At 44.7% G+C, this 266227-nt stretch overlaps 3 protein-coding genes across 4 annotated transcripts; 2 read left to right on the forward strand and 1 right to left on the reverse strand.

The window, feature by feature from the left end:
* Positions 1–8093: 8093 nt before the first annotated feature.
* On the forward strand, positions 8094–74550 carry MTMR2 (myotubularin related protein 2; the record flags this gene model as incomplete). 2 transcript variants are annotated; one of them, XM_082004310.1, is made up of 15 exons in its annotated part: positions 8094–8185; positions 31704–31809; positions 50200–50275; positions 53507–53601; positions 53778–53888; positions 55917–56018; positions 56716–56799; positions 65012–65161; positions 65985–66173; positions 67138–67323; positions 68190–68396; positions 69975–70067; positions 71671–71784; positions 73209–73385; positions 74389–74550. In XM_082004310.1, 15 exons carry the CDS (start codon positions 8094–8096, stop codon positions 74548–74550), a joined length of 1944 nt encoding a protein of 647 aa, XP_081860436.1. The 2 variants fall into 2 exon arrangements, with proteins under 2 accessions (XP_081860436.1, XP_081860435.1); XM_082004309.1 differs by lacking the exon at positions 8094–8185 and adding an exon at positions 22525–22681.
* A 3954-nt stretch (positions 74551–78504) lies between these two features.
* CEP57 (centrosomal protein 57) lies at positions 78505–103999 on the reverse strand (the record flags this gene model as incomplete). Its single annotated transcript, XM_082001314.1, has 11 exons — positions 78505–78741; positions 81590–81734; positions 82398–82642; positions 82992–83072; positions 83229–83333; positions 84386–84463; positions 92601–92717; positions 93589–93710; positions 94178–94357; positions 97445–97601; positions 103970–103999. 11 exons carry the CDS (start codon positions 103997–103999, stop codon positions 78505–78507), a joined length of 1497 nt encoding a protein of 498 aa, XP_081857440.1.
* An 898-nt stretch (positions 104000–104897) lies between these two features.
* On the forward strand, positions 104898–115552 carry FAM76B (family with sequence similarity 76 member B; the record flags this gene model as incomplete). Its single annotated transcript, XM_082013301.1, has 10 exons — positions 104898–105002; positions 105220–105284; positions 105611–105665; positions 107178–107333; positions 108284–108480; positions 110467–110514; positions 110738–110818; positions 111508–111643; positions 114712–114813; positions 115463–115552. 10 exons carry the CDS (start codon positions 104898–104900, stop codon positions 115550–115552), a joined length of 1035 nt encoding a protein of 344 aa, XP_081869427.1.
* Positions 115553–266227: the final 150675 nt, after the last annotated feature.

Consider the following 266227-nt stretch of genomic DNA (forward strand, 5'->3'; position numbering starts at 1 on the left):
CCAATTCAGCACTAAGATGTCATTTTTATTTACGAAGCTATTTCAAATCAGCACATCTGCTACAAAGGGAGACCCACCAGGCAGGTATTTTCATGGCAGGAAAGGACGAGTATGCTTTGCACATCTGGAAGCGTGGCAGGAGAGCACTGGGCTGTTTGAGAAGGCACAGCTTGCTGTGACTGTGCCAGAGGATGCACAGGGCGACGAACCTGGTGCAGTCCCATCCCACACCGCCTTTTGGAAGCCATCACTCGGGCAAGTTCCATCTCAAAGAGAGTTCAGCCAGTGGTAAATCCAAAAAGGCAATGCGTGTGTCTTGAAGGCAGCAGATTGAAGCAGTCTCCCTACACCAGATGGTAAGCTAACAATTAAGCAATGTGATTAATCAAGGCTTCAGCACTTAAATTTGCTCCTTGTGCCTCTTACTTGGCATTATCAACAATGCTGTGATCTGCCATCTCCAAATTGTAGTACCATTGGAAATGGCAGTAAGCTTCCACCCTCGTAGTATCCAAGGGCTTAATGTGTCTCCAGTAGCTTCCTGAACATTTTCCACAGCTCACCCACTGCAGATAGGTTACTTACACAGAGCAGATAATCAAACACATCTCAAATACTTCATTTTTATTGCTCTCACTGTTAAGCATGCAACTCCCCAGCCCTTCCACCACTAGATAATTTATTCACTAAATACATTTATTTCCAGCCCTTCCATCACTAGAGCTGAACACCTATTGCTTCTAAAAGAAAGTCAGGCAACTGTATGAGCCTTCCACACTTCCACAAATGTAAGCCATCAAGGTAAATAAAAGGGAAAACAAAAGGAATTAATTCTTACTGTATTTTATATTCTCGAGGTGTCCTTTTAATTTTTAATATCATCTCCAGATCTTACCATCATCATTTTATTCTATTTTATTAAAACACTACCACAAATGCACATCTTCCTTAATAGGAAAAGAAGCATAAATGAGATAAAATCAAGCGTTCTTAACCATTTCCCTAATTGTAGCTATTAAATACACCAACTGTAGATTAAGATCTCACTTTGGGAAGTCTATGTGCCCATACACAATATAAAGACAGTACTATTTCAGACACTGTAGACATAAAATTACCTGTATTTAAAATGACTGTTTGCTTGAAAATTGGTGTATAAATCAGGACTGTAAAATAAAGAGTTGAGATCCAAGAGGTACAGAGACCTGTATATGAACACCTATCTCCATCTTAAGGAGACTGCTCAGTCTCCTTAATCACCCTCCTAATGGCTGACAAGATCAAAACCAAATCTTGCCCCTATGTCCTTCCTTCCTGCCTGATCGCCCTACAAGTTCTGGAAATATATTTATTTCCAGCAGTGGTGCTTTAACAAGCACCAGAACTTTCAAATTTAACTCCTGTGAGTAATTCTTACTTCATGTTTGCCAGATTGGTGACCATTACACAGATGGCACGGAGCTGCTGAAGTGTTGCAGTCCAAACCTGTAGACAGCCAGACAGCTGCTGTGATGTATTTAGTCCTTCAGGAGGAAAGATACTATACTACTTTATTTGAAGTGACATTAAAAATTGATCTTCTAAAACTACAATAAGTTTTGTGGCATGTAATGGAAGTCCTGCCCCTCGAGCCCAAGGAATGCAGCACATGGCAGGTGGGGCAGCCACATGCTCTCCAGAACAGGGTGCCTGCACCTTCAGACTTCACAGTCTGCTACAGCACTAACGTACTTGTCAGCCTCGAACTGCACTGGTATCATTGCTTAGCTATAAGCAAACACATGCTACAGCACATTGCAATAAATCAGCATCTGCAGAGGCCATTAAAAATTAAAAGCATAAGGCAATTAAAAGCTGGGTGAAATGCCTGACTCCAGGCAGTGGTCTGTACACACTGAGCACACATTGGGATGGATCCTGACGTACTCATTAGCCTGTCTGATATTTAATGCCCCACTGCTCTGTGAGCAGCCACGAGCTGGTGGTGGGAGTGAGGACAAGAAAGCACTACACAGGCAGAGCAGCAAGCAGAATAAATATTCTGCCCATCAGAAGTGCTCTGTAGACAGGTAACAAGCTACAGCATGCAGGATTAGGTCCAGGTTGAGTCCAGCACTCTGTAACACCTTGCACCAATATGTGCATGGCTGCATAAAGAAAAAAACAATCAAGTGACAAAAAAAGTGTCAGAGGCCCATTGATCATTAGCTTCTGCTTCTATCAGACACATGGGGGGTGCAAGGCAAAAGTGTCGTCAGGGTGCCATCACAGCCAGTAAGGAACCACATCATGGGAGAGCTAAGGTGACCATTCTGATCTGGTTAACCTCAAGTACAGTAATCTTGGAGACACAGTGACAATTTAAGTGTAGCTGTAAAGTCCCTCTCTTGGATTTGACTTCCATGCCAGGCACCAGTAGGACCAAATCCATGCATGTGCCCCATGACCATCTTATAACAGATGTTCTTTGCAACCACAAGCAGTTCTAGCTCCAAATCACAGCCACAGCACGTTGTTCTTCATCAGCCTCTCTGCGTGTGACAAAGCTCTTGCTGTTTCTGACCTCATACTTTATCAGCTGATGGAGCTTGACAAAAGGAACACAGGCCACCTCCAGTGTGATTTGATGATCATACATCACAGTGGGATCTCATCAGTGACAGTCCACCCTTCCCAAGGCGCTGAGAATCTTTTATCGGCTGCCCACTGCCCTTAAGCTGTACATCAAGGAGACAAGAAAACATAATAAATCTGAGAACCATTTTAGTGAATCAAAGGAAGAGACGAGGGTGTCTCTGGTTGTGTGGTTTTCAGAACAATTATGGGACTGAGTCATGCTGCAAATTTGTTGGACTCACTGATGTGGACTACTAGAGAGGAAGGCACAGTGTGTGAAGCTGCCATTGCCATGCATTATTTAATGCACTGGCTAACAGGGCACAGGAATGTAGGAGTATATTGGGGAAAATATGGGAGATCCATAGAGCTCCAGCAAGGAGAGTTAGTTTTAGGATGGATATGATTTTAATGTTGGGACTGGAATGAAGGGGACAAGGCGACCATTTTCAGAAGGGATTGGGGCTCTTGCTCCTTTGTTATTTATAGGCCTTTCAAATAACCATGTTGGGTTGTGTGATGGGGAAGAGGGGGAGAGAGGGGAATGTCTGATGAGCTGTACCATGTAAGGGCAGGTTATGACAAAGACTGCAGCAGGGGAGCATGCCTTCTTAGAAAGAAACATTTGAGCACATGGTCCTGCTTCATGGTCCACCCTCTGACCACTGTAGAAGCATGATTCCTCCTCTGCTCTGGCACACAGTGCTCCATGTACATTTAGTCAAGGAGTCACAGACCATGATCAAACATGGTCCCCCACAAGACCCCTATGGGCAGGTTGTGTGACAGTGTGACTGTGTGACAGTCCCTAGCTTTGGGGAGCACTCTGCTCACAGTGTGAGGAATGACAGGTCTGCGTTTGGCTGTGCAGTAGCAAAGCCTAGGAGTTCCAGAGATGAGAACATCTGGATTTGTAACATCTAGGACGTTCATCTATCATATACCAGCCGTATGGACTACACATACACACTGAGCTAGAAAGCCCCCTGCCCAACATTCACATAGTTTAAGTACAGTGGACACAAGTACTATCTCCCTTTCACACTGAAGGACTGAGGCAGAAGTTTTACTTCCCCTCACTTAGTCATGTTTTACACCGTACATAAAATTACCCTCTTTGTGCTGTATTCACTACAGCTTTGACAGCCTCTAAACACCTAAGAGAGCAAGGCTATGTATTTTACACTTCTTATGTGATATAAACAAAAGCTACAACCACATGCAATTTCCGAATTGGAAGATGTCTGCTTGTCCTTTACTTGGAAATAATCTTTCACACCTTTGATTCAAGAAATTTCCTTGTCATTCTCTCTTTTGGGATATCATTTACCTTAGCTGTGTCAGCCATATGGCATTCAAAATTAACACAGATAATTTTATTACTTATCCATGATGTTCATTTACTTTTACTGTTTCCTGTGTTCAAATCACAAAACAGCAGAACATTCCCTCGTAAAAAACCCCAAATGATGACACTTGTAAGATAATGGTAAGGGATGTGGCAAGCAAAAGTAGGTTAACAGACTGAACTACGCTTATTTTGCATCAGTTATAAAACAGTCTTGTGAACTGTCCTTAATTGGTTTTGGTTATGTCAGGGCCTTTATTTAATTCTCCATCACTTGTAAGAGCCCTGAGGTAACTCACTTCACAGAGAGAAAATTCTGACTGACTTTGAAAATGTGGTATTGTTGAGCAGAAAGACTCACTGAGCAGACTGCTAGTTTCTTTCAGCAGCAGGAGAGATCCAGGAGGTGATTAGCTTTGTTCTCATTTACAAAGCACCAGTGGGAATTTCTAAAGGGTTTCACAGGCCCTGGGGATAAGGCCAAGAACAAAACAGGGCAGTGAAAAGCAAATAGAGCACTTCATCAATAAACTACTTAGAGATGCCACATCAATAGCAAATTAAGAAGAAAGGAAGGCACTCTAATACTTTCACATAGCAAAGGAGGTTTATATATTGGTTTTATTCCTACTTGACTTTTTTGAAACAGCTGCACCTCTACCAAACTAAGCTTAGCAGAGGGAATAGAGGTAGTACCAACTCACCACAAGGCCATTTGATAAGATTTGAAAGGGAGACATGCACTGCTCTGTGCTACCTCTACAGCTCTGACCTCTCCCAAGGGTTACTACCCTCAGGAACTCCATCCTTGGAAAGGCTGGGAAAGGAGCGCGCCAGTGGGAAAAGGCTACCAGGAACTGTGTGACTGCTTACCACAGATGCCAAATTACTGCTGCTGCAGCACCCCCTGCCCGCTTGCCTCCGAAGAGGACACCGTCTGCTTGCCCAGATATAGGTGGGGATGAAAAGCTAAAGAGAGGGGCAGAAAGTATCTCATTAGTATCTCATTTTCCATTAATAAATGGTACTTCTGAAAGGTTTATTGCCCCTAGCTAGAGGGAAAAAAATAATCAACATCTAAAAAAATTTACAGCTGGAACACAATCATTACAGGTCTATCAATCTTTTCATTGTAATAATGTCAAAGCATTTTGTTTGGATTTTAACACTGCAATAAACCACCAGCAATTAACTTATTTTTTAAAACAAAAATCTCACTTCTAACCAGAAAACAGAGTTTTCATTTTAAAAAAGCCTCCACAAACTTAATTTTCTAGGCTGAAAAAAAACCCCACCACTTGACAAACTCATTTGCCAATTTATAAACATTTGTTTGGAAGATTAAGTAAAAAATACAGAAAAAAAACCTGCTTCAACAAAGCTGTGTTTTCAAGTTTAAACCAGCTTCAAAACCATCCCACATCAAGCTTGCTCAACAGCAGCTGATAGACACTAAAAGAAAGAGCGATGGAGGCAATTTCACAGCCGCATTGTGCAGTCTCAGGCGGAGCTGCTGCAACTCCGCTTCAGCATCCTGCTCCTGTTCACGGGCTTCTGCGTGATCCACACTGCTCTGGAGTTAACCTCGGATGACAGGAACAAAACGGGAAGCAACAGAAGGACATACATAAACTAATTTGTTCCTTGGAGCACAAAGAGGGATCATAGAATCACAGAATCATTAAGGTTCGAAAAGACCTTTAAGATCTTCAAGTCCAACCATCAACCCAACACCACCAAGCCCACTAAACCATGTCCTGAAGTGCCACATCTACACGAGTTTTGAATACTTCCAGTGATGGTGACTCCGCCACCTCCCTGGGCAGCCTGTTCCAATGCTTGACCACTCTCTCAGTAAAGAAATTTTTCCTAATATCGAGTCTAAACCTCCCCTGGTGCAACTTGAGGCCATTTCCTCTCGTCCTATCACTAGTTACTTGGGAGAAGAGACCAACACCCACCTCACCACAACCTCCTACTTGTAGAGAGCAATGAAGTCTCCCCTCAGCCTCCTCTTCTCCAGACTGAACAACCCCAGTTCCCTCAGACGCTCCTCACAAGACTTGTGCTCCAGACCCCTCACCAGCTTCGTTGCCCTCTCTGGACACGCTCAAGCACCTCAACGTCCTTCTTGTAGTGGGGGGCCCAAAACTGAACACAGGATTCGAGGTGCAGCTTCACCAGAGCCGAGTCCAGGGGCACGATCACTTCCCTGCTCCTGCTGGCCACACTATTCCTGATACAAGCCAGGATGCTGTTGGCCTTCTTGGCCACCTGGGCACACTGCTGGCTCATGTTCAGCCAGCTGTCAACCAGCACCCCCAGGACCTTTTCTACCGGGCAGCTCTCCAGCCACTCCTCCCCAAGCCTGTAGCGTTGCATGGGGTTGTTGTGACCGAAGTGCAGGACCCTGCACTTGGCCTTATTAAACTTCATACAGTTGACCTTGGCCCATCGATCCAGCCTGTCCAGATCCCTCTGCAGAGCCCTCCTGCAGATCAACATTCCCACCCAACTTGGTGTCGTCTGCAAACTTACAGAGGGAGCACTCAATCCCCTCATCCAGATCATCGATAAAGATACTGAACAAGACCGTCTCCAAAACTGAGCCCTGCGGAACACTGCTTATGACTGGCCACCAACTGGATTTAATTCCATTCACTACAAATCTCTGGGCTTGGCCATCCATGTTAGTATGCAGATGGGTTTCCAGTAGGGCTTGCTTGTTGGTAAGGAGAGCACCCGATGTCAGGAGCATCAGTCCAAATGGACCTCTCTGTTTGAAACACTACCTCAAAACAGCATAAACCCTGCATCTTCTAATATCTGAATACTCTGTGGCTGTAAAACAGTTACTGAAACATCATCCCTCACTCCAAGAAGGACATTGAGTGCGTCCAGACAAGGGCAACAAAGCTGGTGAGGAGCACAAGTCTTATGAGGAGTGGCTGAGGGAACTGGGGTTGTTCAGTCTGGAGAAAAGGAGGCTGAGGGGAGACCTTATCGCTCTCTACAACTACCTGAAAGGGGGTTGTGTTGAGGTAGGTGTTGGTCTCCTCTCACAAGTAACTAGCGATAGGACGAGAGGAAATGGCCTCAAGTTGCACCAGGGGAAGTTTAGACTGGGTATTAGGAAAAATATCTTTACTGAGAGAGTGGTCAAACATTGGAACAGGCTGCCCAGGGAGGTGGTGGAGTCATCATCACTGGAAGTATTCAAAACCCGTGTAGATGCGGCACTTCAGGACACGGTTTAGTGGGCTTGGTGGTGTTCGGTCAACGGTTGGACTTGATGATCTTAAAGGTCTTTTCCAACCTTAATGATTCTGTGATGTCCCCAGCATTTCAGTTTCTTTGCCTCACGGGATTTTTGCCAAACCAGCTGCGCATTTGGAAGACAACTTTGCGCTGGGTATGGGAGGCTTAAGATGCAGCCCAGCAGAAGATGAGGTCTCAGCAGAGTCCCTAGCAGGCTAGCCTAACATAAATGAGGGCTTCACGGGGGATCCTTGAGAGATACCATGACCTCGCTCTTAGGAGCGGCCACCGTGCCCCGGGAGGGGGGGACGACCCGGGACCTGCCGCCTTCCCTTGGTTTTCAGTTCACAAAAGGACAACCTGGCCACTTCTGTATCCGCGTGAACAAACACCTCCACTCGCCGGCTGGTTCCCCCACCTCCCCCTCTCTTCTCGATCCCTAGCCTGGGGAGAAGGAGAAAGAGCCCCCGGGCCTCGGCCAGGCTCACGCTGCGGGAAGGGAGGCGGGGGTGTGCCGAGGCGAGGCTCGCCAGAACCCCCTTCCCCTCCCTCACGCGGCCGAGCTCGGCGGCCCGGCCCCCTCCTCCGCGTCCCTCAGCCCGGCGAGGGAAAGGGGCCGCATGGCTGCCGTGCCCCTCTCCCTGTCCGCCGTGACTGCGGGCTGAGGGGAAATGAGCGGCAGCAGCAGTGCCTCCCCGGCCTTCCCTTCCCCGCAGCAGCAGGCTCGGCCCCCCTGCGCCGCCACCGCCCCGCCTCAGCCCGCCCTCCCCGCGCGGCACGCCGGGCCAACATGGCCGCTTCCCGCCCCACCGGGCGTCAGCCGCTCGGCTGACAGACAGCTGCCCGCCCTGAGGCCGCCCCGCCGCCCGGCATGGAGGAGAGCTCCAGCTGCGAGAGCCTCGGCGCCGGGCGGGCGGCGGCGGCGGCGGCGACGCGGCCGCCCAGCGGTGACTCCCTCTCCAGGTAACGGCCGCCGCGCCATCGCCCCCCGCCGCCGCCTGCGGGGGGCCGGGGCTGGGCTGCCGCTGCCGCACCGCCGCGGGGCTCGGCGGCTTCAAGGGCCGCTCGTCAGTCAAGAGCCAGCGCGGGGCGTGGGGGGAGAGGAAGGGGGCGAAGAGGGACCGGCAGAGAAAAGGAAACCGCGAGGATGGAGCTGATGCCGTTTTCTCTCTCCGTGGGCAGCAGGGTCTGGCGTTTCCCCGCCGCCGTGTCTCGCCCGCCCGGTGTCCCTGCACTTGAGGCGGCTTCGGGGCGACGGCGCACGATGGCAGGCGCGGGCACTGCTCGACTGCGGCCAAGCCGGTTTCTGTACAGGCTTTTAGTCAGAGCGGGAGGTACCACCCCCACCAGCCTTTCGATAAAAGCTCTCTAAGTAACCGAAGCTGTGCTGCCTGTCTGGTACGTGCAGTGAATGGGTTTAGGAAATCAGTACAAGTGAGCTTTGGTTGGAAGGGCACCAGGTTCGTTAGCCGCCATCCTGCATGCTGCTGTTCCCAAGCTAGGCCTTATCCTGTGCTTTTTCAGTAATAAATTTCCTCAGGTGTGTTGAGCATTTGTGGGTTTGTTTTCACAGCTTTTTCTGAGAGCTTGACTTTGCAGTCTGAATGACTTTTAATGCCATATGGATGATTTCCAAGGTCTTTAAGCCACGGAAGCTGAAAGGAGACTTTCCTGTTCCACCCTCCACAGGCCATCGGTGAAGTTTGAATTTTGTGACTCGCAAGCGCGTCTCGCTTGGGCCTTGTGTTTGGCGCAGGAGAGTGCGGTAGGTTAGTAAGGGTAGACGTTGACTGATGGACAGGGTTGGTGGCACGGGAGGCCCCGGGTTTCGTGGTAGGGTCTGGGAGCGGGATGACCTGATGGCTGAAGGTTATTCTGTCCCGTTGTGGCTGCCCTTGCCATGCCCAGGTCTTAGGGTGAAACGATCTCGGCATCCCTCAGTCCAGCCTCCTGCTCACAGCAGGGACAGCTCTGAGATCAGACCACGCTGCTTGTGGCTTTTACCTAGTCTGGTCTTGAAAACCTACAAACATGGAGACTGCACAGCCTCTCTGGGCAGCCCATCTCCATCTCCTGGATACTTTCCACATAGGCACAGGGGCTGTTTTTTGGTCATCTGAAGCAGTCTTTGCGCCAAGCTCCCCCACCCTCTACGCACAGGCAGGTGCTCCAGCCCCCACCAGCCCAGTGATGCTTCTCTGAACTCCCTCCAGCTCATGAATGTGTTTTCTGCACTGGGGGCTTAAAACCTGGATGCAGTATTTGAGAAGCGTTCTGAGTGCCGAGTACAGGAGATCCTTCCCTGGATCTCCTGACTCTGCCTCTGTTCTTACAGTCCAGGGTGCTCGTGGCCTCTTTGCTGCCAGCATCTCTGTACTCCCATGCTTGTTTTTTCCCCTGCAGGATCCCCAGGGCCTTTCCTGCAGAGCTACTCCCCAGACAGGCAGTGCCCAGTTTGCGCTTGGCCTTCTTTCTTGAGTCCTTCATGGCTCCTCCTCCTCATTTCACCCTCGTTCATCAAATTGTTCTGTTCTCTGCGCTCTGTACCAGTTTCCTTGTGCAGTATACCTGTGCCCTGCCAGATGCCTACAGGTCTCTTCCTCCATTCCTATCTGACCCAATATATTATTCTTTTTCCTTCTGCATCAACTTGGGCAACTTGGACCCATCTGGAGGTCAGTTGCTGTTGGAGACACAGGCCTATGGGCACAAAAGAGAGCTTAACTCGGAAGAGCGAATGGCCACAAGGAAACTCCTGTTCAGCCTCTCAGCAGCATGTCCTGGACAGATGGAACTATTGTGAAATTGAGATGATAAATATTGTTTCTGTTGAGCATGCACAAGGCTATGTCCTCCAAGTCCTGAAAAGGCCCAGACTTGAACAGATTTCTTGGGATATAGAAAAGCATATCCAAAAGCTTTCAGAATTTCAAGTCTCTGCTCCAACACCTAGAACTAATAGAAGAAAGCTAGCCTATTTTTTTTTAATGTATTCCAAGCAAAATATATTATCTCTAGCTGGGTATTGGAAATAGATAAATGTTTTTAGTATGCAGTTATTAATAAAAAAACCTCTCATCTTGACATGGTGTATGCTGTGAAACTTTTTAGTTGAAGTGGTTAAGATTAGGGCAAAAATATAAGAAAGTAAAATAAGGCTCTTGTAATGAGGGATGCCTGGTGATCTTCAAAATGTTTATCACCAGCTTCCCCTGCAAATCTAGTGACACTTGTGCACAAATAAACAATTTTCCTATGAATTGGACTGTAGATACATTTTCAGTTCTGAGGTTTTTTTTTAAGATTTTTTTTCATTAAAGCTGCACTGCAGTCTGATTTTATGCATCAGAACAATCCTGCTGAAGGGGATGGGACTACTGCATGCATTGAAACATACTTGTTTTCATCTCTGTGATTGTGGTCTAATAGCTAGACCAACTGAATTGTTAACCTATGACTACAGAGATGTGACATCTTTTTGCTTAGTTAATTTATTTAAAAAGAAAAAGCTAGCTTTGGGGGTGATGTGAGGAGCACAATGAATCGTGAGGGTGCTGTCATCAGTTTTTATAATCCGTTTTATTTCAAAGGAACAACAACAAAAAAATGAGTAGAAGGTCACTCATCACAGTTACCTAGCAATGTGAAGCCTTATTGAGTTGCAGTTGACTGAATTTTTTATGCAAGATTTAGAAGACTTGGAAAGGTGCTAGTATTAAATATGTACAGCAATACATTCTTTGGATTCTCTCAGCTCCAACTCAGAAGTTGAGTGAGTTTCCTATTTCTAGAGATACTTAAGATCTAACTCCTCAAGAAGACATGCTTGTTAGAGTTCATTTATATGTAAGGTTGCTCACATGAATAAGTGCCTTAAAGAACGTATATACGTTTATTTGTTTTATGTGCATGAGATGGGGCAATAATGGCATTTGACAGTGAAAGTTGCTTTGATATTTTAATAGACCCTAGTAATGTGCAGTACCTGTGCTCCCTCAGTAAGATATAGGAGTAACTAAACAAGCATCACCTACTTTCTGTCCCAACTAGAAAAATATTTGAAAAACTTTTTGAAACTCACAGTACAACTGTTTGTACATGATAAAAAAAAATCCCCAGCTCTATGTGGAAATACTGAGTGAGTTTCAAATGAGCAGGTCACAGCTAATTAGCTTAACTGCAGTCATAGTTGTGCTGAAACAGCTATTCTGCTTTTCAAGTCTAAGCCGTTTCACCCAGTGCTAGTTTTGGGTGGCAGAGCTCTGGGTTCTGCAGCTCTCTGTGGTTTCCAAAGGTCGGTGTTTAGATGGACTTTCCCCTTGCATTCTGTTCTCGTGGAAGACAGATGACCATGAGCCAACAACTCATGAAGAGCTGCGGTGGTATTTAACTAGCAGCTTGCAAGGAGCACTTGTGTGTCTGCAGTGTCAGGCCAGGAACAACCTGTGAGACACAAAAAGGAGTGAGGTAAAACACTGATTCTAATGTTTGATGAGCTACAGCACAGTTATGACCAGAAGACTAAGTTTTACTTAGTGTTATGGACTGCTTTTGGATCTGTAAAATGGCCTGGGGATCCTGGGTGAGTGAGTGATAAACACCTTTCAGCTGTGCTGGTTAATCAGACTTCTTCAAAGACCACTCTTAAAGTGAATCTGTAGGTAGAATTCTGGGTGGGGTTTTTTGTTTGGGGGTTGTTTTTTTTTTTTTAAACTTGAAGTTGCATATGGACCCTCTGATCTTTGGAATTCAAAGTAACAGCCAACAAAATTCTACCATAATCTTTCCTTTTGTGAAAAACAGATAGAGCTATGTATGACTTTAGCAGAACACATGGCTTTAGGAAAAAGGTGATGTCAAACTTCAGATATTTATTTCTCATTAAAAGCGATTAGGCATTTTGTTCATGCAGTCTGTGTGATTATGTGCTGTAGTTTTGGATGAACGCATATCTCTTTGTATTCTTCTAATATGTTACCTGAAAAAGCGTACTATAGTGCAGTCTGAACAACATTCCAATAAGATATCTAAGAGGCTGTCTGTTAGATCCGCTGAAGGTAAATTTGTATTACCTGTGCAGAAGCGTGGAGGTGATTGTACTGCAAAGAAACTGCTGTAGATGTCAGTGATATTTCAAACTCAGTATAAAATGAGAGAAAGAGATAAGGCAGTGGGCAGATGTTTCCTGCCAACATGACTGTAGCAATGTTTGATGTTACCACTTTCTGGTTGCTTGTTACCACCTCTCTACTGGTGGTTATCATCCACAGAGGTCTGCACGCACAGTGGATCCTGTGCATTGCACTTTTACTGAAGCATATGAGAATAATTATGCTCCTTGTCTTTATGTTTGCAGGGATAACTCTGAGAACATAAACTCTGTGTAAATCAGTGCAGCAAGGTCTGTTGAAGCAATAGCTCCGTGAGGTATGAACTCCCCTCTTCGTCTCAAATAAGGTCCTGTCAATACCTGGTCTGATTTAAGGCTAGGTTGAAGGAATTCTTTCCCCACGGGTGAGAGTGATGCTGGAAGGAGTTGGGTCTGTAAGCTGTTGGCTGAGGAGGGCTCACTAGCACCACATTGCTACCAGATGTATGAGCTTTGCTGATTGAGTTGTTTTGTGATGAGTCATTGAAGTTAGAATTTGAAAGGGAAGATTTTTGCCAGTTCTGGTGTTCAGCGAAATGTGAGTAGCTGTCATTTTCCTCATGGGCTTTGAGAGCACTTCTTGCATTTGATTTCTTATATGTGTGAAGCAGGATTTCTCAAGAGTTGTTACCATTAAAGACAAGTACATTGCTGGCTGAGTGTTGATAATGAACTGTTTTTTGCATCTGAGAAACTTAACACTGTGCCTAGAACCAATTAGCAACTCCAGATGGGCTCATTATCATTAATTTTAATATGTGAGTGATAATTTATAACAGTTATTTGCAACTGAAGTCCATTCTGAGATAGGTTTTTTTTGTGTACTGTATATTGTGAATATAAAGAGCAGTTTTGTCTGCATATACATTTGCAAAGTGAGGAGAATCTTTTAGTAGAGTCTGAGGATTTGGGGCAGAAAATAATGAAAATAAGACTCAGTCAAAAAGCCTTTAGAGCTTTTAATTTACGCAGTGCACTTGTGAAGAGAAACAATTACCTTTGAAGAACTTGGGAATTGTTTTTAGTAGCAATCTTTGGCATGCAGGTTTCTGCTCCTGTGTTCAGCAGAAGCCATTCTTACTTGGAGTCTGAGACCTTCAGTCTTAGTAGTTTTCCTCTGTCAGTCACACATACATCTCTTTGTCCAGGCTCTGACCATTCAATAAAAGTGTATGTGTTTGTTTTTTAAGTATATTTTCCATTTGAGAATATAAAATGCAATTGACACTCGCCTGTTTCTTGTATTGTAATCAACTTTATACTGCTTTTTAAAGGCCTCACAGGAATTTGGGGTGCCATGGTTCTAGCTGCTGTACAGATACAGAAGGTGATGATTTCTGCATTGAAGAGCCAGGGACCAGCTCTTGGAATGTGCCTAAGCCAGGACTACTCTATTTTTACTAATGCTTGGTGGGTAATTTTACTAATCTCTTGGATGTGCAGTCAAGTGCTGAGAATTCTTGCTGAGGGATTGGGCGAACAGCGAGAAAGTCTAAGGATGAGATGAAAAACTGCTGTGGAGAGATGAGGCAAGATCTAACAGCTGGCGAGGAGTAAAGCTAGGCTCAGAACACGACTCTCTTGGGTCCCATCAAGCACTGCCTTTTCTGAAGAGAGATGGTAATGTTGTGTTGACTAACAGTCTGTTTGCTAGACAGTTTTGAGTTGTACACATAGTTCCTTAACTACAGGCTACTTACAACAGATGCCATTACAGAACCTGAATTTTAAGATTGAGGATGACCTGACAATGTCAAATTACACAATTCCTGTCTGTTACGTGATTGTACTCCTGCTATGACCTCAGTTTTAGGTTAACACCTGTCTTGAATATTTTGTTATCTATTTCTGATGTTTTATCATCTCCCTTCCTTTGCTAATTCTTTTATAGCTCATGTACAAAGACAAGAACTGCATTTGGAAAGGTCATAACACCTCTTGAATGGCTCAGCAGAATCAAGAGTCCACAATTTCTTTTTCATGAATCTTTTCCTGATGACCTGCTTTACTGTTATAGGGTTTTCAGTGCTGAGGGTATCAGGTAGTATAAAAAGAGACCTGATCCGTACACCAAATGGCTTATGTTACCAGAAAGCTTAGCTGAGGAAAAAAACAGCAAACATACATTAGAAATGCATCAGAAACCTTTCAGAGATCACTCTGATAAAGTGTTATATACAAGGTATAGTTGAAAACAGAACATGAAAAAAGTGGTTGTGTTATTTGTCCATGGGAAGCCCATTCCACCATGAAGGGGAGGGTGACAGGAAGATAATGAAGTGCTTGGTTTGTAGAGGTGTTTGAGATAACCCAGGGAAGTGAGAATACAGAAGAGACGCTGCCACAGTAATTGCCTTGTCTTCATTTTTAACTAAAAAGCATTTGGCTCTTTTATAGCCCCAGTAACTGGGAGGTAATTGAAGAAAAAAATGAAAGAAAACAACAAAAAATCAGTGGAACTTTTCAAGTATTTGTTTTTCCTTTTCCTACCTTCTGTAATTTTTTTTTTTTCCAGACAATGTTCTCACTCAGTAATTTTCCAGTGACTTCAAGGTAGCTCTTTTCCTTGCTGCTCCCTTGCCTCTCTGCTCCATGAATTCTTTTCCATTGCTTTCTAAACCCTGATATATTTGATGAAGAGAAAGTGTTAGCGGGTCTGTAGCCCATCACCCCTTCAAGATGATGTTCTAGTCATTTTGTTAGCTCTGTACAAATGCTCCCACTTTACAGATCAGTCCTTTCTGTAGTCTTCTGGCCGTGGCTCCAGAATCATTAATGTTAGGTCACCCAATGGTTCAAACTTGATCTGGGTCAGGTGTGGGTATGTGATCATATTTCTGCTGATCTCATTAGAAAAACACAAGTTTATGGGTTTTTTTCTTTGTTCTGGGAAGATGGGCAACACCTGTTTAGATTAAACCAAGATTTTTATCTGGATTTATTTGCTGTGATGTAAAGAGACTAACTACATGCTTGTACAAAGTGTTACACTCAAAATCTTGTTCACGGGCAGAAAGGCAGCACAGCTTTATATAACAAAGAATTTACTGTTAGTGTAACCGAAATTTTGAAAGTTTAATCATTATTAGTCCAGATCAGTTATTACAGAACAAGAAAGAATAATAATGCAGTTAAAACTGTCATGCATACAGTTCTTAGTTTCTACCCCTCTTCCTGATGCTACTCTCACCCGTCCCCTGGCCTGGGTCCCAAGGTTGCTGGTTTTGTTCTGGTGGTGGTGGGTGTTACAGCGAGTTGTCAGCATCTGGAGTCCTTTTCTGGGAGAAGTATGAGGTTCATGTTGATGGTTTCTTCTTTCCTTACTGTAGGATCCACCTGGGATCATTTTAGTATGTTTGGTAAAACAACTTTACACCCATCTCTTTCTTCATTGATCTGCAATTCCACATTACATATGATTTTTGCTATATATGGTTGCTTTTACGGGTATTTGTTACTATTTCTTTGTTCTCCTTGTTACCCCTAAAACCAGTTTTGTCCAGCTCCAGGTCTGCATTTCTTTAACTGACCATTGGTGAGTTGTTTATAGCCATGGTCTCCAGTGACAAGCCTGTGCCCCATCTCTTGTCATCCTGTGCCTGTACTCCTCTATGCCACATCCTGTGTCTCCACTTCTCCAGGCCTCTGCTTAGCATACCAGGCTGTTGTATTTCTCTGTACAAAGTCATTACATTAGTGGTATATATCTCATTCTATATGGAATAACTGCTTGTTACTGCTGTGTGCAAAACTGTGGTTGTACCACACACAAACAAAACCAAAACAGAGTAAATATAGACACCTGGCCAGTTACAGAAATTGCAGTCACAACTAAACTGAGTAAAACAAAGCTGCAGGCGGGCCAGGAAAAGCTCAGACAAAGCAAGAGTAACAGACCTTGGTCCTGAGGCCTTAAAAATTCACTACAAAGCTTATGGCCTATGAAGAGCAATGGCAATACTGAATGATAGGGCTAAAAGTTAACCCAATTATATTTTTCTGGACAAAATTTAACTGGTGGAGTGAATACACATCTGATCATTGCTTGGTGTTTTGTGAGCAAAGTGTTTGGTGTTTTGTTTTTGTGGTGTTTTTTTTTTTCCTCCAGCACAAAAAGCACTAATATCTGAATTACTGAGCTCCTGAAGCACAGCCTCAGTCATACTTCCTACCTTTAGTGAAAATAAAGCATTCATGCTATATTTAGTGCTGTGTTAATAAATCCTATTGTTGATTTTAGTGATACCACTTCTATAAGACGGTGGTCTTCTCAAAGAGAAAGGTTGCACAGCTAGGCAGTAGGACTAACTTCATCAACTGTTTCAGCTAAATCTGCCCATGGATGAGCTGGAGCCTGTGAATGAATTGGTTACATATGGAAGATTACAGGGGCTGTCTGGCTGCTGTGGCGAGCAGATGCTGAAGGTAGGGGCAGGTCACTGAAACCTGTAGTACCAGAGATGAGCTGCTGAAGGATGACTGTCAAAATTGGTCAGAGTAGAGGCTGGTTTAACCAGCAGATGGGCTACCTTTAACAAATCACAACTGATCAGCCTCTCATTTGTAAGTAGAACACCTCTGATAAAGAACTTAAAAACGTGGGATCTTCTGCTCGCATTTTACCCAAGTTGACTTGGAGTAAGCTGTTGAAAATTCAGGCTGTGTCCTCCAGTCTAAGAATGGACATCCCACTTCAACACTGAAAATGAGCCCCCACACCTCATAAGAGAGTGCTTTACAAGCCTTTTTCCTAAGGGGTAAAGCAATAGGCTACCAGGACAGTCGTTAAGTGCTGGGCTGTGAGAAGAATATGGTGGGACTGTTTGTGGATGTGCACCAGCAGAGCAGTTTTGGCCTTTCATTTGTTACCATCTGCTAGGGTACAGCTTCTGCTGATCGCTGCTGCCTCCAGCAATACGGAGGGACATCTTTCATCTTTTTTTGCTAAAACATACTCTGATTCTAGATTCTACCTTCTGCTTCCACCTTGCATGAAGAAAAATTACAGGCACCCTGGATGAGATTTGTCTCATCTCCCTGACTGATACAGATCTCTGCTAGTCTCTGGGTTTGTTTTTGTAGACAATAGGGCAGAGTGAGTCATCTCTGTTTCTCCCCAGTGACTGTAAGGAGAGCCTACAGTGAGTAATTCAGATGTGACTGCCTGTGCAGAACTCCCAGTGGTGGTGGGGCCGAAAAGTGAATTGACTTTGGATTGTTCTCTGCTCCAAAAAAGGAGCTATTTCCTAACTGATGTTATTGCTCTCTTTTTGCATATTAACTAAATTCTGTTAGCAACTAAGGAGAAAGCAGAGATTTGTAGTCTCGTTTCTTAAGCCTGTTTCTTCATGTATGTGTGTATATCTGTCTCATTTGTCCACTGTTAGTTTTTGTAACATTTGGACAACTTTATCTGTGTTTGACAGAGGAGTGAAAGCAATATAATCATAGAACAGTTTGGGTTGGAAGGGACCTTTCAAGGTCGTCTCATTCAACTGCCCTGCAATGAGCAGGGACATCTTCCACTAGATCAGGTTGCTCAGAGCCCCATCCTACCTGACCTGGAATGGTTCCAGGAATGGGGCATCTAACACCTCTCTGAGCAACCTGGGCCACTGGTTCACCTTGTTGTCAAAAATTTCTTCCTTAGATGTAGTCTAAATCTTTTCTTTTAAAACCATTACCCCTTGTCCTGTCACAACAGGCCCTGCTAAAAAGTCTGTCCGCATTTTTCTTATAAGACCCCTTGAAGTACTGGCAGGCTGCAATAAGGTCTCCCCAGAGCCCTCTCTTCTCCACGCTGAACACCCCCAACTCCCTCTGCCTGTCCTCACAGCAGAGCTGTTCCAGCCCTCTGAGCATTTTTGTGGCCTCCTCTGGACCCACTCCAACAGGTCCATGTCTTTCCTGTGCTGAGGGTTCCAGAGCTGGATGCAGCACTGCAGGGGGGATCTCTCCAGAGCAGAGGAGCAGAATCCCCTCTCTCAGCCTACTGGCTACGCTGCTTTGGATGCAGCCCAGGAGACGGTTGGCCTGGGAATGGGCTGCGAGTGCACGTTGCTGGCTCATGTCCAACTTTTCATCCACCAGGACCCCCAAGTCCTTCTGGGCAGGGCTGCTCTCCATCCCTTCCTCCCCCAGCCTTTACTGATACCAGGGATTACCCCGACCCAGGTGCAGGACCCTGCCCTTGGCCTTGTTGAACCTCATGAGCATGAGGTTCACACGGGCCCATTCCTTGAGCTTGTCGAGGTCCCTCTGGATGGCATCCTGTCCCTCAGGCGTGTCAACTGCGCCACTCAGCTTGGTGTCATCTGCAAACTTGCTGAGGGTGCACTCGAGCCCTCTGTGTCATTGGTGAAGATCTGTACAGTACTGGTGCCAAGACAGACCCCTGAGGGACACCACTCGTCACTGCTCTCCATGTGGACATTGAGGCATTGACCACTACCCTCTGGATGTGGCCATCCAACCAATTCCATAATAACTTATGACAAGTTCTGCATTTAAACAAATATGGAGATGGGAAGGGAAGCCATGTCAGTATTTCCATTATGGAAAAAGCTCATTCCTTTTTCAACAAGGGAATACCTAGATGAGAAAGATGTCACAAATTTGTGTGGATTCTCATAAATGAGGCTTTTTTCAACTTGCAGAAATATTCTATGTCTCTTGTTTTTGCATTTTCTTCTGTCTTTCTTCTTGGCTTTCTTTGCTGTCTGCAAAAGCCTGTGTTCAGCTGAAAACAAAAAGCCAATACAAACTTCTCTGCCATAAGACGCTCACCTTCTGGAAACCACAGCAAGATCTAGTTCAGATTGCCATATCTCCATGTGAAATACATATCCAAAACTTCCTTACCCTCAGCAGACTCACTACACTCCACGGTAATTCAGCTGAACAAAGTGTCCACTGTAAAAGACGGTTCAGTTCTCACAGACTCCATTGCCTGGGTTTCTGCTGTCTGAGGGAGGATAGAGACCTGTGGTATCCACCATCGGGAGCTGAACCAGCTAGACCTCATTGATCCTACTCCTCTTTGAGTTACTTTGTTTTTCATGTACACTGATTCCTGCTTGAGGAAGCAGAAGTGGCAGGAGGAAGTGGCTGTGGGTGATCTCAGATTAGCCCTCATTTCGGATGCATGAGAACTGATGTACAGAAAATCTTCAGATGAGCTTTCAAACTTTGTCTGCCTCATTTTGTTGTAAGGTGGAAGAATTTGAAGGGCCTTTGTTTTCGACATGTATCCTACGACTTACCAGCGGGGTGGATGAGTGCAGCCATATAGAAATCAGTGGCTGCTGAGCACTTTGGAAACTGGGCTTTGTATTTGGACAATAAATGGGACTGAGTTCATGGGGAAACCTGATCCCAGGTATGAGTGTTGAACCTGAGGATTTTGACTGATGGACCACAATCTTCAAAGATGCTGGGGTCTCTGGAGTTTGTGACGAGATACAGGTGCTCGATGTTTCTGAAAACATCCTGTGTTGTCTTAGCTTGAATTTCTGGAAATAAAACCCCCAAATTATTGAGCACTTGACTGACTTCAGTCTTGAGCCTCTGCTAGGGACCGATTTCACGCAGGGGCTGGGCTGCTGACAGAATATAGTTGTTCCCAGTCTTTTTTTGAGCCGAGTGTGGCAAACCACACAGCTGCATAGTGTCTGTGAAGGTGTTACACCTCAGTTCTGCTAGGTGATACAAGACGTTCCAAGTTGGCTGTATTTATATATCCTTTCCTCCTTGTACTGATTTTTGCCCAGGCTGGAACAAGTAATATAATTGATGAGTAAATTGCTGGTATTTTTAATTCCCGGGGGTGCTTGGTTTATTGGGGTGAGGGTGCTGTGTGGTGTGTGTTTGAAAGAAAATCAGAACATTTAACAATATGCATTACGTTCTAACTAAGGTGTTTTTTAAATAGGGAAATAGGTAGGAATCTGAAAAAAAATTGAGACAGCATATGAACTGTGAGAAGTATACATATATTTGGTTAAACTACACATAACTGGTTCTTAGTATGTAACTAGACATTAAGGCACTGCCAGAATACAAATAGTAAAAGAGGAGTTGTATCTGTCTTTTTATCCAGTTCTCTTTTCTGTCCTGATGTCGGTATTATTTCTATTTCTTTCCTTGATCAAGTTAATAGTTTTTTGTCCTAAAAAAACCCCAAACAAACAAAAACAAGGAAACAAAAGGTTTGATATCCTGTATTGGTTTCCATTTTTTCTGCTTCTCCTTGCTCTCAGACTCTGGAGTTGTTATTGCAGCTTATCATGGAACTGTTTGAATTTGTATCAAAACCCTGACAATTTTTTACTTGTGTATTTTGCTATGGCTTAATCTATTTTAAAGGAAGGGGGTGGAAGCTTATATGGTAAATATAAATACTGGTAAACTCTAAGAGTGGTTTTGAACTGTATGTAGGATTTCTATCTTGACTTCTGTCTGCATTCATAGTACCTGTGGAGACAGTCAGATGTTGCCAGCCCTCTTTCTCCTATGGGGTGCAGTGTAAATCTGAGGTTGCTCTGACGTAGGAGATAGCAGCACCACCCAGGTCTCTTATTTCTCTGCCACAAAATGTGACGAGCCCTGGAATCATCTTCTTCCACAGGTAGGGCTAAAAGACATGAGTGGTCTTGTAGCACAAGGAAACACTTGGATTTGGATTCGAGTTGGCTTTTTGCTAGAGGCAGTCATGCTGCATGGAGAGCCCCTTGGCTGCATCTGCCCAGGCTACTGCCTGGGCTGTTTGGGGGAGAAAGCTACAGGTCAGGATATATGCTGATTCATCGCTGCCTGAGGGATGACTTGCCAGACGTCCCATCAATCAGTGATCTTCCTAATGGCTTTCTCTGTGTCGCTGTTCAGCACTTCTTCAACAATCTGAAGCCTGAGATGCTGGAATTTCTTTCCCTCATCCATGTTTTTTTTTTTACCTAGAAATACTGTTTTCTCAGGGAGGGGGGCAGGATTTTCTTCACTTCTAGTTCAGTCCTGCCTTCTGCAGCATCTTATATTTGAAAACAAAGGCTCTAGCTCCTTCTGAACAACTCCAAATGATCCCAAGAAGCACAGCCATAACCTAAGGTGCAGAGGTGAGCGGGTGGGAGCACTGTTCTAGCAGGTTCTGTTCTTGTTTATGTTGACGGTAAGCAGGGTTGCATTTTGAACCCCTCTTCACCTTGTAGTCTTAATTTATTTTCAGTGCTAAGGATCTCTCCTGGCAATTGGAAACCGCAAAGCTTTGGAGCACAGACCCAGACATGCGCACCATCTCCGGGAAATCTGTTGGACCTTTCTCCCAAGCTCTAGGGCAGCGCCAGAACGACTGCGCTGCCTTTCCATTGTGTCTCACCTGGAGGAGGTGGGTTGCTTGCTTGCCCACCACTCACTGCCCAAACTCAGTGCTGCAAGCAAAGACGCTTGTGCTAGTTGTGGATTTTGCAAGCCAAACATTTCCATTAGGAACTGGAATCAGACCAACGTACTGGATTATCAGCCTGCTTTCAGGAGGTAGTAACTAATTTTGGACTCTATAGATAAGGGCTGAAATTTAGTTGGTGAAACAGCAGCAAAATGTCAGTTCCCTGCAGAAGTCTAACAACTTCTTGAAAAATAAATTATTTTTTTTCCCCTTCTGTTTTCTTGCTTGTAGCTGAGCAACATGTCATACCAGCCTGGAGCTTGTTAGAAACCTAACTCCCCTTTTGTTCCTCTCGTGCATAGAGATTATTTTGTAGTTATCTTCCATGTGCTGATCAGAGGATATCAGTTCAGGCCTCTGATAGCTGCTATTCTTCCTGTTTTTTACCTTCTGGATTGTTTGACTCATGAAAGCATGATACTGTGGGCTGCTCGCTGTTATTAATTACGTGCTGCGTATTGGTTTGTCTTTGGGTGTTGGCCTTCTATTCTCGGAATCTTGCAAATATTTTACACAATCAGTCTATTGTTTAGCAAGTGCTCTACCCCACACTGTAGGCCTTTTGTGAATTTCTGTTTGAAAAAAATAATAAAGGAATGACTAATAGAGCATGAATGGTGCTTGTGACACTGTAGTCCATTGTGTAAGTATTGACAGCAAAATTTGCATTCCTAGAAAAGCTTGTTCACGGTCAAAATATAGGACATTCTCTTTATGGCTCATGGGAAAACATGTACTATATATTCAGCTCTAGATGCTACTTAGAAGGATCAACTTTTAAAAAATGACATTTTCCTCCCTTGGAACGTTGAAGTCGGACTGAGCCCCGGCTTTGCTTGGCAACAGAAGTGAATCTTTTTCATTCAGGCAAGTGGTGTGGGGGGCTATTTTAGGTCTGTCACACACATGCACAATGATTTGTTTGCTGAAATGGCTTCTTTTTAAGACGTTGTTAAGCTCTGACATTGCCAGCCCTTTTGAATGGAGAGGATACATTATTATATTATATAATTGTCTGCCGCCTCTGATTGCCAGAGGAAGCCTGGCAGTTGGTGATTTTCTTTCCTTCAAAAGCATATTTGTTTATAGCTTTTTTTTTCCCCCCTCTGAGATTGTTACAGGTCAAGCTGAGGTTAAAGTGGGATCTTTAAATATTTAGAAAAATTGCTGTTGTCTATTCTGTGTGCCTAAAAAAAGGGTGCTGGGTGTTTGGAGGTGTAAGGGTTCATCTCATGTATGCCATAGGTAGTTTCCTTTGGTATTTGTCGAAGTTGAATAAGCCTGTTTTGATTTTCTGTTTTGCTGGGAAGAATGAAGTTTGAGTCACTGCTTGCTGGAGATGCTACTGCTTTGTCCGGCCATGTAAGCTCTTCGGGAGAGGGGTTGCCTGTTACTGTGAGTGTGTGCAGTGCTGAGCACTGCGAGATTCCTGTCCCGGGAGAGATAGAGTTAAGACGCTAAAACTTAATTTACAGCTGGAGAGCCTGCTGCAGCCCCGTGGTGGGGTGGAAGCCAGCGCAGCGTGCCTGGCTCCTGCTCCAAGGCCTTGGTTCCATCAGATGCCAACCGTGCTTTCAGGTGCTTGTCCGAAGAGGGGCATACGAGGGACTTCTGAGTACACTTAGCTGTACATATATATACAGATAAGGACTGTGGGGACCACTTAGCCTTAGCACAGATCCATAGAGAGCTTCTGTAAATGGGAGAGCCTGATGTGGGCAGCAGCTGGATTTCCCAGGCCAGTTCAGCCAGTACTCACTAGGACAAAGTCATATTCATGGGGAACAAGCACTGGTTTGTCTCCCTCTGCTCTGATGTGACCCAGAAGGTTTTTCAGTTTTTCAGTATTTCTTTTTCCTTCTCTGAAAGAAACAGGAGTGTTGAAAATATTGAGGAGGGGGAGTTGTCAGCTTGAGTTGGGAAGTGAGTGGGGAGTGCTCGATACCTTGGCGTCATTATACTTCTAAGAGAAGTGCCCAAGTGCTGCAGGTGCTCCTATTCATGGCCCTGCTGTAAATTTGGACCAATTGGATCTTGCTCTCTTGGCATCTGAAACTTCCAAATTAAACTGTATTTGCCACTAGTCATCGTTAATTTGCAGTTTTCACCTTGATTAATTTTTAGGAATGTGCATAATAAGAAACTTTTAAAAAAACAGGAAGAGAGGAAATGGAAATTTGCCCTCTGCAGTGTTTTTCTCATTTATGACCTCTGCGTCTGAAACTAACGCTCAGTGGTGCATTTTATCACCTGTTTTCCATGTCAGTTCAGTGACTATTGAAACAAAATATTCAGTTTGATACAGAAGAAATGGTGTGAGCAGCTCATGCCAATTAGCATCTGAGTAATTGGCACACCTTTGCAAGCAATGAAGCAGCTACTTGTACTGGCAGGGAAGGAATATTCATAAAGAAGGTGCTGGAGTGGTAACTTTATCATCACTGACTGCATTTTGGTTGGGTTATTTATAGGAGTGAGCCAGGTTAGTATTTTAAGACATTGGTACAAAAAAATAGATGTCCTCAAGCCCTATGCATATGCTGTAGATAAAAATGACATATTTTCCAGAGGTGTGTTTCTCTCCTGTCCCATCAGTTTTTCGCAGAGTTCTGGGTGTTAAACTCATACTCAGGTTCCCACTTGCGGATTTAGGAGGAGAACTTTAAGAATCAGAACTTGATTTTTTTTTTTTTATTTTGATTGTCTCTGCACTTTTTTGAGGTTGTTTTTGTTAGTGGTTTGTTTTTTTTCTTTGAGCCAGTATCTTATTCTGAAGCAAGACAAAAGTCTCCTCCTTAGTTTTCAAAGCCTGAACAAGTCTCTGCAAAAATTAACAGTAGTTTCTTGAGGAGTTGCTACCCATAGAATGGTTTGGGTTGGAAGGGACCTTCAGAGATGATCTAGTCCAATCCCCCTACCATGGATAGGGACATCTTCAACTAGGTCAGGTTGCTCAGAGCCCCGTCCAACCTGACCTTGAATGTCTCCAGGGATGGGGCATCCACAACTACTCTGGGTAACCCATTCCGGTGTCTCACCACCCTCATTGTACCCAGTTCCTTTCTACACAGGATTGTTTCTTATCTTTGGGAAGGTGTATATGTGTATGTTTTTTATGTTCTTGCTGAACAGAAGTATAGCAGAAGGAAGAGAAGGCTCCAGGGAGACCTTATTGCAGCCTTCCAGTACTTAAAGGGGGCCCATGGGAAAGATGGGGACAGACTTCTTAGCAGGGCCTGTTGCAATAGGACAAGGGGTAATGGTTTTAAACTAAAAGAGGACATATTTAGACTAGATCTAAGGAAGAAATTTTTGACAACGAGGGTGGTGAAACACTGGCCCATGTTGCCCAGAGAGGTGGTAGATGCCCCATCCCTGGAACCATTCCAGGTCAGGTTGGACGGGGCCCTGAGCAACTTGCTCTAGTTGAAGCTGACCCTGCTCGTTGCAGCGGGGTTGGACTAGATGACCTTTAAAGGTCCCTTCCAACCCAAAGATTTTATGATTCTATGAACAGAAGGAGGCACACCTCTAAGAGCTTGCTCAGAAATAACCATTCTCAGCAATTGCATGCTGGGGTGGTTTAGCCAGATCACACCTCATATTAATGTCATGACCTCTCAAGTTTTGCCAGAAGTTGTTGTGAAGTTTTAGATGATACATGAAATTGGTTGTCATGGCTTTCTTCTTGGGTCACATGGCCTAAGAGAAGAGGTTGTGTAGCGTGATCATCCTTAGGCCTGATGTTTACAGAAAGCTCTTCGTAGAGGTCTCTTAGGAATTTTTCTTTCCTCTGGAGTGTGGAGACAGGGAAGTAAAATACCCTGAGTTTGGAGTACAAAGAATATTGTATTAAATTCTCTACAATAGGGGTAAGTATACAGGGAGGAGAACTCAGTCCTGCAAAAATGGTGCATTTGTCTGCATCAGGTTAAAGCTGTGGTGCTTCACAGTTTGATTCTGGTATTTCCCTTGCATCTTCGTGCTTATCTTCTACCTGACCTGCATTCGCTGTGTCCCACTCAGACCCTCATGAAGTCAGATTGCCCTCTTCAGAAGCTGTACTTGTACTTTCTCCTTCCAGGCAAAACTTGCTTCTCTACACTAGGAAAGCAATTACTTCGTAGTCAAACTCTTTCTGTAACAGTTGGCAAAACAAATGGCAACTAAAAGTTTTTATTTCTTACCATTGGCTTTCTTATACATGACATTTTTTACATTGCTTGGGTCTGAGGGTAGAGATTGCCTCAGATGATTCTGGCAGATGCCATTTAATAGTATTTTTTGAAGTGGCTTAAGACTTTATCACTGCATTCCCCCAAAATATTTCCCCTGCACCTTCATAGTTCAGCAAGATTAGTTTGCGTGTCTCAGACACTTCTGCTGGCAGCTTCTTTACATCTTTGTTGACAGCTTAAGCTAAGCACACTGGCATACCTTCAGTTCTCCTACGGATGCAGTAATACCTTTCAATTGCCTGAACAAGAATCACCAGAGGGTATCTGTCTGAGTCTGAATTACGTTTGAAAACCATCTGGCATGTTGTGGGATAGTCCTAATAATAACAATGAACACTTTATCAGGAGTTGAGTCATTGTGCTTGGTTTCCATTGTAATTCTCTTATTAGTTGCATATATGTATTCCACATAGCCAAGGGGTTATACTGCGTGCAGGTATTGTACAAGACCATTGTGCCGGCAGCTCTCATTTGGACTCATTTATCATTCAAAATCTGGCCATAAGAAACACATTTAAATAATAAAAATAATTACTAAGATGAAAGACATAGATCAGCATTAATTGCATCCTAAACCTGTTTCCTGCTTCTGCATGGGGAAGGAGAGGAGGAAGTGTGGGTGGCAGTCACAGGAGTAAGCTGCTTTCCCTGCAGGTGCTTTTGCACTGTTGTAGGGGTGTCTTTTCGCACTTAACACAGATATCCATCAGCAAGGACAATGCGGAGCTGCCTGGGCCTGAAGCATGGGAAGAAGAATGCTCCAGGAGGTCCTTGGTCTTCATGGGTTCCTCACAGGAACATCATCACTTGCTTTCCTGTAGGAAGAGCTCAAAGTATTTTGGCAACCTGAGTATATGTTATTTCCTAGAACCTTAATAAGGTTCAGAGAGAATACTTTTATTTTGCACATTTATTAATTGTATTGAACCAGACCTTCAGCTAGCAGTGATTCATAGAATGACGGAATAGTTTGGGTTGGAAAGGACCTTTCAAGGTCATCTAGTCCAAGTCATTCAAGTCGAATTTCCAAGGTCATGCAAGTCCAACCCCCAGCAATGACCAGAGACCTATTCAACTAGAGCAGGTTGCTCAGAGCCCCGTCCAGCCTGACCTGGAATGTTTCCAGAGATGGGGCAACTACCACCTCTCTGGGCAACTTGGGCCAGTGTTTCACCACCCTCATTGTCAAAAACTTCTTCCTTAGGTCTAGTCTAAATCTACCCTCTTTTAGTTTAAAACCGTTACCCCTTGTTCTATCACAACAGGCCCTGCTAAACAGTCTGTCCCCATCTTTCCCATGGGCCCCCTTTAAGTACTGGAAGGGTGCAATAAGGTCTCCCTGGAGCCTTCTCTTCTCCAGGCTGAACACCCCCAACTCTTTCAGCCTGTCCTCACAGCAGAGCTGTTCCATCCTTGTGATCATTTTTGTGGCCTCCTCTGGACCCACTCCAACAGGTCCTTGTCTTTCCTGTGCTGAGGGCTCCACAGCTGGATGCAGCATTGCGGGGGGGGGGTCTCCCCAGGGCGGAGTAGAGGGGCAGAATCTCCTCCCTCAACCTGCTGGCCACGCTGCCTTGGATGCAGCCCAGGAGACGGTTGGACTTCTCAGCTGCAAGCACACATTGCCAGCTCCTATCCAGCTTTTCATCCACCAGGACCCCCAAGTCCTTCTGGGCAGGGCTGCTCTCCATCCCTTCATCCCCCAGCCTGTACTGGTACCAGGGGTTGCCCCAACCCAGGTGCAGGACCCGGGTGTGCTGACTGGCACAGCTTTAGTGCTATTTAACACTTGCTGAAATCTGGCCAAACCTACCTGTGTTCTCAGATATTTGCCAGGTGCCCCCAAACCCAGTAGTTCCGCCTGACTGTCATGCTCTTGCCATCCCTCAGGTTTGCTCTGTGTTGCCTTACTGGTGAAAGGCAGCTGTGGGGGCATGTTCCTGTGAGAACAGAGCATCCTTGGTGGGTTCCTCAGCATTTTAGACTGATACCAAGAGTACCTCGTCAAAAAGTATTGCCAAAAGTATTGGACAAGACATCTTTAATGTACATTGGTAAAGCTGGGATAACGTGCAGAAGCTGTGACAGAAGCAGGAGTAAATGATTTGCCCAAGATGATGCAAGAGGGCTGGTGTCAAAGAGTGGAGGGAGCTCTGGTCTCCTCACTGTGCATTTTGTGTGTTGGCCTCAGGCGCTCTCCTGCACTCCCCCACCCAAAGGCGTACGAAGCTGTGTGGTTTGAGGGTCTTTCCTTGTGCATTGGCAGCAGAGGGGAGCTTGAGATGGACTAAACCGCTGAAGCTAATAAACTTCTCATGTGCATGCAGGGACATCGGGCTAATTAGTTTGCTAAGCAGCGGAGCTGGAGCTGTGCAACTGCCTGACAATGATAAGAGGAGGGAGCTGCAAGCCAGCGGCCTTTCAGTCGTCCATCGTTCGGTCATCCTTTCACTCCTTCATTCCATCTCGGCTCCCTACAAATGATGGATGAGGAGAACAGAGGCAGTGAGCCAAACATATGCAACCTATGCATACTGTGCAGAGCCGCATAATCCAAGCGGTATTGTTCGCTGTATGTGCAGGCAGCGCTTCCCACCAGCTCGCGCTGCTGTCGCTGGAGGGAGACTTCACCGGTGGCTTCTGCGGGAGCAGAGGGATGCTGGTGCAGGGAGCTTTGGAAAATCCTCTTCTAAAATGCAAATGCTTTCCTTCATTAAAACCCACTTGAAGCCAAGCGTGATCAACAAACACAAAACACTTTCACAGCTCAGACATGCTGTGGATTATGGTTCTTTTATTTTATTTTTTTTTCCCTGCCCAAAGCAGTTTGCTCCTTAGCCTACCAGAGTGAAATTAATTAACAATTTCACAAAAATCTTTGGTCTGCAATGATTAGATAATCTCTGCTTGTGTGTTAGCTAGGCACTGGGAATGTACAAGGGCAGACAAATTGTTTAAGCAGAAAAACTGGTGAAATTTTTATCCTTTTGTTAGCCGTCTCCCTCCCTGGGAGCTGTTAAGAGCAGGTTAAGACAGACAGGTCTCAGGAGTTGTTTGGGTGTAGCTTGTCCTAGCTTGGGGGCAGAGAGACTAGCACACTCCATTAAACTTTTCCAACCTTTCCAGCTCCCTTTTCTATGAGTAAAGGATGTGAAATTCTTGATGCAAATGCTTCTACTAATAGATTACTGTGCTCAGCTATTTAGCGATGGTTGCTCGGTTGAGTAAGCTGTCCTGCACACTGCACACGGGCTGGGTTAGCTGCTGGTGTGCCCCTTGCTTAGTTATTTACACCTGTGCTAAATGACTTGTAAACTCAGCAGAGTTGCTGACCTTTAAAATACATTTAAATACACAAAATTCTGGGCCCTGAAAGGGGAGGGAGCTAGAAGGCATGGCTTCTGGAGGCTTATTCTGAGCCTCTGGCTCCCCCGGCTGGAACCCAAGCTGGAGAAGGCACGGTGGGGACCCAGGGACGGGAGTCAGAGTTGTTATCCTGTGACAAAGGCATCTACAGTATCTGAGTACCATTTCCTTATGGCTTGCTTTGTGGAATGATTAAATTAAGTATGATTAATTTTTTTCTCTCTCTCCCCCTCCCCCCCCCCCCCAAAAAATCAAATGAAACGGTTGCAAACGCGAGGGGCGACGCTTGGAAGGTGAAGACTGACCATGCAGAAAACAGACTGAAAGGAGTTTCAAGGGAACATATCCAGGGGTTTGAGCTCCTTTAAGTAAAGTAATGTAAAAATGTGGTTTAGTGCTAAGCCTAATTTAACATGTCTGCAGGCTGCTTTGCACAGAAGTAGTCTCAGCCTTCCTCATCATCTCCAGATATGAATTCCTTCCCTCTCTGTGCCCTGCATCTGATGATTTATACAGTCACATAATGAATCCAATCAGCCCTATTATCCAACAGAAGACTCTCTTCATGTTTATTAATAGTTTACTGTCGTGGCAGACCAGCAAACTGAACTGTGCATCCTGTGATGCTCGTCCGGTGCAATGGAGATGGCAGCAGTGTGCAGCCCAGGTTGAGAGGAAGAAGAGGGGGGCACGCGAGCAGCCCGTTCAGCAGCAGTGTACACTTTATATCAAATTTGTTGTAATGTGAAACCGTACACAAATTCAGTGTATGTGTGAGGAGGCCCTTTGATCCAATCCCTTTGAACGGCAGGCTTTGCAGATTCAGTTCTTGTTATTTTAGTGCAGGATTTTTTGTGCAGTTTTCTGCCTGAGACGGAGACTTTGAGGCTGTGGGAGTGTGAGCAGTGTCGTGTGTGCAAGTGCCGCTGTCCCTTCGAAATTATGTGAGTTTACCTGGCAACACTGCAAGAGTTGAACAGGTTGGAAAGCTGAGTGATTAGCTGTTGAGCTGTGTACAACAAATGCATTCAGTGGAATTGTGCTATTCAATTGGCACACCAGTATAATTTATTTAAAATAATGTTCCCAAAGGTTCCATTTGTAAGTTTCTACTTTGTAGTATGCAAGAGTTGCCAATACTCTTTAATCCTTGGAGCGAAAGGACAGACTCCCAGCAAGAGCACAATTTTGCTGTAGTCCTTCATGGTTTTAACACTGCCTGTGTAATACTTTGCCAAACTCCGAAGAATAGAAATAAAAATGAAACATTTTGGCCTTTTGGTCTCTGTTTACCAGCAGCAAAACAATTTTCAGATGATTAATAGATCTCCAAGCCCTTTGGAAGCTCAGATATAGCTCTTTCTGGGATGTCACATGTCTAATTAATACAGCTAGTAACGGTAATACTCCTGCTGGTATTCTGCTTTGGCCAAGGCTAGGCTTGCAAGCCCTATAGCTGATCCTTAACAGTGTCTTTACACCCACATAAAAACTTTCTGGGGTCTGTAGAGTGTGGGAATTAATTGGCACAGGTAGCATTTGCTGCTGTACTGTGGCTTCAGGGAGTAACGTTGTACCACAGAGGATCTTTCTTTACAGTCATCTGGGGTTTTAAGAACACTGTTATTGAATGCTGATTTTAAGCAATTATGGTTCTAGGAGAGGTCGCAGTGTAAAAATGCTATAAAATAGGCTTATTTTAATTGGTTACAGCTATACTAGGAAAACTGTATAGAAAAGGAAAATCACTGTTTTGCTTTGTTATTTAGCAAATAGCACTTTGTATCACCAGATAGGTATGCTGGGAGAGTCTTTTTAATTCTCCTGAGGGTTGTACTTATACCTGAAGGAGGAAAGTTGTGTGTGATGGAAAGAGTTTTTATTCTGAATTTCTTCCACCACTGTAAAGCTGTGGTTGGAGTTGTGCTGGCATGCGTTCAGGAGTCTGTCTCTTTTCATCCCCTTGCAGCACACTAATATCTCCCATCTGAAAGCCCGAAATGGAGGCCCTTAGTTTCTGTGATTTAGGATTTGATCAAGCTTGCGATCGTGATAATGTTGGCTCAGTCTGCGCTGAGATTAGGTAATGAATTGTGTATGCTTTGGTAATCCGTGGCAACGGTGAGTAAAACAGGTTCTCTTAAACCACTGCTGAGGGCTGAATAACTGAGAATGGAAGGAGTGGAAATAGTAAAAAATGCCTGATACGACTGTAAGCAAGTGGCCATACTCATCAGTGTTTGGGCATTCTTGCACAGTTTTGATACACTGTGGTCTTTCTCTTTATAGCGCTTCAACTTCTCACTCGGACCATTCCACTCACACCAAATCTGCTTCTGCTATATCGTCCGACTCGGTCTCCACCTCGGCAGACAACTTCTCTCCAGACTTAAGGGTATGTATGTTTTGTCTTAAAAAAGAAAAATGTATATGTTGTGGCCTCCTTCAGAGGACATTTTTTGCCCCTGTGAGTTTGGATGTAGTAAAAACTTTTCAGCTTTCAGGTTAATGCCAAATTTTATGTAGCCAAAGCATGAAAGGACCCAAAGTCAAACAGGTGAAATAGAAATTGAAGTTTAATCTCTACCATATTATTTCCTTATTTATAAAGTTGTTTAATCTTCAAAAAGCTGACTCTGCAACCCACACTTGGAGATGAATTTTCAAAGGAGCTCCATTTTCTTTCAAGTGCTTTTAGTAAGTGAAATCCTCAACCTGTCAGTTGTATATCCTTTTTTTTTCTTTTCCTGCTGTGTGTATATCTGAGATGTTCGCTCTTGAAAACTCCTGCTTGTTTGTAAACACTGAGTCCTTGGAAGTATCTTCTGGCAGAGAAAGATTGCTATCTCCAAGCTGATAAAATAATCTTCTGTCACAATAAATTGCTCTGACATAAAAAGGTCCAAACAAGGCTCTTTTAAGTCTGTTATCAGATTTGTTAATTACAAATCCAAAGTTCTAGTTCAGTGTCACAGGAGTTTCAAAAGCTATCTGTATGTTCCTCTTATGAAACCAAGGGGTTTGCTGATATGCCCTTGCTTTAAAAAAATATCCCAGAGTATAAAACTGTTGATATTGGTACTTTCTAGTAATGACTTTTAGCATTTCTCAGCTGTGGTTGAGCATCTTTGTAAAATCTAAACACAGAAAAATTGTGTAAAAACCTGTAAGTGCAATGCTAATTCCGTTGCCAACCATGATAATTTTTTTGTCCCATGAGTGTTGTCTCAATAGTCCATAATTAATAACACTAAGTTCACCTGTAAGTGGCAAAAACATGAATGTTTCTTTCTAAAGGCAGCTTATTAGCCAATATTAAGCTAAGATTTGAAAATTAATCAATAGGTTACGTGTAATCTAATGATAGTTTACACATTTTACCTATGGATACAAAAAGTAAGCTTCAGAGCATGTCTGGGTAAAGAAGCATGTAACAGGTCTGAAGTTTTTCCCGTGTGAAGTTGGGGCGTTAAGTTACTCCAGCATACAGAAAACACAGTTTTTAGGCTGAGGCTAAGTTACTCATTGATATGAATATACAGAAGATTGCAAATACTGCTACAACTGTAACTGTTTGTATAATATTATAAAAAAATAAATTTTACACAAACTTACTTTTTTTCCTTATTTAATTTTTTTTACTGAAGTTTGCATAAGTGGGTTTCTTTTTCCAGTTCCGATGCACAACTCAACTGCCTTTTCACAATATTTCAATACTTGTGAATTACCTTCACAAGTAGAGAATGAAGCAACATTTCTTTTCTAGAATTGAGGTTGTCTTTCCTTCTGGGTGGTTAAGTTGGCTCAGCGTGTTTTCCTTGTAACCCTGATTGCATCTTGTGACCCTTTCCCTCCTTTTGTCACCTTGTCTGTGTGAATTGTAAACTGTCTGGGAAGGGATTCATGCATTCCTGGATTGGTTCCCCATCCAACAGGGCCTCTGTACCTCAATCAAAAGTCATGTCTGCAGAAGAATGTTCACTTAGCTGCATGATACACTTTTCAGGAAGGAGATGCATATGGATTGTTTACTGGAGGCCATTAGAAGCTCATACTTCCTTGCTGTGCCACAGTTCCTCTAATTTCTTCACAGCCTGCCCTATTCTTGTTTTTTTTATTTCTAAGCTAAAGTTCTGCCGTGGTTGGAACAAATGCTGCTCCCTTTTCATTTTAGAATAGTGTTTAAGGAGAGATGGTAAAGCAAAGAATTACTTATTTAGAATAAAGGCACTGCAGGCCAATTGCCACTGCAGGCAATTCAGCTCTGTGGGGCTTGAATTCAGCAAAAGCCTGCTGTGCTTACCTAAAGCTTGCCCTTCCAGAGGTGGTACGAGTGGCTGCGATGCAGTTGTATGTGGGCATAAAGCTGGTTCTTGCCTTTACACTTGAGTGACTGCTTGTTAAGGGTAAGCAGCCCTAGAGAAAATGGTCCTATTTGTATTAGGGTGTAGGGAGCAGTTTCCACTGGTACAGTGTGATGGTGCCTTTCCCCTGCTCCTCGCCTTGCTCCTGGGCCACTCTGCATCTTGAGAAGTTCAGTTGCCTGGCAAGCCTTGGCCTTCAAACAAAGGGTTTGGCCGTTGAGAGCCCTTCGACCATCCCAAACACTCTTGCGTAGCTGAGGTGGGGAATGGCACTGATTGTACCAGGAATGCGGTTGCCTGACCAGGGTGAGGAACAAGAACAGGACTAACTAATCATCCCCTGACAGCCCTGGAACGACCGGTACCAGTGCTACTGGAGACATGAGAAATTTCCTGTCTGAGTTGTGGCCAGGACGGAAGTTCACTGTTGCCTAAAGTCAATCACCTCACCATGCTACAAACAGTGGTCCCAAGGGAGGCCCTTGGAGCTCTCCTGGGCCACAGTGGGCTGCAGCCAACATTTCCCTCAGAGTGGGATGCCTCTCGGAGCTCGCGAACTCTTTAAGTTCGCATTAAGTTCAGAGGACCATCGCCGAAGACCGGCACGGACCTGGGCTGAAACCCCCACTCCTTGAGGCTCAACCCTCACCCACTGAGTAATGCAAAAGCATTCAATGTGAGTATTTCACTGGACTCAAGGGGAATTTTTAACAGGTACCTTTGTCTCTGTATTAATATCTTTATGTCTATATCTCTGTGTGTGTAGAGAACCTTTCTGAGTCTTTAACTAAGTTGTTGTGTCAATAAACTTAGTGAGAAAATATATAACTTGTGGTTTACTTTAATAGTGTTAGTCACAAGTGATAAATCACACCGACCCAATTCTGACTCGATTTCCCTGACTCTGTGTAAATCATTCCTGCCAATCCACATGTAAATCATTCCAACCTAATTGTAATTTAGTTTCTCGTTGTATACTTTTTCCATGTTGATTAAGTAATAGAGTGGGCCTTGCCATAGAATTCTGTTAAGTCACGCTTTTTACAAATTTATATTAAAATCATTTGCTTTCTAGTATCTTTGGCAGTGATTCTTTAAGCGACCTAAACCATTCATTCACGGCATACAGAGTGACTATCTCTCCTAGAGGAATGAATGCATTAACCATTTCTCTTCTCATTCCTGAGAGTGTTTGATGCTGGAGAACAAGGCCTGGGAGGTGGGATGAAGATCTGTCCTCTACCTGTGGATGGCCTCTTGTGTTGGTATTGCCAGTGCAACTGCAGTCCCACAACCTGTTGTCAAATCAAATCAATCACTGCTGGTGCTAGTGTGTTCCTGTTTGCGCCCTGGGCTTGGTCTTGGAATCTAGTGCTAGCTCCTAAATGGAAGATTTATTATGAGTAGTGATCAGCTAACACTGATTTCTCTCAGGTCTTGAGTTGAGGAGAACAGAAGTCCTCTCTCTGGGCTTAACATTCTTTGTCCAGTTTTCTCCAAATTAACATCTCGGTCATGTGACAGTTCTGCAAGGTTTTTTTTTTAAGTCAGTTCTGTGAGAGGTTTTTCAAGGTCCTGATTGATCTTACTATTTTCTTTGATCTTTCTGAGATGTGGCCTCACCTTTGATATTGCGGATGAGGTCATACCATTAACTGACACAGTGGCATGAGCGCGTTCTCTGTTCTAGCTCTTTCCTTACAGGCCTGAGCATCTTGTGCAGCTTTGATTGGCACAAGACAGCACAAACTCACAAGTCTTAACAGGTACTGAGATTTGAGCTAAGCATCTTATTACTTCTGAGGACAAAAAGAAACTCCCACATTGTTCCTGGAAAAATGTAAGAGAATAAGCCCTGAAGTGGGAACGAATGCATTTTCTGGTAACTCTCTGGTATGGAAGACAAGTGCCTGGGCTACATGGTGTTCTCACAGGAAGGTGTTGCATCAGTTAGCTTTAAGAGGCTGAAAATAAGCTTTTCAAGATTTTCAAGTGGATTGCCAATTATCAGGTTATGCTCTTGATGTGTATTTAAATTTTCCTTGCTAGAATGAATTGCTATGTGGATCCATCATCACTCCTTCCTCTACTTGGTCTCTGCTTCTACGTGTGCATTGACTCAAATTCAGGAATTAAATTTCTGTGACGATGGAAAAACACTTTGTGATAACTGCAATTAGCACTCTCTTTTTCTGTGGGGAATTTTTAGAAGAATAGTAGGCGTCCATTGGGAGGAGGGAACCAGGGGAAGGACCCACATCATTTCTTGCGATCTGTGCCTGCAGTTTTCTTTTGGAGTGCAATTAACACTCTGTGTGTGTGCGCGTGCATATGTGTAATGAGGTAAATGAGACAACCACTGGGGATTCCTGCTGAATGCATGTGCAGTATTTTTCCTAAATCTTTCTCCAAAGTTTTTAATAATAACTTTTATGAAGTTTTTTTTTTTAATGTATATTGAGCATTTCAATATCTGGAACTAAGATTAAATTGCCTTTCCACTACAATTTATAGAATTTTCACTTCATAAACTAACTCTAAATAACTTTTGGCTGCTTCAGTTAGCTTCGTAGGGAAAAATGAAGAAAGAAAACTCAAATCCCAACAGAAAAACAACAAAGCACTATTAGGTTCTCCCCTCCACCCTCTTCCTGATCTCAAATTTGAAGCTGTTTAAAATTGATTTAGGGAATGCACTTTTGGAGGGAATTTTTAGCAAGTACACTGCCATATGTTTTAACATAAGTTATAGATCAGGCAAGAACAGAATTGAATAGAAGCAGTTGGAAGTGAAAATACACTGGAAATTCATAGATACTCTGTAATTTGGGATGAGATTTTAAAAACACCTTAGAGCCAACATTGCCAAAGGGATTGAGGTACATAAATATCTCTTACTGATCTGGGAACTTGATGATTATTAAAGTACAGTGAGATATTTGCTCCTAAGTCCTATAGGTGGTATTTTCTCCTGTACCTCTGGGCACATATGTCTGTGCAGTTTACGGTACTTAAGTCTTCTTGGTAATGCTCTAGCTTTTATCAGTGGGGACCTTTGAGTTAGCTGTTGATTTATAGGATAATGCCTGAAGTTTACTGTGTTCAAAGCTTTGGAGTAGCTGCCATAAGAAGGTTGGATCCCTTCCATCTGCAGTTGGGAAGCAGTGGATATGGCCAGCGGAGCCTGCTGCCACTTCCCTTAAGAGCAGTACCTTTGCCTGAAAATTTGTTAAGGTCCATTGTGTTTGCTTTTGGATTGTATGCAGTGAAAACCTGAACCACGGGATGGAAACCCACGTGTTGGCCTTCTTACATTGCTTCTTGCTTCTACTCCATTATGCAGACAGAGGAAACCAGTACAGCAGACCCATACGTCACCTGCTTAGTTATGCAGCCTTCAGAAAAAGTGATTCAAATGTTTGTTCTTGGCATTCCTGTTTGTGACCACTAAAACATTTTCCCCTTTGAGGACAGCAGTAAGATCCACAATTCCTGATACTCACAGAATCACATAATGGTAGGGGTTGGAAGGGACCTCTGAAGATCATCTGGTCCAACCTCCCTGCCAAAGCAATATCACCTATGGCAGGTTGCACAGGAATGCGCCCAGTCAGGTTTTGAAGGTCTCCAGAGAAGGAGACTCCACAGCCTCTCTGGGCAGCCTGTTCCAGTGCTCCATCACCTTCACAGTAAAGAAGTTTTTCCTCATGTTGAGGTGGAACTTCCTATGCTGCGGTTTATGCCCGCTGCCCCTCGTCCTATCACTGGGAACTACTGAAAAGAGACTGGCTCCATCCTCCTGACAGCCACCCTTCAAATATTTATAGATGTTGATAAGGTCCCCTCTCAGCCTTCTTTTCTCCAGACTAAACAGCCCCAGGTCTCTCAGCCTTTCCTCATACGAGAGAGGTTCCAGTCCTTCAATCATCCTCGTAGCTCTCCGTTGGACTCTCTCCAAAAGTTCCCTGTCTCTCTTGAACTGGGGAGCCCAGAACTGGACACAATACTCCAGATGAGGCCTCACCAGCGCAGAGTAGAGGGGGAGGAGAACCTCTCTTGACCTGCTGGTCTCACTCTTCTTAGTGCACCCCAGGATACCATTGGCCTTCTTGGCCACCAGGGCACGTTGCTGCCCCATGGATAACTTAATGTCTACCAGGACTCCAAGGTCCTTCTCCATGGAGCTGCTTTCCAGCAGGTCAACCCCTAACCTGTACTGGTGCATGGGGTTGTTCCTGCCCAGGTGCAGAACTCTACACTTGTCCTTGTTAAATTTCATGAGGTTCCCCTCTGCCCACCTCTCCAGTCTGGCTCCCATTGAATGGCAGCACAGCCTCCTGGTGTATCAGCCACTCCTCCCAGATTTGTGTCATCAGCAAACTTGCTGAGGGTACATTCCAACCCTTCATCTAGGACATTGTTGAAGATGTTGAACAAAACTGGACCCAGTACTGATCCCTGGGGAACACCACTAGCTACAGGCCTCCAACTGGACTCTGCGCCGCTGACCACAACCCTTTGAGCTCTGTTGCTTAGCCAGTTCTTGATACATCTCACGGTCCACTCATCCAGCCCATACTTCCTGAGCTTCTCTATGAGGATGTTATGGGAGACAGTGTCAAAAGCCTTACTGAAGTCAAGGTAAACCACATCCACTGCTCTCCCTCCATCTCCTCAGCTAGTCACTCCATCATAGAAGGCTATCAGATTGGTCAAGCGTGATCTCCCCTTGGTGAATCCATGCTGACTACTCCTGATAACTTTCTTTTCATCCATGTGTCTAGAGATGGCCTCCAGAAGGAGCTGTTCCATCACCTTCCCAGGGATGGAGGTGAGGTTCACAGGTCTATAATTTCCTGGATCTTCCTTCTCGCCCTTTTTGAAGACTGGGGTGACACTGGCTTTCCTCCAGTCCTCAGGCACCTCTCCCATTTTCCATGATTTATCAAAAATGATGGAGAGAGGTGTTGCAACAACATCAGCCAGCTCCCTCAGCGTTTGCGGGTGCATGCCATCAGGGCCCATGGATCTGTGAGTGTTCAGTTCAGCCAAATGATCTCTAACCCAAATCTCGTCAACCAGCAGAGAGTCTTCCTCCCTCCAGGCTTTTTCGCTTACCTTTTTTTACCTTTTTTTTACCTTTGTCATTTATTACTCTGAGGTCCAGGAAAATATTGTACAAGCATGTGTCCCATCCTCCATGATTGTTTGCTCCCTCCATAATACTTTTCTGCTTTAATATACGAGGAATCAGTGGATTTGCAATGGGTTTATATATGAGATGCAAGAGCAGTATCGTAGCATGCCCAAGGCTCAAGTTGCTTGCATAACCGTAATTTGTTATCCATTGTGTGTACGGTTGGAAACTGTAGACAAGCCCATGTGGTTTATTTTGTAAGATACATAACTGATGCATGACAAAAGGTGTATGAAGGAGCCTTTTCCTTCCAAGACAGTCAATGGATGCCATCGCTGTCTCCTTAGGTTTTTTGGATGAACTCTGAGCAAGTTTGCTTTCATGCTAGTCAACTACAATTCCTTTGTAGTCGATGGAAAGAAATAGGTCATGTATGATCCGATTTACCTCTGCTATAAGGAAATGCCCATGCTAGGTGAGAACGTCATGTAGCTGAGCTAGAGAAGTCCTTGCTGCAGGATGTTGTGAACATTATTTGACGGGCAGCAACTGATTTCTCAGAGTGGCTCCCAGCATTAGCTATGCTCCAGTTGAAGGTGTAGTTTTGTCTCATTTGAAAACCTGCTGTGTTTCTCCGCTGACTATGAAGAGAGTTCAGGGTAGTTTCTCCAGATGTAGACCTCTGAAATTGAGGTAAATCCTGTCCCTCAGGTGATGTTGGGCAGGATTATCCGAAATGCCAGTCACTGACTTTGCCACCTTTGTGTTACTTTATTCTAGCTTTAGTGCAAAGTGGCTTAGACTAGTTTCATGTAGAACATGTATATTGATAGTAGAAAAACATATTGAAGAAAGATGTGATTTTTTTTTTTTCCTTTGCTGTAAATCACTAAAACTAGCCTCAGTGAGCTTTTCCATTGCTATCTCCCTGCCAACGCAGGAAGTGTGTCAGGCTTTGGTTATGTGTAACACATGTTCAACAAGAGCTGGGTTCAGAGAGCGGCATATCATTTTAAACTTCAAGCACTCATTTAAGCAATGTTTTTTACTTTTGCTTTTAAGGGACTTTTTGCTTAGTGAGTGATGCTCATTTGGAAGCACTAAATCATGAAAAAAACCTCTGCCTAAGCACCTCCAGGGTAGTCGAAGACTCTCTGCCCTGACAGTCAGCTCCATCCTCGCTTAGCGATGTATGGGGATAAGTATTCCTGTTTTGGACTGCCCCTTGACTCTTCGCGTTGGATTGCCCATAGAAGACTGGTTCGTAGCAAATGCAAAGATGTCTCCTGCGACGTGAGCTTTCCTTCCCAGCGCACTGGACTGTGACTGCTATTAAATTACAGACCATATTGCACAAGCCACCAGATGGTGAAGATAATTGACCTGTGGTCACAAAAGACTTGGCTAGATGTGAACTGGTGATACGGCAGTGAAATGAAATAAATGGTTCATCTTTTTACTGTCATTGCATGAAGACTTAACTGTATGTGTTTCTCTGTCATCACTTTGGGCTCGGTTGTATTCTCACGTGGAGGTGCACCTCACATTTTTGCGGGTGTACAGGAGTAGTAGCTATGCAGGCAGTAGTAGTACTTACCTGGTCTGTGTGTAGTGTTTCCACAGGTCACTTTGCACACAGGGCTGAAATCAAGACCAAATCCAAGAATGTGTGATGCTTTACATTATCAAAGGTATCAAGTAGAGAGACTCAAAGAGCAGCAGAGAAGAAGTAGGAAAATCTTATGGGGAAAAATACTTTAACTATCTTGAAATTCTGATTTTGGCCGTACGAGTTGCGTGTGTGTGTCTGTGGGAAGCTATTTTCCTTTCTTCTTTGGAGCATTAAGCTGTTGATGAACAAAGGCACAAAGGACTGGTTCTGGAGAATGAATGATGCTCTTGTCCATAAGTGTGGTCATTCCAGGACAGCCCCACAAGTGACTGGAATTTAGCCTGTCTTTGCCATGTTTCTCTAGGACTCCAGTTTCCATGACTGTAAATGCTATATATTTCATGAGAATTACAATCTTTTTCTTTTTAAACTGTTCTGAGAAATGAAAAATCTTGGTCCCTTCCCTGCACCTCTCCCCCTTAAGTCCTTTGCTGCACCTCCCCCTTTCAAAGAAACAAAAATATGGAGTAGCCAACCTCTGGGTTGCAAAATATTGATTTCATGCAAATTAGATGGGGGAAAAGCCAGATGCAGTCAGTTTTCTGTCTCCTTTACATGGAAATAATACTCCCTAAGTGCTCATCTAGTTAGAAGAGAGCAAAGACAGCAAGCGTTGCTAATTTTTCTTATATGGAGGTACCTGAATGTTTTAATACGAAGTAATGCAATGAAGGAAATCTCTGGAAGTGTTTATGATTGCCATCTACTAGGAATGGAAAACTAAGGGGAATAAGCAAATGGCCTTCAGATGTTCCTCAAAAATCTTTTCAGCTTTTCCTAATTGACTGCCGTATTTCTCCTAGCTACAAAGTACAAGAATTCTCCTTTTGCTGAGTAAAACTGGGTAAGAGGTGGCTTTTTTGGCTTTTTTCCCCCTTCCCTCCCTAATCCCCCAGTTCCTCGCCCCCCTTATAGTTTTGTAGATTGACACAAAAATCAGGCAGGAATGAACAAGCATGGTGTTTAAAAGGAGCACACGGATTTGTGACTGCATGCAGTACCTGCCAAGATTTGATTTTCTGTAGATGTTTTTGTACTGCATGAAACATCTTAATTCCCTTACAGGATTGTTTACTCGTTGTAATTACTTGTATCTTGACTCCTTATCTTACATATCACTATGTAGAGGCACTGTTCTGTGACTTATTTTAGTTGGTACAATTTATAACTCTCTCTTTGGTCAGAGTGTTTTTCTGTTACTTAAGACTGATGATAAGAACTTCACTGAGCTAGTTTAATGCTTTCCTTGAAAATCTATTTACCTATATAAGTTGTTTGCTAAACAAAATATAGTAAAAATAAAGAAAGGATAGAGTCAGGCTAAAGTGCTGTACAAAGTTTTTGAGTGGCCAGTGGAGAACAGAGCCATTGTCGTTCATGATGTATGTGGAACCCTTGGCACTGAAGAAGGTTCTGTATTAAAAAATGTTGGACTTGTCTGAATAGATAATATCTGCAACCTTCTGTGCCAGGGAGCATTGCTGTGTTGAGTCAATGACGACTTTCTGTCGGAGCCTAATGAGAGAATTGTCTTGAGGCACCAAGCCATACAAACTTGAAGAGACAAGCCAGCCGTGGTTGAACAAGTGGCCCTCAAGAGTGTGTTCCTTTGAGGTTCTAAGCCTTGCCTTGTACTTGTGCAGCAAGGGCCCAGGAGATTCACCAGCCCAGAGAAGCTGTTCTTCATCACTGGACACTCGGGTACAAGTGGAGAAGTACATCGTGGAAAAAACAAAGCAGAAAACCCCAGGGAGACACTGCATGGTGGCTACTTCCTCCTCCAGAGGAGTTCTTTTACATTACCCTGCTGTCTGTATTACTTTTTTTTTTTTAATACACTAATCTTCACCTTCTTTGTAAAGATTTTCAAGACAGCGGTAAGTAAGCAAGTGATTTCTCAAGCCTTTTTAATGCTTTCTAAAAATATACACAGTAGGTAGAGATTTTTTTTGAGTAGGTTTGTGATTTTTTTTTTTTCTAGTTGTGTCAGTGGTTTTTTTGAGACTAGGAAAGCATAGTTAAAAGGCAGTTGCAGTGTACATTGTATGTGACTATTGTCTTTAAAGTAGCGTAATAGATAGTCTATTGTCAGAACAGTTTATTGATAACTTAAATGCTTCCTGCGTTGTTTTTACCCAAGCCTGGAAGCCTTCTTTGGCTGAGTGCTGTCTTAGGAGCTGAATAGGCTTGATGTGTTCTTCGGACAATATATTTGATTCTCTGTGTACTAGTCTGAAATGATCCACGTGTCCATGGTGTTTTGTCTTTTCCCCTTTGAACTTCTAATATCTCAAAAGACTAAAACACAAGGCATTTTCCTGCAATTAGTATCTTGCTCGTCTTAATGCCTCTAACATAGTTTTTCAACCCATCTGGTCATAATCCTCAGCAAAGTCCCCATACCTCAGTTGTGCAGAGATACTGCTGTTCTTTCCCATAGTCATTCTGCTGTGGTATTCTTAATGATTCAAAAATAATTAATGAAGTCCATTTACTTGCTCAATTTATGTTTTATTACATTTCCACTAGGATAGATAGCACATAAATCTTCTCAGAGTACACTTGAAATAGCCATAAATGGCAGCTGAAAATCTCTCCAAAGTAGTATAGTGTTTGCAGTCTACAGTAGGATTTGTCAAGTAAGCGTGGCTACTCTTTTGCAGTCCTTCTAATAGAGCATTGAGAAGACAGAAGCATCTAAGCAGCAAAATTCTAGAAAAAATGTGCCCCTTTTCCTGTTGTAAGAAATGTTTCATTTAGAAAAGAAACCAATGCACCTATGAAAAATTATCCTAGATAAGGATACGGGTCTTGATTCTGCACATATTTGTGTCAGTTCTGCGGCTTCTGTCGACATCAGCTGGAAGGAATTAGACCTCTGTGTTTTTTTTCCTAAGGTGAATGGAAAGAGCTTCTGTATCTGTTTTGTTTCAGAGGTTTTTGCACTGTCATCGGGTAATGATAAACCTTGATACACCTGCCATAGTGGCACTGTCCTTTGTTGATTGACTTTTATGGCAACAGCCAGGAAAGAGGAAAGAGATGGAGTGGGAGGGCAATTCAGGGGAAGGAATATGTGAACATGATCTGAGACCACCAAAAGGCATTTGAAAGGAGAAAAACATTGGTTATGTAAGTGTATATGTTTTGCTCTTGATTTATAAAGAAAATAAATTAAAAAAAAACCAAGTATGTAAAAATAATCCTATGCTTAAGCCTTTTCAGAAAGGCTGACTTCCCTCATGTGGTTCTCTGAGACAGAAAGAAAGGAGCCAGCTCTGACCCAAAAGTCAGCTAATAAGACCTATCCTCCAAGCTTTGGAGTCATGTCTGTTTTAATGAAGTTCATGCAATTTTTGGATCTGGCCTGGCTCATCTCTGGCTGCCTCTCTGCACAGAGTAAGTTTGGACCTCTCTGCAAAGTACAGATTGTGACTACTCAGTTGTGTTGGGATGTCCAGGAGATTGGGTATTGCTATGCTGGCCACAGTGAAGCACCAGAGATGGGGTTCACCCTACCAGATCTGCATTGGAGTTACCCTAGTTCCCAGCCTTCGGTGGGGAGAAAGGCACTCATCCTAAAGGTCTTTCCTGGGTATCCTGCTTTCCACTGAGGGTACAGAGCACCTAGGGTGACTAGCTCAGATGTAGATCTCCAGGTTTAAATGAAATAGATATTCCTGCAGTTGACTGACTACCCTGCCTGCAGAGTGCCAGGAGTGCTGATTCAGGAGGGCATTTAATCATGTTCCAGTCCTTGAGAGAAAGACATTTAAAAAAAAGGGCAGAGGGGAACTTTAGATATGTTAACTACAAGCAGTATATTCCCTGGTAGTCCCTTAAAATGTGAAGTATCAGCCATATTTTCCTGTAAGGAGATAAAACCTTTCACTTGGCTCTTGAGTTTCCAATGCATACTTCACCCATAATTTGGAAAGCTACATGTTTTTAAAATCTACTAATTCTGTATGTATATTCTTGCGCACGCACATGTACAACACGCATATTCTTGTCCCCGCAGCGTATATCCTGCCTGTTGCTGCTGTCGGTGCACGCTCACGAGGTAGATGTGCCGAACTTGTGAGTTCAGGGGCTGCAGATGCAAAGGCATTTTGTGTGTGTGTGTGTAATGCTTGTCTGTGCAGACAGGTTATACGTGTTTATGCCAAGGGACCAGTTCAGAGACCGGCTTCCCACTGTAGGAAACACAGAAGACGACTGTGTGTAGCTGGAATAAAAGCAGCTCTGAGCCTGGAGAGCTTGTCTCTTCAATAGATGGGGCAGACGTGGTTTTGGGGAAAGGAATAATGCAGGAGCAAGGTGGTCTCGGTGTCAGGTCGGACATGTTGTGCCAAGCGCTGTGGCTTTATGCATAACAAATCTGTTCAAAATGTGCAAAATGATTTGGAGTGTGTAGGAGGTTACCAAGGAGAGATTAACACAGAGGGGGAAAAAAATCACAAAAAGGGTACAAAAAAGATTCTTTTTGTTCATTCTGATTGTGATTCAAGATAGAAGAACCTGTGCAGGCTTGGGAAAACTGTTATATAACAATTCGGTAACACAAACCTGTAGTCTCCCCTCAAGTTGCACGAAGCTGAAAAGCCTAACCTTTGTCTGTGGGTTTCAGGACTCAAATATTCAGGAGAATGTAGAAGAGAATAACTGGAAAATGGCTAGGAGAGACCTCAGGCACTCTCTTCATGCATCTTTGTTGTCTGGAGGCTTGTGCTGCCGATGTCAGTGTCCAGTGACAAGGTTACTGTCCCTAGTCGGTGCCGGCTGCTCTCCCTCCCTCGCCCTGGGGTTACACACCTTCACTCGTGCCGTCACACCTCTAAGCCAGTCCTGGCAAAATGATCCAGGTTATGGAAAAACATCCATTAAAAAAGCCATTAAGAGAACGCAGGTGTCTTGACTGAACTGGATACGGGAGCACTCGCAGTGCTGGCAGATTGGGTGGGAGGAGGCGATCCTGGCTTGGCCTCGGCCGGCGCAGGACGTGTGTCGTCACCCTGGTGCGCAGCTCCGCTGGTAGGCAAACACCTCTCAGGCAATACAAGAGGGAAACATACCAGTCGTTTTGTTCACAGGCAAAAGAGGCAAAAGCAAACCCTGACTATAGAGTTTCGTGCATCCTCTCAGATCCTTCTGGAGCAGCATTCAGCAATGCGCAGACCTCTCAGACCCTGTACTTAACTCTGTACCCCCCTGAGCTGGCTGTAGCCGCTGGGGATGAGCTGTGTGCCGGGGCCGAGCAGCGGCATCAGTCAGGAGAGGGATTTCTGGAGCTGGCTGCTGTCGTGGGAGGTGGTGTGAGCACGTGGCTGGAGAAGCTTAGGAGAGCTGCACTATCCTGAATCGCGGTTATGAAAAGGTAAGGGATGAGGCAGGGAGCAGTCTTACCTTTTTAGCAGGGTCTAAACCTCTTTTACTCACCCGAGACATGCAAGCAAAAGAGGTGATCGCTTTGTTGTTGAGATCTGGAGGTTGCATCAATAAATACAGTGTTGGAGTTTTCCTGCCTCGGGTGCTATAGGTGGGAGGGCATGAGAGAGCTCTGCACCTTCAGACACGGGTAAGTGGGCTGGAGCTAGCACAAGGTGGGAACCTGGAGTAATAGAAGCAGTTGTTAAATGTAGCAAGTGTGGGTTTGTTCTGCCAAGTCACTGCTTGAGCAGAGGACAAAGGTAGGTGGTGGCACGAAGTCCTCGCACCCTCTCTGAGCTGAGGCAGGACTTGTGTTTAGGTGCTAAGGTACACCCATGCTCAGCATCCCAGAGAACTGTTTTACCTAGAGGGACATCTGCTGATGAGTTGAATGCGTAGATTTTGTTACTCAAAGACAGAAATAAACGTTATTCCGCTGTGTAACTAAACTCTTCATTCCCCCAGGGATTCAGTTACCAAGCATAAAATTTTTGTGGGGAAAAGATATCGAAGACTTTGTTTGGAGGCAAGGCAGAGTAGTATACTAATTTTTGGTGGTTGTATTTGTTACAGAAATGATCTTAGTGATGTTTGTGACAGGTACGGTCAGTGTGTGGCTCTACGTCAACGTGGTACTATTCCTAAGTAGTGCCGATTCTGACCAGCTCTGGCTGCAACCTTCATTGCAGATCTCAAAACTTGCTTTATTTTTGTTCCCACTGAACAGTTTAAAAACCTGAGGCACACAGAGGTGAAACATTTCAGTTACAGTCGTATATAATACCTGCCTCAGTAGCGTTAATATATCAGCAGCCAGCCACCGCGTGTCCCTGCCTCCCCTACCTGCTTCCTTGCCTCACTGGAGCTCTTTAATTTTCTTTTGCAAGATTTGCAGAAGGCTAAATCTGGGCCTGGGAGTGTTATTTTTAGTCTTGAAAACAGGCTAATGTACAAAAATAGATTTTTCTGCCAGTTTAATGAAGCATTTTTGGATGGGGGACAAGGGGAGTATGGCAGTAAGATGGAGGGGCTTTTCATGTCATCTTCATAGCCATATGAGGGGCATCCTTGGTGTTAGCATCCTCCCAGACCTCCATGAACATTGTCCCATCATGTTCTTCCCCCCTGGTCTGTTTCCAAAACTCCTCTTTACTTATCCACTCACTTTTCCTCCCTCCTGCCACTGCGTGTCCTTTAGCACTGCCCCAGATGTCTTCTCCTGCGCCTGCTGCCTGCATTGTCAGCTGCACACAGATTGCATTCCCCTGAATCAATTTTAAGGAGCTGTTGGTGGAGGTGGATTTCAGGAAAATGCCTACTGTTCATTTTTCGGTTTCTGCCAGGATGGGTTTCGAGTGTTCACGTTTCAGCTAGGAGGTTCATTTAAGGTCTAGAGCTGAGCAGATGCTGCAAAGACTGGCACACCAGAGAAGTGTTTGTCCTGGGCTTTCTGACCGTATCTGTCTCAGCCTCTTGGGAAGGATGACTGGTATCCAGACGTGATGTGCTCCTGCGGACTTTGAAATCATCATGAAGGCAGTTGGTATTGCGTTACCTGAGGTAGGTCATATGGCTGAGGTCAGTTAGGAGATGGGGAAAATGACAGTTTTGTCCTCAACTCTGCACAAAAAAACCAAGAAAGAAAGAAAAAAAGGGGGGGGGGGGCGTAAGGCAATGGGGTAGAAGCTGTTGACATTGAAGTGCTGTGCTTCCAGGATGCCATCCATCCGCTGCCCTGTGTTGAGGTGAGTGCAGGTTTGGATCACTAATCCTTTCTTCTGACCCCGGGGACTCCGCATTTCAGAGAGTGCGAGTCAGCAGATGGATTTTATTAGACTTAGAGAAGCCAGTTTTTAAACTGAAAAAGCTTTCAACCTTGTCTTTAGCAGAACGGTGTTGACATGGAGGTCTTTGTCTTTCCTACTGCTTGCCTCTTCCCTCCTTCTCTCCCCCACCTGCAGCACAGTGTTTAAAACCCACCTGAGCACTTCTCACCTAGTGATCACGGCAGCTGTTTGTCATACCAAATGCTTTCTATTATCTTACCTCATATTTGTTTTGGCTTAAGATATAGCCCAGTCCCCCAAATGTTGGACATGCTCCCGCTGACATCTGCAGGAGAGCAGTGAGTCCAGCTGTTGACCAAAGTGATCCTAGCGGCAGCTGCTGCCTGTTTGGGGTATGGACCTTCTCAAAGAAGTTGTGATTGTGTCCTGAACACAGAGTGTGTTTTTACTAATGTCCTTCCAAGATAAAAGGCCGCAAAGACGACCACCACTTACGGACTAATGAGCCAGAACCCTCCATCTCATTTGTCATAATCCAGATGTTACCCTGCTCATTTCAAGGCTGTTACTCAAGCGCAAAAATTGACACAGAGTTGAGAGCGGGTCTACATCACAGGCTTTTGTTGGGGAGGCCGTCAGTCAGGGCTTTGATGGGATGTGTGATCTTTGGCCAACACAGCTGTGCTGACAAGAAGTCCTCAGCATAGACTTCTGCTAGTTATACCAGCAAAATCTTGTTTTTACTGGTATTGCTGACGTGGAGGAGGAGAAGCTTTCCTGCAAGTTGAGTGCTGCCAGTGTGAGCTCTGTCAATGGTGACCTCCCTTTACCCATCCTGTAGACCCCAGTCCAGCTGCTCTGGCAGCCTCCATGGTAAGAGCTGGCCTGAGTGGGTGCAGTTGTGAGGTTCCTGTTAGGACATCAGGACTGTGCTTGCTTTTATTTTAGTTTTTTTTAAGAGTCTTTTGAATGCATTTTTTAAAATTTACATCTTGTTCTCAAGAAGTCTTTGATTTTATTAATCTTTTCATCTATACATCAATCTGTTGTGTGAAAATGTTGGAACGTGCTTTTATTGTGGCATGGGGTTTCTTCGTTTTTTGTTTTAATTTTTTTGCATAGTTTGGAGAATTATTTTTTCCTGAGGCTCTCCCTCTGGCTTGATCCTGTGTGAAAATTGACTGCAGACGTGTCAGGTTCTAGAGTGCCACTTTAGGCCATGTCTTTGAATTTTCTTTGCAGGGATTTCCCGATACCAAATTAAAACGATTCTTTCGCTTTCCTCACATTAAGACAAAGAAAGTGTTTTGGGTGAGTCTGCACATTCAGTTTTGAGCAGACATGAGCTCTCTCTGCTTATCTCCACCAGGTGGGATTCACGCCAACTTTAAACCCAAAGTCTTGTGGTTGCTACAGTGTGAGGCAGAGTCTGGACTAACTTACCTGCTCTCTGTCTCTGTTCTAGGTTGAGCAACTGATGTAATGCTGTGGTTGTGGTCATTTGGCCAGTTCGAGGCATGGGCAATATGATTAAATCCACTTGCGTTTGGCCAAGCCTTAATCTTGGTCACTTACATAATGCTCTTCTCCCTTAGTTCTTACCATAGGTTTAGACCTCAGGTTATGCTTTCATAGTTACAGCCATGCTTTCCTAAAATGTCCATCTGCTCGTGATAGCAGCTGTTCTTGTGAAAACCCTTGTGCAAATGCAATCGTATCTGTGAAAAATAACGCCTTGCGGTATAACTTTAACCCAAGGGGAAGTGAAGGAGGTGTCATTTGGCAGCCGAAAAAAATCAAAATGGTACCTCCTATACATGCCTATCGAAATATAACCTTTGTTCAAGTCACTACTGCTGAGGCAGTTCAGGATCTGTGCAGTTGTTGGACCTTCATTGAAGACAGTGATGTGACAAGGTGTCCTTTTTAACTTTCCTCAAGTGTAAACTAGAAATTGCTCTACTTAATAGTTGATAGCATCATGGTGATAGTTGATCACTTCATCTGGGAAAGGAACTCATCCCTTTGGTTCTGTAGGTAACTGTGAGAGAGTTTGACTTGTGATGACAGGCTGGGGAGGAGAAGGTTGGAGCATGAAAGGCTGCCACCTGGGAAGCGTGCTGCCAAGGCACACAGCCTGCTTTGCACAGCCTTTCCATCACAGACATCCTTGCTTTAAATACTTCTGCATGGACCAGTGGTATGCTCAAGGACTACACTGAGGTCTCTCACATGCTTTTTGTTGACCTTTCAGAGGCTGAGACACTAGGCTAGTACCTCAAGATCTTTGAATATTTGTTGTCCTTTATATTGTTGACCTATTGCAGGTAAGTGTAAACTTCTTGGTTTACAAAGACATAATGAATTTCTTTTTTTACCTCTACCCTTTGCCTAGGTCCTGAGGGAGACTAATAAATTGGCTGAAATGGAAGAGCCACCTTTGCTACCAGGAGAAACCATTAAAGACATGGGTAAGTGAAGAAGAAATTCCTTATTATTTGCTAACCAAATAGGATATCCATAGAGCAAAATTATCATGGTGGTCATTGACCAACAACAGTGAATTGCTGATATTTTGAGAACCATGATCAGGTTGTTTCAATTAATCAAGTTATTGCACATCATGTGAGCCAAGGTAACTATATGTCTCCTCTTAGCATGTAGCAAATACAAGACAATTCAATATATCTTAGCATGAGTGTTGAGGCAGGTTGTACAGCTTTGCATTTGCTGCCTCCTGAGAGGATGTGCATCAACTGTTTCAAGTTGTGCTTGCCACAGGGTAACTTTGCTGGTTGACACAGCAGAATTGTGTGTTGAACTTCTATCACAAACTGCAGGAGAGGATACAGTGCTGTTGCAGAGACCTTGCTGTGGTATGGGGATGGGTCTTTTTTTTTCAGCCAGACTTTCTGACATGCATCAGGTTTGCTGATGCACTCTAGTCTAAAGTTTTGAGTAAGCCTCTTGATTAATTTTCTGTGAAAGATTTTGCAGTTGCTAGTTTAACATGTTGCCTTCATCTTAAAATGATATGGAAGCAAGCAACTGCAGTCCTAAAAAAACCCCAACACCCTACCAAAAAACCCCACCCAACAACAACAACCCCCCCTAAAAACAAATAGAATCCCACCTCAATGCTCAATCCTTTTCTCTACTGCTTTCCTAAGGACTCTGAACTCATACACCAACCATGCGCTGCAGACTGACATCTAACTCACTCCGCAGGCACAGTTAGCTCTGACAGCAAGACTGTATTTTGAAGGGTTCATGGGGAATGGTTTAAGAGGTCATAGTTACCAGTATTTTGTCTGTTGGCAAATGTTGTGATAAGCCATGTAAGTCTGTAAGACTGGCTGGCTTTCAGAGTAGGCCAGACAGCAGCTGCTTGGTCCAGCAAGAACTTAAAGGTAGCAAAAAGGAAAACTTTATTATTAATCAGCAATAATTATTTCCTATTAAAAGTGTCAAGAAAGGCAAATACAATTCTCTTTGTATTTTACAAGGAGGGGAAGAAAAATTATTTCAGCCAACCCGATAATCTAGGGTAAGATTTGCCCTATAAAAGACAGGAATTCCATAAGCAGGGGAATTAATAAATCCTGGTTTCCAGTATCTTTCTCCCATATGGATTCTCTTAGATCTACCAAAGGCTGAGCTTATTAGACTTTCCCTTGGTAGTAGCACTAGTACAACCTCTTTCATACCTGGCATCCATTCTCACAAACAGTGAAGGATCTTAATGCCGTGGAGATCCCTGTTTATCAGATAGAGACTGCTGAAATTATACAACCGTGGTAGGGTTAAGGTCAGACAAGCCATGTGTACATGCGCAGTGTAATTAAGTAGAATTGTTTCCTTAGGAAACTAAGCAAATAAAATGTAAATGTGAAAGGTGATGTGGCTTACAAGCTGGCAAGGTCAGTGTTTGAGATCATGCCTGGAATTCCTTACCTGGAAAACTTTTTTCTGCCACCTTTCCACAGAAATCCTGTTCTTTTTCAGATGTAAGTGTACACTTCTCTTATTATTAGATTTTGGTTTTTTTTTTTTAAACGTTTTGAAATTACATTTTGAATAATGAGAATTCTAGTGGAAAAACCAGGCAGGCTGCCCTCACCCTTATTATGCTTCATAAGTCTGCTTTCAAACCTCTGTCAAACTAGTCTTTGAAAAGAAGTGATTAATAATCGGCCAGTAATGAAACACTTGGTTTAATTAGAACTGGCTAGAAGCATTTTGTGTTTAATTGTCCTCACAACAAACGCATGTAAATGAAAATAAATAAATAAATATATAATGAAATTGCTAGCATGTGTGTATATTTTTTTATTTATTTTATGTATTTTTAACCAGGAATTCTGTGCTATGTATTTTGCTCTGAATTAGTCATTCCTGATTTTTTAAGGATCCTTCTCCATATCCAAATCTGGAGAGTCAGTGAAGACTGTGCAGAAGCAGAGCTGACATGAGGATGATTTAGTTATATGAGTTGCCAGTGCCATGCAGTAAGGCACCCTCCCTCCCTCCCGGCTAAATCTCATGGGATAAAGGTAGAAGAAATTCAGGTCCCTGTCCTGACACCCCAGCAGCCTCACACCTCTTGTGCGTGGTGGCTGTCACCTGCCTGGGAGGCGAGCTGTCCTCCTGACTTCACACAGCCCTTGCAAAATGGATCCCGTAGGGTTTGGAGGCTTGAGGTTATTAAGATGGTCAAGGGGGTTCTTTCATGGATCTGGCAGCTCTGGTCAGTGGGTCTCCTAAAAGGGTCTCTGTTTGAGGGGATTCATTACTTGTTGGTGATAGCGTAAACGATTGCCACGGCACAGCCAGCCAACTGCTTCTGTGGCAGAAGACGTGATGGGTCACTGCGGGGCAGTGGGGGGAATGACTTAAATGCTGACATTTTTAATTGATGTAAAACAGAAGGGCAGATAGGGGAGGTGTTTGCTGTGGAAAACCAGCAGCACCTCTTGCCTTTTGCTGGAGCAAGTGAGAAACGTTTGAGGCCTTTTAAGAAGGGGACTGTTTTGAGTCACCGTCACTCAGGCTCAAAAATAATTGAGTTTTTGCAGAGTAACTTGATCGCTGACTCCAGGCTTAAAATCACCAGCAGTTGGGTGCTATACAGGTTTGTGGCTGCTGGAAATCGCTGTAACTCTGCTGGCTTTCAGCACGAGGGCCTTCATCGCAGGGCTAACTCTGCGTGCAGGGGTGTGCAAAGGACCCAAGCATCCTAAAAGCCGATGTAGAACTGGCTTCTCCTGTCCTTGGTGGCACAAACCAGCTTGTGGACGATCCTTAGCTTTTATGTAAATTAGTTATCAGCTTCAAACATAATGCATCCAGGCAGGAATCGTCTCCTCTGTCTGTGCATGGTGTTCTCAGCTACTGGCAATGCATTGCTCAGTAAGAGTAAAGAGTTTGCAGTCGAATACTGGCTTTTTTACAGGGGTAGCAGTTCTGTGCAAATGTAGGATTCTAGATGATGGTACTTGCCTGGAGTTCAGTTTATACCCAAACTCTTACCTTCTCCACTGAACTGAAACTTGCATGTTAGCTCTAGACTAGAACCCCAGATTAAGCTTGTTTTCATTTCATGATCTGAAAAGTAGTGCCCCCAAATAATGTTGCTGTCATAATTTTGCTCCCATAAATTAACCATGAAATTAACAACTTTTTTTTTTTCTTCTTTTTTTAAGCTAAGGATGTTACTTACATCTGCCCCTTCACCGGAGCAATCAGAGGAACCCTCACTGTTACCAATTATAGACTGTATTTTAAAAGCATGGAACGGGTAAGCTTTTGAAACCATCTGCTTTTGTTAGCTACTCGATCTTTAGACCTAGGTATTCTTTGAGAGTAATTCTCTCAAATCATAGCTATATGTGTGGGAATATAAGCATAAGGAAACAGGAGCTGGGGATTTTTCCCCCTCCCCTTTTTAAACTCACAAATTTCAACTGTCTACAGGACCCTCCTTTTGTCCTAGATGCATCTTTAGGTGTAATCAACAGAGTGGAGAAAATTGGAGGTGCTTCCAGTCGTGGTGAGAATTCATACGGGCTGGAGATTGTATGCAAGGTAAACTTTTATCTGTGTTTTACAATAGGGGAAGGGGAATATATATTTTAAAAGGTTTTCTCTGTAGTACTGTAGGATGTTCTGCAAAACATTTTGGTCAGTATCACTTCACACATTTCAAAAAACACCTGATTTTAAAAGTAATTTTCAAGATTCTCCAGTTCCACTCATTCAAGATGAGATCCAAACCTTTATTCAGGCTTTGTGCTAGGTAATGTCTTTTGTTCATAGTGGAAACCTGGGCTGCATCCCACTAATGCAGTTCTCAGGCTTGCCCCACCAGGCTATCCCAGGAAGACCCCAGTCATTGTGGAGTACAGGATGCGTTTCACTCACTTGCATTTCGAGGGCAAGAAAGGGGCATGTTTCCCCCTAAATTGTTACGTTACATCCACCTGCTTTCTGGTGAGGGACTGGCAAGTAGCCTTCAGTCCTCCTCAAGGCTGTTCTTTCATTTATTTCAAGGCAGTACACATTTCACATGTGCCTCTTAAGAGCCCTTGGAATCATTGGAAATGCAAGCTTTAATAAAAATTAACAATTCACTTTGTCATGTCTACTTCCTATAGACCTACAAAGTAGATAAAGCCACCATTTCCAGTCCTAAATCCATACCTCTGCTGTTCACCAGGGCATGGCCCCGTGCTTCCCTCAGCGGCCATGTGGGGAGAGCCTCATTCTGAACCTTGTAGGTCTTGGACTGCTTAGAGCTCTTGTCAGAGCCCCCTCAAGGCTGAAAGGTTGCCACGTTCTGGGCAAGGGCAGATGGAGGAATGAAAATGAGTCCCAAACTGCTCCGGTCACTGCTGTGACTTTGAGGCACCAGGAAGCTAGGCAGACTCTCAGGCCGTGGGCGTGCTGAGTCAAGAGCAGTTCTTATGGTCTATATCAAATCATCCAGCTGCTCCCTCATCCTACTGCAGTCATGATCCTCCCTGGCTAATGTAGGGGTGCTCGTGCTGGCAAGTTGATTTGTTCCCCGTTTTGGTCTGAATTGCCTAGTCCTCAGCCGTCTTGCCGTATGCAAATTTGCACACATGGTTAGGTTTGGCATGAACTGCATTGTTTCCCTGGGTGGGAAACCCAGGCACAAACTATATGATAGGTATCTTGGCCCTATACAGCATATATATATGCCAGCCTGCTTGGCCCAGGATATGCAGAGCAGTTTAGTGCAATAACAGAGTAGTACAGATACAGCTTATGCATCCTGAAACGTTCTCTGTCCAAGACCAATTACCGAATCTCAGTCTCGTGGGACAGCTAAGTCTTAAGCTGTTTATCTCATTCTCTGACTTGCTGTGCCATCTTCATATGCTTGAACTTGATAGCTCATTTCCTGCTTGGTGGCTTTTAAACTGTTTACTACAAGTGCTTGGGTTGTAGGCTTAGCTGGAAAATTTTGGCATCATAGAGGTGCCTTATTTATTTTCTGAATTTGATTTTGTAGATGAGTATGGAAGGGAGGTCTTGGGTTACTACTCTTTGCGGAAACTGTGCTGCTGTGCAAAGTGGAGGAGTTTTCAGTTTGAAGACATCCTCCTGAGTGCTCTGAGAGATGGAAGCTTTACAGGGAGATGGCAATGAGTTGCTTGGTCTTGGGCTCCCTGTGTGCAGTACCTCACTTTGTGAGGCAGTCCCTTCCGCTGTCTTGGGGCACAGCTCAGCCTCAGAGCCCAGTAAGAGCTAGAAGGTCTGTCTCACAAAGTCCTGCCAACCAGCAATAGCTTGTCCCTGAACAAGGCTCTCCCCTAGACTTTAAGCAGGTAGAGAGCTTTGTGCTGCGATCAAGTGCACCGATGCACTCCCTCTGCTCCTCTGCAGTTGTGGCAGGCTTTGCTGGAGGCTGCAGACGACCACTGAACCAAGCACAGAGTTGCAATACAACAGTGTTCCAAGTACGATATTTAATCAGTACTAGAAGGAGTATCATGATGTGACCCTGTTTTGAATGCTGGCTTTTGGATTTTCTTTGGATTTTCAAGTGGCTCAGAAATCTGCAATTTGGTTTCCCTCTTTTTTTCCTAGGATATTCGAAACTTACGATTTGCTCATAAGCCTGAAGGGAGAACTAGACGATCTATATTTGAGAACCTAATGAAATATGCTTTCCCAGTTTCAAATAATCTGGTAAGTATTTTCTTTTTCAGTTTTTACCAAAAGACATAGAGTGGCAGTAAGTTGTTTTGTTCAGTGCCTTCTACTTGGAACAATGTTCACATGGAGTGCGTTTTGTTTAAGGAGGAGAAATGCTGGTTAAGTCTGTTTTAGAATTAATTCTATCAGACTTTAGATGGTATATAAAACAGGAGAAGTCTGTTACTGTGGGGCTGGATTCCTTCTTGCATGGAGGAGGACTTACTGATACATCGTTGTAACAGAGGGGAAATACTCAAAGCACAGTGACATCTATCAGAGGTATACAGGTAATGGTGACTGCACTGCCCCAAATCTGGAATGCAGTTCATCTGCTCTGTGGTGTTATGACGCTGCAATTGTTGCTTCAAGTACTGGTTGAAAGGATCTCGTTCTTAAAATGTAAAAGCATTCTTGTCCAAGTAGTCTTCTTTCTCTCTTTAATAATAAACTCGTTTTGTCCATGAAGTACTAAGTAACAGACAAGCAAGATCGGGGGTATAGAGGAAGGTACATTGTTGTACTAATTACCTTCTACAGCAAGCATGTTAGTCTTTTTTCACAAAGCCCTAAAAGAAAAGTAGTGTAGCGGGAAGAAAGAAGGACCAGTCGTGAGTTACTATTTGAGATATCAAACATCCTGGAAATGGGCTCTGAGTGCGCTTTTAATGGTAACTTTTCTTTCTTTCAGCCACTTTTTGCATTTGAGTACAAAGAGGTTTTCCCAGAAAATGGATGGAAGGTGTATGACCCCACTTGGGAGTACAGAAGACAGGTAGGTACTGTGCCATGTCCTTCCTCATCCTCGCTACTCTTCAGACGTGAGGCTCTGTGCAGCAATATAATTACAGGTCACATGGAATGGAGAATGATCCCGCTGACAAATGTCATGCAGGCTGGGTTAGGACATTGTTCTCCACATTGCAGTGATGGATGACAGCAGTACAGCTTTACAGATAGTAGCATCCACTAGATAGCAATTACTCAGACTGCAGAGCGCTGACTTCAGGCTTTGGTAGAAAAAACTATTGCTTTGACTTAGTCATCAGCCACTGCTGGCAGTTAGGAAGAGAGGATGCATTTTGTGGGTACAGACATCTCATTGTTGAGTTTCACACCTAAGCTCTTGCTTGTCTCAGTTTTAATCAGTTTTAAGGTCATCTAATCCAACCCCCCTGCAGTGAGCAGGGACATCTTCAATGGGATCAGGTTGTTCAGAGCCCCATCCAACCTGACCTGGAAGCGTTCCAGGGATGGGGCATCTACCACCTCTCTGGGCAACCTGGGCCAGCAGTTCACCACCCTCATTGTCAAAAATTTCTTCCTTAGGTCTAGTTGAAATCTGCCCTCTTTTAGTTTAAAACCGTTACCTCTTGTCCTATTGCAATAGGCCCTGCTAAAAGGTCTGTCCCCATCTTTCCTACAGGCCCCCTTTAAGTACTGGAAGGTCTCCCCAGAGCCTTCTCTTCTCCAGGCTGAACAACCCCAACTCTCAGCCTGTCGTCACAGCAGAGCTGTTCCATCCCTCTGATCATTTTTGTGGCCCTCCTCTGGACCTTCTCCAACAGGTCCATGTCTTTCCTGTGCTGAGGGCTCCAGAGCTGGACGCAGCACTGCAGGGGGGGTCCCTCCAGGGCGCAGTAGAGGGGCAGAATCCCCTCCCTCGACCTGCTGGCCATGCTGCTTTGGATGCAGCCCAGGAGGTGGTTGGCCTTCTGGGCTGTGAGCGCACATTGCCAGCTCATGTCCAGCTTTTCATCCACCAGGACTGCCAAGTCCTTCTGGGCAGGACTGCTCTCCATCCCTTCCTCCCCCAGCCTGTATTGATACCAGGTGTTGCCCCAACTCAGGTGCAGGACCCTGCCCTTGGCCTTGTTGAACCTCATGAGGTTCACATGGGCCCATTCCTTGAGCAATGATCATGAAGTAGTAGGCTGTCTGTTAGGAATACTGCAGTAAAAACCAAGTAGTCCTTGAGTGGAGAATTCTGTTTTTTATGATGAAATCACTCTTGTCATAAAGTTCTCAAGTTAAGGAAACAGCACAGTTTGGTGACAGTTTTGCCCTGGACACAGTAAACCTTTGTCTCATCCAGATCTGACAGGATAAAAACAGTTTTCCTTGTAAAATTAAGAAATTTACAGCCATGTAATTTAAAGATTTATTTGGGTCTTTCCCATAAAGCAAACCAAAACAAGCTGTTTGTGTTAGCCTAGTTGTTCATCTGATTCCTGACATCCAAAACCTAATGAAAGGATTCATCTCCCTAGCTTTAGAAGACTAAAGCTGGGCATGCCTTCTAAATTGGTTATCTAGGCCTGTTGTTAACAGATGGGGAGAGAGAGCCTCACTGTTGGGGGTGATTTGTTTCCTCCTAAAATAGCTGCCTAAGATAGATCACTGGCTTCTAGGCTGCTAATTGAAAGTGAGATGTATCTTACCGCTGCTGTCTTCATTGCAAAAGAGCGTATGTTTTGCAATGAGATACCACAGTCTAAAATCTTACTGGAGACAAACTACAATCATTTGTAATCAACAACACACATTGTATCTAAGGTCGACTTTGACTAATAAGACCAGATGATGCATCAATTATTGCTTTGTTTTGAATTTACCTCTTTCTTGGTAGTTATTTTAAGGAAAGATCTATTTATAAAGAAGGATCTGCAGCCCAAGCTGTATGGGAAAGATGCCTCTTTACAGGCCTAAGAACTTTAAAGTAAAGACTAAATACCTGTGCTATTGAAATAATCTCCATTGAAAAGCACCGTGTTCACTTAGCCAAGCTTCCGTTAAAAACAGAAGAAATAAAAAAGACATTTTTATAATACCTGGAAAGAAGGAAGGGCGACCCTTGAGAATTTCAAGGTGAATTATGCCAACTTCTTAATCCTGGCATGTCTGTTTTTAGAATACAGGCTTTTCTATCCATATTAGTTTTTATATTGTGATTGGCTGTACCTTAAATTTGGCAGGAGCTTGTTTACGTAGTGAAAGGAGACATGTATTTACATGCATGTGATTTGCAGCTCTTCATGACCTTTCTGTAAAGAAAATGGGACTCCGGGCCATGGTGTCTGTCTTTCTGGTCACATGAGGTAGCACTGTTGTGTGTAAAGCGTGTCGCGATTGAGACATTGCTGCAGCATGTCTTCTGTTATGACCTGCTTTTGTACCATTTTTGAGTACTCAGGAAAACAGCCTGACTGCTTTTATGTCAAGAAACCAAAGTCAAGTCCATATGCTGAAGCCCCTGGTCTTTTGCTTACATTGGTAACTGAAGAAATGAATCCAAACCAGGATTTTTTGCAGCCATGGCCTATCTGAATTTTACCCCTGGTGGGCCACAGTCATTCCCATTCCAGATCACGCAATCCATCTGTCCCAGTAGCTTATCTCCAAAAGTGACCAACACCAGCTGCTGAAGAAGAGCCAAACTGTACCACAGTAGATGTTTATGTTGTTTATGTTGTGATCTGGCCAGGAGGAGGATTTCATCTGTGACCCCTTTCGTTAGAGTTGATTTAGGTCCTGCAGCATGAAGCTTTACGTTCTCCCCAAAACTTTTAGGTATTTCAGTCTGTTTATTTAATTTCAGGATTTATAACTATGGATGTTCAATTTATCTGTGTGAATATCAGAGCCTTTTTTCTTAATCCAACCAGGTTCTGTTAAAGCAATAACAAATACTACAGTAAATCAGCATTATGTCCTGAAATGGCAACAGGGATTCGTTAACAGTGAAACAAAACTGGCATCATCAAATCAGATAATGGGATTACCTGTCTCTGACTGTATGAATCATGATCAGAAATAGAAAAGCGGGACATATGCACTGTCTGCAGGACCTTTTGGAATTGGTTTAAAAACTATTAGAGAAGAGCTGGCTTAGGGCATAAGCAGCCCAGCAGCACGGCCAGGCGTTAACTCGGTGTATCTTAGGCCAGGTCAGTCGTTGCCCTGTGGGAGCAGGGACATAGAGAGAGGGGAGCGGAGCAAAAGTAGAAGCCAACTGCCAGCCATCCAGAAAAGACTTTTCGAGTAGGATTCATGGTAGGATCTATGTCTACACTGGTAGACATGGTGAGTTTGCGTGTGGTATGATTTATTTATTTATTTATTTTCATATTAATGTAAGTGTGTTGATATGATAGAGGTTGTAGCAATTAGGAAAGATATTCAGTAAACCCCTGACTTCTCTGTTAGCATTCTTGGGAAAGATGGAAATATGTAACTTATTAAAAATCTGTGATTGTGTAAAACTATGGGGAGTAATAAACAACCTGTAGAGAACAAAAGGAACTCAGAGAGGTTTGGGATTTAGTCAGTAAATGGAATCACATGTGGCAAATGAAATTTAAAACTGAAATTACTCCCTGATTTTTATTGCACGCGGGCTGGCAGAGTATAAAACAGAATTGCAAAGTGAGTAAGACTGAGTTGAAACCAAAAGGCCTTGAGATGCCTTTGGAGTAACTCAAAGCTTTCATTTTCCTTAACAAGGTGGGGAGCATTTGGAAAACATTATAAGGAGTTGTGAAGCTGGAAATGTGTGATGTTTCCCTACAGAAGTCATGCTCATCCAATCTTATGCTCTGGTTGTATGTACCAGCAAGCCACAGTATAAGGCTGTGGTTGCTGCTTTCAGAGAAAACATACAGAAATTAATAATTCAGAAGAGGAGCTGACAAGTTTTGAGGATAAATGAGGTGCCCAGCATTAGTATACAAGCAGAGTGGGAAAGGTAGAGCATGAGAACAGCATCCTGCAGAGGATTGTTGGGTGTAATTTAGGGGAATAAAATGAGAATTGAACTGTTAAATGTCCCATGGTTTAAGTGAGGTCCTGCTTGTGCTAGGTATGTTGCTACTGCAAAACAGATCACAGCTCTCTTGTGCTAAGTGGACACATCCTGGGCTGAGTACACAGCAGAGGGACCAGCTGGACTCTGGCAGCTGTATCCTATGTCAGTGTAGGGATGTGCCTGAGCTAATGCGCTCGGCCTCTTTGTATCTCATGGCTCAAACCAAGTCTGAGAGAGGCACTGCTGGTGTGTCACTCAGGACTCTCCCTGCCTTGCCTGCAGCAGCTAAGGGTGTACCTGCATGGCTGAGCTTAGAATTGGTCTACTGGATCCTGTAGAAAGATGTGACTGTGTGTAATTCCAGCAAAGAAATTTTTTTTTTCCAGTCAGTGAAAGATCCTCAGGTGCTTAAGCTTAAACATGTGCTTTGCAAGGTGGAGGTTTCAGTGCCATGCTGGTGTGTCTTTAACAGGTTTTCCCTGCAAACGAAGAAACTCCATCTTCTACAATGCGCGTAGGCCAAGTGATAACTTAGCACAGGTCATTAAAGTAAGGCATGAATGACTGTCCAGAGGGAAACCAAGTCTGAGTTTGTGTGTGGAGATAACACAAAGGCTGTGTCTCTATATAGGGTTAGATGATACAGTCGTAACGAGTGTTCCCAAGCACTGGGGCACCTTCATCAGCATTTCCAGGCATAGCTTCAGTCCAGACTGATACCATCCTTCTTTTGAATGTGTTCGAGCATCTTTAGTCATGCATGACGACACTCTGCCAGCAGGGTGTATGTAGGTTGAAAGTGTAAAGCAGTTGTTTACTGGCTAACACACAAAAAAAGATAGCAGGGACTTAACTAGCTACTAGGCTGAGCATTAGTACTCACCACCTCAGCGAAGGCATCTGAAGAGACTTTCCTGGCCAGGCAAGCACTAGTGAAAGGAGAAGGATCAGCATCTGCACCTCCCTTAGTTGGGTTGTTGTTGCCATCTTCCACCAGTAATGTCAACACCAGCACACAGATGAGCCGGGTGTTGGTCCTCACCAAATGACTGCCTGCTAGACTCACAGTTCTTCCTTTTGGATTTTGTACCATTTTGTGATGTTGTTTTCCCTCTTGAAACCTTGAGCTACCAGCAGTCTCCATCTCAACGATCCTCTTCCTCTGTCTGCAGTTTTACATTTCTTGCCTTTCTGTAGATGTTCCCACAGCTCTTTTGCGTGACTTTGCAGCGTCCGTGGCAGTCTGAGCTGCAGCTGTGCAGCTGGGCCACATCGGAGCTGGGACATGAAGAGGCAGTTGGAGTAGAGAAGAGGGAGGGCTGCAAGGCCAGCTCCCCTGCTGCCAAACCTGGGCACAGTTCAGAGGCTGACACAAGCCAAGGATCACCAGTAGGCTGTTTGGACAAACTGCCCCTGTTTTGAGGATAAACGAGTTAAAAGTAAGGATGTGAGGTGCGCTGTGCCCGCTGGTCTCAGTGAGAACAGTTCCTCACTTTGCCCTCTGGCAGCAACCGGACACGTGAGTTCCCTGAAATCAGGGTCTACTAGTGGTGTTAGTTTACCTGGAGGAGACAGACCTGGTGCACCAGTCAGGGCAGCATGCTCTGGTCGCTAACGTGGACACGTGGCTGCCACGTTCCCCAACAGCTTCTGGACCACCACACTGGCTGTTAGTGAGGCAGGTTCCTCCTGCAGGTGCACAGGCCGGTGGCTCCCAGAGCTGGTCCTGAGCCTGCGGGGGCTTCTTGAGTTACATCTGTAACAGTTTGGGTTGGTTTGATAGTAGGCTTTTGGGTGCTTACAACTTTCCAGGAAGCAGTGAAATGCATCTTATATAAGGAAATACCAATGATGTGCTTTATATCATGTTTAGCTTTTTCTATTGATTCCAGATGGAGAAAGTGCAAATCTGAAGGAGCATGAATAAATGCACAAGCTACACTGCATTGTGGCAAACGTCCTGGGAAGATGCAAATTTAGCTCCTCTTCTAGCCTGCGTTGCTTATTTCTGCTTACTTAGAGAAAGTCACAATCTGAATCCAAAGCCCTCTTTGGGTGGTGCTGTGATTCAAGGCTTCTGTGCCAGGGGAAAGCAGACATTCCTTGTGATGCAAAGGAAATCTGAACGCTGACACACAGCATCTTTTCTTTCTTTGAGTGATTGGCATGGATTTTCCTGGTCTGGGCTATTGCAAAGGAAAGATTTCTTTCAAATTTGTTGGGGTGGCAGCTGAAAGACTTAGAGCTTTGGAGGTATCGGTTCTGGATTGAGCAGCTTCTGCTGAAGCCATTCTGCCCAGCACTGTGAAGAGGGTGCTTTATAGTGCCAGTGACTGCTTGATCTCAGTGAGCACTGGTAGAGCTGCAAGGTAGAAAAAAATGGAGCTTTTCTTCCATGTAACTGCTTGTCAGCTCCCATTTTCCTTGCCAAGAGTGTGCCAACAGCATAGTTTTAATTCAGATTTGGGGAGGTGAAATCTCCAAGCGTTGCTGAGCGATCCGTTGCAGTGCAGTCATGTACTTAACAGGAACAGGACTGAGAACAATGTAGTCATTTGCCATTAGTTCACTTCCAGATAGTAACCAGTTTGATCACAGCTGATGGACAGCTAAGAGCAACAACAATCTTGCTATTCCCTGTTTGACAGCAGAGCTGGTGAACCCAGGAGATTCCATCCTTGCTGTGTACTGCAGGTAGACCTCTGAGCATGTGTTACCCATCAGTAAGCTTGGACCATGCATACACATTGTTTGATGCCCGCTTCTGCCACTTCTTTGGCTTCAGGCAGTGCCAAAAATAGCTTTCCTTTAGGGTTTTAGGGTACTGGTGATCCTGGCAGCTCTGCTGATTCCTTGTAGTAACATTTTCTTCCCAGAGAGGGCCTCAGGACCAGGGGTGGTTCACAAACAGGTTGTGACCAGTATTAAGTAGAAGGTCTGTCCTCTCCTCAGATTTCTAACCATGACCTGTTTTGGCAGCGTGACTCACCGCTCTGATGGGGAACCAGCTGCAGTTTGTGTGGGTCAACCATAATTACCACAGCTCGTCTGACTTGTGTTAGATTTGTCATTCATTTCCTGTGGGAGCCACGACAGTGGTAATCAGTGTCCCACCACTCTCCTTAAAATGAACTACTGTTTGTTAGAACAGAAGCATGTATTGTTTTAAGAGCTGATGTTCCTCTAAAACAGATTCTGCGCTTAACAGTCTGGCCGTGTTCACTGTAGTAGGTCTGTCTTCCCCACAGAGATGCTTTGTGTCAGTGCTCACCCCTGCTGCAGCATGTTTCTGTTTAAATCTTTCCTTGCAGGCACACAGTAGCAACCACACCGTTTTGATCTGTTAACTCCCAGCATCAGCCAAAGTAAGTCTGCAGTTGTCAGGATCATCCCCATCGTGCTTCAGGTGTTACCTGGAGGTTATCATCTGGGAAGCTGTGGAGTTGCTTCCCCATCAGGGCACGCCGAGCTCGGTGATGTGCGTGTGTAGATTCCATGCTCTTCCAGCCCAAGTCAGACTAGTACAACCAGAGAGCTTAGTCTGAGAGGAACATGGGAGTTAGTTACACATCGCTGTCCAGATCACATACACTCACGCAGCGAGAGACGTACAATTACCGGATTTCTGATGTTTTTAGGGGATTGCACAGCTGTACCACAAACACTGAACAAGGCCTGAAACACATTGATTTTTTGGGGGTGTTTTATTGCCTGTTCTCCCTTCTGTCTTCCCCCTCCATCCTGTCTGGTAACTCCACTTTCTATCCCAGTTTTCACCCACTACGTTTGAGCTAAGTGCTGAGAGAGGAGTGAGGACTGTCGGTCACCCACTCTGTCCCACTCCTGGCTCTCCTGTAAGCACCATGATGAGACCGGGAGGTATGTTAAAGATGCTTTCAGGGGGATCACTTGTGTTGCCACATCTGTCGCCTCCATAGTTCCTTTGCCACAGGTGAGCCTGCCTGAAATCTTCTAGTTTTCTTGTTCTTCAGTGACCTCAGCAAAACATCTACGTCTCTGGGAACAGGCGTGAAATGCAAGTTACCAAGATAAGGCTGTCCCAGGCTCCAGCCCTAAATGTCCTTCATTAACAAAAGTTGCCTTGAATTTCAGGTCTGGGGATTTGACTGTGCTGAGGTCTCAGAGCAACTCATTTGCTAACCTGCTGTTGTTTCCTCCTTAGGGAATTCCCAATGAAAGCTGGAGGTTGACCAAGATTAATGAGCGCTATGAGCTGTGTGATACATACCCTGCCATTCTAGCTGTGCCCGTAAACATTCCTGATGAAGAATTAAAGAGAGTAGCATCTTTCAGATCGAGAGGGCGCATACCAGTGAGTGTGACAAAAGAATCCACTTTGATGTGGTGGTGTTACATACCTTTGGGCCATAAATAATACCAAGATCGGGCTGAGTGGATTCCAGGGACCAAATAAATGGTCAATGGATAATAAAAGTGACAGAAACATGTTTGAATAGTTAGAAAGCAACATTATCTGCTGGAACTACTGTTGTGAAAGAGATGTAGACTAAACCAAAATGAGAAGATAAGATAATTTAGCACAACCCAGACCGAATCTCAGTTCAGTTCCTGGGAAAGAGAAAGCAACCCTATTTGGTTGTTTACAATTGTCTGGCCTACTATGACTTTCAGGATAGAAAAATCAGTGATACTCTTGATGAAAATGCTTGTTAAATGAAATGAAGACAAAACATATTGTTATGATGATTATTTCAGCAGTAAATGAAAAATGTACCTTTTTACTTATGAAGCATAAAAATTTAAATTTGTTCCCAAAGTGCTTAATTTTTACATGGTGTAACGTAGGGTAAGACATAGCCCAGTGATTGCAGAGCGAGAAAATATCTTTGTGACTCACACAAGAGGGAGAAAACAATCATCTGCATCATAGATAAAAGTCAGACTTAAACCTATTCAGTCACCTCTTGTTTGTGCAAACTTTGGGAATGCCACCAGAATGAATAAGGACAGAAAAGTTACTTCTTTCATTCAATCACAATTTAATAGAATCTGGCCTTTTGGGACCAGCTAATAAATACATGGCAGTATCCCAGAGCAAGCCATTACAGGTAAAACACTTCACTGGTTTAATGAATCCCATTTTTCCTTCTTTTTTTTCTCATTTGTTTCTGCAGGTTTTGTCATGGATTCACCCGGAAAGTCAAGCAACAATCACTCGCTGTAGCCAGCCAATGGTGGGAGTGAGTGGCAAACGAAGCAAGGAAGATGAAAAGTACCTTCAAGCCATCATGGATTCTAATGCTCAGTCCCATAAAATCTTCATATTTGATGCAAGGCCTAGTGTGAATGCTGTAGCCAATAAGGTCAGGTGCTTTCTCCTCTGTCTAAAACTGGGAATGTCACAATTTGGAGCACATTTCCCACCAGCATTTCCAATTATTCCTGATCACAAAGGGTTTTCCACTGTGAAGGGAATCATATGCAATGATCTGATTCTCTAGACAGACTTTTACACCCACACTGGTACCTGTAAGATGTCAGTGTGACTACTAAAGGTCCATTTGGATTAATCTACGATGTGAAATGAGATTAGAAGGGAAAAAAAAAAGTCAAAGTAGTACTGAGGTCAAACGCTAGCAACCTGGATCTTGTGTACCACCATTTTTAACTTCACATGGTTGAAAGACTGCTTCCTCTAACAGCATCAGATCTCTGTCCCTGTTAACCCTGATGGGTGTAGGCGCTGCTCAGCACTTCTGAAAATCAGGCATCATGGTCTTTAATTTCAAAATACAAGCTGAGAGTCTTTAATGTCTAGGAATGTTGCCATGTTCTTCCTGCTCTTAGGTCTCATGCCATCACTCTAAGCCCTGTTTTAATGGTAGAACTGCTTTGTTGCACTAAATCTGGGTTTTTTTCAAATTTTTTTTCAAATCTGTCTTTCCCACTACTTAGAAAAGGCAATTAGTGTGTGGGATAGACTCCTCTATAATAGTATGGTAACTTTGTAAATGACAGAATAGTGAATCTAATGAGCTAGTAGCTTGAATGGGGATAAATGATAATTACAGAGAAAAAGAAGACTTGTAATATGATATTCTTTGGTAAGAATTATAGCATTCCTTACTATTGCAGGAAAGAGACACAAAGTGTGTGCGTGTATGTGTTTGTTACCAATTGTAAGAGAAATCCAATGTTTTCTGCCTGCTTTAGGTAGCACAATCACTGTGGTATTTTGTCAGCTGATATTTTCTTAGGACAAACAATTGGGATAAAATACAAAATATGTTTTTGCTTAATGATTTTTATGTGGATTTTGTTCTTCAGGCTAAAGGAGGGGGCTATGAGAGTGAGGATGCCTATCAGAATGCAGAATTAGTGTTCCTGGACATTCACAATATTCATGTTATGAGAGAGTCGCTGAGGAAACTGAAAGAAATTGTGTATCCCAATATCGAGGAGACTCACTGGCTGTCTAATTTAGAGTCAACTCACTGGCTAGAGCATATCAAGGTATGCATGTCTGCATCCACTGGATGTGGCTAAGTAACCACAAGTCTGTACCAATCTGTTCACTGGGAAATGTAGCCAGAGCTAACTCCAGTGCTGGATTTTCAATTCATGAGAAATGCAAAGACTTACAGTTTGTTTTTAATTTAAAAACAACTAAAACCCCAGTTTCTTGGAATGGGGAATTTTGAGGAGATGGGAAAAGGGACAAGAGAGAAGGTTGAAATACTGCAAGATGGTGTTTTGGAGGTATAAAGAGTGTTCCTTGGTAATGTGTAACTGTAAAAACCCTGGTTAGAGCACAGGAGTCCCAGAGTTTCCAAGCTCTCAACTCGGGGATCCTCAGCATCCTCGTGTTACTGCCTGGTCCAGACCAGTGGATGTTGGGAGTTCATGCCCAGGCAGTCTTTCAGAAATCCAAGCAGAATCAGAATGAATGGAGAAAAATTCTTCAGCTTCTACAGATGTTGGTTTTCAAATTAAGCTCACTCTTTCCTAAAAATGTCCAGCTTGCATTGTCTGCCTGCTAATGCAGGAAGGGGCAGTTGCAAGTTGATGGCCATTTTATGTTTGTGTTCAGACACAGAATGCTCCTGTGTTTAAATCCCAGTCTGTCCAAGGACTGAGCTTAATGCAGAGGCTCTTCTAGAGTTGTGCCTACGCTACAGTTTAGATGTGTTGTCATCTTGCTGGAACAAAAAATGTGTTCACGAATTTGCTGTCCTAGTTATGAAGTAGTTGGAACTGATTTACCATTCTCCTTGAGGCAGACAGAGCCCTTGGTTTGTCCTGTGTTGTCACTAGCCATTTTTCATTTGCAGTTTCTGTTCCAAGAGATTTTGTAACTTTTTTTTTTCCCCTTGTCCCAGCTCATTCTCGCTGGAGCCCTTCGGATTGCTGACAAGGTGGAATCGGGGAAGACGTCCGTGGTTGTACACTGCAGTGATGGCTGGGACCGGACAGCCCAGCTCACCTCTCTCTCTCTGCTCATGTTAGATGGCTACTACCGAACTATCAGGGGCTTTGAAGTGCTAGTGGAGAAAGAGTGGCTGAGCTTCGGCCACAGATTTCAGCTGGTGAGTCACTAGCCCTTGGAAGGCACCAAACAGAAAATTATTGTCCACCTTGAAGGATTTCAAAGGAGTTTAGCCTTTCCTGTGAGAAGTCTCCCAGCTGAACTCGCAGAATAAAGGTGAATGCTACTGGTATTGTTTTCTGCCTACAATTCCAGTTATCTCTTAACCCCTTTGGAGACAGACTTGGTTAGATATGTGGAACAGGTGGTATTAAATCTCTCAGGTGCCTGACTGATATGTTGTGCTCCCATGCTCAGGCTTAAACTAACAGTCTGCTTTGGGTTCAGGATAGGCACTTCTGCTGGGAGTCGGCAGAGACCACTGGGGTATTTTTTGTCTTTCTTTCCAGTTCAGCCTGTATTCTGAGACTGCTTGGACACCATCCTCTAACAAATGCCTTGGTGTTGAAGAGGCTGGGGAATTTGGTTACGGCCTTGACCTCACATTTTCTTGAGGCACATTTATTTTTGGGGAGGCTTTTAATCATCAACAGTTTGAGACTGGACCAAGAGTAGCTCGTGGTTGTGTCCCTAGAGTCAGCAGAGAGGCAGCTTGTGGTCCTGTGACAGAGGAGTTTGTTACGGTTTGCACTGATGGGAACTCAGGAAGCCTTTCAGTAGTATCCTGTCAGTCTTTGTTCTTATTGGGCTTTGCTTGTAGTTGTTTTCTTGTGGTCATTGAATTTTGGCAAGGGCTAGAACAAGGTCTGTTTACAGCACATGCAATGGTGGGTTGCGTAGTCAAATGCTCTGAGGAAGGTGAGGAAACTGAGGCACTAAGCAACGGTGGTTCTGCTGCCACAGAACTGTTATCTGGTGTTTGAACTATGAGTATTTCAGCTTCCCTGTCTATACAGACAAGATAATGATATTGATTTCCTTTGGTGAGGAAAAATTTGAACAGAATTACAGAATAGGTGGGGATCTCAGTTATATATTCTTGTTCTGTCTTTGTACGGTACTTAGGGCTCCTGGGTAATATATAGCCAGTAACGTACTATACTAGTTATAAGGAATCAGGCCTCATGTCTTGTCCAAGGCCACACAGCACGGTCAGGGTTGGAGGCCTACTTCTGGGGATACTTTCATCACCGCCTCTCTTGAGGTGGCAGGAGATGGGCTGGGTTAGTGTTTGTACAGTGCTTGGAAGCTGCGAGGTGTTGCGTGACGGTTATCGCCACATGCCGTGCCTGTAGGTAGTGTTTAGATCTAGCACACTGTACTACTGAAGTAGCCAGGACGACAGCTGCAACCAAAGCAAAAAGCATTCTCATTTTTTTTTCCTTCTGAACTGTAGCTATTAACTGAAATCGGTGCCAGCATAGCATCTGGAGCCTCTACTCAAACAACTCTTGTTTTAATTTAGCATGAAAATATCCCCATAAAGAAATTTCACTTCAGAGACAAAGGGAGTAGCTGTCCTTTCCTCCTTTACCCGCTTATATGGACGAAGCCAAATCAGGACTTGTCTGAACCTTCTTAAAGCTGTTTATAAAGGCTTGGGTGACTGAGAGGAGACCCCAGCAGTTTCCCCATGAAGCCCTCTGTGACCAATGTTCTTTGTCTTGCTCTGTTTCAGAGAGTTGGCCATGGAGATAAGAATCACGCAGACGCGGATCGCTCTCCTGTCTTTCTCCAGTTCATTGACTGTGTCTGGCAAATGACAAGACAGGTAAGTTGCTGGGTGGCACACGTGTCCACAAAACCACTGTACCAAGACGTGGCACAGTGTCTGGCCACAGGAGTAATTTCCAAGCTGACCTGCACAGGCTCTCCTTCCTGGGCGTCTACTCTTTTCTTGACTCTGACAACAAATTTCTTGGGAGTCTGTTTAGCAAAGAGCCTGAATGCACAAGTGCACAGGAAGGCCACGATGTTGGCTTCCATCAGATTAGCTAGTTAGTGGGTGCTGCTTATGTATGTGCTGCTGTAATAAATGTGGGCTTGCGAAGAAGCAGCTTGCCTCACCCTGAAATAGGGGACAGCTGCCTCACATTTCTCATGGACAGGAACAGACACCCCAGCCATCCTGACTAGCCCACTGTGCCTTCAGAAACATAAGTGACTTGAGCTGCTGATCAAAGTCTCTAGCGTGATGGGTGCATACAGATCCCTACTGCCTCTGCTCAAGCTGATGCCATAACCAAACCTGCAGGGAAGACATGCATTTCCTCCATTTTAACTTCTGAAGGCAGATATACTGCTCCTGATTCATACTTCATGTACAGAGGCAGGAGCTTTGGTCCTCACTTCAGACCAGGCATGGCGGAGGCATAGTTCAGGAGAGATAGAAACCCTATGGCTGGGGGGTATTTTCCCACAGGTATGTAGGACCTGGAATGTTTTTCATGTCTGCTGTGATTTTTGTGCTGCATTTTAAGCAAATGTTAGCCATGGTCAGGCAGTTCTTTGAAGAAATTAGGCTCTTCATGGACTAAAAAGTGAAGTGGGAAAGGATGCCACTATATAGGAAGCTGACCGAATCCAAGCAGAGAAAGAGGGAGGCTTTACCATCTTCAAAAGTCACTTCACCGTGCTATTCTTGGATTGCTCCTAGGAGTTGGCATCCTGATCTGCAGCTGGTGAGGTCAGGATGTTGCAACCGGGGCAACTGGGAAGAGAAGGGTGGTTTGTGAGGGAGGAAGGCCTCTCGCTCTCCTCTTCATCGCCCCAGCATGTCTGCAGTTCACTGCACGTATTCTCACTGACCCTTTGTGGAACTTCATCTCTCCCTGTCTTGGGTCTGATTGTTGCTGCGTGAGACGTCAACAGCAAACACAGCCCCTGCCCATACACCTGTTCCTCCCACTGACCTGTGTTGCCTGATGCCTCCCTGCTGTTCCCTCGGGGAAGCGCTGTGTTACACACACAGGCTTTTTCCATTTGGCCCTGGGAAATTTCCATTTCTTTTTATGCATTATTTCACATGTGCTTCAGCCTTTTGTTCACAGTCTCGTTGCATGGTGTTGTCATTGGGGTGGGCATAGCAAAGCAAGCTTCCACTTGAAGCAGCACTGAGTGTGTATAAACACAGCGGTCAAACCCTTCAGACCTCTGGCTTTTGCTCAAAATTCCTCTCTGCACATGTAAAACAGCTTTCCAAGAGAGAAACTCTTGTTTCTGGAAGGAGCAAATATGGTCAGGGAACAGGGACAAATCCTGTTTTAGAAATCAAGAAGAGAGGCCAACTCCTTACCAAGACCACAAAGTGGGCGAAGGTTTATTTGTCATTCCTGTTCTAAAATCCCAGCCTAATTTTCTGATTCTGTCTGAAGTTTCCTACAGCATTCGAGTTCAATGAGTACTTTCTGATAACCATCCTGGATCACCTGTACAGCTGTTTGTTTGGGACGTTCCTGTGCAGCAGTGAGCAGCAGAGAGTGAAGGAGGTAAGACAGCTTCTTTCTAAGGTGAAGGCAAGGTCCTGCGATTGCTTTAGCTTACCAGCTATTGCGAGAGAAGTTGTTTCCGCACGCAAGAGATAGTGGTAGATGCAGGTCTGGGTAATGCCAAGCCCTCTTCCTAACAGCTGGGACACAAGGTATTTTCCTTATTGTGCAAACTGCTGTCTGTGGAGGCTTTACATTTCAGAGCAAAACCATTTCCCTCTGGGCAGTCCCACTGCTATCAGCATGGCTTTCAGCTACTCGCTGGGGGCTGAATAGCTCCTGGTGTCTCCCGAGTAGTTGGAAATGCATTTTTTTCTTTGAACTCCAGTTTAATTTAACCTCCTCTGTGGAAACTGGTACCTTTTTGCCCTCTCTTTTCCTTGCAGTGGTCTCGTTAGGTTGATTTTAACTACTAAGCGTGTATTGTTGTTCTGCACACGTAGGTTACAGCAAGTAACTGGTCTCAGTGGGTGCTCTTGCTGTGTGTGCATTTTCCTGGAGAGGACAGAGCTGCTAGTATTAGGAAGGACATGCCTGTAGGTCCTTCCACCAGCCAGCTCTGCCCCACTGCCTGGTCAAGCTTTGTTTGCCAAGGGAGGAGCATATAGATGTGTGCATTCAGACCTAGTCTGGAATCAGAAGGAAAAGAAGTGACACTCATTCTGCCTCACCTACCTAAAGACGAAGCATTTTGTCACCAGCAGCCTAACATCACAGAGGTACATTCAGGACAATTCTGTGTGGACCTGATGTGATTATATTTGATAGCACATCAGTTAAAAATAGTAATAAAAAAAATTACTGTAATACAGAAGTGATAGCATTGTACTGTAGTGAAATTGGGGTCCCTGTCTCTCTAGAGTCCACAGCGATTGAATAATTTCCAGAGAAGAAAACCTGCATGCTGTTTGCATGTGTTTTTTTTTTCCTGAGGCCTCAAGCCTAGCAAAGTACTTAATCTAGAAAGCACTTCAACACTGGTTTCACTGGGACTATTCACAGGCCTAATTATCCCACTAGATCAGGGCCTAAGTCAAATGTGGTTGGGTTGGTTTTTTTTTTTCAATTAAATACTCTGGCAGGTCCTCCAGGAGCACTTTAAAGAGGTGAAGTTTAACCAAAGCATTGCGCGTTCACCCGCCAGCATCCCCTTGCTGTGCCGATGGCGATTCCTGGTCTGTGCTGGCAGCTGGGTGGGTAAGAGGGGGTGTTCCCTGCCAGGGTGTGTGTGTGCCTGCCTGCATCCGCGTGCTTCGATTACAATAACTGCATCAGAAGAATGGGCTTTTGTTTTTTTAAGCCACAAAAAGGCAACCAGCTCTGTATTAATGACAGGCATAAGTATATACAGTTATAAATGCTCTGTAGATAAATGCTGGGACTCTTATGGGAAATAAAGCCTCCTCCACTCCCTTCCCTTACAGAGCCTTCCAAAAAAGACCGTGTCGCTTTGGTCTTACATCAACAGCCAGCTGGAAGACTTCACTAACCCCTTGTACGTGAGCTACTCCAACCACGTCCTGTATCCCGTGGCCAGCATGCGCCACCTCGAGCTGTGGGTCGGCTATTACATCCGCTGGAACCCCAGGATGAAACCGCAGGTACGGCTCTTCCAAGGGTCCTGCTTTTATTTCCCTCCCTGCTAGTCCTAACACTGTCATTTTGGAGCTCGAGACCGTTGAATCACAAGCAGCAATGTACAAACTTATGCTGCCACTGCTTAAATCTAAAAACAAAAGCCTAAATTCAAATGCAGGTAAATGAAAGAGCACTCAGCTGGAGGTCACTGTCTTGTGAAATCTGCAGGAGCTGAAGATACACAGCAGTTTGGAAAATTTCTCTCTTAGAATACAGGGAAAATAATCTGAATTATCACTTCTTTACCAAAGAGCCCAAAAACCTAAGACTTCTTTGGATGTGGGATTCGAGACCTGAGCTGTGGGGCTGTATTTAGATTACCGGCCCCAGGAACCTGCTGCTGGCTGCAGCTGCGCAAGGCACCGGGCTCTGACTGCAGCCCTCGTTATGCTCTTGACTGCTGACAGCAGGGCAGCTGGTGTGCCCAGGGCAAGCAGGCTGAACATGGCCCTAAATGCTGAAATCACTCTTTAATAGGAAGGGACAAAAATTCCTGGATTGCGTCAATGTCCAACTGCAGTTAACAGAGCTGTGCAAATCCAGGGCATTAGATACAGGAACCCAACAAACGCTGTCCAGTACTACCTGTTTAACAGTCAGAACCATGTAAAAATATTTAGATAAATCTGTATTGGTAGCTTATTTTTTTTTCCCCCAAAGCCCTGAAATTATGTCTAGACTGAGATGCCAAGGGCAGCATCCCCCAGAAATGTCAAGAGTTGTGTAATTGTCATCTTCCAAAATACACACAGTTTTGTTTCCCACCATTGCACTATGCACGTTGGATAAAAACAAGTATCTCAAAGCCAGAGCAACTATTCACCCCTGAGCTGGAGGCAGTGCTATAACCTGTGTAGCACCCCTCCTTCCCTCACAGCTGGGTGACAGGTCAGCGGCAACGTTTTGTGGTTCAGGCTTCCACTTCCACGTTCGCCTCCTAGCACTCAGCTACACGCTTTCTTGCAGGAACCTGTCCACAATCGCTACAAGGAGCTGCTTGCCAAGCGAGCTGAGCTGCAGAAGAAAGTGGAGGAGCTGCAGAGAGAAATCACCAACCGTTCCACCTCATCCTCGGAGAGAGCTGGCTCTCCTGCACAGTGCGTCGCTCCTGTACAGACAGTTGTATAATAGGGACTTTTTTTGCCAAGTACCTTCCCAGGACCATGGGGGCAGCTTTTCTAAAACCCTCTGGATTTCCAGCGTGGTGTCTGGGAGATGCCAACCTATTTATTTATTTCTCTCCAGGGTAATTTATTAGTACTGTAGCACTAGAGGAAGCTTGAGCAAAACCAACCAACCAAACAAGGGCCTCTATGCAATTAACCTTCTCAATGGCTAGACAATAATACAAGTTAATTGCACTTGCCACGTAAAAGAAATCTAGAGCTCGCTCTTTGTTCACTTATGTGCTGGAAATCACTTGGCTTTAAAGAAAGACTGTGCACTAGAGTGCAGTACTCTGGAGGAAAAACATCTACTCGGAAGTTTGAAAAAATCTCCCCTTTTGCTGAAAGGAAGTATCAAGTCTGACTTTGTTTTGGAACCTAGAACACAGGTGTGAAGTCATGAAACCCTCCGCTATTAATGTCTGCATAGCAGCGTTAATGAATGTTAGCCAACGTACTTAGAGACAAGCAGCGATAGCATCTGAAACATACCACCATTCTCGCTTTACACTTTGATCTAGATCATAGGAAGCCATGTAAATGATGCCTTTAAAGAAAGGGCAGCTTCTATCAATAAAACACGGTGGTAGAGGAGCAACCTACGTGACGACTTTAGGATAAGGTTTACTTCCATCTCTGCAATGTTAGAGTCTTGTTACGGTTTACATTGGGTGTGCCAGGATGCAACTTAAGCACCTTTATTTCTGCGGGGGGAAGCAGAGCATGGCTCCCCTGGGCTTTCTGCAGCTCCTCTGTCCTCCAGTGCCTCATACTCATCAGGGGAAAGGTAGTAGAATGCCATGGGGCATGTGTGAACTGCTGGGATCAGTCATTTCATTTTGCTTGGGTAAGCATCTTCAGTGATTTTAATGCTTCTGTGCAGGATCATAGTGGTGTACTTGAGGTATTTCAGTTTTCTGTTAACTAATGGAAGCAACTGTGTATCAACCAAAGAAGCCTTTCTGCCTGCATTGCAACTGCTACTCAAGGTTATTCTGGTAGACTAAACAGCTTAGCCAGTTTCTCAGCCCTATATTTAGGTCTTTTTCCTCATAGGATACTTCTAAGAATTAGTGTCACCTGACTAAACTTAAGTTCAAATTAAATTTTGATAGAAAATTTTACTGTGGAAGTGGAGATAAAAACCACACTTGGTGAAACCATGACTGCCCCATTGCTCTTCCAAACAGGTAAGTATGGGGTTGGAGAAGATGGGGCTTACAGCAAAGGAAGTTATGTACGTGCAAGGATCTTTGCGCCAGGCTGCTTCTCATCTCCCCACTAAGGAAGAGGGGCACTGCTTGGTCTGAGTTCCTGTGCTGCTCTTCTATGACAGGATCCCATACTGTGGTCACCTGTTTAATACACCCATCAGCATGCTGCTTCACTCGGCCTCTTCCACAATAGAGAAGTATTTTCTGAGAGAGTACAAGAGTGGACCAGTTTACACACAAGAAATTGCCTTTGAAAAGCCACGTTCCTTCCAAAGCAGTAACGCTAATTTCTGCCTGCTCTACTGCAATCAAGTGTCTCAGTACTTACAGAGAAATCCACAGCCACCTTCTGACAGAGTAACAGGCTGTATTGCCTCACTGCATTTGTTATAGGGTGGCTCAAGACGTTCTGGTTCAATAGCGCAAAGAATCCACACAAAATACCTTCCGAAGGACTTGGATTTGCTTTAAGGCTAAAGGGCAGATCTGCTCTTACATACAATCACTAGGTAAGATGGTTCATCACATTATTCTGTATTAGCAAACTGACTATGTGTGTGTATTTTGTTTCTTGATGAAGGCTGTTTGGTTTCCTTAACACTAATAAAAATTGATAAATGGGTAAAGCTCCTGTGCACTTATTTTCAACTATGTGGTTCTCCAAAGGACATGTAGGACATGCAAACATTAATACAATAGTATCTGTCATTCTTCAGCAGATGGTCTTGCAAGATGCTAATGTTCAAACATTGAAATTTAGAATGACAGGAAAACAAAATTCATCTTTGGACAAGTTTCTCTTATCCTGTACAGACCAGTATTAATACAGATACAGTGCTTAGCTGCTCAATATTACAAAAATACTTTCACAATTTAAAAAAAAAAACAAGCAATTTCTGCACTTTATAGTGCGTTAGCACAGTTAAATTCTGTGTCAAAGGAAGATTCACATTTTTCTATGTAACTGATGTTAAGTCCAGATTCACTGGGATGATTTGGGATCAACTCAATGACTGCTCCTTGCTGCTCTCACCCATAGTAGGCATAATTCCGACTGCGGCACCTCATTCACTCTATGCAGCGCATATGGAGCCTAAGATACTGCTACGCCCTCATCAGTAAGGAGCTGCATGAGGACAGGCTGAGGTAATGCTGAGTTAACCCACCTTTGAGCAAGCCTTTGAGCAAGGTCCTTCCCAAGAAAAATTACCGAGTGCAGTTTCAGCTGCTGATATTCTAGAACCTCTGGAACGAACTGCTATCCAAGTGGCTACTCCAGCTACCTGGAGCCCATGTCGCTAACATAAATGGAGTTAAGGGGGATGGCTCCAGGCCTGGGTAACAGATTCTGACTTCTCCCTCACAACTAAAACCTTCAGTGCCTTGGAAGCAAGCAGGGTGGATCACCTACAGATAATTAAAACTCAAGTCTCTTCTACCTGTGTTGACCCTACAGAGTTCCCTGCCTGTTCAGCTACAGGCAAGGGTGGACAACTCTGACTCTCACCTTAACTGCAGCTTGCTAGCAGCTGGTATTCATCACCTTGAACAGGGAGACATCGCATCACCCCAAAAAGCTCGCTGGTTAGGGCACAGTGCTACAGGAAACACTGAGTTAATTTAGAGGAAGCGCAGCTTTCCCACAATTCATTCAACAGGTAAGCTGCCTTTATTATTTTTCAACTGTATAAACAGGTAATCTGGGTCTTCTATACATTCCATTAATAGGAAATTCTTTACATTATTAACATAATAAATAACACTTACTCAGCTGTGCAAGTCAGAGTGCAAAATGAATTGCTCCACTACCAAAGTAGATAGCTCATCAAAGCACATAATTCAAGTTAAAAGCAAGATGCCAGGACTGAATGGCATGATTGAGGCACTTGCAGTTTAAAACACTTGTGGTTCATCTCACTCCTTTACCACCCAAAGCTGTGAACTAGGAGATGGAATATTATCCCCTATCCTATAGCCTTTTCATAAGAAGTAGGATTTCTGTAGAAAAATTTCACTCTTCAGACTTGAAAAGAATTCAATCAATCATTAAGCAAAATAATTCGAAGAGTTATTTCGCTCCTTTTTTTGAGTTACTCAAACATCCACTGCCATTAATGCTGACTTGATGCAATGCAGCAGAACAAGAACTAGGAAAGCTTTTTGAGGAGAGCGCAATGTAGAACACCTTTAACAGGGTTTACCTGTTCTTCCTTAGACACTCCCAGAGCTTGAGTGACCACAGCTGCACATAGAGCAGAACCAACAAAAGCCCTTTAAGACTGAGGGATGCAGCATCATTTTCAACAGGGTGCATCTTGAGAAGCCTCCCAACGCAGAGTTCAACAACAGTGTGAAATCGCTGGCAAATCGCACTGGCATTTCACACAAGCCAACACACGCAGATGTGCAGCGCTTGGGGTGCTGAAAGAAAATGGAGGGACTACTGGGACCATAACAGGAAAGGAACTGGTGGAGACCGTGTTCACACTCTGTGGCTGGGTACCTTAAAAATGGAATGTGTTTTAAACTAGACTGTAGTATATACAATCAAACCCCGGGATGGAGAATTAAGGGCCCATATTTCAAAAAGTGCACTTATCATACAGTAGTCTTTTTCACATAGCAAGAAAGGCAACTGCTTTATATCCAGACTGTGAGGAAGTTTGACCAGAATAGCATCAAGAACATCTCCTGCAGAACAGTCAGTAGTCCCAGCTGATATCATCTTTCTGTAGTGAAGTCTGTATGGTCTGCATGTCCCTCAACAACTGAAGATTTTTCCGACTCTTCTCCCCAGGTTTCACTTTGATGGGACCAGCATTCTTTCCTTTTGTGGTTACTGTAGTAGTTACTTTAACCTCACTAACAGGGAACCTGCCGTCTTTTATTTGTTTAGCAGAAGTCTTTTTGGACTTGCATTCTCTCTTAAGTCTCTCTAGCTGAAAGAGAAGCACAAAGAAAAACATTAATGTTCTGACATCCTTCCAGACAGCTGAAATATCCCACCACTCACCTCATCCAGCTAAGCAAATGGATGCTTACAGGTCACCCTGCATAATAAATACTTTATTTTCCTTACACAACATTTCTATATTCACATCTTTAGAACCTGTTCAGCTTTAGTTTGAACTACTAGATTCTCTCATTAAAAACTGACAAGCTGATTATGGGGGAATGACATCATGAGTCTCGCTGAACTTCTGTAAGGCCTTTGATACAGTCCCCCCCAACATCCTGCTCTCTAAACTGGAGATACAGATTTGATGGGTGGACTGTTGGGTGGATGAGGAATTGGTTAGATGGTGGCATCCAGAGGGTAGTGGTCAACTGATCAATGTCCAGATGGAGATTGGTGATGAATGGTGTCCATCAGGGGTCCATACTGGGACCAGTACTCTTTAATATCTTCATCAACGCCATAGACAGTGGGATCAAGTGCATCCTGAGCAAGTTTACAGATGACACCAAGATGAGCAGAGCGGTTGACATGCCTGAGGGACAGGATGCCATCCAGAGGGACCTAGACAAGCTCGAGGAATGGGCCTGTGTGAACCTCATGAGGTTCAACAAGGCCAAGTGCAGGGTCTTGCACCTGGATCAGGGCAACCCCCAGTATCAGTACAGGCTGGGGGAGGAAGGGATGGAGAGCAGCCCTGCCCAGAAGGATTTCGGGATACTCATAGATGAAAAGCTGGACGTGAGCCGGCAATGTGCTCTCACAGCCCAGAAGGCCAACCGTCTCCTGGGCTGCATCCAAAGCCGTGTGGCCAGCAGGTTGAGGGAGGTGATTCTCTGCTCCGCTTTGGTGAGACCCCCCTGCAGTACTGCATCCATCTCTGAAGAGAAGGCTCCAGGGAGACCTTCTTGCAGCCTTCCAGTACTTAAAGGGGGCTGATAAGAAAGATGGGGACAGACTTTTTAGCAGGGCCTGTAGTGACAGGACAAGGGATAATGGTTTTAAACTAAAATAGGGCAGATTTAGACTAGATATAAGAAAAAATTTTTTGACAATGAGGGTGGTGAACCGCTGGCCCAGGTTGCCCAGAGAGGTGGTAGATGCCCCATTCCTGGAACCATTCCAGGTCAGGTTGGACAGGGCTCTGAGCAACCTGATCTAGTAGAAGATATCCCTGGCCATTGCAGGGGGGTTGGACTAGATGACCTTGAAAGATTCCTTCCAAGCTAAACTATTCTATAATTCTATGAACATAACAGAAAAAGTTATATATGACAAAATGTTGATTTGTCACTGCTACCATCCGTTGATTAAAAAAAAAAAAACAAATAAACAGAAATTTTTTTACACACATACTGGTGATTTTAATAGCTAGTCACTGCCAGAGATGTACCTTTAAAATAATACAAAAAGAAGAGCTGTTACCCACACACAGCATGATAAATCACAGCTTGTAAGACTCAGTACTCAAAGACTGAGCTGGCATAAGCCTGAATGGGGAACTGGATAATCTAAGGTGCAGACACATTCATCCTCTAAAACCACAAAATGAGTGGCTTCTACAGCTCACCTCTCTTCAGACAGCGATGTTCTCTCCCCCTAGTTTACAGAGGGATCTTCCTAAATGCTGACTCCTAAAACCTTTGTCAATAACTAGTCAGAAGCCTACAGTATATCCAGAATCACTACTACTGGGAACTACTACACATCTGTTTCCCTGCAACAGTTCCTTTGAAGATCATAAAAGAGATCAGAGGTGAGTAACGCTTCTAACTGAGAACATTTTACGTGTCCATTTTGGATGTCAGCAGCAGTGCCCTCTGTACATATTTTGTGTGTAAGTTACGTCAGATGAGGGTGAATCTTCTTGGTTCATATGAACTAAACCAGATTAAACACATTGGGTTAAGCTCTTTGGAAGAATTTCACTAAAATGAAAGAAGGTTAGAGAAAATAAGGAATCAATAGGTTTTATAGCTTTGAATGAGCAGGCTATGTAATTCAAACCATTTTGAAAGTTGTTTTAAACCGAAACAGGTATTTCAGGGTTTATAAAATGCAAATCAAAACATAAATAGGTCAGTTACTTCAAGCAAAGGAGGCCTGTGAAAAAATTCAGCTCAACAGTGAAAGCCCCTGGGAATCTAGGTATCTCTCTAAATACACTTTACATTACTAGAAGTCCAATGTGAAGAACAGCATTTCACAAGGGCTTTCCCCTGCTGTCTGTGCAGCTGGTTGTCACTAGGGACGTCATGCAAACTGGTCACTTTGATTCGGCACAGCTGTTTAACACACCCCAGGAGTGAATGTGACTGATCAGAACACAGGTATCTCCTGACAGATCAGATATCCAACCAGAAGTATCTACCAGACAGACTGCTGGGGGCCCAGGAAGTAGACTGACACCTTCCAGCCCTGTATGCCATTTCTCAGCTTGTGTATTGCTCAACCAGCTTATGCTGTGTTTATAGGATTCAACAGCTGTGGGATTTGCTATCGTACAGTAAACTATATTCTCCCTGTTCTGTGGATAAGAGGAGTGCAAAATGTACTGCAAGAACAGATGTGAAAGCTCTGCCTGGCACAGGATGAAGTGTGGGCACAAGGGTGACATGGTAAGACAGAAAGGATACTCCTGCAGAAATACTGAGATAGAAAGATGGAGACATGCAGATTAACTTTGGGACGTCAGAGCTAAAGCTAGGTACTACTGCTCTACAGGAGTTATTTTGGCTTTATTCAATTGCTGCTACATTAGAATATAATGTTGAAAAAACCCTTAAGATAGAAACTCTACAGAAGAATGAACATAATCAAAAGTAACTCACCTGCAACCGATGCCTCCGGACTTTGCTGATCTGGTCTGCCTTTGCTTCCATCTTTCCCACCAGCACCTCAAGTTCCCTCTCCAGATCTTCCCTCACTGCAATGGTTGGGGCTTCCTGGACAAGCTTTGACAGCTGCTGGTGATCACTAGCATGGAATTCAGACAGAACAAGGCTTGCATCAGACTCCCTTGGCTTCTAGTGCTTGTACACCCAGTTCAGAAATAACACTTCTAGGAAACCATATCAGCACCCAGATACATTCAACATGCCATAATGAACCAGTAAGAATAGTTTTGATGGTCAGCAGCATTATTGCAGTAGCACTTCCTGGTAGCAGGCTGCTGCAACACAAAGTTTCAATAACCTAAGTGGCTTCAAACTTCAAAATAATGAAGTAATCCCAAGGGCATGATCTCAGCACTCATTCAGTTACTATTTTGTTTATATCTACAGCAGTTGAGCAGTGGGATATCAATTCATGTTCTGTTAACCAAGACAAGCAAAATGAGTAGTAAAGCTGTCTTTTCATGGAGTATTTGTCCATTCCATCAGAGGCTATTACCACACTTCTCCCCTGTCCCTCACAAATTCAATGCTGTTGCATATAAACATAGGTATGGAGTCCAGACTGTTTATCAGAATCTCTCTAACTGCCAAGGAGAAATGACAGCAGAACAAAGAGATTATCTGCTAGAGATTTCCCAAAACTAACTTGTTTCTCAGGCAAAACCTTCCAACTTCAAAGCAAAAGGCAAAAATATAAAGCATCTACATTCATAATCTGCAATGGCGAATATGCCAAACTCACAAACTCATCTGTCCAAATTCATCTTGTAAAGTCAGCAACACTTCTGAGAGCTCCTCCTGGGATGAAGAAGAGTCCTTTGGCAGAGATGACTTTCTGCTTTTGCTGGCAGGATGACCAGTACTGATGGGTTTTGCTAGTGGAGTATCATTTACCACACGACTGTTACACAAAGCTTTCGTGTGTTGTTTCATTAGGTGTAGGACATGTTGCACGTTGGCACCAACTGAATGACTGGGACTGGTAGACTGGACAGAAAAAGTAAAAGAGAGTGCTTTTAAATGGCGTTGTCAACCACCTACTTGATAATAATGGAGAACATTTAAAAACATTTTTGATTTGCTGCCAAGAATGTATTTTTCTGTTTGAATGAATATGCACTAACAAGAACAGCTTGACTAGCAGCATAGAGAGGACCCATTTTTTGGAAATGCTGCTTCAGCAAGTTATTGATACACAACAAACCTTTTTAAGAAAAACTGGAAGAGTCAAAGCAAATGAAATGATCTGACCACTGGGTGTCAGGAGTGTACCCAGCCAAAGCCACTTAAGGAGTTGCAGCTACTGAGCATTAAGCTTCAGAATTATGCAGCTCACCTTCCCAGCTACAAAGGGTACATCACCCAGACACAGTCTGTAATGGGGCTGCGTAGCAGGATGGCTTGTAAGAGAGCATTTCTGGAAGGAAAGGAGAAATGTTTATCAAAGACGAGGTACAGCAAACCCATTTTCCCTTTGCTTTCTAATAAAAGAGGCAACCTACCTTCCTGTTTGCATGCACACACCCTTATTTTACTCCCCAGTAATTGCCCTTCTCTTCCCTGCCCATGTTACCTTCTCCGGCTGTTTAGTTTTCTTCCTAGGTTTTCTTGCTTTTGGAGAAAGCAATGGCGATGCTGCTTGAATCAGTAATCTGTTGGTTTCCAGGCCTGTCTGAAGCTTTAATAGAGGAAATAGGGGAAGTTACTGGAATTACATTACTAGATGATCAGAGACAGAGTAAGCTGAGAACTGCAAAACAAGAATTTCTAAAATACAGGCTCTCTGAGAGAAAGGGCTGCAAGTGTATAGGATTCTTTGGCAGTCCAAGGTCAATTTAAACATTAAATAAGAATACTTCCTCTGGTAGCACTTCTCATCATTATTCCTATTAAGTTAGACAATTAGTCTTACTGCATTACTTCCATGCAGGCAAGTGCTGAAAACATCAGCTGCGCTTTACACTTGGCACAATATTAGGTAAGCCGAGCCACCCAAGCCTGCTCAGTTGATCCTATGGCATACAGTTAACAACTATTCCTTCTGTTCTACGAACTTTGACACGAAATACGCACATCTGTTGGAAGAGTGAGGGTCAGGATTGGCTATGGAAAATTTGCTTTAGAAATCATGTCCTAACCCATCTCAACTAGAAGCATTCACAGAACAATTATTCATTATTAATTTGAGACAATCTCACCCCCTAAACTCATGGGAAAGGTTAATGCTAGAGCCTAACGCATTACCTACATATTTCTTCAGCATAAAATGAATATTTAATGAACGCAACACTTCAGCAGAAGAGTAGTGCCCTTGTGGGCTCATAACCAATCGTACAATCGTACACTGCCTCTTTTTTGCCTCCTTCTACAGTACTTCTAGTTACAATTATGAACAAGAGGGTGCACTTGTTGACCTTGATCTATTTAGAGCAGAGCTCCTCATACATCCTCAACTATGAATTAGTCTGAATTTCTACTCCTCTTTTCCAACTAGCTTCTTTTATCAAAGAAATCAAGCTTCAGTACACAGGTGCTGTTAGAAAAAAATTTCCAAAAGGCTCAGAGAACTTCAGAACGATGGCGGGGGGGAGGGGGGGGAAGTGGACTAAAACTAGGTTTTCATTATTCTGTATATGGGAGACATTTTCAGCAAGTTTAGTTGAAAAGTTGATGAAAAGGAAGCCCTAATTACAGTGCATACCAGTACAAAAGAAATTTCCTGTTGGTTACCTCAGCTGCTTTTTCCTGAACAAGCTTCCTTGCATGTTCTTCCTCCTGAAGCTTCTGTTCCAGCTCTTTCATTTTTTTCTGGTCAGAGTTGAATGAAAATAATAGCATTACTAATGAAACAATTATTTTTTTCCTGAAGCCTACAATACTAAGTGCTTGAGCAAAAGTAATGTTCAACTTAAGACTTCAAGCTAAGTGAAGACCTCAGCATGAAAATGACAGCTGAATTTTTGCCTGTATAGGCATAAATACAGCAGTCAAGTGCTTATGCTTAAAACTTAATTGATTTATCTAGTTTTACTTCCACAGCTGGTATCTGTATGTAAGTTGCAGCCTGCAGGGAAACTAATACACAAGGCTGTCTTTCTCTTCAGTTGTAAAAGGAAGTAGGTTGTTTTGTGTACATTATCCTGAAAGATTTTGTACTACACAAGGCTTAACAAAGGTATATCATGTATCATTATAAGCTGAGAGGAGATTTGCTTGATTTAGACCATTAAAGGTACTTTTGCCAATATCTGTAACAAACTCTTTGAGGAATTTTTTAACATCTAGCCACCTCCTTAATAAAGAAGGGGTAAGAAAGTTTACACGATGCCTTTGAGATATCTTTAAGCAAAACTGAAGCAATTTCATCTTTTTATGGTTAAAAACATGCAAGAACTCTTTGAAAGCCCTTTTCAAAAAAAAAAGGGTTAAGGAAAAAGGCACATGTTTCTCTATTAACCTTCCAACAAGATGAAAACCTTGTTTAAGCAGGATACACTTACTTGAACTCTCAATATGAAAGTTATTAAATAACTTTCTGATTTTATACAGCAGAGTGAAAAAAAGAATCTAGAGCTCCGGGACACAAAACAAATTCCCTTCTCTTCCCCCAAAGACTGATCATTCACAGAGCCACTAATCAAACTTAAAGCAGAAAAGCACATAATTCAATGTAACAGGTATATTTGTACACTTGTTTGTTTATAAACCCACTACAGTGAGACTGCCTCAAACAGGCAGAAATATTTCAGTTCTGCCTTGCTTAAGCATTAACTGCAAGATTAATGTAACCAGTTGTTATACAAACGTGTTAAAAGGCAAAACCCTAGATAAACATGGAGGACAAAGGCACTACATAAAGGAAGCTTTTCTGTTGAATAAAAGCACCATTTTGACTAAATTTTTACCCTCATTCAATTCCAGCTAACTTAAAAACATCTTTCACCCTTTACATACAGCATGCAGCACAATTCTTGATTTTCATGTGGTCAGTCACACAAAGATCTTTTTTTAACCTGTTACGTGTGACAGAATTTTTAGTATAGAAATCTGAAGCAAATCTTCTGTTTGAACCAAAGACTGACATGAAGCTGGGCCAAGTGCTTTTGTACTGAAATGAACTGAGTACTCAGCCAGCCAGCTGTTTAGCTGCAGCTCAAACTGCACTGTGTATCTTACTGTGTCTTCAGACCCTGCTGGAAGTTATCTATCCAAGTTACATTCCAAAAAGGGAATTTTTTTTTCTTGCTTAAAGAAAAAAAAAAAGTCTTATGCAATCCATCTTCCAAGCTCAGCCCTCCCTCAGGCAGACATGAATTACTGGTCAGCCAGCAAGAGGGAGGCAGTCCAAAGGGCTGGCTAACAGCAACCACAGATGCTCCCCAGCCACGCTGCCCGTCACGTAAGGTAGCACGGCACAGAGAGGGCCCCGTAGGTCAGCACTGGGCTGCCAAAAATACTCTGCTTAATCACCGCTGCAAAAAATTTCAACCAAAAAGCAGAAATTAAATATTTCAACATCTATTTTTGCCTGTTCTCCAAGAGAACTGAAATTTCAGGTCATCACTTCACCTATCCTCTGGTTGTCACTGAAATAAATTTCAAACAACTTGAACCAAAGAAGACAGAAGGATATGAGACATTAAAGACACAGAATGCCTAAATTTCCTAAAAATTAGCTGCTGGGATAAACATCCCAATTAGTTTCACCAGAGAGGAGATGTCTCCAGTGTGAAGACAGCTTTTACCTCTGTGCTTCACTACCTTGCGAATTAGCACCTGCTGAGCCATCAGCATATACCCAGCTGGAGCAGGGCAGGTGCTGCTTCTCACCACCTGGCAATTAGAGGATAGAGGAAAAACTAGAGATGTAGGTAGCATACAGCCACAACAGGATGTGAAGGTTCATTACTTCTCCTGTTCACAGAATGGTGGGGTTTTATGAAGTCTCATTGTTAGCATTAAGATCAGTTACTACCAACTACAGCTCTTCAAAAAGTGGCATCTACACATACATTCAAATTCTGGCCACATCCAAAACCAGAGCCCAGACTGCACTTTTAGCAAACAACCCCATTCCCATCTTCAGACATAGAGATGTTCAGATCTTCTCAGTCAGCTATGCAGAGACTGCACTGCAGGGCTACACTTGCAATAGACATACAGGAGAAAATGCTTTTGAGGCAAGTACTCCAATTATGAGAACTTCACATGAACAAGAGGCTCAGCATTTCCTTTTCACAGGCAATATTAACATTGGCATGTTGCTTGAAGGTAATATTTATAGGGCCAGGTAGGGGCTTTGCAGAGATTAAATGCTCTCAGTAAGACCCCTACACCACTTGTGCTATGGCAGAGTGTCTGAAATCAGAGGCAGTTAAAACACTGCTTGCTCATTAGTAGTGACCTCACCACTTTCCATCCATTTCAGCATACTATGTTTAGAAATCGATTTTCTTAGAATCACAGAATAGTTTGGGTTGGAAGGGACCTTTTAAGGTCATCTAGTCCAACCCCCCTGCAGTGAGCAGGGACATCTTCAATGGGATCAGGTTGTTCAGAGCCCCATCCAACCTGACCTGGAACGTTTCCAGGGATGGGGCATCTACTACCTTTTTGGGCAACCTATGCCATTGGTTCACCACCCTCATTGTCGAAAATGTCTTCCTTAAATCTAGTCTGAACCTTGTCCTATTGCTACAGGCCCTGCTAAGAAGTCTGTCCCCATCTTTCTTATAAGCCCCCTTAGGTATTTCTTGCTTCAAATTCAACTTGGAAACGTTCCTGTGGGATTGCCACAAGTACTACAGAGATCAAAGCAGCAACAGATGCAATCGTTTTGAGTAGAGAGTACAGTCACTCTTTCAGGATTATAGGATAACACACAGCACATGGATGCTCACACACAAACATAGCCTGCAAGTAGAGGCAGACAGACCCATCAATCAGAAAGCAGTTCATGACAGTGTGATGATCACATGGAAGAATGACCTTTGGTCACAGCTAAATCCAAGTCTCTCTCAGTTCCTAGAATCGATTCAAAATTGTGTGAATTTAACACCCAATTCTGCTAAAACAGATTTAACAGGTCACAGCTACTAATTCCTGTGGGTATCAAAGACATCTAGTTTGATGCAGGGAGGAAAAAAAACCAAAACAAAAACCAAAACGGTCAGGCTGAAATTATTTCCACTAGCAAGGCACAAGAAGACAAACATCTGCTACCAGTCAAAAACTTGGTAAAAGTCCTTCAGAAAGGAATTAGGGTTGCTGAACCAGTTATTTCAATCTTGACCCTGGAGGAACCTACTGCTACTTGCAGTGAACAAGACCTGGGAGACACTCATCTCTCTTTGCAAGAGTTTGGCCCCCAAGTAAGCAATGCAGGCAATTGTACTCCACAACAGCAGCTCACTACAATGGCGTGTCAAGATCTTAAAAAGCTTGTCACAGCTGCCTTGGGTCAGGAACTTCCAAGAATAGTTCTAGCATCTAAAGGTCCTGCAGCAAACCAACTAGCTAAAGATTTACTATCAAATATCTCCTTATGTACTTCTGGAAAAACACCATCTACTTCAGCACCTGGTAAGGGCTAGTGTGCAGGGTGGCAAGCCGACAGCTTTGGTAAGAGTCCAGAGTTGTCCTCAATACCACAATCTAATGATGTACTATCTGCTCCTTTTGGAAGAGCGGGGAAGAAATTTGCAGGTGGAAGCCTCTCCCTGGTTAACTCCTCTGTAGTTCCCAGGCTTGAGCGCCTTGTGGTCTCTCTACAGCAGGAGGAAGAGGTTTGTGGACCTGACTTCAGAGGCCAACACCACAGATGGTACACAGAAAGATGTATTGGGTGTGCGTGGCAAGGTTTTCATAGCAGGGGGGCTACAGGGGTGGCTTCTGTGAGAAGCTGCTAGAAGCTTCGCCCATGTCCAATAAAGCCAATGCCAGCCAGCTCCAAGACAGACCCACCGCTGGCCAAAGCCGAGCCCATCAGCGACAGTGGCAGCACCTCTGGGGTAACAGAATTAAGAAGGGTAAAAAAACCCTGCACAACTGCAGTCAGAAGAGAGAAGTGAGAATATGTGAAACAACCCTGCAGACCCCCAGGTCAGAGCAGAAGGGGCAGGAAGGGCTCCAGGTGCCAGAGTAGAGGTTCCCCAGCAGCTCCTAGGGAAGCCCACAGGGAGGCCGGCTGTGCCCCTGCAGCCATGGAGCTCCACGGGGGAGCAGATCTCCACTTGCAGCCCGGGGAGGACCCCATGCCGGAGCAGGGGGATGCCCGAAGGAGGCCGTGACCCCACGGGCAGCCCACGCTGGAGCCAGCTCCTGGCAGGGCCTGTGGCCCTATGGAGAGAAGAGCCCAGACTGGAACAAGTTTGCTGGCAGGACCTGGGACCCTGCAGGGGCCAGGTTGGAGCAGCCTGTTCCTGAAGGACGGCACCCGTGGGGGGACCCGGGCTGGAGCAGCCTGTTCCTGAAGGACGGCACCCGTGGGGGGACCCGGGCTGGAGCAGCCTGTTCCTGAAGGACGGCACCCGTGGGGGGACCCGGGCTGGAGCAGCCTGTTCCTGAAGGACGGCACCCGTGGGGGGACCCGGGCTGGAGCAGCCTGTTCCTGAAGGACGGCACCCGTGGGGGGACCCGGGCTGGAGCAGCCTGTTCCTGAAGGACGGCACCCGTGGGGGGACCCGGGCTGGAGCAGCCTGTTCCTGAAGGACGGCACCCGTGGGGGGACCCGGGCTGGAGCAGCCTGTTCCTGAAGGACGGCACCCGTGGGGGGACCCGGGCTGGAGCAGCTCATGGAGAACTGCAGCCCATGGGAAGGACTCACACTGGAGAAGTCCGTGGAGGACTGTCTGCTGTGGAAGGGACCCCAGGCTGGAGCAGGGCAGAGGGTGAGGAGTCCTCCCCCTGAGGAGGAAGGAGCAGCAGAGACCAGGTGTGATGAACTGACCACAACCCCCATTCCCCGTCCCTCTGCGCCACTCGGGGGGAGGAGGGAGAGAAATGGGGAGTGAAGTTGAGCCCGGGAAGAAGGGAGGGGTGAGGGGAAGGGGTTTTAAGATTTCGTTTTAGTTCTCATTACCCTGCTCTGATTTGATTGGCAAGAAAGTTAATTTCCCCAAGTTGAGTCTGTTTTGCCCGTGACAGTCACTGGTGAGTGACCTCTCCCTATCCTTATCTCAACCCATGAGCCTTTCATTATACTTTCTCTCCCCGTCCAACTGAGGAGGGCAGTGACAGAGCAGCATTGGTGGGCACCTGGCATCCAGCCCGGGTCAACCCACCACTAAAGAATATGACCAAACAGTCATGTTGAAGGTGTAAAAGGTACTGATTCAAAAGGAATCCTGAAAAGGCAGACTAGTTCAAATCCACTGACAGCCACCAGTGCTAGAGGCTTAGCAATGCCAGGCTCCAGAATTCTGCACTAGTACCAATTGTGTTTCTTAAGGAGGAGTGCAAGTGGCTAAAACAAAAAACCAAAACACACACAAGTCAAGTAACATAGGAAGTAAAGTCAAGCAAAGTAGGAAGGCTGGACTGTCTTCAAGAAGGAAATCTTAAAGGCGCAAGAGCAGGCAGTCCACATGTGCCGTAGGAAGAGCTGGCAGGGAAGGCGTCCGGCCTGGCTGAACAGGGAGATTTTGCTGGGACTCAGGGAAGAGAGTTTATCACCTCTGGAAGAAGGGGAAGGCAACTGAAGAAGAGTACAAGGATCTCATTAGGTCAAGCAGGGACAAAATTAGAAAGGCAAAAGCCCAGCTAGAACTCAATCTGGCCACAGTCATAAAGGATAACAAAAAATGCTTCTACAAATATATTAACAACAAAAAGAGAAGCAAGGAGAATCTCCATCCCTTATTGGATATGGCGGGGAACGTTGTCTCCAAGGATGAGGACAAGGCTGAGGTACTTAATGCCTTCTTTGCCTCAGTCTTTAATAGCCAGTCCAGGCACCCGCAGGGTATTCAGACCCCTGAACTGGAAGATGGGGATGGAGAGCACAATAACCCACCCATAATCCAGGAGGAAGCAGACCTGTTAAGCCACCTGGACACCCACAAGTCTATGGGGCCTGATGGGATCCACCTGACAGTACTGAGGGAGCTGGCAGAGGAGCTTGCCAAGTCACTCTCCATCATTTATCAGCAGTCCTGGTTAACAGAGGAGGTCCCAGATGACTGGAGGCTTGCCAATGTGACACCCATCTACAAGCAACCCCGGAAGGAGGATCCCGGGAACTACAGACCTGTCAGCCAGACCTCCATACCAGGGAAGATCATGGAGCGGCTCATCTTCAGAGTGCTCACTGGGCATATGAAGGACAACCAAGGGATCAGGCCCAGCCAGCATGGGTTCATGAAAGGCAGGTCCTGCTTGACCAAACTGATCTCTTTCTATGACCAGGTGACCTGCCTAGTGGATGAGGGAAAGGCTGTAGGTGTTGTCTACCTGGACTTTAGTAAAGCCTTTGACAGCGTCTCCCACAGCATTCTCCTGGAGAAACTGGCAGCTCGTGGTTTAGACAGGTTTACTCTTCGCTGGGTGAGGAACTGGCTGGATGGCCGAGCCCAGAGAGTTGTGGTGAATGGCGTTAAATCCAGCTGGTGGCCGGTCACAAGTGGTGTTCCCCAGGGCTCGGTTCTGGGGCCAGTCTTATTCAGTATCTTCACTGATGATCTGGATGAGGGAATTGAGTGCTCCCTCAGTACATTTGCAGATGACACCAAATTGGGTGAGAGTGTTGATCTGCTGGAGGGTAGGAGGGCTCTGCAGAGGGATCTGGACAGGCTGGATCGATGGGCAGAGGTCAACTGTATAAGGTTTAATAAGGCCAAGTGCCAGGTCCTACACTTCAGTCACAACAACCCCATGCAACACTCCAGGCTTGGGGAAGAGCAGCCCAGCAGAAAGGGACCTGGGGGTGCTGGTTGACAGCCGGCTGAACATGAGCCAGCAGTGTGCCCAGGTGGCCAAGAAGGCCAACAGCATCCTGGCCTGTATCAGAAATAGCATGGCCAGCAGGAGCAGGGAAGTGATTGTGCCCCTGTACTCAGCACTGGTGAGGCTGCACCTCGAATCCTGTGTTCAGTTTTGGGCCCCTCACTACAAGAAGGATGCTGAGGTTCTTGAGCATGTCCAAAGAAGGGCAACGTAGCTGGTGAGGGGTCTGGAGCACAAGTCTTATGGAGAGCGGCTGAGGGAACTGGGGTTGTTTAGTCTGGAGAAGAGGAGGCTGAGGGAGACCTCATCGCTCTCTACAACTACCTGAGAAGGGGTTGTGGAGACATGGGTGTTGGTCTCTTCTCCCAAGTAACTAGTGATAAGATGAGAGGAAATGGCCTCATGTTGTGCCAGGGCAGGTTTAGATTGGATATTAGGAAAAATTTCTTCACCGAGAGACTGTTCAAGCATTGGAACAGGCTGCCCAGGGAGGTGGTGGAGTGACCATCTCTGGACATATTAAAAAAACATGTGGATGCAGCGCTTCAGGACATGGTTTAGGGGGCATGGTGGCGTTGGGTTAATGGTTGGACTTTATGATCTTGAAGGTCCTTTCCAACTGTAGTGATTCTGTGATATCTAGGTCGTAAGAGAATATAACTGCTAGCATTCAGTAGCATGCAAGGCAACTTGGAAGTTGAGAGCTTAGGAATGCCTTGATCCTACATGCCTGGGCACCAAATAACCACAAATGAGGAATACACACAGATACTGTTAAGGCTTAACAAAACTACAACTCTTGTAGTGTGTAGTGACCTAAAGCCTACCTGGCCATGTGGACTTTCAGTAATAACGTCAAGTTTTTATAAGCTGAAATGTTGTAAAGATGTTTAGTCCCTATCTTTCTCTACTTTTACTCAGCTCTGTACTGACATATAGCTATGAAGTGCTGATTACAATAAACAAGATAAATCTGATACTGCATCTAATACAAATGACAGACCTCTGCTATGGACTGCATCGTAGTAAGTCTGCGGTACTCTTTTTCCAGCATATCCAGCTTTTCCAATTTAGACTGAACATGTGACTGATCAAGAAGCCGATCTCTCTCCAATGAACCCTTGAAGGGAGAAGTGAAAAGCAAAACAATTATAAGCACAATAAAACAAGACCATCTATAGTAAGCCTTGTGTCTGCAGCACAAAGGAAGCCCATAAACACTCCAAAGGAATGACTACTTGCTCTGTGCAATTTTAGATGGTGCTATGATTAGGGAACAAACTGCACCACTGGTCCACCAATGTTGAGAACCTCACACTCAACCAGATTCAGATGAGAGAGAATTCTGCAGAGTCCCTCCTCCCTCCAAACATAAATGCAGCAAAAACCCCTCATTAATCAGCTATTAGTGATAGCTTTCTTATTTTTTCTTTTTCAGTAAATATTTAATAGACTGAAATAGGACAGCCATAGAGACCAATGAACAGAGAGCTCTAGGTGATTCATGCTTCTATAAAACAAAATTCAAGCTCATTTTAGATATAGGCCAAATCCCACAGTCCACATTCCCCATGGTGCAAAACAGAAATTTTACTATTACTTCTACAGAATCAGTATTTCAGCCCCAGTTTAGCAATAGTAGTACTAATAAAGAAAACTCCCAAAGATCTGACGAGAGTAAACACAAAATGGAGGTTTTTTCCCATTGGCACATAGGTATAACACTGAGGGATAAGGATGAGCTACTGTAGTAAGACAGTCATGCAGAAGTAAACAATTCTTATTAATATCAGAGCCTGATATTGCTTAGAGACAGGTGCACAAAGACAGCAAATACCAGGGTCCTGATAAGACTAGTAAATTTAAGTAGGGAAAGGCCAGCTGAAACAGACATCCACGCTTAAAGAGATTAAAATTACAGTAACTATGAAAAATCATGACATAGTTCATGATTTTTATAATTTAACCTTGAGATTATCTTGAGAACATACCTGTTTCTCCAGGAGATGCGACTTCTCGTTTTCTGCGTGCTGGATCATTTTTCTCATGTAGTCCAGCTGTTTCTCTAAAAGGCTGCACCGAGACTCAGCAGCTGCCAGCTGAGAAGCCAGTTCTGAAGGTAAGAGAAGGCAGAAAAGTGAAATCATTCACTGCTTGTTCCTGGGATTTTCTTCTGTTTTCAGGACAATTCAAAAACAAACAAGAAAAGGTCCATCTAAAGAAACTCACAGATTAAACCCAATGAACTTTTGTATGCATACAAATCCCTAAAACAAAGTATGCTTTTAAAATTTCTTTGTAACTCCATGTGTCACTGCAAAGTAAGAGATGCTGAACAAAGTAAATTAAAATAGTTCTATGTTTTGATAAAAAGCAAGTTTCATCTGCATCATGCCCCATCCCTGGAAGTATTAAAGGCCAGGCTGGACGAGGCTTTGAGCAACCTGGTCTAGTAGAAGGTGTCCCTGCCCATGGCAGGAGCACTGTAACTAAACAATCTTTAAGGTCCCTTCCAACCCAAACCATTCTATGATTCCGCGATCAGTGTTCTGTAGTATCTATATGAAGTTTGCAAACAACCTTGATTTTTCCTTGACACTTCAGTCTTGTCATGCTCTTTGTGTTGCATTTGTTCACTTAATACTTTTTTATAGTCTGCTGTTTCCCTGCTGAGATGTTTTACATTCTCCTCCGCCTGAAGCCGTTCCAACTCCAGTCGATGGATTTTTTCCTGGAGATTCTTCAGAGCCGAAAATATTGCTGTAATTGAAGAAGTACCTTTTGTTAGGTACCATTACATCACCACTTCAAGAAAATACTGAACTTGAAACATTTTTATAGAAGCATGCTATGTAATAAAGTCAGAGTATTCCTTACCAGTGTCCAAGACTCCTTCCAGGAATTAAGACCTGCTTCCCTTTAAACTATAACTGATTCTAAAACTAGTCTCAGACAAATAGATGCCCTTCATGCACACCTTCATCTGAAACATTTGGGAAAGATGCATTCATTTCCCAGAACAAGGCACATAAATATTCTGTAGATTAAGTGTAAACAGTACATCTTCTGACTCTCTATCAAAAAGAAATGAAATGTCACAACTACATAGTTAAAACAGTGGCAGTTCTCTATTATTATTCCTCTAGAAGTGCATGCTAGCACAAGAAACACACAAACACAACGTTCCTGTGAATGGCCACCAAGCAGAATAAAGGTTAGCTTTCAGAAGGGCTATAAAAGTGTTTATTTCTCGTAGTGGCAGCTCTTTTTTCATTCTTCTGGCTTTGCACTTGTGTTCCCCTCCTCCCCCCGCAAGACATACATCTCCTTTGAGCTGAACAACTTTCCCTCTTTCTGTTCCACTCCCTGCTTTAGCAATTACTCAACAAAATCCTTATAACATCACCACAAAAAGAAAAGCAGTTGTAATAGAAACTCGCAACACCTTGCAATTAGACCATCTGCTGGTAATCTTAGCTGTATTGTCTAATTCTGCAAAGGGAACCGTAAGGATAAGCCCTGTCCCCTATACAGTCCTGTTAAAGTAAAACACAGGAACATCTGTAGAGACAGCTCATATAGCAGACTAATCTGCAAGGTTGCAGTAGCCCACTCCTTTGTGCTTAAATCCACTCTAGAGAAAGAATGCACCTTTATTACAGAATGCATGAGCACAAGAAAAGCTGTGACTCCATATTTGTTTGAGCACCAGATTACACCAAAAAAAAAAGGAAAAATAATTATCAGAATGAGTAGTGAGTTTTCCAGAGTAAAAACCCACCAAATCTTGAAATGCAGAATAGCATATTAGAGCACCACATCAATAAAAACTGCCTGCTTTAAGGTACCTGTTAAGTAAACAAGAAGTGGGTGACAGCAGTCACAGTTAAGGGGAAAGTTATAGATAACTTGGACCTGTTTGTAAGTTCAGAGTCACCAACTGTACCCTTTTCTCCATTTATATTACTGTTACCAGCATTCAGTTGAAATGGGCATAGCTGAAACTATAAATAGCTTTGTTACTACTATCCTTAAAGCTAAATTGAAATCTCTGTATATCTACAACAATGACTAACAAAATACAGCAGTGAAGAAATTCAAGCAATGAGTAGATAAGGTGAAACCCAACAGGATGACAAGTATCATTCAGTCATCCTTAGTATACATAGTTGGTTTTAATACTCTATTAAGACACACACATCTACAACACAAAGAAATTCAAACCAAAATAAGCAGAATTTACTATACTCAAGTTTTATGATTTTTTCACTACTTTTTTTTAAATTGGGGGGTGGGAGGAGCAGTAAGGACCCTCAAGAACAATCAAATCTATTTTCCCATCTGAAGTTAATTCCCACATCCTTGAACTTGCTAAAATACACACTCCAGAACATTTCTGCATTTTTAGAAGTTATGCAAAAAGACTAAGATATTGGATCATCTGCCTGTTGGATTTAATTTTCAGTACATATTCATATTTATTTAAAACATTTTTTGAAAATACTTTTTTTAAGGAAGGGATATAATTTCTTAGATTGTCTCCCTCCCCCCATACTTATTTCAGAGCTGGCAGATTCCCTGCTTGAAAAAGAGTTGCCAAGTGAAAACTTGGAAGTCAAAAGTTTGTCACTAACGCAACACAATCTACAAAAATACACCTGCATGAGTAATTCATAATGAAGCTCCTTCCTGAACATTCAATTTTTTATCTGTCACAAAGTTCCTTTAGTTTTGTGTCAATAGCACTCTCAAAACTGATGGCATTGAGCATATGAGAGCATATACTGCATTTTAAACAGCACTTCAAAAATTGAGATTTCATCTACTAGATCATTAACATAGAAGTCTCCAATAATTTACACATTAATTATGTTATTGGAACAGGGACTTGAGGCTATCATGCTGATTTTTTTTACTTAGTTTGAGTAATGTTAGGATTCATTCTAGGTCCTTCTCACTTTTCTCCCTAGATGTAAAAAAATATCAAATTTTTCACACCCTTAAGCTTCCATGCAACTCCAGTCTCAAAAGGAGTATTTTTCCAATGACACGATGTGAGCCAAACAGCTCACATCAAAGGATCTGTCCTGCTCTAGCCTCCCAACTCCCCGTGCTGCCTCCTGGACTCACCCCAAGGCACCTCTGGAGTGCATCTCATTGCATGACAAGCCAATTCACTAACGCAACAGAAAACTCACCAAGAACTTTTGTGTTCAAGTCAGGTCAGGCAAGACAAATCTGTTTACCTGAAGATGAACACCAGGACCGGAGTGGGAAAGGAGGGAGAAGGAATAGCCTAGAAACGAGGAAGAATAAACGGGAGTAAAGTCACCTCCCGTTTTGGTGATGTGAGCTCTCAGTTCAGCACTATGCTGAACTCTTTTCTGCATCCTCTAAGATACGATAAATATTCTCACCACACCCTTTGCCCATGACAGGCCTCCCCATTTCAGCCAGACCAAGCCCCTTCCTTTGCTCCAAACCATTCTGGGAACTAACGTCTCCTCATTTCAAATTCAGCTGTAAACTCAGGCGAGGAAAGACTGAGGGAGAGGAAGACTGAAACAGGGACAAAGAAAACATGTCAGGACAATTTCACAAAATACTCAGTCAATTTTACAGATCTCTACTACTGAAGAGGAGCATCTATCTCCAGCTCTAAGATAACATTTTTCATTAGATATTCTGCAGAAAGAGAAGTGCAAAGGACCTACAAAACAGGTGACCTGCACTTCACTAGGAAGTGATAAAAGGATAAAAAGACTGCAACCTTTGCAGATGTGGACATACAGTATTTCACCACACGATTTGGAAACAGGTAAGGAAATAACTTTGCTGAACTATTACCTCTGCTGTTGCTTTCAGGATATGGAATTACTGGTTTCTGTGGGGAGCGCAGCAAATCTGAATTAATAAATGGCTTGTACTTTGGATATTCTATAAATGAAGTTGCAGAGAGTCCATCTGTGGCTGATGCAGAGTTAAGAGTTTTGTGCAGATCATCCTGAAAACAAAACAAAGCTGTTATTCAGCACATTTGTTTCTCTGTCACAACAAAAAAAAAATAAGTAGAATCCAATTAGTGGATGTGTAGAAGTATTGCTGCAGGAGATCATAGTACCTCAAAAGCTGTATTTCCTTCCTTACAGCCTTAGGCTGTGTCATTTTTACACCCAACTCCACTAAAAACAGTTATCAGAAAGATATTTTACCTTTACCATACTAGTTTCCGATTTCCACTTTCGTTTTCTACTACTTATTGTCAGAAGGTAATACACAATCGGTTGGAAAGTAGCTGCCGCCTTAACTACTGATTATACTTACTGCACATGAGATACTGTACTAAGGTGGCCAAACCTGATAAAGCACACCCAGGACCACAGTTCTACATCCACTCATCTAGTGTAACAGCTCACTGTTAAGAGTTCTGGCGGTTCTCTCCTCACTTCACCCTCCCAGCTGCATAGTCCCAACACCTCTTTTCCACTGGCTTATATTCATCTTTCCTATCCTTCCATGAATAGGTTGAACCTCACCATCAGGTACATCTGGATGACTTTATGCTACACTCGATTAGTGGTTTCAGCACAAGAAAAGCAGCAGCAGATCACAGCCAGGAAGATACCTCTGCCTCTGAGCAGCTGTTGCGAATGAGTGGTCCTGAAACCAGGACAGAAAGCAAATGATTTTAATATGAATTTGTAAAAAGCATGACGTAACAGAATTCAATGGCAAGGTCCACTCTATCACTTATTCAACATGGAAAAGCATACAAAGAGAAATCAAATTAAAATTGGGGTTTGGATGTTGCAATGACCAGAGAGGACCACCTAGCTGTGAACACGCTGTGCAGTCGGGATACCATTAAACCATGTTCTTCCTAACAAGATTCTTCCGAGCAAAATGGCCACAGCACTTAGTACACTGTGTTTATGGTTTTGACTCAAAAACTGGCTACCTGGCCTGAGCTTTTGGATTTGTGTATATGAATTAAATAAAATATGAATGCATATTTTTAATGTGCAAGAGTAATTTCTCTCAACTGTACACACCACGAAACATTCCAGTAACAGCATTTGAAGGTAACCTAAGAGAGAAGTGGGCTGCAGGCAGATGCAATGCTCCTTCAGCTTTCCACTGAGCATCTACTTCACTAATGTCAACTGAGCAATTGCTGATCTTCACAGGTTTGTTTTGGTGTTTGGTTTTTTTTAACTTTTGCAACCAACAATTATCGGAAGCATATCGTGACCTAACTTAAAATACAGAAAATGTTTATGTAAGTAAGCATCTCACGGCAAATTAGACCATGTCCCAAAATGCATGATGAGGAAGAAAAATAATACAGGGAAAAATTTTTAGAAAGTCTGTAAATTATTTAAAGCTTATACACAGCTAATTTCCTCTTATATGTGAAGTGATTCATTGTGGACAAGAAAATTAGGACCCTAAGTACTCTGAATGTTTCTAGGCACAATTTTATGAATGCTTTGCAGTTTGTGTTTATAACAGTTTCCTACAAGACATAACTGCTTTTCTTGGAATAACTGCATTTCCACAAGAACTTTTGCTACTATAGAAAACCAATTAAAACACTACTCCCTAATAAAGAATATATTAATAAAAATATATTGAACAGGGTTTTTTGTATGCATGCATACACACACTGGTTTATGTACAGCAGCCATACGGGTCTAACTAGAACATGTAAATTTAAAACCAAATGAAAGCCTGCTTGGTGCTAACATCAAGACCTAAACCTCACTCCTGCAAAAATACCATCAGCAATACGGGACGCTGAATTGAACACAGAATAGCAAGACAAATAATGAAGTAAAAATCAACTGAGCAAAACACAGCACTTTATGCAGCAGACAATAGAATAACAGCAGCAAGATAAGCCTCAGCAACCCAAACGACAGTAACTACTCATTGAAATACCAATATCCTATCTGCAATTGATTCAAATCAAGGGTATCCCATGAAACAGTCAAAACAAAAGGGGAATCAGTTTGAAATCAAAGTAGGGCTACCAGCATCACAATTTTCCTAGATGTCATTATGTTTCACCTGTAAAATTTTGTCTGTGAATTAAAAACAACTACATAAAAGCCCCAAACTACTGGAGGTTTTTTGTTTGTTTTTACTGGCATAAGTAACATTCTGCCCACAGCAGACTAACTGAAAGAAAAAGCTAGCATACTCAAACATGTGAGCACCAAGTTACACAAAGAAAAACAAATACAGGCTTTCACTACTGCTTTGGTGCAGGTGACATGCCTGAGGGACAGGATGCCATCCAGAGGGACCTAGACAAGCTCAAGGAATGGGCCCATGTGAACCTCATGAGGTTCAACAAGGCCAAGGGCAGGGTCCTGCACCTGGGTTGGGGCAATCCCCGGCATCAGTACAGGCTGGGGGAGGAAGGGATGGAGAGCAGCCCTGCCCAGAAGGACTTGGGGGCACTGGTGGAGGAAAAGCTGGACAGGAGCCGGCAATGTGCGATCGCAGCCCAGAAGGCCAACCGTCTCCTGGGCTGCATCCAAAGCAGCGTGGCCAGCAGGCTGAGAGAGGGGATTCTGCCCCTCTACTCCGCTCTGGGGAGACCCCCCCCTGCAGTGCTGCATCCAGCTCTGGAGCCCTCAGCACAGGAAATACAGGGACCTGTTGGAGTGGGTCCAGAGGATGCCACAAAAATGATCCGAGGGCTGGAACAGCTCTGCTGTGAGGACAGGCTGAGAGAGTTGGGGTTGTTCAGCCTGGAGAAGAGACGGCTCCGGGGAGACCTTCTAGCAGCCTTCCAGTACTTAAAGGGGGCCTGTAGGAAAGATGGGGACAGACTTTTTAGCAGGGCCTGCTGTGATAGGACAAGGGCTAACAGTTTTAAACTTAAAGAGGGCAGATTTAGAGAAAGAGGGCAGATTTAGAATAGATGTAAGGAAGAGGTTTTTGACAACGAGGATGGTGAAACCCTGGCCCAGGTTGCCCAGAGAGGTGGTAGATGCCCCATCCCAGGAACCATTCCAGGTCAGGTTGGACAGAGCTCTGAGCAACCTGATCTAGTTGAAGATATCCCTGGCCATTGCAGGGGGGTTGGACTAGATGACCTTGAAAGGTCCCTTCCAACCCAAACTATTCTATGATTCTGTGACTAGTTGCCCATCTTCTGAATTTCACCTGGATGCAGGGCACAGGCACTAATTTGAATAGCGTAATAGTCAGTACAGATATCTGCTTGATATAAATACTGAAATATTGTCTACTGTATAGGAAATCATTCTTTGCTTCTGTCTAAATAATCACTTGCTACCAAGTATATTTTCATTACACTTTTACGCAAAAGACTTGTTTATATTGCATTTCACAAATAGTGACTTCTAAATACACCTGAGTGAAAAACTGAGAAAGTTTATGAAACAGCATCCAGGAATTTCCCATCGCAAATCTAAGACTCAAATATCACACCAATTCTCTGTTCTTCTCCTCTATTTCTCTCAAGTCATTACAAATTATTTAAGTCTGTTTCCGCTCTTGGAAATTCTCATGGGGAGCGTCATGCTGCAATGTTCAGGAAAATCCTGAAACATAACAAAAATAATACATATGACAACCAGGGAACTCTGAATATTTATTCTGAATCTCAGCTAGACCACATTTGCTAACTAAATCTCCTCTCTTTCTGGGTAATCCCTATAGTCTTTCCTTCCTTAAGCCACCCTAAAGCTTCATAATTGTAAATGAAGCAGCTTATCAGTCTCACAAGCAGCTAAGGGCACCAGCATTACCTAACCATAGTAAGCTGAGCACATTTAACCTTCACAGGTCTGAGGACATTACCTTCCAAAATCCATTGCTGCTACCACTGCGTATCACCTCCCTACTCAAGCATGCAAAAGGGAACATTAAAAACACAGAGCAGCGACAGCTTAAACACACCAGTAGCATAGTGACCTCCTGAAGCTCCCAAAGATTAAACACAGTGGAAATGAAAAATAATAATAATAAAAAAAGACATAACCTCATATGGAAAGTTTTAAAATAAGAATCAGCAACTTGGGGCAGAGGTACACTTTTCAAACTAAGCAACTCGTATAGATGGTAAAAATGACCCAGCATAACACTGTTACTTCCCTGTTGCGGTAGACAAATATGGCTCACCATGGAAAACTACCCAGAAGGCTGTTAATCTCAGTGGTACACCAAATGTTTTCAGTAAGAACAAGGAAAAAAGCTCTGTGTTTTTCTCATTATCATACAGAATTTGGCTAGATCCCTGGGCAGCAAAAATAACAGTGATTTATACACAAACTGTAGAACCAGAGAGGCAGAAAAATCCAGAAAATGTCTTGGGCAGTAACTGCAGTAAAAATATATGAAGGTACCAAGTCAGCGCCTTTGGTACTAGCACTTTGCCACAAGGAAAAGGGACTAAATTAGAGCAGGTGCATTGCAAGTTCTTATAGGGGTACTCAGAACAGGGGGGGAAAAGAAAAAAAAACCACAACAGAAGGTGAAATAGGGGAAAATTATCCAGAAACTGGGGACAAAAACAACAACAACAAAAAAATCAGAAAACAGCATAACTGGGTATTGAGTTCACAGAGCATAAAATATTGAAGTACCCAGTTACTGAAACTTTCAAATTAGACAATTTGGAGGGACAATGTCAATTAGTTGCCTGCCCTCACCCCTCAGTACTGAATTACTCGGAGAGTAGGGAAGGAGGAACAGCCCCTATCACTCAGAGGCCAATCTAAGTGCTGTCTGTGCGTCCCTGATACAGACCTGGTCAGGAGTGCTCTAAATTTAAATAACATATCTAGTTAAAAGCAGACATTACAAAATTAACTTAGTCAAGCCATTACATCAAATAGGGAAAAAAATGTTGGCACAATACAGTATTTTTTTGTTAAGTTTCTGCCATAGTGTGTCAGGTGTATTAAAAGCAACTATTTTCAAATTTCAGAAAGTGTAAAGTTTGCTTTTTCCCCTTTTTTCAACATATACACAAAAAGTCTTAACTGGGCAGCTTTTTTCCTAGAAGTTTTGTTCTACGAGCTAAATTAATTAAACAGCCCACATTCACCTACTTAAGATTAAAACTAGTTTTCTGACATCCTTCTCTATGCATGCAAGAAAAAATACCAGGCAGGAAAGATATAGGAGTCCTCAACTCATTCTGTCAACACTCTTGCTGGTGCAGGGGTAAATATGAGACCACACTGCAGAGGAGGAGGAGACAGAACCGAGAACGTCAAGCTGGGTGCTCACCATGCAGCCAGTGAGATCCCAAACCACGAATCCTCATGAGACGTATCTTGCACAGCACCGTGCTGCATTCTTTTCGCTATCTCTACTCCTCCAAAAGTACGACATAAGACGTGGCCACTGACAAAGAAAAAAAGCAACCAAAAAACCCCCACTTGACTTCAGAGAGCTACGAACGTCAAGCCAGAACGTCAAACAAGAAACCCAGCTAGAAACTTCCCTTTCGGGTGACGGTCTGGTGGAGGCGGGTAGCCTCCATCCCCGCAGCTCAGCACAGCCGCGGTGCCTACGCCAGCCAAACCTCCATTTCTTCACGTCACCCGTCGCCAGCAGAGACACGGGTCCTGCTCCTTCTCTTCGCTCAGCACCTCGAGAGGAAGGTGGACGAGGAAATTTTGGTCCCCCTGCGTGCAACCACCTATGCATTTACCTCCAAAGCTGCGAGGCGCTCGCACGCACACGCTAAGGATACAGGTATATACCAAAGTTATACTGAGGTTTAAGGTAACGTTTTCACCTTACAAATGGAAAGGAGCAGACGCCAAACCCGTTGCCCGCTGCCCAAGGGGAAGGGGCAGCTTGCTGTGCTTGCCTAACCGGCCCGTAACTGTGCGGTCAGACGTTTAACTGAGCCTCTTCTGGCCTTGGAACAGGCGTTTTCAAAGCCATGACACCGAATTTATTTCTGAAAACAAACCGAATTACGACATTTTATTCCCATTCGCTTACAAATATGCTCTCCAGACGCTAGCACGGCGACAGTAAGGTTTTAATAGCAGAGTATTCTCCTCCTTCTCTGTTCCCTTTATAAAATACGTGCGCAGAAACGACGGGTTTTAATACATATATAAAGCACTTAAAGAGTACCGCCCGCCCGCCGCGGCCCCGCGCCCGCCCGCGCCCCCGGCTTGCCCGCCCTTCCCCGCCCTCAGCGCGGCTGCCGGCGGGACGAGGAGCGGGCGAAGGCCCCGGGACCGTCTCCCCCTTCCCGACCGCGGGGACCGCCGGCGCAGCGCCGCACACCCGAGGAGGCTCCGCCGGCCCTCATCCCCCACCGGGCTCCCCCCGAGCCGCCGCCCCTCACAGGCGGCCGCCGAGCCTTACCGTGCGCTGGTGACCGCGCGCCGCCGCCATGTCCGCCGAGGAAGAGAGAGGAATGTGCTATGTTAGTGTATGTCGCTTTAAGGCGCGACACCCGTGCGCCGGCAGCGCCTTAGGCGCCGAACAAGTCCCACTTGACTGACGCCAAAACTTGCCAATGAAAAGGGAGGAGAGGAAAGGTAAGCCTCGCCCCGAAGGTGTACGACCGCTCGTCATAGACTCAGATTTGAGTGACACGTAAGTTACCCAATAAAAAAAAAGGGCACCTCTCAGCCAATCGAAAAGGAGAAGCCGAGAGAGGCGGTGCGGCCCCCTGCGGCCAATCGCTTGAGCGGGGAGGAGGTGTATGGGAGGAGCGAGGGGCCGCGGGATTCGTGTGCGGCATACGGAGCTTTCCGCGCACGCGCAGAGAGCAGACGGCGGAAGAGGATGGCCTTTGTCAAAGTGAGCCCCCCGCACTTCAACCAATCGAAAAGCAGAAGTCGCCCGGGACGGTCCAATTAGCGCTGCGGCCGCGAGGCTACCCAATCAGCGCCCAGCGCAGGGCAGGGCGCCCGAGGCGGGATTGGCGGCGGCGGCGACTGCGGGGGCGGCGATTGGGCGGCGAGTTTTGAAGGCAGGTTTGGCGCGAGGCGGTGATTGGCTGCCGCCGGAGCCCAAGCCCGGGGCGGAGGGAAGGGCGGGGGGCGCGGGGTGACGCCGATGCCGACACCGACACAAGGGGGACGCGGCGCGGCGGCGCGGGCTCTGCACGGGGCCTAGGGCGGCGGCGGCGCGCGCTCCCCGTGAGCGGTGGCAGCGGGAGGGGGGGGGGCGGCGGCGGCGGCGGCTCCGCGGCGGCGGCCCAGGCGGCCGCTCCGGCCCTCGCCCCGGCACCTCCCTCTTCCCCTCCCTCGACCCGCCCGTGTCCGCCCCGCCGGCCGTGGCGCGGATGGCGGCGGCAGCCGCGGCGGCCGCCCCGGCTCTCTACGCCTGCACCAAATGCAATCAGCGCTACCCCTTCGAGGAGCTCTCCCAGGGCCAGCAGCTGTGCAAGGTGCGGCGGGGCTGAGGCGCGGGGCGGCGCTCACCGGGACGGGCCCCCCTCGCCGGGGCCGGAGCTCTCGCAGCCCTGGCTTCCCGGGGTGGAGCAGGAGGAGGGCGGCAGCGGTGGCCCCGGGACAGGGAGGCAGCCGCCAGCCCGGCGGGACGCCCCTCGGGTGTGAGGGTGCCGTGGCCCTGGCGCGGGTGTAACGCCGCTCTTCCCTCCTCAGGAGTGCCGGATCGCCCACCCGATCGTGAAGTGCACGTACTGCCGGTCGGAGTTCCAACAGGAGAGGTACGGGAGGCTGCCGCCGCGCCCGCTGCGCGCCCGGCTGCAGTCCTGCCGCGGAACAGCGGTCCACGGGCGTAACCCTCGTCACGGCAGAAATTCCCACCGGTGGAGACGCTAACGAGGGCAGAACCGCAGTAAAATAACCTGCCCGCCCGCTCCGGCGACGCGAGCGTGTCGCATAAGCGCAGCACAGCGTTAGATTTGTTCGCTTGCCCTTCACAGCTTGCCACGGCGTGTGTTTGCATGTGTGTTTTCCAGTAATTGCATGGGGAGGAATTTCAAGGTGTGTGTCTGTCGCTGAATTCAACATTATGCAATTTTGTCTTTAGCAAAACTAATACGATATGCAAGAAATGTGCCCAAAACGTGAAGCAGTTTGGAACGGTGAGTAGGCTCTTAGTTCTAAGTATTGAAGTTAAGTTCATTCCCGTTTTAAATTTAAAAAAAAAAACCACTTCTCTTGCAACTTAGCTTCTTACTTTCTTTTTTTGAGGGGAAGAAAAAAAAAAGATTACCTTTCAGAAAGGTGGTGACAATTACTGTCAGCTCTTGATTTCCTTTGTGGCTTATGGTTTCTTTTTCCAAATTGAAATCTGCTCTGTAGCTTAATAGTTAGGAATAACTGCAATATAGCTATTTGTAGCAAAATCAATGTTATTTTACTTTATGCATGTAAAGTTATTCTTCGCATATTCTCATAAAACGCACACTTGATGGCAGAAAGACCGTTAGCTCTCTGTGTTTTTAATGAGTGGTAAATGTGAAAATCTAATAATACCGCATACTTCATATTATGTAAGTCTTAAAAATTTTAAATGCATGTTAATCTTGTTAAGCTACTAAGTAGAAAAGATTTTATGAGTATTACCTGTATTCATGTTGCTTTGCATTTTCTCATGTTGAATTTCAGCTTCAGTTCTGTTAGAAAAATTTTTTTAACACATGAATACAAACATTGTATCTGAGTGCCCTGCAGTTTCAAGTTTATAGAAGGTATCAAGATAATCTTGTGGTGAAACAGAAGTGCTTAACATCTATGTACTTGACATAAACCACATTAGATGAAATTCATATTATTTGAGAAATGTAACAGCTGTTGGTACGTAGTCAGGCTTTTGTGAACGTAAATGCAAACTGAACAAAGAACATTCTTTCAAAAACTTAAAATGTAGCAAAATGATGTGCAAGACATATCCAACGTTGTTTTTTATCAGTAGTTCCTCAACAAACAGAACTGCAGCAAAGATAATCAGCCAATTCTAACCTGTGAAAACTGACAGCAATTTTATTTCCCAGCAGCATATTATTCTAGTTGAGTCCATGATATCAAAATTGATAACCTGACCTGATGGTATTTAAAGTTGTTTGGGTCTTTTTGGTTTTGTTTTTTAAGTTTCCTGAAGAATTGGAGGGATGAGGGTACTAATCTTGGAGCTGCACAATTATCAAATCCCTGAATAGTGCAAGGGAGAGGGATGTTTTCAGAAACTTCCAGTCTAAAAAATTACTAAATTACTCTTCTTTTAAAGTTTTTAAAGTAATTTCTTTAGTAATGTAGTAAAACAGAGCAAATGTCATCATATTTAAAAAAAATAAAAACAGAGGCAGGAATAGAGGTAAGCAATCACGTTGTATGTGTTTCTTTCATTGAGTACATACCTGGATTTTCGTGGAAAGTCCACACTCTTTTGGACCATAGAAGGAGCATCATTTTAGGGGAAAAGTTTGGTACTGAAGATAGAAATTATAGGAAAAAGGTTCTTTAAGATAGGTTATATGAAGTCCTAGTAGTTTAAAAGCATCACTGTTTGAAATGTTTGAAAAGGTTTGAAATACCTTTGTGCGTTATGGAAACTGTAAAAGTATTAACTTAGTTCAACTTAACCTGTTTTTCAGCCCAAGCCTTGTCAGTATTGTAACATCATTGCAGCATTTATTGGCACAAAATGTCAGCGTTGCACCAACTCGGAGAAGAAGTATGGCCCACCTCAGACATGTGAACAGTGCAAACAGCAGTGTGCTTTTGATCGAAAAGAGGAGGGAAGAAGGAAGGTAGGCTTTGTTCCACGGCTGTAATGGCTTAGGGTGACAACAGACGATGTTCCTCCTTCATAAGAGAAAGATTAACAGGACTGTGTCTTAAGTTCACTAACATTAGATTAAAGTTGCTGTGCTGTGCTTTACAAGATTTGAATTAAATTTTGCAACTTGCAATTTTTACGTTAGCTACTGAGCTAACTTAATTAAATCCCTTTTTAAAAATAAGCTCAAGCATAAGCTGACAGTTGTAGCTGGGGAACAGAGGTTAAGCAATTGAACAGTTCCTGGTACATTGATTTTTTTTTTTTTAATTTTTTTTTTATTTTAAAAATTTTTCAATTTCTGTTTTCCCCATCTGTTGGATCTTATGTATGTCCATAACTTGAATCTGTCACTTTATCCCTTCTGATTTGCCTGCCTTGCCTTAAAGTACAGCACCAGAGAGGTAGACTGCTCTGAGTGGCCCTTTGTGTTCTGTTTTCTTAAATAGCTTTGGTGAGTGCCACTTTCTCATTCCAGAAGGTGCTGAGGAAATGACCTAAAAAGCCTCTTGCCTGAACCCAAGAATAGTGCTGTTTTTACAGAAGAATTTACTTGGTACAAGTAACATGTTAGCTGGACATCTTCATTCTGCCTGGAATACGATGGGTTGAGAGAGGGTACATGGTGTCTAAACTAAAAATGATTTGTCCCTTTAAAAAGTTATTGTCACTTCTGTGATATAGAGCAAGTCCAATATTTGCTAAGACCGCTTTCTAGTGTAACTTTAAATGACAAAAAGAAATGGAGTAAGATTCACTTTACTGAAAGGTTGGAGATACAGTAGTGCCAAAGACACGTCTGGATTTTTCCCAAAGATAACAGATGAAGTGAAACAAAGTTTTTCTAACAAACGTGAAGTACCTCTTTTTAGTGCAAGTATACTTGGAAAAAAAAACGTGCTATGAATTATTTTCCAAAAGGTTGATGGAAAGTTGTTGTGTTGGCTTTGCACACTGTCCTACAAGAGAGTGCTACAGAAGACAAAAGAACAGAGGAAGAGCCTAGGATCTTCACATTCTAACTCCTCATCCTCATCTCTTACTGAGAAAGACCAGCATCATTCAAAACACCACCACCATCACCACCACCATCATCGTCACAGCAGCAGTCATCATAAGTAAGTATTTAAAAAATTAAAGTGGTTGGTACCTCTTCTGTGTTCTGTTAGTACTGAGATCAAATCAAAGGAAATAAGAAATGCTGTTTAAAATATGGCATCAAAAGCAGTAACAGAATGTGGTTCTTCCCCGGTCTGTCAAAATCCTTGTATTCTTACAGTTTGGGTGAAGCAAGGTCAGCAAAAAGCAGAAATTCTTGGTGATCATCAAACTAGTTGATATTGAAACTGGTCTACAAAATAAACTCCCAGAATGGCTACAGAGCAAGTTACTCTGGGATAAACTTGAATTTGTCTTTCTAAGCAGTAACTGCTGTGCAATAACTGCTATTTTACATGCATTTACTGTGAGTTAAAAGGTGTGTATTAGCAATGAGCATGGAACAGCTACTTTGCTCAGAATCCCCACCCTAACTTACTTCATCCTGACTCATTTGTGTGCACATACTTGCAGTTAAATGGAGAAGCAGAAGAAAAAGTGTGGGATCACTCTCAGTCTAGGACCAGTTTGTAACTCTGCTAGTTTTTATACTCAGATCCTGCTGGAATAGGTGGTTTGTGAGTGACTGTCATACAGACACAGGAAAATAACACTGTCAGTTCGGTTACTGGCACTCTGATAACATTTCCCACAGTTTTGTCCCATGTTCTGCAAGTTTCTCAGCATGTCGTCTCTGGCAGTGGGATAAGCAGCGTACCAACTTTTACATACATACTAGTTTATCTACTTGTAAATCCTGGGACTGATCTGTTTTTTACACTAGTGTAATAGTAGTCCTAATTCTTCTTTTCATTGGTCGGCTTATGGCAGCGTAACTTTAGAATTGCTTACTTTATTTTTATTTTTGTATCGGTTAGTGCTGCAATAGTAGTGACCCTGGTCCCCCCCCACACAAACACTTTCATTCTGAGCTTCGCTTTTCCAGTGCTTATAATTTTCCGTTTTGACTGAAACTTGCCTAAGTGTGACTTAGAAGAAGATAGAAGAAAAATAAGCTGGAATGGTGCTGGGAATGAGGAGAATACTCTATACATATTTTCAGTTAAAAAAAAAAGAAAGATTTGGGTTTTTTTAGGAATTTGAAGAAGAAAATTATTATTGTCATGCAGAGAGTTACTGTACTGTTCCTGTTCCCTCAAATCTCTGCTGAAAATCAGGTTACAACAAGCTAAACCTAATTTAATGCATGTGACAGAGTTATAGTAAGGATTAAATTTTAAAAAGTTAGCTCTCTACTACAGAATAGAGCTTGTAATATACTCAAGAGTTATAAAAGTAAGCATATCTCTGTACAGATCACAGTGTTCCTAGTTTGGCACCTTTTTTCTACAGGCTGCTCTGGGTCCATTGCTTCTAGTCCAATAAATATGATTATTCTTCCCTATCCATGTCAGTTACTGTTAAGATGAGACAATGAGGTAGAAATACAGATTCACTGAACTACTTCATTCAGTGCAATCTTCTACATGCTACCATTCCTTTAGCAATGGTGTTTATTAGTTGCTTTTGAAATTATCAAAAACAAATCTTTAGACCTGAGAAACAGTTACTTTCAGGGATCCAAAACTTAGCTTTGCTCTTATGCCAACACGTAAACACCACTTTAGCCAATGTTCATATTGCAGTATGGGAATCCCAGGAATGCACTTTTAAACCAGCTTGCTGAGCACAAGATTAGCAATATAAAGTTCACAAAAACTGGGAGATACCAGAAAAAAGGTTATAATGTCAGTCTTGAAGTCTACCCCTTGTGTCTTACGATAGTGTAAACATTTAGCTAAGAACTATTTCTATAGCATCCTGACGTAGTAAAGAGTGATCACAAATATGACATAATACAGCTGTCCAACTGGAAGTTCATAACTGGTAATTTTTTTTTTTAAAAAAAAGGGGATACGGTTTTTCTCGAGTACAGATACCATTCACATAAACTTAGAAATAATGCCATGTTTGGTCAGTTACCAAATACATTTCCCGTATTTCAGAATCGGCAGTCTGAGTCCAGAACAAGATCAGGGACTATGGAAACAGAGGTAAATATGATATTATTTATTAATTTCCTTTTAATTTATCTTGCGGTTTTCATTTAAAGGACGACTATTTTTTTTTTTCTTTTCTTCCCCTCTCCTTTGCCTTTCTGGCTACTCTCTAGCATTCCAGCTAGGAGCATGAGTTAGTTATTTTACATGTACCAAACGGTGATATTAGAGAGTTATACAGTATGAGGCTTTAGGTTTACATTTTGTTTGATTTCAGCCATAAATCCTCTGCAGCTATTCAGAATGAAACTCCAAAGAAAAAACCCAAACTGGAATCCAAGCCATCAAATGGAGATAGGTAAAGTTATATTTTTGTAAAGCTGAGCCATTTCAACCAAACAGAACACTGATTTGTGGCCAGTTGCGTCTTTTTTTTTTGGTTTTTTTTTTTTTTTTTTTTTTTGTCTAAAGAATGAGGGAGGTGAAACTATTGCCCAGACAGACAGATTATTGGGTGGCATCTGAGTGCTGTCAGTCGACTTTATTAGTAGAAAACTGGCACTGTGTTCCTGCTTTTAAGCTGTTTGGGGCAAAACTAAATAAAACTTGTGTATGAGGCAACAGTTACCAACGAAACAGTATTCCCTAACATTGGTGTTTTGTCAGTTAGATGCAGGGTTGAACCTGCTGCTTTAAGCTGACCTAGTATCTAGAGAAGTCTTCTGGACCTTAATGTGTGAGACTGAATCTTTATTCTGTCTCTGGCCAAACAGCTGGAGTAAAAGTAGAAGTGGTTGCTTCAGTCAAAAGGTATTTGTCCCCCTCAAAGCTAATATTTAATTATATTTCTGCAGGTGTATGTAATGTGTGCCATTAGTAAGGTAATTTGCCAGTTGCATCCATTTCTGTCAGGTACATACTTTTTTTTTTTTTTACATTAGTCCTTAAGGATGTTTGTGGAATTATTAATTATCCAATTTGATCTTTAAAAAAAGTTACTGTTTTTTCTTATTGATGTTGCAAGTAACTATTGTTTTTTATTTTTAGTAGCTCTATAAATCAGTCAGCAGACAGTGGAGGAACTGACAACTTTGTCCTCATAAGTCAGCTGAAAGAAGAAGTAATGTCACTTAAACGTCTTCTGCAGCAAAGAGATCAGACTATTTTAGAAAAAGATAAAAAGGTAAAAGTTGCATCTGCTTACTAAGAGCTTTATCATTTTGTTTTCTATTTTGTATACTCCTAACAATGTCAAAACAGTGAGATAAAACAAAAATTGGTTACAATCTTTTTACATAGCAACTAATCAGATCTTGCTATTTAAAGGACAAGTTTGGGACTTTTGTGTCCTGAATATGTATTTTGTCTCTAAGGCAAAGATGAATCCAGCTTACCTCACTTCAGCCATCTAGAAGCTAGCCGTCTGGTTCACTGTTACTTGGGCTGCGTGCCACAGGTGATGGATAAAATGCCAGACAGTGGTTTGTATGTTTACATATTCTAAACTGAGTCACAGCAAAGATCTTGGATACCTCCGTAGGCCGATGGGCACACAAGGTAACAGGAGGGTTACGAGTAGTAACCATTCTGAGTTTAGCATAGTTTTTGTTTAGTTTTAAGCTAAAGCAACTATAGCCATAACTAATGAGTTGGTATCCAAATTTACATGTACAGTGTATGAAAATTAAGTGTTTTGATTTTAAATACTGGTAGCATATGTGTAGTGTAGGTTATCAAGTCTTTGTCACTATCAAGTGACTAGAAGAAAAGCTTGGATTAGCTGCCTGGCAGCCAACAAAAGTTAAGCAATATAGTCAGGCCCAAATGGCTACAATGAAACTCATACAAGAGATTCACCCTTCAAACAACCTAATGACTAAGGAGAAGAGAGAAATAACTACAAATACGTACTTTGCTCTGCCTTTATTAGAGCTTATTTCTCTGCCATCTGATTAACTAGATGCTTTTAAGACAGTGTCTCTAACAGTGTCTCTAGAATGTCTGTTCAGGATTGAGTAGGTTATAGAACTGTATTAAAAATAAATTTACTGTATTTTCAAGTAATATTTTGATTATAGATGCATGGTAGCCTATTAAAACATAGATGGTTAAGAAAGGCTCATTGACTCTGAAAGGCAAATGCTTCCACTTTTAAACCATGGTTCAGTATCTTCATTTCTACATTTGAATGTGTTGTGAAATCGATATTGAACCTTTTTTCGTTTATGTCACTCATTATAATATACCTAGTGTTGGAAGTACTTGCTATTTCAAATCTTTAAGTGCTTAATGTGAAAGAGCTGAACAGTCTGTCATGGGTTCTCTTTAGGTATTTTCTTCAAAGGACCGATACTAAGGCCCTGATCTCTCTCTTACAAAGCCAGTAGAAGATCATGAGTCAGTAGGAAATTCACTTTTTTTTTTACATTTGATCTGTTGGGCAAAGCTAACAAAAGGGTTAGGTAAGGAAATGTCAGCTACTTCTGCGTCACCACTGCAGTAACTTGTTTGTGCTGTTTACATAGGGAGAGCGTCTAGTAATTTTAATAACCCCACTGCTAAAACTATCTATTTGACCTCAGAGTTCTGTGAACTTAAGTACTCTTTTGGGCATTAATTACTCACTTTCAGAATGTCACTTAGTTTCTTCAGCTGCTGGCGGTGGGGAGAAGAGCTGAACACATCATACACTGTTTGCATAGCTGAAAAAGTTACAACAAATGAATGCACTGCAGATGTTTTTTGACTGTGAGATGTACTAGGATTAAAGCCTGAGCCAAACCTATGGGAGATTCCTGCTAAGATCTTGTCCCAAGACTTGTGTAGGGACAGCATTTGAACAGTTTGGAGTGCTCCCAGAGAAAAACTTCTGAAATATATAATGTATGGCAACAAAAACAACTCAGTACACCAGCTTTACATACAATCCTCATTCATCATTTTTTGTTATGAGTCAAGATCTCAGTCACCTCATTACCAGCGCTTATTGCTTGCAGTACTAACCATGGTTTGGTTTCTGGACAAAATGTTAAAGAGATACCAAGACACTACTATGGGGCCCTGAAACTTGATCAGGAGGCAGGGACCACAGTTTGCTGAATGTTCACCGGTAGTGTGTTTGCTCATCTAGTTATGTACTTTACTATGGTGCAATACTACCACTAGGGTTTTTTTTATATTTAGTTTGTGGTATGTGGTTTTGTACTGGATCCCCTGGAATTTACAACAGCTGTAAGTACATACCTTGAGCAGCAGTCTGTGTACAGTGAGGTATATATCCATGTATCAAGATACCGGCACTTTATTTAGGACCGTGTGATTGACAGTTCTTTTGAATACCATCTTTTACTACATGTGATTTGACAAATAATAAGGTTGGTAATAGCAGTCTTGGTGGTCACTTCAGGAATGTATGCTGTGGTTTGTTATAGTGGGTGTCTTTGCTAGCAGAGAGGCTTTATTTCCTGATAAATCCAAATTGACCAGAGAGGTTCAAAATAGCCAGGTAAATCTGGGATGCTTTGAGGAACTAAACTTTTTAAATAAGTCGTTCCTGAAACTTCTGGGTCCGTATACAACAAACTGTTAATAGTTCACCCAGCTGCACATGCTTCCGGAAGTGTTCAGCTGCTTGGATAGAAGCACATATCACAATTTAGAAACACCTGCCTTAGTGTGTGTCATCTGGATCTCTGCCTGTCTCAGCAGAGAGCCAGTGGCAGCAATACTACACTCAGAATTAAGTTGTAAGATAAGTCCTTTTAATTACACATCTTCTAATAACACAGTTTAATTCACTATTGTTGTGGAAAGCAGTAAAACTCTGGAATGTATACTTCTGTTTAGGACAAATTGTAGCATGAAAGGGCACAAAGGAATCCTTTCCGTTGTCTCTGGAAGATTTTTCATGTGCTACCATACCATACAACTGAAAATTGTGCTAAGTATCTCAGTGCTGAAAGAACAGCTAAGATTATAAATCTTGTATTTGAAATTTTTTTTGTTGAGGATTAACCTTCTTTATACCAAATCCTGAGCAAACAATATGGTTATATAAATACAGTTGTTTTCTTCATATAAAATAGACATGCTTCTCAAGTTACTTCTCAAGTGCTGATCTGTCAATACTACGATAGTAAATAAATATACTGTCTTCTTAGATTCCTGATGCTTCCATAAAGATTTCACAGATTGATTAGAACATGTATACTGTAGCAGTCCAAGGAATCTTCATAGAATTTGTGTTTTCAGTTGACAGAACTGAAGGCAGACTTCCAGTATCAGGAGTCTAACTTGAGGACAAAGATGAACAGTATGGAGAAAGCTCACAAGGAAACTGTGGAACAGTTGCAGGTGAGTAATTGCTTATCCGTACTTGAGGACTGCTTCAGATGGATTTATGTGTTCAGGCTGTTCACTCACAGCAATGAAATAGCACAGAGTTCTTGAATGGTCATTGCCACGTTTAACTTCTCAAGCATGGTACAGCAGTTCTGCGGTCAACAGGCAATCTCACTGTAAGAATTGCTTTCTGATTTTAAGAGATGAAGGCTTACCTCACATGCTTTCTCAAAGGTTATGTTATTTTTTTATCTATTCTCTGATATTTTATCAGTTGTCAGTGTGCTATTGATCTGATTTAACAGCTCAGCGTAACACAACTGACAGTTAAATGTCTCTTGTTAAAGCATATATCTACTTTATCAGGAGTAAAGCCTGAATTAGTTGCCTTATAAATCGCAGGCTGAACAGATACTCAGTGCAATACGTCAGATACTGAATTTTTCAATGCAGGAAATGCATTTACCTTTTCTGATAAAGATGGAATATGCATATCAAAAAGCATATACAAATCTTTGAAAATTGATCATTATCTTCTTTGAATATTCTCAGCATGTACATTTTCAGAATTTGTTTCATAAATGCAATGGGAAATGGGTGCATGCCACTACTATCTGAGACATTTCAGTAATTCATAAAACTTTTTTTATCTGTATTGCAGGCCAAAAACAGAGAACTGCTCAAACAGGTTGCAGCATTGTCAAAGGGTAAAAAGTTCGATAAAAGTGGGAGTATACTAACATCTCCTTGAGGAACTGGTTATTCATGGGGTTTGCTACTCAATGTAAATTTGAGTAATTCTGTGAAGCCCTTAAAATCCTGTGTAGTGGAAAAAATATTTTTGCACACCAGATTAGTTGGCATGTTTCCTACACGTTTTTATAATTAATATGCAGCTTTTTTTAGTTACTGTTCAGATGAAATACTTCAACTGGCTTGAAGAATGTTTTTATTTTTTTGATATTGGAAACTTTTTGCCAGCAATAGTATTAAACAATTGCATAGAGAACATAGCAGTGCTCTCTCTAAAAGGACAACATGCAATAACAAACTAGGTGTACTTTTTACAAAGCAGCAACTGAGTCTTTTAAACTACACTGATGTCAGCCAAAAGTTTATGAACCTGCAGTGACACTGAACACTGTTTTTTTCTGGCAACTGTTCTTTTACTTTGTATCAAAATATAAATTTAGATGGAAATCATGGTGCTCTCAAGTGAAACTAAAAAAAGGCATATATGTATTTGTAAATACAACTGTAACGGTTATATTCTTAGTTATAACAAGTAATTAGTGTTTTACATTCTTGTGATAGGGATTTACCGAAAGATTATCTATTGTACAGTAACAGAGGCAGTGTGGTTTTTGTAAGATTTACTGTAGATTTTTCTTGCAAGTGCCTTTCTCCAACTGTTTATTTATAGGAATGTTGGTATTTTGTACATAAGGTTTTTATGTTTTAAAATCATGTTTAATAAATGTTTTATGTAAATATAAATGTGTGTACAGAGGAATCTGAACAAAGATCAAAGTGGCTAGTACAGTGCTTGAAGCAGCATTAAGAGCTAGCTAGTTGATGGACAGTGAGTATTGGCTTTAGATAACCTTTGTAGCTTGTGTCTGTGAGGTGTAGAATTTTGTTAGTGCTGCTCATGCCAAACACTTCCTGAACAAAAAACAAAATGTTTTTTGCCACACTGGAGTTTAGTGGTTTGTTTATATATTTTTTTCCCATTTGGCACAGTGCTTATTTTAATTCCATAGCAGACATTATACTCCCAGTGTTACACATCCTTAATTAGTGAAATACACTCAAAGTTTTAAAAATAATTATTCCCCGTTTTCTGATTTTAATGTACTTAGTTGTAACTTACGGTAATTCTTCTTAATGAATTGCAAGGTTCTCGTCCCCCGGTAAAGATACACAATGAGTAGCCAAAACTAATGGTCTAATTAATTTCATTAATTAAGGGAGTAGATGTCATGTCAGAGGGTGGATTGTTTTAATGTTTTGGTTAGATTTTGATTCTAAATTACATCAGTTTAAGTTTAAGCTCTGCTCCTAATGGACATTAGTCATATTCAGAAATTTCTGTTAAATATAGTGTACCCCAAGGTGTCTGTTCAGGAAAGTGAGTTACAAACCAGCATAAAGTGAAGTAGATTTACGTAAGTAAAGGTTTAGTTCAGCTCTGGGTACTGATTGGTAACAGGGTAGTTGCTTATATTTCAGTAAACTGAATTGTGTAGAATAAGCTACACACCTTCTAGTTAAAGAACTAAAATCTAAAGTTCCTTGGCTGTCCACCCATGTACTGAACTATGAATGCCTTTTCAGTAGTTCAAACAAGTTCCAGCAGTGACAGACTACTGAATAATTTGAAAAAAATCAAGCTATCTTGTTTCGTATGGTATACGCCTATTTTTTATACCCTAAAAGCGACTTTATACATTTATAAATTCTCTTTAAACTTGCTAAACTAGGGTAGAGAATGCTGCTATCCTTTGGGGATGTTATTTTTTTTAATATACAACTTTATGACTTTCATCAATTCAGAGTTAGTATTTTGATACTGTTTTTTTTACAGTTGAATGGTGACCAATGTGTGGTGAAGTTGGTTTTAAAACACAGAAATGCATAGCAAATTGAAATGTTTGAATTAACATTTCTTAGTAATATCTGTTCCAGCAGCAGTAAGGACGTTTTAAAGGAACAAACTGAAGTTCTATATTAGAAGTAATTGATTTTATAAATCCCAGATCGAAGAATTTTTAGGGGGTTCATAGTGTTTAGTTCTAATTAAATACTTGCGGGTTTTCTTCCATAATCTCACTTTTAACATATATTTTTTAAAGTTGTAAACTAGCCAACTGAATCCCAGTCCTGAAAATAGTGTCCTGGAGCTGTAGGTTATTGACATAATAAACTGATGTTCTTTAAATGTGGATCTGCGAGGAGATTGTTGTACTGTATTGTGCTTTTTAGCCTGTTCCCAGATGTTGATTAGCATTGACCAGTGATGGCCATTCTGGCTCAAGTTATTTATGTATTTTAAGCCTGTGAATATTGCGGCCCCCTCTTAGATAGTATGTCTAAATACGCGTTCTGCAGTGAAGTTGTTCAGCTGTCCACATGTATAGACTACTGTACTGGCACACATCTGACCGTTGACATTTTGTACCTTTTCTAAATCCAATGTTTCACAATAAAATCTTGTCAAAACATAAATCTGTCCTTTTAAAATTATTCAGAAATTCGTATTTCATGTTAATCCTTCATACCATGTCACTCGCTAAAAGTCCATGGCCAAAAAGGGCAGACTTTAGTATTTGCATTTAGTATTTAGATTTCTGGGAAGATAGGCATCTTGGGCTGTACAAATTGTAACAAATTAGAGCTTCAGATTAATTTTGCTCAAGAAAATACTTTGGTTTTCTACAACTAGATGATAATACATAGAAATATTTTCTTGTAGAGAAGAAGAAAAAGATGTTAAGGTTTAACATTTACTAAATCTAGTGACAAATAATAATTTTCATATTCCGATTAACATCAGCATTCACATTTAAAAGCACCTGAATTTCAGTCTTAATCTGTTAACCATGAGGTTGTTCTTCCTTTATACACATTGTGTACAAGGCAGGTGATTCTGAGATTCAAAGGGACATTGATAATTTCTACATCCGTTCCCTTTCTTGTGTCAAGAGGAGTTGGGCACCCGTGACAACGTGCCCCTGGCTGTCGGTCATGGTGGCTTTAAACAGTGTTTAGAGCACTTGTGCTGCAGTTTGTAGATCTCCTTTTATATTTTTCTCATCAATTGGTCTTCATCTTTCCACAATCCAGCAGAATACTTCTCATTTAAGAATTAAAGTTCATAATGAGGAAAAAAAAAAACAAACCCCACACAAAAAACCAAATGAAAAAAACCCCACAAACAAGCAAGAGAGTAAGATTCTGTAGATTTCTGGTCAAGGCAATTATCTAGAAGGAGGAATCTTTGCGTTTCAGAGCCTTGCTCTTAAAACAGTGTATATTTTATATTAGGTATAGTAACGAATAATACGCTATTATAAAATTTAATTGTTAGCCTCATTTTAATGAAAATTTGCAATGGCTTTGTTCAAGCCATTTATTTAAGCTCAGAGCAAGTCAAAGCCACACGTGGTACCTAGTTTAGATATGGCTTCCACGTGACATGCAAAACTTGTATAACTGGCCATGTACCAGATTGACTCCCTAAAAGAGATTTGCATCATTTTGTATCGAATTCCCTTAAAGAAGGTTTAAATTGCTGTAACCTGTGTGTCTGCTATAACCTAGGCAGTTCCAGTAGCTTCAGATTTTTTTGAAAACGCTGAAGTTCATGATTGCAATCTATAATCTTGAATTAGGTTTTTAAAATGGAGTAAAAGCTGTTCATGTCTCTTTTTGTGCTTTCAAATGAGTTCCTAAAGTATTGGTTCCCTTGAAAATACTGCAATAGAAGATACATTTTCTCATATATTATGTTTTGGTGGGTTGACCCTGGCTGGACACCAGGTGCCCACCAAAGCCGCTCTGCCACTGCCCTCCTCAGCTGGACGGGGGAGAGAAAGTGTAACGAAAGGCTCGTGGGTCGAGATAAGGGCAGGGAGAGATCAGTCACCAGTTACTGTCACGGGCAAAACAGACTCGACTCAGGAAAATTGGTTTAATTTATTGCCAATCAAATCGGAGTAGGGTAATGAGAACTAAACCCAAATCTTAAAACCCCTTCCCCCCACCCCTCCCTTCTTCCCGGGCTTAACTTCACTCCCCATTTCTCTCCCTCCTCCCCCCGAGTGGCGCAGGGGGACGGGGAATGGGGGTTGTGGTCAGTTCATCACACCTGGTCTCTGCCGCTCCTTCCTCCTCAGGGGGAGGACTCCTCACCCTCTGCCCTGCTCCAGCCTGGGCCCCCCACGGGTGCCGTCCTTCAGGAACAGGCTGCTCCAGCCTGGCCCCCGCGGGGTCCCAGGTCCTGCCAGCAAACCTGCTCCAGCCGGGGCTCCTCTCTCTCCCCATGGGGCCACAGGCCCTGCCAGGAGCCGGCTGCCCACGGGGTCACGGCCTCCTTCGGGCATCCCCCTGCTCCGGCGTGGGGCCCTCCCCGGGTGCGGGTGCAGATCTGCTCCCCCGTGGAGCTCCATGGCCGCAGGGGCACAGCCGGCCTCCCCGTGGGCTTCCCCAGGGGCTGCCGGGGACCCTCTGCTCCGGCGCCTGGAGCCTCTCCTGCCCCTCCTGCTCTGGGCTGGGGGCTGCAGGGCTGCTCCTCTCGCATCTTCTCACTCCTCTCTCCAGCTGCAATTGCTGTTGCTGGGTTTTTTCCCCTCCTTAACTCTGTTCCCCAGAGGCACTACCACCATCGCTGATGGGCTCGGCCTTGGCCAGCAGTGGGTCCATCTTGTATCCGGCTGCATTGGCTCTGTCGGACACAGGTGAAGCTTCTAGCAGCTTCTCACAGAAGCCACCCCTGCACCCCCCTGCTACCAAAACCTTGCCACGCAAACCTGCACTTTCTTTAGCTTTCTTCATTGAAAGCTGTGCACTTTCTTTAGCTTTCTTCATTGATATATAAAACTACTTCTGTTGAACCCCACAAAAAAAGTAGGGGGAATCAGGCAAGGGGATTATTGAGGTGGAAAAGAGGGGATGTTTGAGGTGCTTCTGGGGAAAGAAACAGGGTAATGGAGGTGTGAGGGCTAACAGGGAAGAGAAACCTCTGAGATGCCATGTTACTCATTTAAGTGATGTACTGAATCACATGGTTAGGTTATTTTTTCCCAAGACATGGATTATCTGTATATGTGTAAAAAAAGCAACTTTTTAAGGTAAAGTGCAGCATTGCTTAAGGGAGGAGTTTGCTTGTTTTTCTTTTAATGATACTATAGTACATATTTGAGAATTGAACAGAATAAACAGCTTGAAATATGAAGGTGCGTAATGTAAAATCCACCTCATAAGCAGTTAGTCATGTTGTTTAGGCCTAGAAAAAATAGGTAGAGCTATAATAGAGTACTGTTACCACCATTGCCACAGCTGCATAATGGTGCAAGTTTCAACATATGACCTGAAGTCATTTTGTCTGTCCTTATACATGAGACAGAAATTGTCCTTGAAGAGATGTAACTCATTAGCACATGAATAGTTGACATTTTTTCTTGCTTTAACCCAAACAGACAACGAGTCTGGATTTGCCCATTTACCTTTAACAATTGTCATTATAGGATGCTGGCACCGTTCTAACTGACCTTCTTGCTCCTGGCGATTTCTCTTCGGTATCTCTCCTTCTGGTGGGTAATAGCAGTTTTGCATTTTGACTGAATGGGGTTTAAGTACCACGGACGCGGATGTGCTAAACAAGCCGGGTGAAAGTAGGCATTTGTTTGCAGTGTACGTTTTCCTGCTGCTAAGGTTTTCTGACTCTTGGAGTACTCGGGTAAGTTCGTTCAATTTTAATTGTCTATCGGAAGAGAGGCCTTCCAGCTTCTGAAGAATACTAAAGGCTAAATATACACCTGCATCATCTTTGGATACAAAAGTTCAGCCTTAGAGGCATAAGCAGAAGACTGCTTTTAGAGTGACTTGTGATTACAGAAGGCGTGTGGACAAACAAAAATAAATTGGACCAACAAATAGGTCAGAGTTGCTTTGGACCACGGCGATCTTACTACAGATTGGGTCACAGGAATTTGATGCATTCCAACTATGGCTTCTGCAGGTATTAGAATTTGCAGCCTAAGTTGATTTTTAGTTACAGTTGTAAGCACACACACACCCTTTTTAGTAACTTAGAGCAATTTATTTTGAACCGAATGCTGAAAAGCTGGTGATGTTTTGTCTTATTTGAAGCAACAGATGAATGTGTTTTGCTTTATTTCGTTAAAAGATATAATGCATTCACAATTTATCCTTCATCAGGTGTATCAACTTATGTCTTTTCATTTTACGGAAATCTTGAAGTCAATTGTATTTATAGATGTTCCTTGGGAAACTTTTAAAACTTTCTTAGATATCTCTTTGCATAGTAGTTTACTTCTTGCAGAATCATGTGTGTTAATTTCCCCTTACATTTGTATGCTCAAAATTCCACTGCAGCATAAATGATAGAATTATTTCCTGGAATGTTTTTGTCTAGCCATGGTCTTGAAAGTATTCCATGACTATATTGATTAGAATTCAATTTAGAAAAATTATTATTAACTAATAAAAATGTATTGAACCAAATTACTAACAGAAAAATGTCTTTCTCAGGTAGAGATGATTCCTTTCCTTGGATGTGAATGTAAAGTGAGGCATTTTCCTTCATTTAAGGAGAAGTGTACCACTTAAATTTGAAGTGTACCAAAAATGTTTACAGGTATGATATATTAGAACACAAAAAAACCTTCCAAAAGAGGGCAGAGTTGTAAGGCTGTATTTGCTAGAATAACTTAAATCACTGCTGAAAGGCTAAGAAGTTAATCTAGTTGACTTCACTGAAGCAGTCTAGTAGCACTCATGCAACCTGTTGCAGTACTATAGTTGCACAGCGTGTTACCAAATGCAGCTGGGAATGGTAATTTCAATCATTCCTTCAGATCCACAAGAATTTTCTTGCTAGTCACTTACCTGACTCGAGGTGCATCATTCATTAATTTATCTTAGTGCAAGATACCTTTATCTCTTAAAATAATAATATCCACAAAAGCTCTAAGTGAGCATTCAATTATTCCTCTTACTGGAAAGGCATGAGATTAGCTCATGAAATTGCCTCGCAAGATGCAGTTGAAACTCAATTCCTGCATTCCTTCGTTGAAGATACTTCAGTTTTTCTCCTGTAATAAATCTGCTTTACTTTTTAGGGTGTGATTAGTAGTCTGTAGTGCTTTTTCCTCCTATTTTGCATTAAAGGTAATGATACGTAAAGATTTTTTTTAACAGCAAACCCACCTTTGGATCTTGTTTACCAAAAGTGATGGAATGAACCTTTTCACTTGCTTCCTAAATGCTAAATTTAGTAAGAGAAACTAGAGATAAATAGGAATGCCTATTTTTTTCCTATTTAGCCTGAGCTAAATAGGAAACTGCCTACATAAGTTTAGCCACTAGATGCTGCTTAAACCACACAGTTTATCAGAAGTATACGGTTGTAAGTGCTTTCTGCACACCATCCAGCATCCACAGTGGACAGCTGTTCCTGTTCAAATACAACACTGATGTTAAATTCATAGAATCGTTTAGGTTGGAAAAGACCTTTAAGGTCAACAAGTCCAACCATTAACCTTGCACTCCCAAGTCCACCACTAAACCATGTCCCTAAGCACCACATCTACACATCTTTTAAATACCTCCAGTGATGGTAACTCAGCCAGTTCCCTCGGCAGCCTGTTCCACTGCTTGACCACCCTCTCGGTGAAGAAATTTTTCCTAATATCCAATCTAAACATCCCCTGGTGCAACTTGAGGCCATTTCCTCTCGTCCTATCACTAGTTACTTGGGAGGAGAGACCAACACCCACGTTGCCACAACCCCCTTTCAGGTAGTTGTAGAGAGCAATGAGGTCTCCCCTCAGCCTCCTCTTCTCCAGACTGAACAACCCCAGTTCCCTCAGCCGCTCCTCATAAGACTTGTGCTCCAGCCCTCTCACCAGCTTCGTTGCCCTTCTCTGGACACGCTCCAGCACCTCAACATCCTTCTTGTAGTGAGGGGCCCAAAACTGAACACAGGATTCGAGGTGCAGCCTCACCAGTGCTGAGTCCAGGGGCACGATCACTTCCCTGCTCCTGCTGGCCACACTATTGCTGATACAGGCCAGGATGCTGTTGGCCTTCTTGGCCACCTGGGCACACTGCTGGCTCGTATTCAGCCGGCTGTCAGCCAGCACCCCAGGTTCTTTTCCACAGGGTAGCTCTCCAGCCACTCCTCCCCAAGCCTGTAGCATTGCATGGGGTTGTTGTGACCCAAGTGCAGGACCTGGCACTTAGCCAAGAATGTCCTAAATAGAGAAATAGTTGTACTTTGGAATATATTTTAGAAAATTTGAAATATATTTTGGAAAATTAAACAGAGTGATATTAAGCATGTTTAATATAGTTAAAGGTTAAAAAAATTATATTTGGGACTATATTGTATTTTCTCAGATTGCTTTACCTTAAGAAAGAAACATCCACATTTTATAGGTCAGGAGGCTGATCCATGGAATAATGCAATTTGATGGCTGTCACACAAAAGGCATTGTTAGTATTGAAAATAGACGCCAGGACTCCCCAGGTAATGTGCAGATTGAGTATCTTTTCCTTTGAAGGAGCTGCTGTGGATAAATGAGTCTTACTTAGTCGCCATAGCTGTGTAATAAATTTGTAGAATTAGTTAGCTGACTTAGCATCTGAACCTTAGAAACCATTATTAAATGTAACTGATTTATTCATAGTATGATTGCAATACAAAAGTGAGAAGAATAAACTTTTGACTTGCAAAAATAAGGTTTAAGGCCTGCTGTTTTCCTCTTTCTTTGTGCCTGATGCGCTTCTGATAAGATTTTTCCCAGTCTGATTCTGTCAGTAGATGTATTTGAAATCTTGTGACTTTCTAGTGAAAGAGAGTGTTCTCATCACCATTTAAAAAATCAGACTGGTTTTAACGAGTCTTGGATTCACAAAGACATAGTTGTAGTAGAGGGGAAAAGTGTTTTCACTCATATACTCTATAGCCATTTGTTTATTGTATTTATATATTCTATGAGCAATCTTAAGGAGGAAGACCAGGGAACTACAGACCGGTCAGCTCCTTGTACAAGAAAGACATGGACATACTGGAGAGAATCTAACAGAGTGTCACAAGGACGATGAAGGGACTGGAGCACCTCTCCTATGAGGAAAGGCTGAGACAGCTGGGACTATTCAGCCTGGAGAAGAGGAGAGAAGACTCAGGGGGGATCCCATCAATGCCTATAAATATGTGAAGGGAGGATGCAAAGAGGACAGAGCTGGGCTCTTTTCGGTGGTGCTCAGTGCCAGGACCAGAGGCAAAGGGCACAAACTGAAACACGGGAGGTTCCCTCTGAACATCAGGAAATGCCTTTTTACTATGAGGGTGACTGAGCACTGGCACAGGTTGCCCAGGGAGGTTGTGGAGCCTCCATCCTTGGAGATATTCAAAATCCATCTGGACATGGTCCTTGCAACCGGCTTTAGGTGGCCCTGCTTGAGCAGGGGGTTGGACCAGATGACTTCCAGAGGTCACTTCCAACCTCAACTGTCCTGTGACTCTGAAACCTAAACACAGCAAACATCTTTTCCTTCATCTATTAAAATGCAGTATTTTGTTATGAAAAAACATAACAAAGGTTTGCGATGGTAAACCGAGGTTTTGGTGTTTTCAGGTTTCCCCTCACTGTGTTCAGTTCATTTGAATGGAACAGAAGAAAAAAACAACAGTTTTTGTAATAGCTGTTCACCTGTTAGGCCGAGTGCTGCATTAGTGAAACGTTTTAAATTAAGTGGATGATCGTTACATAATCATCAAGATAGTTTGCTGAGCTTGTAAAATAAATGCTTTTGCGTGAAGAAGCATTTCTATAATCTATTTTTGGTAGCAAATTTCAAGTAAACAGATTAGGGAGCAGTAACTTTTCATCTATTTCTTTCCTGTTGATCTTTTGCCAGCACGATATAATGCTTATACTATGCACCATCAAAAAAAATCTGTTTGAAAATAGTAAAGTTCCCAAGAGTGCTTATCTTGCTGCCCAAATCTTTAAAGCCCCTTTGCATTATTTTCTTTATGTTTATTAACAGCATTTTAAATAAGTTGGGTATGAGGTGTGTAGGACATCAAGAATATGCACAGTTTTGCGGTATTTTCCCTTTACCCTCAGCCATATGTCTTACCTTTTATTAAATGTGTATGGTTGAAGTAGGGTTGTATATTACATTCAGTATGTAGCCCCTGTTTTCAGTAAAGCCCCAAGCGCTGTACTTTTAAAACAAATTCTGTTTTCTTAAAAGAGGTTTTGGATCAGGCCTTACATATTAATTTAAACTTACTTTGCATGAGCATCAAAATCGTAAGTTGTGTGGGTCAGAAAAGCAATATTTTGGAACTGTTGGGGTTTATTATGTACTTATACACAACATTTATATCATTATGTATTTTTAGTCTATGCATTCAGTTAAAAAAACAAACTCAAAGTACGGAGTGGTTCCTCACTTCTTGTGTTGGGAGAATAGAGTCCCTCAACTGAATGAGGAATGTAATTTTCTCCTATATTTTGTTGCTGTGACATGAACACATGCATTTTTTTCTGAAAAGTATCTTTTCAACAACTCACAGAACATTATTCCTGAGTGAAAATAGAAGCAAACAGAAATCATAGCAAAAATCAGAGAGCATCTTAATCCATTTATAATGCTGTCATATTTAAGTTGAGTAAACTAGGTGATAGTGGGAAAAAGAAGATAATTAATCCAGATAATTTTGAAAAGCAGTAAATAGAAATTTTATGGTGATTCATAGTGCACTCATAAACTTGGATCTACTGTCAAGATTGCTATCGGGCTGATAAACATGTTTTATCTCATAAAAACAAAAAATGAATATGTTTTACAAAACGGCAAAAACCCAACTTGTTTTTCATTTTTGGACTATAGTTAGGAACACAGATATTGATATATTGTTTACCAGAATAGTACCAGAGATTATAAAAACAGTAATTTATCTAAGTCTAAAAATACCTCTGCTACGTCAGTAGGACAGGAAAAAATTTTTTTGGTGATTGATACAAAATAACCTCTTGACAGATAAGTTTTCTTTTTAACTCCATTGGAACTTTTTTCTGTAGCCTATTTTCTGTTTCTTAGATCTTACTAACATTGTAATCTCGGTTGCATTTTGTGGCAAAAAGTTCCATAAATTAATCAATTTTATCACAATTTCTGTGATGATTCTTTCGTAGCTACTACATTTATTGGCTTAGAATTTAAAGGCTGTAACTCTGTGCTCCAGGCTCAGCATATTCAGAGATTCTCTAGCATTTTTGTTCTATTAACTACTTTGTTGCTAATTAGCATCATTGACTTTTCCTCTTCACAGTAAGATTTGTTCTTCCAGGAATCAATAGGTTAGTCACCATGCACATGGGAAAAAAAAGACCATCAATTCCTTAACGTCAAATACACTTCCATCTTCTTGACTCTTCTTCTAGTGCTATTTTTTACCAACAGTAAAAATGCCCAGTTTTGGGTGCTGGAGCTAGTGAAAGAGCTGTTCTGGGCCATGCTTGGAGTGACACTACTCTGCAGTTCATCACACCCACTGGGCTGGCTGAGGTCCAATCCGTGTCCACCTACAGTCATTCTCCAAGAGGCCCACAGAGGTTGTACACATCAAGCCACCGTGTGTTACTTCATGGTGGAGCATGAGAGAGGGAGGGTGAATAGGGATCTTGCTGTAATGAAGGGGAGGTGAACAGATTAGTGTCCCCATGCTTACTCGGTGGTGAGAAGATTCTCTACAGCAGTGATTCCCAACGTAAGGTCTAGAGTCCCATGGTCATAATTAAGTAGTTTGGAGCTAATCTGCAAAAGTATAGTGCCTTTCCCATGTTACCCGTTACACATTTCTTAGTGAGTCTATGCAGTGGAGTGTACAAAGTCTTAATGATTGACAGCGCTGCACAATCCAGAAAATTTCGAAGCACTGCTTCAGATAGAGCTCTGTTTTCTTAAGCATGGGGTAGGGAGTTAGAATTGCTGGGCACTCATCCTGGTGAGCATTTTCTCTCTCGATCTCTTTGTCCCTTTTAAGGGTGTTAAAAAGTATGCTGTCAACCTAAAAGCCACTTACTGATGGACAGTTAGAAGATGGAAGCTTTGAGGGAGCAAATATATTCTCCAGTGAGCTTTGAGGCTCACTGGAGAAGGAAGAGGCAATGCAGATGGTAGACCCTTGAGCAGCCTTTGTTCAAAGGATGCCTTCATTAGCTAGTTTAAGATCAAGTTGAGATCTTTTCAATGACCAGTTCTACCAAAATAGACTAAACATCTCTAGCACGTTCTTAAGGCCCTTCATGCTGCCCAGCTTAGAAGGACAGTCAGTCTAGGCTTCTTATCAAGTAACCAGTTTCTTCTAGTGAGCAATTTAGAGTAAAAAAATGAATTCTCACATTTGTCCTCTGGATGAGCCTATTTTGCATCATTGTATATAGGTCTTAATTTCCTAACAGAGGAAGTGTGAATGTTCTTAGAGTCACATTTCCAAAAGACGCCTCAGTTTGACTTACTTCTTAGAGCTTTGCTGCACATGTAAATTCTGGCCAGGGTATGCTAATGTAAATTACCTCCTGTATTCCTGCAGGAAATCCTAATTTCTTTTCATTTTTCTAGACTTTGAAGATGCAATTGCACTCATTGATGCAATTTCCAGGCTTAGAGGCAGAATTCTGTGCCCTGATGACCCTACTATATATAAAATTTATATATAAATTATATAAAAACATAATTATATATAGCATACTATAATAGAATATATTTTATATATATACACATATAATATAGATTAATATAAAATATATAAGTATGTGTTTTATACGTATATAAAATGCCTGGTTACCTGCCTTTTCTCTCACCCAGTGCAAAGCTGGTGGGATCAGTAGTGTGGGGTCAGTCCTAAACATGCATTTTATCCCTTATAGACTTGTTTTCTCTTAAAATCAAGGTGACTTTTTACACTCTGATCAGTCGGTAAGACATTAGTCAGATTGTTCTTTGGTTTGAAACCTAAATGGGTGGGATAGGGAGTGGAGAGTGGTTTGGTTTTGAAGTTGGTTTTTTTTAAATATCTTTTCCAAATACAAACCTGTCATCCAGTGTGAGGTCTCTGCTCCTCCACAAAGGCGGGGAGGGACTGGGACCTGTCTGTTTCCCTTGTCCTCTCCAACAAACCTCACATTAATGACAGTTCCCACTCAACACTTCCAAAACAGTCCCTGATAAGCTCCTCCTGGACACCTCCCCAGTTAAGATGTAAATTGGTAAGTGCTGTGAGGGGCTGATCTCTCAATGCACAGGCGACAGCCTAGATACAAGTCAAAAATAAACATGTAAAGGCTATCTAAGAGAATCAATACACCTCAAATTAATATTTTATGATCAGCATCAGTGTTTGTTAAGCCCAAACCATTCTCAGAACTGTAGTATAGCCAAAATAGATAAGGCAACCCCAAATGGATCAGAGAGGGCAGGCTGACCACTCTGGCAAATGTAGTTAAGAGATTTCATTTCCTGTATGCTCCAAGCACGCTGCCTCATAGTTAACTCATACCTTTGTTTTTAATGGAGCTGTTACTGGATGTGACTTACTGAACTGTTTTCCACTTGGTAGATTCCTCTTATCTCTGCAAATTCTCTATGATCATATTAACTTTTTTCAATTTAAAAAAAAAGAAGTGGGCAACCTTTTGTTGCTGATCTGTTGCTGCTAAGTGTGATGCTGTGGTCCTAAATAACACAAATTCAGCATCACTGTATCAGCTAGTAGCTGAGCTTGTGTACTTCAGAGCACTTCTGCTTTCTGCTCTGGGATACAAAACATCATATGTGTTTTGCAGTAGTAGCATATTTGCAGCCATCTGTAATTGCCTCCTACTTGCATATGCTTAGTCATTGCATACAAACATACACCTTCTGCTGAACTTTAGAATTATGCTCCCCTCTAGTAAAGCTCATTATGTTTTTAGCTGCATGGTATTCTACAAAGCCTCTTTTGTCAACATCAGAGCCCAATAATCCAGACTTACCTCCAAGGAGGCCAGAGGAAATAATTTAACCAAACAATTATTTTAAGTACTTGCTTTCTCATGTGATCCAGCGACATTTTGATAGAAGTTTTGTTGTTGTCATCAGTTTTGCCAAGTAAATGAAAACATGCTAGTATGTAATGAGTTTAATACTGGTAGAGCCAAAATCACAGGAATACTCTAAAACCACACAGTTTAATAACTCTTTTACTTCCCTTATATTTTTAATATATGTCTTATATGATCCCTCATGCTATTGCTAGTTTAATACTTCTGAAAATCATGGAGTGCACTCAAAAATGTACTTACAAGTGTACAAAAAGTCTCCCCTTCCATTACCAGCTGGAACCCAAATTGGTTATCTGTTGTTATCTTGTCCATGCGTCTGTTTTTTCCAAAGTGGATGTCTGGGGGGAGGGTTCGCCTACCTCTTGAAGGCATGAGACTCATGACTACCCAGATTTCTTCTGGTTGTGGTGTTTCAAGTTTATTGGCAAGTCTACTGTCCAGAGAAGTCTGCCTCCTCCTACCCCAACATTTGATCATTTAGCCAGAATGTAGCTTTCTTTGGCAGTCACTGTTAACTTAGGGAGAGGTGGTTTGGGTCAGTGATCTCCAGTCCCTTGAAACTGAGGAAACACACTCCCCCCGGTCTACTTCTCCAAATATCAGTCTGCAGGACATGGTGGGATGGAGCTAAATGCCAGGTTGATGTGCTTTGAGAAGCCTGTGTCTCCTAAACAGATGGCTTCCTGGGATCTGAACCAACACTTACAAGTGGGCAGTTTCATCCTGAAACAGTGATGAAATGGGGATGATGTTAGCCTTCTAACAAAAATTAGTTGTATTTGGTGAGGGAGAACATGTCTTGGAAACTTGACTCACTTTTAGCCAAGACAGGATCCCAGAATAGGAACGAGGTACTGATAGCCAAGGTCTTCTTTCCATAATCACAGCCATTTGGAAATACCAGAGTAGTGAAGAATATCAGGCTGCAGACCATCTTAAGGATTTAAGGTTCTTTTCTCCCTCACAGTTTGATAGCATGGAGCTTTTTAAAAGAACTTCCTTTCCACTTTAAATTACTTCTTTAACACTTCCACAGTCTTCTACTCTGTGCCATTTTATAGTGGTCTAAGAAAAGCCTTTGGAAGTATGTGTAGTCAAACTACTCTTGGCATTTCAGTCTATGCTGCTGCATAAACTCTTCCAGCCCTGTTCCTGTAGGGTTGAACTTGCAGATGACTGATGTGCCAGCTACACAGGCAGAACTGCTCTCTTGGGGTATCCTGAGAGAACTCCATGAAATCACTTGCTGTGTAATCTTTCTCTTCTTTCGCCTTCTGGCAAAAGAAAAAGAAACAGCAAAGTCCGCAATTGGTTATGTCAAATAGTGTGAAAAGGTTTAGTAGCTTGATTAAGGGTTCGTGGTACCTGTTCATGACAAAGAGAAAGTCTATGGCTGCTTGCTGCTCCTGTTTGATCTGTGTCCTGGCTTTGTAAGAGAGGTTCAGCATATTGCCAATATCCAAAAAGAGTTGGCAGGCTTCCTCAGGAGCACCCTGCACACTTTTGGAGGAGGAGGTATATTACTGCATGCTACACCCTACAGGTTGAATTAAATTCTGTGGAAAAAAAATGAGTCCCTATCAAACTACAACACTTCATAAGTGAGTATTTTAGAAGCTTCGGGACCTGGTTTAGTGGGCATGGTGGTGTTGGGTTGATGGTTGGACTTGAAGATCTTAAAGGTCTTTCCAACCTTAATGATTCTGTAATTCTGTGAAGTTGTTTTATGCAACAAAAGGCTTTATCAGGCAGAAGTACGTGCTCCTGATGCCCAGAGGCAAAGCAGCTGTGTAATTCTGCTGCTGGTGAGCCTGGCTGGCTGCACCGCTGTTTCAGAGCTGGTGCCTGCACAAGGGAACCTGACATCATGCACGGCTGGGCATGCAGGGAGACAAACTCAGCCTCCCCGGGGTAGTGCAAATCTGGATCACTTTATTCTTTTGATGATGCCATACTCACAAACGCTTCGTCCTTGCTTTGGTTGTCTATCCAGCCAAAAAGCTCTGCCCTGTGGAAATACATTAGGTAATGTGAAATGGTCAAGCACAGAAATAATGGGGATCACAGAAGTACTTAAAGGGCTGAATAGAGAATGTTGTAGTTAAGATCCAGATTTTATGTTGGTATTTATGTAAAACACTGTAATTATGTTGTGACTTGATTAAAATACAAACCTTTCAGAAAGAACAAGAGCAAAACATCTTGTCTCTACACTGAGGCTTTAGAAATAATTCTTAAGATGATGAAGAATAAATGCTTTTTATAAAGCAGCAGTAAAATTAGCTGGCTAAAATAAGGAGCTGTTTTGACAAATTATCAATGGACAAAGCAATCCTGAGGGAATAAGAGGCACTAAGGGAGGAATTAATGCTGTGCAAGACACCACCAGAGGGATTTTTTGGTTATCCTTCTCTAGGTTCGTATACATGAGTTGCACCTACTTGTGAGATTTGTCCATGGCCACTAATTTTGTTTCTACTGTCACATTGTGAGAATACAAAAGCACATGGATAAGGTAGAGAGGACTGAAGATATTGGGAAAAAAAATCAGTAAACACAGTTATTTTAGTAAAATACAGGTCCTTAGACTTGATAGATACATGGACTGAGAAGCATAGGAAGGAAAAGAAACAGATCTCAGTAAATATCTGACATCGCTCTCTTTTCATTATAATGGGGAAAAACCATTCAACAAAGCAGGAGGAAAACCTACAAATTTGACATTTAGCATCTGCAATGTATTTGGAGAAAACAATGATTTTCAGAGCTCAGATTAAATCTGATGAGTGTACTGATTAGCCTTAATTGCTTCTGATAAAGGCAAGAAATTAGAGGGACTTTTAGACATTTTTGTTACATTAAAACCTAGCTGAACTACCTGCTGAATGCTAGATATTAGACACATACTTATTTTCTGTTGTATTAAATATAAAGTAATGGAAGGAAGATTTGGGCTTGATACTGCAGTTGTTTTAGGAGAGCTGGGTTGCTTTTCTGGTTTCTCTGCCAACCTTCTCTGGACTTCACCTCTCCTTCTTTTAGTTTCCCTTCTACAAATGGCATTCAGATTACTTTCTCCCATGCTCCCTTTGTCTTCCTTGCCTATTTAGTCTAGAGATGCTTGCGCTTTTTTCACGTTCTTTTCCTTCTGGTTTTCTCCTATTTGTTGTGGAGAGTAAGAGGAGGATGTCCATTCTCTCCTCACCCAGGGTGGATATGAGGAAGTGTTTCTGAGAAGCCTCTGAGAGCAGGGTAGTAGGTATAGGTTGAAGGGTCCTATGGATCATGGCTGGGGGAAGCATCAGATGGTTACAAGAGGGTGGGGGTAGAAAGAAGAAATGAAGCAGAAGAAATCTTGTGCTTTCCAGCATGCAACAGCAACTTCATAGGAGTGAGGGGTATTGAAGGTCCCCCATTCTCTTTTTCTGCACAGAGATGTCTCAGTGCACCTCTGTCCTACAGCCTCACTCCTGCCCTTCCCACTGCCTCCCACCCTGGCTCCAGTTGACCTGAATGGTTGAGAGATTGGGTCCATGGTTCTTTTTCCCATTTTGACTTTCTTAAAAGGCATAGTTGGCCCACCTTTGTCTGCTTGTCTAATTAGAGCCCTGAGTGATGAATTTACTACAGGGATGGCTAACATCATACCTTGGAGTCTACTTATACAGAGGTAAAATTTGCATGTGCAGAAGATCCTTCCTGTTCTTATTATCTGTGTATGTGTAAATGTTGGTATGACTTGAAATTTGTCACCTTGTGGTGGTGATGTAAATAAGAGTAGTTTGGGAATCTCATTCATGTCCTGGTGGAGAAGAGTATGCTAACTTAATTTCAAATCAGATGTACTTTCTTTGTGCCAGTCCTCTGTGATCTTCTTGAATTAGCTGGTATGTAGCCTTCATTTGCCTATCATTATTGCATAAATGATCTGCTCTCATCCTTGATTTCCTGATTCCAAAGCACTGGCATTATTTAAGTTAATGCAGCTATATATTGCAAGAGATAACCCACGCTTTCATGTTTTACAATGGTATGTTGCTAGGATCCTGTCAACAATGTCAGAAGAAAATGGAGGCACCAACAGGTTCATCTCACAACGTTTCTTTCCTTTAAAGGGTTTATCATTTGCTTTTCTCCTTTACACCATTTTTTACCATTCTTTGCAAAAGAGTTACTTGACATTTCCTTGCACATACAAGTGTGTAGAGTTCATTTTTCTTGGGTATTAATGTTTTGAGTTTGTGCTATCAGTTTACATTATCTGTATCTACTCCAACACCACTAATGGCTCATAGTTTCCAGCATTTCAGTGACCACTCTCATGACTCTCTTTTTGCCGATAAGCCAAGGATTTGCATGTTTCTATGCCTCCTGGGCACTTGAAGCTCTTATGTACAGTCTGGAAAATTAAAGATTATTTTCATTTCAGAGACTGAGATAAAAGACAGGGAAAATAATCCAAAACCTACCAAAATGTGCATGAAACCTCTGTCCCAGAAGCTTATTTGAAAAGTCATAACAACCTTTGGTTATCTTAGCCCTGCTTTTCTTGTCCCCAATATTCTACCTCTCCTTCTAGTCATTAGGGTAAGGACAGCAGGCTAAATTCAGTCCATTGAGAGGAGCCATCATAAGGCTTTGGCATTATTTATGTCCTGCTTGAGTCTTCAAAACTAGCCTTTTCTGCAGAGGTGAATTTTACCCAGTGAGAGCTGGTGTTTTGTCTCACTGTGTAACCGTTGGTCTCTCACACAGCCTGGTCCCTGTGAAGATATCTGTAAGCTCTTTCACATCTAACAAAACAGTTTGCTCTCAAAGTTCTCCCGAGTTGTTGTTCCCCCTGCTCCATTAGCTGTATGCTGCTGAATAAGTTGCCTTAGACATCTCAGTGCATCAGATGCGTCGTACAACTGGCAATTGTAATGGTTGGCTTTTGAAGATGGCAGCCTCCCTAAGCCTTGTCTGAATGTTGCTGTCTTGTCTGGTGAGTATTACCACTTTGGCCTCTCAGTCATTTGCTGTTCAGTTTTGGCAAAGCAAAGTTCATGCTTCTTTATCCTTTCCTTTTCATTTTCAATGGTTCTCTGAAAGTTTCTAATTTGCATTTCACACAGAATCACAGAATCACTACGATTGGAAAGGACCTTCAAGATCATCAAGTCCAACCATTAATCCAGTGCCACTGTGTCCCCTAAACCATGTCCTGAAGCATCACATCCACATGTTTTTTGAACACTTCCAGAGGTGGTGACTCCACCACCTCCCTGGGCAGCCTGTGCCAATGCTTGAACACCCTCTTGGCGGAGAAATTTTTCCTAATATCCAATCTAAACCTCCCCTGGCACAACTTGAGGCCATTTCCTCTTGTCCCATCACTAGTTACTTGGGAGAAGAGACCAACACCCACATTGTCACAACCCCCTTTCAGGTAGTTGTAGAGAGCAATGAGGTCTCCCCTCAGCCTCCTCTTCTCCAGACTGAACAACCCCAGTTCCCTCAGGCGCTCCTCATAAGACTTGTGCTCCAGCCCTCTCACCAGCTTCGTTGCCTTTCTCTGGACACGCTCCAAAACCTCAACATCCTTCTTGTAGTGAGGCGCCCAAAACTGAACACAGGATTCAAGGTGTGGCCTCACCAGTGCCAAGTATAGGGGCACGATCACTTCCCTACTCCTGCTGGCCACACTATTGCTGATACAGGCCAGGATGCTGTTGGCCTTCTTGGCCACCTGGGCACACTGTTGGCTCATGTTCAGCCAGCTGTCAACCAGCACCCCCAAGTCCCTTTCTGCCAGGCAGCTCTCCAGCCGCTCTTCCCCAAGCCTGTAGCGTTGCATGGGGTTGTTGTGACCGAAGTGCAGTGCAGGACCCAGCACTTGGCCTTATTAAACCTCATACAGTTGGCCTCTGTCCATCGATCCAGCCTGTCCAGATCCCTCTGCAGAGCCCTCCTCCCCTCCAGCAGATCAACACTCCCACCCAACTTGGTGTCATCTGCAAACTTACTGAGGGAGCACTCGATCCCCTCATCCAGATCATCTATAAAGATATTGAACAAGACCGGCCCCAGAACCGAGCCCTGGGGAACACCGCTTGTGACCGGCCGCCAGCTGGATTTAACGCCATTCACCACAACTCTCTGGGCTCAGCACAGATACAGAGCTCGACTTTTCCCGCATATCTTATAATTGTTTTTAATCATATTAATGTCTATGAAAGCTTATAGCAGTTTCTATTGCAGGACTTTGAGTCATACATGTGTTTTCCAGCATTTAGTTTATTGTTCTTTTTTGTTTCCTGCTTCTCTTGAACTTGAAATCTGATCTTAAATCTTCCAAAATCTTTTCATCTCCAAGATAATAGATCTTGCAATTAGTCATTAAATTACTAGCCTAATGGATTTACTGGAACTGTCTAGAAATTATGTTTTGCTATTTGAGTATTTTCCTTGTAGGTACTGAAAGGTTATTGTATGCTGATCTCATTTATGCCTGTTTAAATCCAGAAAGACTATGCTGGAGGCAGAGGAGACACCCTCCTGTTAAGTTCGTGTGTTTAGGATAAGAATCTGGGCCCACCTTGTTTTAACTTTAGTCTTCATTTCTTGGAGAGGAAAAAGTCACTTCCCTGTACAGTGATGATTAATAACCCATGCATCCCAAAACAGAAAACACATTTGAACAAAAGCAGTCCTTGCTCTTGCTATTAAGTTTTTTAGAGGTGATAACTTGTCTCAAATTTATTTCTTCCTCATAACACATCTCAGGGTGTCAGGGGAGCCATAATAGCAGGAACTTAGTTACTGTAAAATAGCAGGATTAGATGCTGATATTTACTGAGAAATTTGCATGTTAATAAATAGTTGACTTCCACTACAAACCTGTACACTTTGAGCTTTGTGTGGAAGACAATGTTTCCTTGGCAAAGTACATTGACATTAAAAACTAATTTACAGCTGATTTCTTTCTTTCTGAAACTCCCTATCAGAAGGTGTAGAAGAATCTTCTGATCAGTTCCTTATCACCCTGTTATCTTGACACTTCAGGTTTCATGGAACTACAGTCCTTAAAGTGGTTTTAGATGTCTGTGCCTATCTTTTATTTGGAAAACACTTCAAAAACTGTTGTGATAATAGCATTTCAGGCTAGGCTGGTAGCCTAAAGAATCAATTTTGAACAATGGATAGAAAAACAGAATTTAAAAATATATGTTTGTATAGAAATGGAGCAAAATGCCTATCTATAAATGTTCATAAACAATGTAGGGGTGATTATGTTGAGGTGATCAGCTGTGGATTGGGCTGGAGACAGATTTCTCTCATTCACTGCTAGAATGACGGCATATTCATGTCAAGCCATGCTTATAGCAGGTCAAATCGGAAGTGTTGCATGTGGTTTGGTCTTTACTGTTGCTTTATGTGTCAGTTAAAGCTTCTCCTTCTTCCAGTATTGTGCTTCTGCTTCATCCATTCCTCTCATCTTCTTACTGCAACTGTCCTTTACGGTTTGCCAGTGGCATCAGCTTTGACATGTCATTTGTCTTCATCTCCCAAAAATCACCTTTGCCTTTTCTTACACTCTTTGTATCCACATGGCCTCTGCCTATTTTTCATGGATGTCCTTCCGTGCTTACGGGATGATGATGACAAGGTTGTGGGTAAGTCATGACTGGTAGAATGATTTTATTTTTTATTTAAGTTCACACTTCATTATGTCACTAAGACTGTGTATTATCTGGAGTAGAGGTAGGCGTCATAATTTCAAGTTTGCTTTTCCTTTTGTGAACCCTACACTTCCTTCTCCGTCTGTCTGCACTTTTTAGTAGGCCAGATCTCTGCAAGCAGCCACTGTGTAACATACAGGTCCCAGTTTAGCGAAGTACTTGACCATATGACTAATTTAAAACATCTATTTAAGACATATGCTTATGTGCTTTGATGAATGCTTTGCCAAGCAATTCTGGGTCTTGCTGGGAAAAAATACAATGATAATATGCCAAGAATTTGACTAAGAGATAGTCATTAATGAATAAACTGACATGGAATATTTCCTTTTATAGAATAGAATCATAGAATAGTTTGGGTTGGAAGAGACCTTTAAAAGTCATCTAGTCCAACTCCCCTGCAATGAGCAGGGACATCTTCAACTATATAAGGTCTCCCCAGAGACCGCAATAAGGTCTCCCCTGAGCCTTCTCTTCTCCAGGCTGAACAACCCCAACTCTCTCAGCCTGTCCTCACAGCAGAGCTGTTCCACCCCTCTGATCATTTTGATGGCCTCCTCTGGACCTTCTCCAGCAGGTTCATGTCTTTCCTGTGCTGAGGGCTCCAGAGCTGGATGCAGCACTGCAGGGGAGGGTCTCCCCAGAGCGGAGCAGAGAGGCAGAATCCCCTCACTTGACCTGCTGGCCACATGGCTTTGGATGCAGCCCAGGAGATGGCTGGCCTTCTGGGCTGCGAGCACACATTGCCGGCTCATGTCCAACTTTACATCCACCAGGACCCCCAAGTCCTTCTCGGCAGGGCTGCTCTCCATCCCTTCATCCCCCAGCCTGTATTGATACTGGGGGTTGCCCTGACCCAGGTGCAGGACCCTGCACTTGGCTTTGTTGAACCTTATGAGGTTCACACGGGCCCATTCCTCGAGCTTGTCCAGGACCCTCTGGATGGCATCCCGTCCCTCAGGTGTGTCACCTGCACCACTCAGCTTGGTGTCATCTGCAAACTTGCTGAGGGTGCACTCAATCCCACTGTCTGTGTCATCAATGAAGATATTAAAGAGTACTGGTCCCAAGACGGACCCCTGAGGGACACCACTTGTCACTGATCTCCATCTGGACATTGATCAGTTGACCACTACCCTCTGGATGCCACCATCTAACCAATTCCTCATCCACCCAACAGTCCACCCATCAAATCCCTATTTCTCCAATTTAGAGAGAAGGATGTTGTGTGGGACCATGTCAAAGGTCTTACAGAAATCCAGATAGATGACTTTTTTTTTTTCCAAATAAGGTTTTGCTATGCATTTTGTGCATGAAATTTCATAGTAGGGACATTTAAGTGATGAATAGCTATGCAGCTTAGTTATGCTAGCTAGTAATCATGTGAAAGATCTCTTTATTAGTGGAAAGGGATAAACTGGAAAGAAAAAGAATCAAGTATGGAGCAATAATATAGTGAGATGACTTTTCCTCTTTGATGGACATCTTTCCAGTACAGACAGTGCCAAACCAGTGTAACTGAGAAGAATCTGACTAACATTATTTAGAAGTTTGCAGTCCAAGATGAATTAAGGTGCACATTTTCTTCCAGCAAAGATTTTTAGAATGTCAGTATTTCAATAAGAAAAGAGCCTGTGAGACTGCAGGGAAAGAGAGAAATGAAATTTATCTGCTCACTTACAGAGGGGAAGAAAACGAGATAAGATTTCCCTTTTTCCCTTTGCATGGGTTACCCATGGGGCTAAGCTGATGGGATCAGCTCTTGATGAGATCATGGTCTTGATGAGAAACTGGATCCTGACTTGGGCCCTGCTCCTGCTAAATTAGCTTCTGCATGAGCAGCCTTGGCGATGCTTCTTCCCTTGCTCCTGTGAATCAGCCCACAGAACAAAGCTGTGATAATGAATGGGTCTCTAGTTGCTTTCAGTCTGCACTGGCTGCTACTTGCTACCAACATGGGACAGGGGAGAAGCGAGAATTAATTGTGGCCCTGTGAAGACCCTCGTGCCACAGCTGTTCCCACTGTACAGGACCACTACTGTAGCTCAGACTACATGTTTTGCCACCCTGCAGAGGAACATGGTTGTTTTTATCTATCATTGATCTTTGCTCCAACAACCAACACTCTAAATGAATGGCATATGCAAATGCTTATCCTAAGATTATGTTTTCCCAGTGCATGGGCGAGAAATCAATAGAAGGAAAGTAGCGCAGTGTCACTGAGAATATTCATTTCCCCCAGAATAACAGATTGAAATGGGAATCTCCTGGGCACATGAACTAACGCAAGCAGACACAAACCTTAAATGCAGGAGAAAAAAAGAAGAAACTATGTCATCATGACACAGTCTTCAAATCCCAACAGATACTTTTCCAGGGAGAATTCTCCATGGTGGCAGTTACCTAGAGCAATATGCAGTGGTGTGATAGGAGTGGTGGCGGTACTTGGTAACTAATTTTTTTTTAAGTCAGTGCAATGAGCCTCTTGGTATTATGAATGCCTGCAGAACCTAAAGGGAATCTGTGGGCAAAAAATAAACCACTGGATTTCTATATCCTGTTATCTAGAAAGCATCACTTCCAGGGAAAGTTCTTTAAGTTACATGTTTGTAGAAAATGTGTGGAAATTAGGTGCAAAAGGTCTTGCAACAGAGGTAACTAAGCAGCTTACAGCCTCAGAAAGGGTGAAAAAGATGTGCAAAGGAAGGTTAAATGGTAAAATTCAGCAAAGGTACAGGCATTAAATCTAGGAAAAAGATTTTTAAAATTTTCTAAGGCAAGAGTTCTCTTTCTGTGAGGTCCTCTGAAGTGACATTCAGCCTCCCCCATGTTGTCCAGATTAAGGAGTACTGGGGAGGCCTATATCAGAGATTGGTGCAGTGATTGACTGAAGTTGGAAATGTGCATACTTCTCATTAGGAGGCACAGAGCACCCTAGTGCTCAGGGAATACCAGAAGATGTTTCTCATTGAAGAGCAGAAAGCATGAAAGCCCTCTTCTCAGTGAGGTGTTCAAGATTTTGAGGCCCTTTGCTGCACTGCACGGCATAAGCCAGGCTCTTTGGGATACCAGGTTTCTTGCAGATGGCCTTATAATCTTGAATCCAAGATGTGAACCCTGGAAGATAACCTAGGTTTCTCAGCAATTCACCCAATAAATGAGATAGGAATCTGAGTGGCAGGATGAATGCTGACAGAAACAAGACTGGGCTACATTCAAAGCAGTGTGGACAGCAGGTTGAGGGAGGGGATTCCATCCCTCTGTTCTCTGATGAGACCCCCCCTGCAGTGCTGCGTCCAGCTCTGGAGCCCTCAGCACAGGAAAGACATGGGCCTGTTGGAGAAGGTCCAGAGGAGGCCACAAAAATGATCCAAGGGCTGGAACACCTCTCCTGTGAGGACTGCTGAGAGAGTTGGGTTTGTTCAGCCCGGAGCAGAGAAGGCTCCGTGGAGACCTTCTTGCAGCCTTCCAATACTTAAAGAGAGCCTATAAAAAAGATGGGGACAAACTTTTTAGCAGGGCCTGATGTGATAGGACAAGGGGCAATGGTTTTAAACTAAAAGAGGGTATATTTAGACTAGATATGAAGAAGAAATTTTTGACAATGAGGGTGGTGAACCACTGGCACAGGTTGGCCAGAGAGGTGGTAGATGCCCCATGCCTGGAACCATTCAAAGTCAGGTTGGACGGGGCTCTGAGCAACCTAATCTAGTTGAAGATGTCCCTGCTCATTGCATGGGGTTTGACTAGATGACCTTTAAACCACTCTATGATTATATGATTCTGCTGTAGTTCCCCAAGATGGAACCATTATCATGAGAAACAGATGAGCTTTCTTCCAAAGAAAAAGTGTCTTGGGAGAAAAAACATCTATGCTCATGAGCATAGCTATGTGGTGGAAAGAAGGATAAGGTCAAGAGACAAAAAAGCGCACTGAAGATGACAGCAGTCTGACTTTCATGGCCCAATTGCTCAAACCTTGAGAAAAACCTGACTGACCTTAAGTGTCCATTAGCACCACGTGAAGAACATACTTAAATTATTGTCTTTGCAGGCACGTCTACTCTTACTCTTTGTCCATCCTTTGATCTGATCAGCAGTGTGTTCTCAAGTCCCAACAATTTATACACACACCCCCTCCCAGCTTAATCATTTGCAGGATCATGGAGAATATTTCAAAATTTGACTGCGGGAAAAATAGGGAGCAGGGTTTTCCTCCCCTGGAGATTTGTGACAGCTTGGTGCAGTGTTTCAGTGCAGGTATTTTGCTGTATCTTAGATGCCTGGTTTTGCTCATTTAGCTAATTGCCCAATATTATGATTTGGGATCAGGATTTTTCTCTTGACTCAGACAGGCAATGACTGGGTGGAGACGAGTCACCTTCCTCTATAGTATGGGGCATGGTTCACTTTGCAGGGGTAGCCTGATTTTTGTGTAACAAACCCCTGCTTTTGCAGGGACATAGCGTATTGATCATGCAATTCATTTCTCCCGTTGCCTCCCTATGACCATTGTAGGGGCAACTTTTGATCTTCCACTAGGACTGAAGTTTGTTAGAAGTGTCCTACGGCTTGCAGAGTGGGAGCACGCAGCGTATGTGATCGATGGGTCTGTCAGGTCTGAGTGTGATTACACTGATGCAAGAACCATCACACAGGGCTGAGCTCGGTAATCAGCTGCATGGCTTATCCATTCCCAGGCTATGAGAGAAACTCAGGCTGCTGCCACTTATTCCTGAACTCCTCAGCAGCTTCTGCTTGCCCAGGAACACAGCAGCCTTGCATGACTTGCACAGTCCCTGGAAAACATGGAAAACCTGAGTGAACAAAAAAAAGATTTCCTAGGGAAGAGATTTCTCTGGAAGATTTCTGAAGGAGAAAGATGAAGGTAAAGCCTTGGAGTCATGCCTTTACTGAAAAATAATCTTGATTGCTGATAGTAACAGTGTAAACCTACTTGAATGAGATAACAGTGAAGCATCTTAATTTTTCTCTTTTTCATAACAGAACACTTAGGCACGGAAACCTGTAATTTCCAAGTGAGTCACTGGAAAAGAGTAGATTTCAAAGGAACCACCATGAAGTTTGCAGCAGGTGAAAGCAGCCAAAAAATGAGATAAGGCTGAGGCATTGCATGTTCATAACCCAGTCAGCAACTTCATCCAGTCAGCTCATGCACATATTGCGTTCATGTGGGAGATGGTAAAATATGGTGGGACTTTATGGAATGAAAAAACCAGGAGCCTTTAGAAATACTCATGAACTTTAAGTCTCTCAGCTCATCATTTAATATTTCTTTCAAATGTATTTCTTCTTAAAAGCATATGATTATTAACTGGCTTTGTAAAAACATGCATTACTAGTCTGCACAAATTTAAGCAAAAAATATATCACATTTTATGCAATTTGGGTCACTAACTGAATATGAAGTGTGGCAGATTCCTCATCCTTGTATCTTTGCATCGCAATTGTATATCTCCTCAAGAGAAATTATCTAATTGCTCCAGTGAAGACTTATATGACATTCTATATAGGTAAAGTACTTCGCCATGTGTTATCCTGCAGCTTAGACTTGATAGCTTTACCTTGCCTTTTAAACCCTGTATTGTCTACAGCAGGACAAGATTCCTCAGCATGCTTTGAATTGTCAAGGTCTGTGAGTCTAGATCTAAATCTCACTGAAATCAGCATAAGCAATTTCAATAACTTCAATGTGCCAGGGAAGAGGTCCTTAAAGCATACGTTGCTCAGGCTCTTTCATCTTCTGTGTATTTACAGAGATAAGGGCATGATCAGTAATAAGGAATCTTACTCAACCTAGTGGTGGCACCAGCTACGTGAATGCCTTGAGAAAGTCGCAGTCTCAGTGCATTTTGAGAGCGTCAAAAAGAGCAAGGGCTCCGGGAAGTGCTGCAAAGCGCTCTAATGAAAGACCTTTTCAACAGCATCGTCCTCCTCTTGATTGCTATTGAAAGCTTAAGTGAACCCTTATAATGGTTAGGCTGATTGCTGGTTTTTGGAGCATTTCATGTGAGCAGTGTTAAAGAAGCCCTCTCCAAACCAGAGCCTAACCACCATGAGATGAGACAACTGCACCAATAACACATTTTATGGTCACCAAAAAGGGTAGGATGGCTGTCCTTTTCTTCTTCTCCCTTGCTCCTGGCATCTGTGGCATTGAGTGTGACCCTGCAAGGGGCTAAATCAGCTTGGTGACCCACCCTAAAAAATCCACTCTTTTTTTCTGGATTAACCCTCTACTAGTTTACCGAGCTGGATTAGCTCACAGGGGGGTTGTGCAAATGCTTAGAAGAAAGAGGGGGGACTGTGTGGTTTCATGCATGAACTTGTTGAGCATATCAGTTTACCTTCAGTGATGTGAGAAAGGACTCATGCTTGAAGGCTTCTCTTTTTCCAGCTGTATCGATTAGTCTGATACAAGCTGATACCTCTCCCTACAAACTTGCCTGCTTTATCCTTAGACCATCGCAGCTCCAATATTACTACTCAATAATGCATACAGTGATCCCTTTAGTCATTAAAGGAAATCCCCAGGAGCCATACTGGACTGAATAACCTCTGTGAAGACCTTTGCAAAGGCGAGTTATTACGTGGAGTGGACAATAAAGGGAAATGAGGTTTATGTTTGCTTATCCAAAAGGCCAGAGAGAGTTCATAGATTATTCTTTGCACAGATAAGCTAGACCTAATGTAAACACTCCTCACTGGAAAGTATCTGCTGTTTGTTTTCCTAACTTCAACCATGTGGCTAACAAAAGCAGAAGAAATGAAATGGGAGAGAGGCATTTTAATAATAAAAACCCCAGTGTCTTTGAAAACTCATGTTACTGGCCCCTGAAAAAAAAGTTAAAATTATCTTTTCTACTTACTGCATGAAACACATGCTGGTGTGGCTGGAAAGCTTTCTTGTGAGTGAAAACTGGTAAGATTTCAAGCCCATCTCATCAGATATTCATCATTACGTTAGAGCAGAGCAGTCTGCTCATTTTAGTTAAACCATTGCACCTAAGCCCTTTATTTGGGCAATACTGATGTTATGTCAGGTTTTCAATGAAATTAATGGATATTTGTCCAAGGATTGGAGGGGAAGGTTCTAATGCTTTTCAATTCTGCTATAGAAAATTCCAGACAAAATCTTTGGTGAATACAAATTAGCATAGCATGGCTCTTAAAAATCTCACCCACTACCCATCTGTACCTTTAGGTTCATAAATATTTGAGGAAAAAACCCTCTATACTCTGTGCCAAAACTGTTTACAGATTATTTCAAACCAACCTGTGATTAATTTGTTTGCTCTTCACTGTCTTTTTCAAATGTGACTAAACTTAATTTATATCACCAAAGTCTCTACTCTCCATAGTAAGTTGTCCAATTGTGTGTGGGTATTTCAGAGCTAATAAAAGTGTTGTTTTTACAATTAATCCTTTTTCATAAAACTTTTCACTCACAAGAATAAAACTTTAATTTTTTTTTTTCATCAAAAAATTCCAGTGTGTTGTAGGTTGTAGAAGAGTTGGAAACACGGGGCTGAGTGAGGGAAAGAAGGACTGGCCCCAGAATGAAAACAGAAGACCTGGCTGTTGGAGCTGGTCGGATGCCATGATGTAGTGATGTTTGTGATAGCTGCTGTTTCTATGGCAACGTGACAGCATGATTTACTGCAATAACAGAGAAAGCAAATGCTAAGCTTTTGTTTAACTTCAGTGCCATGAGCTATTTGTTGATATTGAGGAGGAGCGAGGGAGAAGTTCTTTGGCTTCTAGTTAAGCACATTACTAACATGTCTTTAGTATAAAAAGAAGTCAATAAAGGGGATCGTGCTGTTCAAATCTCCCTTCTGTGCTCACGGAGCTTGCACACACACGCAGACACAGCGCTCAACCTCCCTGCGATGCAGACCGTAAGAGATCCCTCTGTGCAGACTGCAATACCCATCCATTGCCCGGCTCGGGAGAGCGGCCCAGCCAAGGTCATTGAGCAGATCAGCGGCAGAATCGTTGGCTCAGGCTTCCTGCTGGACGAGGTCTCCAGCTGGTGGCGGCAGCTTGAAAGTTAGATGAGTTGCTGGACTAGGGTGGCTGGAGATATTTGTTTCTGGAGTACGTCAGCAGGGGAGGGTAAGGGTATGGCACCAGAAGAGCTGAAGGGATGTCCTGCTGAGGTGCAATGCTGTTCTGGCTGAGGTGGGGAGAAGGACTAGGGTTTGGGAAGGGTGGAGATCCACCTTTATAGTGGGGATGCCCAAGGCTTAAAGAGCTAAGATGGAACTTGTGCTGGAAAACAAAAACTGCTTCTGGCCATTGAGGTTGAGATCCGGTCCTCTGTACTGGGTTAGGGTGAACGTTTGGGACAAAGGGTCAAAAAAGTATGTTTGCTACTTACTCTTACAAGATCCACAAGGAAAAACTAGAGGCTGGCAGGTAATTGTTCCACTTTTGGAAGATCATTAAGACTGACTGTAGTGAAGACTGGAGTTAACACAGAGGGGAAATGATAGTATCAGGGACAATGTGGGGCTCCATATTTAGCTTTGTTGTAGGACCATGCAATATTACAGTACTGAATTGAAGGCTGTTGTGAGACATGGGAATCATCTTTTGCTTAATTGTGGGGTAGGTGTGTCTGATTAGGATTAAGTGATTGGATACCAGGGCTGGGTATCTTGACTCTGGTGTTACCCCATTTCATCTGAATTTTCCCTTTCTGTCTACCCCTTGCTGATGTGCCAAGCCGTCATCATGAAGGAGTGGGATCAGCCAGGGTAACCCAAACAGTGAACTGAAGTCCCCCAGTATAATACTGGCTCTGCCACTGGCTGCCCATGGGCGTGGCTTTGTGGGGACTGCTCAGCACCAAAAATGGGCCATGAGAGATCATCTAGTTTCCAGCAGTGCATACTGACCTGCAGCTTTCACCTTGCTTGTTTTGTGATGCTCTCCCATCTGGGAAAGTAAGATAATCCTGAGCCCTTCTTGCCATGGCCATGCCTGGTTTGAGTGCTGGGAATGGGAAGGTCCTGACCACCTTTACTCCTTCAGTGTCTTACTTTCATTCCTTGCTGTTTGCTGCTGAGCACTCTCAAGGGCAGGAAACTCAACTAGATAAGCCTCCCACTTACTCCACTAGGACTCTACAGGAATATGTCTTTATTAAGCATAGTCTGATGCCAACTAGCACGGAGCAGCTTGTGTCCCTAACATTAGGCTACCTGATCTTCCTGAACAGGGTGGCTCCATACCGCCATCCTGATCCTTGCCCATCTTAGGGACAGCTCCCAAACCCTGCCTTGCAGATCCACACATTTAAATGGAGATACTGCTGCTCTGAATCAGTGTTAGTAAAATCCAAGTCAGCCTTTACTGTCCCTTGTAAAATATATCTGATGTCATAAGATTTTTTCTTTTCTGTGTAAATAACATGATATGGTTTTAAACTAAAAGAGAGTAGATTTAGACTGAGTATAAGGAAGAAATTTTTCCCACTGAGGGTGGTGAAACCCTGGCCCAGGTTGCCCAGAGAGGTGGTAGATGCCCCATCCCAGGAACCATTCCAGGTCAGGTTGGACTGGGCTCTGAGCAACCTGATCTAATTGAAGATGTCCCTGCTCATTGCAGGGGGTTGGACTAGATGACTTTAAAAGGTCCCTTCCAACCCAAACTATTCTATGATTCTATGATCAACAATAAATAGCATTGTTGAAATGACAGAAAGCATTGGGGATAATTATAGGGAAGAACTTACCTGTTTACTTTCCTTATGCCTTGGAATTATAGAAGGGTGTTTGTTTATTCTTTATTTAATCTGCACCAGTTCTTATTCTGTAAAACCCTTTTGTGGTGCATGCTGCTGGAGTGCATTTGTAAAACAAAATTAGCAAAGAGGACACAGATGTTGCTCTGCATTCTCTTTTTAGCCATACAAATTATAAACAATGTCTCTTTATATTAAGATACACTTTTCTGTCTCATATTGGTTTTAGAGCTGATTCTTTCAGTATGTTTTCTGTTTAGAGCAGCCTGTTCTTGTTTAAATATCCCCACTACTGTACTTCATGTGAAAATAATGTTGCTTTCACACTCAGTGCACATATCTCAAATCCATATGTATATTTCTGAACTGATGCAAGGACAGAAGAATTAGTAACATCATAGAGAACCACAAAAATGAACAGCACATTTCTCACTAAAGTCTACACTGACAGAGTCAACAAGTGTACTTTGGCTTGTGTATAATGAGGGAACAAGCAGAAGCCCCCAGAGCAAAAGTGCCTTCACCACTCCTACCTTATCTGAGCTGTTAACAGAGAGTCCAAGAGCTGACGGTGGTGGAGGCTGAGTTGTCTTTCACTAAGAGTTTATTGCAAAGAATTCTTTCCTACTGGAATACACGGCATTTGAAAGCTGTAATGCAGATTCCATAGCACAGAAATGTTAAACTTTTTTCCGACCAAGAACAAAAGAAATTATCCATATTTCTGTTATTGTTTTCTTTTATAACTCTGATGTGAAGGCGTACTGACTTCTGTCAAAGTTTGATTTGGTTGACCATGGCTGATCTGCTGATAAGAAGATATATTTAAGCTGAGTGCTTTTTCTTTCTTCCCCCCCGCCCCCAAAAATCAATAACTAGGTCATTTTTGTTTTCAATTCGATACATGCTCCCACCAAATAGATATTTTAAAGACGAACTGTGTTAAGATCACTGCGCTCAGCTTCTGAGTAGCCAGCAGCAGATAACAACAGCAACACATAACAACACGACAACAGCGTGTGTGCATGGGGGGAAGGGGTGCTATAATTGCCCCAAACTGGAAGAAGTTTATCGTGAAACTGTGAACAGCTGTTGTTAAGACTCATTCTGTGCAGAAGAATGCACCTCCTGATGTTTCTGTTCATTCGAGACATTTCTGTGCCACATGGTGTCCATCACGCTGAATGCTTTCCCTGTGGGCTGGGTAGCTAATAAGACAGAGCAAGCTTTATGCTGAACAGTTTGATATCTGGAGTCAGCATGTCATATGCAATAAAAAGCTATGGATTTGAGTGATGAAAATGAATTTAGGATACTACAGATTTGCTGATAAAAATTTTCTCCAGCAGTGAGCATCATACAAAAAAATGAAATCGTCCTGCTTAATCTTTTTTTGTTGTTGTTTTAATTTTAGGAACAGGATATTATTTGGGGCTTTGACGCATTCTACATTAGGACTTGAACTGGATTTTTAAGATTTTGGGGAGATTAAATTGCAGTTTGGGTTTGTAGTGGGGCTTTTGGATTTATCTTGAAGTTAGAATTGAGAATGTTGCTGTAACTTCTGGAGTCATCTGGAGCTTTATTAAACTAGGAACTTGCAGGAGGTAGGGTATCAGTCTATAAAGGATCTTAAAGCTGGGAGTCCAGTCTTGTGTTTGGAAAACAGAAGAGATTAATGGAGAATAGGCCTATCTGAGGTAAAGAATAATCTTCTTGATGGACTGTGATGGATTTACCTGTATCAACCCACCACTTAGCTTGTGTTGAAGCTAATGCAAGCAAAAAATCAGCAACCATAAATCATTTTGGAGAAAGCTTTAATTTTACCTTTCCACTTCTAAGTAGCATACCTGGGTTGTAAAGTTTCAGAAAACACACTTTAAAGAAGATCATAACCTGAGAGTACTTTCTACTTTATTATTCAAAGTATAAGACTATTTTCCCTGCATGCCCTTCAATTTCTCTCTGTTTGGCAAGATGAAGCATTTCCAGACCCAAAGCAGACATTTTGCAATCAACAGCTGCCTCTCCCTAGTCCAGCTGGCAAGCACCTTCACCTCTGCTTTTCTTTTTTCTTACTGCTGACATGTTTTGTCTCATTATATCTCCTGAAAACAATTAGACAGCCATCAAATGGCAGTCCTTTCAGACTGCGTTGGGGCTGAACTCTGGTGAAAGGTCAAACCGTTTCCAATCACCCTCTTTCACATACAGCCTTCCTTTAAAGTAGCCCTCAAAAAATAATCCAAATGCAGGCAAGAAATTTGCAGCTGGCTTATACGAAGGAGCATTCATCAAGTATAGTGAGAGAGTTTATATAGCTCTCCTCATGAGCAGAGAACAGGAGCTGGAAGAGGTCCAGTTGCTGCCTTGTGCATCTTGCCTTTGCTTAGTCAAGTCCTTCCCCTTCATCCTCATCCTGTCTCTCCTTTACTTCTATTTAATTTCAAACTGTCAGCCCTATGTTCTTCTTCCTGCTTGCTGTCGTGCAATCACTTCACTTTAGCTGTCAACCTCAGGGAGAGATGTACTGTGCCTCAGAAGTGCCCATCATTCCGTATCAGCTCTCAAGGAAGCTGAAACGACTGACTCCCATGCAAACATCTATCCTGCAGCCATCCGGAGACAGGAGAGAGATGGCACCAGCCTCAGCACTCTGAAAGCGATGGATTCATAGAAAAGTGTATTGAAAGCAGCAGAAGAGCACAGGGTTTGCAAACATTTCATCACAGCATGGCATGAGGTACTACTCTCCTTCATAAAGACCAGGCATTTGTCACTTGCTTAGAACAGTTTATCAAAGAACGAGCAACTGAGCTTTTTTCATTTCACTGCTCAGCCCAATGTCATGGCCAGTCTTTTTTTGCCCCTTATTTTTTAACATTGGAGGTTAACAACTAAAACGTGCTCAGCAGTTTAAGATACAAGCGTGGGACCTGAGAAACATGTTCGGTGTCTACCTTTGTGCAGATTTTCTTCAAGCTTTTTGCCGGAGGTAAGTTTAAAGGTCCTTAAGATTTTTTAATGTTTTGTTTAAGCAACTGGGATAAAACCTGCAGTCCTACTGAGGCTCTGTCATTGACTTCAGCACAGATAGGATTTCACTTTCTATGTTTCTAAACTACAGCTGATCATCTGGAAAATAAGAGACCTTTCATTCCATTCCTGTTTTGTCTCTTTAGATCATCAACTGTTGAAGGCATTTTCTTACAAATTAGTATAAAAAAAGCCTGTGCTCAGCTCAGACCATAAGGCAGCAGATTATTAGTGCTACTTCTGACAGCCTGACAAAGAGAGCCCTTAACGCTTAATATAATGAAGAGGTGAGAACAGGTAGGTATTTTGACTTAATGGTTGCTTTTTATATCCAGGCTAAAACTTTCAAAAAGTATAGATGAATTATTCCCTAAATATTCACTTTGTTTATCAAGCGTATTGGAAGCATAAAAGCAAATTCTGCTCTGTGTGTGTGGGCACACAGGCATGCATGCACACACACACGGGCACGCGTGCCTTGGAAGTTGCTTGCAATACCTTAATGAAATAACCTCCTGGAGCTGAGCTGTAGATCCTCAGGGGAAATACTGACTCTGCTCTTTTCAATTTGCTGAGAAGAAACATTTCATTTTTGAGTCTGAGGCAGTGAAAAGGCGGATAGCAGCCGTGCAAAAAAGCTTGCCTTTTGAATAAACACTGACTTGCTTATCCAAAAAGCAGTAGAATCACCTTTGGTTTGATGGATTCAGCTGCAGCGTTGAGTAATGAGTTGAAAAATAACATTGCACAGACCTGCCAAGACACCTCTGCATGATCAGACTCAGCATTACACAAGCTGACAGCAGTCTATGGCAGGAAGTTACCCACTGACAAACTTTTTCAAACCAAGTCAACTCCTGGTTTGTATAAAACAAGTCAGAATTGTGTCCCTGAGTCTTCTCAGAGAATGGCTTATCTGTAAACCATCGGAAGTGCTTCTGGAGCCTTTTCAGCTTTGATCTCCACACGATGACAACCATGACCTGGGCTATGTGGAAACTGTGGCCTACAGGGGACAAGACGTGCTCAGCACAGCCCCTCCATCCCATCTGGGAGATGCTGGTTGGGGTGCTGCGTGTGGGGTCAGGATGGGTGCCCAGGTCCCCACTGCATTAACATCCGGTCTGGGCTGAGGCCACCCTAACCACACCATGTGGACAGTGGTGGTGCTTCAAGCAACACTTGACACTTATTTTTGACTTGCCCATTCTCTCCATGGTGGTAAATGGCCACCTTTGCTGCCAAAAACGGCAAGCCCAGCAACGGAGCAGCATTTGCAAGGCCCACTGCAGACCATGTCTTCTCACACACCTAAGTGAAATGCTGCTGTTAGTGTGTTGTAGCTCACACATACATAAATGAGCCACTTACTGCTCCGTGTTGCAGAATAACATAAATGCAAGGCCCTTCTCCAGGGCTCTGGGTGGTGCTGGATGCTGCCGGCATGTGCCGAGCCTGCAGAGCTGGTGCAGGTCCAGTCCAGGAGGGGCCAGTGCTCTCAGGGCTGCCAGGCCATGGGGTGCAGGAGTCATGGCCGTATTTCCACCAGCAGCATGCAGCTGAAGACACACATTGCTGGGCTATGCCGGACCCTGGTCACCACCCCCGTCCCTGCTCTGCTGCAGGATGGCACCATGCTGGGGAGGGCACTGCCCTGTCCCTTGCCATCGCCCTCGGCCCCCAGCTCGCCTGCCCTCGCCTGTCGAGGTGCAGTTTGGTGGACACTCTCTGCCACATCCTTTTTTAAAACTCGAGGACAGCTCCTTGCGAGGTTGCTGAGCAGGTATGGATGAAAAGCAACGCTGCGCCGCACCATTGCTGTGCCGCGCGTGCCAGGGCAGCTGGCAGCACATCCCGGCACGTGCCCTGCCCCAGAGGAGCAATGCGAACAGGGACCTGCAGAAAGGCTCGTGTGCCCGTGAACTACTCCACTTTTCCAACTACAGGAACAGTTGTAAAGACCAGGAGGTTGACTCAATAAAAAATATTTCTTCTACATATAAAACATGTCTTGTCTAGATCCTTAAACTGTCAAGGCTACAACAACATTATCAATAAATGCACCTGTATTTCACTGCATAAACCATTTTATAAAAGTCTATTTTTCTTTGTCTGTGATCCTTCCTACAGTACAAGAAAGATAATTCAAAACAGACTCAGGAATAATGGGATACAGTCTCTGCAGAGAAGCCAAGGTGACTCTTTATATAATCTTTAAAACCTCAAAAAAAATAGACACTTCGTTTGCCTCATGAGAAGTGAAACCCTGGAGACCTGATCCCTAATACGGATGAAACACGTGAGAAATGTGACTTAAATTGATCATGGTACTCCAAGTTAGGCTGTGCTTAAACAGTTTGCCATCATGCTTTATATTAAGGCTCTGTGCCCAGGTAGTTTATAGAGCCTTATCTGATGATTAATGTCTGTTATAAACATCTATGGATACGTTAAATGTGTTACACATGTTACATAGATAACATGTAATATGTATCTATAGAACATAGATAGTATTACAGATAGATGCAAGCCATTACTGTAGGTAACCTATTGATCTGTTAGTCTTTGTAAAAAAAACACCTGTAGCAGCACCTTAAAAGTGAACATAACATGAAGGGTGACCCAGCTTGCTCTAGGATGGGGATGCTCTCATCACAGATGTTTCAGATAAATTTTGTATCTGTCAGCATTTTTCATCACTTGCTCAACAGTTGTCCTATTAGCGCTCGTATAAACGTTTTCTGCTTACCTACTTGGTTTTCACAGAATCACAGAATCACTAGGTTGGAAAGGACCTTCAAGATCATCAAGTCCAACCATTAATCCAGCGCCATCATGTCCCCTAAACCATGTCCTGAAGTGCCATATCCACACGTTTTTTGAACACTTCCAGAGATGGCGACTCCACCACCTCCCTGGGCAGCCTGTGCCAATGCCTGACCACCCTCTCAGTGAAGAAATTTTTCCTAATACCCAATCTAAACCTCCCCTGGCGCAACTTGAGGCCATTTCCTCTTGTCCTATCGCTAGTTACTTGGGAGAAGAGACCAACACCCACCTCTCCACAAACCCCTTTCAGGTAGTTGTAGAGAGCAATAAGGTCTCCCCTCAGCCCCCTCTTCTCCAGACTAAACAACACCAGTTCCTTCAGCCGCTCCTTGTAAGACTTGTGCTCCAGCCCCCTCACCAGCTTCGTTGCCCTTCTCTGGACACGCTCCAGCACCTCAACATCCTTCTTGTAGTGAGGGGCCCAAAACTGAACACAGCATTCAAGGTGCGGCCTCACCAGTGCCGAGTCCAGGGGCACAATCACTTCCCTACTCCTGCTGGCCACACTATTGCTGATACAGGCCAGGATGCTGTTGGCCTTCTTGGCCACCTGGGCACACTGCCGGCTCGTGTTCAGCCGGCTGTCAACCAGCACCCCCAGGTCCCTTTCCGCCGGGCAGCTCTCGAGCCACTCCTCCCCAAGCCTGGAGTGTTGCATGTGGTTGTTGTGACCCAAGTGCAGGACCCTGCACCTGGCCTTATTAAACCTCATACAGTTGACCTCAGCCTGTCCATATCCCTCTGCAAAGGTAGGTTTTGGTGGGTAGGATAAATTTCACTTGGCTTTATTTACTCTAGTGTACTGAAAATACCCCCACTACCTACATATGGTCTACCATGTTCCAGAGACACCATGCAGAGCCAGTCTGCAGGACCATGGGTATGTAGCAGAAGGCAGCATGGGGCAGAAGCCCCCAGCCACCTCTGGGCAAGGTGAAGCGGGTGCCAGGAAGGTAGCGTGGTGCCAGGAAGAGCTGCTCGTTTGTCCCCAGCAGCAGACCTTGGGCAGGCCCAGCAGCACCGGCATAGTGAGCACCATGCCTCTCCTCCATCCAGCTCCCAGGCAGTGCTCATGCACAGGCTCTTTAATACCAAGTAAGAAGCAATTCCTGGACTAACCCTTCCTGAGAAATCCCACCTCTCTCCAGTCCATGGCTGGTCTGCAGTCTTTGTTTCCCTCTAATTTAATCCTGGCCTGGCCCCAGCACCCCAGCTTGCCTCTCCCCAGCAGTAAGAGTGTGCCATATGATGTGGGAGCTGTGGGTTCAAAGCCTCCAGGCAGCCTAGATTTCATGTCTCCTGATTCCTGGGCGTTTCCTAACCCGTGCTGTGAAAGGTGCCTTTCTCCAGGCCTTCACAGGGGCTGTAGGAAATGAAGGAGCTCAGCCTCACCCAACTCACCTGTACCCAAGAGACAGATGAAATTTCAGAGACACCCCACTTCTCAGCAGTGCTTCTTGCCTGACTCCCTGCTCAACATGTTGACTTTCATTTGGAGATGTTCAGCTTTAACATCTTCCTGCCATGCACAGGGAAGAGACATGAATATACATACACAATATACATAGTAGAGTGCCTATATCAGCTCTGAACATCACTTGGATGCTTAAAGCTTTAGTGCTGCTACAGGCACTCACCCTGAATGACTTGTGCATTAAGTACAGAGACCTATCCCCAGGCCCAGCTCCCTCCCCATCAGCCTGTCTCCTCACTGGCCAGGGAACTCAATACAATGTTTTGTCTGCCTCTGGGTTCCTCTTAAATACTGGTGGTCTCTTCCTTGGAGTCCGCCTAAAGCATGTCAGTCATTGGCTGTGTGAGCACAGCACAGTCCAAACTCTGAAGATAGCCCAGCTTCAGGCAGGAGGTGGGGCCAGAAGATCTCCAGGGATCCCTTCCAACCTACGTGTTTTCCTCTGATCAGTGAAGAAACACCTATAGGCTGATCTAGTTGCAGAAACGATGCTGGGGCCAGACTGTGACCTGCACTATAATGTCAAAGAAAAGCCCAGGGAAAAGTTCATCTGTGCTTCTGAGATGAGGATCCAACTTCTTATTTGAAATGCCATGCAGTATCTTGTTGTTACAGAACCCCTGAGCACTGTCAGACAAACCCCGCTGGGTAGCAGGATATCGGTATTATCGCTGATAATGAAGTTACAAAGGCACGACTGATAAGGGAGTGCCCAAGTTCCACTCAAGTATTGATTGCCACGGACTTATTCTGCATATGCCAGTATATTTGGAATGACTCAGCTGGGGTTTCTGGCTATCTGACATATAATAAAACCCCCACCATTTTCTTTTATTTGTTTTTTAGCTATTTGTAATCAAAACCTGCAGGAAAAAAGAAATAGGTATCACAACTGTTAGGGAATCTGCAGCACACTCAAAAGCTTGAGAGAGAGACATGTTTTGCAAAGTGCCAGATGTGGATTGTTTGAGAGAACGGATAGAGTCAGCACCAAAACTTAACTTGCCCCAGCTCCTCCCTGGGAAACATCTGCCTGGGATTGACACGTGTCTATAATAAGGTAGCGCTTGCTCATGCACCCTTGTTTGTCAAAGTTACAGCGGGACGGCATGGGGAGATGCCATCTCTCCAGCCATTTGAAGATTTATAGATTAACAACCACACCTTGAAACACCATCCTCTCGTGAGCCGGGCAGCCGTTCAAGAGCCTGGAGCATGCTTTCATGTGTGGTCAGTATGCAACTCTGATTTATGAGCGAGTGCTGTGTTTTGTACTGATTGCAGATGCCTGTCTGGTTTTGACAGCATGATCTCACTGCTGTTTAAGTGAAAGATGACTGTTATGTTATACTGCTGGTAAGCAGGAAAACTATGGTAGAATATGAAGCAATCAAGAACCAGGAGTTATTCTCCACTGTAAAATCCTCTCTGTCAGGCTGATGAGAAGCTACCGTCTACCAAAGGTGCACTTCTAACATTGTACTGAGCGAGGAGCCAGTACGGTGGTCCGTACGGGCAGCAGTGGGCAAAGCAAGCAGGCAGCCTGGCAGCCTTCCTTCAACGAGTGCAAGGAGGCAGGTTGTAGAGTTGTTTTTGAACAAAAATATAGTGAGAGATCTAAAACAGGAAAGCCAAGTTTTTCAAACCAGTACAGCGTGTCCTAAAAAGCAGTAAACATCATTTCAATGATTTAATGATTTTTGTGTATGTACATGCTACCTTCCTTCTGGCCAGACTGTAACTGCATGGCTTGCATTCTCCTACATGCAACGGGGCACTACTTTTTTTTTTTTTTTTTTTTTTTTTGCATCCATCCTTCTGATGCTTCTTTCTCTTCAGTTTCTGGCCAGTGTGCACCTTCTTCCCTTTCCCTCCAAAGAAGACTCCATAAGAGCTTTCTGGCTCTACAGCAACAAGCATAGAAGTAAGAGATGGTCTCAGAGTAGAGAAATGAGCTTTCATAGACTGCTCCAGCTGGTGACTCTAGCAGAGCTATAAACAGTTAGCCTGCTAAAGATGTTCCCAATGACTTGCTCAGCATGATAACACAAGGCTGGGAGCCAACGGTGAGGTAATACAGTAACTGCTTTACCAACACAATAGCTGAGCCAAAAGCAGAATGCAAAGCAAAACACTTAATATTAAAAATGTTTATTGAACTTCAGAGTGCTCTGATCAGGCTGTGAAGATGTGTCTGCCCATTGCCTCACCATATCTCCAGCATGATGATCCCCTTTTCACCAGAGAAACAGGTTTAATAAAGGCCCAGAAGAGCTACCTCAGCATCAGGAAGCAGAACGAGAAGCTGGTTCATCTCCCACCCCCATGTTATGTGTAAGTCTTTGGCTATTAAGCGCTGAAAGCCTCACAAGTGCAGGAAAATGGTACCTGGATTGTGTTTTAAGGCTGGTAGTGCTGTGCCTTTATGGGGTAAGTTTTGGTTTGTCCTCATCCTCGTATTTCTACAAGCGTGCCAGAGAGAATCACCACTTTGTGGTGGATTTGGCTGGGCCCTCCAAGGAGCAAGAGGATCACCCCATGCTCTTATGTGCAGAGTTCATGTCCACATGAGGTGAAGACTACTATCCTCTGCTGATGTGAGTGAATGAAGTGAAAATGAAGTGAATACAACTGTGCCAGCTGATAGGAACTGCAGATCTCACCCAAAGCATATAGCTAACCTTTGTGTCTGGAAAACCAGGGGCTAGATGGTGTCTGAGTCCTGTTTTGGATTTCTGATCCTTCTCTAGAAGATAAGGTCCAACCCGGTGTGTGGTGTGTAGTCTGTATCCTTCTAGGATGAAAGACCAGATCGAAAAAGAAAATATAAATTAACTCATGTACCTGCACAAGGCTTTTGTTCAAAGTAGGGTATGCCTCAGTTGGACGTAAAGGAATTTGTCACCTCATTTAAACCATCAAATTAGACATTCCCTTGCCATAGTCTTCTGCAAAACCTGAATTTCTAGACATGCTCCAGGCACACACACCCTTCCCTGCCAGTCCTTGCAGCTCCTCTCCTGGGTCATTCCTTACAGAAGGGTGAGGGTGGAGGGGCTGGACCCCACCTTTGTCGTTGGCCTGGGGTTGGACTCCAACTCTCTGCTGCTGGATTGGGAATTGGGACATTGACCTTGAGGTGGGAAGCGCAGGTCGGAAGCTGCAGGTTTCCACCCACGCTCTGGTGTGCCCAGGCTGCCCACTGACAGTCGAAGGGAAGCCAGGGCATGCTCCAGTCTCCTCTGGAAGCCATGCCCTGGGAGATTTTAGGACTGATCAAACAGGTGAGGGGACCCCAGTGATGGTGCTTTGGGAACTGGGGCTCACCTGGGACATGGTGCAGTGCTGGGTCCCAACACCAGGCCTCCACCTGCCTGCATGAGATTCTTCTGTGTTCATCCAGGCTGGTTTTAAATGTTGGGAGCAGCAGGGCTTCCCCCCCATCCCCAGGAGCCACGAGCTCTGCCTGACGCATTCCTCGCTCCTCGCAGCCTGAGCTTTGCCTGTCATAATGCCATTTCTCAAATCAGAAGTGACACGCTCTTCCATGAGCTGTTCTGTGCAACATTTTCTCCAAGTCCCTTAGAAAAGAAGAGGGAAACAAGAGCAGTCTCTGACCGAGCCAGGCAGCTGGAGAATGGACGTTCACACTGCTTCTGTACATATCCTGTGTGTTTCTGTATTTTCCTTTGCCTCTTTCAGAAGAGGATGGTTATATCCTTGTGCTGCTCCCTCTGCTCCCATACCCAGCAGCTCATCTTTCAAGGCTCTGCAGAATGGGACTGGCTTTGCTTAGGGCATCATCACTCAGAATCCTCAGTCATCAGTCTGACATTTCCAGGTATACTGTTACAATGCTGCTGTTCAAGTTTTATCACTCAAATCCTCAGCAATGTGGGAGGGAAAAAAAACCCCAACAACAACTGAACATATTTCTCTATTTGCTTTAAAGATATTTTCACAAATGGGGTGTGGGAGTTATTTTGCTTGGAATGAGTGGGTGCCAGAAAACGGCACCAACAGTTGAATTTTGAAAGACATCTGAGAAAGACCAAAGGGGTCATCAGGAAAGCCAGCAAGGAAGAGCCAGCAGTTGTGAAAATGTGAGCTGGTGAGAGCCTGGCCAGGTTTTGACTGTGCTGGCTGAAGGCAACACAGAAGTTTGGATGTGCTACAGTGAAGAGCAGGATCTGGATGGGATATGACTGTTTGGAGCACAGGAAAGGGAAGACTCAACCACGTCAAGATTCAGGCCTGAATGAGGGTTTTAGAATAACAGAGGGAAAGGGAGGACAGGAGGTGTGGGGAGAGGGAAGGTGCTGCTTGCCTTTTCTCAGTGGGTAACAGCAGTATCAAATCTTCCTTATGCTTTATACATATCCTACACATTGGCTATGGGTTGGGTATTTGAAGATATCCATGGCAATCCGGTTCCAAATTCCCACCAATGGATGCTCAACTGCCACAAAACGACCTTGAAAAATCTCATCCGATGTGTGGAGGAAAAAACAACACACTTAGACTGCAGCTTCAATGAGGGTGTAGTGCTCGCTGGCACCAGGCTGGGACACAACATGAAAGCTAACTCAGAAAAGAGATTATCTCCTACTGCATGACTTCACTGCTCAGGAGCAACCAGGTGTTTCTTGAGAGAAAAGAAACCATCCATCCATCCCAGCCAAGGACACCCACTGTGGGGGTGGAGGGCAGTGGGAAAAGAGAATGGGGAAGATCACTGGGAAAATTATCTAATAGCACAAATTGATCAATATGACACACTGTGGGTAAAAACATCTCTAAAACATGCTCTTGTCAGTTGAATCAGAGGAAAATTCAAAGCAAAACAACAAAGCCAAGACAAGGCTGGGAATATTTTTTAAATGTTTTATATAATGCAGCAAACTCCAGCGGTTCTGGGGGCCTCATATAGGCATTGAGCAGAAATGCATACAGGCACCCCATCGTTCATAATCTACAAGGCAGACATTCAAGGAGATGGAGAGTGGGTTGTGCAAATGCGCTTGGAAGTTACAGACCAAAACTTCCTCTGTTCAGTGTGACATGTGTCCTTGGGTCACACAAGTGGTTTTGAGAATCCTGCCCTAAGGGATTTCTGCAGAGAGATGAGTAAGTTACAGGAGGTATTGTGTTTAGCCTTCCCCATTTCTCCCCATTCTCATTCTGAGCCTTATCTGCTATAGTCTAGACAAGGTTTCCCATGCAGTGTCAATTACAGCCTTCTTGAAGGTCACCAAAAAGTCTGTCGAGGTTTGCAGAACATTAGAAAAAGCATAAGAATAAGTCAATCTTACAAAATTCTCCCAAGCCCTCAGGCCATCCAGGGGCTCACACCAAGACAGCTGTGCCAAAGCAGCGCCTTGTGTTTTCAAAATGTTGAAGAAGCCCTGGTAGAAGCCCGCTCCATGAGAATGTTTTATGGGGAGGATTGCACTGGAAAAATGTGACAGCAGGGATGTAACTCTGCAATTAGACCTTGCTGGGGAGCTGGGTCACATCACTGCCAGCATCTTGTCAAGTTTAATGTGGGAGCAGGGTTTCTTCACCGTGGTCTCCACCCTTTCACTCACCTGGTAAATCACCCTTCCCCAAGCACTGCTGAGCTCATGGAATGGGGCTGCAGCAAAAGCACGGTGTGTTTGCATGGTTTGCCACCCAACTCTCAGTCGGGTGACAGGCACTTGGGAAGGCATCATATGCCCAGGCTGGAAAGACAGTAAGTCAGGAAAGCAGCTGGGACCCTGCTGGGATGGACTGAGGGAAACAGCCCACATCCTCCATCAGCACCAAGGGCTGCGGAGGGAGGGATGAGACCATTCCTACAGAGCTGTCCCAGCGTGCATCCCAAGATCTGTGCTAATGCATGGCCCCCTCCATGCAGAGGCAATTTCAGCGCTTCATCCATCTTCTCACCATTCCCAGGAAGCAGTGGCCTTGTTTTGGAGGCCGATAGCCCACTCCAGTAGCACAGATACATGCTGTCCTCTGCCAGCTGGCCTTAGGGTCCAGATGCTTTCCTGGCCGGCTTAGTGAATATAGCGGTATGTGGAGATATACTCTGGCTCCAGAGAGGAGAGACTTGCTCCTTTGTAAGTCAGATAAGGTACATCTTCTCATGGAATAAGAGGATCTGCATATGGGGATAATGAGGGCCAGCTCAGCACAGGGACAAGCTTTCCCCACCAAGAGGGGAAATCCATCCTTTAACATAGAAGTGGTGCCCAGTGAACCTCAATGTGTGTGACCAGAACCAAAACTGACTGTTTCCACTTGCTGATGCTTACAGTTTGAAAGGAAGTGCAGCCTCACACAGATGAAACCTTTTTCCTAAAGTTGTCTTGTATAATTTCATCAGAGTGGCAAGAACAAACAGGTTGGTTTTTGGCACCGAGCACCGACCCCTGTCAAGGAGCATGAGCGTGTGAGAGGGGATTTCAGAGGGTGCCCAACTATTCAGGCATCAGCGCAGAGGGAAGCTCATAACATCCTTTCCTCAAAATTTCAGTACTTACTTCTTCTGTGCTGCTACCTCACTCCTCCAGGGAGGGTTACACAGAGGGCACAGTCAGGTTTTCACTTCAGGACTATCTAAAAGGGAAGCTTAGGGCCAAAATCCAACACCTGCTGCAAATTTTGGATTTCTGATTAATACAACTTGCCCTGCCTTTAGGATCCTGCACAGAGGACCTTGCAGTGGGCTGATTTTTGAGATATGTGCAAGGAAATTAAAGGGGATGAATTAAAGCTTACAGTGTGACTACACAGGATTCAGAGTCTGAGCACTTTTAAGCAGTCAGAAGCTGCAAGCAGCAGTCCTTACGCTGTTCTGCTCCTTCCTACCTGCTGGCCATGTTCATTTGGGGCTGGTTCTGTAAATGAAAGCCATGAAGCCGCAGCCCAGTGTTGCCTGAGGTTTGTATAACTCCCTGTCACACTCACCCTTAACAGCCATCTCAGGTTGTAGTCTCACCCATCTCAAATCAGCCAGATTTCAGAAAGTCACCATTACCTTGCCTCGGGCTCCTCCCTTTCCTGGTCCCACACACTTTCCTCCACCAGGCTGTCAGGAATGAGGGAACACAGGGATGGGTGGTGGCGAAGCAGTAGCTAAATAAAGGTATGAAAACACTGTTGTATAGCATTTAATTTTTTTTCTTTTCTCTTTAACTGGAAGCCTAAATGAAGCTGGTTTTTGCTTAGGGAAGTAGTTAAAATACCCATAGCTTTTAACAAACATGACACTCAGCTGGAAGGGCTCAGCTCTTCTAAGCAAGGAAGACTTGGTGTTGGTATTTGTTGAATCATCACTAGGGACTAAAGACATATTCTTTACAATACATTAAGCAAGCCAATGTCTGTGCTATGCTGATCTTTCAGCATTTTCTGCCAAAATGGAAAAATGTCATTAAATCATATGGTCTGGTAGAGGAGAGTTGACTGAGCTTTGGGCTCCGGGAGGTTTAGCGTTCAATATCTCTGGCTACGAGGACCAGCAGTGCAAGCTTTCACTTCGGTCACACGTCCCTATGCCATGTGGGGAGCCACTATCTAATGCAATCTGAGGAACTTACTTTAAAGGTGCATGTTGTGTATTTTGAGCTGCCTCCTTGACATTAAAGCTCCAGAAGTGCAGGCTGTGAGGGATCTGCTGAGTCAGCAAGCCTGGATCCTTTCTACAGACAGCACATCAAACTCTGCCTATCACCCCCTGATGAGTATCTGGTTTTAAGCAGCTCAGTGTCCTGCTCCTGCTGAAAGTGTCCTCCTGTATTGGTGAACAGACTAAACTTGCTGCTGGTTTATATACACTTCTTGTTGGGCTAATATTACCTCGAGCTCAAACAGTTTTTCCCCTTGGCAGGTTTTTGTTCTGATGTTCTCATAGACAGCAATCACAGAATCACAGAATCATTAAGGTTGGAAAAGACATTTAAGGTCATTAAGTCCAACCGTCAACCCAACACCACCATGCCCACTAAACCATGTTCCAAAGTGCCACATCCACACATTTTTCGAATACTTCCAGTGATGGTGACTCCACCACCTCCGTGGCCAGCCTGTTCCAATGCTTGAGCACTCTCTCGGTGAAGAAATTTTTCCTAATATCTAGTCTAAACCTCCCCTGGTGCAACTGGAGGCCAGGGAAAATCCTATCCATCAGGCTTCATTTACTAGGTCAAACATCTCCAGCTCCTTTCACAGCTCAGTAGTACCTTGGCACAAACAACTCCTGGCAAGGGCTAAGATGCATTACTCTGTGGTCAGGCTGAAAAGGTCACTGTGGGCTTGCACCAGGGACCTGTCAGCATGGCTCCCTGCTCTGCATGTTCTGGGAAGCAAAGCCTTGCACCCTTCTGAGCAGTTGGTGGCCAGGCCACTCATTCCCTGGGATTCACCAAGGCCTTGCAGCTGCCTGCTGAGGGCAGGCAGGCAGAGGGATGCTGCTGCTGAGAGCATTGCTGAGCAGCTCCTCCCATGGGGAGGAGGGGAACACATCAGCCGGCTCCAGCAAGGGTGGCAAGAGCAGGGCTGTGTCCCTGCTCCTCCTCTCCTTTTGGCTGCAGCATGCCCAGAGCCTCCCTGCAGTCACTTGCCAGGGCAAGAAGTTTGTCTCTGGCTTTGCCTTCTTCATCCACGACCTCCCAGGGAGCCAGCAGTCCAGCATCGGTAAGACCCTCCAGATGGAAAAGTGTTTCAGGAAGGTTCTTGGTACACAATGAACTGCCTAGAGATCTCCCTTGTGAAGACTTAACATTTTTGCTTCCTGGCTTTGCTGTCAAAACAGCAAAGATGGAGTATTGTTTCCATTTTTCATCCCCCTCTCATCTTTGCACATAATGCCCAGTAATGTTGAATCTGGTCCCAAAGTGTATTTGCCGGCCAAGCAGGCATGGAAGAAGGTGTGTGGTGTGAATACAGCAGGTTTAATAAAGGACGTGCAATGAGAGGATCTGTAAGAAGAAAAACACAAAATGAGCCTGAATGAAGGTACAAGATCACCCACACATGGGCAAGCGGGGCCATCTGGGACACCCCACAAGGCTGGCAGATGTAGGACAGGAGCCAAGGGACACCCATGGCCTTTTGGACCAGCAGCTAGAGGTGAGGTGGGGATGCCCTAGGGCATCTCAAATGGGTTTAGAAGCCTATATTTGGGCAAAGGTGTCCCTGACTTCCAGCAACTAGAACAGGAGCTTTGATATCCAGATTGCAAATAAACAGCCATACAGTAGAGGCTTGAGGTGCCTGAAGGCAAAGCTGAATCCCACCCTAAATGTCATAAACATGTTTAGGACCTTATCCATAATCTGACTCTGGTATTTGTACAGTCACCCACTGCTGCATGCTGGAAGTGCCTTGTGCCAAGCAAGACTGGAACACACTCTGATGTAAAAGAAATTGTGTAATTAGTGTGAAAGAAATTCAAAGTGTTTGAATTTGGCATACTTCTGGTATATTGATGTAACTACATATATTTGGCATGCAGTTGCATCTTAAGGACGTGAAACAAATACGTGCACGTCTACCACAGCCTCTGTGTTTACCCAGCATTGAATCCGACAGTGCAGCCAGATACTTACTCTTCTGCAATATTTTGTTTCTGAGAGGATGGCAGAGGAAGGCTGTGTTTAAGCTGCTCTGCGACATGAGCTGTGACACATGCTGGAGTCCTGGTGTGCAGGGTCTGAGCTTGACTACAGCACGTTTCTCTACTGCAGTCTGAAAAATCACTTTTCCTTTGGTGAAAATAAGTGGGGAGAAAAGGGGGATTCTCACCTTAATATGATTTTGGAACAAAACCAGGGCAGGGACACGGATCTAGGAGTTTAAAAACATTCTAATTTTCAAATTTAATTTCAATTACCACAGAAAAGTACACTTGCACAAACTTATTAAGACTGGCACCCGCACTGCGCCTGCACCCATGGGACCGACCATATTCCCATCCATCAACCATGGGTGCTGCCTGGCCGCAAAAATGGTCGGTACTTGTCCCCCTCTTCTCACCCGCAGGAGGAGCTGTGCAGTCTAGGGGCCTGAGTAATCTGTTTTTTCCCTTCTAGCATAACTCCTGACCCACTGTATGACCTTTAGTGAGCTATATAGGTGCCCCAGCACTCCTTCTCTTACTTCAAAAAATAGGATGACAATAGCTAACTTACACATGTGGAGAGGCTTGTAAAGCTGAAGCACCTGCTGGAACACAGACTCATGCTCAATATATTGCATGATGCATTCCTAAATAGGTTTTTAGGCCACATTTCTATGAACGAGAAACTCAAATCAGTACATCCAGTTCTATAGGCCCCAATCTTGACTATGAAAACTGGGAACCCGTATCTTGCAAAAAAAAAGTACAGCCAAAGGGAAGAGCTGTTTGATTAAACAGTCCCTGTCGTAAGCAACAAATATATCACACGTGCAAACAGACCCTAAGTCCAGACCTCAGGAGCCAGTTGCCCAGATGCCTTTGAGGATCTGGGCCTAAGGGCTCATTCCAACCAGCTGAAGTCAATGGGACTATCCCTATATTTAAGTTTTTGCTGGATGACAGCCAAAGGCTCAGCATCTTGCAGAACTGGCTCTCATGATGCTGCATTCCTTAATAGCTGGGAAAGAGAGCAAAGCAATGTATAGCAGAAAGTGTCCATCCATATTAGTGGGTATTAGTAACCACTTTTAAAGGCCTAATCTATGTAAAAATGTTTTCGCTCCACCATCAGCAACTTCCCAGCAAAGGCAGGAATTTCCCACGGCTGACATGCCCTGAGCAAACAGAGGAGCCGAAACAAAGAGCCGGATAATTAGCTGGGAGGGCAGGCGTTCCCGCGCCGCGCGGGGTAACTGCCTCGTGCAGCTGTGATGGGGCTCGATGGAGTCACCAGGAGAGAAGACCTAACTTTAAAAGTGCAGAGGGTGAGGGTTTTAGCTGTGCCTTTTTAATTTTAAACAGTGCTGCCTGTGGCTTTACAGCTTCATGCAAAGGCGGGCAGACAAACTGAAGTATGAAAGGAGCCTTATTAAAACACGCCATACATTATGTATGAACTTGAACTCTTCCTGACCTCTGTAGTCCTGGATCCACCCCAATCCATAAACAGCTTGGGCCAAATTTTGTGCTGCTGCAGTAAGTAATTTGAATAAAATCACAAGCTGTTATTTTGAAGACAGTATCCCCAGTTAAGAAAACTCAGGGTGCCATTTATTACAAAGATGCCTATCTCAGCAACGTACCGGAATAACGTAGCTAGATGTAAAGAGTTGTCTGCAGCTACAACTCCACTATAAACCAGAGCACAGCCGCCTCCCAAGCAAGCTGTTAGCATTTCTTTATTGCCACTCACTAGAAAAAGTATATTTAGAATGGCAAATGTATAATTGCTGTTAGAGCTGGTTGAAATATTCAGCATGAACACATGATCTGGTACATCAAGCTGTTTCTTGTTCCGCAGATTCTTTAACCTGATCTTGATTATTGCAGAAGGCTCATATTTAGCATTGGATACTCAATTTTTTCGCTGAACTATGCATGAACAGACAGAGCCATGAGGTTGTTTGCAGGCTTTTCAGCTCAGCTGTTTGCTTCTCCTGGCAATGACAGGTCACACAGATCACAAGTTGTTGCTTCTCTTCCCTGATTCTCAGCCTCACATGTTTCATAAGCCTGAAATGTCATATTAAATACTCTGTTTTCTGTGAAAAGTATCTTCATTAATATGCAAATAGAAATTTGACAGAAGGCAGGTAGCCAGCTTCTTCTCAGAGCTGCTCAGAGCCCTCCAAAGCCACCGGTCACCAATTCCTCCCCCACCCGGCATCTGCGGTCCAAATTCTGTGGACCAGGAATGAGCAAAGTAAGTGTTTCCTGCCCACTTTGCTCAGGAGGGACCAAACGGGAACCCCTCTCACAGCCTCATGCCGTTGGCCCAGGATCAGCCCTCCAACATGGGTAGGGAGACAGTTTCATCTGAAAAGATGTCAGTCTGGCTGGACTGGACGTCCCTTCCGCAGACAAGCGAGCGGCTGTGAGCACGCTAAATGCAAGATTTACCTTTTCTCCACCAGCCCTGTGTTGTAGACTCTTTGATGAGTCTCTTCTGCTATAAATACTTCTCTGAAAGGAAGATGTTTGCTGGATAGGGGCCTCAGAAAGTTAAAGAGGAGGCTGGATGGACTGGGATGGATTTCACAGGTGGTTTATTCAAAACCTTCCCAGTGAGTCACGAGCCAGTCAGTGAAGTCATGGCATCAGTGCGGGAAGAGTTTCTGCCCCAGACCTTGTCTCCCAAAAGAGAGGCAGTGGCTAGAGAAGTGAAAGAGAGGACTACTGACTTGCATTATCAAGAGACAACAAGAAGAAACCTCTAAGACACTTATGAAACTTCAATTAAATTGGAGGCACCTTCCACATACAAATATATTTTATGTAAATTAAGGATATTTGGCAAGTTCTGAGCTTCTGAGGTATTGATTGATTCTTTAATATTTTGAGTTAATTAAAAACTTTCAGTGGTGAAGTGTAAAAAGTAATTTGCGAGTTTGCATGTTATGAAGTGCAGCCTGCGAAAACAAAATATAAAGTGTCTCTGGAAATAACCATCACAACTGTGGTAATTGCTGGCAGTGGCTGTAATTCCCAGTAGTTGGCTGTACTCAGCTTTACATGAAATTGATTTGACTTTGCATTTACTTTTCGATCAGGACTCAGGTGATTTGAATCCAGGCTCAAATTAAATATGGTTTCCCTTGTTAAGATGAAGCAATGTATCGAATGCCTAAGGGAAAAGAGCAGAAGGGAGCTGGAAAGCGCTTTGTTCAAACTTTTAATTATTTTACCTCGTTCATAGCCCGAGTGGGACAATGATCTGTTTTTATTTGATTGCATCAAGCTCTGGGCACACTACTCTTTTTTTTTTTGTTCTAGCTAGCACACCGCTTACGCAGCATGGAGCTTTCTTCCCATCATGCTCACAGATGTGAGCTCTGCTCTTCACAGGTCGGAGCAAGAAGCTGAAACAAAACAAAAAAACCCACCCAAGTGCTCATTTCTTTACCTGCAGACCCAGGTCCTGAAGTACCGTGGCAGCCCTCGGCTTCTACACCAACATCACTTCAGGCTTGCTTAAAAGTGCTTGCACAGTAGAAAGCTCTTTTCCCTGGACCTCTCAGCTCCGGAGCTTCTGCTGAGAAAAAACACCTAAGTTTTGCTTACACGTTTCCAATGAATAAATAGTTCAGCCCACAAGCATGTCAGGTTTCTCTTTTGGGGGGTCTCCTTCCAACCCCGACTGCCCCGCGGAGCAACCTGCAGCGCTCCTTGGCCTTGCAGCTTCACGGAGTGTAAAACCTTTGGCGAACTCCAACGAGAACTCCCCACCCGGCCCTTGGCTTCGTGGGGGAGCTCGATGGCAGGACTTGGCTTGTCCTCATGTCTCCATCAGGCTGACGTCGTTCTGAGAACTGCCCTCCTTTGGCACAGCTTGGGAAACTGCCTTTAGGAGGCAAAACACAAGCAAGGACGCAGGGGTTGGCTCTGAGCAGGTGAAATCCAGACGCCACCCCAAAGAGCGGCCATCTTGCCTTCATCCCCACGCTCTTTCTTAGGAGAGGAGGCAGGCGAGCAGCTCCTCCGGTCTCCGCTCCCCGCGAGGAGAGCAGTGCTGGAGGGAGCGGGCTCCGGGGCTTTATGGGAGGGCACAGGCAGGCCCCTGCCTCAATCCCCCTGTCCCTCTGCGCCCGGCAGCAAGGACAGGCAAGAGGCCGCATTCGGACACTGCCCATGCCAGAAGGGCCTCTGAATGTGGCTCTTCCCTTGCCGCTGGTACAGTCTCCCATCGCCTTCGCAGCAGCTCCCGTCTCTGGCACAGGGAAGAAGGGTCTTCCACTCTGGGTAAGCTGGACATCGGTGCCAGCCTCCCTGAGCTCTGCTCATCCTTACGTGAAGGAGGAGTGAAGCCAGAGCTACGCAGAAGATGATACATCCAGGCCCTCCAAGGGCAGGAAGAGTCCTAATCATCAGAACTATTTTTGGAGGGATCTTTTAGCTTTATCCCCCTTCACCCCTCTGAAGCCAGAGAACAGAGCCAAACACCCAGAGGCAGAAACGAGGATAAAAGGATTTTTCTTCCTAAGGGGAGGAGGGACCATTATCAGAGTCACAGAGAGAAGATCAAAAAGAGCTACACAAAGCAGAGGGGCAGGCTCTTTCACTCCGGAGGAATGAACTGCGAGCCAGCAGAGTACCTTAATAACAAATTTCTAAGCCCCACACATCTGTTAATTACATCCCACCGAACGAATATTGCATCAACATGTCTTGTTAATGCATTAGAAATCAGAGCTGCACCTTCAAATTTGGGGGATCTGTGATAAATTGGGCGAGGGAAAACCAAGCAGCTGTGCAAGGGGGACTCAGCAGCTGTCCCAGATGTGGTCGCAAAATGATCTGAGCAAGGGACTGAGCCACCAGTGCCGCCTTCCCTCACCCAGGACAATGCTGGTGAGAAGCTGCACACAAAACCTGCTCAGCTCTGCTGCCCCAAACAGCTTGTATCTGCAAGGTTTCTGTGCACATCTGCGGCTAGTCCACAAGGATGTCAGCCTCGCGACCAGTATGGTTTTCATCAACAGGAACAAAGACATGTGAACAGCTACTGGCAAGCAGCCAAAACTTTCCCCCATCACATTTTTCACAGTTATTTTGAATATGACCTCAAGAAGACCTGTTTGTTTTGCCATAAAAGGCAAAGGTTCTAATCCTAGGCAGTTTTGTGCTGATGCTTCTAGTTTTGCAGGCATAAGAGCTTCTGCCTGAAGGCATTAATAGAGAAAAGGGAGTCAAGATTGGTTATGTCCTCGTTCTTCACAGGATAAAAGAAGGAAAAATTTACACATAGACCCAAGAAGGAGGTGTGGTACTTAATGCATCAGCACTTGCTAATAAATGCACTCCAGAGTTAGATATTAGAAACGTGTGTGTTTGTGAGCATATCTGGTGACAAGAGAAATGCAGTGTAATTTGTTAGTGGTGACTGAAGCACAACCGACTGCTCTTTGCCACTGGAGAAAGTAAGAAATGCACAGTTCTTGCCACTTGACACGTGGATATCCTTGGGAACTCCCTCCCAGTTGAGAGGGAAACCTAATACAATGACACCTAATAGCTAACACACAGTTCAGGATCAGTTAAATTCAGTAGATTAGGTCAACAGGCCCTGTCCTGCATAAGGAGGTCCTCGAAGGATGCCCTCTTAACTTACGAGCAAGGACTGATGACATGCATTTTTGACAGCTCCATCGCTGTCTTCTTGAGTGTCCTGGAGAAACCTGTTTAACCTAGGTGTGTGGTTTTTTCCCTTTCCCACTTTTTTCCTCTTCAAAACATAAGCTCTTTAGAGATTACATCTAGCACAGGATGATCTGTGAACGTCTATGAGAGAAATAACTGAAGCCTACAGTTCACTGCCAAGTGAGAAGTTCCTCCCCTAAAGGAAAGTTGAAATTGATATTGCAAGATCCATTTTTGTAAAGACGTCATAGGCTACATCAGCAAAAAGTTTGCTTGCCTGTGATGCCAGAGTAAACATAACTAAATCTGCAGATTATCTGTACAATGGGATAAGATATAGTCTACTTTTTATTCACATAGTTGTCTTACAGATGGGCTAGACAAGTCAAAGGTTTTCTGGGTTGGACTCATTTGATAATATGTTCTTAGAGTTTTGAGCTACATTGGAAGATAAGCACCAATAAAAGCAGAAGAAAACATGTAGAGAGTTGTAAACAAGTCTTCAAAGGGAGAAAGTGCAAGCTGGGGAGATCAGTATGCAACGGCTGTTGTTGGAAAGGAAGCGTACAGCAGTCCAGCATATTGGATTCATTGTCCAGGAAAAGTTGATCCTTGTGAAGGTATTTCCTCCTTCCAGTGCCAAGACCAAGGAAAGCTGGAGTTACTGGTTGCAGAAGTTCCAGCTGTATAACATAGACCTTGATGGAGGTTTGTTTTAACTGGCATCCTTTTTGATAGATGTTCCCTTGTGGATTCCCTTTTGTGGATTGCTATTTGGTCGCACCAGTCCAGTCTGTCCATCACAGGTACTTGCTCTTTGTCCTTTGAATGATCCATGCTGCTATTTCCTAAATTTCTTTAAGGATACTTAGTTTTCACCTGGACTGAATGGCTACACACACAAACTGTCATATAAGATATTTAAATAGGTGAAGAGGTAATACACTGACAAAACTGGAAACACCGTTGCAAGCTGAAAAGCTAATGCACATTCTTTTAGCAGCCTTCTAGAAATGTGTTTAGATAATAACTTATGCAGAAAATTAACTCACACAGAATTATGCTGGACAAATAATATTCTGCTACTTTATTTTCTATTACAGCATATACAATTTTAATTCTTTTGACATCTTTGGAGTGATACAGTTCCTGAAATACTAAATTTATATTTATTTAACTCTGAAAGACATAAATGGAATGACCTGGTAAAGACTGAGTGAGTTGCCCCAACTTTGACTGAAGGGAAATATAGTACCATTGTTATAGGACTTTTCTATGAGAAATTAATGAAGATTAATATAAATTATGTCAATCAGTTATTTATGAAATATAGGCCTGGGGTAATCAGTGTGATATTTTTAGGAATTTACAAAGGTGATTGATAAAGGTAACTGTATAAAAATAGCATATACTTCCACTTTCATAAAATACTTCATTTACCATACACTTCCTAACAAAAATGGTACAGTGATAGGAAACCCTTAAGACACACATTGAAAGGATAAAAATCAGTGGTTAAGTCTCAAAATGTAATGGAAGATAGTGGAGTTGGAGTCTCCAACAATGGAGACTCATTGTTGAATGGGTGCTTTCCTTGCAAGTCTTGCAAAGATCTTCCACTTGTCCAATCCTCAGGGACATTTTTGTCACTGGTCTAGAATAAATGAGGTGACTGCTGATAAAATTTCCAGGTGACAAGAAACAGTGGTAGAGGTGAGAAATGAAGAGGGCAGGACAATCTGTATAAAGATGATCCACAGTGACCCAAACTGTATGTAAATTGAGCATGAACAAATGGTATATCCAAGACAGCTGAAGCTAAGGTCATGTCTAAGGTCAACTGCCCAACAGTTCAGTTATACTTAGGATATGTGGTTGCCTTTCTGAGAAACCAAGACATGCCCAAAACTGGAGGAAGTCATGGCAGCGGTGACCAGCTGTTATTGCTCCGCTTCCATGAGATGGCAATCCAGCCCTCATTTTGGTTCTTGGCTGAAGAAACTAAAAGGTCTTGGCTAAGATTAGGGAGGTTATGTTCCTTCTGTACCTGCAGACATCTGATTATTCCTGGAATAGTATATCAGATCTCAGGTCCTTCTTTTATCTTGTAACATGAAAAGTTGGAGAGAACTCAAAGCACCACAAGCATGACCAAAGGTCTGGAAAGCATGCCTTTCAGTGGGATTCAAAGATGTTGGTCTATTTACATTGGGCTCAAGGAGAGACTTTTGTCACTCATAAGAATTTTCATAAGGAACAATAATTTGACAACAAAGAGGTTTTATGCCCTCATAGACACAGGCATAACCAGATCCAGTGCCTGGAAGTTGCAGCTGGGGAAATCTGTATTTGAAATAAGTCATGATATGTCAATGTTGAGAGATATTAGCCACTGAAATCACTTATTGAGGCTTCTGATGGAAAAACCATTAGCTACTACCTGATCTAGCTGAAGGTGTCCCTACTCATTGCAGGGAGGTTGGTCTAGATGACCTTTAAAGATCCCTTCCAACCCAAACTATTCTGTGATTCAATGATTCTACTAGTCTCTTTAAAACTAATACTAATATTTCAAAATGGAATATCCTTTAGGTTAAGCACAGATTCTGGACCTGGAGCAGATGCTAACTGAGAAGAAAGTGCTAAGATCTAAGCCATGGAAGTAATCTCTTCTGATCTCAAAATGCAATGAACATTACATGTTGAAGTTCTGTACCCCAGAGATGCACTCACCACTGTATTGGTGTATGTGGATCATCTGCATCCTGCTCCTCCACCTCTTGCCCCTAAACTGTTTCATATCAGCTATTTCACTTGCACAGATTTTCCTTGCCCTTGCTCTTCCTTCTTCTCCGTCCTAACTTTTGGTCAAACTCCAGAAGGATTTGACATATATAATTCAAGTATTGTAGATCTTTGGCCACAGCAAAGACTGACATGTTAACAGGTAATTGGTGCAGAACTTGCTAAGAGAGAAAAAATTTATTACTGATAAATTTTTTTGAAGAGAAGCCCACACTTTCAGGGTGAGACCCATCTGCCCTATGTCAGGCACAAGGGTGAGTTGAGTTATACACCAGAAGTGACCGTTTATCGGCGCTGAGTCTCAGAGGCTCCTGGAGGTACAAGTGACCAGCCCGGCCGATGTACCCACATAAATTTGCGGAGCATCGTGCTCAGCCAGCTGGTGCACCCTCTGGATGCTTGTTGGTGTTGCTGGGTTCCTCATGTGTAAGACAACCTAAAAAGCTTGTCTGAAGGCTGGAATGAGTTTTGGGACCTTTCCCTACTGCTATTGCTGACACACTCAGAGCCCTGTGGGAGATTGTTATCATCTCTCTGTGCTTCATTTTACCATATATCAACAGGCACTTTCAGCCCCCCGTATGCAAGTTGCTCTGTAAGTGCAAAACACACTGTTACGGAATGAAATCTGTCCACGGATCACCTTGCTCGTTAGGGACTGCTGCTTTGCTGAAGCCAGTTACATCTCCATGGCCCACTTACTGGGATTTCTCTTTTTCCATCTCTTATTCCACTCAAGTGAGTTTGCTTGCAGATACTATAATGTGAATTCTGCTGCATGAGTCAGAGAGCTGGCAAAGATGTAGATATCAAGGTTCCCACTTTTTTTTTTTAATTTGTGTGTGGTTGAGGTTTCCAGCTCTATGCCATACATGCTCAAGTGCAGATTGCCACACTCAAGGAATTGCACATGGTGATGTAACTGACCAAACACCCTCCAAAAAACTTCTCCTGGAAAGAGAAAATCCACTGTGATTTTTGTAGCTGTACTTGTGGCAAAGGTCCACCAAATTAAAGGCTGCTTTACTGTCTTTCCTCAACCTCTCCGTTGCTTCACCTGACTCCCTGCCCTCTGCGTTGGAGTGAGACTGGCCCTGCTTCTGCCAGGTCTGGAGTCCGGGGCTGGCCCAGACAGTTGCTGTAACTGTTGCAGGAGGCAGCAGCTCGGCCAAGGCAGAGAAATCCCGTGGGGATTTCAGCTGTGCTCCAGCACATCTCTCCTTCGCGTGTACAAGCTGCAATTCGAAAGACACAATTTGGACAACTCAGTGAGAGTGGATTTCCATGCATGATGCCAAGGGCACATCCTGATGTACGAGTCATTCTCACTGACACATTTGAAGTCCCTGCTCCAAAACAAAAGTACATTTGATTTTTTCTAAGAAAACTGCCACCAGAAATATATTTTTCTTCTCTCGGCCATTCTGGCTGAAATTAACCACTGCGCACGTGTAGAAATAAGCCCAGAACAGACATGCAGAACAGAAAGTCCAAACAGTTAAACTTGGATCATTGTGTAAATAAATGCTAACAGGGATATGTAAGGCAATTGTCATAATAACGATGCCCAGAACAGCCAGATGATAGACAGGAACCCAGTAACCTCTGAAATGCCAGAACAACTCTGCAGCTTCCTACAGCTGCACTGGTTTATAGACCGCAGTTATTCTAACCAATGAGGGCATTTTATTATATTACATTATATTACATTATGTTACATTATATTATATTTTATTAATTCTATTAGGGATCGTTTGGCTGTTTAAAAGAAGAACAAAGTCTCACAAGAGCCTCGGCCCCTTGCGGAGAAAGCCATATGAAAATCTCCTGATAAATAACAGTTGCTGAGGGCAATTGCTCAACCCATGTGCTGCCTTGTACAGAAATGATCATCCACAGAAAGATTTTAAGAAATCAGGAGAGTGCCTTGGAAAAAGCAGCAGGAGGGATGGAGGAGTGGGGGAAATGGTGTACGGAGGCTGGAAACTTCTGCCAAGCATTGCTGTGCAACTGCTTGCCTGAGTCAAGTGGTTTTTCTTTAAATATTCGGAGCATCAGGGCCTGGGTTGGTAACTTGAATATTAACATAGCACATCAGCACCTTCTAAATAGGTGCCTAAAAACTCCCAGGGCTCTTCCCAACTGTGTTCCTTCTCCTTCCCTCTCCCAGCCATCTCCGCTCCATGCAGTTGTACTAGGCCATTTTAAGGGGGAGGGGGAGGCTCATCTGGAAAACTGCTGCATATTTATAATAAGACCATCTATTACACCAGTGCGGGAAGGAATTGAAAACATATGGTGCCCTGGGAGCGGCTGTTTCTTTTTTTAGGCCTCTTATGCCCTTCAGAAATGTCAAGATAGAGCAAAGAAAATGTCAGGAAACTGCAAAAAGCTTAATCTAAAGACCTCCTGTCGGTGATGTACTTATGAAACTGTTGGAAATTTGATTCACACCGAGCACGAGAGACCAGGTTTTAAAGACCCCCACTAACAGAGCAGTCTGCTAAAGCGTGTACTCCTGATCTGCACCTTGGTGGGACCTTCTGCTTCTTGGACACATGTCCTCACCCACCTCAGGAGAAAGCGCCCACTGCTGTAGTGGTGGCTTGTTGCCACTTGCTTTTAGGGGTCTAGAGGAACCTCCCCACGCCTTTGCTGCTGTGGCCAGAGAGCTGGTCATCGCCATGGTGGTGAGCTGCTGCAGTGGATGGTGATGGAGCAGCTGGATGGAACAGTCCAGCAGGATTCCTATGCAGTTCTCAATGTTTAAAGACCAATAAATGTGATCAAACAAACCACTCACCTGGTAGTGTCTGCCCACACTGCACCAGCACTGGGACAGTGCTCTGGGACTGTTCCAGTTCACTAATGAGCGTGCAGCCACCAGTTACAGGTGTGTCAAAAGCCTTCTTAATATTTTGTGTTTAGAGGTTTGGCCAGAGTTTCCTTAGGGATGATCACTTTTTGAACGCCCAAATGTCAGCATCAGAATGGCACAGCAAAGGCACAGCAGGTCCCACAGACTAGATGAGGCCAAGCAGGAGAGAAGCAAGGGCCCCGCTGTGCCCTCCCAGGACTATAAAACCCACTCATCTGCAGAACCTGTCAAGAGACTGATCTTACACCGACATCAGGGGCCTCAAAACAGCCCACAGGAGCTGTCAGGGAGCTGAACGGTCTCCAGTATAAGGCAGACTAAAGCTACAGAGCTGCATTTGAAAACTGGTTGCAAATACGACCTGCTGCTGTCTCACATGCAAAGCCCTGGCTGTCCTCCAGTGGCAGTGACCTAGCCACCATGCTGGAGCTGAGCTGTATCAGAGGTCACCTCTGGGGATCTCTTTCCAGTTCCCTTCCAGCTTCATGGAGATCAGATCAGACACCTCAAGACATTAGTTGGTGGCTTTAAACTTTCCAGGCAAGCCCCCAGTGGAAGAAACATGGGGCTTAGGATCATGGTGTCCTCCCCGCTTAAGGAGGACAGGAGCACTCACCTGGATGGCTGTGCTGGACTGCCTGCACCACAGGACAGCAGCAGCATCTCTTTTCCTTGCTTATGGCCAACGACACAGTCCAACAGAGAGAAGAGGAAGAGGTTTCCAGAAGGAGGCTGGAAGAGATGGTGGAAATATTTCAGTAAAGCTTCTCAGGGTTTTAAATAAATTAGACTTATCAAACATAGTGGTTTGGTTGGTTTTGGATTTTTTTATTCATTTTTGGCAAAAATTTCTGGCAAGGAGCACAGAGCTGTGACCGTACTGCAATTCTTGCTATGGGCTGTATTAGAGGAAAAGGATGTGGGAGGTCTTGGAATAGGGAAGGTCTGGGGAAAACAGATATGCGCTGTTTCTGAGCCCAGAGTCTGGGATGTGAGGTGGAAAAGTGGTAAAGTGTGGACAGACTCTAGAGGGCCAAAGTGTTGGACCATTTCCAGAATAGGGCTAAGAGAGAAGAGAAAGGATGGATCAAGGCACTTATCACTTGAGCAAGGAGCTCAGCACCTTTGAGGTGCTGGCAGGATGGACCTAACAGGTTACCTCCTGTCTGAAGCTCACACACACATGTGAGATAACGTACTTCTGCTTCAGTTCATCATGCTGGGGATAACAGGCCTGAGACTTTCCCCAGAGACAGTGGATTTGGGTAGCTCAGGATTTGCAGGTAAGTCTTGAGGCTGTGCCTCTGGCGGGGATGGGGCCATGCAGGTCCCACTCCAGATCCTCTCCTAGAGAAAGAGGAAGAAAATATCATTTTGAGCACAGGGTATGAGATAATGGGCAGAGCTCTAGCAGCCCCATGAGAGGGGACAACAGCTCAGGATAGTTTTGGTTCTGCCTCTAAACCCTGGTGTGCAGCTCACATTGCTCCTAGCCACTCTCCTCCCTTCTGCGTGATCCTGCTAGCAGGGGGAAAGACCACACTGGAAGTCATATGGCAGAAGACAGTCATAAAATAAACACCAGCATACACAGAGAAGGGAGCAGAGAATAAAAAATGATAGAAACATGATATTGAAGAGAAAATAGGAAGGACTGCAGGAGCAAAAAGGGATATCACAAACTCCTGGAGAAGATTAGCATGTGAGCAATGGTACATAAAAATTCAAACAACTCACAGTTCTGCTTGCAGGAACAGTCTCTGCTGGTCTTTCACATATTTGTGTCTCTTCTTCCACCTCAGAACCAGTCTGCACATTTCCAAATGCAGAAACCCCTTCTGCTGGTTGTAGGTGGGAGGTAATACGCTTTATTTCCAGCACCTTGGGTTCACTCAGTTCTCTGAGAGTCGGGGAGAGAAGGACATGATAGAGAAGGATAGATAGTAGCAGTTGGGACAGAAGATACTCATGCTGGAGATGAGGAATGACAAAGAAAGAGAAGAAGGACATGGAGAAAGAAATTGTCTGAAATCCAGTCAGCTCTTGGGCATGCTCATCCATGCTCATGGATCTCAGTGGGTGCTGGGTTGTGTATAAATTTGGATATAAGAAAAAACAATGAGAAATGCAGTGATTGATCTCCCTCAATGCTGTGGCTCAGGCAAGGGATGAAACATCTTCTATGCCCAAAAAGCAGTTTGACCTGGACCTGTTGTGTTTGTGCTCCCGCTCAATTGCCTCAGACAGATAAGACAATAATTCATCTTCCCATTGCAACTCCAGGCTCCACCAGTGATCCCAGTCAGCTTTCATGAGGCTTCACTGGCACAGATTTCTGTGCACGAGGAAAAGAAGTTTGGCCCGTGACTTGGGGATAGCATGGTTCGGGGCTGGGGTGAGGAGGTGATGGGTTTTACTCTTTACTTTGCTGTTGGTTTGTAGCCAGATGGCCATTTCCCTTCTGAGAAACCCTCTCCCTTCCACAGAAGCCTCATCTTGGTGGGTTACATTGGCAGGAAGCCCATGGCAAATCATTCCAGGGTGAAATTTTTAAAATCACTACAGAGAAATAGTATTTTGGATTCCCTTTCAGAAGAGATTTCTGTTGCTGCAGTGAGACATCACCCCAGACACCCTCCACCCTTCATTCTCAAAGGTTGGGGCAGTTTGTCTGCTGGCTTGGGGGCCAGACATGTTGCACGGGGCAATTCTGGGGGAGGTGCGACCAGCAGCTGTGGATCTGCAGGCTGGGAGCACTATCCCAGGGTGAGGAGGTTGCTGTCAGCCAGGTCTGGGGCACTGCTGAGGCAGCCCCACACCCAAGCACTTCCCTTGGCGCTGAGCAGCCCAGACAGGAACAGAGCGAAAAAAGTCTTGCACATAAATCTGGAGCGAATCATCCGCGGGCAGCTCCTGCCAGCATGGCAGTTACAAGAAGAGAGACTTGCTCAGGTCTTCTTCAGGTGGGGTAGATGTGCTTCTTCTGAAACAGGTCCATACTGCTTGTAGGGACTTCATCACATGTTCACAGTGGGTCTTAAATTACCTCGCCAGAGGTAAAACCACCTGGTGTCTTGAAGCCCTTGGGAAAATATGACCCTTGGCCTTTCTCTCTTAATTTCCCCTCTCTGCGTGCTGGAGATAACCATGCTTATCTGCCTTTGCCGAACACGTTGAGATTTGCAGAAGAGAAGTGCTGGGTACGTGACTAACATCAGCATCATCCTCATCATCCCTTTGCTGAACCCCATCAGGCTCAGGTTGCTGAGAGTCAACTTTGCACCATTTTAACTACCTATGCAGGGAAGAGTCGCGACCATTGCAGTCGAGATGCAGAGATGCCACTAAAAATCCTTATTCAGGCAATTCAAGCCCTCCAGCAAGGTTGTCAAAGAAAGCTCCAAGCTACCAGCAGAAGTGGGTATGAACCAAGCACAGAAGTTGGGACAGGGAGAAGTTAATATTTCACAGGCATGATCTACAGCCATGAAATGTGATCACAACTGGGAAATGTGGGTTTATTTTTTTTTCTAAATTAAAATAAAAACAAGGCCAAAGCTCCAGCAAAATATGGAACCAGGGACCTCTGTTTTAGCTTTGCAGTAAAGTTCAAGTTTGCCTTTAATACAAATTAAATCTTTTGCTGTTGAATGAGAAAAAGTATCAGCTAAAATACTGTCTCTGCCTCCAGAGCTTTTGATGTGGTTAATTTCTGGAAAGGAGAATTTGGGACTCGGATTTTGCAGCACTTCACTATCCTGGCCTGAAATAAATACAAAACCCCATGCCAAGAAGTAACAACAAGAAAAATAATTTCTGTGGGTTTCTGCCGCAAAGCTGGGACGGGGATAGACGGATTGATTTGAGGCAGGTGATGAGTCTCCAGGGTGCAGGACCTGTGCAGGGCACAACCACCACGGGGGACTGGGGAGTGAGCATTGCCCTCATTACCTTGCAGCACATGCCAACCAGAAAGAGGTATAAAGGTGTTGGTACTGACAGAGTGTTTTTGCAATATGCCTATTTAAATAAAATCACTTATTGGATGCAGTTCTCAGTTTACCATAACTAAGATGGAGACTGGAAGAAGGATGAAAATCAGAATGAGAAGGAGTTAATGCATTTAAAGGGCTAAAACCTGCACCACTGGGATAAAAGCAAACTTAGTCAGTGACTTCATTGCAACTCAGCAGTAAATCCAGAGTCACTATTTTCTGTGGAGTGCAGATGTCTGAATACCATCCCTGGATGGGAATAAAAGGAAATGCTGTTTACTGTGAACAAAACGCATTATGAACAAACTCTGACACACCCTAAACCAACTTTCTTTTGAAAGCAAGAGAGGGTTTCATTAAAAGCAAAATTTGTGAAAAGAGATTTACAGGATATGTGGGAACTTGCTTGAATGATTAAAAATTAATTATAGCAAGGGGGAGGATGTAGAAACACGTTATGTTAGGATGCCACTGCATGGCCCAGGCAAATCTGTTTCTGAGACTGTAAATTCAGCCCCTTTTCTCCCCTTCCCTCCCTTCTATCTGATTCTCCGCTGGGCTTTCTGAACACTGGAGCAGATGCACTTACACGTTTGAAAAGCAAAGGTGATTCCGTGGTGCAATGCTCCTGGTTAAAGCCGTATTTCCTTGTCCCCCCAACTCATTCGCACTGTCACACAGAGAAATGCTGAGCTTGCTGCATGCGAGAGGTGAAAAAAGCTCCCATCGATTTCTTGGAGCTTCTCAGGTTAAAGACCTTAACGCTTGCCCGGTCTGCAGCCTCACAGATGTCAAGCAAATCCACCAAGGGGATGGTGGAAGCGTTTCACAAATGGGCTGCTGGCGTCAGGGCCCTGGGACGAGCCACCGCTCTGCCCCCACTCATGGTCCTCACGCTCCTGCCTGCAAGTGGTCTTTGTCCAGATGCCCCTTTCCCTCCTCCTGTGGAGGTGGAGGTTGTCAGGGCAGCCCTGTCCATCCCTCTGTGAGCCGGTTCTCTCGGCAAGACTGCTTGTGAGGTGCCACAAGACCTGTCCCTGCCATGGCAGAGTAAGGAGTGTCCCTGAGGGGAGATAACCAACCATCGGCTGTTTGCGTCTCCTCTTGGGCTTCCCTTTAATATTGGTCTGCTGGTGTTTTGGTTTGCTCTTCTTGGGGGAAGCTGTATAAAATTGTGGAGCAAAGAGGGAGCACAGCTGGTGATTGGGAAGTGAGGGAAAAGGGGCTTGCTTTTCTTGAATTTGCTTTGCATGTGCTCTCTGGGGAGCATAAACCCATCAGCAGAGGCTTCTTCAGGGACTGCTGTGTCTGTGCTGAGTTGTCCCCATTTTGGGTATCTGGTGCACAGCACTCAGTGCAAGCCTGGCAGGGGCTGGGCTTGTTGGCTTGCATGAGAAATGTCCTTCAACGGTCTCCCCCACCATCCAGACAGTGAGCTGCAGAAGGGAAGCAGTTTAACAATACGAGCAGCAGCACACGTTGGAGAATGGTGTCCAGGCTGATCTGTCACTGCTGATACTGTCCCTGCTCTTTTAGCTCCCCACATGTGGCTGGTGAAAATGCCCAGGTCTGGTCACCCAACGCCTGCTGATGCTGGTGGCTGTGGCAGACATGCAACACTTCAGAAACAAGACCAGAAGGCAGGAGCGAGCAGCAGCTGAGAGCAACTCCCTTCTCCCCACAATCCTTTCTTTTCTTCTATGCATTTGTTTTGCATTCTTTTTTTTTTTCCTTGGTCATGTACAAATAAATGTTCATCCCATACAAATCCAGGACAACTTCCTTGACCTTACCATTCCCAGAGGGAAAGACAATAAAAAACACTGAAAGCTAAAAATTGGTTTGATTCAAGCCCCTGACCTCCAATTGCCTGAGAACAAGGAACTGTTTTGTTGCTTGTTTATGTTTCAGTGGTCTTACACCATTTTATCTTGCCCAGAGAGCTACTCAGACATAAACCAGTGATGGAGAAGGACTTGGTCTTTGGCCCATTCTCCTCTGACAGTCCCTTAGTGCTGTTAAAATACCATTTTCAAAAAAAGCTAGATATTTTCTGTTCTATCCTCTTCTATTTTATCTGGTCTTTATCATCCACAATAACATTATTATCAGCCAGCGTGTTTGCAGCGATCACTGCAGTATGTGTCTGAGGCTTATGAGTTGTACGGTAGAGCTGCAAGACTTTTCTCCTGCAATTCCTTTCCCATTAATTTCCAACTATTTCGTTTTCTCCAGCCCCAGAGCTGTTTATCCTTGCTGTGAGCTCCTCAGCGGGCTGATTCACCGCTTGGGTTGTGCCAGCTCGTGTGAGGGAGCCCTGTGCTCGCCAGCTGGCAGCCCCTCCAGAAGCAGATGAGCTGGCCTGGAGAAGGACTGAGGTCAGGCTGGCTGGAGAGCTGCTCAGTTACCATTTCTCCAGGGTTTTCTCCAGTCGTGGGGCTGGGTGAGAACTTGGAGAGAATTTAAAGCATCTCTGCAAGAAATCCAAGAGGAGAAGGATAGTTTGATGCGGAAAGTGCTAACTTAAGATTTAGGAAAGCTAAACTCAGTCCCTTCCAGCACCATTTAGCCCCTCTGTGCTTCATTTCTTGCTCTTCTCCAGGGATAATGCTACTCCTAGGGATTAAAGACAGTGCTTGACTTGGCATAGGGACTGTGTAAGTCCCCAAAGACAGTCTAGTGCTGAGCAAAGCCATGGTCTGTTAGATGTTGGAAAGGTCTGTCAGATGTTGGAAAGGTCTGTCAAACAGAAGTCTCACGCTGACTCCAGTTGCAAGATTCCTGGTGACCTAGGGAAGGGGCAGCAATGGGACCATTTCTTTTTACCTCTGCACTCCTTCCAGGCCTTCCCCCTGCCTTGTCTTCACACTCCACTCCAGTTTTATGGTGGTAGGTGGTAGGGATGAAGTTGTGATCAAGCACAATTTGTTAGATTTTCTTATTGTTATTTCTTTTTGGGAGACAGAAGTCTTGCCTGGAAGGACCTATAGGACAGTTAAAATCCTGTTAACCAACACGAAGCATACCCAGCTGTTACACAAAACAGAAAAATTCAATCATGAAAGTATTTTGCTCCTGCCAAGGCATGGGAGTGTGAATCCCTGAAGAAGTGAGTGAGGCTGTGATGACCCCATGGAGGAGATGCCCTCACCCTGTCTGTGTAGAGGAGTCTCCCTTGCAGATCTCTGTTAGCTGCTGTGAGCTTTCTTTGAGCTTTTTCCCTGTTTTCTGCACTTTTTTCTGCATAACTCACCTTCCTCACCTCTTGCTTCTTCCACTCACCCTGTTCCTCAGCTCAGTAGCACCCACCCAATGCCCCTTTGCAAAATACCGTCTCTTCTGCACTTGGAGTGAAGCCCTCCTGTGGAGGGGACAGCAGAGATTACCTTTGAGATCTTGGCTTTCATACGACAGTTCAGTGGCAAGAGAGCCGCAGGCTGTACAAAGACTTGGAGAGAAGCAGCTTGTTTTTCTCCTCCAGCATATGTCTGTGTGGGAAGGAGGGCGCTGATCCACAAACAGTCTGCTCGCGGTTTCGTCTGCTCCAGGCAGGGTTCGCAGGCTGCGCCGGGGGCTTCTGGCCCAAACTGTGACTCCAAAGAGGCTGACGCGGGCGCTGTGGCAGACTCTGCCATTGTTCCCAGTGCATGTGGGACAGCGGCCAACCCATCCTCTGATCCTGCTGGGGACTCCCATCCTTCTCCAAATATGCAGACTGGCACAGCATCCCAGGTCCTGTGTCCCAAGTCCTGCACAGCATCCCTAGGCCAGTGCATTTAGCAGACCGAGCCTGGAGCCTCCGGGCTGCCAGAGGAGCAGAGCTGGGAAGGGTCCCCTGGGGTACGATAAGTGCAATGGGTTCTTTCCCTCCTGGGTCAGGGCACTGGTGCTGGGAAAAGGAACGCGTGAGACATAAGGTGCATTTGGAATAGGGCTGGCAGGGCCACCTCTCAGGGACCTAACAGCCTGGGTCAATGCCAACTGTCCTTAGTCACAGAAAACATCCACTAGAGTCAAGGGAAGTTCACTGACTCAGTGAGTGAAGCTGCTGCCAGGTCGATATCATCACCAAGACCCACATCTGTACACCCATAGTAGAGTTATCGCAATTTTCTTCTTTATAGGATGTCCATTTAATTTTTAGACAGGGGCTCAGTGACATTCCCCTCCATCTCTTTCCAGGGAAGCCCCTCTTATTAAGAACGAAGTTAATGCACTGTGTGTCTGGGAGCTGTATAATCCCTTGTACTGTACGAAAAAATATTGTATCTGCTTTCCTTTCTTTCAATTGATCTTTCCTTGTTTTCTTCTTACCTGTGCTCCTCAATCCTACCTTTTGAGGTAGCATCCCACCAGAGAGCTCTTATTGCTGCTAATACTAAAATCCATGTTGTAGAGACCTCTCCCTTTCCCTCCACAACATTATGTTTACTGTTTTTCCTCTAGTTCTTGCCACACTGAGTCTCCGCTCACATTGACCATCAGGACACTCTGCTGCTGGTAATATTCAGTATGTCATTTGCGGATGCCCCATTATTGGAAGTGTTCAAGGTCAGGTTGGATGGGGCTTTGAGCAACCTGATCTAGCTGAAGATGTCCCTGCCTATGGCAGGGAGGGTTGGACTAGATGATCCTTAAAGTTCTCTTCCAACCCAAACCATTCTATGGCTCTGTGATTACATGATTTCAGTATTGTTCTGAGGGGATTTTGCAGGCTCCTGTTAGAATATTCCTTTTGGATTTGATTGTCCCTTAGCTTCACAGTTCCCCTATGAAAGGTAACAAACAACTGCTTTTTTTTTTTTTAAGCTCCCATTGCATTTATTCCTCTTTGAGCTGAATATACATAGGCAATTTACAGAGTTGTTAAAAACTCCTGGATGCAACATTTCCTCTGAGTGGCCAAAAAAGGGCTTTCTTTTCGATAATTTTTTTTTTTCTAGAGGAGCTTGTTAGAAATGTTGCCCTGGTCTTCCTTAGCCCCAGGCTGAGCTGCATCTCTGCATGAGGGTGTCCTTCAATATCACCCCAAAAATGCTGCTGTTTAGTCTAGAGAAGAGAACTCTGGCGGGATCGCAGCTTCACACTGCAGTGGGGGACGTACCAAAGTCTTTATCATGTCCGCAGAAGGCAGGACATACACTGATTGGATGAAATTACAGAGAAATTTTACTTTAGGCATTTCTAGCAGTGAAGATAAGCCTGGTAATAGATTGCCTGGGGAGGCTGAGAATTTTCCGTCATTAGAGGCTTTGCAAACAGGTTGGGCAAACCCCTATCGGGGGTGGCTTGGGAGAGGATCCCTCCCACAGGCAAGGCAATGCAGTAGCCAACCCCCCAAGGGCTGTTCCAGTCCTGCTTTTCATGATTTATTTTTTTTTGTACAGCCTGACTGGAGACCTCTCAGGGCAGGCTGGAAGGTCTGTGGATGCTGAAAGGCTTTCTCTTTGGGGCAGGTCTCTCCAGCAGTGTGCTGAGTGGTGTATTTTTTAATGCACATTTTTAAATGAGTTCAGTATGCAGGTCAGACTCACAGGGTGCAAATTTTTAAAATCTGAAATCCCTAATGAGATGAACTGTTATTTCTAGACTTAGGTAATAGGCTGGTAACACAACAGAAAGTTGCCTGGTACTACAAAAACACTGGTGACTGGGATAAATCATTTATAACTGCTTTGTATTTGTTGAATTCAGTCCCAGTGACTGGGCACGGTGTGGAACTCTGAAATGCAGGCAATACTGGAGAATTTTCCATTATTTCTTCACTTTTTTGTTTTTCCATGTAGTTGAAGTGATGTTCTGCAGATCGCTCACGGTCACCATATGTGCTGTCCTGCAGATGCAACCAACATGGTGCTAAGCACGTGCGGGCTGGGGCACAGACGGCTTCACCTGAAAGGACAGTCCACAGGCAGTCCGGTCAGAGGGTGGGGAGTCCAGACTTTGGGCAGCTATCTCTGCCCCATGCACCCTGTTGCTTCAGTTCCTTTGCTGGATGGCGATGGAAGCTTTCCAACATTGAGTAATAGCAGAACACATCTTATCTAGGGACCTAGTTGCGGTTAGAGATAATTTTCCTGAAGTATTCACACATGCTCTGCTGTACAGCTGGGATGTTTGGAGAGGGTAAAAAGAAAAGCTCACAAACACGAATGAGTCAACATTTGTTTTTTGAATGTTAATGAATGTCTGCGGAGCAATGCTCCTGCTTTGTGCTCTGCAGCTCCTGCTCTGCTGAAGGTGTTCTCCTTTTCCTGGCTGCTGTCACGAGCAGCACCTCCAGGACACCAGTTTGCCCTGAGGGCCACCACCAAGGGCACCAAACTTCCCTGATGACATAGAGAAATCACAGGGAAAATTGATTGCTGTAGGAATTTGGTACCTAAATAGCTTTGGGGACCAGCCTGACCAAAGTTGATGGTTTCAGTTTAGCAAAGGCAGCACCAGGTTGGTGCTGTTCATTTTGAAGCATTGCATCAGCAGTCCCTGGAAAAACATTAGCGACTTATAAAACACTTATTGCGAGTGAAATATTTTAAAAATGTTTATGATCAGCTGAAAGCTCTGGAGATAAAAATACATTAAGTTAATGTGGAAAATGTAATTCCTGTATTTGTTCTTGGGACTTTGAGCTTTTACGGTGCAGGAGATTTTGGAGCTTTTCTTGACAAGTTGGAAACTACATGGTTTGGTAAGGAAAACCTGAGATCTTCATACATGCGCTTGGTTCTTATAGCCACGTCCTTAAGATCAGCATCTTCCATCATGAGTCTTACTGTGAAACCTATAGCTGTGGCATGTAGGCAGTGAGGTGTCCCTCAGCCCATGCATCTCCAGGCTGGCAAGATGCTACAGCCAGGCCTGCGATGACCTGTGGGCAGCATCACCCTGGGCCTCTGGATCACAGGGCTGTGCCAGCCTTTAAACCAGCCGACAACACAAATGCTGCGGATGCTGACGGCTGGAGGTGGAATGTGATCAAACCCTTCAACTACACCTTGGTGATTTAATCAGCTCCTGGCCAAATGCTGGCTGGGCGTCCCGTGGTACTACACAAATACAGTAATTCCTGCAGTGCACCATTTCACAATAAAATATAGTTTACCTGGGTTAGAAAACACCATTCTGCTGTCAGCTGTCTGCAGCCCCTCGATAGGCACCCACGTGGGCAAGGTGTCCCTTTGAGAGTGCCACTGCTGCGCTCAGACAAAACAGTTTCTGTTCTGGAGTATTAAGTAATTTCTTTCTTGTTTATGAGATTAGGAAGTGTTGGGAGTAGCTTTCTGGATAAAGCTCTGGCTGAACTGAGCCCTTATACACCAGAGGATCTGATTTGAAGGGTGGAAAAAAGGAACCATACAAATAGCCAACGCACAAAACTGAAAACAAGAGCTGACTAAGGCGGTTTTCGCTGCGCACAGCCCTGGAAACACAGATGTGTTTCAATGAGCGCGATTTGAGAGGGGATGAACTCATCTGGAAGCCTTGTTTGCTCCTTTCTGCTCCTCCACCCACTGGCCGCCCCCAGGAAATAAGCAGCTGCCACCGCTCCAGTCCCACGAGTGCTCCTTCTTAAATGCTCCTTTTCCTTTCTCCATGCCCAGGGCTTGCCTACAAAGACATAAGCCCTTTGGTTTCTGCCTGCATCCCTGAGGCTGGCAGGATGGGGATGCTGAGGTGCCACAGCCTCAGCCCACTTGAGTCACCCTTGAGCAACTGGGAGGCACCTAAAGCTGGTCCTTGCCGTGGATCTTGTGTGGTTGATGCCGGTCGGAGAAAAGGGTAAATCCAGGTCGAGGAGCAAAGTCTTCTACCCACTTCCTCCTCCTGCAGCCACAGCTGAGTGGTGCTTTGATGGGGAAGCAGGGAGAGATGGCGAAGTTCCTCCAGAGGGTCAGGGACCCCATCTGCTGAAATATCTTGGAAATCTTTCCTCCTCCATCAGATGCAGTTAGGGTGGACCAATATTCTGGGGGTTTTGGTGCTGGGGGAGGAATAGGACATCAATGGAGCCACAGGCAGCATGATGGCTTGTGCATCATTTCCTTAGGAAACCAGGCTAAAAATACAGTCAACACAAAGTGAGAAGTGTGACACACTGGGGAAGTAGGGACAGAATAGGAGAAGTACCTAAAATAAAAGCAATCTGGAAATAATAAGGGCAGAAGTGACAAGATTCAACAAAAGTCCATTTTCTTTAAGCAGGTGGAAATTGGGTGCTGCGTTAAGAAGGTGCCTGCTGCTGCAGTTGGAGTGCGTATTCCAGACACAGTGCACCAGGACTGCGAACCCAGGCTGCCTTGGGTCGTCTTCTGTATGAGGATCGAGGGCCATCTACTTTCCTCCTCTCACCCTATGGCTCGTCTGTGAAAGTAGGAGCTACTCCATAAAAATTCTCCCACTGCTGGAGCGGGTATGCACAGGTCACCCTGTGGGAGGCTGCCAGGCAGGGTTTGGTTTTCCCACTGAAAGCATTTCATGCACACTGGCACTAAACAGAATACATTTTAATTTTTATTTCCTTTTACTGGGAGTAGGCAAGATTCAGCCCACTTGCCTAACCTAGAGAGTGGTCTGCTCACCGCCCTTGTGTTACCCTCCCGCAGGGTCAACAGCCCTCTCAGTGCAGCCAGACACGTGAGGACCAAGTGGGTCAGAAAAAGGGGAAAAACATCTAAATGCTCCTACGGATTTATTTGTGACAATGGATTTCATTATTACATTATCTCCCTGACTCCCCACCCACCTCCTCCGCAAAAGGGGCAATCGCATCTCAGATCTCAGCAATAATCACTCCGCCATGCTGACAAACACAGCAAAGAAACGACGTTTGTTGAGAGCTAAGAAAGCTTTGCAAACATTGCTGATTAGCTAGATCTCCCAGCTTGCGAACAGAAGGCGAGTTCAGCTGAAGGTGATGGGGAAGTATCCCAGAAAAAAAAAGCAAAAAAAAAAAAGATTAGGCATTATAATATGCTTTTCGTTGTGCTCTTGTTTGAGACACAGCGTCTCTGATTGCCTTTACCAAGAATAATCTTCACATTTGCACAAAGGACTTTGACTTTGCTTGTATGAAAGAGCAAACAGTGCAGACGTGCCCGGGGGTGATGGAGGTCCAGCGCTGGGCTTCGAGCTGGGCACCAGCCCTCGCTCCACCAAAGAGCTTACATCTAAGGAGCTTACATCGCTGTGCGACGCTGCACCAGGAGCGGGGGTTTAGGTTAGAAAGCAGGCACTGTGCAGGGCCCAAAGACTTTCTGAGCTTCAGCGGGATCATTTGGTTGCCACTTTCCACTCGGTGGCTGTTATTTCCCCATCCCATCCCTTGCCCCCTGATTTTTTAACACCCCACTGCATCCCTCTGACTTCTGTTCCCTTAATCCCCCCTGACCCCTCACCTCTGGTGCCTGGGACCTCTGGAGGTGCTCTGCCCCATGCTGCAAAAATAGATAAAAATAGTAAATGTGGGCAGAGACCCCACCCACAGCTCCTTAGACCCCAACATCAGATGGCTGTGGGTGGATTTGGCTTGTTGCATAAGCAACACAATTGCCCCTGGCCATGTTTCAGTCCCTCCTGCCTCCTCCTGCCATCTCCTGCCACCTCCTCTGGGCAGCCCTGCCTGCCAGCACAGTGGACTTGCTTGTACCCCATGCAGCACCTCCCCTTGGGTGCTTCACTAAGCAACAGGACAAAAATGCAGGCAATCACCAAGCTTATGATGATTGGGCACTTTGTGATGCTGGGTGCTTAATAAACCCCTTAGTGGGTGAGTCTGTCTCTTTGTGAATGAGGTACCTGCTTTTATGGGTACCTGCTCAAACCACACATCCATCCCAAGGTGTATTCCACCCTAGGACACGTGGCTGATGGCAGTTTTCAGTGGCTTCATTCATTCTCCCACAGATCAACAGCTTCCCAGACTACTGTCAGATAACTGAATGATAGAAAAGGAACGTTGCTGAACATGTGCTACTACCTTCCCAAATTATTTCCAAGCAGAGTGTGCTGTCCAAAGGCAGTAGAAGGGAAGGGGATAGTGTGCCTGGGGAGGAAGCCCTTGAGTTGCTCACTCTTGGCCTCCATTGAACATTTTCATTTCTCTGGCTCCCAGGGGAAGGGAGGTGCAGCTCTGGCGCTGGGAGTTGGTGGGACCAAGCTGGCTCTCCTCGAGAGGTTCATTTGCATCCCCTCCAATTCAATCCACACTTGCATCTCTGCTGGAGCACACATACATGGAGAAAGTGACAATCCCACATGGCCAAGGGGTTCATTTTCAGTAGAGAAATACTCTACTGGCCAGCTACTCACCCTGTTGTATGGGCCAGAGACTGAAACAGGGAGATATGCAATCCTGCTCCTTCTCAAATGCTTGTGAGAGTCAAAATAGCCCCTTCTTCTACCATGTAGAAGTTTTTATCTCTAAATCTAGACCGTGGGGGGATACTAAGGGGAGAGCAGCTGTGCTGCTCCTGAGAGCACCCATGGAGTGAGGCAGGAGGCAGATGAGGAGGGGAGTGAAGGAAGGACAGCTGTGTTCCAGCTCATGCTAATGTGCCCACGTGCTCTGTGCCCGTGTACCAGGTCTGCCTGGTGAAACGGCTATCTCCAGCAAGGGGCTGTGGTGACATCCCCAATTCCCAAAGCAGGGTGGGTGTTGGGCTGGGCAGTTGCTGACCCATGATGGCAAAATGGTGAAGAAGTCCCAGGAACTGAGCGCACTTGGGGTGTCTTTGAGTAGTCTCAAACCTCTCTGATGGAGCTGGGATTGTCACAAGGCCACCCTGTCCCAAAACATTAAATGCATTTGGGAGACAACGTCAAAAAGGGAGCTGGTTTTCTCTGATGCATTGAAGGTTTTGATGGGGCCATGGCTGCTGCTATTCAACTGAGCAGAACCATCACTTTTTCTGTGCTTCCGTGTGTCTCTGCCCCTCAGAGGATCTTGGCACATGCACTGACCCTCTGAGGATGGGCACACGCTCATTTTCCATACAGCACCCAACATGAGAGGATCCATGCCTGTGACGAAATGCTCTGGAAAAAATAACTCTCACATCTGCTGCAGGGTGGAGGTAACAAGAATTTTATTTCAGGTCTTCAAATATAATGCTTCCTGCAACATTAAGAATGCAGAAGACTGTTTTATATATTTGTCTTCTACTCCTTCTAAAAATGTCCTTCTACACATCGTATTCTCCCTTGAAACAAATGGTCAGCAGCAGTAAGATTTTTTACTGAAGCAGCAAAACTCCACACGAGGTCAGAACAATATCTGTGTTATTTACTCCAGCATGAGTTATGATCTGCCTACTGCGTACAACTTTTTCTGTGTTTCCCATTGATGCAAATCAAAAGCCTTTATTGTCTTTTTGCTGATTTTGTGGTTCACTCACTCATTACACTAGGATTCATTTATTCTTTTTTATACATGTCTATATCTCACTGTCACAAAAGAACCCCTTTTAGAGTGAAAGATCTCACACTGTAGCTGAGAGCTCTGGCTTGTGCAGTTCTGCTCTTGTACTGTGCAGTAAGCATATTTCAGTGGAAAATAAATTACTCCATCACACCCATGAAATGGAAGTAGCAGGTCTGGAAGCATTATTAGTCCATAGGCTTTTAAGAACATCTAATCCCTGCCCATAGACTGAAAGCTGGGGAGATGGCGCAGCAGGACCTCAGCAGGCACTGGGAGGAATGGTGGGAACAAGAGAGGCTGAAGAAAAGTCCCATCCAAGACATGGGCCATAGTCTGTCTAAGCCCACGCGCTCGTGATCACTGTGCTGCAGCTGATGTAGATGCCATCACATACAAGATCTCCAGGCATTGTTCCCACACAGCTTCACTCTCTTTTAATGCTGGCAAAGCTCCCTTGTGCAGAGCAAGATGTTATTCAGCAGCACCTTTGATGCACTACAGCCGTGTCCGTAAAGTTACTTTGGCTCCAGACTCCTTGGGTAGAACAATAGAATAGTTTGGGTTGGAACCTTTCAAAGTCATCTAGTCCAACCCCCCTGCAATGAGCAGGGACATCTTCAACTAGATCAGGTTGCTCAGAACCCCATCCAACCTGACCTGGAATGGTTCCAGGGATGGTGCATCTACCACTTCTCTGGGCAACCTGGGACAGTGACTCACCACCCTTGTTGGGAAAAATTTCTTCCTTATATCTAGTCTAAATCTGCCCTCTTTTACTTTAAAACCCTTACCCCTTGTCCTATCGCAACAGGTTCTGACAAACAGTCTGTCCCCATCTTTCTTATAAGCCCCCTTTAAGTACTGGAAGGCTGCAAGAAGGTCTCCCCAGAGCCTTCTCTGCTCCAGGTTGAACAACCCCCAATTCTCTCAGCCTGGCCTCACAGCAGAGCTGTTCCAGCCCTCTGAGCATTTGTGTGGCCTCCCCTGGACCCGCTCCAACAGGTCCATGTCTTTCCTGTGCTGAGGGCTCCAGAGCTGGACGCAGCACTGCAGGGGGGTCTCCCCAGAGTGGAGTAGAGGGGCAGAATCACCTCCCTCAACTTGCTGGCCACGCTGCTTTGGATGCAGCCCAGGAGGTGGTTGGCCTTCTGGGCTGCGAGTGCACATTGCCAGCTCATGTCCAGCTTTTCATCCACCAGTACCCCAAGTCCTTCTTGGCAGGGCTGTTCTCCATCCCTTCATCCCCCAGCCTGTATTGATCCCAGGGTTTGCCTTGACCCAGGTGCAGGACCCTGCACTTGGCCTTGTTGAACCTCATGAGGTTCACATGGGCCCATTCCTTGAGCTTGTCCAGCTCCCTCTGAATGGCATCCCGTCCCTCAGGTGTGTCAACTGCACCACTCAGCTTGGTGTCACCTGCAAACTTGCTGAGGGTGCACTTGATCCCTCTGTTTATGATGAAGATTGCACCGTCATTGATGAAGATATTAAAGTGTACTGGTCCCAGTAGGGACCCCTGAGAGACACTGCTTGTCATTGATCTCCATATGGACATTGAGTCACTGACCACTACCCTCTGGATGCAACCACCCAACCAACTCCTCATCCAACGAACAGTCCACCCATCAAATCTGTATCTCTCCAATTTAGAGAGAAGGATGTTGTGGGGGACTGTGTCAAAGGCCTTACAGAAGTCCAAATAGACAACATCTGTAGCTTGTACATGGATTCTCCATTGTTTTTAAGCTCTTCTCTTTGCTTCATATCTTTGTTTCCACCCAGGATCTCTTGGGAAGGCTAAGAGAGGAGCACAGAGGTAGTGGGACCTCAGGAGAAGATAGCACTGATGCAGGGATGGGGTGGGAGGCAGAGCGCTGAGCTCAGTAGCCTCTGCCTGGGTACATGCAATCGGGAAAACAGCTCTTGGGACATCTCTGCTGACAGGGTGATACAACACACTGTTGCTTCTGTCAGCAAAGCCTTAAGGGAGAAATTTCCCATGGCATGATGCTGATGGGACTGCCTAACTCTCGTTGGAAGTAAACTGATCCTTCAGGCATTGGGAGGTCTATGGTGATTTCCTGAGAGAGTTTTTCAGTTTGGGGGATTAATTTCCTGATCAGGTAATTTTCTATCATATGATTTCAGCGAGACTCTGGCCATGTACTCAAAGCGAAGGCAGGCTCACACTCAGTAGGGTGAGTTGATGTAAATCTGTGCTTTGGTTCCATATGCCCAGCCTGCTTCAAACCTCTCGTATCTGAAACAAGTAAAATGATGGAGTATTTTATGTGCAGCATGACTCAGTACTGCAAGTCTGTCTCAGAGAAACCTCATCAGTGCAGTCCAGAGCACCCATAATGCTAAAGAGCAGAAGCAGCAGTGGTTTTATATCATCAAAGCACTAAGGGACATCATCTGCTGATGCTTACTAGTCTAACCTATCCCACAGAGAGTCCTTTTAATTTACCATCCACTCACCCCCAAGCACAGACATTCTGACTTTCTCCCCCAGCCTCTATCTTGACAATACAGACTGTACCACATACATAAGTAATACTGCTTCTCGACCATTATTCATTTCAAATGGCCTAGAAATCCATCAAATCACCCAAGCATCTATCCGCATGTTCACCAGAACACAAAAAATATTTCCCACTGGTAACATTAATCAGTTTCCAATTGTTTGGTAACAGTGTATTTACAGACAGATTTTTGGAAACTATTAGTGAGAGAAATACTACTAGGATAGGTAGAGTTATGTGAAATTTTCACTTTTTACATATAAATTGAAGAACAAATACTACCAGTAATAGTGGTATCTGGGTATTCCTGGCTGTGAGAGCCAGCAGGGATTTTTTAATGACATAAAGACTGAATCAACCAAAGGCAATGCTAATTTAGCCTTTTTCTTGCTAAATAACCACAAAAATCATAGTCCATAAATGCATCCTTGGATAGAGTAAAAACAAATAGGTCTTGTTTGAACTGCATGTGAAAGTAAATAAAAATAAAGGTAACAAAATTTGCAATTTCACAAGGGCAAATTGATTTCAAAGGGAACTAATGAAGTTAGCTCAAGTACTTGAATATCAATGAGGCCTGAAATTTCTTTACATAAAAGGTGCAAGACAATTCACTGGAGCACAGAAAACAGGTGATACACACAGAAAAGATAAAGGGGGAATTACAAGGAATAAAGTTGATATACACCTTGCAGAAGTCATTAAAATAAATAGGCAAGTTCTTCAAATGAAAAGACAACTGAAAGAAATGGACCTGTGTGCAAAGAATATTAAAGACGATATGGATACAGAATGAAATAATTACTTTGCTGTAGTTTTCAAAAAGGATAATGTTGAATATAGGAGGAAAGGAAAAATAACACAGGAGTGTGAGAATGGAAATAATCACACTCGATCTAGAAAAAAGCTTGAAAAACCTAGTAGGTACTCAAAATCTATAGTGTATTCTCTATATCTAAAGGCAGGAAGAACCAGCATATGAAACTGCAGGGGCAGAGAAAAGGAGCCTTGTAAATTAGTTAAGCTGGGAGTAAAAGCAAGTGCAGTATCTACACTCAAGAGGGAAAAGCAAAGTAATAAAGGCAACTGCAATCCACTTGCTTCACAGGAATAGTATGTTATGCAGGGGAATAAACTGCATGGAAAGAAACATACAAACAGGGACATAGGTGGAAAATGGATTAAAAAGCATTAAAATTTGTAAAAGTCATGCCAGCTAAACTTGATACTTTTCTCTGATGCATCTGTTTTCTACACATGGTTCCACAGTAGGTCTACTATTTAGTATGATGCCACAAGAGAATTCATTATTTGAAACAAGAAAAATGGGGATTAGGGAAAGAATGGTAAATTGGGGAGGGAACTGATGAAAGAGGAGATGGCAGAGAGTAGTCCTGTAAGAAGCAACATTTGCAGGGGGAAGGTCATTAGGAGGGATCCTCATAGAGGAGCCTTTGAACTGTTCTTACTGAATGTTTCATTAATAATCTCAAAAAAAATGAAGGAATATGTTGATGAACGTCACAATGTCAGAGGGGAGTGTTGATCAATAGGAGGAGATGAGTATCGTTCAGGAAGATTAAAATCACCATGAGAACAGGACTAAGAGAGCAGAAATGCGATTGTAGGGAATTCAAGGTCCTGTACTCTGAGAAAGGAAGGCTCTTTGCAGACTTCTATAAATATCTCCGAATCAGCTGAAAATCATATACTAGAAAAAAAACATGGGTGTACTAATCAGCTGGAATAGGTCATAAACATAACAAGGTTATGAACAAGAGAAATAAGACTAGGATGCAACTGCTAAGGTACTTCCAGTAGAAAGGGAGAGGCATTAATACCATCAGGGAAACAGTGTAGACTTCTAGCAAGTGATGTTCAAGAAAATGAAATCAAATATATGGAGGTGTAGACGAAGGCAGCTGAGAGGCAGAATGGAATGGAGACCCTTTTTTATGATATTAGATCAAAAATATAACCTTATTCAGCCCAACTAGCAGTCAGGGATGGGGGCAAAAATATCTACTGCATTTAAAGAACATTGGCATAAGAACAAATGGGAACAAAGTAACCACAGATCTGGAAATAAGGTTTCCCCTCAGAGGCATGAAGTTTTGGAACAGCCTTCCAGGAGGAGGACTGAGTTCAAAAACACAACTGCTTTCAAGATGGTGTTAGTCCAGTCTCTGAAAGGGGCTATGTGATGTGGCTGAACCCTACACTGCTGCTGCAGAACTTGGTGGCAATGCAACAGTTACAGCGATAAGAGCTCTGTTTCAGCAAAGCATATCGTGCCCCCCTAGCAATGGGATGCATGGGTAAAGAACTCTACTGAGTGTACGTGTCAACATAGTAAATGTGCTCCTCTGCCATCTCTGATCCTGAGCAGCAGGGTGATTTTGACTTTAGGTTTCTTGCAAAAAGCTTCTTGCAAAAATTTATTCCAAATAACTGCCAAAAAAGTGTTGCAAAAAGCATTTTCAAGAGCTAGCTGAGTGGTTCTTCCCCAAAATTCAGGTCACCAGAAATGTCATTGTAAAGGTGAGACAAAAGAACTATAATTAGATGTAAGAAATGATTCTATGCTTCTAAGAAAGGATTGCAAGCATTACTGATACAGATTTAGCTGGGCAGGTTGTCGTGGTTTAACCCCAGCTGGTAACTAAGCTTCACCCAGCTGCTCGCTCACTCCCTCTCGGTGGGATGGAGGAGAGAATTGGAAGAGTAAAAGTGAGAAAACTCATGGGTTGAGATAAAGACAGTTTAATAGGTAAAGCAAAAGCCACGCACATAAGGAAACAAAACAAGGAATTCATTCACCACTTCCCATCAGCAGACATCAGTTCAGCCATCCCCAGGAAAGCAGGGCTCCATCACACATGATCGTGACTTGGAAACACAGACGCCATAAGTCTGAATGTCCTCCACACCCTTCTTCCCCCAGCTTTATATGCTGAGCATGATGTCATATGGTAAGGAATATCCCTTTGGTCAGCTATCCCAGCTGTGTCCCCTCCCAACTCCTTGTGCACCCCCAGCCTACTTGCTAGTGGGGTGGTATAAGAAGCAGAAAAGGCCTTGACTCTGTGTCAGCACTGCTCAGCACTAATGAAAACATCCCTGTGTTATCAACACTGTTTTCAGCACAAATATAAAACATAGCCCTAATAGTAGCTACTAGGAAGAAAATTAACTCTAGCCCAGCTGAAACCAGAACACAGGTAAATTGCAATACAGGCACTTTACAACTGGAAGAGTTAATGCTGCAGACTGGGAGGCCTTGTTCACATGACCCTTCTAAAACAACTACCACTGAAAGCAGTTCAGCCAAGAAACAGCTCTACTCACCTTGGGAATACAATTTAAAGCGGTGACCACATGTAACAGCAAGGTTTGATTCAGATTAAACACACGTAAGCGAAACACAGGTTAATACCTACATCTTGTCAGATGAGCAGCTCTCCAGACTCTACTAAATTCACCAGTTCAGTTACCTCTTGACTTGGGAATCTGTTTGCTGTGCACATGCTGGTGGCAAGTACCTGCTGAGATACCCAAGTATAGCTGAGACACCACATGGTACCAGAAAACATGGGCAAGTAGAGACCTAATGGAAGAGTGTTGCCTTCTGGAGTAGTTTGTAGTGGTTGGGTGAGATGTGGCTACTCAGAGCACCCCAGCTGGCTATGTTTGGACCACTGACTTGAACCCTCATCTCCACCAACTACAACAGGAGCTTAGAGACCCACCTTGTATATAGGCACCTTCTGTTAGAAGGGGTCTAACTGTTTTCACCTAAATTGAGTTGTCCATTAATCTGGATCTAACACCTACCCAAAATATCACTGTGCAGAGCAGAGGAAGAGAGATACTTGCCCACGGGCTTTAGAGAGAGAAATAAAGCTTGCAAAAGTGAATATGGCCAGAAGATGACTCTTTATTAAGAGGGTTAGGCCTGTTAAGATAGGTTTGATGATATACAGAGGTGGATTGAGACCACAGATTAAAGAAGTTTAAATGCAAACAGAAGTCAGGATCGTGATATTCCTAGCAATCAGGTTTTACCATACTTAACTCAGTGGTCCCAGCTCTTGCAATTTTATTGCAACTATCCCTGAATTCCATTTTCACAAGTCCTAGCTTCTTGAGTCTTGGGAATCAGCTCCTAAGAGTGTCAGCTTCTGTTTTTAACAGTTACAGGGGAAAAGCTTCAAAGTGTGACTTGAGCATGTGCCAAAGATTTAGAAAGAAAAAGTAAATAAAACGAATGCCAAATTTTAATGCTTGTTTTTATATAAAATCCCTAAAACACTCTCTATTTTAAAGCTAATCTCATGACTTTGGAGGCCTGGCTCATTATTCCTGAAAGCTTGATATTGGCAGCACTATTAACTCAGACACTCTTTCAAGAGGATTTGCGGAAATAGACTGAAAGAGCTACAGTGTTCTGGAATAATGGGTCCCCAAGGAAAACCCAAGGAATGCTTATGCTCTGTAGAAAAGCTGGTAAATGGATAATGCTTGATGTCCTTCTTTCCAAATTAAAATAACAGAGGAGGGACAACAAACGCTGTCAGGAAGAAGATGTGCCTGGATATTTGAAATGCAGAGTGCAAGTAAACAGGATAGCTGTTTTTGGAGTAGTTCAGCATACTGATACCAAGGAAGCGGAGAGGCAGCACTGATTGTTGCTGGTCTCCCAAGGGAGTGGGCATCGGAGAGGAGGTGTGTGGAGCTGGGAAGCCTTTGGCAATGGAGCACTCTTTTTACCTGCAAACCTGGGTTTGACACAGAAGTGAGGCAGAGACCACCAGACATGTAGAAACTTGTGTTCCCATCAACCTCCACTTTCCCTTTCCTACCACAGGCAGCTCTGTGGATCTCAAGGTGCTTATGAAGACCATATGCCTTCAGAAGGGATTTCTGTCTTGGGCATGTTATCACAAAAACTCCACAGAGACTGTAAAAACCTCTAAAGCAAATTATTTTCCAGCAGAGAAGATAATGTTAGGACCTGTGATGGGCTGAGGGACATATTCAGCCTGTTGGGTCATATGGAGTCACAGCACTTGACCAAGGTGTGGCCCCCTTTCAGGGCTCCTTTTAAGCCTAATGCCCCTTGATGTAGCTTGTCCCTACCAACCACTTTCTTCTGTTCTGAAAGTCCACATACTAGATGCTGCTTGTCATCTGCCAACCAGCTGCAGAGCATATGGAGCTGCAGAGCAAGAGAGAGGTTCCAACCCTGCACTGCGGATGCAAGGGACACAGCCCCTGTAAGAGAGACAGTGTGGAGCGAGACAACAGCACAAGTCTTGCACAGAGTGCATGAGATTGCATGGGTCTAGTCATCGAAAAGTTTGCTCCAGACCTGCAGAAGATGACTCCCATGGCAAATGGGGAGAGGCTCAGGAGCCCATCTCCAACCCACACAAACATCCTGCGTTGTTACTGTAGATCAGATGAGGAAAAGGGCTTGGATTTGTTGCTTGGAGCAGTAAAGCCACAGCACATAGCAATAAGCCTTCTCAACGTGTCTGTGCGGAGGACGAACCTGACACTTCTGAGTTTGTAGCTGAGCACTAAATGGAAAACAGACTGGGGAAGGCATTTTTTTCCACCTCTGGTTTTGTGCAGGAGAAAACTGTAAAATTTTGCTCAAAAGCAGTTTTGTGCCTGCAAATGGGATTTACTTTTATGAGATTTGTTTTTAATTCCATCCAGATGTTTATTTATAAAATAATTTAGGACTTATATCCAAATAGACATCAAAGAAACCTTCTGGGAGTAGCACTGTCAGTAGCAAAGGGTTTTAATGATCCACGAGGCGAGTGAATGGGTTTGAAGAGTGTCAGAGTGCCTTGGGGGAGCGCATGCATGGATCCAATTAGGAACCCATTCCGAGGTCACTCAGACATGGCAGGAAAGATGCCTCCTTTGGGAGCAGGATGCCAACTATTACACACAGTGTGATGTGGGGCATTGCAGAGCACACACACACTTTCCCAAAGACAGTACCAGGAAACCTTCTGTCTTAAAGAGTGCCACGTAAGCTACCCACCATGGCAATTGCCTTGGGTCATTCCCAAACCTTGGAGGAGGTGAATATCCTGGGCAGGATGCACAGGGAGAAGCTACTGCCCCATGAGGATGAAGTTCTGGTTGAAGGGTGAAGACTTCTTCAGGATGAAGACTGTGCTGTTGCCAGAGCCCCCATGCCAACACGGAGCTGGGGCTGTGTCCTGCTGGGCGGACGTGGAAGGGGACAGATGCTCCCAACTCTTTCCCATGATATCCTTAATTGCCTTTCATGCAACCTGTAAATCCCACCTGGCTTCATCTGCTGCTGTCCCCCAGCCTGAAGATAGATGGACAAATCCTATTATTCCTGTGCAAATTTAACAGGACAAGTACTGATGTTTCACCGTAGTATCTATTCACTTCACCTCCACACAAAAATGTGCAATACTTTGCTTGCTGTGGGTTTTTTTTTTTTTTAATGTTTAGTTACACTGTTTAAACTTTGTCTTTCTAAAATTGGTTTCTATCTTTCAGTGGTACACAGGTCTTCGTATCCTCAGTAAGTTCTGGTAAGTCGATATAAACTAAGTCTTAGTTGCACAAGGTGTCCACTCCAGTTTAACAACATACAATTAAAAAGATCCTTTATCAAATTTGTGCAAGTTTGCTTGTAAGTGTCTCTTTTATTGACATCAGATTGACCAAGTAAAAAGGTGCACTCTGGTGTTCGAGTCAAAGATTTGTGCCTCTGCAACTAAGACTGCAAGTTTTGCTGCAAAAATACTGCTCAGCATTAAGGATCTTCTCTGTTCTCTAGCACTGAGTCCCACGGTATGGAGTAGGCGTGTTCCAGGGATGGACCAGATTCATCACGGATGGGATCCCCTTTTCTGTGGGAGGGATGCAGGAAGAGGAGGCAATTGCTTGAAAGAGGGACAGACAACATCCCAAGCTGGAGCAGAACCCTTTGCAGTGATGGGTTTTCTTCTGAACCTCTGCCTACTCCAGGGCAGTGCCAAGCAGCATGGGGTGGCATGGCCAAAAGTGACAGCTTCCAGGATGGACTCTCTGTTGCTGGGGCACGAGGACCTCCCCTGTGCCATGTCCCCATGGGCATGGCCAAGGAGCTGGCTCCTGCTGGCTCTTCTTGGATGTGTGGTACTGCAAGAAGGTGGCCAAGCTGGATGAGTCTTCATAGATAACCCCCTCCTGCCTGTCGGAGCCTGAACCTAAGGGAGAAAAACACAGTCGGGGAGAACTTACCACTTTTGAAATGGGGCTGCTGGCAGGCCTGTGTGCTGCAGTGCTGAGAGCAGCAGCAGGAAGTGTGGTCGCATGTGAAAACAAGCAGATTTGAAACAGTATTCACTCCAAGGGATTACACAAATAATACCCCAGTGACAATGGAACTATTTACTCAGTTGACACTATGAAGAAAGCATCTCCTTTTATCTACTTATGGTGGTTAGCGGGCTCATCTCTCTACAGTCTCTGTTGCTACTTGCTGCTTCCCTTGCTGCTTCTCTCTGGTACTTTTGTTCCAGCTTTCTTTAAAAAGCTGTTTATTTGAGGAGGGTGTAGGCTTCGTGCCAGAGAAGGGCAGCTGCGAAGTCACACAATGAGCAGCCTCACAGATGCCCAAGCCTGTGCATATTGGCTGCCAATGATCTACTGGCCAACAGAAGGGCTCTTCTTCAGCCCACCCTATGCAGAGGTGAACATACCCCTGAGAACTTGTAATATGGGAAGAGCTGGTGGTATCTTCCCATTAACAGCCGTCTGCCTCCTGCTCTGGTGTCTGGGATGACCATGCCAGCTATGAAACTTACTCAGAAGGCTTCTGAAATAGCTTCTTCTAGAGTGAAAGAAACAGCATGGTGCAAGGCCATGCGAAGGGGGATGTATTCATGTCCTCAGCATATGGGGCACAGGCAGGAGTGTCTGAGCATACTATAGGGACGGGACTGAGGTGCAAGGCTGCAGCGGTGCAGCGTGCTTGCAGCACCGTGGGTCCCTGCAAGCGACGCTTCCTTTGACTGGCTGCTGGGGTGCAGGACCCCGTGCTAGGGCTGAGGCATGGCTGCAGGAGGGACGATGACCCTGTGAGCCTCCTGTTCAGCCTCCTGTGAGATGTAAGAGCAAAACTGAGGGTGGATCTTCCTTGAAGGGCTGAAGTGTCCAGGGTACAGGCTTCTCCACATCTTCAGGAGTTTTGTTTTATTTGTGCATGTCTATACTTGTCCCTCCCGCACAGGTCTCACATACTGCCTGTGGTACCTCACCAAGGCCGTGTAATGGCGAACAAGAGATCATGATAATGGTCTAGGCTTCAAAATTCAGACATGGGGGACTGCTGCATAGTTCATAGCTCTGCCGCAAGCACCTTGTGGTTGTGTTTATGGAGGATCTATTAGACTGTTCATGACATCTGAGCTGCAGATAACCCTTACAAGAGCCACCAGACTATACAACCTCCCTTTCTTCAGAGTTGATACAAGGTAGGCAGATCTGGCAGCCCTTAGAGGAGGAGATGTAAATTAACCCATCATCTTTGCAGAATTTGAACACCACTGTACTGAGCAAACACTGTGGTAGTGTCTGCCCAACCTTGAAGGTCCACACCAGGTGACTAACTCCAACCACTGACCAGTCAGTGTGCCCGAGTTTGCATCTATAGTCCCTGGACCAAATTCTCCTATTCGTAGAGAAAGAGCTAGTTCGCTGTCCATGCAGCTCGGCCAGGACCAGCAGCAAAGAAGGACTTTTATGATGTGATCCACTGCAACACTTGCCAATTCAAAGCCACCAAAACAGCTGTAAGGCAGCAGAAACCTTTGGTCACTACAGGTCTGGGCAATGTGGATGGGATTTATTACACTAAATTTAAGCCATCTAAAAACTAGAGATCAAGGCTAGAGTAGTAATTTTAGGTTCCTCTACAGACAATTTGTGGTTAGCTTCAGAGAGCAGTTTAGGTAGGCTCTGAGACATCTAGGTTGAATTGTCCTTTCAAGGTGCCTTTCTCCATTGCCTAGAGTGAAAACCTAAATGTCTTTGAAATCTTAGGCCAGACTGCTAATTTTTAAAAAGCCAGAGGTAGATAAAACGAGTTCAATAGTGTCTGGTAGAGCCCAATGAAAGGTTAAAAGGTCAACTGTCCACTCACTGAACCACATACTCTCTCTTGTGCAGTTAATTTTGTCTGTCCGAGGTTAAAGACAACTTCTTTGCAATTGGCTTTCTTGTTGCAATCATCTCCAATTATCTTAAAAGGTCCATTTCTGGGAGCTTTTTTATGCTTTATTGTTGATTTTAATTTAAACCAAAGGAAAAAAAAATGGTTAGCAAGCACCAAAATAAAAAAGGAAGGACATTACAGTTGTTCCATCAAACTTACATGAAGTCAAGGCAGATTTTGCTAGTGTGTCTTCTGGTCCTTCTGCACTGCTGAAAGGATTCATTGAGTGCTCTGTGATAAGTAATGACCTCCCCTCACCCACTTGCTGGGTTAGAGTCCTGGAGCCAGTTATAGGTTGTATTAGGGAGCTGTAAACACAAAGGAGTGCTGCTCTTTCAGCTACTAGAGACAAAAAAACCTGGATCTTATGACTTCCTGCCAATAGAAAGGCACATGTGTTTTCTATCTGCTGATAAAGAACCCAGTGATACTGAACTGTGCTGGAGGAACGTCTGTGTTTTTTAATGGACACATAAAACCTTTCCTTCATGAACTGAGATTCATTTCACATCCAATATGTAATTCCACCAGTCTGCAGAGAGTTCTTCTGTGGCTGACTAAATATTTCTCATATATTTTTCAATTCCAAAAGACAGATCAAGAACTGAAAAACCTCTGCTCCCCAACCCACTCCTCAGCTAACTGCCAGCAGTTAAGTGAGAGGTGGGTATGGAGGAGGAAAGAAGCAAGCTCCTGTGCTCCTCTGGAGACATGGGGCAGAAAATGGAGAATCCTCATAGAGCTGAGCTGAAAAAGCATGGCTAAAAAGGAATGAAAGAGTGTGATCCTAGCTGGATAGAGAGACAAGAAAATATCCATCCATAATGATGGGGTGACTTCAGGTAGAGCAAAGGAGCTGAGACCCACCCTGTTCTTGCACACATCCAGATTTACCCTGCTAAAGACAACTGGAGGTGGCTCATGGAGAAAAGGATGGGATATTTAGAAGAGATCAGCTCAAAGGGACGTGAATAGATACATTCGGCAGTAATTTAAGTTGAAGCTGTTGCTGGGGTAGAGTCATTACAAACTGGGATAGGAGATGGAGACTGATATGAGAAATCCATTCTTCAAATGGGAGTGACTGACCAGAAGTAGTGATATGATGAGGATATGACTAATAATGTGAGCTGGGTCCAAACCACAGACCTTAGGCCTGGATTCAGAGCTGGATCTCTCTAAGTGCAGTGGCAGCAAGAGCCAGCCCTTACAAGGGCAGGATTGAACTGTGAAGGATGGATACAAATGAGATCTTCCGGAGTTTTGACCCAGAGATTTTGGTTTGGTTTCTGTTTACTGAAAATGGCATTTATTAAAAAAAAAAGATGGCTCCATCTCCAAAAGCTTGAGACTAAAGTCTGCTGCTGCTACTTGAATGTTTACCTTGAACAAAGCTGAATATCTGAATTTGAAGCACAGCTCTACTGGGTTTGCGTGGCAAGGTTTTGGTGGCAGGGGGGTGCAGGGGTGGCTTCTGTGAGAAGCTGCGAGAAGCTTCCCCTGTGTCCGACAGGGCCAATGCAGCCGGACACAAGATGGACCCACTGCTGGCCAAGGCCGAGCCCATCAGCGATGGTGGCAGCACCTCTGGGGAACAGAGTTAAGGGGAAAAAAAGGGTACGCAGTAACTGCAGCTGGAGAGAGGAGTGAGAACATGCGAGAGGAGCAGCCCTGCAGCCCCCAGCCCAGAGCAGGAGGGGCAGGAGGGCTCCAGGCGCCAGGGCAGAGGGTCCCCGGCAGCCCCTGGGGAAGCCTGTGGGAAGGCCGGCTGTGCCCCTGTGGCCATGGAGCTCCACGGGGGAGCAGATCTGCACCCGCACCCGGGGAGGGCCCCACGCCGGAGCAGGGGGATGCCCGAAGGAGGCCGTGACCCCGTGGGCAGCCCGCGCTGGGGCCGGCTCCTGGCAGGGCCTGTGGCCCCGTGGGGAGAGAGAGGAGCCCCGGCTGGAGCGGGTTTGCTGGCAGGACCTGGGACCCCACGGGGGCCAGGCTGGAGCAGCCTGTTCCTGAAGGACGGCACCCATGGGGGACCCGGGCTGGAGCAGCTCATGAAGAATTGCAGCCCATGGCAAGGACTCACACTGGAGAAGCCCGTGGAGGACTGTCTGCTGTGGAAGGGACCCCAGGCTGGAGCAGGGCAGAGGGTGAGGAGTCCTCCCCCTGAGGAGGAAGGAGCGGCAGAGACCAGGTGTGATGAACTGACCACAACCCCCATTCCCCGTCCCCCTGCGCCGCTCGGGGGGAGGAGGGAGAGAAATGGGGAGTGAAGTTGAGCCCAGGAAGAAGGGAGGGGTGGGGGAAGGGGGTTTAAGATTTGGGTTTATTTCTCATTACCCTGCTCTGATTTGATTGGTAATAAATTAAATTAATTTCCCTGAGTTGAGTCTGTTTTGCCCGTGACAGTAACTGGTGAGTGATCTCTCCCTGCCCTTATCTCAACCCACAAGGGTTTCGTTGTATTTTCTCTGCCCCGTCCAGCTGAGGAGGGCAGTGGCAGAGCGGCTTTGGTGGGCACCTGGTGTCCAGCCAGGGTCAACCCACCACTACAGCTCAAGAAATCCCACAGAAAAAGAAAACTTAGTAAGAACCAGAAATATGCAGGTAGCACATTTTCTTTGAAAGAAATGGGCTCTTTCATCAAGAATGCCATCCAAAATCCCAGTATGCAAAGACAAGTGCATATGGGCAGAGACTCTTCTAAATGAAGTTCATCTCAGGGTCAGTACTTAAAATGGTGGAAGGGTGGAGGAAGAGGCACTCCATTTTCGCTAAAGGTTTTATCCTTTTATACCCATCTTACGTTATACATTTTCAGAGTTAGATAAGGGAAGAATATCCCCTATGGCTGCTCACATATATTGAGTTACAGCTCATTATTTGGAGGAGAGGAGCTGCTAGCCTACAGCAGTTTCAGGCTATTCACACTGGAGTGGTGAATGAATTAGGTGGTCTCTTCCTGTGACTCATTAACCCTTAGAGGCATATTGTCACAAAGAAACGGGAGACACTCTCTAGTGAAATAGTGGACATGGTTTTAATTAAAGAGAGGTCCATACTGAGGCATCTCAATCAAGATCTGAGCCTCCTCGAAGCTCAGAGAAATTGCATAAACTGGAATTTCACATTGAAAGCAATCCCCTGCATTTCATTGAGTATCTGTAAAGAATGGCTGCCGCCTTCATAACCAGGCAGAGATTGATTCATCTCGTTGCTCATTATTTTTATTGCCGACTTCATAGCTTTTGGTTGCACAACGCACCAAGCGATAACAACACTGCAGGGCAGCAGAATGACTCATCAGGCACTACTGCTCGCTGTTAGCAAAGTCTTCTCTATTTACCTAGGTGCTTATGCGGCCTTCATCTCCACAGTGTTCGAGTGCTTCCCAAACAAATAAACCTCTGCCTCTGTCCCTGCTCCCTCTGCAGACCCAGCTGGAGTGCGAGGCTGCCTTGCAGCAGCGCAGGGAGTGTGGGACGAGCTGGGACCCACTGCCGTGTTCCAAGGTGCTGAGTCTTGGACACCACAAGGCATGTCCTGTCCCCACCAGACCCTTGCCAGCTGTGAGATGCAGACTGGGAATATGGTCCCCCACCAGAGGTAAACAGGGAATTCACACGGTGCCGTTAGTGGCACTCACAAATATTAATAGCCCATCTCCTTACATTTTCTTTTAGCCTAATAAAACTTTACGTGCTCAAAAAATTCTTCCTTTGGCACAGGTTTTGCAAGGGGGAATGGAGCCAAACTTAACCCCTGGCTCACTGGACATTAGGCATGCTTTGCACCTCGTCCCAGGGCGACAGTAGAGGAAGCAGTACATTTTCAGCTTTGTTCAATGCGGAGATGCTCCCAGGAGCATGGGTCTACAGGGGAAAATGAGGGTGGCAGCAAATGGGGTTATCCTCACGTTATCCTTTGGGAAGTGGCAGGAAACAGTTGCCTCCTGACTACTGACAACAGGGACAAGTTCTCTCTGGACAACCTCTCACAAAGTGCATATTCACCACCATCCCCTTGGGATGCTGGAGGCCAGTAATGCCACTGGTGTGTAGTCACAGGAGAAGACAGTTCCTCTTGAACCTGGGCCCGCATGAATCCTGACAGCCCAAGGGAAGAGCATGTTCTGAATGCCCATTCGTTGGCCCTGAGTTTGCAACATCAACATGAAACCTAAACTGTAGTTTTCAGGCAGTTTGGGGTGATGGATTTAAATCCCCACTGTAGTCACATTCAAGCATGTGCAGTTGCAGTTGGACATGAAACAGGGAATAGTTGCACAAAGGCTGATCTGTCATTTTGCAGTTAAGGTAGGCCAGTGTTGAGGACTGATTCAACCCTGAGCTTTCCTACAGCCCCAGGAGCATTTGGTCCAGGACTGAGCTCAGGCGCTGCAGGAACCCTCCTAAATCTGCAATATAGGCTTCCTTAATGGCCTGGGGTCTGGGGCTCCAGATCACACCCACATCTGATGAAATGATGGTCCAAAGCCCCTGATGAGAAGAGAGACCTAGACATGCCACCAGTCAGCACGAGTGCTGACCTGCTCCCTCTCCTCACCCTCCTGAAGATCTTCTGTGTGCAGGGACTGTGATTGCTCCAGGCGGTGGCCCACAGTGGTTCTGGAGTGGGACCAGAAACACCACGCTTCCCAGAGAGCACCCCACTCCAGGGATGTCAGAGGGGCAGGGACAAGTATTAACTTAACATGTTTAACCCAAGCTTGTACTATTTTAAGATGAAAAATTTCCCAGAGGGCCCTATCTGCAGCTGAAAAGGGGTATTTGACTCTCCCTGCTATTTTAGTTTATTTTTTTAATAAAAGGCAGATTTTATGCTTCATTTAAAAATAGATGGTATCTCTATACTGGCAAGATCTTCATACCTATGTGGCAAGCATTAATATGAGTTTCTAACCAAATTTTACACCTCCCAAGTATCTGTCCTGCCATTGCACAGGGCCAGAATCATGTCTGGCCACACCATATCTGGCTCTGTGGTGGACTGGAGCCATCTCATGAGGCTGGTCTCAGCATGGGGTCCCATCCGATTGCTCGTAGAGGAGGGTGGGCAACAAGAGTCAGTTGTGTCAGCTGTGCAGGGTCCCACAGACCTGCGCAAGGACCGATGTCACCCGATCCTGCTGCTGAGTCACGGGCGGTTTCCTTCCTACCCCAGACATCAAAGGAAAATGCAGCTTCTTAATTACCAGAAAGAAGACGATACGGAGATGTCCATGTCCTCTGCAGAGAGGCAATAGGCTACTCTAAATTATAAAGCGCAGGGAACAACTGTTTTGGTTTTTTTTTATGAGAAAATAGAGTTTTGAGGTTATGGGAATTCCATAAGGGACAATGTCTCACAGTAGTAAAAGATTATAAAACTGTATTACAGTTCAAACCAGTAAGTGTTACATTATGCACGGAGACACGTAGACTGTAAAACTTAACAATACACCAAAGCTGCCAACACTAGAGCAAGGCAAAGGGCCTCCTTTTAAAATTCAGTTTCATAGTGCCCGACACAGAATGAGTAACAATGTTAAGCAACATAGAATGGATCATAAAACACTGCTATATGCAATAGCTATTATCCTATGTGCTAATCTTCATATCACATTATTTCCTCAAATAACCATAATATTGTGCCAACAGCCCCTTCATTCTAGCTCATTACTTCTCGAGCTTGCTTCCGTCACCAGGAATAGGGCTCACGCTCACAATGCCCTCAGCAAGCAGGCAAAGCCGCATGCTCCGGTGTACCCAGAACGGAGGAAGTCTTTTTCTTGGTCTGTTTCTTCAGTTGTCTCTATTTTTTCCTTCATGCAATTACAAGGGAGTAGGAAAGATTTTCAGGGAACAGCATAAAGAAATCCCTCATCATCACAAGCCTTTCAGGCACTGACCACTCCTCTGGTTTGTCCCCCAATTGCATATTTTTCCTCCTCGTTCTCACTTCTCATCAGTCAGGTTCTGTTTGCATCTCTCTTGGTGCAACCTCTGCTCTAACATTGCACAGCGTGTTCCTGCTGAGAGCTATCAGCTTTGACTTTCTGCAAATAAAAAAACTCTCTTGTCGTTACTTTGTCACACTTTCAGCTTCTACTAAATAACTAATTCACAATAATAAAACCCCTGGTTGCCATTAGGGGCAGGCTGCCAAGCAGTTTAGATGCAATCTTGTGTTACGTTGTTTTTATAAAGGTTTCCCAAAACCCAATGTGAATAGACTTGGGGTTTGTGACTTAAAGTAAAACATTTGCTTAATTTTACATTCGAAAAGTTACTACCCAGAGCTGGAAATGTGAATGTAATGATTTGGGGCTCCTATGCCAGCACAAACAAACTTCTTGTGCAGCTCATACAAAAACCCAAATGCCTTTTAGTCTACATGGACTATGTTAAAATAAGATCACCTTGTTCTTTCTTTGCGTCTCCCCATCTATACATGCGTGTCCCCTACTGCCTGGCCTTACCTTTAAATTTCTGGCACTGGGTCTGGGGTTTTTTTAGGTGGTTTGTATAGCACCTAGCACAACGGGAGGGGAAAGTAAACAACAGTGAAGTTGCCATTTGAGATCATGACGGGCACGTGCGTCTTCCCTGTGGCCCTTGTCAGGGCGAATGCATCATTTCTGCTGCGCAGAAAACAAAGCCCTGGATGCTGATCAGACGCGAGGACCAGGCGTGACGCTGATAAGGCAAAGGGAGGAGCGGGACCCAGGGTGGGATCTGAGCAGCCTGACATCCCCGACCAGGCTGAAGGAACTAAAACAGTTTTGAGCAACGTCAGCAGCAGAGTGCAAGCTGTGTTTTTGAAAACTTAATTTCAGTGGCCTCAGAGGGTACAAAACCATCCCTCGCATTTTCCTGCACTCTTGTTTATGACTTTGATCACAACACTGCCCCACCAACCAATCTTTAGCAAGACTTTCCTTCCACTTGTATATTAACCAATTCATTGACTCACAGATGCCTGTTCCATCCAGTTAATGACACAACTCCATGGGTCTTCGCAGATTATCTGCAATAAACGTGGCAGCCATTAACTTTCCCCCCTGTTGGGCATTTGAGAAGATAAAAATCCCCTTTTTCTGCTGTAAATTTCTGCTATAAATCCACAGATGCAATTGCACAGAATCTAATTTCTGTCTCCTGGGCCCACATTCATCCTTGTCCAACTATTCCTCTTGACTGAGCTGATTAGATTATAGACAAGGGCAGGCTCTCTAAATGCAAGGTCATGTAGCTTAAATTAAATCTAGAGGAGCTATAGTAATATATATAATAGAACTTCGGCATCTTTACTGTTAAAGAGGTGGGGAAAAGGTGCTCAGCTGGCTCCCCTCTGGCTTCATTTGGCCTTGAGAAGAGTAGGGTGGCTTGGTCCTCCCTTGGAAATCCTTAGAGACCTGGTTCTCAGAAATGCTTATACTCTGCTCCCAGAAACCAGGTTTCTGGAGCCTTTTTGATATTCCTGCAGGTACTGTTTAACCTACAGGAGACATGCTGTCCCCACCACTGCCTTTGAACAGCCGAGTGGGAGGAAATTGGATGGACACCAGCATGAGCAACAGTGCTGCCTCCCGTTAAGTCACACTGCGACTCACTGTGCACCACATCTGGGCTGCAGTGTACAGCATAGTGTAGGGTATGACCCTGGATGCAGAATGAATAAACTTGGACCAAAATCCAGATGCTTTTTTCATGCACAGAGGTCCTTGCCTGCTGCAAAACAGGTTTAAAAACTGTGATATTTAAAAGGCTTGTTAGCCTGGTGTACCATACAGTTATTTTATCCTACAAACAAAGCACCTTGTGATTTTCTGGCTATTGTCTTTTTTTTTTTTTTCCTTTTAGAACAAATGGATGATGGAGTTACACAATATGTAACACATGCTGCTTATTTAACAGGGACATAAAAGGCCCCTACTTCCCAACACACAGCAAGAACTGAACAAGCTTCTGTGCTCAGAGTTCCCAGCCTTGGTCTGGCCAGCCATCAGCCCAAAAGCGCTTCCTTACGAGTGCTTCTCTGGCTCCTCCTCGTTGCCTTGTTTGCCCTCCTCTCTGGTGTTTCTGTTCCTTCTCAATCCCCTGCATCCATCCTTATCCAACAAAGCATTTTCACTTGGACCCCTTCAACATTGTCCCTGTTAACAAGCACAAGAAATGAAAAACTGAGATTTCATTCATGGGAATTAGAATGAGAATCAAGTGATTTGGCAGAACTGGAACAGGGCTTTAGCTGAAAGGTTGACCCGCCGAAGCAATGAGAACAGGGCAAGAGTGGTATGGAAAGGGTAGCTAAGCTGCGTTTTTCTAATCTGATCTAACCAAAGAGCCAGGAGAAGCAGTTTGTCAAGCAGAACGAATGCTGAATGCTCATGCATTTCTGAAATGTACTGTCAGCAGCTTACAGATCAAAACGAGGAGAGTGTTTAACTAGAAGCAACTAGAGTTCTAGAGCTGGATGTGAAATTCTGCTTTCAGGTAAGAACTCAGGCAGAACTAGAGCTGGCCTGCTGCACCAAGAGTAGAATAAGAGCCATAACTGCTTCATTGCTAAAAAAAACTGCATTAGCACTGGACGCCCAGCAGCCTTGCCAGGCACCCTGGCTCAAGCCCCATCGCTGTGCTGCACGTAGCCTGTTTTGGACAACTATTGCCACTATTTAACTGCACAGAGTGACTCCATTCATCGTGGGGGGGTGATCCAGCAGATCAATGAGAGAAACCTGAGAGTTGAGTCCTGGGAACAAACCAGTACCTTGTGTTTCTGAATCCAGCTCTTCTTCCAAGAGCCCAAGCACAGAGAAACCTGCATGGCCTCCAATAATTTAGGAAAGGTGAGCTATAGCAAAGAGGCTGGAGTTAAAAACCGAGGCTCCTCTCTCAAGTATTTGAGCTGAAGCAGAAATCATTTAAGCACGTGCTACTAGACATGAGACGGGATGCTGCAGCAGGGCCTCGTGGAGGTTGGGGGCACTGGTTTCCCTTGGTGGTACCCCCGGGAGGCTCGGGCCTCACTGGAGCTGTTCGTGGGGAGGCAGAGCCGTACTGGGCAGCAACGCGGTGTCCTGGCATTTCACAGGCCACCTGGGCCCCTGCAAGTCCAGCAGGTGCAAATGCACCAATGCGGGAGTGATGGTCTCCAAAGCAGCAAGAGGGAGGGCAAACAGGGAATGCGAGGAGGAAAGAAAAACATCAAACACAAGGAAAGAGCGAAATGAAAAAAGAGAAGAATGGAGGAAGAGTGGAGAAGAGCTGACACACACAGAAACAAGGGAAACACGATACTGAAAACTAACAAAAGAGACAGGGAAAACCTGCCTTACAGGTGCCTTTTCTTCCCTTTTACCTGCATGCGTCTTTTGACACCTGTTGTGGGTCAAACTCAAGATTATAAGGTCACAAAACTTGCAGAGGAACATGCCTGGGTTTTTCTTCAGACTCCAGACAGTCACACCAACAAAAATCCTGAGCAAAAGCCATCATTTCATTTGTTCCAGGTGTAAAGGTCAGCCTGAACGAGATCCCAGGTCAGGCCAACAGAACAACACATGCTGCCAAAAGGAGCAACAGATTCAACCTTGTTCATGCATAAGGTGGCTTTTTATTATTGTTATTTATACCCTTTATGGGATAAGGTGAAGATGCACATCTTGGGAACACCTGGTGGCTGCTGATGCACTGCTTGATGCCATGCCTCTGCTACCACATCTTGCCAGCTCCAACCCAGCCATCTCGACTCCCACCACATAGATGCAATTTAAACCAGCACATCAGAGTCCTTTCCGCAGAGAAGCCTTATATGCCTGTGCAGATAGGCCCTGAATAGTCCCATTCAGTTTTCATGAATGCTAAATGTTCATCCAAAGTAGGCCATTTATCATGCACCAAACCCATCCATGTGACCGCTGGGAGCATTTGTTTGCAGGAGTTTGACTGCTGGCATCCATGTGAATGCAGTAGGACAGAGGTGCCCCTCCTTAGGACACCCTGGCTAATCTTTACATCCATGTAACTCTGACAACAACTCTGTCCATGAACCCGACCTTCATCAGAATTGCAGGGAAGAGGTGTGAGTGCAAGGACCAGCAGAAACTCCGTGGAGCTGGGCTGGACCAGGTCCTGGAGACCTCGTGGGGAAGCCCATCTGAGTCTCAGTGCAGCCTCAGGAGAGAAGGTCAGGGGCCAAGGGAGTGTTTGGAACCCCCAGGAGGGGCATCGGCACCAGGCCCCAGAGCAGATGATGCTGCAGTCAGGGCTGGCTGAGCTCCCCAGCTTCAGGGACTTGGTGGCCAGGGGGACGATCGCTCCTAGCCTCCAGGAAGGGGTGATGGTTTGGTTGTGAAGAATGAGAGAGGGGTTGTATTCCACAGCAAACAAAAAAATTAGATTTGAAGAGCAGGAATACAGCTGTAAATACTCTGCCCTGCGACAGAAGCATGGGGAGAGTTGAAACAACTTGGTGGGAAGGGGCTGAGGTCCAAGTACCACGCAGGGAGTATGGTTAGGGACTGCACCCCAGCTGATGAGATGTGAAAAGAAAACCTGCCAACTCCAGGGGAGACGCAGGAAAACCAACCTGTGAAAACCCAGGACAAAACCTCAGTGTCTGCGTTTGCAGCGCAGGCAATATCTCGAAGCATGACCACCTAAACCAAGGAAAACAAGATGGACCCAACGGAGGGACACAGAAGGGTTTGTGGCCACTTGTTTAATTCCCACAAGGAGCACAGATGTGCCTCCTCCCCTCTGCACACCAGGACTGAGCTCCCCACGCCCTCCGCATGCCGTGCAGGCTGCGTGTGCCCGCGTGGGTCTGGGCAAACCCCCGCCACCGTACACAGCACGTACACAGCGCCGACGATTTGATGAAATGCAGTTCAACTCCTCCAGACCCTTCCCTGCTGGGATTGTCCTGATGGAAACAGCATCAGAAACATTCCCATGTGCAGCCCCAAATCTTTGATCATCTGCAAAAGAAATAGTTTGCTCTCTTGTGCCAAACTGTCCCCCTCGTGTTGCAGCTCCTCCTTTCTCTGTCTTCCCCCAGCACCCACCCTTCTTGATTCGGGTTAAGGCTGGTGGGAAATGACAAATCCTTTCCACATAAATCTTAACACTGGCTTGAGTTTGTTGAGAAATGGTGGTGATTTATGGGGGATTAGCAGATCAGAGTTGAGGAATGTAAAGAGGTTTAGGCTAAGTAAGTGGAACGCTTAGAGCTGGGTCACGGAGAATTTGATGCAGGCTCAGGACTCTTAAATGGTGTGCAATAAAAAGTAGAAGAGGAAGGCATGCATTTCAAATGCCTCTTACAGCATGGGAGCTTGTTTGTCTGTGTTACAATCTGGAGAAAAAAACTTAGGCAGCCTTCTGTGTGATGTTGGTTCCTGGTTCCTAAAGGCTAGCTTAAAAGAAACACTAAAGGTGCACTTATTTCTGGTGGGGTTTTTTTTGTTTGTAATTATACATTTCCAGCTGATGGAGGAATGGTATGATAGGAAAGGCAGTAAAGTCAGAAGGCAGTGAGTCTCTATGAGATATCAGAGGTGATGCAGCCAAGAAAGGCTTAACAGGTCAATTCTGTGGGAGAAGAAACTGAGCCAAAAAAAAGAACAAATAGGAAAAGTGTCTTTTTTCAGTCAGGATGGGGAAAGTGAAGAACAATCACCTTGTGCCTCGCTTTGATTTTTTTTTTTTCCTCATTTGCTTTGTAGCTCTTGTGATTTTTACAGTGCACTGCATCGTAAGTAAGCACATGACACTTCCTGAAGCTCAGAGCTTAATTTCAAATCCCCAGGCTCATAAACCAGTAGCTCCTCACTGGGCTTGTCAACAGCTGCCTTCTGCTCTTGGCTCGGCCCAAAACTTCCAGGCACATCACCAGCCCCGCGCATCACCCACACATCACACCCCACACAGAAGTACAGCCATGTCCTGCCCTACCCCTGCGTGTGACGGGAGAGAACAAGTAGGGAATATCAGTCAGGCAATCAAACGCTGAGGTTCAGCAGGCCAGGTGAATAATTACAAATAGGGCAGCTTGAGTAAAATTATTTGGAATGACGCAAGTTGGTGCAAAATAATATTTGTGTCAGAAGCCCTGACAGAGCCAGTGGTCTCACTGCAATTACTCATGTGAATTACATTATGTAGAACTAGACCCTACTTATTACATAATATTCATATATTTTTCTGCCCTGTATTAGAATAATCTATTTATCCAACTAGTGATGAATATTTCTTACGTGTTTTGCAATAAAACTTCAGAGCACTGCCAGACAGTTCTCTTCCTGAATAACCCTCTTTTTTTTTTTTCTAAGGCCAAAATTTCCTTTAATTTTGCCAACTGCAAGACAAGAAGAAGAGCAATTAAGTTAAACCGTATAAACTTTTTAATGTGGTTTTAGGGGATTCTTTAATGTTCCTATGTTAGCAGATAAGCCATGCATCTACTCATCCACTTAATTACAGGACTAGCACCTCCAGTCACTCTGCTTTTTGCTTTTTAATTTAATTTGCTGCCCAGTTAGAATCTGAAGAAACCTTTGCTGTAACACACCTACCACCTGCAACTTCTACCATCTTAACTATGAACTTCCAAAATGAGCAGTTCTTTGCCACTATGAGACACTGTGAGCAGTTTTATTTTACAGCACTTCATCCTTCTTCCTCATCTAGAGGGCAAGAAACAGCATGTCTGTATCCTGAACTCTGAGCAGAGATGGATGCACAGAGGGTTAAAAAGTTATCTGTCACCTCCATTAAATGCAATTAGTACTTTCCAAAAGTGACCAACGATTCTCACTTGACTTTGCTTCCAGGTGCACAGCCCAAGACCCTTTCAGAGGACCTGTTTCTCAAGGCTGGGGTGTGAGTTCTGGACATCTCAACCTGGGCACCTGGAGTCTTATGAGGAGCGGCTGAGGGAACTGGGGTTGTTCAGTCTGGAGAAGAGGAGGCTGAGGGGAGACCTTATCGCTCTCTACAACTGCCTGAAAGGGGCTTGTGGCGAGGTGGGTGTTGGTCTCTTCTCCCAAATAACTAGCGATAGAACGAGAGGAATCGGCCTCAAGTTGCACCAGGGGCGGTTTAGACTGCATATAAGGAAAAATTTCTTTACTGAGAGAGTGGTCAAACACTGAAACAGGCTGGAAGTATTCAAAAACCATGTGGATGTGGCACTTCAGGACATGGTTTAGTGGGCATAGTGGTGTTGGGTTGATGGTTGGTCTTGATGATCTTAAAGGTCTTTTCCAACGTTAATGATTCTGTGATTCTGTGATTTACCTTGCTCCTGATTCACACTCATCTGAAAACAAGGAGTAAATCCAAGGTGCAGGCATGGAAAAGGCAAGCAGAGAAACCCACCATGCTGGAAGAAGCCCCTGTGCCTACCCAGACAAGGCAGCACGGCTCTTTCCAGCCCCTCTGATTATTAATTGCAAATAGTTCAGACAAACTTTACTGGCCAGGGGTGTTTCAAGCCATCCCTCAGCAACAGCGCAACATGTATTTGCATAATAATCTTCAAATCACCATGGACTTCGACTGAGCAAGGTTTCATAAGTGGATGTTAGCACAAGCTTGAGCTTGGTGTAATGGGGTGAGACATTCATCACCAAGATGTGAAGGTTAGTCGCTGCAGCGCAGCTATTTGTGTCGACTGAAAGAAAAAAAACATGAGGAGGATACTGAAAAAGAAACAGATCTAATTAACACATGGCTCCTGTGTTCACTTATTGGGTCACTGCAGGAACTGGCAGGGATCACTCACCTGGCGTCAACGGTGGCAAACTCAACTTGTTAAAATGCATTTCACTTTAACAAAAAGAATATTAATATTAGCGTAAGTCACTAAAGAGCGATGGGGCTGGAGCGTGGTGTCTTAAGGAAGCTGATGGACTCTCAGCAATGGTACCCCGTCCAGAAAACTGCATTTCCACCAGCACAAGGGGAATTTCTGACATTTGACACCAGTGTCAGCAGAGTCACAGCAAAGATGAGAAATTGGTCTCTGGCTGCTTGGCTGCCAAAGACCCGTGCCGTGAGGCAGCTGCTGAGAGTTTTTTTTTCCCCTCTGCATCAGCAGCTCCCAGGGCACAAATGCAAAACTGACTTAATGAAACACAAAAGTCATGTGGGGAAATTCATACAGCTTAGTGCTTCAGACCTCGAGTCTGCACTGCCAGTGACACCTGTATAAACCTCGAAGCGGGCGTCACCGAAGCTTGCACTTGGCCTGTTGGGACGGGGAGCCGTGCAGCAAGGATTAAGCACAGAACTGGGTTCAGCAAGCAGTAATGTAAACCTCAGTTTGGCCGTAGAGTGGAAGGGGTGGGAAGCGCTGCAAGCGGTATGACACGTCTTTGTAACAAACCGCAGCTGGTGTCACTGCTGGAACATGCAGAAGGGCTTGGAGGAGGGACGCTCATACCCTCGTGGAGCTACGCTCCAGCCAGAAACCACCTCATTCCTGGGGTCTGGGATGGGAGAAAGTCCTACCATGGTTTGGGCATGGCCCTGAGGGCACTGCAGCCCAGACCGAGCAAAGAGGCGCTTTGCATTAGGAAAGGCACATGGTAATGATACTCGGAGCACAGGGAGAGCAGCCCCAGCCCCGGCTCTGCTGCTGACACTGGCAATTCATGTCACCTTGTGGGGTGTGTTTCCACCAAAAAGCTCATTCGCATGAGTGGCACCAGGGCCCGACCAGCAGGAGCCAAAGTCGTTTGTGTGCCCGCCACCCTGGTGCCTGGGCTAGTTTCCATCTGCCAGAAATACTTTCACTTTCAGGTTTCCCCTACCATTGAGCATGTCAGGTTTTGGTATTTTTCTCTTCTCATCCAGGCTGTGAAAGGGGCAGTGTTAATAACCCCCTATAGAGATGATTTTGGGGCACAACTAAGCCAAGACTCATATTTCATGGGTATTCTGAAGCCAAACACCTATGGAGGACTTATGCAAGATCCCATAGGAAATACATGACGGGGGCTTTGTGCAGTACCAGCCAAACCCTAGGTCAGTGTTATAATGACCAGCCAAACTACTGCTCTATATGCTGACTCTCTGCTAACAGACACAACTGTTGCAAGGTTTAATTAATCAATATCTGTAATGGCCCTTGGATGGAAGTTCCTCTAAACATAGATAGTCCCAAACTGATCCCACACTTGCTCGTCAGGGCAAGGACTATGGTAAGACGAGTGTGTTGTTTGCAGTGCACTTAATGGATAAGAGCCTCAGCTCCGACTTGGGATCAGGGTCCTACTGCAATGTAAATACAGAAGAGTAATGATTACCAGGAGAGGGGTTTTTGAAAGGCTCCATCCCTCACAGCGGAGATGTTTGACAGTCAGTGACTCAATGTTCTGTCTTTCATAACCATAATGACTCACAGCCCCAGGATGGAGAATGAGTGCAAGACAGCGAGCGCTATTGTTCAGAGCCCATCAAAATAAGCAAGGTCATTTTCAGCATTTAAAAGAAAATGACAACCCATTGGATTAATTTCTGTGGAGAAAAATGCACAGAAAAAAATAAAGAGAGGGATGAGTAAATCTTCAGAGATTAAAGTTCACAAGGAAATGCAAACTCGAATTTTATAACCACAAGCAAGACAGAGCAGGAGCTTGACTTTGATACCATTTGCTCAGCTATAAATCAAGATTAACCCCATGTGGATTTATAATGGGGTAAGTCTGGCATAAAACAAAAGTAGGATTAGGCTTCAAGTGCTGAATTCATCTGGGTACCTTCTGCATTGCCTGACACTACGAGGATCAGAGAGACTGTTCCTCACCACTGCATGGCCTTACAACTTACAGACACATCTTAGGATAAGTAAATTACCCCTGAACATGTAGGAAGGATGGCTTAAACACAGGAGGTAACTAGCATCAGCTGTAACACTCCCTGGAGTATGGCCCAAACGATCTACAGCTCCTCGAATCAGATGTCAAGGTTATGGTTTGAGATGGCTGAAGCAATGCAATTTGGAATTTGTATTTAAAAGTAATGTAATGTTCTTAAATGTAATGACATATCGGCTCTAGATGAGAACCTGGAGATAGATCTTTCACTGTCATCAACTAATGCAAAGCCACAGATTTCCAGTTTATCCTAGCTGAGGACACAGACACTGGCCTCCACCAGACCACAACCAGCTCAAGGATTTAACTGTTATAAGGTCAACAAACTGAAGAGCTATGATGATTTCTGAACAAAGTGGACCGTGATTTTTAATGTGTTCCTAAAATGGAAACCCGCTTGGCTAAGTGGTCTGATTTCTCAGAAGTGTTGAGTATCTACCAGGAGATCACTGGGTACTCAGTCCACCTGAAAATAAGACCAGTCAAATGAAGAAGACCATCAGGGAGAAGAGCTTCTTTAGTGGGACTGTTTCTGGAGTCCTTGTCTGATGGACAAGATTTCTGAAAGTGGTAGCTTTTGCAAAAAAAAAAGTATGTATGAATGCTACACACAAATGAATCTCACTCCTCTCCTTCACAGTGTTCCTGCACACCATTTGGCTTCTGTCTTTCAGAGGGTAAGTTACACCAGAAGGGGTAAATAATCCATCTCAGCTGATTGACAACTGACAATGTTTATATCGTTCTTAAAAGGACACATGATATCCCTCCCCATCAGAGAAGCATTTCGACCATTGGCATCATCAGATCAGTTTCTTAGATCACAGGAAAGCTGTTCCCTCGTGTTGGTGTCATGTGGCCTGATCCTGCCAGCCTTGCTCAGGCAAAATGCCACTGGTGGATACTCCACAGTGCTGGGGCTCAGCAGAAGAAAGGGAATGCTTTGGAGCAAGGCGACAAGCACCAAGGGGTGGATGCTGGGTATAGCTTTCCAGCCTGGCTGGGAGAGAAAGCACAGCCCAGCACACCCCAGAGGAATTTGTGATTCTGTCAGAGGCAAGTCCCACCCAGATCCCAGCCACCGGAGAAGGCTAGTTCAACCTCCCGCTTGCAGAAGGGGCACTCTGATAACTCAGAAAGAAGGACAGAAAAAATTGTGAAATATAGCCTGCACGGTCATTGATTAAGCATGATGCCTTTTAGTGTCCCCTGGTGCTGCTGCCAATGAGCCCTGTGCACCACCCTTGGGAAGAGGAAATAGCACCTACAGACTTTAAACAGGGAGAAGAATAAGGGGCAAGTTCGACATTTGATTCCTGGTGGCAGGCACTACCTAGGCAAATATTTGTAAAAGATAGCTCTGGCTCTTTGAACAAGAAAGGGAAGCGGAGGGGCAGGGACCCGCCCAAGGTCATCCAGACAATCTGCGGCAGATCCAGAGACCTTTGGGTCCCAACCCCGCCCCCACGCTCTATACAGTGCCGCATCTCACCAAGAACCAACAGCTTCATGCCGTGCTTTCCCTGTGTTACGTTTTGTTTCTTCTCTGTGCTTGGGCCTTGTTTTGAAATCCTGGATGTTCTTGCAGTTTCCTGAATCTTGTTTCTAATTTCTTTTTATTGTAGTGAGCAGTGCTTTTGGGTGCAGTCGCTGGGGTCACTAAGTCCAAAACATCTGAGGTCTAGGAATAATGTCAACCTTCAAAACATTTAATCAGCAAGTCTTCCCTCTCACCAATGGAAAATGCCATAAAGCTGATATGGTCCTTTGCTACAGGCAACCTGAAGTCCTTGATTACCACCAAAGACTAGCATACAAATAAGCACTTCATGAAGGCCAGAAGTTGCTTCTCCATAACATATGGAGTAGGTCACTGGGATTTCTGAGACATAATGCTATACATGGTGTATAAGGAGTGGGACACATGAATACCTGGTATATTGTTGACTTAAGTTTCCCATACATCAGAAGAGAGAATGAAGCTAAATGATGTTTGGGTGAAGAAGAAAGCAAGCCATACTTTTCCCGTGGATAAGCTCTGGTTACAGGTCTAATATGACTTGACACAATGTTTGCTGAAATCTGCAGGATTTTCCATTGACTCCTGTGGGCTTTGGACAGGCCCATGGTTTGGAAGGACCAAAATGGCACCAGCCTGATATAGACGTTTCAAAACCCTACTGGGGAGTTCTTACTTTTGCTTTTTACAGCGTTTCCTTAGTGGGAACCAGGTGCTCCAGTAACAGTACAGAAACCTCACAAAATCCCACATCAAACCTTGCTTATCTAAATATGAAAAACAGCTCCTGCTCTGTGATACTTTCTGATCTACATTTTACCTGGAGCCTGCAGATGATTTGCAAAGATGTGCTCAGCTCTGCACACCGGCCGCCCACTCTCACCTGCCCACTCCCTGGTACGCAGGAGCAACGATCAGCAGAGGGGAAGAGGAAGGAGAGCTCCTTTCTGCAGAGAGGAGCTCCCAGAAACTGCTCTTTTACTGTAAGAATAATTGCTGCTTAGCACAATCCTCCTTGTCCCAGATTTTCCTGAGAGTCCTTTTTTCTGATCTGACGCGCAGAACATCAGCCATGCTGAGGCAGCTGACAATTGCACCCACGTTGCTCATACGCGGCCTCACATCGTCCTCGGGGGCCTCCCGTACCCCTGGTGCGTTCACTTTGTCTCCCAACCTAGGAGGCTCCTGGAGGAACAGCGCGTCTCCGGCCGCTCGCGGGCTCCTTCCCCGCCCAGCAGCCAGGGACGGCTGAGATGGGGTCTCTGCGTGCCGCGTTTCTGTGCTCCTGCGCCTGGCCAAGCGGCCAACCACGGTCCTGCACCCGTGCTGGTCTACCTGGGGCTGCCGCGTGGTTTCCCACACAGGGCGCGTGGGCCGCCGGCATGCTCCGCTACTGCGAACACAGTGCGCTGCGGTAACGAACAGCAGCAGCAAGCACATTCCTTCCCAAAATCATTAGATTCGGTCTCTTCATATTTAGAGCTTTAAGCTGCAGCCATCAGTGCCTTTTCCGACTGTCTTTCACCTGAAATCAATAAAAACAATCAACACAATGTTTCCAGGGTGAAAATTCAACACGGGGCAGGGTTCTGGTTTTTTGAAGCAAAACTGTCCAGTGTTGGGATGGAAAGGCCTCGCGGAGGTGGAAAGCTTTGCAGCCCTTCCCAAAGGGTATGGGCCTCTGACTTCATTTGGAGAGGTTCGTTAGTGTTGACTGCTCTGCCGGTAACCTCAATGGCTGTGCCAGTGCCATGCTGAGCCACGTCTCGGCACACAGCACCCTACGTCATACCGGTTTGCCAGCAGCTAACGGGCACCACTCAGAAAGGAGGATGGATATCATGCCGGTGGCCTGCGAGGGCCACCGGCTGTCTGGAATGAACCATAAAGCCATCACTGATAAGGTATGCGGGTGGTCCAATACGGGCAGAATAGTAAATAATGAGCCCATTATACAAAGCAATCAGGATCCATTCAGACAAAATATGCTTTAATAAAGCCTGATTTGTATCTGCTGGTACATGGAGCAAAGCTCAGGTGATTTAGTGCCAGAGCTGAGGAGCATCGCTCCGAAGCATGTAGCGAGAGGGGTTAAATGACCTTTGGATATTTAAACAAGAGAATGATGATTACAACAAGGAAGGTGATTTCACCTCTTCATACAGGTTTGATGAGATCGGTACCATAAAACTGTATTCAAGTTAAATGTCAGCATTTTTAAAGGGCTTTTGAAAAAATTGTAGAAATGGCAGAAAATACTCACAGAAATGATACGAGGCTAAGGAGAAATTCCCGCAACGAGAATTATGTGAGTTCTGCGCTGTTCGGTTTATCAGGAAGAAAACTGAGAGGCAGCTCCGACTGGAGTGGGTAAGGACCCTCACCGAGAGAAATGGGGGGTCTCAGCAGAAAAAGACATGAAAAGCTGGAAACCTCTGCTCAGATGATGAAAAAGGAACCAAATGCGCAAGGCATACTTGTTACGCAAGTAACTGGCTTCAAAACAGAGGTAGAGAGGTGATGGCTCCATGGCCTGGGACACACGACAGACCAGACTGTTTGAAAAAGCGCTGGACAAGCCTGAAGCCCAACTAGCTCACCTTCACCTCCAAACCTGACGTCAGGGATTGCTCCATGCAGCGACAGAGGCTGCTGCAGCCGGCGGGAGGCGAGGAGAGGGCTCAGAGCAGGGTCCCGACGGGGCCCCGCGGAAGAGCAGACCCATGTCTGAGACCCACGGCGTCAGTCCTCCTGCTTTTGCAAATGCAAACGGCAAAGCGTGGGAAGCAATTAGCAATGTTGTTTTCTTTTTGTCCTCACAAAACAGTAATTAATACATTTTACATCAAGTGGCCAAAGGTGCTGCTTACATGGCGAGGGGCCGCGTTTCTCCTGCTGTGGTGGAAAGGGGTCCCCAGCGGCGAGGGCAGAAGAAGGGTTTTCATCTGCCGGCGATGGGGAGCACAGGATGACGGCTTCTCCAGTACGCCCTGCGCTGCCCTCCCGGATCACTTCCAACACAGTCTCACATTAATGAACCTCTAAAGCAATTGCTGGGCAGAAATCAGCACTCAAGGGTAGATGGGGCTGTCGGTGAGACCTAAGTGATACACACAGGAGCTTGGGGACCCTTCGCCGGAGCAAAACTAGATACCTAAGCTGATTCTGAGCTGGCACCCTGCATCTCAGGTGGGAGTTATAACCCAAAGGCAAAAGCAGCACCGACAACAGCTTGGGGAGGTTTTCTGCCAATTAAGCAAAGATCTTACTGTGCTCTGCTGTGTATAACTTTGTACAATCAACCTGGGAGATGCCCAAGCTCTCGAACAAGAGTTTTTTCCTGTGTTTGCCATGCGGTAAACACTGATGAAAAATCCAGTACAGGCCACTAAAATATCTGAAACAGCTAAATTAAGGCCAATTCTTCCTACCAGTACAATCAAGCAAGGAAACCCCTGTTTGCCTGAAGCTGATGGCAATAGGCAGTGCATGTGTTGCTGTGGGGGTTTAGGAGGACAACAGTTAAACAAAAATCTAAAGGTTGATAGGACTCAGAGTTCACAAACTCAGAGCAGCACAAATAACACCCCTTCCACTTCCCCCAAGCTGTCAGTGATGACAGCAATTGCGTCCTCCCTCACACAAAGCAATTTTTGGGGCTCCAGGTCCAAACTGCCAGCACACAAGTTAGTAACTAGGTCCTCTTGCTCCAGCTGAGGATGTCTCCTCCCCTGCCATGCTCCATCTGAGGGGCTCAGGAGCTGGGCAGATCTCAGCACTGACCCTCCACCACACTTGGTTGAATTTCATCTTTAAAAGTGGGATGTTTGGGGCTGAGAAGACATCAGGGTCACTGCCGAGTACTCCCTGGTTAGCAAGTCTGAACCCGTACAGGAATGAGACAAATGCTTGAAGGACAAGTTAGTCCTGCTTCCCACAAGAAAACAATGGTTTCCTTCAAAGATCATCACACATGCATGACAGTTAGGTCAAGAAGTGGCAACGTTCATCAGAACTAATGCAACCAGCTTGGATAAGAAGATTACATGGCCATCCTGCACCCTACCAAAATTCCTGTATGTCCTATGGGGCAGAACCTAGCTGTTCACATCTCTGTCTCCCTGCCCCATCTCTGTCTCCCTGCCCCATCTCTGTCCTGCATAGTCAGATCTACTCTAGTTAAATTGCCTGGTAAAGTCAGAGACATTTCACAGAATCACAGAATCACAGAATGGCAGGGGTTGGAAGGGACCTCTGAAGACCATCTGGTCCAACCCCCCTGCCAAGGCAGGATCACCCAGGGCAGGTTGCACAGGAATGTGTTTTGTCGGGTTTTGAAGGTCTCCAGAGAAGGAGACTCCACAACCTCTCTGGGCAGCCTGTTCCAGTGCTCCGTCACCCTCACGGTAAAGAAGTTTTTCCTCATGTTGAGGTGGAACGTCATGTGCTGCAGTTTGTGCCCTTTGCCCCTAGTCCTACCACTGGGCACTACTGAAAAGAGACTGGCTCCATGCGCCTACAGCCACTCTTCAGATGTTTATAGACATTTGCTTCAAAAAATCCTTACAAAATCTGCCTCCAGCACACGCTGATCCCCACTGTGTCTGCTACCCCTTTCCCAGGCATTAAATGACCATATTTACCTTGGAATGTGGTTCCCTTTTCCTCTATTGTTGGGCTTCAGTTCCTCGCATCTGCTCCAGAGTAGGATCACTGCTGGATCTCCTCCTTCCCTGTGAACCCAGGACCAACTGGTACTCAGGGGGCAGCACAAATTTTGCTGTTGTAACTCACAGGAAACTCAATTCAGAGAGGGTCATAGTCAACATTAACCACAGGCAATATTGCAGACTAGAATTCGTGTGCATTTTCCTTCTGTGAGCCATCTGCAGATAGAGATGGGCTTCTCACTCTCTAAGCCCTGGAAGGGAACATACGGCTGAATGATTGCAAAATAGGGGTCCAGATTCAAATTTTTTCCTTCAACCTAGAGAGATTTTATGCAGATTTATCTGGGGCCATCTGCACTGGGACCTTGCCTAAACTAGATGATGTTGGCACTGGTGGTTTCTACTTGGTCTGTTCCTCAAGATCCTGTCACAACATCCAGAGGTACAAAGCAGGGACAGATTTAGTGGGTGGTCCTTCTCACTAGGGCTGTCTCAGGCTGACCTGTGTAGTCTACTGATGTCTAGATCTCAGTTAAACAAGACCCTTTGTCCTGTGTCTTCAGCAAACTAAAACCAGGGACAGAATGGGCTATAGGTGGGATTTAGAGAGAGGCAAGTCTGGCAACGGCATGGTGATTGCTGAAATGAAAGTGCTTGACTCTTTCTTGTTTCATATTCACCACTAAGCACCAGTAACCACCAAAGCAGAACTGGTAAAATGAATGTCCTTTCCAGTGCTGTCCTTGGCCCAGCTGCCTCTGTATTATCCACTATTTATGCCAAAAAGACACATGCCACTCTGGCTGGAGCGGAGACAAGGACAGTTGAGTGAGGAAAGGAGTAGGAGCCTGCTTGCACAGTGTCTTCTTCACCAAAGGGATTTGGGGTTTGGAGGAGCACAAGGTGAAGTGCCTCCTGTTCAGGACACTGCATCAGCAGAAGGCAACAAGGCAGTCAGTATAATCCATAAAATTTCACAGCTGAATGGCTCCTGCCCTTGACCCAGGGGTGTGAGCTCGGCCCTTCACCTTGGCTTGTGCTGATGGTCACCACAGGCAGTTGCACCACAGAGCCTGGACTGGACTGTCCAAAGTGGATGGACAGGATGGTAACCACTCTTCAGGTGCCAGCATGTCTCCACCACATTAGCTCATTAGCCTGCTGGGCTTGGGATATCCCTTTGACCTATCAGGCAGTTGGTATAAACAAACTACTGTCTGAAAAGGTTTAGAAATAAACTTTTCTCACAGTAGATTCTTCCTAACAGGGTTTCTTACACTTTCTCTGAAGTAGCTTAAGTTGCTCCTTGCTGGTGTTCCCTCATCTGTGCCAAAATCACAAAGTGGGAGAGTCTAACTATTCACAGAGATGATAAGAGTGACTATCCAAAACAAGTGATGATAATGACCTACAGCCCTTTTTCACCTTAGCAACCGCTTGGGCTAGATTTAGCAAACTGCCATGTCAGCAACTGCTGCCTCTTGACTGCTGTCACCTCACCTCTGTCCTGTCGGATTAGCAGAGAGCAGAGGGGGAGTGGAGGAACCAAGAGCACCATGGTCATACAAGTCTGTAGGGTGGAGTAATCCACCCAAGCACCCTCAGAAGAGCAAAGTAGGGATTCCCTACTCATCATGTGCTTCCCCTCACATCTGCTGGACCACTCTGCGTTCATCCCGCAGGGTGGAAGAACGCACAGACCCGAAACCATATTCCAAGCATTCCACCACTTAAATAGTTTTAAAAGCAATAGTAACAGCTAAGCACCAAGCACCAGATCCTTTGTGATGATATAACTGAAGAAATACCAGAGGCGTAACGGGATCTCTAACTGCAGTCTGCAAAAACATAGGCAGTATATGCCAAGATCTTCAGTTTATGTTCTCAGGTTGCCACAATGTAATACACTCCCTTTTTTTCAGTAGTACAGAGATAAACTGTGTTTGTGGGAGCTGTTATTCCTATTTAGCTTTGCGCACTGGTGATGCAGCCAAGTGGGAATGCATAGGGCTGCAGACAGCCTTAATTTCTTGAGCCAAATCTGAACTCTATAAAATCAGACTTGGACCGGCAGTGTTTATATGGGACAGCATGTGGTCCTTCTGCTCTGGTATGTGAGGTAAGCATCAAGACTTCTAAGCTCTGTAGAAAGGAAATAGGAAATACTTTAAATGTATGTATCTTTACTTTCATTTCCTTTATTTTTTGGAGTATTTTGTGTAGCCACACATTTTTACATTTGTTACAGCCTGCTACTTCTAGCACAGACCCAGGCTTTCAACATTCTCCAAAAGTTTCTTGAAGTATTTTGGTTTTCTAATGGCTTTCTCTTCCTGCAGGTGAAATTTCAGCACGTATCTTCAATGGCTTTGCATGATCTCAGAACTGCGTCTTACCTTCTGTCCATGTCTCATTCAGCCCCACAACTGTAACACCAGGGTAAACACCCTGAGGTCAACACAGTTAATTACTTTTGGTGGAACTGGGATCAATATTTGCCCTTCATATGCACTTTCCACTCTCGTGTTGAAGAATTCTTTATAGGCTGCCAGGGTCTCTTCGCTGGTGGGCTGGCTTTAAAATGTTTCTCTTCTTGGTAGTAAATTGCCTTTTCCAATGTTTCCTCTGGTAATATCTAGATTTTGTAGGCCACCTTCATAGGTGGTCTAATTTAGGCCAGATGCGCACACTTGTTAACATGTCCGTGGTGATATATAAAAGCTCTACATTTAGAAATGCCTAATAGGGTATTTCAATAGTAAAAATTAAAAAGAAGAGAAAAAGAAGAGAAGTAAAATAAAGCTCTGTTCTATAAGTGCATGCAACACCAGTAAAAGATTAACTCTGGAAAAGGTGGCTGTTGGTAACTGCTGAAACCAGCATCAGGTCTTAGGTGCAACAAGCTTCTGGGAAGTCACCCTCATAGGAAATAGTCCCAAACACAGATGCCCAGTTCAGTGCTGCAGAAGCTCAGAGAAACTTTGAGATCCAGGCTCAACAAATCACTCCAGCATTGGTTGTCATATTCATTGGGGTAACACCTCAAGAAACCTAGGGAAACAGGGCGATGCATTTCTGTCCATCCCATTTGAAGCATTCCAGGTGTAATCTTAAAACTCCTTTTCAGACAAGCCATTGCTGACCACAAGAAAATACTTACTGCAGTTACTCCACAGTCTTACTGAGTCTGCATCCTTTTGAGATGATGGACCAAATCTGGCCTCATCCTCAGTAAGGAGAGAGTCTGTGAATACTTGCTAGTAAGCTCAACTTTGCATACCTGTTGAATTTAGCTACATAAAGAGACTGCTCCAGTCCAAGTGACAGTAGGTACAAGATTGAATAGACTGAAAATTGCAGCAAGGCTTTGTTCTCAGTGGCCAGCAGGTCAAGGGAGATGATTCTGCCACTCTGCTGTGCTCTGAGGAGACCCCCCCTGCGGTGCTGTGTCCAGCTCTGGAGCCCTCAGCACAAGGAAGTCATGGACCTGTTGGAGCGGGTCCAAAGGAGGCCACAAAAATGATCCAAGGGATGGAACAGCTCTGCTGTAAGGACAGGCTGAGAGAATTGGGGTTATTCAGCCTGGAGAAGAGAAGGCTCTGGGAAGACCTTCTTGCAGACTTCCAGTACCTAAAGGGGGCCTGTAGGAAAGATGGGGACAGACTTTTTAGCAGGGCCTGTTGCGATAAGGCAAGGGATAATGGTTTTAAACTAAATGAGGGTAGAGTTATACTAGATCTAAGGAAGAAATTTTTGGCAATGAGCATGGTGAGTCACTGGCCCAGGTTGCCCAGAGAAGTGGTAGATGCCCCATCCCTGGAAACATTCCAGGTCAGGTTAAATGGGGCTCTGAGCAACCTGATCTAGTTGAAGATGTCCCTGCTCATTGCAGGGGGGTTGGACTAGATGACCTTTAAAGGTGCTTTCCTAAAGATTCTATGAGTCTACAATTCTTAATCTAGAATAGCTCTACAGTTCCCTTGGTGCAACCCAGACTGACTGCTATGAATGGGATTAGATTTTCTAGGGCTCAAATGGTCATAGATTGCCCCAGACAAAATGGAAATAATTTAAAATATCTTTAAATGCTTACCTGCTTTCTCAAAATGTTCCCACTGTGTATTAAGCAGGGAAATGTTTCTTTTTTGGTGTTTGCAGATACAGGAACTCGGGAGGGTCTCTACATCCTTCCACATTAATTTGTGACACTTGGTTTTCCTCCTCAGAGATGTTTCCCACTCATTTGGTTTAGCAGACTGGTCTTGTTTACTGTGTTGTGCCATGTGATCCATTTCCATTCCTTACTCATCAGGTGTATCAATTGTCCTCTAGCAACCCATTAATGCAGAAACTCCCGGATAAGAGAGCTGTTCGTGATGCATGGAAACCTCCTGACCTGTACACTCTCATCAGATATGATGGAGAACCACCACAGCAGACATTAAGAGACATCCAGATGGCTCCCAAAGGACAATTCTAGACTGCAGAACTATCCCACCTGGTGCACCACTTCTGTGAAAGCGTCCTCATGGTGGCATAGGAGGCGAGGTGAACAGCTGTTCATTAAATGCATGAAATACATTAAGTAGCAAGTAAATCCCAAGCTGTAACCACCTAAACCCCCAACACACACGTGTGGGAGGTGAAGTCTGACATCCTGGGGTACCAGAACTCAGATATTCCCCAAAACTGTCTTAAAGTCTTAGAAAATTTGAGCTGCTGTTCATAATATGAAGGTTATGGTAAATGTACTTGAAAAAAGCCAGAAGAGGGGCAGAACATGGGTGCCAGCCCACTTTAAGATTTTAATGATTTTCCCTTAAAGGTCATAGAGACTGAAAAACAAAATCTAGGTAGGAATGTCCCTGGGTTTGCAACATTTGAAACTACTGAAAACTTTGCCAATTATTTCTTTCCTTCTTTAACCAGGAAATAAATCGCCAGCCTCAAGCTCACCCTTTCTCATCCCACCCCAAAATGTAGTCTAAACTTATATCTGGAATAAAGCAAGGAACTGGTTTACAAGTAGAGCTTTTTTTCTTGCCACTGCTTTATCAGTACTTGTGGGGGGCTAGAAACAAAACCAGAAGAAACCCATGAACTTAACTCAGGTTTCTCGGCTAAACAGAACAAAATGCTGAAAACATCACCTGGCTGGGTATTCAGCAGGGACCCCTTGAGCTAAACTCCATGAGCTCTCAGAATATTCTTTTTCCTTAAAGTGGTCTTCAGCTGCTGTAGATTGGTGGAGCACTATCTTAATTTACCCCAGATGGAGGCCTCCCTTTTTATTCCCCCTTTCTCCCTTCCCTTCACCACAAATGTTAACCAAGCCCAGACTCTGAGAGCCTCTGGCACCAGTCCTGTAAGACTGCAGAATTTACAATATTCAGAAGCTGCGGTAAACAGTCTGAAGATAGCGATGTTCACTGCTGATGCAGCGAGGATTCACAATATAGCAGAAGCCTTATGACAAAACCATGTGAGCAGAAGCAGATGACCGTAACAGCACTGCATTGCTATACTATTTTCTCACATTCAAGCTATGATTTGTAAAATACCCTCTTACCCAGATGGCTCACAGAACCGAAAACACTCAAAGACGCAATTTCAGGTTTTTAAAACTATGATTTTTCTACATTACTTTTAGCTTTTTTTGTTCCCTATGTATTATACTCAATTGCACTAATAAAATATATATCTTTCATTTTTCTTTTCCTGCTTCCACATCCTTTTAGTAATTTACTGTACATATGGTAAATACTGGGGATTTTTACCAGTGTTCTTTGTCAAATTAAGCTTGATACCACTCCCTCAACTTCAGTGATTTTGCTGTCTGTGATTCCCAATGATGTAGAGATGTAGGAGAATAATTTTGTACTCTTTCAGTCCCCCAACTTCAATAATCCTACATATTATTCAATCTAAACTACCGAAGTGCTGCTATGCCCTGTGCCCTCCTAAAGACTGAGGATACGCCTGAAGTCCAGCCTCTTTTGTGTCCAGCCTCCTTTTTGCATGTTTTTTAGCACAGAGCTGTAAATTTAAGCAGGGCTCCGGACTAACACAGATTCAATAATGATAACACTTCATGCTCTTACATTGAAGAATGCTCTGTATTTCCAAAGGACTCTAAGCAATAATTAACTCAGCGTGGCATCAGAGTAAAGCCAGTGGCTCGGCATTTGCTGTGACTATCTGACGGAAGGGGAAAGCGCAGCAGTGAGACTGAGTGAGCTGTGGCAACATGCTCTGCTCCAGCTCCCGCGAGCCAGATCTGGTCCCGCTGCGCCCCTGAGCCAACCCATGCTTTGGCACTTGTGTCGTCTATGTGTCCATCCTCCAGAAGACAAGGAAGGAAACTGTCTTCACTGAAAAGGAAAAGAAAAGACACCGGATAGAGAAGGGATTCCTTCTGTCAGGGTACCGGTTTATAAAATATTATGACAAAGTATAACTTGCTATCTTTTATTGATGAAATTACAGGTTGGGTTGATAAAGGCCATAGCGCTCATCTAAGAGATACCCAGAAAACATCAGAATCATTTATGCACAGCACTTTAACTCACAGGCTCAAACAATGGGAAAAACATCACAGCACATGGTTGAACATGGGTTAAACTCTAGCAATGACAAATTTCAAATGTAAGGGAAACATTCTTAAACAGGATCCCATAAGACTTTTTCTTGACCTTCTATTATTTAACATTTTTGACTGTGAAATTGAAAGAAAAGTCATTTAATAAAATTGATAGTATAAATATAGGCATAATAGCAACTAATGAGGACAGTACACCACTGAGAGAGAAAATATCTAACAACAAAGACAATTGGTTTTATATACAAGCTGGAGGATGCTATGGAAAACGATTACTAAGGCCACGCATGGATAAATAAAGACTTGTCGCCAAAGCAAATGAAGCCAAAGTGATTGAACGAACACAGAAATGCTGAGTAGGAGTCCAGAGGTTATACTGCCTCTGGCATGATTGTCCAGCTTTGGTGGCAACATTTTATGAGCAATTTAAAAAATTCAATAGGCTTCAGAGAAAAAGCTCTGGGAATAACCAAAGGACTGGAAACGTAGTGAAAGATTCAAAGAGTTCAATCTTTTTGGCTATAGAAAAAGAGATTAAATGGTGCCTTGATGATACCTTGTAAGTTCTTCCCATGTAGGAATCAGAACATCAAAGGGTTCACTACTCTTATGGGCAAACCTACAACACAATGTGATGTCTGTAAGCTGACATTCGACACATTCAGAGTAGAAAGAAGAATTTTAACAGTAAAAGGGTTAATCACCACAACAACTCACTAATTGCTATGGAGAAGTCTCTATGAAAGGAAAATTTAAAATCAGGGCTCATATTTTTTCATAAAAGTCATGCCCTAGTTCAGGTTGATTCATGGGAGTCACAGCTTTATAGATTCTGGCTTCAGTGAGTGACCAGAACGTGTAGTAAGGTCTGTGTTATGCAGGAGATCAGAGACCTGATATAATTTCTGAGCTTTACAGTCTCTTAACTGAGAAACCCAACAGATGACTGTTCTCCAGTTATGTGAGCACTGGGGTTTGTAGATGTATTCTGAATTGCAGCTAACTCCCAAGGTAAGACTCGACTGATAAGTAATAACTCTCTTCCTTCTCAAAGCATGAGAAGTTAGAAATTTGGTGGATTCAGTGAACTAACTTAGGTTTTTTAGGGTAAAGATACATTTTAAAAGTGGGATAAATATCTTCTTTCACCATCTAAAAGTTACCAGTGAGATTGAGTGGCAGATTGAGATACCTTTATGAGGGTGTCTGCCATGTAAGGTGCACATGTGAGCTGAGTGTCTAAGTTCCTCCATACCCCATTGAGATCTAGAGTCTTGATTCACATGGGCAGGTATTTAAGATGTCCCAGGGTATCCTGCCTATCCTCCAGCTGCTTCTGCAGAAGGTCTCAGATCTGCCTCCTATACCTACCCTATATCTACTCCTATATCTACCCACCCTGTGTGGATATTTTGATGTTGTAAATCATCTCTTATGGCATTATATGTCATGTGTAGGCAACAACATCTTAGCCCAGCCAATGGAGCCTAGAGACTGATTCATGTTACCTTAAAGTAGATGTCTGTATGTACCCACCTGAATGTCTTTCCAAGCTCCATTGATTGCACTGATCAGATGTCCCCTGATTACAGTGAGAGTCTGGACATCCAACTCATATGTACTCAATATCTAAAAGTAGATGTCTGAATCTGCAGCTGCACCCCACCCTCAAGGTTTGGTTGGGTTTGATTGCCCATGATAAACATCTTGCACCATGTGATGTGTCCTTGACTGTCCTGCCTGTCTTCCAGCCATCACTCATTAGGGCACTCATGTCCACCAGCCGCATGCAGGTGTCTCACATGACCTCAAGAGTCTCAAATGACACAAAATGCTGTTTTCAGGTAACCTAATCATGACTCAGTACTCAGTGTAAGGTAGTTGTCTAAGTTCTCTGGAGCACTGATGAAGAACAAGAAGTACATTCAGAAGGTGATCAGTCACATCTGTTTTAGGCAGCTCTTTTAGGATTACTTGTTTTTCAACACACCAGCCTCACAATGTGCTATTGGTTTAATCTAATCTTAAACATTACATGCAAAACCTTTCATACAACTGTATTTTGCTCACTTCCCATCCACATTGTCTTGTCTGAGAGACTGCCTCACATTGACAGAACAATTTCCTGTAGTCCAGCAATCAGCCAAATCAGTCAAATATGAGTTGACATTTGCAACTTTCTTTTTTCCCCTTCAGCAGGTTGGGAATAAATTGCTGAGTGCATGCAAATAGCTCCAGGCATCTTATAAAGGAGGTATGAAAAAGGGAAACTATTCAACAAGAGGCAAGCATTTGGGGAAATATCCATTTCAGTGATTAAGCCAAAGCCTGCACTCAAAAGCAACAAGGTAGAAGAAATAATCCTTCAGCAAAACAAAATGGAAAAAGGAACCATTTGGTGGGATTCTTCTTCTCATGATGGACCTTCGCGTAGAGACTGCCCAATGCTCCGGCTGCATGTGAGTCGTGCCCAGCATCAGCTTGGCACGGGGAGAGGGCAGGACATAGCCGTGGCAATGCTGCGCGCGCCCAGCAGCCATCCAGCCCGATAGCCCAGCTAGTCGTCATCTGGGCCCCCCAGCCGGGTCTGGGCTGGGTGTGCTGAGCGGACTCGCCGCCAAAGCCTTCGCTAGCTGATTTCAGAGTGCAGACGTGCCCTGTGCGCTCAGTCCTGGCCCTAGCAGACGGAAATAATGCTGAGAGTAGTTCCATGGCCCTCCGCCAAGAGTTATATCATTCAGTTCTTTTTAATAGGAAATGTATGTCTTTCTTCATTTGCCTGCTGGCGTCCAAGCTTTTAGAGCTGCTCTCTTCATTTGCAAGCTTTCTCTTCAACTTTAAAAATTAGACATGCTCTTAAAAGACAATCTTTAATAATAATGCAAGATCACTTGGCTCCAGAAGCCTGTGCTTTAAGACAGCAGATACCACAAGATTACCCAGCAAAATATTGAGCTCTTCCTGCCAGGCACCCACTGGTGTCAGCGGGGAGGAAGAATGAAGAGAAGTGGGCCCACAGTTCTACACCCAGAGATGGGCTCGTGTGCGAAGCGCAAATCTCCTGTTCTCTTCTACCTTGTGAGCTAATGATTTGTTGAACCTGTTTTGGCTTTATGCATTTCTAAAGATCTTGCTAGTAGCCTCTCCTCGGAAATGGCAACACTCACACCAGTTGTTTCTAAACTATTATGTGCATGGCTAAGTACCTGAAACACACGAACATTTTTGTGCAAGAGAAAGAGAGAAACAAAATTTCCCTCCTGCCCAGTTTGTTCAGACTAGTTTGTCATGATTAGCAAAACAAGGTCTTGATAAACTACAAAGTGCAGCGGTCAGGACTCTGATAATCTGCATGCTGAAAGCATCACACAAAGCTATATATACAGAATGGGAAAAAGCAGCAAAAGAAAAAAAGGTGGTCTCAGCAACTCAACTGCCAGGAGGTGAACCAGTGAAGCAGACGTGGTGGGTTGACCCAGGCTGGACACCAGGTGCCCACCAAAGCTGCTCTGTCACTGCCCTCCTCAGCTGGAGGTACAAAAGTGTACAAAAGGCTCGTGGGTTGAGATAAGGGCAGGGAGAGATCACTCATCAGTTACTGTCATGGGCAAAACAGACTCAATTCAGGAAAATTAATTTAACTTATTAGCAACTAAATCAGAGCAGGGTAATGAGAAACAAAACCTGATCTTAAAACCCCTCCCCCCACCCCTCCCTTCTTCCCGGGCTCAACTTCACTCCCCATTTCTCTCCCTCCTCCCCCCGAGCGGCGCAGGGGGACGGGGAATGGGGGTTGTGGTCAGTTCATCACACCTGGTCTCTGCCGCTCCTTCCTCCTCAGGGGGAGGACTCCTCACCCTCTGCCCTGCTCCAGCCTGGGGTCCCTCCCACGGCAGACAGTCCTCCACGGACTTCTCCAGCGTGAGTCCTTCCCACGGGCTGCAGTTCTTCACGAGCTGCTCCAGCCTGGGTCCCCCCACGGGTGCCGTCCTTCAGGAACAGGCTGCTCCAGCCTGGCCCCCGCGGGGTCCCAGGTCCTGCCAGCAAACCTGCTCCAGCCGGGGCTCCTCTCTCTCCCCATGGGGCCACAGGCCCTGCCAGGAGCCGGCCCCAGCGCGGGCTGCCCACGGGGTCACGGCCTCCTTCGGGCATCCCCCTGCTCCGGCGTGGGGCCCTCCCCGGGTGCGGGTGCAGATCTGCTCCCCCGTGGAGCTCCATGGCCGCAGGGGCACAGCCGGCCTTCCCACAGGCTTCCCCAGGGGCTGCCGGGGAACCTCTGCCCTGGCATCTGGAGCCCTCCTGCCCCTCCTGCTCTGGGCTGGGGGGTGCAGGGCTGCTCCTCTCGCATGTTCTCACTCCTCTCTCCAGCTGCAGTTACTGCGTACCCTTTTTTTCCCCTTAACTCTGTTCCCCAGAGGTGCTGCCACCATCGCTGATGGGCTCGGCCTTGGCCAGCAGTGGGTCCATCTTGTGTCCGGCTGCATTGGCCCTGTCGGACACAGGGGAAGCTTCTCGCAGCTTCTCACAGAAGCCACCCCTCCACCCCCCTGCTACCAAAACCTTGCCACGCAAACCCAATGCACAGACTCAAGATTAACATCAGCTCTGCAGTCCCATGTGAGCACTGGCAGAAATAGGAAAGGCCATTATCAGATTGACATCATCTCAGTCCTTGCAAGTACACTTCTAGGGGAAAAGAAGCCAGAAGGTTCTGCTGAGCTTCATGGCTCTGTTCAGGTGTTAAGACAAACTGATTTCTAAATTATGGAGGTTAAAAGTGGGTGATTCTTCTAACACAGATCTGAGGAGCCTTACAAACATGTGCCCAGGCTCCACTTGCAATGCTCTCAACCGGCAGCGTCAGGCACAGCATAAAGATTTCGTTGGCGCAAATACTTGATGCCATGTACCCTAAATGGCAGAGCAATGTTTGCATCCAAAGTCTGCGTAAGTCTCTTGGTTGAGAAAATAACCAAACCGCACAAGGCACCCTAAAAGGGGCCGATATCACCCTATGTCCCTCAACTCTGACGTGCATTTTGTGCATCTTCTGTCCGAAAAGAAAATCTCTCCGGCTACTCAGTTGGAGAGGGTAATATCAACATTAAACATTCCTTACAGACACTTTTGTGTTAAGCTAAATCTTTGTTTCTGTAAGTTCAACTGCAAAGGACTAAAACCAAGCAAAAAGATGCAATTAATGAATTTCCAACACCTCTAAAAATCATGTAAATTAAGTTTTCTGGAGCTAAAAACATCATGACTTTAAGGTCTGCTATGTCTCAACTTGTCAGTCAGAGAAGATGCCGGTGGTGCTTGAAGAAGGCTGAGGATTTATCTTTTCCAGTCGTCTAAAATTTCCCTTTACTCTCCTGCATGGTCACACAATAATTGGACCTCAACCTCATTTTTGGTCCAGGACTCAGTATTGTCTAGCTTGCATTTCTATGGGTAATTATATGGGGTGGGTGGGAAAGGAATTTCCCAACAGGGGGGAAGGAGGGAAGCAGTTTTGTGGCAGGTTGATCTCACTTCAAGGACCGTCGGCTGCTGGCAGCCTCAGGGAGGTTTTAGAGCGAAAGAAGTGCCCTTAGGAGATGGATTAGTGCGGCCGAGTGCGGCGGAGGTGGTCAAAGGTGCACAATCAATTCATCAGGACCACTGCCATGGGTTTTGTGTGTACTTACGTGTGTATTTACGTGCGTGTGTGTAATGTAATACATTCACATTGTTGGTTAAAAGGATCGTTGCCATCTAGCCAAATATTTCATAATTTTTTATGGTCTGCTTAGCCTTGGATCGGCTGATACACTGAAACGTACCAGTAAGTGCTGTCTAATAGATTGCAGACCTCTGTGAAAAACCACTATCAGTGTTTCAGCAGAGCACTGTACATGTGTCAGAGAAGTGCACTGTCAGCAGGATAGCGGCTGGGCGTCTATCCACATTTTCCTTACTTTTAAAAGAGCCGGTGACCTTCCAGAGGCCTTGATCGAAATGGGATGAATAAAAACTAGGTTAGGCATTGTAGTTCTTGGTGCGGCTTCTTTCATTGTGCATAAAATGGTCTGTATGTCCATTTTGTGAGCATGGAGACTGGGTCTGAGCACTTCTTGGGCACTTAGCGTGAATTCGTCCACACAGTCTGCTACTGTGCTGCCAAGGGCAAACTACGCCTCGTGTGACAAGCTTCCAGAAAGGGATCTGGAAAGCTACAAAATGCACAAGTGAAAAACAAAATACACCTCCAAAGCACAAAACTCATCCCACATCTCCAGATTGCTTTTCTCCTTCGGTTCCTGCTCTCTTCACTCTCCTGCAGCCTCGTTGTGCGAAGGTATGGGTAGAACGTGCCCACTTCTACATTTTGTGTGTGTTTAGAGCCAATGTGCTTACACAAGATATGAAACGCACTGGCTGCAGGAGGGGAAGAGGCAGGAAGAAGTGGAACAAGAAGGAGGCTGAGGAGATGCAAAGTAAGCTTAGAGGGACTCTAGGTACCCAGTGTTGGGTGCTTCTTCCCAGCGCTGGGAATTTGGTCGGTAAACAGCTGCCAAAACCATGCTATCAGCAAGGCATGCCGTAGGGGGGTGGAAAAGGGACCATGACACACTCCTTTTGGGTCTGAAGTCCCCTGGAATCAGTGGAAATCCTTTTGCTGATTTCACTGATCTTTGGATCGGGGATTTCTTCTTTGGATCTTCCATCCACTGAGGAGCACCAGAGGCAGCGAAGTTGGAAAAAAGGCTGCAAGATTGCTCATTAAATTTAGTCTGATACATTGCTGTGCCAGAATGGACCACCCAGCTCCACTGGGACTAGCTGAGCTTCTTAAAGTGGCCCATGTATTGTCCAAGTGATAATGGCGCAGGGATCACTAGGGACCAGAAAGGCTGATCCCCATTAAAAATCCTGCTCCCTGGCTGGGCATAGCAACTGGTTCTAGCTACCCTTGGTGAGTTAGGAGGTATCAGACCTTAAATCTCTTGCTTCTTATTCCCATACCTTGCATCTGGAATCTCTCTCGTGTTTGTTCTCACGGGGTCAGCAGCTCTGCTTGTATTTCTGCCTGGGAAGGAGGCACAACCACCCCACCCTGCTATGGTAACTTGGTCTCTGACCTGCAGCTGAGCAGGTCTCTGACTTCCTGTCCATGCGTCTAGATGGTGACCCAGCAGTGAAAATCCAAACAACTGACCTGACTGCTTCCTCCTTTGTGCTCCCTTGCTGCTTTTGGCGGCTTCCCTCCTGCCGTGACGCATGCCAGGCATGGACTGGGTGTGTGACCTACCTGCTGTCTCGGCATGTGGGCCAGGGACAAGCTGGGAACGTGTCACTTTGCAGGGCACCACATGCAGTGATCTGTGCTCAGAGGCATCCTCCCACTCCCAACCTCATAGCCTTCCCTCCACGGCTGGTTCTAGAGCAGCAATCCACACAGGGACCAGCGGCAGGGTCCAGGTGGCACTGCAGAGAGCACCTTACATCCCCATCAACGGCTTCTGCGGTGTGTGGACTCCTTGGTGGCTTCACAGAGGAACAGCAGCAGAAGGAAGTGTCTGCAAATGACTCAAAGTGATGTATTGCAGTCAAAACTGAAGAGATTGCTAGACTTTTTAAGGAGGCAGGCCATGCTCAAAAAGTGGGTCGGGGTCCCTGGTTTTGGAGGAGCTCTGCGTGTCATTGAAATACAGATGATAAACGCAGTCTTCAGAGCTTGCTAACAAAGTTGGAAGCATAGAAGCAGGCAGAGTCCTTAGCACGCTGCGGGACTTACGTTGCGCTTTTTACCAGTAGGTCTCAAGGCCCTTCAGGATGATTATCCCCACTCACAGATGGAGAAACTGAGACAGAGACAGTGGCAGCTCACAGCCACCCAGCAGGCTGGTGAGCACAAGGAAGGGGAGCAGTGGCCTGACTCAAGCCTTCTGCTAGGACATATGGTAGCAAAAATAGGCAAGCCTAATGTGACCCATCCTAAAGGGAAAGCATCCGCTTGGGCTTTACTGCTGTGCCCAGCACTACAGATTGAAACAGATCCTCCTCGCTCACTGCATCCCGGCACAGAAAGGAAATATTCCTTTTGCAAAGCTGTTAGCTCCAGACTCTGCATCAATAAAATGTAAAAGAAATGTTGGCAGGAACAGCATGAGCTGCCCAGGCTTTCTGAGACATCAGGATTAGCTGCAGCTACCCAGGGAAAAGCTGAAGGTGCTACCAAAATGAAATCACCCATCAGGGTATGGCGCCAGTCACTCACACAGCTGCAAGGAAGGGTTATTTAAAAACCACGAGTCAGGCTGCAGGTATTGTACCATTCAGTTTTGTTTGGTGTCCTTTAAAGCACTCTCTATAAGGATATGGCAGGACGAAAATGAAGAGGGGAAGATCAGAGGTAAAGCGAGTCTTTCAGAGCAGGAGAGGATGGATCACACGTAGCTTGGTCAGTAATGAGTGAGTGGTCTAAAGCACAGGTTCCAAGTGCCCTTTCCCATATATTGTCAAAGCCAAAGGTGCCTGTGCTCCAATGGGCCAGGCATCACGCCAAAATAGGTTATGTACTTCCAGTGGGATTGGTTCCCCATGCTGGGCTTTGCTGGGCTGGTTGCGTAGAGTACCACTCCTGCAACTCAAGCAGCAAAGGAAGTTTGTTGAAATAAAGAAGATGGACATTTTTCGAAGAAGGAATTTATTTGTACAGTGACTAAGCAGCCTGTGGAATTTCGAGACAGCATTATGTCAACAAACTTAGCAGAATTAAAAATCACAAAGCCGTTTTATTGATAAAACCACCTGCAATTAGCAGAACAACTGCAATTACTAACAGGCACAAACAGCCTCCAGTTCAGGACACTACAGCCAAGCTCAGCTAGACTCAGAAAGAACATTATTTCTTTTCCTGCAGAAGTGGCTAAGACATTATAAAACAATTTTGTTCCGAACCAGGACAAAAGATCAAAATTTCAAATATATGTACACATCTGAACAACTTATTCAGACTATCTTAATGGAAAAAAATTGAGTCAAGGCACTCTCAGAAGCTATTTCTTTAATATTGACCATAATTATGTTTGTGTGCTGAAGTGTATCAGCATAGGTGCATCTTCCCTTCAAATGGTGGAAACCTTTGATAGGACTGTACTAAATAATATGGAAGATGTACCCCGAACTGGACTCAGCTAAAGAAAAAAAAATTACTGCAGTATATACTTTGTCAAATTAACTCGGAAAAGGACGTCCAAACACAACTTAGACCCAAATACTTAGGATGCTTGGAGTGCAATTCCTCTCCTTAGCTTAAGTTGAATACAACAAATAGCTCTTTACATCAGAGCTAGCTATCTAGACCCCATGTCTCTTCCCACACCTCTCAAGGGGATGGCCTGCAAGACGGCGACTGGAGAAGCAAAGTCCCTCCCACTGTAAGAGAGGATCTGGTTCGAGACCACCTGAGGAACCTGAACATGCACAAGTCTATGGGACCTGATGAGACGCATCCCAGAGTCCTGAGGGAATTGGCTGATGTACTTGCCGAGCCACTCTCCATGATATTTGAAAAGTCCCGGCAATCAGGTGAAGTCCCTGGAGACTGGAAACAGGGAAACAATGCACCTATTTTTTAAAAAGGTAGCAAGGAGGATCCTGGGAACTAGCAACCTGCCAGCCTCACCTCTGTGCCTGGGAAGATCATGGAACAGATCCCCCTAGGAGCTATGCTAAGGCATGTGGAGAGCAAGGAGCTGATTTGAGAGAGCCAGCAAGTCCTGGCTGACCAACCTAGTGGCCTTCTAGGATGGAGTGACCACATGAGTGGACAAGGGAAGAGCTATGGATGTCGTCTATCTGGACTTCTGTAAGGCCTTTGACACAGTCCCCTACAACATCCTTCTCTCTAAATTGGAGAGATAGGGATTTGCTGGGTGGACTGTTGGGTGGATGAGGAATTGTTTGGATGGTTGAATCCAGAGGGTAGTGGTCAATGCCTCAATGTCCAGATGGAGGTCGGTGATGAGTGGTATCCCTCAGGGGTCCGTATTGGGACCAGTACTCTTTAATATCTTCATCAGTGACATAGACAGTGGGATCAAGTGCACCCTCAGCAAGTTTGCAGGTGACACCAAGCTGTGTGGTGCAGTTGACACACCTGAGGGACGGGATGCCATCCAGAGGGACCTGGACAAGCTCGAAGAATGGGCCCGTGTAAACCTCATGAGGTTCAACAAGGCCAAGGGCAGGGTCCTGCATCTGGGTCGGGGCAACTCCTGGTATCAATACAGGCTGGAGGATGAAGGGATGGAGAGCAGCCCTGACAAGAAGGGCTTAGGGGTACTGGAGAATGAAAAGCTGGACATGAGCTGGCAATGTGCACTCGCAGCCCAGAAGGCCATCCGTCTCCCAGGCTGCATCCAAAACAGTGTGGCCAGCAGGTCGAGGGAGGTGATTCTGCCCCTCTACTCCACTCTGGGGAGACCCCCCTGCAGTGCTGCGTCCAGCTCTGGAGCCCTCAGCACAGGAAAGACATGGACCTATTGGAGCGGGTCCAGGGGAGGCCACAAAAATGATCCGAGGGCTGGAACAGCTCTGCTGTGAGGACAGGCTGAGAGAGTTGGGTTTGTTCAGCCTGGAGAAGGCTCTGGGGAGACCTTGCAGCCTTCCAGTACTTAAAGGGGGCTGATAAGAAAGATGGGGACAGACTTTTTAGCAGGGCCTGTAGTGATAAGACAAGGGGTAATGATTTTAAACTAAAAGACTGTAGATTCAGACTACATCTAAGAAAGAAATTTTTGACAATGAGGGTGATGAACCACTGGCCTAGATGCCCAGAGAAGTGGTAGATGCCCCATCCCTGGAAACATTCCAGGTCAGGTTAGACAGGGCTCTTAGCCACCTGATCTAGTTGAAGATGTCCCTGCTCATTGCAGGGGGGTTGGACTAGATGGTCTTTAAAGGTCCCTTCCAACCCAAGCTATTTTATGATTCTGTGATTAAACTTTGTACAGCCAGGCCCCTCCAAAAGGCAACGTATCCAACCTACCTGGGTGAGCTGTACCTTCCAACTGTTTCTCCCCACTGATATGAAAGGGACACTGTCCTTTGTCAGATGGATGTCACCTTTGTGGGTGTCTAAGGTCAGGTGCTGTGTCTGGCCCTGTTCTAGCACACAGCAGTTAGCTATGGTTTGTCCACCACCACCTGAAGAAATTGAAAGCCAAACAATATATTTCAAATCAACACCTCACTTGAAATGGAAAATCCAACTTTCTAATTCCAAACATATCTCAACAACCATTTGAAAATGTCCTGTCCCAGCCTCCTGAGGCTGCTGCCACCTGGCCTCTGCCCCTGACTCACTCCTTCACTCTTCCATCCTACTCCAGGTGTCTTCTCCCCTGCTTCCCCATTCCCCAGGGGTTCCTCCAATTGCCCCCTTCCCAGCCTTAACCATTACTTGGGCACACACTTCCCATTCTGCGCCTCTTGGGTGTTGCCACCTCCTGCTACCCAGACTAGTGCTGGAGCCTAGCCTAGCCTCTAGCCTCTAGCACTAGCCTCTCCCAGTGGCGGGGTACTGAGCACACTGGGCAGCCTCTCTGACTCCCTGTGTCGGTGTGTGCCTTTCCTTGCATGGGCACTCGTCCCTGCTACCCATCCCCTACAGGAGACCCAAATATGATACTCAAGGGCAAAACAGGACTTTATAATGTGAAAACCACAAAGAAGAAATCAAGAGGTATTTTTGCCACTGCCTTCTGCAGGGCAGGGTTAGGCATGTCAAATTCGAGCTGTTTTAACTCTATTTTCTTGGAATGTCGCGTTTCAGTCAATTCTATATTCTGTCTGTAAAGCTATGGCAATAGATCTGGAGAGATGACCGGGGTACGTGTTCCTGCAGAGCACAGCGATGCCAGGAATCCCTTCATCTCGCAGAGCTTATTTCGGTTTCTGTCTGACGGGGAGAGTGCCACTTGCTCTTTTTCAGTAAAAGACGCTCAGAGGTAAGCTAGCCTTTCCTGACAGCATGCTCACCTTCCTCCCCCACATTCCCCCTCACCCCTGCCAAACTGGATGAACTGGATACCTTCCCAAGATACACCCCAACTTTTAAAGCGTCGTACTGCTGACATGGTCTAATTCACGTCTCCGTTCAGCTCCTCCACATACCATGACACAACTCTCGTTGGCTCCCAGGAGGATGGACATCACACGCTGGCCTGAGGTGCCGCACAACCCGGGAAGGCAAGCTGTGTGCCAGCGGGAGCAGTCGGGCAGAGGTTTCTCGCTGGAGGATGAGCCAGCAGCAGAGCCAGAGGCAGCGCTGCCCCAGCTGTGGGCTCGTGTGGCCTCTGTGGGAAGCCCATTCAGTCTATCAGTCATGTTCCTCTTCTATACTCCCAATTTCCACCAGGATCACGAATGGTTTAGGACACATTGTCAGAGGAAGATGGAGTCTGGAATGTACTGTAGCAGCAAGGGTGGCCCACATACTTTCAATATGGGTTTGGTGCCCTTGGCTGGGAGAAGATGGCTGGTTTCCATTGATGTAGGAACCAACTGGCTCAAACTTAAATAGGGAAATTGTAGGGACCAAAGACAAGCTGCTCTACAGCACCTGCCTCTCCTCCTACCGGCAACTGGTGAGAGTCTTTGCTTTGCCCTCATCCTTGGAGATCCTTGTCCCCTGCACCCAAAACTCCCCAAGGACAGGACTGCAGCACCTGGATTTATGAGGCCCTGCCTCATAAATTTGGTCTCTGGACAGTCAAATATACAAGAGCAATTTTTGGTCACACAAGCCTCAGTATTAACTTACTCAACTGAAGTGAAAAGAAATTGGGTCATATTTTGAGGGGAATAGGATGTGTGTGTAAATAATAGCTCTCCAAATTCCATTTATTTTCTTAGCTTTCACTATATTTGACGTGTGATAGTCTAGCACCCAGACTGACCTTTAAAACAAACAAATAGCTGTACTTTTTCACCCAACACGTAATTAAATTGTGGGACTCAGTGGCACGAAATGTTGTGGAGGCCAATAGTTTAGACAAGTTCACAGAGGACAGATCTACCTAAAGCTGCTGAAAGTAATGTTCTGGATGTAACTTCCAAGACAGGAAGATCGCATACTGCCAACAGTGAGAAGATTTCTCTCTTTCCCTGAACTCCTGTTACTGACCAGACTGAGCTGGGTGGACTTTTGCTCTTCCCTCTGTACATGGCATCTCTGCTGTGAACACAAAGCTTTTTTCTCCAGTGCACCTTATGAAGTAAAGCCACACTTTAAGGTCAGACATTTGCTTGTTCCGGAGGGGTATTTGTTTGCTTGGGTTTTGGTTGGTTTTGTTTTGGATTGTGATGCGGTTAAATAAAAAGAGGTGCAGGCTGGACTCTTGCATTATTCATCAGAGTTAGGCAATCCCAAACAAAAGCCGGGTTGGCATTAGTGGGAGTTTCATGTGTTACTTGTTCCTCAAGGAGATCTGCTCCAACGGCGTTAATTGGTAACCTCAACACCAGGAGTCCACGTCTCCATCTCCGACTTTCCCAGGGTGTGACGACACAGGAGTCACTCGCGGCTGCTGCAGCCGCCATCCAGCATGCACCCACCTCCCCGTGGGCTCAAAGGGGGGATGCAGGAGTAGCAAGGCAGCTAACCTGTGCATGGCATGAAAGTTTGTGCCAGGCAGCAAGAAAAAGGAGAGGAAGGTGAGATGGATGAATGAAATCTGAATAGGAAATGAGATACATGAGGTCGGATTTTCTCTCCACGTACAGTGGTGCACAGCAAGACTTGCAGGGACATAGAGCGGATGGTGACAGCCCAGTAGAGAGCCCGTGGAGCCATGGAGATGTGCTCAGCTACTCCTGTGGCGCACTGATGTGTGATGTACCCTGGGGCTGACTCATCCTCATGCTACTTTGGTGGATCCCCTTTGTTGTCAGGGCAGCAGCATCAGCACAAAACAAGGAATCACATAGCAGTGATTTCGGCAGCCCAGGAGCGGCCTTTCCACTAGAATCGGCCTCTGTTTGCCATGGTCTTTGCTGTGAAGAACAAATAAGGCTATGGTATGAATTGAACTTTTAAACCCAGGCCGTTCAAGTGAGTTTGAAATTAGGACCTGCTTTACTTAATTAAAAATGAAAGGCTCTTCACAGCATTAAGCTACCCTTTGATACAATTAAAATTGTAAGAAGGGAGACAAACCAGAATCTTAGCTCCGGTTTGGAGATGTAGTTGTTTCACCTCAGTGGAGCACAAGTTGTTTACAAAATTGATGTTTACAATAGGAACAAAGTGCCCTCAGATAAAGCAAGAAAACCCCATTTACCTGTGGGGAGAACTGGTAACAGGATGCCTGAGTTAAAATCCCTAATTCAGCAGGGCATACCGAAATGAGTTATTTTGTGTTGCTTTCTGTTGATTTAAAATGAGATGACACAGAGACAGATTAGCTAAAACCACAAACATTATAAATTGCAATTTGGCCTCAAAAGCTGAAATGCTTTGATCTGTGACTCAGTTGGGGCCAAACTGAAAAGCATTTAAAGAGGGGGAAACACATACAAGGGAAAAAGAGCTTGGACATAAAAAACATTTTCTCAAATTACAGTAGCTGACCTGAATAAGTCTTTGCCATTATTTTCATCAGAGTTTAATCATGTCCACCAGGAAAGGTGCATAGCAGCATCTACACATGGAGTTTCTAAGACAAAACATGGCAGTCTCTAGTATGTTCATTAACCACAAGCCTAGAAAGCATTTCTTCTTTGCTGCCCAGTGTGGGGCTCATATTTGGTCTGGCCTTTCTGTGAGAAATGTGGTAAGAGATTTTGGAGCTGAAATATAAGCAATTGGTTTGATTTTTTTTTTTTTAATCGAATCAGAAAATCTAGGATTTGGCAGCTTTGAAAGTCTTTAAGGGTTAAGAACACGCTTAAAGTTAAGTATGTGAGTCAGTGTGTGCTGAAGCAGAAGCAAAACTGTCCCGCTCTTTAGGGAAAAAGATTCTCCATCTCTCCTTCCTTCCCCTTGGAAAGGTTTCTGCTGCAGCCAGCACTCCCCACTCCACGCAGCAGGTTGTTGGGCAAAAACCTGCTCATTTTCTCAGCAATGTGAGCTCCCTTCACTGCTTTTTATGCAGTCCCGTGGTCTTTTGCAACATTTACCTTTTAAAATAATGTTTTAATACCACCTCGTGAGCAGACCTCCTTTGTGCTTCCAATCACTCTGCACGTGTTTCTCAATTCCTGCTTTGCTGACACAGAAGGGAGAGTCACAGCGGGGAAGGTGTCCAGCTAGGGATGGGTCCTGGCCACCCACATGAGCCAGGCTGAAGCATGGAGGTGGCCCCTGAAAGCTAGAAGTCTCCCCAGGCACTGGAGCGGGGACCGTGCTGGAGGACAACCTGCATCTTTCCCGTACATCTCTGCAGGCCGGCTCGAGGCCTCGCTACATCCCAACGTTGGAGGGCGTCCAACGGAGCCTCTCTGGAGCAGAGAGAAGAGATGTCAGATTTGTTTTGCCTGGAGTTTGGCACAGATAGTTTAAGCCAGAGGATTTTCCTACTTTCCAGCACATAGGCAAACCGCACCGCTAGTCCTTCTCCCATTGGTCTCGTTACTGCCTAGTAAGCATTAGCACAGCCATGTGAAGAACCCCTCCAGATCCATTGGTGCTCCTCTTTCCTTTGTTGGAGGTGCAGTCATACCTGTATTTGTTTCTACTGCTTTTCAGAGGCTTTCCAGCACAGTGTTGTGCATCCTAAGAAAGGTCCTTCCAGATGAGAAGGGAGCCCTGAACTCGCTGGGATTATCCGAGGCTGGAGGCAGGAGGCTTTTGGCTGATCTGCCGTGGCACTGACTGATTCGCCACACACCATAACTCACTTGGTTGTTCTGCCTCAGCTTCCCTTTGGCAAAAAATCAGCAGTCATATATCCCAGGATAATTGCACTGTTTAATGAGATAGTGGCCCTTGTCTTGCTCTTCTTTCTTTAATTGCTCCTACTGAAGACAGACCTGTCTCCAGAGTAGGATGAGCGGGATTTAATGCAATATTTGCACAGACCTGCAGTATGAAACGCTGCTAGGAAAGTGTTTGGGTGGGAGAGTAAAGACAACTGACTTTGAAAAAGGCTCAATTTGGAGAGGTCGATAACTTAAATTTAGATACTGATTCAACATATTGCTGAACCAGATGTCACTCTTTTGTGTGCAACTCCACTCTTACCACTCGTGTGCTTAAAACTAAGCATATGCTTAAATACTTTGCCAGATGAGGTCTTCAGAGCTCCATTAGGACTGTATGTTTTTGCTCTAAATTCACTGTAATTGTTTCTCATTGAATAGATGCTCACTGAGTAAGATATAAAAAGAGCATGGGAACAAAGGGGCCCTCAATCTGAGACTTTGATCCACATATTATTCAAATACATAATGACTGCTTTGATTTATGGATTTATAATTCTATTGAGGCATTCCGGAGATTACCCAAAACATTCCAGCTCCAGTCGATGCTGGAGGGTGTTACCAGAGCCCCTGCCTGGAATTAGAGGGATAAAATTTAGTTGCCTGTTTGCTGCTAAGATTACATCACAGATTGCAGGATAAGAGCAAGCGGCATGGCGATGCACTCACTTATATTTGGTGTTAATTGCAAAGGCTTTTTTTCCCCCGTCACCTACTAAAAGCATCTGAAAGTACAGACTGTCTTCTACCTGCAGTATCTAGAGTTTTGGCAGTATAACAAGACAGCAGACTACATAGTGGGTGTGTTAAAAGCAGGAGCAGATGGTAGATTGCTAGCACAAGGATTTAGCAATGCATTTAGAAAACAGATTATTTTGGAAGATGAGAAATTATGAAGTATGATTAGCCCCCTCCCCTCTACTCCCACTCCCCTCCCCAAACATACCCCCACAAAATGTTAGTTTGGCCATGCACCATAGGAGTGACTCAGCTCTGATACTCAGTAAGACTTTTGCAAGAACTCAGATAGGTGACAGCTGTGAAGAAAAAAATGCCCTGCTCTTCATTTGCATCAATACTTTGGATTTTTAAATTAATTTCACCTTACACAGCAGACCCACCCTGTTGCTAACAGAGAGGATTACTAGTAAAGGGACCTGGCCTGCAAGAGGGACCATTCCCTCACGATGTGGACTCATCACCCAGCTCAACCCCAGCTCTTGCTGCTGTCTGCTCCCCACCTACCACCACTCTTGTGGGTAGAGGAGTTTCTCAGTCAGTGGGAACTCAGATCTCGGAGGAGGGCTTACCTTCATACCTCCCTGGCTGTAAAATTTCCTTTCTCCCATTCATTACATATCGGTTATGCTGAGAGATTTAGGTGTGGGATAGAGTGTGATGGTTCTGCTGAGCGAGCAAGCAGAAAGAATAAGACTTCATTAAGTGCTGAATCTCTTAATGTGATCCATATAGTCTGGCTTCTGGGAGAGAAAGAGCAACGTCAGAAATGGGGGCAACCTGTCCCTAGACCCTAGGGAGCCTTCTAGTTACGTAAGGAGTCCTGTCTTGCTTTAAAGGTGGTCTTATCATGGGGAGAGGACAGATGAAGGGCTTTGTACTGCAAATGGGTGAAACTCCTGCCAATGAAACAGTTTTGGGTTTCTCCCCACTGCTGGGACTCTGGAAACAGGACTTACGGGTTAGCCAGAGATCAGCTTGAGGAGAGACTGTGCTAACATTTCCCTCCACTTGAGCATAGTGATAAAAGGGGATTTAAGAAGGATGTAAGAGGGGCTGTAGAATAATATCTAGAAAGCCCTTCAATGCGAGACAAGTAGCAGGAGCTGGGCAGGAAAATGAGTGTTTTTCTGGTATGGTGCTAGGAGGTCACTCTTGTTACCCACTTCTCTGCTTGGTAACTGCATCTCCTCAGTGGCTGCCATCATCAGTGCAATAACAGGGACCCAATGTGAACATCAGCAGGGGAGTCTCGTGTCCTCAGTCCCTTGTGGCACCTTGAAATTAGGTAATGGCAAGCCACAGAGACAATACAGGTCCTGGACAAAGAGTTTAATTTTGGTCCTTTCCAATTCATCCTCTCAGGATCTCAAATTCTTGGGACACCTGGAGATCTTGATGTTTCAATTCATGTCATCCTAAATAAGAGGTCTAAAATAAATCTGGTGCACTGCATTCTGAAGGTGCCTGTTTCTTCCGACAGCTATATAAAGAGCCCAGAGTAATCAGTAATAATATACATTATTACACTGTAGACATTTAAGCTGGGTGAGATAAATGCCACCCAAAAATCCCGGTTAACTACAAGAAATGTTCTGTTGGTAGGAAAATCAAACACCTGCAATCAATCCAAAAAACAAATGTAGCGTGTTACCTATGCACAGCTGTCATTTAGCAGGACACCATGACTTAAGGCCTTTAGGGAGAAGAGGACGCTGTACTGATTGCTGAAAAGAGATTCACTTTGGAGATGAAAATGCCTACTTCAGCATGAAATGACAGTGGGTATAGTGTGTCATTTCCCCAGATGCACCATCAGATTAGTCTATACCACTTCACAATTTAAATGAATTCTTCAGTGGAGTGACACTGGACGTGGTCACTCCTCGCCGTGTCCGCCTGCTTGGGGATGATGGAACTGAGAAGGCAGCCGGGAATTTTCTGGTCATCAAAGCAGCTATGTCTCAGCGATTACCAGCAGCTGAGTGTTTGAGCTGGGAGTTGAGTATAGGAAACTAGATCTTACATCATGCATCAACCGCTACTTCAGTATTTCAGAGTGGAGGCACATCCCTCCAGAAACCACCTGTTTTCCATTCATGTTAAGGCTGTGTCCTTTTTGTTATCCAGAATTCCAGCAGAAGTTTCTTCTGGTTTTAGATAGACTGGTAAGTCTGGATGGTCTTGATCTCACAGCAAAGCCAGGTGCCTATAATCAGGAAGGAACTGCTTTTTTGTGGATAGGACTGATCTGGTGGTGGAACAAACTCACAACATAACACAGTCCTCATCCTCTCTTGTGGAGTGTGGACTCTAGCTGCTCCTAAGACATTGTAGATGTTGGAAGAACAGAATTTATCTTGCACCTGTGTCGTATATGCTGGATGAAAGCTGGTGGAGAACTAACAGGTCCTTGACTTAGAGATGGTCAGCACTGCACTTCTTTTAAAGAAAGAGGGCTGATTTTGCTTTGAAGGAGTCAATAAAATGTTTTTTGCTCAAGAAGTCATTGCTGAATATTGGTAATCCTGGTCACTCTCAGCTACAGCATTTTCTTTTGGGATCAGATTGTGGAGAGGCAGCTCTCAGAGGAGCCAAGTGCCTTTGCTCTCCTTCAGCCTCCTCAGTCTCACTCTAGCCCAGTGTAAAATGTAGAGCCAGCTTAGAAATGTCCTTTTGGAGACTTGTGATCACCAGGGACATACTGCCATTGGACTGACTGCTGGTTGCAAACTTTCCAAAAGAGCTTTTTTTTTCCTTCCTCTCCCAACCCCTGAAAATGCTGATCTGACATGAAGAAAACATACTTTGGGAATGGGATGATTTTGACAATACTCTGACAGAAACCAGGCAAGTTTCCAGCACAGCCCCACTTGTCAGGTGGGTTTCCAAACCCTCCTCATTTCTTGTTGGCTCACGCACAGCACCCATGGCAGGCTGCCCTGCTGGATCCCAGGCACAAGGCTCGTGGGTACAGCAAGTTCCCAGAGCTTCCCTCTGCTGCATCGCAAGAGCCCAGCAAAGATGACCGATCTCAGAGCTGCAGTGACTGCTGCTAAGAAAGCAATCCTCCCTGAGTCTTCTCTCTGGGAGTCTTAGGAATGGTTGTAAATGGCTGACACACAAAATACCACCTTAAAGTTTTCTCAGATGACTTTTGGAACTTTGCCATTTCATTTTTTTTGCTTTTGGAGTAAACTTTTTTTTTGGTCCCATCTGTGGAACTGAGCATGGATTAAAATGTAGATCCATCTGTGCAAACTACCGATTACCTCTGACTCCATCAACAGGGAGGTGTTGCTGCACTGCCTGCGAACACTCCTGGGAGTAGATGTGACCCCTCCTCAGCGGCTTCATTCTTTGTCCCTGGGAGATCTCCATAAACAGTCCCACTCTCCATCCTCCCAAAGGGCTCTCAACTGTGGGGCACCACAAAGTGTTAACCCTGTCAACCTCTCTTGCTCCTCATGGCCATGAGGAAAGGCTATTCAGCAAGATGCAGCTCTCTTTTCTTTTTATCAGGCCTACAATGGTCAAAGGCATGTCGCTGTTTCCTCTGCGCTGGAGGACACAGGTCAGCCTCTACACGGGACTGGTGCATGGCCAAGGACAACTCAAAGGGAACCCCAAGCAGCTGAGATGAAGGTGATTATGGCAGCCTGGAGACATGGTGGAAGCCACGCCAGGTCTTTTGACTACAGGATTACACATTCCCGTAATTCAGGGAAAATCTGCAATTCAGAATTGATTTTAGACTCCCTGCTTGTTCCTTGGTGTTTTGATTACAGTGATGCAGTGATACAGACAGCTTTGCAGAGCCTGGTTCTGCCTAGCAGGCTGTGAAAAGGGGCAGCCCATCTTCTCCATCCTTTTCTCACCTGGCAATCAGGTGGCTGCAATGACCCAGTGCGTCCGATGGATGCTGCTGTCAGAGCCCTGCGAGAGCCTGGCTCTGCCGCGCAGCAGCGTCTCGCTAACCAAGGACGTGAAACCCGCTGGCTCCCAAGAGGAAATTAAGAAAACCCAAATTTAAAAAAGAAAAAATATTCTGATGTTTTTTAAGCCAGTCTGGGTTTGTTGTGTTGAGGGAGGGGTGGATCTTGAGGATTTCATAGGCTGCAGTGCCAAGCACGGCCAGGGAGCAGCCGGGAGCCCCTCACTGGTACAGGGCTGGGCTGGCAGCTGATCGAAAGCACTTGGTTCACTCTTTAAAGAAAGACTTGAAAGGCTCCACCACGGGGGAAGAAAAACACAAGAGGAGTGGTATGAGGAGCTGGCTGAAGGGACAGAGACAGGCTGAAAGCTGGGGTTTAGCAGTGGAAGCTTATTAAATAGAACAATCAATAGCCTTTTTAATGGGAGGGGAAGATCAATCTTTTCTCTTTCCCTGCATGGCTCACTGCTACCCCTGCTCCCTTGTACTCACTTCTGATAGCCAGGAAAATTCAGAAGAGCTGGACTGTGAGAGGCTGGATTTGGCTCTGAAAACTTGCACTGGAGCAGGATCCTGCTGGGTTGTGCTGGCTGTGGCAGAGGTCCCCACTCTGTCCCAGTCCAGCCAGTTGGTACCTGCCGTTGGCACAGGACTCAGGGCTGAGCCCTGTTGCTCAGAGCAGGGAGGTGGGAAGTTAGCGACAGCCATAGTGGTATAACTTGTTAAAAACTCATACTGTTAAACAGCAGAGTCAGGTACAACACCTGGTTTTGATCAGCATCAAGTGAGACACATCCTTACGATTTATACCCACGGCTGACGAGGTCACTCTCCAGTTTCCCACAGTAAGCAATGCTGGAAGCTTCACAAGATGGGTCCAGAACCTCTTCAGTAAGCAGATGTGGTCTCTCCTAATTGGAGATTAATTTCCATCCTGCTGTGTTGCTTCAGAAATGTTCCTATCAGCATTTTGCAGGGATCCTGTACTTGTGCCCGGGCAAGCAGAAAGCCCATGCATCTCAAGAGACTGGCCTTCAGCAGTGGCCCATCCTCTGTCTACTTAATTTGGAAAGCTCCCGGCCGCAGGCCAGTGTGCCTGCCTGCTTGCACAGCCCCCACAGAAACGTGCAGTGCTCTAGACATGATTTTTATTCAGAGTCATGAAAATAGTCCACCCAGTCAGACAGGCCCAGCTTTGTATTGTTAGGAGCTGGTTCCACTGGGGAATTTTTGAATTCAGATTGCCCAACTCTAGCTCGGCAGGGCTGGGTGCCAAGGTATTTGGGCACAAAACGGTCAAGTGAGGTTTCATCCTTTTTTTGTAGACAGACAATATTTTTATGCCCCGTCATGGCTGGGCAATCAAAACAGCAATTAGGTTGCATCAGCAGATGTGCTTGCTTTTAGTGACTGTTGGTCTCAACAGTGCACAAGCTATATTCTGTTTGGTACAAAGATCTTTTCATTTCCAAGTAAAACTTGGACCTTTACAGTGCTTCGTCAACCATCTGAAAAGCTGAGCAGGGATGCCATGCACTTTCAGCACTCTCCATCCAGAAAACTGCAGATGTTTATCTTTAGCACTGCCGTAAGGTGAGCAGAAAATGGAGTCCTTGCATCTGCTCGGGCAAGGCAAGCAGAGCGCAGCCCGTGCTGTCCCTCACAGCCCTGGCTAGGAACACCAGAGCAGGTTTTGTTTTCATGACAGCACAAAACCAGCCCGGCTTCCCCAGTCTGCAAGGCCACTGGGATCTGTGGCCGGCACAGTTCCACAGCGTTACTCTCTCCCCTGGTGTGGCCTGGCCCAAAGTTAAGCAGCTGTCCCAAGAGTCACGTAACGTCCCTCTGTGACTGGGGACAGTGATGGTGCTGGAGGAGGAATAATCTGCCATGAGTTCCCCAAGCCAACAGAGAGAAACGGTGACTCAAGTGGCCCTGAGCACCTTAAACAGAAGAGACAAACCATCTGCTGAGGGCTCCTGCCTCTGCAGCTGACCAGAGAAGATGAGCCACTGAAACGTGGCACTTCGCTTTTAGATGACCGAAGCTTCGTGCCATGAATCCTACACTCTACCTATACATGCACGCATAATTTCCCAAATATCCTGCATTCCAAAATCCACCAAGCAGTAATGAAACTTGCCAGTACCTGTGACTTCGGAAAGTCAGGTCTCAGCCATGCCTCAAGCTTCCCAGGAATTTTTGCAGGTTGGAGCAACTAGGGGATTAGGTACAATAATACACATGAATTTCACTCACATTAGCTGAGATGCAGGAAGGTAGAGATCTAGGAGACAGATTTGTCATCGTGGGTGCAGCCACGTGCCCATCCTGGCACCAAGGAAGGGCAGGAACATCCACCTCGCTGCATGGGAACCTTGGGCCACAGCACACCACCCTGGGAACACACTGAAAGGAGACAGTGATGCGAAAGCTCAGGGTTTGAAAAGCAGATAAGACAATGAGGTTCCATTTTCATTTGAGCTTCTTCGGTATTAATAGAATATGAACAGAGTTTAACAGGCTATTACACATGGCAAGGGCACAACCTGGTCATCTTCAGATTGCTTGTAGGCTGCCTGCAAGGAAAATGGTTCCACCTCTCCATGTCACATGATTTCTAATACTGTTTGAAGTGAAGATAAAACCCTTTTTTTTCCATATTGCTCTTACTTCCATTATACTCACTTTGCTCTTTCCCCCCCCCCCTCCCTCCCCTCAGGTCTGCACATGCATATTTGTTCTGAGGATGGTCAGCTTGTAGGAAGTACATAATTCACTGGATGCTACTGGAACTGGCTCAAAAAATAATTCCACATCTAGGGTCTGAACAACTGAATAAGTCTGGCAAGAGAAGGTCACCCTGGAAATCTTTCACTGACTTCAGAAGAATGCTAGATACTAATGTAAGGAAAAAAAAAAAACCCCACAAATAACAAAAAGAAGAGAAGCAAATTCTGAGCCTTCCAGCTTTGTCCCTGGCCCATCGGTTAGTCACTGTGTGTTTCAGTGGCTGAAGCACCAGCTTCGCAGCGAATGTGGGATGATCTGGAGAAAGGGTTCACAGTGCTGAGAGGGCAGGGACTTTCCACATGAAGTTATGAGAGCCCTGAGCTAGGGCTGATGGAGTGGCAGAGCCCAGCACTGAGAGCAAAAGGGTTCCCTGGGGCTTTCTTACCAATGTGTCCCTGGTGGGCAGATTTCATCAGATGCAATTTAAAAGATATCAAGTTCTTTCCTAACTTCATTTGTCTGTATAAATAACTACTGCAGTTGACAAAGGGCTGTTCCGGGATCATGAAAGGGATGGGAACTAGTATTCAGAGCTGGAAATAGGAGGACAGGCTTGAGACAGCAGTATTTTTTCCAGGTGAGCTGTCTGGGGCATCCTTTAAGCCTCTGCAGCACCTTGAATCCTCGTTACCTCCTGCAGAGCCGGGCAGTCAGGCTTGGCGCAGCGGGCTGGCTGATGACCTTCTGCTCATTACATGGATGGAGGACTTCAGCTGTGCAGCCTCATTTCGATAGACAGGGGTTTGGGACTCCTTGCTACTCATCCCATGTCACTGTGCTATTTATGTCTGTTAAAACCCATACCAACCACCTCCACTTTACCAGCCTGTGTAACCTCCTTACAGAAGCAGGGCCACCAAGGCTGAGGGAAGTTAGTAGATAACTGAAACAGTCTCCACTGCACTGTGGCGCCTGATTTCTCCTGCCTATACCAAGACAAGACTCTCATCAACACTAAGACTTGGGTTGTCTTCCTGCTCTGGACCCACAGCTGGAGAGTGGCTACCAATGGTGGCCTCAAATGTCTGTGTTCATTGAGCTAAAGCCTTAGGGGCTGATCTGCCCAGAGCCCTGGGGAGACTCAACCATTTATCTCATGGTGTACAGAGTTGGGCATTGGGACATTGCCGTGGAACAACCCAGGAACCCAGGGTGTACCCAGACCACACTGACTGCAGTACTAAGGAGGGCACGGCGGCATGGCTACATGCACAGGACACATCTACAGTATTAGCAAGGATACTCACACCTAAGCTAACAGCGGAAGCCAAAGGTCAGGATCAGATTTACACAAGTAAACCCTGAAATACCGACATACTGTAAGGCTTAGACTCATCCTGTATCACCCACAATTATAGGAATTTCCAGTGATGCTTCAGATGTCAAATGGGTTGATATACCCTTTGGAAAGGTCCATCCCTCCCAGCTCACTGCAAAGGGAGTCCAGTGTATCTGTGGTCCTAACTTAAATACCTCTGCTCTGCACATAACTTAAGTGAGCTGAATAATGCCCAAGAGTTGTTCACGAAACTGCACAAACACACACTGAAGTCCTGTGAGGAAAATGTTTGTTCATTCCTGGATCCCTTATCTGGTGCCCTGCAAATGCTAGAACAGGCCAAGGAATTTGGCTCAAGAACAGTGATGGACTAGCAATGGAGATTAGCTTTGTGTGCCCAACGGGGGCTCTTGATGCAGTGGCATTTTGAAACAGGTGGCAAAAGAAGAGTATGAACCACAAAGGACGATTTTGCAGTTTGCTTTTGAAAGAAAGCCTGAGCCTTTTTTAAAAATATAAATTCAGTTTTGAAGTTGCATAAGTGTCTTTTCTTTTTTCCTACCTCATTCTTACGTGATGGACAAATGTAGGGGCTAAGCAGGGGAACAGCAACACCCTCTAAATACTTTGTGAACCTATTTGTGTCGCTCACCACCCTCTGTGCTTCAGCAACTACAGCAGAAGTGACCAGATGCCTACCAGAGTAGCCTGTAGCAAAGTGCTGCCTGTTGCACATATTCCATAAAAGCAGCAATTTGAACATCCTATTCGTTTGTGGATTTTCAAATAAGGTTTACATCCAAGGACCTGGTTTATTTGCAACAACTAGGCAGAAACGTAAATAAGAAAGACTTCTCATAACAGTGGCTGTTATAAAAGTACTGTTAGTCAAAACCTCCATCTCACTTGTTGGATACTATCCCTTTAAATGATAATTTTGCAGTATCACCAGCATGTCCTGTGCGATGTCCTTAGCTAAAGAGCTCAGAGCTGCTGGCAATTGATTTTTCTGCTGGTGGGGGAGAGCTCGCAGTACAACCTAAGTAAGAGTACAGTCAAATCAAATGGCTGCTGGAGTGTGCCACTGTATAAAGACAGATGCAAAAGTTCAGTTCTCAGCCATGCCCATGACCTGCACCGTGATCTGCGCCAAGTCACTTCATCTTCCCGTGCCTCCACTTCTGCTCCGACCTTTTCACATTTATCTCCACAACTTGTAAGCTGAGCAGATGAGCTTCATTGTGTTTGTACAATACATACTAAACCAGAGCTGTCAGCCTGATTTGTGCCTCTTGGCTCTGCCAATGTTACCAGTTCTTGGGGATTTACTGCAAGTCTGCATGTTTGTTGGCTCTCATGAAGTCTCCTTTCCCGGGATGATGCACTGAATTCATTTTTCATTTAAAAGGAAAGTACGTTTTAGCTTGAAAAGGCAAGCACTAGAAGTTCGTACTTGAAAATGGAAATAATGCAGAGGTGAGGTGGTGTTATTTTGGGTGTGCTAATCATTATTTTTAACACTTGGTGTTAGCAGCGTAGCAGAAAGCACAAATGACATACCCACAACAGTAAAATTAGTAGAGAATCAAAGTGCTCCTGTTGCAAAGGCACTAGACAAGCAAACATCTAATTACCATGTTTTAACAGTATGGAAACCCAGTTAATTTACCAGGGGTTGCATAATGTGTCTGCATATTCTGTTTACTAAGGAAGATGCTGCCATTCAAAGGCTGTGGGGCTGTCGGTGGCAGTTTTTTACCCTGTTTATCAGGCCAGCCCCACGCTCCTCTGCACTCTGCCGCGCACTCCTCTCCTCCTCCAGACAGCATTGCCCAGCCAAAATCTGCCCGCTTCCTATGCGTTGCGCAGGGCAGCCCTCCAGGGAGCAAGAAAAGGGGCTGGCAAGGAGGAAACCTGGACTTTCTATTTTTTTTGTTGTTGATTCCATGGCTGGCTTGTTATGGCATGTGATGGCCTGCTAGCCCGCCTCGAAAATGGGGATAATGAGTCATTATCCTGCCAAGAGCAATGTGTATCTTTCTTTAATTCCCCTCCCAGCATGCCGGTTGCCAGCAGGTGATGCAGATGGCCCAGGTCGGGTGACGGGGAGCGAGTGCCAAGCAGCTGGGGTGAGCACCGGGCGCCCGCGGAGGGTGTCCGTACACCATGCCAGCCGGATGACAGCACCCAAAACCATGACAGCACCTCAACCATGGGCCTTTTGAGGAGGTGCTGGGGAGGGGATCGCCACCCCAAGGAGCTGGGCACAGTGGGGCGTGCTGGGGAGAGGCAGAAAGCCCAGGGTCAGGGCTCCAGTCGGCAGCCAGCCATCTCCCATTGCATTCACTTCCATGAATAAAATATAAAAGCGGCTTTATTGCACGGCCCCTCCCAAGGTGGGAAGCAAAATGGCTTGCCCCAAGGTCACCCCAGGAGCCTCCTCCAACCTCACCCATCTGTATATGACACTCTGAGACTGCAGGGGGGAAAGCTTGTTGCTACCATACAAAAAATTAGATAAATTCAATCTTGAGGTAAGGAAGTCAATTGCTCACTTCAGTAGCTTTATGCTCAGATCCATCCTGCCTTGGTAGTTTATGACTTTCCCAGTTTATCCGATGCTGGGGGATGCACAGACAGCTCCGCCGTGCCAGCCACTGCTGTGCTGTGCTCCGCCAAGGGTACCTGCTTGGTCCCAGCGCTGCCTGTATCTTGGCATCAGATCTCGCTGGGCTGGTGTGCCGCATACAAACCATTACATGCAATAACAAGTAAAGCACTGCTTGAACCTTAGCACAAAGAAGCAAAAAACCAAAACAATAAATGCGTTTTCCACAAGGGCAGAGACAGCAGCCTTTGAATAGGAATTGCTGGATCGGCTTATGACTCAGCCGGCTGCTCGCAGAGCACTTCAGCACACGCTCAACTTGGGACGGCAGCTGGGGTTCTGCTGGCTTTGTTGAATTCAAAGCAAAATGCATGTAGAGATGCGTGGTAAAGGGTGTGGGATATGGTCGAGGTCTGTAGCACTGGTAGAAGAGGGGGGATGTGTTGCCCACATACCCTCCCTCTGAGTGATGGGGTCACCCCCTTGCAGGCAGCCCCTCAGGAGGAGCCTGTGTGCGAATGGTGGGCGAAGGGCAGGCTGCGCTCCGCACGGGGCTCAGCGTGGCATGGGGTGCAACGTGTAGGGCTTGTGGGATGCGTTTCACCACCCGGGTCAAGCCCTGCTCATTGGAGTGGGAGGAGGGAACCAGCCCAGGCGCCAAAATGTCTGTGACTCTGCTTAGATCATACTTATAATGTTTTTCTGCAGATGGATCTACGTAAATAGAAAGAAACCATTCATGTCAGCTGGGAGGACTGGCAGCCTTTGGAGTCACCCTGTCCACTGATATCCAGCCACCTTATTTTTTGCCCACTCTTTGATTTCTGCCCTCCTCCCCCCACCAGCACTGTTCCCAGGGCATCGTCTTCATGAAACGGCCTTTTGTTCATAGGTGCCCGAAGCCAACGTGCCTCTCTGACTGGCTGCTTCGTTTCACGCTGACACGCTTAACTGCTGGTTTCATCTTCCTGGTAGCGATTGTCTCAGATGAAGTTTCAGTATCGCTGTTTCTCATCTGCAGCTCGAGAGTCCCACTTTCGCCAGCCAGAAGCCAAACCCCTTGCACTCGCCTGACCTCCGCAATTACCAGTGGGACTCTTGCTCCACGGCGCTGCAGCCCCTGGCCACAGGGAAACTCTGGAGCAGAGGCCACAGGGATAAGCCATGGGAGACCTAGAAACGGCACGGAGTTTGTTTAAAATGTCTGGCTCCTCCTGCAGTTTCATTCAAATTCACTGCTGCGACCTCACTTGCTGTGAAGTATAGTTTTGACTGCAGTGTCATTTGAATACTGCCTGAGATGGCAGAGAGCCTGTCCTCACCTCTGGAGGGTCTACTTGTTTTCCACTTTCTTGCTTCTTAATCTAAGAGAAAAGTCACTAGCCACTCTAGACTGCAACTCTCTCCTGAATCTTCATGGGCAGGAGGCGTAACAGAAGCGCAGAGGAAAGCGTTAAACACAACTATTTGGGGATTTCTCACCTCCGAAGCATGTTTATGCAAGAGCTTATGCAAGTCTCTTGGTGCTGCTCAGGATATTCTGCTAGATGCACACCACCTTTGGTTTTCATTATAGCATGAACGCTCGTCTAACTTCAGCCAGCAGCTTTTAATAGCTCTTCCGCAAACCCCACACATTTGCCAGTACCTTCAGTGGTGTAAGGAGCCCACAGCATACATTTCTACCATCCTCTTAAAAGATGCATGTTAATACTTCCACAACAGATTGAGTGGGAAAATGGCAAGCCTGCCACATGCCCGTAATGCTGTTGCACCGAGTAGGTCCATTTTTGGTTTCAGCTGTCACATTTCATCTGCAGTGCATAGGATTCTGGGCTGGAAACCCCCATCACACCATTGCCATACTGTGGGTGTGTTCAGGTCCAAATGTGAACTTTGCAGATCAGTAAAGCACACAAAAGCCAGTGTCCGGGCGCAGTGCCCATGGGAAGCTTGGCATCAGAATAGATTACCTTAACTCCAAGCCCCCTGGAAATTCTGCCGCAATTAGACAATGTATTTAAGATAACTCAGAGGCCCAGGACCTGCCTGCCTTCCTAGGGACTCTTCCCAGGCAGCTCTTTGTCCTCCCAGGGAAGGTTGCCTGATAGAACAGCAGCACCATGCAATGGGCTGGGGGCCCGTGGTGCTGCTCATGGGCTCTGCTCGGGGGCTGGAAGAGGGATAGACCTTCAGCCCAGCATCGGGGAAGCTAACTGTCTCTGCTTGTGGACCAGCACCAGCACATGTCTGTCCTGTGTCTCAGTACAAGCCCTAGGAAACACAAGCTTGGAGGCCTAGGCACCATGTTCCAGTACAGGCTATGGCCATGCCTTGGTCTACCCAAGACAAGAAGTCTTCTCCTCTTTTGATGGCACACCAGCTTTCAAGGATGGATGCAACCATGGTACTGAGGGGGAGAGAAAACCAGCTGCTGTTTAGCTTTTCTCCTGCACTAAGCAGTGGCAGCTAATTAGATGGCTAATGTCCACCAGGCCTTGTAGCTCTCCTAGGAAACCATGCCTTGGCTAATCACATTAGCATGAACCATAGGAAAGTGTTGATAGCAGAAGAAAAACGAGATCAAACTAAAACTATCATACTGCCTTTCTTGGTGAGAAGAATAAAGTTTATTTCCGTCCATCACTCAGATAACTTCAGATACTCTGTGCATGATCTGTTGAGCTCTTCCCATTGATGCCATTCTCAAGAGCTCAGCAGCCACATCAGCTTTGTCTTCAGTTGAGTATTTTCCTGTTTTACTTTCTCTGCAGCTTATCAAGTGTAGACACTGTTCTTTGATAACTCCACAGATAACTGCTCTTTCTGGACTTTTATTTTCACCATTCAGCACCTTGCATGAGTGGTTCTCCATGTACTTCAGGAAGCCTTGAAAGGGAGTATCAGGAGGCAGATAGGGCCTGATTCTCCAGTGCCTCATGCTGTCCTTTATAACGACATAAAACTTAAAGACCTCCAAAGCAATCCCAGGTGTGGGAAAGGAGAATCCAGTTTCACAGAATTGCAAATCCTGGCTGCTTTTCCTGATGAAGCTGGATGCCGGTGAGCATCATGTCTCTAGAGAATAACTCTCACACAAAAGAAGACACAAGAAGTCTGTGGCAGCCCCAGAAGACAGCAGTCAGCTGTCCCAGCCCCTAGTGCCCTGTGTTAAAAGTGAGCCTCAGCACACAGAGACAGCGGAGATTAGGGCTTGGGTACCAGCAGGCTTGGGAATATGACAGTATTTTTAGCACGGAGGAATTTCATTGCTGCCATGATGCCCACTCAGGGCAGGTGCCTCCACAGCAGCCGACCAGCACCCCTTCTTGTTTCTGAATAATCTCTCATGTCCATCATCCCAGTGCGCAAACGGAAAACATGCTGCAGAAAGGACATGCCTCGATTTTTTTTTTTCTTTTTACCAGACACCAACTATTTTGTCCAGTATTTTTCAGATTAAATGTCAGCTTCTCTGCTTTGGGGCAGATAGTTACAGGTCTGCAGACTGGAAGATGTGATTTATTCACTTGTACCCCTCTCTCCCACCCATAGCCAAACAAGCTGGCGATGCTTTAACAACAGCTGCATGTGGCGGCTCAGAACACAACCGACAAAACTACCTGGCATGGTCGCAAGTTGTTCACCACACCGACAAACAGTTACCAGTCACTTTCTTCTGCCTCCCCTAGCTTAGTCATATTACAGACACCGCTTATAAACCACATCCTTCTGTTGCCATATGACTTGTCCGCACCGCTCATGACATATTTTCTGATTAAATGCATGCATGCCATGTTTTATTGTGGGGAGAAGTCGCTGCGGAGGTTCGGAGGATCCCAAGTCTGCACGGAGGATGCTTTGCCCACCAGCTGCAACAGCTTGCTCGAGGCATCAGGACCCCCTTTGCCTTTAACCAAGCACTACCCTCATCCCATGGTGGATTTCTCAGCATTCTTTCTCCAGCGCTTTCAGCTCACACATTACTTGCATGGTAGCACATCACTGCTACTTTACTCAAAGAGAATCTAATGATCCTGCCAGGGAAGTAAGGGGAGAAATTCACTTCTCATAAACTGAATAGGAAGAGACAAATTCTCTGCCTACCAACAGGAACGTGCCTATGAATAGCCCCTGTGTAAACACAGATTACATCTTGCAGAACGCCATCGAGCATGGTTACTGCCAGCCATCTCTTCATGAAATTCAATAGACATTGATATTTATATCCAGCCTTTGAGGTTTAGCATACTTCAGCACAAATATACATTTATTAATACCGCAATACATTGGGTCTTATTGACTCTTATTGAGTCGGATTTCACTCACAGATATACTTTTTTCCTCGATTGTCATGCTTGAAATAAGTTAAGCCAAGAGTGAATGATCTTTCAAGAGAATAAGCAGTATGCTTAAGGCCACATCCAGCGTTATTTTCCTTACTTCCCTTGACCAAAGTGATATTTATAGAGAGGGCTACATTCTGCTCAGCAGTACATTACTGTTAATGATATGTGACTCCAGCGATTACAGGAGACTGGCTCTGAACATATATTGACAAACCAGGGAGCGGGAATCTGGCCCAGCATTCTCAGAATAGGAGTACTACGCCTGGAGTTATGCCAGGGAAGAATTTGGCCCATACGGTTTATGAAATAAGAGCGCCAAAAAATACAAAAATGTAAGCTGATCTGTAGTCTGTTTATAAGAAAATCCATGATTTCCAGTGATTTATAGAGCCCCACTAGAGGAAGGTTAAGTTTCAAGAGCAATACAATATGACTAAAAGAAGTTATATCTCCCTGTAGAAGGACATTTTAATAGAAATGAGGACAAATAAAATTCTTAAGACATGACCTTGCTGTGGAAATACAATCCCTTTATGTTTTCCGCCTCAGAGCATGCTCCTGCGCTGTACAAAGGCATTGCTCTGCCTATAAAACAGTCATTTCTCTGCTTCTGCTGTCCAGCATTCTCCTGAATCTTCATCAATATAAATGCTTCAGTGGCGATAGTAAATAGTCAGGTCTGTGCGCCTGAGGTTCAGTTATACCAGACCGATCTGGCAGTTAGCAGAGCAAGATGCAATGACACTCATCATTATTCATTTATTTGCCCAAACAGGAGTCGGGTTCTGCCATTTCCAGCTCGGGGGCTCCAGCGCTGAAGCTGTGACTGCAGGGCTTCACCAGCAGAGCAAGGTGCGTTGCTTACACCCTTTTTTTTCCCCTTCCAGACTGATGCTCCCTTTCCCCTCTCCCGACATTATAAATAGAGCTTGTGCCTACTGCAAAGCCAGGCTGAAATAGGTCAGAGAGTCTTCAAAGGAAAATCTACATGCAGGAGTCACAAATTTCCATCCGGCGGCAGACAAACCGGCAGGCTAGAGGAGACGGGTGCAGAAAGGAGTTGGCTGATGTTGGCAGGGAAGCTGCTGCTCCTTTTCTTTTGCTCTGCAGCGCCAGATGGCTGGGCCATCCTGCTTGCCGTATTTTGGTGTATCACAGCGGGCACAGCCTGGCCGCGCGGGAGGAAGGGAGGCAGAAATGCCAAGGTTAGCGGGTTGCGCTGCTCTGCACAGGCACGCTGCACTGCCGATTCCATCCGCCAGCTCCCCTGCAAGGGTCTTTCTTTAAGGCTCAATCTCAAGATTTGGGACCTCTCCTGCCCAAGGATGTCCCCAGCATCCGGATGGCGATCGATGAAGGAAAAAACACGCTATGCAAACGAGCCTTCAGCGCTTAGCCTTTTGCTGGGGAAGATCCCATGTGCTAACTGCCTCCACTCACATGCCTAATTGCTTCTAAATGTGGTACCTTCTGAGAAAATCCTGCTTGCACTGACACTCTGTTTTTTCAGGGTGTAACTGTCAGAAAAATAATGAAACAGGGTAAAAATGTATTTAAATCCAAATATGCCAAGTCCATAACAGATGCAAATCTTTCAGCACTTCAGCTCTTCTTTGTCTAGAAACAAAGAATAAAACTCTGCCATAATTCAGCCTGATCTTCCAACATACTATGTTCATATCTCGGGGGCTTCAATGGGAAATGGACCTAAATTATGTACCACATCCCAAAAGCTGCTGAGTTTTGTATTTGTATTTTGTATTTGAAAATAATGAAAGTCATAACATTGCCAGTAAATACAAGAAGCTAAGCTCAGCTCAATCCTTAATGTGGCATCATGTGGTACCATGTGTTTCATCTGCAAAATATGAACAGAAAAGTTCTGCTGCTTGAGAAATTTTAGGGTTTTTTCAGCCAAAGACATTTGTGTGCTTTGCACTGGTCAGGCACAGGACTGAGCCAAAGCAATGGAAGGAAACAGGCAGCAAAACCCTGGTTTCCAGTTCACCCCTCCAACCAGCAGGTATCTGAGCCAGCTGTCTCCTTGGCTTTGAACTCTTGGCCTCATGGTATCCTGGCTCCAAAAGGAGGGCTCGAGGTATTTTTACCCAGCCTGACCTACAGTGTCGCGGTTAGGTTGTACTCTCCAGTGATGTGCGATGTATCTGGGAGCCAAGGCAGGAGCTCCCACTTCCCAGCCAAAGGCCAGCAGTACTTCTTCATCTTCTCGAGGACATCTTGCCACCTGGACCCAGGCCCACGGCACTGGGTGACACCTACATCTCACAGAGCTGTCATAACCACAGCTTTGATGCAGGCATCCATGTTTAGGAGAAGGATGAAACTTTGGGCACATCATTCCCAGTGCTGCGGCTGGTCCCTCACGTCCCGGTTGTGCAGCCGGTGCCGAGACCCAGAGTTGTCCCTGCTCCGCGTCTATGACCCCAGGCATCCGTGTCCGTCCTGTGAACTCCACCTCCAGTCCTGGAACAGAGAGGTGTTTCTGTCACAAAGACCGTCCTGCTGCTGTCATTAAATCTGCTTGGTAGAACTATCTTCAATATTAATATGAATACATTGCAAGGGATTACTTGTAATTCTCCTGCAGGCAGTAAGACCAGGCTACCTTTGTCTTGCCTTTCAGATTTTTTTTCAATTATGCATTTCCCCGCTGTATCACTCCCAAAAATTGTACAGGCCAAAATACTCCCAAAGCTAACTCAAAGCATAACCTATTTTTTTTTCCAGATGATCCCTATTTACAGGCTCACAGCATTGGCCAGTGTGGTCTCAGAAGGCTGAACTGAAGTAAACAACATGTTGAAAGATATTTAGCGAATTATCATGCAAACTGCAGAACATAAAGAGACAGAGAAGAAGAGGTTTCTTGGCTAGGCAGTGTTAATGCTTTTTAGAGTAATTTAACTGTCAAAGAAATTAGATAATAAAAAGGCCTGTTAGGTCAGTGAGTTCAGCTCTCCTAGGCCGGGCTTTAATTGTTTCTTATGATAAACATAATTTCAAGGGCTTTATCTAGGCAGGGTTTAAATGCTGCAAATGAAAATGCGTGTACCCCAACCTCGAGGAAGAATTCCACAAACTATCACATCTCCCTGTCTTGTGGAATTATCTGAACACTCATTTTGCAAATTAGGATGGGTAATCATAAAGATGGGAAGTCATTTTGTAGTGT

This window comes from Phaethon aethereus, assembly GCF_964289735.1.
Source record: "Phaethon aethereus genome assembly, chromosome: 1".
NCBI lineage: Eukaryota > Metazoa > Chordata > Aves > Phaethontiformes > Phaethontidae > Phaethon > Phaethon aethereus.